General features: G+C 36.3%; 12 protein-coding genes across 13 annotated transcripts; 8 read left to right on the plus strand and 4 right to left on the minus strand.

Moving 5' to 3' along the window:
* Positions 1 to 250: 250 nt before the first annotated feature.
* LOC139127914 (echinoderm microtubule-associated protein-like 2) lies at positions 251 to 175,855 on the minus strand. The gene is made up of 21 exons (XM_070693769.1): positions 175,830 to 175,855; positions 175,533 to 175,645; positions 174,935 to 175,093; positions 174,197 to 174,316; positions 173,130 to 173,399; positions 167,664 to 167,799; positions 160,569 to 160,718; positions 159,430 to 159,493; positions 157,049 to 157,153; positions 155,945 to 156,031; positions 155,216 to 155,359; positions 154,614 to 154,757; positions 153,782 to 153,895; positions 153,200 to 153,355; positions 152,453 to 152,664; positions 150,099 to 150,196; positions 149,375 to 149,572; positions 148,485 to 148,580; positions 147,493 to 147,623; positions 131,169 to 131,307; positions 251 to 4,798 (listed from the first exon to the last, which is right to left on the minus strand). The coding sequence occupies exons 1-20, from the start codon at positions 175,853 to 175,855 to the stop codon at positions 131,176 to 131,178; spliced, it is 2,655 nt and encodes an 884-aa protein (XP_070549870.1). The 3' UTR covers positions 251 to 4,798; positions 131,169 to 131,175.
* Positions 33,254 to 53,445, plus strand: LOC139127906 (uncharacterized). The gene is made up of 6 exons (XM_070693762.1): positions 33,254 to 35,580; positions 43,985 to 44,723; positions 45,171 to 45,516; positions 50,438 to 50,661; positions 51,097 to 51,811; positions 52,109 to 53,445. Exons 1-6 carry the CDS (start codon positions 33,382 to 33,384, stop codon positions 52,515 to 52,517), a joined length of 4,632 nt encoding a protein of 1,543 aa, XP_070549863.1. The 5' UTR covers positions 33,254 to 33,381; the 3' UTR covers positions 52,518 to 53,445.
* Positions 56,853 to 58,119, plus strand: LOC139127907 (E3 ubiquitin-protein ligase TRIM71-like). The gene is made up of 2 exons (XM_070693763.1): positions 56,853 to 57,263; positions 57,565 to 58,119. The coding sequence occupies exons 1-2, from the start codon at positions 56,853 to 56,855 to the stop codon at positions 58,117 to 58,119; spliced, it is 966 nt and encodes a 321-aa protein (XP_070549864.1).
* On the plus strand, positions 58,146 to 58,808 carry LOC139127908 (tripartite motif-containing protein 2-like). The gene has a single exon (XM_070693764.1). It carries the CDS (start codon positions 58,146 to 58,148, stop codon positions 58,806 to 58,808), a length of 663 nt encoding a protein of 220 aa, XP_070549865.1.
* Positions 86,710 to 90,647, plus strand: LOC139127964 (tripartite motif-containing protein 2-like). The gene has a single exon (XM_070693813.1). The coding sequence runs from the start codon at positions 86,730 to 86,732 to the stop codon at positions 88,932 to 88,934; it is 2,205 nt and encodes a 734-aa protein (XP_070549914.1). The 5' UTR covers positions 86,710 to 86,729; the 3' UTR covers positions 88,935 to 90,647.
* Positions 93,536 to 98,759, plus strand: LOC139127963 (tripartite motif-containing protein 2-like). Its single transcript, XM_070693812.1, has 2 exons — positions 93,536 to 96,617; positions 97,186 to 98,759. Exon 1 carries the CDS (start codon positions 93,553 to 93,555, stop codon positions 95,770 to 95,772), a length of 2,220 nt encoding a protein of 739 aa, XP_070549913.1. The 5' UTR covers positions 93,536 to 93,552; the 3' UTR covers positions 95,773 to 96,617; positions 97,186 to 98,759.
* Positions 102,397 to 103,608, plus strand: LOC139127909 (E3 ubiquitin-protein ligase TRIM56-like). The gene has a single exon (XM_070693765.1). The coding sequence runs from the start codon at positions 102,397 to 102,399 to the stop codon at positions 103,606 to 103,608; it is 1,212 nt and encodes a 403-aa protein (XP_070549866.1).
* LOC139127910 (uncharacterized) lies at positions 107,618 to 108,367 on the minus strand. Its single transcript, XM_070693766.1, has one exon. It carries the CDS (start codon positions 108,365 to 108,367, stop codon positions 107,618 to 107,620), a length of 750 nt encoding a protein of 249 aa, XP_070549867.1.
* LOC139127911 (uncharacterized) lies at positions 108,719 to 111,048 on the minus strand. The gene is made up of 2 exons (XM_070693767.1): positions 110,902 to 111,048; positions 108,719 to 110,203 (listed from the first exon to the last, which is right to left on the minus strand). The coding sequence occupies exons 1-2, from the start codon at positions 111,046 to 111,048 to the stop codon at positions 108,719 to 108,721; spliced, it is 1,632 nt and encodes a 543-aa protein (XP_070549868.1).
* On the plus strand, positions 113,822 to 116,487 carry LOC139127921 (tripartite motif-containing protein 2-like). The gene has a single exon (XM_070693776.1). It carries the CDS (start codon positions 113,886 to 113,888, stop codon positions 115,536 to 115,538), a length of 1,653 nt encoding a protein of 550 aa, XP_070549877.1. The 5' UTR covers positions 113,822 to 113,885; the 3' UTR covers positions 115,539 to 116,487.
* On the plus strand, positions 125,719 to 126,726 carry LOC139127913 (tripartite motif-containing protein 2-like). The gene has a single exon (XM_070693768.1). It carries the CDS (start codon positions 125,719 to 125,721, stop codon positions 126,724 to 126,726), a length of 1,008 nt encoding a protein of 335 aa, XP_070549869.1.
* Positions 175,856 to 179,203: 3,348 nt separating the features above from the next.
* Positions 179,204 to 212,366, minus strand: LOC139127965 (uncharacterized). 2 transcript variants are annotated; one of them, XM_070693814.1, is made up of 12 exons: positions 212,085 to 212,366; positions 209,671 to 209,899; positions 207,441 to 207,644; positions 186,062 to 186,265; positions 184,464 to 184,548; positions 183,909 to 184,211; positions 183,299 to 183,510; positions 182,924 to 183,021; positions 182,066 to 182,247; positions 181,201 to 181,245; positions 180,434 to 180,478; positions 179,204 to 180,138 (listed from the first exon to the last, which is right to left on the minus strand). In XM_070693814.1, the coding sequence occupies exons 4-12, from the start codon at positions 186,227 to 186,229 to the stop codon at positions 179,660 to 179,662; spliced, it is 1,617 nt and encodes a 538-aa protein (XP_070549915.1). In that variant the 5' UTR covers positions 186,230 to 186,265; positions 207,441 to 207,644; positions 209,671 to 209,899; positions 212,085 to 212,366; the 3' UTR covers positions 179,204 to 179,659. The 2 variants fall into 2 exon arrangements, with proteins under 2 accessions (XP_070549915.1, XP_070549916.1); XM_070693815.1 differs by lacking the exons at positions 207,441 to 207,644; positions 209,671 to 209,899; positions 212,085 to 212,366 and adding an exon at positions 191,406 to 191,546.
* Positions 212,367 to 220,892: the final 8,526 nt, after the last annotated feature.

A 220,892-nucleotide genomic window follows, 5' to 3' on the forward strand; every position in this document is an offset into this window, starting at 1 on the left:
ATCAGTTCCAATCGTGTTCATGTTGTGTGTAAATTTTACATGGAATACGACTATTATGGGCTTGGAGAAAACTTCATATCCTGAAAATTTGCTGGTGTTGTATCAAGACGGAAACTATGACTTGTATCTGGTATCACACATAGATTTTGTGTGAAAGATGGAAAGGAAGTCTCTCTCTCTCACACACACACACACAGACCTCCATTCAGGCTTTCGTCTTGTTGGCACAAATACTTCAAAACCCGCAAGCTTCTTCCTCAAAGCACTTTTATTGCAGAAAACAACTCTAATCAATATTTACAGATAACAGACTCTCAAAGGATCCTTTCAGTCGTAAACTCCCCTTTGATGAAATGATATATAACAATGGGAACAGTCTACTAATGATATCAATCTCAGAAAAATGACTGGACAGAGTGATGTGCTCCCCTAAGCATTTCTGTAAATACATTTTGCCTGTCCTGGCATTCTGAATAATGTCAAGCCAAATAATTGTGATACAGTAGCAATTAAAGAAAATAGACTGCAACTGTTGCAAGTTATTGAGTTGTAACAAGGACTATAACGTTTAAACATATATTATCAATATCAATAATAAATCCTGTATGGACATAAACGTGCACAAGAAACATGTCAATTGAAAATAAAAATAAAGACTAGAAGAAGTTAATTTTAAAATGTCGATATACATGTACTGACCATCTTATACCTGTATGACATTATATAAAACACAATTGGAACTAATTTGGGAGAAAAGGATCTTTTAATTGTTCAAATTTATCAAAAGTGTAACGTGTCCTGTAGCTGAAAGCTGTAATACTACAACTTATCCATAAAAATATGTGAATTGCAAAAAAACCAAAACGTAGATGAGCTTAAATTTGTTGATTAAACTGACATTGCTACCATATCCAATTATCCCAAAGTAGTTCCAATTGTGTTATTATTATAATGACATGAAATAAGTGTATAAACAGGTAAAACTCAGATATAAAGTTTCTGCAATCACAAAAAATATTAAAAATTGATAGTTTTATAAAGGTTTAGTTATGCCAGGTTAATGGCTCTGTATGGACAAACAAACAGACAAATAGAGCCACATCTAAAATCCCCAGACCTTTGAGATCATTGGTGGTGAGTGTAATCATCTATAGTTTACATATGTTTCTATTTAAATGGAATAATTGTACACATCAAAAGTTTATTACATGAAAAATATCCAGCTTGAGTTTCCATGGTGAAATATTGTCATGGACACATGGAAAAAGGCAATCTAATTTCCTGTGCCAAATTAATTCTCTCTGCATTACAAGGCATGACGATGCATAATTCTACACATTTATTGGTTGGATTGCCGTGCCTCGGAAGCGTTTACAAGACAGGGTCATTCAGACATCCTACCCAGACTGTGGGTTATTCAGACATCCTGCCCAGACTGTATCACACATTTTTGTAATGTACACTGTTGATGTCAACAAGGTTATATGTGCAGCATGGACTATCAGCTCGCCTGCCACTTAAAGAGTTTCATTACAGATTCCATGCTATTACTTCAACTGCCTTTAATTACAGTAACATGAAACGCCTGATCAAAGCAATGTATTGCTAATGTTGGAACATTTTTAGCCTTACTGAATGCACAGCATATTATTTCTTATTAACATGTTACTCTTGTCTTCACAGCTAGTTATCAGAAGCGATGCAATGTTACATTGCTCCTGTAAAACTCATATTAAACACATTTCTAAGCACTTGCGGTACGTTTGAAAGAACGTCACTCCAAAATGGACGGTGTTTTAAATGTCTAACTGAGCATACATAGGCTTCCTCTGGTGTGAATCCATTCCAGCATTAAGTACAATGAATCCTGTATTGTGTGGGCCTATCTGTGTTTTCCACACAATGAATGGACTGGGCAGGATGTTCTGACATTTCAATGCCTTCACTCTCAGTTGCACACACAGTTTGTGGCATCTCATCAAAATATGATTTGTGGAAATGTGAAATCAGTCAAACAGATGGTGTTATTACCAATCACAAACAACATGCGTTTTACTTTTTTTTGAAAATTACTTCGATTTCATGAAAAGTTTAAAATTAAATATTTTCACCATATTTTTTAGAGTCAATTCATTTCCCATTAAACTAATATAAATTAACATAGGCCTTCACCTGATATAGATATTCTACAGAAATTTTACTGGATGTACTATCTAAAGCTTGAAGTCGATATTTCAAAATTTCCTTCTTTGTATTTTTGTTTGCTTATTCATATCTTGATGTTCATTTCACACTGTTTCCGTGGTAACATTCATATTTGTGCGTGGGGTATCACTAAATTTGGAACATGAATGAGCTGAATTGATGTTCCTTGTTTGTTTTTTTTCATCATCTTGCAACCCACACTGACGTTATCTCAGTACATCATATTGTCTGTAAGTAGCAAGCAGCAGACATGTTTTATAGTAGTTTCCATTTCCCAGTAAACCAGAAACTGTATCAAATATACTTTTATCAGCACCTACTAAATCACTGAAACTAAGACTTACCGTAAAAGATAATGGCAACGTATAAATTTCTTACGTCTTGGTGACATGTAAATACCCCTTCTTTAACTGCTCAACATGGCTAAACGAAATCAGGTCAAAGGTCATAACTATTCTGTGGATTTTCTGATATCAGAAGTACCACAAACCAATAGACCTGATGTACAGATAAGCTTGAGATGTCTAGAGGCCAGTAGCTTGGTGTTCAGGTCGACATGGCATATGTTGAAACAGAGTGATTTACATTACAGATATAAAAAGCAACAGTCTGCTGTCCAGCTAGTGTTGGAAAGTCCATAAAACTAAATCTTATGCGGTGATTATCTAGTTTTCAATAAAGACCTGAACACAACAAGTACGTCCAAACATTTCTCATGATTAGGCAGTTTGATCATTACTGTGTAGACACATATTTCTTTCATAGTTCTATAATACTGTACAAATTATATATCTTAAAACACAAAACATTTTGTAGGCTTCATTGTGTAGGCTTCATCACGAACAGACTGGAGCAGAAGGTTTCTTAAGTTTTGATGCAAGTTGTAATTTGGGAAACAGTAAAACACTATAAATAGATGGGAAAGTGATGTAGGATGTTTTCACAGACTATTGTAAATTGATTCATCTCCGAAGAATGCTACGCTTGATGACCAAGAATTGAGTTCATAATTTGGAGCGAGATGCATGGTTTATATTTATAAGCCAGCTTGGTTTGTGCATTCCACACGGATTTTGTATTCAAAATTAAGATGTCACTTTGTTATGACTTTGAAACACAAAAGCAAGCCGCTACACATTCTGTGATATCCCTGGATAAGTAATGGATATTTCAGTCTGTACGCACACAAATTTACTTTCTCTTTTGCTTTTATAATACCAAGGAGTATTTGTTAATCAAATCTGTAATTCAAAAATATCCTCCAAAGTATCAGCTTTTGACATTTCTGCAGTGCTGGGCTGTCATAAGTCTTTTGACAGATGATGAGTAGGTATTGGCTGCGTTTGGTACAAACAAGACCTATGACACAGCAGCCATATACTTTCATAAATTCCACTCCACATTGTGACCCCATCTTCCATTTGTCAAGTCAGGACAAATTTATGAAATCAAACGCGTCTCTGCAATCTAGCCAATGCAAATTTATGACATCAAATGCTTATTTCCGACCCCACCGATGCAAATTTATGAATTCAAATGCTTATTTGCATCATGCCAACACAACATGCTTTCCCTTACCATTCATAACAAATTAACACCACACCAATTAATTTTCCCATATTTCTTTTGTTTTTGAAGAATACAATTCCTTGTTTTTCTCCAAAATGATTACATATGCCAAGCATTCAGCTTTTCAATACAGCATGTACGTGTGTAATGCTTAATATGTTCCTGGGCTATATAGGCTATATGGTTGTTAACTGAATTATGGTACACACTACCTTCCATTTGTTAACAATAACATTGCCTACATATGACATGGTTCATTGTGTCTACAAGGCAAATACTCTAAATGTCAACATACTTTAGGCACAAGAACAAGAAACTCAAATTCTTTTCTCAAATTTAAAAATAATGAAAATATTCTAAAACATTAAAGCTAAATTCCCGTTAAGTTTATCATTATTATCATAATTCTTGATTAAGGAAAACAAGTTTTGGCATTGTACATGTAAATGTGTCATGGACTGTGGAGATGAAAGTTTGACATGGTTTCAATGATATTTAAGCAGTACACCTCACCCAGCGAAGGTAAACCACAAGATTTAGACAAGTTTATGACATATGTACAAGAACGATAGCAGGTGCACATGTGGATTAAACTAGTCAAAATTGAGTGGTATGCCTATTGCTGAGGTGGTTTAATGCTTTTATGACACAATATTAAATTGAAATTCTGGCATGAAATGTCAAAAAGGGAATTTTTCTCTCTAGCTGGGACCTCGTGTCTGTTCCAACCATGCTCTATTGCAAATATAGCATTGGTTATTTTCACATCTCGACCAATCAGATAGCAGTATTTGCACCATCTATATACTGGTATGATATAATACATAATTTGGCATGTGGACTTCCACACACGTTTAATAAAATCTCATTAAACACTGCGGTGTTTTTTCGTCATTGAGAAATACAATTGTTCAAAAGACTCCTAAACATCCACGCTTACGGCTTGTTCTGGTCCATGGTTGAAATCTTCATCAGACATTCTTGCTACTCTATGCATCTGCAATATCACCACACTGCCGCTATCCTATGATAAAAATAAGAGGAATGAATTTGTAAGCTTCATAAAAGTAGGAAAAAAGTCCTGAAAAAATACAAGTAAATTTTATTGATTTCTATGATAGCTGAGAATGTTCAGATAAGCACTGTGATTCAGAGTTAGGAGAGGGCGCTAAAATGTTCACTTGTAAATTCCGGTTACTACTATCGTGTTTGTTTACCACTGGCAGTGCAATAGATGGAGTTTGCCATATTAGCTCTCAGGGTTAAACCTTTCCCTAGAGTGTCAAATGGAGAGAATGCCATGCATTTAATGCGTGGGTTGAAACTATCTGGAAGAGGGGGGGATGGAATGTGTTGATATGTCTGGGATGTACTACCCTATATCACGTGTGAGTTTTGGTACATTCCTAACTGACTTCTTTGGTACGGATGGACTTCTGTAGCAGAAAATAGGGGTGGCTTGGGGTGTACCGTACCACCTTCACCATTTCCCAATCATATCAAGAACAACCATACACTTTGCCTCCTTTGAAGACAGACCTTTCAAGAGAGAAATGAGAGTGGGTGAATGACCCTGTCACCCCCATATCACAGTGCACTGGTCTAACCAACCTACTAAATCCAGTGGGATTCAACAAAAACACTGGTAATCTGGGGGAAATCCTATTCCATCACTTAAGGAATAAATGTACATGTGAATTTCAACCCATCTTGTAGTGGTAGATTGGTTCAAATTATGTTTGAGTACGACTTGAGTACCGTTACTTCAGTCGTCTCGCACCATACAGTTCAACTCACTTAGCAGATAAATTAACACCTTAACACAGATCAGCAGTGTGCCTGTCTCTGTAAAAAGAAACTATCCATAATGTCAGCATGACTCACTTAAACATGGATAAAGGAAAATGCAAAGAACAGCACATGTTGGTTTTCATATGAAATAAATGGAATGTGTATGTAATATTGATTTCGCAATAACATGGAACACCTTGTGTGCACATTGTTCCACGTATTAACCTAAAAAATCCTGTGATTGTCCGCAACGATTGCACAGATTAAATAGACAGTTCAGAATCCTAAGTAATAATCCTCCACATGTGTAACCATCTGTTCCGTTATTGAAATCAACTGCCTGTCTGATATTGGAAATCTATCATACATGTTACATAGTGTGTCTGGATTATTGATGCCATAATAATGAAATGCCAAAATACAGAATATTACGAAAGTCTCCTCAAATAAAGTTAGATAACAACAGAGATATAAACTGATGGTCTTCATATACTTGCTCTTCCACAAGGCACTCATAACACCCTGAGCAAAGAACAGACTTCAAATTCACAACATGTTCACGGTCAAGCACCAAAAGGCACTGGAGTATTGCCCACTACACAGATGGAATGCACAAGTCGAGAATAGTTACTTTAAAGCATATATTTATGCGCATCTATAATATATGACTTGGTGAGCTAATAGGATTAACAGAATTATGTAATTATCATAAATATTCATTGTGCACAGACAGGATTATCTGCTCTTCAGGCAGGGAGTTATGGTTTGCCAAGGAATATGGGTTTATCATTTAAGTCATGGTGAAACACATGTTTGTTGTTATCATATCACAAAACGATAACTGTGTTTGTTTTGCTCTTATTGGTAAGTGAAGCAGTTTCAAATAATAGCTCACAGGTAGACAAAGCATACAAATATTCAGCAAGAACAAAATTTAGTCGAAATACGCATTTTATATTAATCATTGATAACTTAGGGAGTTTAAGTGTAGGAGTAGAGTACAGAGGTGCCCCTGGGAAGACCCTTTCAGTTAGTATCCAAAGTTTTGTTTCCCCTAATCGTAAGGTAGAATGTTCCTCTGGGACAGATATTCGGACTCTGAAACTTTTACAATTCTTTTCTGATCTACCACTTGTGGGGGTTCATTTTAAAGCTTTTGGAGTAAAAATTATTTCAACTGGCATAGTTTTGTGAAAATACAAAGTTAACTTTCCTCATAGAATAAACACAGGGATGGCAGCCATTTTGAATTTCACATATCATATCGGTAAATGTTAGGTCATTTGTTTCTCTGGTACCAAACTTTGCGTGGTGACCCCCGATTTTTATTCTTGATTTGGTAAGAGAGTGACTGAAAGTTTCATTAAGGAAATTAAAGTTTGAGCAAAAGTTGAAGTCATTCACTTTCACGGCGCATACTACCTTAACTTGAGCTGAATATTCTCTCAACACAAGTGTTCATTTATAGGGTTGTCAAGCTACTCCAAGAGAAATAATGATGACTCTACAAGTGTAATAAACTCTTGTTTGGTGATGTTACCAGGGATCTGTAATTGGTAAGCGTACCCTGCCAGCATGCTGCACACGCAAAGATTGAGCCAATATTTAAAATGCAAAAAACCAAATCAAACAATCATAAAAGATGAAATCAAACAATGTCATCAATAATTGACATATAATAATTGTAGAAGAGCAATGGTTCTAATCAAGAATTGAACAGGTTACTGTTGTTGATGCCATAATCAGCAATTAACTTCAATAAATCATTCTGTCTCTTATTAAATTTGCATTGTAAATAAAATAGATGTCAAATTCTTAGACTCAAAGTCACCTGCTTTTACCATTGAGATACCTCTGATAGAAATAATAGACATCAACGTGAAAGAGAAATACAACAAATCAAGCATTTCTAACGATGCCAATGCTGCAATTGGGAATCAGATCATTCCAAAAGACTGCATTTGAAGCAACCTCTACGGACAGGAGAAATTACCGGCAAACAATTCCCACCGGAAACATTACCTTGTATCAGATTCATGGGTTTGCCATCAACTGAGTGGGCGAGCAGATGATCTGATGGGCACAGAGATCACATGAAATGTAAAACGGGAAGTGGGTAATTAGAGTTAGCTTCAGGTAAATGGAATCACTCCACTGCCGCCAGTCAAAATCTCAGCTGCGATGACACTACAAGTTGATGTGCATGTAATCAATATATCTGTGATCACAGCTGAGCACTTGCCCTTATTTCAAGACTGATAAAATATATTCTGTTGGTAGTCAAGTTTAAAAATCTCTAGTAACAATGTTATTAAAACTTAAATTTCAAAAGATAATTGGGCTAATGTGCAGCATCTCAGAAGCTGTCGTTCAATTGGTTTGTTGAATCTTACTGTTATAATTGAATTATACACATAGACTCCCTAAGTTGCTGTGAGTAGTGACAATCAACCAATCAGATTTAAGCTTCTGAGCCAGCTGCACATCAACAGAGATATTTGGTTAATTTTAATTGCTGAGTCAGCAATTTTTTAATGGCTATCCTGATGGGGAACATTTGCAGTATGATGAGGTCAAGAGTGGAGACAAATTGTCCTTTTTTAACCAATGTTCATAAAAAGTTTTAAAAAAGGCTACATATAGAACTGAGGTATTGAACTATTCTTCATACAATCATTACATGAATGGATAGATGTATAGCCATACTAGTATATTGTCCCATCAGTGCAAGACGGTCATAACTGACATTTTGATAAAAATCTGATGAAAATGATCTGAAATGATTTGATACATCGACTGAAATTCATTAAAGTGAATTCTTTGTGTAGAACAATTAATCAGTATTTATTGGAGCATGTTTTGCATTCAGATTTGTGGATTCCAGTATGAACAAACTGACTTTTGTCGGCGCATGTTTAAAATTCTGTAATTTGCAGTTCTGATCTTACTGCATTGACACGACGACATAAACTGACATGTATTCCACGTCTGAACACGTCAGAAAAAGTCAGATGCACTATTGCTGTGACCTCAACATCCTTAACCCTTGACCTTGACCTCACAGCCGTCCTTCTCCAATCATCACAATGTCATCAAAAAGATAACTTGTGAATGAGGTCAGCAGAATGATTAATATGTTTATGTTTAACAGATGACAGTCATCCCCTTCTGTGGCATGTCAACTGGTCTAAGTTTTACTCTGTATGAGGTCAAATAATGATGGTTTGGGCGATATCTTGTCAACTTCTGTTTGCAATGTCACAACACGGGTGAAAACATACCGCTACACACACAGCTCATTCATCTGCAGTGACTCGGCCTCGCCCTCATGTTAAGGGACGCACAATACAAGGCAAGTAACCATGGCAACAGGGAGGAAAGGTCGCGTCTGTGAAGTGCCGGAACAAAAAGAGTACCAAGCATTGTATCAGATATCATAGATATGTTGATTAGTCTTCTGAATTAGTGTGTGGACAATTCTGTTTGTAGTCAAACACAATCAACTTGCCTCCAGCATATGAACTATTTCCACCCCAGGGCAAGATTTAGATTGTATCGTATATTCTAGAAATCTTCAACAAGCACTGTCCAACCACAGGCACAGTGTGTGGCACATCCTAATGATTAAATCTTCACCATTGAATACCGATAGTAACATATCTCATTGACTCATCAACGGTCAGGATCATGCTTTGGTTTTCATTCAGTGAGCACAATTTCTGCTTGCATCAACATGATGTTTACCGCTTTGATAACCTTAGGTGTGATGTATTGCTTGAGACTGAGTGGGCTGAAAATGTTGAGTCTAATTCCTAATTGTAATTTCTCAGTTTTGAGATAATAATACTTAATCTCCTGATCTATTCAGCCACAAGCAGTTATTTTCTGCATCATTAAACAGCTTTTTTTATACAATGTGTTGATAGTTTGTCACGCAATGCACAGGAAAGTAGGTTAATGTAGTATACGCCTAAAACTTTAACTTTTGAAGAAATTTTCCACAACGTAACTTTCAACTATTCTCTTACCAAATCAAATATTAAACATCAGGGGTCACCATGCAAAACTTGGTACTAGAGAAACAAACTACCCCGCAACATTAAGAAATTGTTGGAATTCAATATGGCTGCCATCGCTGTGTTCACTCTACGGGGGAAAAATACAATTTTGGATTTTCAAGAAAATAACAGTGAGAGCATTTTTCTTACTCCAAGAGCTTTGAAATGAACCCCTACAAAGTAATAGATCAGAAAGAAATGTAAAAATTTGAGAGTCCTAATATCTGTCCCTGATCCGCATTCTACCTTACCCTTTCACCCCCAGTTCCCTGTATACAGGTCCAACTTTACCATAGAAAACAATGGATTTGGGACAAACCATGGTGGTGAAAGGGTTAAAAGGGATTGATCTGTAACTTTTGATAATATTTTTGTCATGTTTGTTCCAAAAATAAGCGGATTTTTCTTTTTTCCCAAAGGCATACAAAATTTACTCTTGTCAACACAGCAAATTGTTCATAGTTTGTATTGTTATTGCTGACAAATAAATTCTAGTGCAGACTTAAATTTAGTTTGAAAAAACATTTTGTTGATTGTTGCAAGTATATAGGCTGTGTCATCAAGTTCAACACTGGCAAAGAGCTCAACAGCTCTCTTTCAGCAGGGCTTGTTGACTGATCTTACCTCGTAACAAATATTACAAATGAAAGTGATTGAATTGCCTGAAACACTGTGATATTAATATTGATGATAAGACTATTGACTATGGCTGATATGTGTCGTTAGGTAGCATGGGCCTGGGGGACTGTCACATTAGACTAATTTCTACGAAAATGAGAAAGAAAATACCTTAACCCTTTCACCACCATGGTTTGTCCCAAATCCATTGTTTTCTATGGTTAAGTTGGACCTGTATACAGGGAACTGGGGGTGAAAGGGTTAAGTAAACATTCTCTGTATCTCACTTATACATGAAAGGATCTATATATAGATTTCCAAATACCAGTGTATATCTCTAGGGTTAGTAAATTATATATTGACATGTATATCTTTATTCTGTGAGATGGCACCTGTTCATTTGGCATATGTATATCACAGTTATAAGATCACATCAGAAAACCAAAGTATACACCACCACTTTGGACTATATAGGCACCATAGAAACCAATCATTGATTTGTGTTATTGAATGTGCCGGTAGTTAATATATTTTGTCTGGACTGCAGACATAAAATTTCTCTTAAAATTCAAACAGACAAGCTACAGGCTTTGTGAAAAAGACCTCGCCAAGACATCAAGTCTTTATGAGGAAAAACATCAAAAGGCGTGAACATGTTGATTCTAATGGCATCAGCTTCCAATAGGGTGAGTGTAAAGTTCAGAGGTCATTTGCAAGGTCGTCTGGGATTGGTATGGAGACTGTAATTCTATCTACCAGCAGCTAAATATTCTCATAGTGACAACATCTTTCATCGTTTGTAAGTGAAACAGTTAACGAGCTGCTTGGCACATCGGATGAATTTTCAACCATTTCCAGTTGGGTAAAAAAGAGAGACAATATAATGTTTAATGACAAAATTAAAATTCCTCAGGCAGTGTCACTTACATGACAGAACTTGACAAACTGTAATGCCTGCATTCATTCAGAATCTATTACGAAGTCAGAATATGAAAACATGTGATGCCCGCATCAACTCAAAATCTACTCAACTCCAATTTATCATTTGTTTCGGGCACGTTGCTGTCACTGATGTAGAAATCTTATTCAGTGTAGGACGTACAGCGAAATTGTTGATGTCAAAGCTGATTGGAGCTGAACAATTGTGGTTTGTATCAATCTAATACCAATGAAGACAGGAGCCATCATGCTGGTACAATCAGATTCCATTCAGTCGCTATGCCGAGCAAAAGATGCTTTCCAGCCTTGGGCAATTTGCAAAGAATTCAGTGGGCATATATGCATGGCTTTGCCAGACACCAGTTACTTTATATCTTTCTGATACAAATATTTATGAAGCACAGGTTGCTGCGTGGAGTCACGGTCACTCAACAAACTGACCATGATAAAATATTCAAAATATATATGATAATAAATATTCATGAGCACAGGGTGCTGCATAAAATATTCAAAAAATTAACTGGAATGCCATAGTAATGGAGTCAGTACCTCCTTTAAGGCATTTACAGAAAGACAAACCTAAGTGATTTGTGTTGCATCTACAATGTCTTCGATGAGTTCGTTAAATGTGGAATTTACTCAATGTAACTGGATCACATGAGTAGCGGGACAAGACTGGAGTACAAATGCAGATTATAGATTTGAATTTTAGTAAGACAATAAAAGCAGAGATACAGGTTTTGCACAAATTCCTGAAATTGTGGCAAAATGAGCCGCCGAAAATTTCCTTGTGATTTCAAAAACATTGTGAAATACGACTCAATAATTACAATCAGAGGCAGACATGGAAGACTTGTTGTTTTTTTTGACAAATATCGCAGTCATTTTGAAGTCAACAGGAAAAGTATATTAAAAACACTCAACCCTTTCACCAAAATGGTTTGGTCCAAATGTCCATGGTAATCAATGACAATTGTGGACCTGTTCATAGGGAATTGGGTAAGGACTTTAATATAATTACATGTAATTCTAGGGCTAAAATTTCTAGTTTGTTGACTCAGTAAGATAATTCAGTGCATGCGTTTCAAAGGAGGGTTTGTTAAAAATATAGCAATGAATGTCACAGAGAAATGTTTCCTGACTTCAAACTTTGACTTTTTTCCATTTGGGTCATAAATTATCAACATTTTATCAATTGTTAATATTATTATTGTACCGGGTAGTTCAAATTCCTTTTATGAATTTTCGAAATTGGATGTTTTAATTAAACTATTGATTGACCTCCCATATATCCTGTACAACACCTCCTATTATCTAATGGTATGGGCATACAGTCTTTCTTTTGTTTAACGTTTACTGTCAGCTTCTTCATTAGGATAGACTGCACCACTGTAGAATAGGGGTGTGCAGGTTAAGAAGACAGTCCAGCAAGGTATTACTGGTAACATTTCTTATATATAAATTCAGAAAATGTAGATGTAAAAATGCAATAATCTATTTCAATCTCTGAGTGACAAATTAGAAATATTAATTTTAGAAAATCTGACAAATCAAATGGGATGGAGGCAGCTGTTGGTATGTAAATATTAGACTAAGTGTATTTTACAAATCTCTTGCCTTATCAGATACAAGAGGATTACAAAGAGGTTTACAAAGTGGGTACATTAACTCAAAGTTCTGCTCAACAATTAAGGTTCATGAACTAAGCACAAAATATGATACAGAGTACATAGCAATAAAATAACATTCCCACCTGAAAAGTTTAATATCACTAGATTTTACTGAAAATATTACAAATTAAATTTTGCGAGCAACTGAATTATCTAGGACAACTTTGAAATACTAAACATGGCAAAAGGCTTAATTGAATACATAAAATTTAAAAAATTTTGAATGGTTGTGCATGAAAGGAGAATCTTGTAATGTCATATTTCAACATCTGGTACGGTAAATGACAACAATATTACAATGAGATCTATAGTGTATCTGCATGCAGGCTTTGTCTATTTTAATTTAGGGAGTAAAATTGTTAAATACTCATTTGTACAGGTAAATCATGGATTTGGGTTGCCTAAACAAATTACTTAAATAGCACAACAAAGACCAATGACGCTGACTGAAATAAAACTGCATACCAGTACATCTAGATTGCCAGTGGGACCTTGTGTAAAATATTGTGTTCAAATCAAAATTAAACTCTTTTCAAGTTAATATTGCGGTTGCTCCAGGTGTTTTGAAATTACAAGTTATTGACACGATTTGTGCTTATTTGGTGTATCTCATGACTTTTAAGTAAATCTGTGAAAGGTAAAGTGTAATGACCCACAAAACGTCCAGCTCTCTCTAATTCTTTATGCAAGACAGTCATTTCAAACAGTAAACTCCCTCAGTTGGCAAAGTATCACGGTGAGGTTATGTGACCGCTAATAGATCTTTCTTTTATTGACTATGAGACAGCAAAGCCATTAAAACTTGATTGTTTTCTTACAGAAATTTTGGCCCAGGATTCTTCAGGTAAATCCATGGCAACAGTAAATTCTATTACTTTTGTTCAAACCCTGACTTGCTACTGCTCAAGTTGAAGCCGTAATTTTTTAACAGCAAACTTTTTTTGTTAAAGTGAGCTGTTAAACGATTTCAATAAACAAGCACTGATCTCTAAGGAATTTGGAATATGCACATGAAAAAGCTGTCGATATCTTCCATAAATTGTGATACCATTAACAACCATGGTGAACCTAAGCACACGTCGAATTGTGCACGTACGAGAGATCAGAAAGTTATGACCTTTGACCCCTTCTTTGTTAGGGCTGACTGACACACCCGACCAAGAGCTGCCACATTTCTGCATGAACATTTCAACACAATTTTAAAAAAATGCAAAATCTGTTCCCAAAGATGTTCACAGATGCCCACAGATGTCATTTCTGAAAAAATGAATTTATTGATAATTTGATTCAGATTCTTTTGACAAAAAATCATCAGAAATGACACAAATTTAAAACCTGTTTATAAATATTTCTGATTTGATTTTAAGTCATGTATTGAAAATAACTCTGACTTCCAACACTTCATGTTGTAACAAAGGAACTTGCCACCAAAATTTTGTTTTGATAATTTAGACTAAACACTGAAAAATATTGAAATCATGATTAAAATGTCGTTGAAAACAAATCTTTTGATACACCAAAAGCTAGGAAAACAAAACTGTCTGTGTAAAAATCTGTTACGTCATACTCACTCATATCAGAGACAAGATAGCATATGCATGGCCAAAATGAAAGTATTTTTTTCAAAAGTATGAATTACAGGTAATTATAAGTAAGCACACAAGTAGTTAACTTCATGGTTACAGCATTTCAGACATTTCAGAATCATCACAGTCAAATACCTATTGCGGTACCGTGGAGTTACACAAGGGACTTCAAAATATGTTGCATAGTTGTTGGTAAGAGGACCATAAAATATCCAATTTAGGTAAGGTACACAAATGATTACCTGGGCACTGAGTTATTTGGGTTCACTGTTCCAATGTTCACGCACGGAAGTCGTGTCTTGATACAAAGTCCCCAGTGTGTGAACACACAGGCTGTACTCCAGTACGGGTACAACACAACGGTATAATTGTATTGCACTACCTTTATACATACTGAAATATTTTGATGTGGTCTTTGTGATCTATTGAACAGCTGACTATAAAGAAACTATCCATTCAGCTGCTGGGCCAGCGGAGGACGCTGAAAGAAGCTATATATCACTAAAAGCAATGATAAAATGTCTAAAAGTTTCTTATCACTTGAAAAGAGAAGAATATATCTTGGTAAATCACAAATTTGATTTAAAGAAATTGTAAATCGTCGACTGAGGCCGGATGAGTGAATTGATGGGTGAGCGAGTAGGTGGGTGTATGGATACATCAATGGATGTGTGAGTGAGTAGGTAGGCGTATGGATATACATCAATGGATGGCTTGATGAACGGATGGATAGGGGCGGAAATTAAGGGAGTTACAAAAGGGAGGATTGGATGAGTAGAAGTAAGGGTTGTGTACTGATGGATGGATGGAAGAAATAAAGGAGTGCGTATGGTTTGATAAACATTGATCATGTCTTTCGCTCAATTAAGTGATGTATTCATTGCTTTGATAAAGTTTGTGAGCAATGCATGACGGCCAATGAATGTGTGCGAGTGCTTCACGAACTACAGCGCCTGGAGCCTTCGCAGTGAGAATAATTGGAACTATAGCCAGGCTATTGAACCACTCTTTTTTTAAAGGATTGGGAAATCGGCCAAGCAGTTTTGACTGTGATGTCTTCGCTAGGTGTACGTTGTGAGTTTGAATCGCATCGAGGATTGACTGATAATAGCACAAGCTGATCAATGAATCACACAACAAGACAGACACTTTATTCGGTCAAAGTTCACTGATCTTCACAAACACCAGGCAGAAAAACTCAACACCAGGCCTGACAAGCTTAGCAGGGTACACACACATGAATAAATCTAGCTAAAGTTTGACCAAACTATGGCAAGTACATGTCATTAATAAAACAGTCACATCATTACAGTACATGTACGTGATAAGGACACAACACAGGCTATTGTTAGAAGCAAGGCTAATTATCACAGCTCTAATGAACCTTAAAGAGCATTTCTACTTCATCGTCAGGTTGTTTATGGTTTCATTTCATCTGATAACACACATCTTAGATTTGAGATGGTTGATTATTGTGATTCAGCTCTTTCCAGTTTCAATACAATAAAACCCAAAGTATAGTTTATGAAAAATTATACTACCAAATTTTCAGTGTTTTTAAATGTCATTATGTTTCCTCTGTCCATCTTTTTAACCAATCTGTCTTTCTCTCTCCCACACATTGTCCACTGTCAAGGTCCCCCTCCTCCCCTCTAACACTCACTCACTCACTCACTCACTCGCGTGCTCTCTCTCTCTCTCTCTCTCTCTCTCTCATTATGAATTTTAATTACTGCACACATGCGCACGATATTCTCTCTCTCTCCCTCTCTCCCGAATTACCAACTTTAATTCCCATGCACAGTACTCTCTCTTTCTCTCTCTCTCTCTCACACACACACACACACACACACACACACACCAGAATATATCACGTTGCTGAAAAGGTAAACTGCATATAGCATGTTTTGCTGTAAAACAACGTATTGCATGCAGAAGCAACAGGAAACATACATTGCATAAACCACACATCACTGGCAACTACAGATACCAGTACTGGTATGTACACATCACCAACATACCTGGATGTCTGTGTATCAGCAAACAAGTGATAGACAGTTAAATCCTGGGAGGGGTGCACAACTTGGTAATTGAAAATTGTTTTGAAAAAAAAAACAACTAAAAAGTTCAAAATCTGCTTCTCTTGTCAAAAAAGAAATATATAAATGACTGCAAAGTGAAAAAAGTATGGAATTTTTAAACATGTCTCGCAAACCACACAATGCAGTTGAAACTTCACAGGGAAACTTGCACTGCATATATCAAACCACCCCTAGGGTTTAATGGTCCCTTCTTCTAACTTTGAATTCTCCATGATTGTTCAGGGTCGCACTTAAAATGCATAAAATCAAATTACAGTCCCATTTAAACGTAAACACTTAAAAATTCTCAAGCCTTCATAGGAATTCAAATCTCGTAACTGTTTATTTGCTCTGCAATACAACCATGAATACAGAGCTTTGTTTGAGTGCAGTCAAATTACCTGAACAGCGTGGCAACGTGTTCCCCTCAATTTATAGGAACATTATCTGCAATCCACTACACAAGTAACCCTTTGAGCGCTGTAATTTTCTCCCGCCAAAATTCTAGTGCAAAATTTTACCAAATTTTATGAATTTTTCTGAAATTTTTTGATAATTTTGGACCAAATGGACATCGCATTACATTGGCTACTGTTTTTTCTCAAAATTTTGGCAAAAATCTGAAATAAAATTGACAGGGGTTTATTTTATAAAGGGAAGAAAAAGAGATTTTGGCGCTCCAAGGGGTAAAAGCTTTTGAGTGCTGTGAATGCAAAAAGACAGTTGTACAGTTATTTAAGGTATTGCTGTGCAAAGTTCACATCAAGTAAACACAGGTGCAACTATTTATGTAGGCTAAAATCCATAAAGTGTGTGTTGCCATGGAGCCCTGACCTGTGTCGCTAAGACTGTCAGCCAGAACTCATTCTTTGAACTTTTCAGGTCAAGCTATTGACAATCAGTGTGAAAATCAAGTCACCTGGTAGATTACTCTATAAACACAATGGCTTGTGGGTAGATACACATGCAGCAGCTTCTGTCTAGCACCCCCCTCCCCACCCCTTTTTCTATACTACAGTCTACACTTGGGTCTTTGCCATGTACCTATGACCAAAAGCGACTGGATGTATTGACAAACACTGACGTCAGTAAAAAATTGTTTTTCAAAGCAACAAGTCAGCAAAAATCATTTTGTGTTTTTAAATGTCTTCAAATTGATCTAGCTTGTGAAACATACATGATGGGATGCTGTTCAAGTTGACTTGCTTTAACGCACTTGACATTGACACTGACAGATGAATCTGGTGCAAAAAGGGTGTATTGACAAACACTGCTGTCAATAAAAGTATGTAGTTTTCAGAGTGAGAAGTCAGCAAACATCATTTTGTACTTTTAAATGTCTTTAAACTGATCTAGCTGCAAAAAAAATTCACATGGAATTCAGTTTTAAGTTTACTTGCATTAAATAGACTTGACATTGACACTGACAGATGAACCTGGTAGGAAAACAGTTAACATACCCGTAGATGATTTGGCAAATATTTACTTTTAGAATACTGACACCTCAACATTGAATGGAACTACAGTGCAGTCTTTCCTGTCCTACATAACAGTATAACTCCCTCTGGAGGTAAACTTACTTTTTACACTATAACAATGATAAACAAAGCCCTATGAATTGTGGGAATGTCCACTGTGATTTTGTCATCTGTTGCCATGGTGACAGATTCCAAACAAGGCAATGGAAAATGTTGTCTTGATCCATTGTGGCATATGATGAGATAGTAAGACAGTGAAATATGGATACACACAACATATTTTAGATATCCACATCAAAGCATGAACAATTTAAATTCAATCTAAATTTAGTAACAGGAAGTAATTTCATAGTTAGCATCAGTGATTAAAAATTGATGTTGGTTGTTCTAACAATTTATGAAAGTTTATATCGCTGACAAATTGACTGAAAATGGCTACTGTAATTCTATTGTAAAGACAGATGTCTAACCCAGAGCATATTTGCATAAAATCTAGCATGTACAAATTGCAAAATAGATATCAAAATTCACTAAAATCACAAGTCACTTTTCTTGCTCTGTATTTGTTCAGTATTTTCTGACTACATTAGTTTCCCCTTGCTAGTAATGAGTGTATCTTATATTAAAGAAAAATTCACATCATGGTTCATGAATCTGTTTATAGGTATTTGAAAGAAATTGCTGTTATATTGAAGAGCTGGTAGTTGTAACCATAGACCCTTGAGAAAAACGGGACAGGCAACTGCGATAGAGAACAAAGGGTCTATGGGATAAGCAGCGTGCGATCCTACCTGGAATAATTAAGAGGTGTTATGGGTCGGGGACGGAATGAAGCTGGACCCGATCGACTGCCCAACGTCCGGTTCATAGCCACGTGCATGCAGGTATTTGGTAATAATGTTTTCGGATTACAAGTTATTTCGGATTACCCGCAAGTCCATTTTTAGAAAGAAAAGTGTTAGAACTATTTTGAGAAGAATTCGTCAAAATGGTTTTAAAGTACTTTTTACATATTGGTAGCGAGATTCGATGCAACTAGAAGTCTGCAGGGAGTCAGTATGTTGTTGTAAAGTGACAAAGTTTCGAATAGAAATCCGAAACACATATCGCTGCAGTTCCAGACTTGACAGCAGTTGACATCACAGAGTTGTTTACATTCCACAATCGTCTGTGTATCTCCGAATTTTCCATCGTTTTTGCAGTTTTTTAACCGTTGGAATATTTTCTGTGCGAGGAGTGCTCCATGATTCGGTAAAGTATGTATGTTAACTACTGAAATGTTGTTGTTTGAAAACTGTGAACGGCCAAATTTGTGAGGACAGCATTAAGCTTTGTGTAAATGCATGTCTACCTTACCGCTTCTGACTCCACCAACCGTTGTAGAGTCCCGATTTATCGCAAAGTTTCTCCTGACAGCGAAAGTCAGTGTTACAAATGTATTTTCTAGTACTTTGCGGATGTAGACATGTGTAGCTTATCCGAACTTTGTGTTTCTTTAGGATAAAACAGTATCAAAATGTTAGAGGTCGTGTATTTGAGCTCCGATGGAGGAGTCATTTTTTGTGTACCCTGATTTTCATCAAATGTTGCATGACAGATGAAATAAAGGTCAGATTTTTGTTTCGCAGGACTGGGGGAATGTAGACCTGTCTAATTTGTAAATGTTTGTTGTTATCGGAGATTTTTATGGTAGGGAATGTAAACTTATATTGTCAATACCTAGCAAGAGTTTTCTGTAGTGTCTATGGCTAAATGTACACTGTTTTTATCATCTGGTGTTTTCCCATTGGCTTCGGCTATAATCCAAAATGTGATCTTCATCGTTACAAGAACATTCACCATGACTAGTATAAAAAACCCTCAAATTCTCTGTGTCATTACTCGGAACGTGCCATGCAAGAGCAAAGTGTACATATTCAGAACGTCAGTTTGATCGTTAATGAGATTCAGTGTTAAGTACGAAGTATTGTTGTCGGGGACCGCTTTGCAAATAAACTTAATATATTCCAAGATAGATCGCACAAAGAAACAACAGCAGTTGCGTGTCCCGTTTTTCTCGAGGGTCTATGTTGTAACTTGTGATGACATTTTCACTATTCTTTATTTAATATCAACTTCACTTTCTTGTTCTACTTCCCAGAGCATGTTGACATACATGGTATTCAGTTTGTCATCTCAGCATGTACATACCCGGTACATAGAATGCAAATTTTATTGGTGACAAATTTAAACGAATTCTAGTCCAGAATAGAAATCAAACATAAAACGTACAGAGAGTGGATTTTACACATATAGGTGTTACAGCTCTGCTTTAGGAGTAGAACAAGATCTTGCAATTGGCATACAAAATAAAAAAGAGAAAAATTCTTCAAAAGTTATAACTTTCACGGATGACTAAATTTGTTTACATAAGATTGCACTGAAGTTTATAAAATTAATCAGTGAATTCAACATAGGTCAATAAAGTAAATGCTGACTCTACAATATTACTGATTATCCATCTAATTCTCTAAGCAATCACACACGTTCAATATATGTCTCAACATGATTCAATTATGCACATAATAAAGACAAATCAAAGACATATCTTGTGTCTCATAACTTTAATTTTGAGTATTTGACAATGCAATTGCAGAGCAGAGATGTAGAATATTGCCAGCAGCTACAACAAGCTGTAAGCTTAATTTTACCAGCTATAAAATATCAGTTTAATGAAAAATCATGGACATTTTGCATAAATCCGATTTGCTCACAAACTGCATGTACTGGTAGCCACATATATTGTCTATGAATATAAGACAAGAAATAGATAAGAATACAAAAGATAAAATATTTTAGAGTACTGGAAAATATGAAAATTCAACAAAGTTTTATTCATCATTTTTAATGTCATGGTTCTGATTAAATCTTCAGGCTGTTTTTACTTCAATTAGACTTCATTAATGGACTGAAAGTTTTCTGATGTGCGCTTAAAAATTATCAAGCTTTGTCAAAGATAAGTGGCTAAAATTTTATGTTTTATAGTGCTATGAATATAAAATGCAGGAGTATATCGCTTCATAAACGCTGGCATTTTTTAAGTTGAGTTTACAAATGCTGAGTATTCACAAGGACATTTATGAATATGAGAAATCTTTTGTTTTTTGGAAAGTTACTAAAAATGAAGTTTAGTTAATAAGTGCAAAGTATGTACAACAATGTTCATAAATATGAGAAATCTTTTATTTTTGTGAAGTAATTAATCAAACACAAATCAGGTTTATTGAACAAAGTGTAGTAGCTCGTCCAATTTACAGTGCTGGAATTAATTGTCTATTTAGACAATCTTGTTGAATAAAGACCTAAAATGGTTAAGGTAGAGTCCATTCTCAGAAAGACTCTTTGACATACACATTTCTCAATAAAATTGTGTAAAAATTCACACCGCTTATTTTCATTAACCAAGCAAAATATTGAAGGTCATTCAGAATAACTGAGTTGTGTAAAAACAATTTTTGACGTAAGAAGGATAATCCACACATTTATTTTTGAAAAGGGGTATTTTGAAACTTTAGACGCAGTTTAAAGTATATCTGATTTTTTTGAGTCTTTACTGTTGTCTGCATGACCTTGGAAGGAAAACAGAATTCACATCTAAACTGAATATTTGATGGCTGATAATGCTCTATCTTGGAAAATTATCTAATTGATGATGATTCATAAACTCTAACCATGATAGATTATTTCCAACATTTGTATTTATTCAGTTGAGCTGCATCAAGAACTTAGTTTCTCTTCAAAATCATACACCAACTTTTTTGAATGTTTTTTCAAACTAAAAAGAACTTCCTTACAGTTCACAAAATTGTTCTTTATAGAAAGATGTTCAGAGGATTGTCAATGCTCTGAGTTCCCACTTAATGTGTGAATGCTTTGAAATCACAGCCTACGGCAAATCAATTATTCCATCAAAGTTGATTGACAGCTGTCAAATGGTTTTCTCTGTGGCTTTAATACACTGCACAATCAATCACTGAACTGAAACCAAACAGAATACACAAAGAAAACAGCCGACAATGAACTTAATCATAATCATAATAATCATAATTTTTTTTAATTTTTTTTTTTAACAAACTTTATTGACAGAAAGAAGGACATATTTAAATATCTCAATGCGCTTTACATTAAAAACAAAGAAATGAGTGACAAATAAAAACAGTAAATTTTAAATGTTCAATAAAAGTAACAACTGGTAAAACTAAAGAAATGGTTAAAATAGATCAACAAATAAAACTCAGGTATAAAATGACTTAAAAGGATATAAAACTCATGTATAAAATGACTTACAAAGGTAAGTTTTTAACCCGACTTTAAAATTATCAAGTGACTCAGATGCACAAAGGTGCGACGGCAAAGAATTCCACAGATGAGGCGCACATATTGAAAACGCCTTATCAACAAAGCTGTGCGGCCGATGGGTTGGTGTAACTTAATTTCCCCATTTGAAAATGAACGCAATGTATGACTAGCACTACGTCTAATCAAAAAGCTCATCAAGGTAAGGCGGTACATGACTACAAAGAACTTTGAAAGTAATACAAAGAATTTTAAATTGGATACGTTGTTCAACAGGAAGCCAATGAAGGTCACGAAGAATGGGAGTAATGTGATCACATTTTCTCTTCTTGGTAACAAGTCGAGCTGCCGAATTTTGAATTGTTTGCAGTTTGCGTATTTCAAATAAAGGGAGGCCGAAAAGTAAACTGTTGCAATAATCCAGGTGAGATGTGATAAAAGCATGAATGAGTTTCTCGGTTGAAGGCTGATCAAGTATATTACGGATTTTACCTATCTTTCAAAGAGCATGAGAGGCCGATTTACACACATTGACAACATGTGCTGACATACTGCCACTAGAGTCCATTGTGACACCAAGATTGCGAACAGTGTCAGATGGGTGAACGATGACATCACCAATTTTAATATCACAACGAGGAACCGAGCCTACACCTGTAAATTTAGAAGAAAAATGAATGACCTCGGTTTTACCAACATTTAGAGCGAGCATACTGTCTCGCATCCATCCCCTGATTTCATTAACACATAGCTCAATTGAAGTTGTCGGGACTTGATCTGCCTCGCAAGTGATATACGATTGCATGTCATTGGCATACATCATGTAATGTAACTTATGCTTGAAAATGAAGTCCTCTAAGGGTGCTGTGTACATATTGAATAAAATTGGTCCGAGAACGGAACCTTTAGGTACACCACAATCGAGAGATTGTGCCTCAGACACGACTGACCCAACACACACTGACTGCGTTCGCCCCTGCAGATAGGATTTAAACCAATTCAACACTGTCCCCATGATACCAAATCTATGACACAGCCTATGTAATAAGATATCGTGATCAATCGTGTCAAAAGCAGCAGATAAATCGAGTAAAATTAAAATAACATCTTTGCGTCTATCAAGAGCACGTAGAATACTGTTCTGGACTATTAGAAGAGCAGTTTCTGTACTAAAGCCTGTTCGATATGCTGATTGACATTTTCAGTGTTCGCGCTAGCGCTCGCCACACTCGCAAAATGCGAATAAAACTCTCATTTTGATAAAAATTTTTGAAAGTCATTAGCCATGCTTGCGAATTGAATTTTTCACCCCAAAATTGTTTGGACATATCGTGGGATCAATCGCTCAACTACGATCGCCTCTGCACTATTACTTCCGGGTGCTGGAAGCCACCCGAATACTCCATTCACCAGAATAGGAATGTACATATTTAAAGGAGTGAGCAAATTCACTACCCCGAACTCATGCGCTAGCAGTTTTTACCGCCAGGCAAGTAATTTTTGGTACCTCTACTAGCCCGATGGGCTAGCGTATGAAATGTAGGAGACAGCTGAGGAGAGTAGCAAAGTCAATCAGGAGCAAACGACATGTAGGAACGCATTGCCTGCAGCAAAATGAACACAGAGACGGACATTTCTGAGCCTATGTAACCGACATAAATTTCCTCAGCAAAGTTCAATTTCAAAGAACGTATGCAATTCTGGGATGAAGAAGACAAATTTCTGGGAAATTGCAGCTTGAATTTAATCTCGGAAAAAGACAAACAAACCATACGATTTGACGTCAAGCTCCGTAAAAATTCAACTGAGGTGGGTCTACAGTAAGCTTACATGTATGCACTGTGATTAGGCCGTAGCTGCACGCAAAAACACAGACCTTTCAAAGATAAAAACAAGTCATTGACAATGACATAGTCCCCACTTGTAATAGGAGTATTAGTCTTGATGGGGCAGGGAAATGTGGTCATTAAGAAGTATCACTGGAGTGTATATGTTGAGATCTATGAGCACATAGGTCTATGTCGTTGTTCCTAATTTGAAACACATGAGGCATGTCTAAGTTATGGTTCTAAATCTGGAAAAAAGATCAGACCTCTAGCAGTATTGGCCAGCCAAGAAATACATATGCGCATAATAAATGAGTACAAGATGTGACATCTTAAGGTCTAATATCCTATCAAAATTGGAGGATATAGAACTTGTGGTTACTGAGATATGCATATATATATATATATATCATCAAGGTCAAAGGTCATCGAGGTCACATGACATTTTGAAAAAAAATTATATTGCTAATTAATCCCTATATGCCAAAAAATCAGACCTCTAGCTCTATTCGCTTGCCCAGAATTAGATGTGTGCATAATTAATGGGGTAAAGCGTGTGTTGCCATAAGGTCTCCAATCCTACTAAATACAAAGGACATAGCACTTGTGGTTACTTATTTATTGACATAAACATATATTTAAGGTAAAAGGTCATTGAGGTCACATGACATTTGGTCAAAAAATTCTCTCCTATAGTTATCCCTATATACCAAAAATCAGACATCCAGCTCTATTGGCTTGCTCAGAATTAGATATGTGCATAATTAATGAGATACAGTATGTGGTGTCATAAGGTGTCCCATCATACCAAATATGAAGGGTGTAGCACTTGTGGTTACTGAGTTATGGACAAATATGTATATTTGAGGTCAAAGGTCACTGAGGTCATGTGACATTTTGTCAAAAAAATTGTATTGCTAAGTTATCCCTATATACCAAAAATCAGACCTCTACCTCTATTGGCTCACTCAAAATGAGATATGTGCATAATTAATGAGGTACAATATGTGGCGTCATAAGGTGTCCCATCATACCATACATGAAGGGTGTAGCACTTGTGGTTACTGAGTTATGGACAAATATGTATATTTGAGGTCAAAGGTCACCGAGGTCATGTGATATTTTGTCAAAAAAATTGTATTGCTAAGTTATCCCTATATACCAAAAATCAGACCTCTAGCTCTATTCGCTCGCTCAAAATTAGATATGTGCATAATTAATGAGGTACAATATGTGGCGTCATAAGGTGTCCCATCATACCATACATCAAGGGTAGCACTTGTGGTTACTGAGTTATGGACAAATATGTATATTTGAGGTCAAAGGTCAACGAGGTCACGTGACATTGTGTCAAAAAAAATGTATTGCTAAGTTATCCCTATATACCAAAAATCAGACCTCTAGCTCTATTGGCTCGCCAAAAAAATTAGATATGTGCATAATTAATGAGGTACAATATGTGGCGTCATAAGGTGTCCCATCGTACCATATATGAAGGGTGGTAGCACTTGTGGTTACTGAGTTATGGACAAATATGTATATTTGAGGTCAAAGGTCATCGAGGTCACATGAAATTTAGTCAAAATATCCGAGATATCTGCGTGAACGGATGAACTCACGGATGGATGAACAGACGGACATGACCCAATCTATAAGCCCACTGGATTTAATCCGTGGGGACTAAAAATTGTGTCACTGCATCCTTTTTGCAATATGAATACGATGAGAAACTTAAATTTTTATTTTTCGTGGCCTTATACATGGGAGTCTATTGAGATCTGCCTTATACATGGGAGTCTATGCAGAACTGCCTTATACATGGAAGTCTATGGAGAACTGCCTTATACATGGGAGTCTATGAACGTGTAAACTAAAAAGTCCTCTAACACGGCCAAATTTGATCGCATTGTGAAACAAATCGACGTGCATCTGTATGGGGTAGGATACTATCCTTGTACCAAGTTTGAACAAAATCGCTCCAGGCGTCTCTGAGATATCTGCGTGAACGGACGCACGCACGCACGCACGCACGCACAGACAGACGCACAGACATGACCAAACCTATAAGTCCCCCCAGACGGTGTCTGTGGGGACTAATAAACAATATAGCTATGAAATTTGTTGTAGTCATGAGTGAAATGCCTCAAATAAAAGGGTCATTCATTTGGATTGTGCTGTGACACATGAAATCTCTCTTGTCAAGAAAGAAAATGATCGTCCATCGCAACGCGACGTTGAGACAACCCGACTGGCATTCAGCTGGGGCGGATATGACATCAAAAAAGGACTCTTCTATTAGGGAAGAGGGACCGAGGATTAAAAATACCACAAATAAGTTTGGTTTTACTTGCAGTTCCGTCACTTGAACTTCCATTCTCCATTACTTGGTTATCCTCTATTGCTTTCTTTCATCAGTAAGGTAATCTTATCAAAAGTAATGGGTTTGTAAACGTTCGTGATATTTGCTTACCCCTTTCAACAAATAGTGCGCTCATCATGACCGTCCATGCTTTTGAATACAACACATGCATGTGTGAGTCAACCACCATCGTCGCATCGGACACTTCGATCGCATGACATGCTACTTTGTGTGTGCTTTGTTGTTGTTGCTGTTGTTGTAATTTCGTTTATTTCCGCAATTATTACATGGGTATCAAGGAGCAGAATGCTTCTGATGCATAGGGTTGTCGTATTCACAGAGAAATTCAAATGGAGCTCCCGTGGTTGTAGGAAAGCACAAAAGCATAGTATTGTTATCAGATCAGGTAGTGCAATGTTATATCGTGTAAACGGTCATGCTCTACGCTAAAAAAATGACTGATTCGTATCTTCAAAGACAAGGAGAAAAAGTCTGTGGTATTTTGCTACAGTTTTTGGTACACAAGTTTCGTAAATTTAGGTAAAAAATCTTCATGTCAGATGCAATTTTTCCCTCACATTTTGCAGCTGAAGAGCAGGCAGTAAAACCACAAGTCACAGGCAGACCAGTTGAAAACTGGCTGGGCTAGCAATTTTTTTGTCTTCTTGCCCGGGGACAAGTGAGTTTAAGACTAAAAAATAGTGACAACATCACTGTTCGCTCCCATATAGTTATCAAAACAAGTTAACAATTGTATGAAACATGGACATACATGTACAGACAGACTGACATACACAGACTGGCACAGAGTGATGACATTGACCCCAAGTGTGCCTTGGCCCATGGAGAGTGATAAAGATATAACAAACAGCTATATGTAATGATAAAATAGTTAAAGGCAGGGGGAGCCTATAAATACCCCCTATCTCCCTGGGGATTCATAATCCAACATGAGTGGCACATGGTAACAACGTCAACGAATGCTCCCGAAAATCTGGATCTTTGAACAACCATGGTGTAAATTAAAGCACTGTTCCAACATATTACGTTTTGTGAGTACTTGTGGCATCACCCTGTTGGCGAAATTCTCTCATTTTTTCCATTTTAAGTTGATTTTTTATGCCAAAACTGCTTCGATGCTGTGTTCGAAGCGTCCAACAAACAATAGATGAAAGCATTCAAACAGCTGCCAATCACGAGGGGACGCGCAAAGGTGCAAACGATCAAACATTTGTTGTGTACATCGGATCGATTACGATGTCAACAATGAATAAACGATTCTTACTACTGAACAAAAAAACTTGACCAACGGTTACATGAACACGCGCCTCAGTGAATTCAGACACAAATGGACTACTTCATGGTTTCAAGCAGATTGCCTCTCCCTTTTTGTTCGTTGATATGTGTACCTCTGGGCCTATGAATGGGTGATGTGTGTGTTGACCTGCAGTACGATATTTTACGATAGATCGCTTTTGGAAGTATGTTGTGGCCTAGCCCTGCGTACGATGACGTGTATTCCCGGCGTTATACGGCCTCCCATCACAGCTCTGCTGATTACCATGGACAAAACCGGCAACATGCGGATCCAATTTGGACGGAGCACGAAAAACTACTTTCTAACTGTTTTCGGCCGAAATCAACTCGATTCCGATCTACATGTATGCAGCCTACCCACACCACTCAACCGCTCACAGACCGAAAAAAAATGCTCTCCTGACGTCCAAAACCGTTGTTTGCTCGCGATGCACGGTCAATGGCTCATGCAGTGGACGGGCATTGGATACGTTCATGCCAAGATTACATGTATACAGGTGCCCATGAGCTTCATTATTTCCTGTCGGGTCGGGGCGATGAAACTAAATCGTGATTGATTTATCTCTGTCGGATTTGACCTAAAAGAGACACTTGACATAGATTATAGCATCAAATGTTGACCGTTCAGACTGAAACATAATAAAAGGTCTGAAGATCGCCGTGATCGGTGATGTCGTTCTTCTCTATACGTTTTTCTGAGCTAGTTTTTTACTAAATTGTTCGAGTATTAGCTGACGTTTTTTGAAAACTTAATCAACTTTTCTTTCCCAACCAGGGCACAACATTACCTTTTTTACTTTCATGGTAACCTAGGATGAATTAAATCGCAGATTAATAGACTCTTATGTTCTTCCTCGATTGTCTGTGACTGATTTTGCTATCCCAATATCGATATTGCGTTCGCACTCGGGTGTTTTGAAACTTACGTCATTCACTGAAATAGTTTTCGGACAAACTCAAGAAATTCGACAACTACTAACGAATAGTCAGCAAAATTTACAGAGACAAGCAATAATAATTATGGTCATTTTACCGTCTTTTTTACCATTTTTGCCGTCTTTAGATAAGCGGACTCGTTTGACGGAACAGTATATAACGATCTGAGTTCCCATATTTTTACCCTACCGTGCGAGTGTAGTATTCGAACTGAGTGAGATCATAATCTTACACTGTTCCGAGTGGTCTGGAGATTTTTTATAATATACAATAAATTGACCTTATCAAAATTACTCTGTTTTACATTGCTTGGATATTGATATTTTTTCCGTACGTTTTGACTGTTGATTTGACGTCTTTTGATTCTCCATTGGCAGCAGCAAATCTACAGTTACAACCGCCATGTGATGACCAGAGTGTGATTGTAAAGTTGTCGGGAAGTTGTTCAGAAGAAAAATCATTTTGTGTTTAGAGGCTTCAGTTCGGGATTTTTCAAGATAAACAAATCGTTATACATTATACGTCTTTGAAACAGGGATTACGGTAATGTGATGAATGTGATGAAAATTTTGTGAACGTCTTTGCAATGTGTTCCCACGATGAGTGTGAACTGATTCTTTGTTAGTAAAAATCGTCAGAAATGGTCCAGTGACCGTGATAAAATAAACACAAATGCAAAACCATTGCGAGGAAGATAGTAAGAAATTCACATTGCAATATTTGCTGTCGTATTTCTCAGCAGGAATAATCAATTTTTACACGTTGTGTATAAGATCAGCAAGCAGGTGTTCGGCGGTCAATTGCTTCTATCATAATAATCTTGATTGCAGCTATTTGGCGAGAAGACAGCGGGTACTTATAATCTCGAAAAATTATTGATATCATGTCTTTGTGTTACAAATTTCCGATCGGAGGCAGCTCAAATCAACAGCCGTGATATATTCGGAATCGTGTTCTCACTAGACACCGAACTACCTGCTATCAACAGTACGTTATGTACCATTGGCGGTAACACATTGGTCGTAATCTTGTCTAATTCTGCCCCGCCGTTTGTACCGTCCAGAAATTTCAAAGCTAGATTTTTTCACCCTGACATATAATACAGCGACCTTGCACACTAATGATCATTCCACTGTTTCTGTTGAGGTTTGTTGGTTTTTTAATTTGCTCCGTGGCCCCGGTAAGATTTTTTCAATACGATACACAGTTTGAAATTTTTTCAAGGTAAATTTAGTATATTCACAGTTTGTGGGGTAAAGTTTTCTGGAGTGAAAGTTTGAGTTGACGCTGATAGAGTAGACGTCGAGCCCGGCAGAGTTGACTGGGACCCGGTCGGTTTGGGGTCGTTTAGTCCAGAAACCTGCAGCAGAGTTCTGTATGATCACCGTTCGGCATTTGGGTGATTTTTGGTCAAAGTAATGCAGTAACAATGTACGCCAGATTCTTTGTGTTGTTTTTGTCACAACCGTCATATGCGACGGTTTTCGATTAAAAACGGTAGTAATATCCAGTGCTCGTAAATGCGTGCAAAATTTATTCAGTGACTGTTTACGCAGCAGTCGTAAATACGACTAGGATTTACCACCACGTAACAACTGTAAACACCGCATCAACAGTCCATACAAAAATTTGTGCTGAATCGAGAGAGATACAACAATTGCCGTAGAAAAGGTCAGTCCATCATCCGTCAAAGTTGTTGATCGGAAAAATCTTCACTGAGCGCCAACTACATGAGTGGCTGTTATAGTTGTACACGTAGTTCTGTGGGCTTTCCACTGTCCCTTGTTACGAGCTATGTTCAAAGTGCGTCAAGCTACCAATATTTTCATGTACTGAGTTACAGACATCGGTGAAGTACCGGGTACATTGATTTTGTTCAAAACCACTGCCTGTTTGTTCCTCGTGTTGTTTTTTGTGTCCCCAACGTCGACTGGCTCTATGTGCGTACAAACATAGCAGTCGGGATTAAGATTTCCTGGATAAATAGATTTATTCCGCCTCTGACGCAAAGATACACACTGTTTTACATGTGCCACTCCTAGGCCCTGGGATCGATTTCCATACCTTTAAGTATAGGCCTATACAGGCACTGAGAGTGAATATGTTACAGCACTTTGATTAGTTTCTTTTCCTTTTCTACTTCTGTAATAATCTTTAAGACAATCAATCTGCAAGGTAGTTTATGTATTGACAAATATGTTATCTTTTACAAGCACACAGCAAACTGTTCTTGATTTTTCATTTACAATATTTGACATGGACTGAAATACATTACATGCAACCAATGTTTACACTTTGCCCATACACCAGATACATGGAGAAATTTCAACATAAAATCATTACTCAGAAAACCCTATACAGGGAAAAGTATACATTGTTTTCTTCCAGAACAGCTGGTGCATCAACATCTGGAACAACTTACAAACTTAACCAATTACACAAGGATGATGACACAAGAGATAAAGTTAAACTGTTGTGAACTGGACTATCCCTTTCAAATCCTTATCTAACTTGACATCTTAAAAAAATACACTGCATGGTTAATTACCACAAAAATACATGGGGGTGGACCATTTGATGAGGGATGGTGTCTGGAAGATCGGTGAGGTACATTATCTTTTTTATCCGATCCATTGTACATTCTTTTTCCCCACTCTCCCACCTTTTCTTTTCATCAAACCATCTCTGGCTGAATTTTTATTGGCATTTGTTTGAAATTTTTTCAAAATCTGCCAGGATTTTTTTACCGCATTTCAACACCAAATAAAGTTAACCATATCAAATGCTTACTAAATCACCACATTATATACTCTTATTTCCAGTAGGTATAAAATTACAAAACAAAATCTTAAAAATACAAAATGAAAGATATCCCAGTAAAACTGACAGTTTCGCAAAGTTGCCACAAAAATTCAAAATTCCGGATTTCAACTTAATTTCAATATATCTTATTAACAAAAACGCTAAGAACCGGTTTACTAAATATCAAAGCAATCAGACTGGTAAATTTTGAGAAACAAATTTTTTGACCAAAAATGAGAAAAATTGCCCCCCCAAAATACAAAATTGCAGATTTCATCCTAATTTTAAATATATCTCATTAACATTAATCCTAGGAACCTGTACACTAGATATCAAAGCTACTAGATCAGAAGTTTTAGGAGAAAAATTTTTTGATCAAAAAAGGCAAAAATTGCCCCAAAAATAAAAAAAAATTGCCAGTTTCAACATACCTTCAGTACATTATATTGGGATTAATCTTAGATACCTGTATACCAAATATCAAAGCTATCAAATCAGTAGTTGTTGGATAAAATTTTTTTTTATCAAAAATTGGGAAAATTGCCCCAAAATTACAAATATGACAATATCAATACAATTTGCACAAGCATGACTGAGGTCATTCTGAGGAACATGAATATGAAGTTTCATAGCAATCAGACGAGCGATTTCAGGAAACAAGATTTATTCAGAGAACAAGATTTTTTGACTAAAAACTGAAAAAATACCCTAAAAATACAAACATGCAAATTTCATCCCAATTTTTGCACACATACTTTAGAATACCTAAAGAAATCTGCATACTAAGTTTCAACCAAATCTGACCACTGCTTACTGAGTTTTAGCCATTTGCAAGATTTTTCCTTTTTTCCCCTCATTTGCATATTTTTGGCACTGACATGTTCATTTGAACAAATTCACATCTCCACCCCTAGGTGCACCTGTACATCAAATACTAAGACAGTAGATGCTACGGTTTAGGAGTTTTTGATGTGGACAGACATACATACATACATACCTACATACATACATACATACAGACGACATTTTTCCACCTTATACGAATACCTGCCATTTGCATATATACATATGCATATTATATGGGAGCTAAAAATGATTTGCTCATGAAGTTGTGTTTTTAGTAAAATATTTACGTGGCTAATCAATTTTTGCTGTGGCTAATTTTTTTTTGCATGAATTAGCCACACCAGCAGACAGTGGCTAATTTGAAAAAAATCCTAGTGCGAACACTGGTTTATGATGATGATGGTCAGGTTGGTAAATTAATTGGCATGATGGTGTCGATTGAAGAATAGAAATATCTTGGCTAAAAAAACGTCAACGTTTGGCTGCACAAATTTTGTGAAAAGATTGTCAGACAATTGTTAGAATCGCCAGCATTTTCACCATATTCACTAACTTTAAAATTTTTTGTTGAATAATCCTCACAGAGATGGACCAAGCCACAACAATTATTATATAGTTTTCAAAACTTTCAATTCTACTGTTCTAATGAAAGAACTCCACGACAAAATAGTATTATCACCAAATATTATCAAAAAGATAGAAATCTTTCACAGATATTGTTCAAAAGTGACCCCTCACCCTGTTTTCAAGGGGAAGCATTCACATGACCTGAAAGGCCTAGATCAAGAAGTAGGTCACTGAGAACTCCCAAAGTTTGTACAGTGTTGTATAACAGAATGCTCTTGATACAAAACTTAACTACATTAGTGGATCATGTGACACCATGAACAGTATCTGCAATATCATGTTAAGGGGTCCTAGTTCTGTACCTGTCTCAGCTTGGTTCACTGACACACCTGTGCACAATGGCTGCTGCTCCTGAACGTAAAGTTTTGGAAGAAATTGGTGAAGATTTCCTGTGTTGTACAATATGTCTTGACCAGTTCAAGTCTCCTAAAATTCTACCATGTCTGCATACATTCTGTGAGCAGTGTTTAGTCACACTGGTTGAGAAGACTGGATCTCTAAACTGTCCAGAATGTCGACAGCAATATCAGCTTCCTGTTGGAGGAGTGGCAGCAATAAAAGGCAACTTCTTTATGAGCAATCTGATTGAGATATTCAAGCAACGACTGCAGTCCATACAGGGAACTGAGATCAAATGTGAAGGCTGCCAACAGAATACAGCCACTCACAGGTGTGTGGACTGTAGATATTTTCTTTGTAACACATGTTCCAAAACCCACAGAAATCTGCCATTTACCCGGACACATCAACTAATGACCATAGGAGAATATGAAACAGCAAAGTCAACAAGTCCAGTATCAATACAAGCAGTGGAATATTGCAATGTTCACACCAAGAATGAGGTCAAATTCTACTGTGAAACCTGTCAGGTACCTGTCTGTACAGACTGCACCATAGTCAAACATCGCATACCAGAGCATGTACACAGAGACTTGAAAGATGCAGCAGATGAGTATCTCATAGAATTGAAAACCATGTTTGACAAACTGAAAGTGAAAGAACAGAAAGCTGAAAAGATCAAAACCCTGGCCAAGCAGATACACACTGATCTTACAGAGCAATGCAGCAGAGAAGAAAGGAAGGTGAGAATGAAAGCAGAAGAAATCATCAAGAAAATAAAAAGGGAAGAGCAGAGACTCATAGATGAACTGAAAAACAATTACAAAATGAAAATTAAAAGAGCAGCTGTTGATATCGATGAGATGGAATTAAAACATGGTAACATTAAGAGTGCATGCAGTTACATAGAGACACTGATGCATCATGGGAATGCTGTTCAACTTCTCTCCACAAAGGATGATGTTGGCACTCGTATCAAACAACTGATTAACATGGAAACTAAAGTGGACACTGTGCATGAGGACTTAACATTCACACCTAACAATGAATTCTGTGAGCATGGAATTCTGGGAATACTGAAATCTGATGTGTGTATGTCAAAGTGTACAGTTGAAAACATTCCAAAACAACTCCTGAAAGGTGACTCTGCAGACCTACTGATCACAACCAGAGATTCCACAGGAAAAAAAGTCATCCCAAAACAACCAGTGAAAGCCAAGGTAAGAAAACCTGATGCATCATGGGAAGACATCAATGTAGCTGATAACAGAGATGGTACACACAGAGTTACAGTGGGTGTACAATTGGATGGAAAATATCAATTTACCATGACAATAGGAGATCAACCAATACCAGGCTGTCCTGTCATCATACCTGTCATCAAAGGATTGGTGAAGACCATTGGCAGTCAAGGAAGTGCTGAGGGACAGTACAACAATCCCTGGAGTGTGGCCATAAATAAAGACAGAGATATTGTCACTACAGATACAGGCAATTATAGGTTGCAGATAAATACCAAAATGGGAAAATTTAAGAAATGTCTGAAATTCAAACAGTTTAAGAAGCCATTCACACCACGTGATATAGCTATATCCAATGATAATACATACTATAGTTTAGATTATAACAATAAACAAGTAGTTGTCAATGATGAGAATGGACATGTCATCAGATACTTTGGACAAAATGAGTTGAAAAGTCCAAGGGGTATTTGGATTAGTCCTGTAGATGGCAAGGTCTATGTGACAGATGAGGGAGGGGATTGTGTCAGGGTTTATACACAACATGGTAAATACCGTAAGTCATTTGGGTCAGAAGGTATGGTAGGCAAAGGGAAATTCAGTGGGGCCTTCGGTGTAGTCATAGCAACTACTGGAATGGTATTTGTAGCAGACTACATTAACAAGTGTATCCAGGTATTCGATGCAGATGACAAGTATTTGTATTCCTTTGATTGTCAGAGTGGGGATGGTAAGATGAGATGTCCCACGGGAATAGCAATTGAAAATCATAAATATGTCTATGTTACTACTGATACCCCTAGTAGTGTACTGAAGTTTGAGAGTAGTGGTGAGTTTGTTTGTCGTATTGATAGTGATAGGGATGGGCTGAACAGCCCTACTGGTATAGCTTTGACAGATGATGTACCTTGCAATGTTGTTGTAGCTGATACAGCCAACCACTGCATCAAAGTGTTTGTACAGAGAGAAACATCAACATAACTCTTGGGAGATTGTATTTTTTTTGATCAGCAAAATCCACAGATGTAAAACAAGTACTATGTTGGTTTACATTTTTTTTTACTTAAGTCAACATGGACAGCTTTTGTTCAATACTTCATGATGATATATCCATTCCATGATTACAGTACATGTTTACATTTGTACATATAACAGTAGCAAATACACAATAAAGTAGAATGTATTATATTGACGTTATTGTGAGATTTAGTTTTATATGGTATATACCAGTATAGCATATAAGAAAACACTGTGTTGTATTGCCCCTATATTAATATGTAATTCAGGTTTTTTCTAGCCATAGACAATTTCAGGAAACGATGAACAATACAGTGCGTTTCACCTAGATACCGCTACTCAGCGTATGAGATGGACACAATCAACATGCAAAACACATGATTAGCTTGGGTATCACGGACACATTTCAAAGCCACCGACTCGTCAATTTATTGCAGTAAACCAGCATGGGGCAGCCGCTGTCTAGACTGAGAGATAAACAGTTGAATAGACTTGATCTACAATGTAACTGTTTCTTTTGCAATTTTCAGCTAAGAGTTCAAGAGTGAAGGTATTCTCAACAGAAAGTAACTAACAAGCCACACATTGTAGATCAAGTGTATCTCTCAATCTAGACAGAGCAGCTGCCCCATGCTGGTTTACTGTAATTAATCAATGAGTCGGTTACTTTCAAATGTGTCGTGATACCCAAGCTTATCGTTTGTGTTATAGGTGAAATGTGTCCGTCTCATACGCAGAGTTGCGGTACCTAGGTGAAAGGCACTGTAATGTTAGAAACTTCTTTACAGCAAATTTTATGGTTTGTTTCAGTTTGTAATAAATCTTGTTTGTAATAAATGATGTCTAATCCAGTGTCACAGTGACTAAACCTTAAACGTTACTTAAATTTCATTTATGATAGCACAATTATTTCATACCTTTGATTGTTAGCTAGTTACACTAAAATGATTTTCACTTCTTTACATTTCACAAGATCAGTTGTTAGTACAAAGGATAGACTTTTTTGTGCGACCAAATTCAGTAATCATGTAAGAACAAAATACTTGTTTTTCTTTACTTAAAGAATTTAATATTGACCCTTTATTCTTATAGCTCTGGTCATGGCATTTGTAAAATTGTATTGCATTGTATGTGGAAGTGATTTTTATGACTTTCGTACTGAAAATATTGTCAACTGAAAATGAATTTTTTGTCTACATGTTAAAATATAATGTATGCAATACAAAAAAGAAAGGGATAGCCTGCATAATGATCAATATATGAATTCTTTTTTCTCTCTCTCAGAAAATAAGATAATTACAATCAATTTCTATACTATATTATACAAGTAGATAAATGTAGTGATATTTTCACTTATTGTGGGCCAAAGTGAAACAAAGATTATTTACAATACTGTGTATTTCCTTCAAGATCTGTTTTTGTATACATTTCTCTTTAAACCATTTCTAAAGTTGGTGCACATCAATTGTTTTCAACTAGTTATAATTTGAAATTGTTTGTAATGTGAATTTAAGAAATGATGTACTTTAATGGGACATTTAGTGTATTATCAGTGTCTGTCAGTGTGTATTTCATTTTATATGTGGTGGTACAGGGAATAAACTTGATGAAGGTTTAGGGATTACTCTCCCATAAGTACCAGTATTTGGTAAAATTTGTTTGTTTGTAATGATTTTGTCCTTCCTCCAGGTTATAAATCCTTCCAAAAATCTATATTTGAAACGTTCTGTATCATATTATCACTAAATATTTCAAAGCCATTTCCAAATAATTAAAACTAACTTTAGATAATGTCACCTTTCAAAATAACAAATAACTTTCATGATTGCAGAATTTATCATACCCAATCATCAGGTGTAGTGGGGCAACTTGAGATTCCCTTCTGCACATTGCATACTGTATACTGTTTTATTTTCGCGAACGATTTATTTTTGCGATATTTGCGATTGCAAAAAATTGCGAACTTTTGACGTCGCAGACATAACATGCTAACTGCTCCACTGTACCACACTCCCTCAATATACACAAAACCTTTTGTATACAGTACACACACACGTATACCAAACCAACGACTAGACAATCATTTATACTTAAACGTGCGTACATTTCTTGATTTGAAAAGTTTAAAATAATATGCAAAGGATTAAAACATAGGGCCAAAGTCCCTGAAGCTACAATAGACATGGATACAAAATTAAGTATTTCCTGACTGTATGAAGTTATCTCACTTTAATAGGTCATCCTAGGGACTTGTAAACCAAATGTTAAAGCTGTCTGACCAGCGGTTTTGAAAAAACAAGCAACTCAACAGTTGACAGAGCTCTGCTGTGTAATATGTAGAGAATAACCTTTTGTGACACATGTATTGATGAAGAAGGTGGATATCTTTGATTAACATTGTAAGTGAGTTCTGTTGAATAAGTTGAGACTGTACATACTCAGAGAAGGCACACTGAAGAGACAAATGTTTGAAACTTAAGAAGTTCAAGGTCATCAAAAGCATTATAAGGAATCATGTAACTTTCATTGCACTGTTTACACAGATTGCACAATTGCTATAAATAGCACATGAGGAATCTTACAGCCAAGCTTTACCATAAAAACCCTATCACTTTGACCACTCTTTTAATTGACCACTCTATTTTTTTCCTCAAAAAGTAATTTTATTTTATCCTTACCAAGTCAACCATAAATGGAAATTAGAACTTTCTCTATCTCTATCTCTATTGACTATTTTGAGCAATTTCTTTTAGATAACATACAGGGCACAATAAATGACGGTTCATAATATGTCAAAGTTGGGATTCAGGAAAGTTGCCTTTACATGTTTTAATCCTACAAGATGGTAAGCATTTCACTATGAACTGTCAAAAAAAGTTGAACTTTCTGATAATTCTACACTAAAATTATTTTGGCTTTGATGATTTCCTAATTAATTCAATTATTTAAAATCATATTAATTATTTTTTTCTGGGTGAATTGATAGGGTTTACACAGTACAACAATTACATACAATGTAAGTCAAATTTTGACCAAAAATGACAAAAAAAATTCCTTAAAAATACAGATTTGCATATTTCATCACAATTTGAACAAATCTAAGTTGGGTTACCCCTAGGGACCTGTATACCAAATAACAAAGCTGTCTGACCTGCGGTTATGAAGATTTTTTACCAAAAACACCTTTTTTGGCATTAATTTGCCTATTTTCAACAATATCAAAAAATTAAAAAAAAAAGTTTCTCAAAATCATATTTTTCATCTACACAACAAATATCAAATCAGTAAGTACAGCGGTTCTCAAGATATTTGAGTGGACGGACGCCTCACAAATGGACATACATACATACATACATACATACATACATACATACAGACTGACGCCGGACGGATACCCATCCCAATAGCTTCTATAGACTTTAGTCTATAGTAGCTAAAAACAAGTTAAAAAGAAAATGATCATAATAAAAGTATGCTCTACGCAACGTTCATTGCACAACGTGGACGGATAGAATTACGGATGTGTACGCTCAAACAGTACAAATGGCGGCTCACTATTGAAAAATAAAGTTCACTTTCAAAGTTCTCAAATCTTTAAATTTCAATACTGTCAATGACTGAAATTATTGATGACTTCTCAAAACCTTCAGTGATTGCATCACGATCATTTCCGAGCTTATCGAACGCTGACAAAAACCAGCTCGCATGAAGGGGTTTCAGTGTTGACAAACGGAGATCTACTGCCACAGCACTTACATCAACGCCACTGTCAAGGGCCTCAGCTACTTTTCCTAAATTCTTTACCCAGTGCATCCTTGAATTTCGCATTGAAAGACAAGTCCAAGCAAGTCCAGAGTGGAATTTGATAACTTTCACCAAGCTAAGGAGCTTTACTCCTGAGCATGCGCAGTTTTACTTTGTCGATTACCCGCCATTTTGGACATCTTGTATGTGAGCAGTCCGAGTGGACCATTCACTTTTGAAGTTCTATTAAAGTTATTACTGAGTTAACACAGGGATGGTGGCCATTTTGAATTTCAAAATGTCAGGAAATCTTAGGTGATTTGTCTCTCTTGTACCAAATTTGCACGATGATTCCTCATTCCTATTCTTTATTTTGAAAGAGAATGGTTGAAAGTTTCGTTGAGGAAGTGTCTGAGCTAAAATTTAAGTCTTTCACTTTTTAGGCACCTACCGGTACTATCATAATGAATAAACATAGGGCCAAAGTCCCTGAAGCTACTATAGACATGGATACAAAATTAAGTATTTCCTGACTGTATGAAATTATCTCACTAAGGTCATCCTACGGACAAGTAAACTAAATATTAAAGCTGTCTGACCAGCGGTTTTGAAAGAACAAGCAACTCAACAGTTGACAGAGCTCTGTTGAGTTATGTAGAGAATAACCTTTTGTGACACATGTATTGATGAAGAAGGTGGATATCTTTGATTAACATTGTGAGTTCTGTTTAATAAGTTGAGACTGTACATACTCAGAGAAAGCACACTGAAGAGACAAAGGTTTGAAACTTAAGAAGTTCAAGGTCATCAAAAGCATTATAAGGAATCATGTTACACTTTCATTGCACTGTTTGGACAGATTGCATAATTGCTATAAATAGCACATGGGGAATCTTTATACAGCCCAGCTTTACCATAAAAACCCTATCACTTTGACCACTCTTTTAATTGACCACTCTATTTTTTTCCTCAAAAAGTAATTTTATTTTATCCTTACCAAGTCAACCATAAATGGAAATTAGAACTTTCTCTCTCTCTATCTCTATCTCTATTGACTATTTTGAGCAATTTCTTTTAGATAACATACAGGGCACAATAAATGACGGTTCAGAATATGTCAAAGTTGGGATTCAGGAAAGTTGCCTTTACATGTTTTAATCCTCCAAGATGGTAAGCATTTCACTATGAACTGTCAAAAAAAGTTGAACTTTCTGATAATTCTACAATAAAATTATTTTGGCTTTGATGATTTCCTAATTAATTCAATTATTTAAAATCATATTAATTATTTTTTCTGGGTGAATTGATAGGGTTTATACAGTACAAGAATTACATACAATGTAAGTCAAATTTGACCAAAAATGACAAAAAAATTCCTTAAAAATACAGATTTGCATATTTCATCACAATTTGAACAAATCTAAGTTGGGTTACCCTAGGGACCTGTATACCAAATAACAAAGCTGTCTGACCAGCGGTTATGAAGAAGAAGATTTTTTACCAAAAACACCTTTTTTGGCATTAATTTGCCTATTTTCAACAATATCAAAAAATAAAAAAAAATAGTTTCTCAAAATCATATTTTTCATCTACACAACAAATATCAAATCAGTAAGTACTGCGGTTCTCAAGATATTTGAGTGGACGGACGCCTCACAAACGGACATACATACATACATACATACAGACTGACGACGGACGCCGGACGGATACCCATCCCAATAGCTTCTATAGACTATAGTCTATAGTAGCTAATCATGCATATTTTGAACAAATTTAATATGGTCACACACTGCTTACACACTGCTTATAACCACACATAAGTCTACCAGAAAAGGATAAGAATACAACAGATACAATATTGGAAAAGAATACTGAAAAATATGAAAATTCAACTCATTTCACACACTTTTTAATGTCACGACAAATTGTGATTCAATCGTGAGACTACTTTTACTTTATTGAGAGGCTTCAATAGACTGACATTTTGAGATGTGTGCTTAAACATTATTGAGATGTGTCAAAGAAAATGTGGCTCAAATTTTAACTGAGACATGAAATAATTTATAATACCATGAATGCGCATTGTGGGAGTATGCTGCCTCATAAACACTGTCAGTTTTGAAGTTGAGCTTACAAGTGCCGAGTATTTACAAAGACAGTAAAGAATATGAGAAATCTTTTATTTTTGTGAAGTAATTATTAATTAAACACTAAATTGAACAAAGTTGCTATAGCTCAATTTGATTGTGCATTACTGGAATTGTCTATTTTAATAGACAAATCTTGTAGAATTTTATAAAATGGTTGAGGTAGAGTGGATTCTCAGACAGTCTTGTTTCGACACACTCATCTCAATACGATCCAATTTCCATTCATTACTCTTCATTGATTGATAATTTTAAAATCTCAATAAGAAATTAAATTTGAAGCTGAGGGCTTTAGTTCAAGATTGAAGATACTGACTTATCTTTAGAAAAAATACTTACAGTACTGAAGAAATTCACATTGCTTCTTTTTCATTAACCAATCAAAATACTGAAGGTTATTCAGAATTACTGAGTAGAGTCAAAACAACTTTTAAGGCAATACAGATAATCCACGCATTTTATTTCAAAAAAGAAGTATTTTGAAACTTAAAAAGCTGAAAGCATATCTGATTTGTTTGACTCTTTCCTGTTGTCTGAAAGACCTTGGAAAGGAAAACAGAATTCACATCTAAACTGAAAATTCTAAAGAAGACATCGGAGGCTGATATTGCTCTATGTTTGAAAATTTATCCAATTGATTCATAAATCCTACTAGCATGAGATTAATTCCAATATTTAAATTTATTTAGTTGAGCCACATAAAGAGCTTAGCTTCTCTTCCAAATCATTCACCAACTTTTGAATTCTTTTTCAAACTCAAAGGAACTTCCTGACAGTTCATGAAAATTGTTCTTTATAGAAAGACATTACAAGGATTGCAAATGCATTGAATTGCCACTTAATGTGTCAATGCTTTGAAATCACAGCCTACAGCATATCAATTATTCCATTAAAAGTTGATTGACAGCTGTCAAATGGTTTTCTTTGTGGCTTAATACTAAGCACAATTAATCTTTGAATTGAAAATATTTCACACATAACACACATAGAAAACAGCTGACAATGAACTTGAGTCAACACCAAGGTCTTGTCTAGTTCACACTGAGAACAAATTTCTGGAATTGGCAGCTGAGTCTATCATATCTGCAGCACTGTTATAATTTATGTAATGTTGATATGCCACAGAGGAAACAAGTACACATTCTACAACTGTTCTGATTGGACAAGTTTTTCATAAACTATCCAATCAAAGAGTAGTCGTGGTGACAAAAAAAATATAACATGTATCTCAGAGGAGAAGCTGTTCTTTTGATAATTTCAAAGACTGGACGGATGTAAAATACCATTTTCTTGCACGAAATATTGCTGACCTCGCATTCTCATTGGTCAAGAACAAATGACCCTCCCCTACATCAAATACTTTGCGATTCAACGGCCAAGCCTGATAGTCTTTTCAGATTCCCATATAGAAATGCCCACTGTTTGCCAATAACACAGTCTGAACATGCAGATTTAATCTGAATCATTATGCTGATGATGATGGCAAGGTTGGTAAATTGGTATGATGTTAATGATTGAAGAGTTGAAATATCACGGCTAACAGAACATCAACTTTCGGCTGCTCAAATTTTGTGAAAAGATTTCCAGACTTTGATGGAATCACCAGTATTTTCACCATATTCATTGGCTTTCAAACTTTTTGTTGAATACCCCCTCACAGAGATGGACCAAGCCACAACAATATAGTTTTCAAAACTTTCAATTCACTGCAAATAACTCAACAACAATATAGTATTATAACAAAATATTATCACAAAATTATAAATCTTTTACAGATTGTTCTTGAAGTGAACTTTGACCCAATATTGTTTTCAAGTGATAGCATTCACATAACCTGGATGGCCTGTATCAAGAAGTAAGTGACCCAGAACTCCCTAAGTTTATACCGTACATCTTGTATATCAGAATATGCTTAATAAACATTAATACAATATTGGATCATGTGACATCATGAACAGTTTGTACAATATCATGTTAAGGGGTCCCATCTGCCAATAATCCTATACCTGTCTCAGGTTGGTTCACTGACACACCTATATGCACAATGGCTGCTGCTCCTGAACGTAAAGTTTTGGAAGAAATTGGTGAAGATTTCCTGTGTTGTACAATATGTCTTGACCAGTTCAAGTCTCCTAAAATTCTACCATGTCTGCATACATTCTGTGAGCAGTGTTTAGTCACACTGGTTGAGAAGACTGGATCTCTAAACTGTCCAGAATGTCGACAGCAATATCAGCTTCCTGTTGGAGGAGTGCCAGCAATAAAAGGCAACTTCTTTATGAGCAATCTGATGGAGATATTCAAGCAACGACTGGAGTCCATGCACGGAAGTGAGATCAAGTGTGAAGGCTGCCAACAGATTACAGCAACTCACAGGTGTGTGGAGTGTAGACACTACCTCTGTGACAACTGTGTTACTAAGGGCTCATAAAAATCTGCCAATCACACAGACATATCAACTAATGACCATTGAAGAATATGAAACAGCAAAGTCAACCAGTCCAGTAACACTTCAGGCAGTGGAATATTGCAATGTTCACACAAAGAATGAGGTGAAATTCTACTGTGAAACCTGTCAGGTACCTGTCTGTACAGACTGCACCATAGTCAAACATCGCATACCAGAGCATGTACACAGAAACTTGAAAGATGCAGCAGATGAGTATCTCATAGAATTGAAAACCATGTTTGACAAACTGAAAGTGAAAGAACAGAAAGCTGAAAAGATCAAAACCCTGGCCAAGCAGATACACACTGATCTTACAGAGCAGTGCAGCAGAGAAGAAAGGAAGGTGAGAATGAAAGCAGAAGAAATCATCAAGAAAATAAAGAGAGAAGAGCACAGACTCAAAGAAAAACTGAAAAACAATTACAAAATGAAAATTAAAAGAGCAGCTGCTGATATTGATGAGATGGAATTAAAACATGGTAACATTAAGAGTGCATGCAGTTACATAGATACACTGATGCATCATGGGAATTATGTTCAACTTCTCTCCACAAAGGGTGATGTTGGAACTCATATCAAGCAACTGATTACCATGGAAACTAAAGTGAAACCTGAACATGAACACTTCACATTCACACCCAACAATGAATTCTGTGAGCATGGAATTCTGGGAATACTGAAATCTGATGTGTGTATGTCAAAGTGTACAGTTGAAAACATTCCAAAACAACTCCTGAAAGGTGACTCTGCAGACCTACTGATCACAACCAGAGATTCCACAGGAAAACAAGTCATCCCAAAACAACAAGTGAAAGCCAAGGTAAGAAAACCTGATGCATCATGGGAAGACATCAATGTAGCTGATAACAGAGATGGTACACACAGAGTTACAGTGGCTGGGCAATTGGACGGAAAATATCAAGTTACCATGACAATGGGCGATCAACCAATACCAGGCTGTCCTGTCATCATACCTGTCATCAAAGGATTGGTGAAGACTATTGGCACTCCAGGAAGTGCTGATGGACAGTTCAAATTTCCATGGAGTGTGGCCATAAACAAAGACAGAGACATTGTCACTGCAGATACAGACAATAATAGGTTGCAGATAACCAACAGAAAGGGAAAATTGAAGAAAATTTTGGAATTCAAACAGTTTGCAAAGCCTTTCCGACCACGTGATGTATAAATAGGAAGTGATAATACACACCATAGTTTAGATAACAATAATAAGCAAGTAGTTGTCAGTGATGAGAATGGACATGTCATCAGATACTTTGGACAAAATGAGTTGAAAGATCCATATGGTATTGGGATTAGTCCTGTAGATGGCAATGTCTATGTGACAGACAGGGGTGGGCATTGTGTCAGGGTTTACACACAACATGGCAAATATCTTAGGTTATTTGGGTCAGAAGGTAAAGGTCAAGGGCAATTCAATTGGCCCTGGGGTGTAGTCATTTCAAGTACTGGAATGGTATTTGTAGCAGACCATAATAACCAGCGTATCCAGGTATTCAATGCAGATGACCAGTAATTTGTATTCCTTTGATTGTCAGAGTGGGGATGGTAAGATGAGAGGTCCCAGGGGAATAGCAATTGAAAATGATAAACATGTCTATGTTACCACTGGTGGTGTTTACATGCATGGTAGCGAGCTGAAGATCGATAGTAGTAGTGTGCTGAAGTTTGAGAGTAGTGGTAAGTTTGTTTGTCGTATTGATAGTGATAGTGATGGGCTGAGCCTCCCCACTGGTATAGCACTGACAGATGATGTACCTTGCAGGGTGGTTGTAGCAGATTGGGGCAACCACTGCATCAAAGTGTTTGTACAGTGAGACACATCTCAATAAATTTTGTTCTATTGACTGATGTACATCAAATTAGAAGATGAAAACGCAAGTACATGTATATATTGAGCAACATCTTTGATTTAAGTCAACTGATGCATGGCTAACTTTTGATACATGTTTCATCACCCTGTGATGTGAGATGAAGATATGTTATGGTACCTGAATATATAAAAAATTTGAATTTGTTTGTGGTTTTGGTGTTTTAGCTTAACACATACACCACTATGTATGAAAGAGACAGCATGGTCTTGTATTTCTGTATATCAGTACGCTTATGTATGAAGTTTTTCAGAAAATGTAAGAAACACTAAATAGGATTTTTTCGAGATTGATTGAAACTTGCAACACACTTTAAGAAATATTTTCAGACTGTGATAAATTTAATCTACAAATCTGTTTTGGTTTTACATAAATGCCAATAGTTTTTGTGCCAGTGTCAGTTTCAATTTACCTCCTTTGGTTAAGTTGTTTGTTATTTTTTATTTTAGCTGTCTCCCATTACAAACTCAGAGAGCATTTTTGTCTTCATTGCCATTGCTTTTGTTTCATTCATAAAAAAACCTCTACATACCGGTATCTTACACCTTAGACCAAAATAGTTGTCCTCATTACTTCATGTATTAGTCGTCAGTACCTTGTGAATACTGTTTGTAACCAAAATATTATTCAGAAATGAAGTTCTTATTTCCTTTACTTCAATAAATTAATAACAATATTATATGCTTATCAGCCTTCTAAAGAATTTATAAAATTAAATTTTAAGATGACAAGAGAAACCGATGTGTGCAATGGTTCTCCTTACATATTTTTCAAATGATTCTGTGATCTAAAATAGAATGTAGCAGGTACAAAGAACAAAAAATAACATGAAAATTAATTATGAGGATTTTTAGAAGGATATTAATCAGAGAGGTATTTCAATTGTTTTGCACTGGGTAAAACTGTTTGCAAATGATGAGGACACCCCTAGGGGGAAGGTATCCCCCTCTCACACAAAATGTTTTTAGAAATTGATGTGTGCAATGGTGCAGCCTGGTGTTTTTAATTTATCTTGCACTACGTAAAACTGGAAATGATGTTAAACATTGGCAGGACCAATATTCAATAATCCAAGAACAGCAATGCATTTGTACCTGGTAAAAAACAAACCAAAGTGTGCCAGAGATTGAAGATCAAAAACTTTCAAGCAATGGCAAAACACAAAAAATACCAGAATCAATCATCAAAATCACCATAAATAATTTGTCATTATAATTCGACTCCACTTTATCGATGAGAAAACTACAGAACTCTACCTCTCATTCAGGTTTGCTTTCACTGTTTTGTACGATTGTCGCGATGTAATTTTTATTACATGTTCATTACACACAATATCTATCTGTACCATCTGAAATTTGAAAACTCTTTGTTAACTCATAGTTGCTGACCTGGAAACGATTTATGTCATTCAGACACCATAAATTCACAAAAGCTTATTCTGTTTAGACTGTGAACAATGAAATATAACACTGAAATCTTTTTGAATTTCATACATAATATCAAATGATTAAAGTAGAGTCAATTCTCTGAAAACTCTTTAACAAACTTCTTCTAATACTGTCTAAGTTTCATTTCTCGTTATTCTTCATTGATTGGTAATTTTTATATCTTCATAAGAAGACAAGACTTATGTTTACAAAAATACTTACTAATACAGAAGAAAAAAAATTCTTTTTCTGATTCTTTTTCATGAAGCAATCATGCGACTGAAAGTTATTCAGAAAGAAATACTTTTGTCAAGACAATTTTTGAGGCAAGAAGGATAATCAATATAATACTTTCATAACAGACGTCTTTTGAAACTTCACAAGCAGAAGTATATCTCAATCATTTGAGAAAATTGAGGCTTTTGTCTGCAAGACCTCAAAAGGAAAACAGTTCATGAACCCTACCAGCATGGGATTATTTCCAATATTTGAAGTTATTCAGTTGAGCCGCATAAAAATCTTAGCTTCTTTTCAAAATCATACACCAATTTTTTGAATATTTTGTCACACTCAGAGGAACTTCCTGACAGTCCATAATAATTGTTCTTTATAGAAAGACATTACAAGGATTGCAAATGCATTGAGTTGCTGCTTAATGTGTCAATGCTTTGAAATCACAGCCTACAGCATATCAATTATTCCATTAAAAGTTGATTGACAGCTGTCAAATGGTTTTCTTTATGGCTTACAAAGCACAGTCAATCTTTGAATTGAAAATATTTCACACTTAATACACATAGAAAACAGCTGAAAATGAACTTGAGTCAACATCAAGGTCTTGTCGACCGTAGTTCACACTGAGAACAAATTTCTGGAATTGGCAGCTGAGTCTATCATATCTGCAGCACTGTTATAATTTATGTTTTGATGATATGCCACAGAGGAAAAAAGTACACATTCTACTACTGTTCTGATTGGACAAGTTTTTCGTTAACTACCCAATCAAAATGTAGTCGTGGTGACAAAAACAATATACAATATATCTCGATGGGAAAGCTGTTCTTTTGATAATTTCAAAGACTGGATTCATGAAAAGTACCATTTGTTTGCACAAAATACATACTGACCTCCCTTTCTAATTGGTCATCAACAAGTGACCCTCCCCTACACCAAATACTTCGCAATTCAATAGCAGAGCCCAAAATAGTCTTTCCACATTCCCATATAGAAATGCCAATCTGCCAATTATTTGCCATCATGACTCAGTCTGAACATGAGTGTATAGTCTAAATGATGATGATGATGATGACGGTCAGGTTGGTAAATTGGCATGATGATGTCAACTGAAGAGTTGAAATATAACGGCTAAAAACCATCAATGTTCAGCTGCTCGAATTTTGTGAAAAGATTGTCAGACTTTGTTGGAATCACTGAGCATTTTCACCATATTCACTGGCTTTCAAACTTTCTGTTGAATACCCTCACAGAGATGGACCAAGTCACAACAATATAGTTTTCAAAACTTTCAATTCTTAGACTAATGTTTTAATGAAAATAACTCCAAATAATTTCACAAAGGCATAAATCTTTCAAAGATATTGTTCTCAAAGTGATCCCCGACCTTGTTTTCAAGTGGTACCTCAGAAGTATCATGTGACAAACATGCTACGTGTAGTGACGGAACGTAATCACATGTAACTCTCTAATAACAATATGTTTCCGGCAGACACTGAGATAATTGCAAGTGCAGAGAAATGTCGGTGACTGGTTTTAAAAATTCACAGTGGTGTCATGAATCACAATGCGGTTTGTAAATTATACTTGGCATATACACTCCCAGAAAATGACGACGTGAATAATTTTTTTGAAAAACTGCACTTAAATTACCATGTAATAAATATGACCTTAAACTGGTCCAAAAATCATTTCCATTCAAGGTAATACATTACTAGGTCCATGGGACATTTGAGATTTACAAATTTAAGTAGGACCATCCTGAACCCCCAACAGTTAGTGGTGCTACCAGGTGTCCAGAATGGGTAAGCGTACCCAGTGCTAGCATGCTACACCAGTCAGGATTGGTCCCAAAATTGTCTAGAAAATATTGTATGAAATGATACAGTATATAAATCACTGTAGTAAGTTAAAGCTGGGAATGCTGTCGCTAATCATTTGAGTGACCGAGGTGTCATATTTGGCCATGATGTCGTCATATCGACCATAGAACTTTTTAAAAGTCCTAACGAGTCTTTTGGATTTGTGTCCCTGTCTCACTAGTTTTGATACCAATGAGCTGTGTCTCAGTTGAAATCAGTGTACCAGTAGGAATCACAAGCCCTACAATATCTGAGAAGTTGAGACACATACACACCATAAGCAGGTGCAGATGGAAATGAAAACCACACGCATTTCCGGCGTTCCTTCCGATCCAACTTCCCATTTATTTTTGAATAATGAGCAGTGTTTGTTTATGGATATCATGAATATATAAGCGTCCACTAGGTTAAAGCACTGTCCCTTAGAGGGACCGTGGTTTACGGACATTCTCTGGACACATTTCCCAAGATCTTCATACCTTTTGCCATTTCATTTACATCTCTATCTTTTGCAATGTTGACCAACCGATAAAATCCCTAATAAGTCCATGGATTAGCATAATTAGTTGTGTTGACTAATTAATTACAAGATGTGTATATGAGAGATAAACGTCCTTGTAATGGGGTGTAAAATAAATAAAGAATCAAGAGGCTAGGTTAGGTTATATAATCATTTATTTTATTTACTCCGATCAGTCAGAGCATGAAGAAAAGGAGAGGAACTGATAGAGAAAACAGTGAGAAAAACTCAATACGTCTGGGCCACCTGTGGTGGTAGCATTCACATGACCTGAATCACATGAATAGGGAAGCAGGTCACCAAGAACTCTCTGAGTTTGTACAGTGTCGTATTATATAATGTCTTTGTTATACAACTTAACTACAATAGTTGATCATGTGACACCATGGTAAGAGGTCTGGTTTGTTTGGAGTTCTTTACCTGTCTCTAAGTTGGTTCACTGACATACCTGTGCACAATGGCTACTGCTCCTGAACGTAAAGTTTTGGAAGAAATTGGTGAAGATTTCCTGTGTTGTAGCATCTGTCTGGAGCAGTTCAAGTCTCCTAAAATTCTACCATGTCTGCATACATTCTGTCAGCAGTGTTTAGTCTCACTGGTTGAGAAGACTGGATCTCTAAACTGTCCAGAATGTCGACAGCAATATCAGCTTCCGGTTGGAGGAGTGCCAGCAATAAAAGGCAACTTCTTTATGAGCAATCTGATGGAGATATTCAAGCAACGACTGGAGTCCATGCAGGGAAGTGAGATCAAGTGCGAAGGCTGCCAACAGAATACAGCCACTCACAGGTGTGTGGAGTGCAAATACTATCTCTGTGACAACTGTGTTAAGACTCATAAAAATCTGCCAATCACACAGACACATCAACTAATGACCATTGGAGAGTATGAAACAGCAAAGTCAACCAGTCCAGTGATACCACTACAAGCAATAGAATACTGCAATGTTCACACCCAGAATGAAGTCAAATTCTACTGTGAAACCTGTCAGGTACCTGTCTGTTCAAACTGCACCATAGTCAAACACCGCATACCAGAACACGTACACAGAGACTTGAAAGATGCAGCAGATGAGTATCTTACAGAATTGAAAGCCATGTTTGACAAACTGAAAGTGAAAGAACAGAGTGCTGAAAAGAACAAAACCCTGGCCAAGCAGATACACACTGATCTTACAGAGCAGTGCAGCAGAGAAGAAAGGAAGGTGAGAATGAAAGCAGAAGAAATCATCAAGAAAATAAAGAGAGAAGAGCAGAGACTGATAGATGAATTGAAACACACTTACGCGATGACAACTAAAAGAGCAGCTGTTGATATTGATGAGATGGAATTAAAACATGGTAACATTTTGAGTGCATGCAGTTACATCGAGACACTGATGCATCATGGGAATGCTGTTCAACTTCTCTCCACCAAGGGTGATATTGGTACTCGTATCAAGCAACTGATTACTATGGATACTAAACCAAAAACTTACCATGACTTCATATTCAGACCACATGATAAATTCTCTGAGCATGGAATCCTGGGAATCCTGGAATCTCAATATGATATTGAAATCTCAAAGTGTACAATTGAAAACGTTCCAAAACAACTCTGGAAAGGTGACTTTGCAGACTTATTAATCACAACCAGAGATTCCACAGGAAACCACGTCATCCCAAAACAACAAGTGAAAGCCAAGGTAAGAAAACCTGATGCATCATGGGAAGACATCAATGTAGATGATAACAGAGATGGTACACACAGAGTTACAGTGGCTGGAGAATTGGATGGACAATATCAAGTTACCATGACAACAGGTGATCAACCAATACCAGGCTGTCCTGTCATCATACCTGTCATCAAAGGATTGGTGAAGACCATTGGCAGTAAAGGAAGTGCTGAGGGACAGTACAACCATCCCTTGAGTGTGGCCATAAACAAAGACAGAGACATTGTCACTGCAGATAGGGACAATAATAGGTTGCAGATAAGAACCGGACATGGTACGTTTAAGAAAATTTTGAAATTTAAACACTTTAAGAAGCCTTTCAGACCATGTGATATAGCTATATCAAGTGATAATACATACTATAGTTTAGATAGCAACAATAAGCAAGAAGTGTCAGTGATGAGAATGGACATGTCATCAGATGCTTTGGCAAAATGAGCTGAAAACTCCACATGGTATTGGGATTAGTCCTGTAGATGGCAATGTCTATGTACAGACTGGGTGGGGGATTGTGTCAAGGTTTATACACAACATGGCCAATACCTTAGGTCATTTGGGTCAAGAGGTGAAGGTCAAGGGCAATTCAGTAGTCCCTTGGGTGTAGTCATAGCAACTACTGGAGTGGTATTTGTAGCAGACTACCATAACCAGCGTATCCAAGTATTCAATGCACATGACCAGTATTTGTATTCCTTTGATTGTCAGAGTGGGAATGGTGAGATCAGACGTCCCAAAGGAATCAAGATTGAAAATGATCAATTTGTCTATGTTACTACTACTAGTAGTTATTCTACCCCTAGTAGTGTACTGAAGTTTGAGAGTAGTGGTAAGTTTGTTTGTCGTATTGATAGTGATTGGGATAGGCTGAACCACCCGCTAGTATAGCACTGACAGATGATGTACCTTGCAGAGTGGTTGTAGCTGAGATGAACAACCACTGCATCAAAGTGTTTGTACAGTGATAACATAACAACTAATTGTACCAGATTTCGTTTTGTTGTTTGACATGAGTAAAGTTCACAGATGTACAACCAGTACTATGTTGGTTTACATGTTTTTTGACGTAAGTCAACATCGACAGCTTTTGTTCAATATTTTACAATAATATCCATTCCATGATTACAGTAAATGTTTACATTGGTACATAAGAGTAGCAAATACAAAGAGAAAGTACAATGTATTATTTTGACATTAAGTTTTATACGGTTTATATAGCATCATCTAAACACTCTGTTGTATTGCTGTACATTAGTTTGTACTAGAGGTTTTCTTGCTATTGACAAATTCAGAAAAATATAAAAAATAATAAAATTGCTTTTCTTATGGTTGAATGAAACTCCTTCAAAACAAATTTTACAAACTTGTTTCAGTTCGTGAGAAATTACATTTAATCCAGTGAAGCTAAACCTCAAACAAGTTTAACACTTAATTTCGTTCATGTATATCCTTCATTCTTAGATTAAATGCCTTTCTTTCTTTGCACTTCATGGTATCAATTGCATTTGTTAGTTTGTGATCACAAGCAGTAATGAAGACAAACAAAATACTTGTCTTTCTTTCAACAAGAACCTTACATACAAATACCCCTGATCAATGCATGTACAAATTTATCTTTTATTTTCATGACCCTTGTACTGAAAATAGTTTGAAAATGATTTGTTTAGTTTCTGAATTTCATTTATGAGATACTAACAAGAAAGGGTAACCTGAAAAATAATCTACATTCTCTACCAACTCAAAAAGATAACATAGTTAATTACATTTGAATTTGTATACTATATAATAAAAGTGGGCTAATACAGTAATATTTCTATTGTAGGCAAATATCAAACAAAGATTCATCTATACTTAGGTATATTCTTTGACTTTTCTTTGTGTATATTTCTCTTCCATACTATTTCTAAAATTGGTACACATCGATTGTTTTCAACTAATTTTAATGTGAATTAAACACAAGTATTTCAATGAGACATGCATTGTGTTATCAGCTAGTGTCTTTGTCTTTCATTTTACATGTACTGATATAGGGAATGATCTTCATCAGAGAGAAAGGATTACTCTCCAATAGTACCTGTATATGTAAAAATTGGTTTCTTTGTTTGCAATTATTTTATGTACTTCCTCCAGGACATACCTGGTATTATCCTTCTAAAAACTCTATATTTGAAAATGTACTTCATTACCTAGTCACTAAATATTTAATTAATGCATTTCCAAAATAATTAAACCTTACTCTAGATTATGTCATCTGTTCTTTAACCACAAATCAGCAGATAGTTTAGCAGATAATTTTCATTAAAATTGCCCCCAAAATACAACTCTGAAAATTTCACCATAAGTTAAGCAAATCTAAGTGAGATCAGCTTAAGAAACCTTTGATATTTGGTATACAGGTCTCCCAGATGACCTTATACTCAGATTTGTCCAAACTGTTATGAAAAATGTGAGTTTGTTATCGTCATTTTTTAAAATTCTTTTTCTCAAAACTGTTTGTCAGACAGCTTTGATATTCGGTACACTCGTCCACAGGGATGACCTTATTGATATTTGTCAACATTGTGATGAAAAACTTAAAATTGTAATTCTGATATAATTTTTGTCATTTTTGGTCAAAAATCTTCTTCTTCATATTTGGTATATGAGTATTTCCCTACGGATGACATAAAATGATAATTCTGCAAATTATTTTGAAATCTTAAAGTTTGTATTTTTGAAGCTTTTTTGTCATTTTTGGTACATTTGTGTTTTTCTTCAAAATCACTGGTCAGAAAGCTTTTAATATGTGGTATAAAGGTTCCTTCCAATGACCCAAGTCAGAGAATTTCATATGATGAGGAAACACACAATATTGCATGTTTGGATAAATCTTTGCCAATTCTGGTAAAAATATCTTCTCAAAAACTGCTTGTCTAATAGCTTTGCATTACGGTATACAAGCCCCTACAGATGACCCTACCCAAATCATTCATTCAAACTGGGGAGCCCATAATTTTGTATTTTTGGAGTAAATGTTAAATGACTTATACCATGTCTGCATACCTTTTTTGAGAAAACTGTGCCAATAATGTAATCATATTTGGTATAAACTTTTAGTGAAATTTGATCAAGGAAACAAAATATGGTTAATTTTGATATAATGGACCAACTTCAGAGGGAACGCAAACACTGATAAGGGATTTGAATCCACAGGAATACCAGATGTCAAGATCAACCCTGCTGTGAATACAGACTCCAGTACATTTGACTTAGTTCCAATCATTTTGTTCAGTAAACATACAAACAGCTGTCAGGTTGATTGATTATTAAGTAAATCATCACAATATTTTGAGGCAAGCTAAGTGCCTGATATAAAAGATTTATATGAGGAGCAATTAAGGACAATATTAGGTACTCCACAGACAGAATAAACAACAATGGTGACAAACTATCCAACTTTCAATGTTCAAATTTATCAGTGATCATTGAATAATGACCATTGGTTTTCTGATTTTGATCACATCTTTCAACATGCTGTGGACAATTTTGACTTCCAATATATTTTTCTTGCAATAATTGACAAATCATAGTTATGCATTTTTATCTGACGAACCACTATTTGTCTTCACATTTAATGTTACACATACTACTCACACAACTAGGAAATAATTAGAATCTGTGTTACTCACTGACATCCAACACTGGAAAGTTAGCGGTGGTCTTGTTAGTTTCATTCTCATCAGTTTAGGTCTTTAATGCCTTTAACTTTTCAAGATTTTGTATATATTGTTACTGCCTGTGTAAGTGTCCACCTTGTGTGAGAGACAGATGGCAATGAACCAGTAGGCCTAGTTATTTCTCATATAAGCGACACCTTCGCTAATCATGAATGGGCAGTTTTCTACGGTACTCTGGCTATTAATGAATGTCTGTGTTAGGGGTCTTTATTAAAGTGAACGCCATACTGAAAAAATTCTTCTAGCATTAGAATATTGTGAATGGACCTGTGCACTCACTATATCTGATATTACACTACCCGTACCGGTATGTACATCTTCCATACAATTCATGTCCACTACAGGAACATTGGCACTTACAGGTAGTAACATTTTACCTCATTTGCATATTGTTGACAATGACATGATCATGTGAACAAATTCACTACTCAACTCCTCGGTGCACCTGTCAACAAACACTTAGATGGAAGGTGCTGTGGTTTTTTAGTTTCTGATATGGACAAACTTATGTACATACATATATCCTAGTACATACATACATACAGATGCCACAGACTTACCATATAAGCTTTCTTCCATAAATATACATATACCAAACATGACTAAAAGTATCATGACGCTGGTATAAATAGAATTTACTTTTTACTCCATCCAACATTCCTACACAAAGCAAATACACAAGCAATCTCATCAGTTATTGGCTTTTTGATTTTGATAAAATTTCTCAACATGTTTTGCACATTTTTAAGTCTTGTCATGCACTGTCTCTGACAAAATTCATCATTCAAGGTATGAAGCCAATTATTCTAAAATCTTTGAAATGGACAGAAATACTGTACCCTGTTACATACAGACATACCAGCACTGCTCTGCAGCAACTCTAGCCAGCTCAGATCAGTCCACGTACTGGTACATGCCTGCAGTGAGCAGTGCATGCTGCCAAACACTTTTGTTTAATCTATGAATTCCAACATTTCTATCAACAAATGCCAAATAATAAAGCTCCAATCAACGTTCACTCATTATAAATCATGGCAGTGTTCAATGAAAAGGATCAATTGATCAAGAAGCACTTATCTATAACTCCCTATGTTAGTGTACATTAATAATAGAAATCCTTCCATGATATCATACATTTAACCATCCATGAGTCGCATGACACTTTCTTGGATATTTGCAATATCAAGTTGAGGAGCTTTATCTCTTAAAACCTCTGTACCAGTCTCCAAGTTGGTTTATTGTCACTCATACTCCTGTATGTAAGATGGCTGTTGCTCCTGAACATAAAGTTTTGAAAGAAATCGGTGAAGATTTTCTGTCTTGTACAATCTGTCTGGAGCAGTTCAAGTCTCCTAAAATCCTACCATGTCTGCATACATTCTGTGAGCAGTGTTTAGTCACACTGGTTGAGAAGACTGGATCTCTAAACTGTCCAGAATGTCGACAGCAATATCAGCTTCCTGTTGGAGGAGTGCCAGCAATAAAAGGCAACTTCTTTATGAGCAATATGATTGAAATATTCAAGCAACGACTGGAGTCTATGCAAGGTACTGAGATCAGGTGTGAAGGCTGCCAAGAGAATACAGCCACTCACAGGTGTGTGGAGTGCAGACATTATCTTTGTAACAACTGTGTCAAGGCTCACAGAAATCTGCCAATCACACAGACACATCAACTGATGACCATTGGAGAATATGAAACAGCAAAGTCAACCAATCCAGTAACACTACAAGCAGTGGAATATTGCCGTCTCCATAGAAAGAATGAAATTGAATTCTACTGTGAAACCTGTCAGGTACCTGTCTGTTCAAACTGCACCATAGTCAAACACCGCATACCAGAACATGAACACAGAGACTTGAAAGATGCAGCAGATGAGTATCTTACTGAATTGAAAACCATGGTTGACAAACTGAAAGTGAAAGAACAGGAAGCTGAAAAGAACAAAACCCTGGCCAAGCAGATACACACTGATCTTACAGAGCTGTGCAGCAGAGAAGAAAGGAAGGTGAGAATGAAAGCAGAAGAAATCATCAAGAAAATAAAGAGGAAGAGCAGAGACTGATAGATGAACTGAAAACAACTACAAAATGAAAATTAAAAGAGCAGCTATTGATGTTGATGAGATGGAATTAAAACATGGTAGCATTTTGAGTGCTTGCAGTTACATAGAGACACTAATGCATTATGGGAATGCTGCTCAACTTCTCTCTACAAAGGGTGATGTTGGCACTCGTATTAAGCAATTAATAATAATAGAAACTTTAGCAAAGGATCACCATGACGACTTGATATTCACACCAAATCATGGATTCTCTGAGCATGAAATTCTGGGAATACTGGAAACTGATGTGTGTATGTCAAAGTGTACAGTTGAACACATTCCAAAACAACTCTGGAAAGGTGACTCTGCAGACCTACTGATCACAACCAGAGATTCCACAGGAAAACAAGTCATCCCAATACAGCGATTGAAAGCCAAGGTAAGAAAACCTGATGCATCATGGGAAGACATCAATGTAGCTGATAACAGAGATGGTACACACAGAGTTAGAGTGGCTGGACAATTGGATGGAAAATATCAAGTTAAAGTGACAATAGGAGATCGACCAATACTGGGCTGTCCTGTCATCATACCTGTCATCAAAGGATTGGTGAAGACCATTGGCAGTGAAGGAAGTGCTGAGGGACAGTTCAACCAGCCTAGGAGTGTGGCCATAGACAAAGATAAAACATTGTCACCGCTGAAAGAGACAATAACAGGTTGCAGATAAATACCAAAGATGGAAAATTTGAAAAAATGTTGAAATTCAAATGGTTTCAGAAGCCTTTCAGACCCCGTGACATAGCTATATCAAGTGATAATACGTACTATAGTTTAGATAACAACAACAATCAAGTAGTTGTCAATGATGAGAATGAACATGTCATCAGATACTTTGGAAAAAAAGAGTTGAAAGATCCACTTGATATTGGGATTAGTCCTGTAGATGGCACAGTCTATGTGACAGACATGGGTGGGCATTGTGTCAGGGTGTACACACGATATGGTAAATACCTTAGATCATTTGGGTCACAAGGTAAAGGTCAAGGGCAATTCGATTTGCCCTGGGGCGTGGCCATCTCTAGTACTGGAATGGTATTTGTAGCAGACAACCTTAACATGCGTATCCAGGTATTCGATGCAGATGACCAGTATTTGTGTTCCTTTGATTGTCAGAGTGGGGATGGTAAGATGAGATGTCCCAGGGGAATAGCAATTGATGATCAATATGTGTATGTTACTACTGATACCTCTAGCAGTCTACTGAAGTTTGAGAGTAGTGGTAAGTTTGTTTGTCGTATTGATAGTGATAGTGATGGGCTGGACTGCCCCACTGGTATAGCACTGACAGATGATGTACCTTGCAGGGTGGTTGTAGCAGATACCAACAACCACTGCATCAAAGTGTTTGTACAGTGATAACATTGCACAACAATGGGTTCCATTGATTAATTTTAGTGAAACTGAATAATAAAGAAACAGTTTTATTACATCTATTGCTAAATAGTTCATGATGGTTGGTCAAAGGATTTCAAGTATGTGATGACGATGTTTTCTTGCATTAGACAATTGTGGCAAAGAAAAGACACCGAAAATGTAATAGTAATAAATAAGGCTTTTTAAAGGTTAAATGTTAAATAACATGCCTTTACAAAAATTCAAGACTTTAAGTTTATCATAAATTTTGTCCACTATTATGGGTAAAGCCAAAACAATTTTTTTAATCATTTCCTTTATGAAAGCCAAATTGATACACATATCATTATTGTCAGAAATATCTTGAATCTACTATTAAACAAAATTGCAGGACTTTTTGTGAGACCCAAGGCAGTGATGATACACAAACAAAATTACTTTAGAATCTTTGATTTAAGAAATTTACCAAATAATTTCACACAAATTAATTCAAGACATTCGTACACTAAAATTTATGAACATCTATAGTGCATTATCTAATGTTTCAGATGCAAGAGAGAAATGCATTTCCCACTGCAGTGGAAATTACAATTAGACTGGAATTTCCATATTATAATAAAGTGAAGCAAAGAGCACTAATATCTTGAAATATCTATTTCATTTTTTAGGCAATTGTTAAACAGCAACAATTATTTGCACAACTATATGCAAACACTACTAGATTTTTTCTTTTTGTGCATTCCTCTGCCATATTGTTTTCCTTAAATTGGTACAAATCAATTGTTTTAAACATGAATCAAACAAAATGCTGGTACTTCAATGTAACTGACATATTGCGTCATCAGTGTCTGTGTATGATTTCAGTGTACATGCACTCTTTTTTGGAATAAATTTGATAAGAAAGCATGTATTCTTCTCCTTCCGAAATTTAGAGGTTTAAGTCAATGAATTTGATCATTTTAACCTTTGACAATTCATTTTGTTGTTGCACGTCGGCAATAGTTACTAGCTATACTTTCCACATCAAATTGAATATTCATGTGTGTCCCATATTGTTATTACAGATAATCAAAATTAATGTCAGAATCTACACTTTAATAGCAATAACAATGGCAGACACACGAAATTCAATACAGGACGTCGACAGAAATTGCTGTATGAAACAGAAACACTGAAAACATTGTCAAAAGTTCTAAGAAGACAAGGAAAACCCCTCATACTATATATTTAACAAAGCAGAGAATCTAAACTTTATTATGGTAGCAATAGTTTACTTGGGGGATGAAGGGGTGTATATTTGGGGTAAAAAACCTCAATTTTGGTATTAATTATAAAAAAGTAACGTAAGTCAAAAACTTTATACTATTTTCTGAAATGTAATATTTCACTTGAAACTAAGAGTATATGTACAAAAAAAAAACCGAGTATGTTATTTTGCATCATCTATCCTTATTCTTAAGACCCACACTCAAAAAAATTAGTAAAAACATGGTTAGCATAAACATCAAAATAAAATCTGGCAGACTGCTTTTTTGCTCAGCAAAATTCACAGATGTAAAACCAGTAATAACATTCCCTCAGACATGTCTACTTTATTGAGTGATATCAAATGATAATACATGCTATAGTTTAGATAATAACAATAAGCAAGTAGTTGTCAGTGATGAGAATGGACATGTCATCAGATACTTTGGACAAAATGAGTTGAAAGATCCATAGGGTATTGGGATTAGTCCTGTAGATGGCAATGTCTATGTGACAGACAGGGGTGGGCATTGTGTCAGGGTTTATACACAACATGGCAAATACCTCAGGTCATTTGGGTCAGAAGGTGAAGGTCAAGGGCAATTCAAATTGCCCTGGGGTCTAGTCATTTCAAGTACTGGAATGGTATTTGTAGCAGACTATGCTAACCAACGTATCCAGGTATTCAATGCAGATGACCAGTATTTGTATTCCTTTGATTGTCAGAGTGGGGATGGTAAGATGAGATATCCCAGGGGAATAGCAATTGAAAATGATAAATATGTCTATGTTACTACTGAATTCCCTAGTAGTGTACTGAAGTTTGAGAGTAGTGGTAAGTTTGTTTGTCGTATTGATAGTGATGGGGATAAGCTGAACCACCCCACTGGTATAGCACTGACAGATGATGTACCTTGCAGGGTGGTTGTAGCAGATACTAACAACCACTGCATCAAAGTGTTTGTACAATGATAACATCATAATAAATTGTACAAGACTGTGTATTGTTGGTTGAATGAGCAAAATCCACAGATGTACAACCAGTACTATATTACCTTACAAAGTTCTGATATATTTAACTAAATGCACGGATAACTTTTGCTCAGTACTTCATCATGATATATCCATTCCCTGATTGCAGTACTTGTTATATTGGTGCATAAGAGTAGCAAATATAAAAGAAAGTAAAATGTATATTATCTACATTATTCTGAGATTGAGTTTTATATGGTATATGTAGCATAGGGAAAACAGTGTGTTGTATTGGCATCTTTATATAATTCAGCTTTTTCTTGCCATTGACAATTTCAAGGAATGAAAAACTAATAAACATTTCTTTTTCATGGGTAATTGAAACTTAAATGACCAATTTCAGTTGTCATAAGTTAAGTTTAATCCTGTGTGGCTGAACCTTAAACAGCTTTTGATTCAAATCATATTTATGAAAACACAATGAATATATATCTTCAATTGCTAAACTAACAAACATGATTTTCTTTCTTTCCCCTTGACAGGATTTTTTGCTGTCACAACAGATCTTTCATGCTAAGTCTTAATCATGGCAATTGCAAAAAATATACTGATTTATATGTGAAGAGATTTTTGTGACTTTTGTACTGAAAACATTGAAAATATAATTTTTGTTTCTGCATTTTAAAAATTAACACTACAGGATATAGCCTGCAAAATAATCAATATTTGAATTCTTTATCTACTAGGAAAATAACAAAATTACATTTTGATTTCTATACTACAGATAGAGATGGGCTAATATTGTTACATTCTAATGTCAAATAAAAATAATTTACACTACTTCATAACTATGATGTATTCCTTAATGTTTCTTTGTATACATTTCTCTTCTAAAGTATTTCTAAAATTGGTACATATCAATTGTTTTCAACTAATTCTAATGTGAAGTAAAGAGAATGATACACTTCCATGTGACTTCAATTGTGTTATCAGTGTTTGGTAAAATTAGTTTATGTACTGATATAGGGAATAATCTTGATCAGAGAGAAAGGATTACTCTGCCATAGTACCAGTATTTGGTAAAATTAGTTTATGTACTGATATAGGGAATAATCTTGATCAGAGAGAAAGGATTACTCTGCCATAGTACCAGTATTTGGTAAAATTAGTTTATGTGTTGGCAATTATTTTATGTCCTTCCTCCAGGACATACCTAGTATTATCCTTCTAAAAACTCTATATTTGAAAATGTACTTTATTACCTAGTCACTAAATATTTAATTAATGCATTTCCGAAATAATTAAACCTTACTCTAGCTTATGTCATCTGTTCTCACTAATCAGCAGACAGTTTAGCAAATAATTTTCATTAAAATTGCCCCAGAAATACAACTTTGAAAATTTCACCATAAGTTGAGTAAATCTAACTAACATCAGCTTAAAAAACCTCAGATATTTGGCATACAGGTCTCCAAGATGACCTTACTGAGATTTGTTCAAACTGTTATAAAAAGTGTTAGTTTGTTATCGTCATTTTTTTAAATTATTCTTCTTAAAACTGTTTGTCAGACAGCTTTGATATTCAATACACTCGTCCACAGGGATGACCTTATTGAAATTTGTCAACATTGTGATAAAAAACTTAAAGTTGTAATTTTAAGGCAATTTTTGTCATTTTTGGTGTCTGCTATAATTTCCATCACGGACTCTACCCGCCATAAACTCGAACAGACCACTATTTTACACTCGGTACTCTGGCACTAGCCGGTATGAATGCATATTTTAACGCGTTTGATCGTTCCCTTGTTTGATTGGCTGGTTTTTTAGTCCCCACGGACACCGTCCGGGGGGACTTATAGGTTTGGTCATGTCCGTGCGTGCGTCCGTGCGTGCGTCAGTCCGTCCGTGCGTCCGTCCGTTCACGCAGATATCTCAGACATGCCCAGGTCAATTTCTTTCAAACTTTGCACAAGGATAGTTCCCTACCCCATACAGATGCACGTCGATTTGTTTCACAATGCGATCAATTTTGGCCGTGTTAGAGGACTTTTTAGTTTTCACCTCCATAGACTCCCATGTATAAGGCATTCTCCATAGACTCCCATGTATAAGGCAGTCCATAGACTCCCATGTATAAGGCAGTCCATAGACTCCCATGTATAAGGCAGTCCATAGACTCCCATGTATAAGGCAGTCTCCATAGACTCCCATGTATAAGGCAGTCCATAGACTCCCATGTATAAGGCCAAGAAAAATAAAAATTTAGTTTCTCATCGTATTCATATTGCAAAAAGGATGCAGTGACACAGTTTTTAGTCCCCACAGATGAAGTCCAGGGGGCTTATAGATTGGGTCATGTCCGTCCGTGAGTCCATCTTTGAGTCCATCCGTTCATGCAGATATCTCAGATATTTTGACAAAATGTCACGTGACCTTGGTGACCTTTGACCTCAAATATATATATTTGTCCATAACTCAGTAACCATAAGTGCTACACCCTTCATATATGGTATGATGGGACAGCTAATGACGCCACATATTGTACCTCATTAATTATGCACATATCTAATTTTGAGCGAGCCAATAGAGCTAGAGGTCTGATTTTTGGTATATAGGGATAACTTAGCAATACTATTTTTTTTCAAAAATGTCACCTGACCTCAGTGACCTTTGATCTCAAATATACATATTTGTCCATAACTCAGTAACCACAAGTACTACTACCTTCATGTATGGTATGATGGGACACTTTATGATGCCACATATTGTACCTCATTAATTATGCGCATATCTAATTTTGAGCAAGCCAATAGAGCTAGAGGTCTGATTTTCGGTATATAGGGATAACTTAGCACGACAATTTTTTTGACAAAATGTCATGTGACCTTGGTGACCTTTGACCTCAAATATACATATTTGTCCATAACTCAGTAAACACAAGTGCTACATCCTTCATGTATGGTATGATGGGACACTCTATGACGCCACATATTGTACCTCATTAATTATGTGCATATCTAATTTTGAGCGAGCCAATAGAGCTAGAGGTCTGATTTTTGGTATATAGGGAAAACTTAGCAATACAATTTTTTTGACAAAATGTCATGTGACCTTGGTGACCTTTGACCTCAAATATACATATTTGTCCATAACTCAGTAACCACAAGTGCTACACCCTTCATATATGGTATGATGGGACACCTTATGACGCCACATATTGTATCTCATTAATTATGTGCATATCTAATTTTGAGCGAGTCAATAGAGCTAGAGGTCTTATTTTTGGTATATAGGGATAACTTAGCAATACAATTATTTTGACAAAATGTCACATGACCTCGATGACCTTTGACCTCAAATATACATGTTTGTCCATAACTCAGTAACCACAAGTGGTACACCCTTCATATATGGTATGATGGGAGACCTTATGATGCTTCATACTGTACCTCATTAATTATGCGTATATCTAATTCTGAGCAAACCCATAGAACTGGATGTCTGTCATACATATGCACATAGATTTGTTCTGTGATACGATCCAATAAGGCCGCCATGTGGCCATTTTATTACGATTTTTTCTTGTCCTGAACTACAGCTCAGACATGTATCAAGCGAATTTATTCAAAAGTATTTTTATCACAGACCTAATGAAGAGGACTCTTATCCTCTCGGAGGACCTGTAATCAAAGTACTACCCATTAACAAGTGGGGACTGTGTCATCAACGATGACTTGTTTTCTAGTGTATTCACGTTTCTCTAGCGAGTTTCTAGTACTGACGAAGGGTTGCACCCGAAACGTCTGCGCATTTTAGTCTCTGCTTTGCAAGTGTTTTATCTCCCGCTGGTCGGTTAGTATTTTACTGTATTTGTTTTAACTTTGCTCTTTATTTTAACGAGTACTGTATTTCCCGCTAGTCGGCCAATTTTTTACTAGAAAAGTAAATATTACCCCTGTTCTATCAAAACTTTTTTCCAGCATACAAGTGAGCACAGACTGATCTGTTGTGATCAATACCATATCTATTCTCACAATAATGTGATGAGATAAATTTAGACATGAAAGGCATGTCAAACAAAATTACAACATTGGTACATAAGAATAGCAAATACAAAAAAGAAAGTAAAATGCATTATTTTGACATTATTGTAAGCTTTAAATGACATGTAGCATTGGGCAAACACTGTGTTGTATTTCTTTTACATTTATATGTGATTCAGGTTTTTCTTGCCGTTAACAATTTCAGCAAACAATTAAAGTTATAAAATGGCCTTTATCACAATTGAATGAAACGCCATTAAAAAACTTTTATGAATTTGTTTCAGTTCGTAATAAATCATGTGTGTAATAAATCATAAGTCTAATCAAGTGCGGCTACACCACTTTAAGTTTTTATTTGAATTGCATTAATTCACAAAAACAATTATTTCTCTTTTGATTGTTATAATAAAACAATTTTCTTTCTATACACTTTACAAGATCAGTTCTTGGCACAAAGGGTAGATCTTTTATGTGACTACTGAAGCAACAATACACAAATGCAATGCGAGTCTCTCTTTACCGTAAGAAATTAATATTCAATAAGACATGTTTTATGCTAATAGCCTTGATCACATCATTTATACAATTATATTGTATTATACCCAAAGTAATTTCAAAATTACAAATATTGAAAATGATTTTTTAGTTTCCGTATTTTGAAACTTAAATGTACAGATGAACAGAAAATAACAACCTGCAGGACATTCACTGTATGAATTCTTTATCAACTTGCAAAATAATGTATTGTTTAATTATTACTGAATTTCTGTACTATATTAGAAGAGTAGGCTAACCTAGTGAAATTTCTATTTCATCATGGGCAAATGATGTGAAGTGAATATTATTTACACTACAATGTATCTATTCCTTGATGTTTCTTTGTTTCTCACCCATAGTATTTCTAAGTTGGTACACATTAATTGCCTGAAACTAATTGTCATGCATATTTCAACAGAATGATATACTTTGATGTGACATGTAGTAGACATAGTTTAAAAAGTTACAATCTCAGTTACTTTTTTCATAATATTTTCATTATTTTGTTTCAGAAAACTAGTAATTTGTATTATTCTACTTACTGAAGTATGTTGAAATACATGTTACTAGAAAGGCCAACATAATGCATGTTACAATACTGTCTTATATAGTTGAAAATGAGTTTAGTCCAGACTCAAATTTAGCTGTCAAAAATAAAATTGGACAGTTCATATATACAGATTGTATTGACATGTTGAATACTTGTTATTTCAACAGAATTTTAAGAGTAGAACAAGGTACAGCATTTTAAAAATGGAACAAAAAGTTATGGAAAATACATCAACAGTTACAGCTAATATAATGGAGCTTTCACATTAATGTACGAATGTCAGGTTTATGTGAGGACAGACTGATGATGTCATCTGTTCACGCATAATAGGTAGGTTGAACAGATTTTGTAAAACAATATCTATGAGAGATATCAATTTTAGCAAAAAGTTTACTTTATCTATAGTTGACATTTATCTTATGTGTTGGTGTATTCTAAGACAGGATTTTATCTGAGGGTTCTGAGGTAATGTATCTAGTTTGTCTGAGTCTTGATAAATTTTGGTCTACCTTGCATGATGATTAATGTCCACTCTATATCGTTAGGTAGATGTTGTATTTCTTGTGGATTTTATGAAGATTTTTATTTGTTGTGAATTTCTTTACACCCAACAACAAATCTTGTGCTGCAGTATTTCAAATGACAAACATAATAACAGAACATTTAAAATAATACATGTAATCACTACATTGCTAGCTTTCGTTTAGCTTCCCAAAGAGTTTTGTCTTATATAATCATTTCACACACAATAAAGGTGTAACACAAAAATGCATTTTTAGTTGGTATAGTATTCCTTTGTGGTCTTACAACTCATTTAGATTAAGATCTGGCATTGTTAGAAGTTTGGATCAGGCTTTGGTTATTGTTACACATAGAAAATCTACACAATTTTTACATACCCATGCCAATAGCGTTACATCCTGGTGATATTTACCATAAAATATCAGCCATGATATTTTATGGTAAACGTCGAGATATGCATGATAAACGTCATCAGTCTTGAGGTGTTGCCAAACTATATTTGAATTGTGATAGTAAACAAAGTGAACAATATGCCTGCCACTCTCCCTCTACAATGCATTAATGTTGCCAACATAAAAATTTGAAAGGTTATGAAGAACAATTAAGGATATTTTGGGTAGCTAAATACGGCATCAATGCAAAAATCTTGTGATGTTACCCTGCGATTATGCCATTGTAGTTCTCGACTTGTCATTTTTTTAATAAGTGCATGCAAACATTCTACTGTTTGCATGGCATGATCTACTTCCAAATACCATAGGTAGTGAGCACAGGGCATGACAGCATGTTGCATACATGACACCTGTTGACATGGCAACTCTCAGTGTAAACAAACAAAATAGCTGCGTCTCCCTCCACTCCATAGAATGATTAAGTGTGATCGAATTGGGAGAGATTTAAAACAGTGGAAAGTTTTTGATTAGTAACAATTGTATAAACATACTGCACCACAAAAAGTTGTTTCCTGTGCAACATTGTTTCTTATTGAGTTCATTGAAAAATAACGATTTGTTGCCCCTGGTGTTGACTTCTACAAAAACGCCACATAGTTTATGAATAAAGTCTGTTAAAATTTTCATATTTATGCACAATGCAGAATAAAAGCCTAAAAATTTCAAAGTTTTTTCTATCATATGTAAAATTATTCAAATGGGTATTTGATAAATTGGTTGGACATATCACCACAATATTATCACAAACATATAAATCTGTCACAGATATTGTTCTTGAAGTGACTCAACCTTGTTTACAAGTGCAGCATTCACATGAGCTGAATCGCCTTGATCAAAAGGTAAACTTAGGTTTGTCAGAACTCCCTAAGTTTGTACAGAGTTGTATAGCAGAATGTGCTTCATACACAACTTAATCCAATACTAGATCATTTGACACAGTGAACAGTATCTGCAATATCATGTTAAGGGGTCCTATCTGCCAATAATTCTGTACCTGTCTCCAAGTTGGTTTATTGACACACCTGTGCACAATGGCTGCTACTTCTGAATGTAAAGTTTTGAAAGAAATCAGTGAAGATTTCCTGTGTTGTACCATCTGTCACCAGCAGTTCAAGTTTCCTAAAACTCTACCATGTCTGCATACATTCTGTGAGCAGTGTTTAGTCACACTGGTTGAGAATACTGGATCTCTAAACTGTCCAGAATGTCGACAGCAATTTCAGATTCCTGTCGGAGGAGTGCCAGCAATAAAAGGCAACTTCTTTATGAGCAACTTGATTGAGGTATTCAAGCAAAGACTGGAGTCTATGCAGGGAACTCAGATCAAATGTGACGGCTGCCAAAGAATACAGCAACTCACAGATGTGTGGAGTGTAGATATTATCTATGTCATATATGTTACACAGCCCACAGAAACCTACCACTAACACGGACACATCAACTGATGACTATTGGAGAATATGAAACAGCAAAGTCAACTGGTCCAATACCACTAAAAGCAGTGGAATATTGCAATGTTCACAGCCAGAATGTGGTGAAATTCTACTGTGAAACATGTCAGGTTCCTGTCTGTACAGACTGCACCATAGTCAAACACCGCATACCAGAACATGTACACAGTGACTTGAAAGATGCAGCAGATGAGTATCTTACAGAATTGAAAGCCATGGTTGACAAACTGAAAATGAAAGAACAGGAAGCTGAAAAGAACAAAACCCTGGCCAAGCAGATACACACTGATCTTACAGAGCAGTGCAGCAGAGAAGAAAGGAAGGTGAGAATGAAAGCAGAAGAAATCATCAAGAAAATAAAGAGAGAAGAGCAGAGACTCATAGATGAACTGAAAAACAATTACAAAATGAAAATTAAAAGAGCAGCTGTTGATATTGATGAGATGGAATTAAAACATGGTAACATTTTGAGTGCTTGCAGTTACATAGAGACACTAATGCATTATGGGAATGCTGCTCAACTTCTCTCCACAAAGGGTGATGTTGCCATTCGCATTATGCAACTGATTACCATGGAAACAATAGTAGACACTGAACATGAGGACTTTATATTCATACCACATGATCAGTACAGTGAGCATGGAATTCTGGGAATACTGAAATCTGATGTGTGCATGTCAAAGTGTACAGTTGAAAACATTCCAAAACAACTCTGGAAAGGTGACTCTGCAGACCTACTGATCATAACAAGAGATTCCAGGAAAACAAGTCATCCCAAAACAACAAATGAAAGCCAAGGTAAGAAAACCTAATGCATCATGGGAAGACATCAATGTAGCTGATAACAGAGATGGTACACACAGAGTTACAGTGGCTGGACAATTGGATGGAAAATATCAAGTTACCATGACAATAGGAGATCAACCTATACCAGGCTGTCCTGTCATCATACCTGTCATCAAAGGATTGGTGAAGACCATTGGCAGTGAAGGAAGTGCTCTGGGACATTACAGCAATCCCCAGAGTGTGGCCATAAACAAAGACAGAGACATTGTCACTGCAGATAGGGACAATAATTGGTTGCAAATAACCAACAGAAAAGGAACGTTGAAGAAAATTTTGGAATTCAAACAGTTACATGAGCCTTTCAGACCACGTGATATAGCTATATCAAGTGATAATACATATTATAGTTTGGATAATAATAATCGAGTGGTTGTAAGTGATGAGAATGGACATGTCATCAGATGCTTTGGACAAAATGAGTTGAAAACTCCACATGGTATTGGGATTAGTCCTGTAGATGGTAATGTCTATGTGACAGATGACAATGAGAATTGTGTCAGGGTTTATACACAGCATGGCAAATACCTTAGATTATTTGGGTCAGAAGGTAAAGGTCAAGGGCAATTCAATGGTCCCTGGGTGTAGTCATAGCAACTACTGGAATGGTATTTGTAGCAGACTACTTTAACCAGCGTATCCAGGTATTCAATGCACATGACCAGTATTTGTATTCCTTTGATTGTAAGAGTGGGGATGGTAAGATGAGATCTCCCAAAGGAATAGCAATTGAAAATGATAATTATGTCTATGTTACTACATATCCTGGTAGTGTACTGAAGTTTGAGAGTAGTGGTAAGTTTGCTTGTCGTATTGATAGTGATCGGGATGGCCTTGACTGGCCCACTGGTATAGCACTGACAGATGATGTACCTTGCAGGGTGATTGTAGCCGATACCAACAACCACTGCATCAAAGTGTTTCTACAGTGACACAATACTGGGACACTGTACCACACTGTGTTTTGTTTATCAGCAAAATCCACAGATATACAACCTGCAGTACTACATTGCTTTACATCTTTTTGTTAAACTTTGAAGTCAATGCATGGACAACTTTTGCTCCATATATCCATTCCATGATTACAGTACGTGTTTATATAATGCTTCATTATAGTAGCAAATATAAAAGAAAGTAAAATGCATTATGTTGACATTATTGTGAGATTGAGCTTTATTTGTTATATGTAGCACAGGGAAAACAATCTGTTGTACTCCTCTAGTCATGTTTTTCTTGCCATTGACAGTTTCAGCAAATGATAAAAATTGTAAACTAGCCTTTATCACAATTTAATCAATCAATCAATCAGAGGCATTTTTATAGTAAGTGCCAAAATCCATTTCAAGGTAATGTTCTAAGGCAGTGAACAAGAACAAAAAGATCAAAAAGCTCTCTTAAAGAGACAGGATTTCAAGCCCATTTTAAAGGTGACTGGCGAAGTTCCAACAGAAGACTGTTCCATAAGTCTGAAGCACATCTTGAGAGTTTTCCATATGTTTGCAGGTTACACCGTGGCACACAACCAGCTTTGTGGATTTGTTTCAGTTTGTAACAAATCATGTATAATAAAGTGTGCATGGTTAAACCTTAAACAAGTTTTTACTTGAATTACATTTATGACAACACAATTATCTTTGATTGTTTTCCCCTTACACTTCACAAGACGAGTTGTTGGTACAAAGTTTAGACTTTCTGTGCAACCAAAGTCAAAATACAAAATACTTCTTTGTATTACTTTTACTACATTGATCTTTGATGCTTACAGTAATAACATTTGTAAAATTATACTCTATTATATGTGCAGAGAGTTTTGTGACTTTTGTACTGAAAAAAATATTTTGTTTCTGCATTTTAAAAATCAACAACCCAGTGATAGCCTGTAATATTATAATTGAATTTATCATCCACTGGGAAAATAGCATGATTACATTTGAATTTCTATACCATTCTACAAATGAGAGGTGGGCTAATTAATATATTGACATTTCTATTTTATTGCAAGGTAATGTCAAATATCTAACTAAAATAATTCACCCTACTGTGATGTATTCCTTAATGTTTCTTTGTGTATGTTTCTCTTATACTTAAGTTGGTACACATCAATTGTTTTTGACTAATTTTAATGTGAATTAAATAAAATGATATACTTCTATGTGAGATGTATTGTTTTATTAGTGTCTGTGTATTTCAGTTTACATCTTTTTGTATGTGGAGTGAATTTGATTAAAGAGGACGGATTACTCTCCCATAGTACCTGTATTTGGTAAAATGAGTTTATTTGTTTGTAATGATTTTATGTCCTTCCTCCAGTACACATATCCTTCTAAAAAATCTATATTTGAAAAGTTCTTCATTACGTTGTCACTAAATACTTAAAAGCATTTCCCAAATAATTAAACCTTACTCTAGATTATGTCACCTTTCAAAATATGATAAGTTGAAAATTACGTCACTTTTTGAAATATGGTGATGGCAGATTTTCAAGGCAGCACATTTTATGGTCCCAAGACACCATGTGTTTTCCAGCAACTTTACATTCCTTTCAACATATTGCGTATGTCATCCCTAGATTGCTGTTCTTCAAACAGAAATCAGCAGATATTTTAGGCGGCATTCACAAACACCTCTGGAGGGGGCAGGGATGGAACTTGAAAATATCAAGGGTATGTTTAAGGGGTACTTGAAAGGATTTGGGGACTTAAAGGAAGGACTGAAGACTGAAAATGTCACTTTTAAAAATCTGCAATTTTTTGAAGATTTTTTTACAAAAAAAACACCAGGAAATATTGCCCCTAAAATACAATTACAAAAATTTCACACGTTGAACAAATCTAACTAAAATCAGCCTATAAGGAACATGTATACCAAGTTTCAATCAAATCTGTCCTGTCTGTGTATATAAGGGAATGTCAGTATAAGCCATACTGAAGCAATTCTTCTAGCAGAAGAATATTGCCAAAGGACCTCAGTCTGCACTCATTATCTCTGATATTATGCTACGTATGTCATCTATACCATTCATGTCTATAATAGCTTCAGGGATATTGGCCTTTTTAAACTCATTTGCATATTTTGACACAAATATGATAATGTAAACAAATTCACATCTCCAATCCTGGGCCCACCTGAGCCCAAATACTTAGATGGTTGGTGCTGTACTTTTTTAGTTTGATGTGGATGAACATACACACATACATACATACATACATACATGCATACATATGCTAACGACTTACCATATCAGTTCGCTTCAGTAAATATACATATACCAATGTCAGCTAAATAACTTAGATGAAGTTTTGGGCGGAAAACATGTAGGTAGAATGCGCCTCGAAAACAGATATTTGTACTCTAACTTTTACAATTCTTTCTGATCTACCACTTGTGGAACTCATTTTAAAGCTCTTGGGGAAAGAAAAACGTTCACTGTCTTAGTTTTTTCAAAAATGGAAACTTTTATTTTTCCCCATAGAGTTAACACAAGGATGGCAACAATTTTGAATTTCATATATTGAAAAAATCTGAGGCAATTTGTCTCTCTAATACCAAAGTTTGCAGGGTTATCCCAGATATCTGTTTTCGCTTGGTAAAAGAATGGTTGAAGGTTCAAAGTCTCCTTGAGGAAAGTTGGAGCAAAACTTTAAGCCTTTCACTTTCAAAGCAAAGACTACCTTAAACTAGGAGAACAAAAGTATCATCATGGTGGAATAAATATAATTTACTTTTACTCAATCAAACATTCCTACAGTTGGCTTTTTCATTTTCATTACATTTTTTCAGCCAGATTTGCGCATTTTATCTATTGCTAATAGTTTATGATGGTGGGTCAAAGGATTTCAAGTATGTGATTACGATGTTTTCTTGCAATCGACAATTGTTGCAAGAGAAGACACCGACAATGTAAAAGTAATAAACAAGGCTTTTTCAAGGTTAAATGTTAAATAACATGCCTTTACAAAATTCAAGACTTTCAGTTTATCATGAATTTTGTCCACTATTGTGGGTAAAGCCACAACAATGCTTTTCATCATTTCCTTTATGAAAGCAAAATTAAAGGACAAAGTCGGCCATTTTTCATGAATTTTGTTTGATATGAGGTATTGCTTATATTGCTGGACATGTTGAAAATACTGAATGTATGAGTGACCATGCATATATTCGACCCAAGTTTTAGACACAATAGATGAAACCATCGCAAAAATGAATACATGGTCATGACCATTAATTCATTTTCGCGATGGTTTCATGTATCGTGTCTAAAACCGGGCTCAAATATATGCATGGCCACCCGTTCATTCAGTATCTTTCAACATGTCAAACAATATAAGCAATATCTCGTAGCAAACAAAATTCATGAAAAATGGCTGACTTTGTCCCTTTAATACACATATCATTATTATCAGAAATATCTTCTATCGTTAAATGAAATTGCAGGACTTTTTGTGCGTCCCAAGGCAGTGATGATACACAAACAAAAATTACTTCAGAATCTTTAATTTGAGAAATTTACAAAAAAATTTCACACAAATCAATTCAAGACTTTCATACACTAAAATTTATGAAGACAAGGGACTGAAGTGCCCGTTAAAATGAATAATATCTTAAACATCACAACTTTTAAACTAAAAGGTAAATTGTAATTTGTACAAAGATCATAATCAATCACAAAATAAAATGGAACACTTGTGGGCCAAGTTTAGTCACCTTTTGAAAAAAATCTCCGGATTTGCAAAATTTTTACAGAGCGCACTACTCACTGACAAGTTCTGGGGCCCCATTGTTGTTCACATGGAAATTTTTGTAAATTTTGACGGTTTGGGGAGTTTGTTGATAATATAATGGAATAACTGACTCCGCACTGACCATTAACGTTTATTTATGAGCGCAGGCTCCAGGAAAGCCAAAATTAACGGGCTCGCCAAGCCTCGCCCGTTAATATTTGGCTTTCCTTTCACCCTTGCCCATAAATAAATGTTAATGGTCAGCGCGTCGCCAATTATTTCTATCATGAAACTCCTTTACAACAAATTTTACAAACTTGTTTCAGTTTGTAATAAATTACATATAATCCTGTGTAGCTAATGCTTCAACAGGTTTTACACTTAATTTTATTCATCTAATTCAGGTTTTTCTTGCCGTAGATGATTTCAGCAAATGATAAAAATTATAATAATCTTTATCACAATTGAATAAAATTCCTTTACAACAAATTTTATGAATTACTTTCAGTTTGTAATAAATTATGTCTAATTCAGTGTGGCTAAACTGTATATAAGTTTACACTTAAATTATATTTATGAAAACACATTTACTTCATACATTGGATTGTTGGATCAAAATGAATTTATTTCTTTACACTTCAAAGGATTTGTTGTTGGCACAAGGGGTAGATCTTTTATGTGACCAAAGACTGAAATTCTATTCTAAAATAATATTCAGATGCGTAATATGCATTTTTTTATAATACTGCAGCCTCGATCACTGTCAACATTTTAAAGTATATTATGTGCAAAGTGATTCTCATGACCTTTGAACTAAAAATATTGAAAATGACTTTTAGTTTCTGTCTTTTTATAATTTTTTGTAGAGAAAATAAGATAGCCTGCAGAATAATCAATAATATTTTACGAATTCTTTATCAACTTGCAAAATAATGTGTTGTGTAATTATTTTTGAATTTCTTTACTGTATCTTTTCTAAATACATGCCACTACACATGATATGGAGTCAAAGGAGCAAAGCAATGAACATAATACAAGGAATGAAACCAGCAGTGATAACCTGTGCAGATAAGCGCGATGCGGATAAAAACTAAGAATGTTAAAACAATGTAAAAGTACTACATTAAAAACTAAGTAAACAAAAACGACTCAAAGATTTGGCAAGGGGTCTCTGCCAGTCTGCTTCCTGGGCAAAGGTTTGGGTTGCAAACTTGGGTTTGCAGACCTTTGGAAAGCTGAAAGTGAAAGTGGTTCCAGCAGGCCGGAAGTGACCACCTTTTTGAGTGGGAGTACATGTAATGGACGGCCCAAGCATCAAATTTTATTGTGACATGAAATGATTTATATGTTGGTAAATATGCACAACAGGAGTACTTTACCTTATAAACGCTTGCATTTTAACGACAGTTCACAAAAATTGTGCGGTACATTTACAAAGAAATCCATGAATATGAGAATTCTTTCATTTTTGCAAAGTTATTAAATAAAGTTTAGTTCACAAGTGCAAAGTATGTACAATGAATTCATGAATATCAGACACAGTCTGAACATGATTGTGTAGCTTAAACCATGATGATGATGATGATGGTGAAGTTGGTAAATTGGCATGATGATGTGATTGAAGACTTGAAATATCACGGCTAAAAATCATCAACGTTCGGCTGCTCAAATTTTGCGAAGATTGTATAACACTTTGTTGGAATAACCAGCATTTTCACCATATTCGTTGGCTTTGAAATGGCCCAATCCACAACAACATAGTTTCAAATCTTTAATTCTACGCTTCTAATGAATAAACTCAATGAGGACACAGTAGGATTATCACAAAATATTATCACAAAGATATAAATCTTTCACAGACATTGTTCTCAAAGTGACCCCTGGCCCTGTTTTCAAGTGGTAGCATTTGCATGACCTGAAAGGCCTGGATGAGAAGTAGGTCACTGAGAACTCCCTAAGTTTGCACTGTGTTGTATAACAGAATGTGGTTGATACACAACTTTACTACATATTCAATCATGTGACACCATGAACAGTATTAGCAATATCATGCTAAGGGTCTTATCTGCCATCAGTTCTGTACTTGTCTCAGCTTGGTTCACTGACACACCTGTGCACAATGGCGTCTGCTCCTGCACGTAAAGTTTTGGAAGAAATCGGTGAAGATGTCCTGTGTTGTACCATCTGTCTGGAGCAGTTCAAGGCTCCTAAAATTCTACCATGTCTGCATACATTCTGTGAGCAGTGTTTAGTCACACTGGTTGAGAAGACTGGATCTCTAAACTGTCCAGAATGTCGACAGCAATATCAGCTTCCTGTTGGAGGAGTGCCAGCGATAAAAGGCAACTTCTTTATGGGCAATCTGGTTGAGATATTCAAGCAACGACTGGAGTCCATGCAGGGAACTGAGATCAGATGTGAAGGCTGCCAACAGAATACAGCCACTCACAGGTGTATGGAATGCAGATATTATCTATGTAATATCTGTTTCATGGCCCACAGAAACCTTCCGCTCACACGGACACATCAACTAATGACTATTGAAGAATATGAAACAGCAAAATCAACCAGTGAAGTCACACCAAGAGCAGTAGAATATTGCAGTGTTCATACTAAGAATGAAATTGAATTCTACTGTGAAACCTGTCAGGTACCTGTCTGTTCAAACTGCACCATAGTCAAACATCGCATACCAGAACATGTACACAGAGACTTGAAAGATGCAGCAGATGAGTATCTCACAGAATTGAAAGCCATGGTTGGCAAACTGAAAGTGAAAGAACAGGAAGCTGAAAAGAACAAAACCCTGGCCAAGCAGATACACATTGATCTTACAGAGCAGTGCAGCAGAGAAGAAAGGAAGGTGAGAATGAAAGCAGAAGAAATCATCAAGAAAATAAAGAGAGAAGAGCAGAGACTGATAGATGAACTGAAAAACAATTACAAAATGAAAATTAAAAGAGCAGCTGTTGATTGATGAGATGGAATTAAAACATGGTAACATTAAGAGTGCATGCAGTTACATAGAGACACTGATGCATCATGGGAATGCTGCTCAACTTCTATCCACCAAGCGTGAAGTTGGCACTCATATAAAGCAACTAAGTACCATGGAAACTACAGCCAGTGTTATACATGTTTACTTTACATTCAGCCCACATCATGAATTCTCTGAGCATGGAATTCTGGGAATTCTTAAATCTCAATATGACATTGAAATCCCCAAGTGTACAGTTGAAAACGCTCCAAAACAACTATGGAGAGGTGACTCTGCAGACCTACTGATCACAACCAGAGATTCCACAGGAAAACAAGTCATCCCAAAACAACAAGTGAGAGCCAAGGTAAGAAAACCTGATGCATCATGGGAAGACATCAATGTAGCTGATAACAGAGATGGTACACACAGAGTTACAGTGGCTGGACAATTGGATGGAAAATATCAGTTTACCATGACAATAGGAGATCAACCAATACCAGGCTGTCCTGTCATCATACCTGTCATCAAAGGATTGGTGAAGACCATTGGTAGTGAAGGAAGTGCTGAAGGACAGTACAACCATCCCTGCAGTGTGGCCATAAACAAAGACAGAAACATTGTCACTGGCGATACTGAAAATGATAGGTTGCAGATAAGCACCAGAGAGGGAAAGTTCAAGAAAATTTTGGAATTCAAACAGTTTAAGAAGCCTTTCAGACCACGTGATATAGCTATATCAAGTGATAATACATACTATAGTTTAGATAACAACAATAAGCAAGTAGTTGTCAGTGATGAGAATGGACATGTCATCAGATACTTTGGACAAAATGAGTTGAAAGATCCATATGGTATTGGGATTAGTCCTGTAGATGGCAATGTCTATGTGACAGACTGGGGTGGGCATTGTGTCAGGGTTTATACACAACATGGCAAATACCTTAAGTCATTTGGGTCAGAAGGTAAAGGTCAAGGGCAATTCAGTGGCCCTGGGGTGTAGTCATAGCAACTACTGGAATGGTATTTGTAGCAGACTACGATAACCATCGTATCCAGGTATTCAATGCACATGACCAGTATTTGTATTCCTTTGATTGTCAGAGTGGGGATGGTAAGATGAGATATCCCAGGGGAATAGCAATTGAAAATGACAAATATCTCTACATTACCACTGGTAGGGTTTATATGCTTTGTGGTGAGATGAAGATTGAGGATTGTAGTGTACTGAAGTTTGAGAGTAGTGGTAAGTTTGTTTGTCGTATTGATAGTGATAGTGATGGGCTGAACGGCCCCACTGGTATAGCACTGACAGATGATGTACCTTGCAGGGTGGTTGTAGCTGATACCTGGAAATACTGCATCAAAGTGTTTGTACAGTAAAAACAAGACAATAAATTGTACCAGATTATGTCTTGTTGATCAGCAAAATGCACAGATGGAAAACCAGTAATACCATACTGGTTTACATATTTTTGATAAAGGTCAATGCATGCACAACTTTTGTTCAATACTTCATGATGATATATCCATTCCATGACTACAGTACATGTTTACATTGGTAGCAATTAGAGCAGCAAATAAAAAGGAAGTTTAAAATGTATTATATTTGCATTGTTGTTAGATTGATCTTTATTTGTTACATGTAGCATAGGGAAAACACTGTTGTATTGCCTCTACTATAGGTTTTCAATTCAGATTTTTCTTGCCATTGACAATTTCAGCAAATGATAAAGATTATAAACAAGTCATTGTTGATTTCAGCCCCCACTTGTTAATGGGTACTTTTGTGAGAAAAGGGACATGTATATGGAGAAAACAGCAGAAGACATATCTGTAAATGGTTTGTTGAGTGACAATCACGTATGCATCTCTTGAAAAATTTACATGTAGTATAGGGACAACACTGTGTTGTATTGCCTCTACAATATTTTTGTAATTCAGATTTTCTTGCCATTGACAATTTCAGCAAATGATAAAGATTATAAACAAGTCATTGTTGATTTCAGCCCCCACTTGTTAATGGGTACTTTTGTGAGAAAAGGGACATGTATATGGAGAAAACAGCAGAAGACATATTTGTAAATGGTTTGTTGAGTGAAATCATGTATGCATCTCTTGAAAAATTTTGGGGTTATAAGGTATAACAGTAGTGTAAGAATAATGAGGTTACAATTTAGTAGCACAGCTAAGTTGACAGTAATTAAGATTACAAAATTATACACTAAGCTAAGGAAATCTGAATGAAATAAACGTTGAAAGTAGTAATTGAAGCTAAGATAGGAATAAACTGAATTACTGCTAAAAGTTTGGTAGAAGGCCACCACAGGAATTGGTCAATACCATGGTGGTGGAAACGTAAAGCCAATCTTGCCTGCCACCCTTATTACAAAAAGGTCTTTAAATAAGTCAATTTAAGGGGGCGTTGCACCTAACACAGTGTATTTTGCTCCAAAATCATTTTTTGCAAATATTCATTCAATTTTAATTAATTTGTTGACCCAAGATTAAAATATTGGTAGTTTTCACCTTTGAGCTTGTAAAGCAGTGATAAGTTATGTGATAAAGAAGTGTTAAATGTATGCAAATCACCCAATTTCCAAGCTTCTCTTTTCTCCCAATTTCAATGTTTCCAAAGAATTTAATCCATTCAGGCTGGATCAAATTTTGTGAAATTTTCACATTATGTTCTTTAAATGCTATAAAACAGTCATTTTTTTCTACATATTCTATTCTTTCAAGTGAAATATTACATTTCAGAAAATAGTGTCAAGTTTTTGACTTAAATGATTTTTATACCAAAATTGGGTTTTTTACCCCAAATATACATCCCCTTCATCCTTTGAGTAAACTATTGCTACCATACTAAACTTTAGATTCTCTGCTTTTTGAAAATATATAGTATGAGGGGTTTGCCTTGTCATCTAAGATGAGACATATTCCTTTGAAAAAAAACTTTGTTGGCAACATGCAGCTTCTCACAGAATGTTGCTAAACGTTTTTGTATACTATTATAACACTGACAGATTATCACCTGTACCATTTTCCATAAAATTTGATGCAGTGCTTCTAGACATTCAACCTAACACCACAAATTCATTATGTATGCAAATTAGCAATTAATTTAAACGATACTGCTAAATAGCATTCTATTACAGCACTGTGAGATCAACATCTGTACCAAGTTCATCAAATTTGGTATTATATTTATGGACATATCAAACTATTAAGAAAGTTCATTAAATATGCAAATTAAAAATTAACTAACATGACACTGAGAAATGTCTTTATTCACTGTTAAAGCAACATGAGCTCAACATCTGTACCAAGTTTCATGAAATTTGGTGAAGTATTTCTTGACATATCAGCCTAATTACGAAAATTCATTATATATGCAAATCAGCAATTAATTGACATGACACTGCCACATGTCTTTGCATGCTGTTACAACACTTTGAGATCAACATCTTTACTAAGTTTCATCAAATTTGCTGCAGCATTTCTTGACATATCACACTATATATGAAAATTCATCAAATACACAAATGAACAATCAATTACGTAACATCATTAACTGCTAAACATCTTATTATAGGATCTAACGATCTGTACCAAGATTCATCAAATTTGCTGTAGTAGTTCTAGACATATCACCCTAATTTCAAACATTCATCAAATATGCAAAAAGCAATAATTGACATGATCCTGCTAAATGTCTTTTTACATTGTTTTGCTGACTCAGTTTGCAAATTTGGATTTCTCAGTGTGAATGCCTTTGCCAAGATGATCAAGTATGGCAGCAAAGTCATGGTCATCTTTTTGTCTAATACCTTGTGTAATTTTATGAACTTTACATAAATCTTGCTATAGATTTGTTGCTAATGGACATGTGTTTCAGATCATTTGAGAGCAATCCATCCATGACAGGTTTTAATTGTAATATAGCCTCTATTTAACGGAGAGAAACTTCTCAAATAATTATTTGTTCCCTGTAATTTCCTGTGACAACACAGGGACAGATGCTGGTGCTAGCTTGATGACTAAACTAAAACTTGTAACCTCATTGTCTAAGAGTAAAGACTGTAACATGTGACAGTGTTGGATACTTATAATCTGTGGAATGTGAATGTCAAAGTCTGTATATTGAAGGATGTTTACTTGATTGAAGTGAGCAGGTGTGAGATAATGTTGAGACAACATCGATAAACATCTTCAGGAAGTCTTTTGTTGTCTCAAGCTGTTATCACAGTCACAGGACACAAAAAAATGTTCCTGTGTAGCATGGGTCAGTCCACTTTCAAAGCATCACCATTATCAGTGAGAAGTGAACTAAAGTCACAAACAAATCGTATTTCCATGCTAACAGACCATGTTTGAACGACACTACAAATCTCTGCCACTATAATATGTACATAAAACGATCTGGTCTTGAAATCAATGTGCGTATAAATAGGTCAGGTAGTTTGTTATGTGACTAAATCATATGACAAATGCCATGGGTCATCTCAAATGTGAGAAACTAAAATATGAAATATGTTTTTTCATCGCTTTTGTTGCCCAAAAGAGCGTGAAAATCTCTGATACTTCCATTCAGTGCATCCTCCATGCATTCATCTAACACACATTTCTGTTCCAGAACTCATAAAACAGTCCAAAGTGCAGTATTGGTGTACCTTCCAAAAATACACATATAGTATGGAAGGCCCCTAAAATCAATTAGTTAAAAAAGAGGGTCAACAATTTCCCATATCTATCTAACTGATGGTCCATTTGGCACCATTTTAACAAATTAGAACCTTTAACATAGTCTAAACATCTGTACCAAATATCAACGCAGTCTGTTCAGCAGTTACTTACTTTTTGTCGTTTACAGAAAATTTTCACTGTCCGACGTCAACTCAATCCAACCCAATCACGATAAATTATGTTAAAAATAGCGTCCATGATGACACTGTGCTCCTCAGTGCATTTAGCGGCAGGGATGCAAAGAGAGGGTTTTGGGAATGTTGCTGAGAAAGATTCAAAGAAAGGGTTGAAATGTGAAACTCACAAAACTATTGTTTTGTTAGCAGGGAGAGTCTAGCTGGTAAACGTGCCATCTTGTACATGAAGGACAAAACATAATTTTCACATGTCAACCAAACTTGGAATTTGCATCAACAATATCATCCAAATTGATTGATCTGCAATATTTTGTACGTTCCTTGCAACAACACTCTGACCCGATTGAATTATACCAGGAAAACATGCACGCATGACAGGACAATGTGGACTGTGTATTGCATGCACTACATCTGCTGTGATGATGGATTGCCAGAAGACCACACTGCATCAAAGAACTGTAAGTTTATGAAGAAAATATAATTCCAGACAAAATTTGGTGTCATTGATAGCCTTGACTTTCTTTGGATATTGAATGGACATATTTATGAAGACATCACTTTAGCTTGTCCATGACACTGAATTGATTTTTGCAGAAACTTGATCTGCCCAGCCAAGTACACATGCTTACTCATAACGGCCGGACCGCGATGATCACAATATTGTTTTGTGATATTCCAATACAAAATTAAAATATTGTGATTAATATGTCACATTGACTATAAAGTTGCAAATGTTTCGTTGGGTGTTGAAACATGTTAGAACAGTGTGTCACAAATCAACAAAAACAACCTGCTTGATTTCAATGGACTTTCTGGTCGCCCATTGCACTGGTATTCTTGCATGATCGATCGCGCCGATGAAATTAGAAGCTGAAATTTTGCTCGTAATTTTACGAATTGGCTTTAAAAAAAATCATAAATCCACTCAAAAGTTCATATTTTTACCATATTTGAAACCCATGAGGAATGCAATTCATTCTCCCCTGCACAGTAAAAAGAAGATTGGAACGACTGGAATGTACGTCCGACTGAGCACAGTCCCTCTCCACAACAATCGCAAGATCAATAGTTTTCACACGTCCACCATCTACATAATTTACACTGACAGGACAAAAACGAAATTGATCGAGCATGGACGTTCTAACGTAAATGCATTATTCTCTATTGCATTTTCATGCAAGCCAATGCACTCATACGTACACTCAAACTTCCTGATTTTAATGTCATTTCCTATACACAACCACAGAGGGCCGTACCAGATACGTGTACCTAACACTGTAATCATGTGGTGAGACAAAATAGTTTTACAGAAGAACACTAATCACGTGGTGTGACAAAATAGTTTTACGGAAGCTGTTGACGGAAGTGACGTCAATTTTGCCTCTCCCAACTCTATAAGCTTCCTCAGTTACATAACTTCGTCGCTAAAAAGTACTAAATAGGATTTTTTCAAGATTGATTAAAACGAGCAACAAACTTTAAGAATTATTTTCAGACTGTAATAACTTTAATCTACAAATCTGTTGTAGTTTTACATAAGTGCCGATAGTTTTTGTGCCAGTGTCAGTTTTCAATTTACCTCCTTTGGTTAAGTTGTTTGTTACTCTTTATTTTTAGCTGTCTGCCATTACAAACTCTAACAGCATTGGTGTGTCTTTATTGCCATTACTTTTGTTTCATTCATAAAAAAACACCTCTACATATCTCACACCTTAGACCAAAATAGTTGTTGTTCTCAACACTTCATGTATCAGTTGTCGGAACCTTGCCAATACTCTTTGTAACCAGAATATGATTCAGAAATGAAGTTCTTATTTCCTTAACTTCCATAAATTAACTACAATATTCTGTGCTTATTAACCTTCTAAAGAATTTATAAAATTGCATTTTAAGATGACAAGAGAACTGATGTGTGCAATGGTTCTCCTTACTTATTTTTCAAATGATTCTGTGATCTAAAATAGAATGTAGCAGATACAAACAACAAACAATAACGTGAAAAATAATTGTGAGGGTCTTTACGAGGATATCAATCTGAGAGGTATTTCAATTTGTTTTGCACTGGATAAAACTCTTTCAAAATGACGAGGGCACCCCTAGGGGAGACACTGGAAATGACATTAAACATAGGCATGATAAGTGTTTGAACAACAATATTCAATAATCCAACAACGACAATAACATTTGTATCTCGTAAAAAACAAATCTCAGTGTGACGGAGATTGCAGATCAAAAAATTTCAAGGAATGGCAAAACAAAAAATACACCATAAATAATCTGTCATTGTAATTCTACTCCACTGTATAATTCAGAACACTACAGAACTCGACCTCTCATTCAGGTTCACTTTCACAGTTTGTATACAGTTGTCACAATGTAATTTTTTTAACATGTTCATATACACAATATCTGAAATTTGAAAACTCTTTGTTAATCTCATAGTTGCTGACCTGGAAACAATTTATGTCATACAGACACCGTAAATTCACAAAAGTTTACTCTAGTGAGACTGTATACAATGAAATATATCATAACACTGAAATCTTGTTGAATTTCATAAATAATATCAAATGATTAAAGTAGAGTCAATCTCTGAAACTCTTTGACAAAACTTCTTCTGATACCGTGTAAGTTTCATTTCTCGTTATTCTTCATTGATTGGTAATTTTTATATCTTCATAAGAAGACACAGACTTATGTTTACAAAAATACTTACTAATACAGAAGAAAAAAATTGTTTTCCTGATTCTTTTTCATGAAGCAATCATGCGACTGAAAGTTATTCAGAAAGACTTACTTTTGTCAAGACAATTTTTGAGGCAAGAAGGATAATCAATATAATATTTTCAAACAAGAAGTCTTTTGAAACTTCACAAGCAGAAGCATGTCTCATTCATTTGAGGAAATTGAGGCTTTTCTGTTGTCTGCAAAACCTTGAGATGAAAACAGAATTCAAATTATACAAACTGAAAATTCTAAGGAAGACCCCGATGCCTGATAATACTTTGTCTTCGAAAATTTCTCCAATAGAGGATAATTCATGACTCCTACCAGCATGAGATTATTTCCAATATTTGAAGTTATTCAGTTGAGCCACATAAAAATCTTAGCTTCTTTTCAAAATCATACACAAACGTTTTGAATATTTTGTCAGACTCAAAGGAACTTCCTGACAGTTCATGAAAATTGTTCTTTTATAGAAAGACATGACAAGGATTGCAAATTCAGTGAGTTGCTGTTTAATGTGTCAATGCTTTGAAATCACAGCCTACAGCAAAACAATTATTCCATTAAAAAGTTGATTGACAGCTGTCAAATGGTTTTCTTCATGGCTTACACAGCACAGTGAATCTTGGAATTGGAAATATTTCACACATAATACACATAGAAAACAGCTGACAATGAACTTGAGTCAACACCAAGGTCTTGTCTAGTTCACACCGAGAACAAATTTCTGGAATTGGAAGTTGAGCCTATCATATCTGCAGCACTGTTATAATTTATGTTATGATGATATGTCACAGAGGAAACAAGTACACATTCTACAACTGTTCTATTTGGACAAGTTTTTCATAAACTATCCAATCAAAGTGTAGTCGTGGTGACAAAAACAATATAACATATATCTCAGGGGAGAAGCTGTTCTCTTGATAATTTCAAAGACAGGACGGATGTAAAATACAATTTTCTTGCACGAAATATTGCTGACCTCGCATTCTCATTGGTCAAGAGCAAATGACCCTCCCCTACATCAAATACTTTGCAATTCAGCGGCCGAGCCTGATAATCTTTTCACATTCCAATATAGAAATGCCTACTATTTGCCAATATCACAGTGTGAACATGAGGATGTAATCTAAATCATTATGATGACGATGACGATGATGATGATGATGATGGCAATGTTGGTAAATTGGCATGATGATGTGATTGAAGACTTGAAATATCACGGCTAACAAAACGTCAATGTTAGGCTGCTCAAATTTTGTAAAAATTAAGATTTTTAGACTTTGTTGGAATCACCAGCATTTTTCCCATTATTCACTGACTTTCAATTTTTCTCTTGAATACCCATAAAAAGTGGACCAAGCCAAAACGACATAGTTTTCAAAACTTTCAATTCTACTGTTATAACGATAATAAGTCTAAAAATTGTATTATTACCAATTATACTAAGCCTTGTCAATACCAGCGAGTTTTGTAAAGTAGGTCATACCCTCAGATTATTACTGATAATGTATTCTATTATCAAGTATCATGGTGCTAGATGTTTTCTGCATCTACAAATTCACTGACATCCCCAAATATATAAAATAATAGCAACAACGGCCCATAATAGACTCCAGCAAACTTTGCACTAGCGTCATAATGTACTCAGCTCTCTTGCGAAAAGTTTCATCTATTATGAGCTGGCACGGGGTACATTATTGCTGATCATATAATCATGCAGATATAAATCTTTCACAGATATTGTGCTTGAAGTGACCCCTGACCTTTTTTTCAAATGTTAGCATTCACATGACCAAAGGCCTGGAACAAGAAGTAGGTCACTGAGAACTCCCTAAGTTTGTACAGTGTTGTAAAATACAATGTGCTTGATACACAACTTTACTACATTAGTGGATCATGTGACACCATGAACAGTATCTGCAATATTATGTTGAGGGGTCTGATTAGCCATTACATCTCTGTACCTGTCTCTAGTTGGTTCACTGACACCTGTCCACAATGGCTGCTGGTCCTGAACGTAAAGTTTTGGAAGAAATCGGTGAAGATTTCCTGTGTTGTACTATCTGTCTGGAGCAGTTCAAGTCTCCTAAAATTCTACCATGTCTGCATACATTCTGTGAGCAGTGTTTAGTCACACTGAGTGAGAAGACTGGATCTCTAAACTGTCCAGAATGTCGACAGCAATATCAGCTTCCTGTTGGAGGAGTGCCAGCGATAAAAGGCAACTTCTTTATGAGCAATCTGATTGAGATATTCAAGCAACGACTGGAGTCTATGCAGGGAACTGAGATCAAGTGTGAAGGCTGCCAACAGAATACAGCCACTCACAGGTGTGTGGAGTGCAGATATTATCTGTGTAACACATGCTTTACAACTCATAGAAATCTGCCATTCACAAGGAAACATCAAGTAATGACCATTGGAGAATTTGAAACAGCAAAGTCAACCAGTCCAATACCACTACAAGCAGTGGAATACTGCAATATTCACACCAAAAATGAGGTCAAATTCTACTGTGAAACCTGTCAGGTACCTGTCTGTACAGACTGCACCATAGTCAAACACCGCATACCAGAACATCAACACAGAGACTTGAAAGATGCAGCAGATGAGTATCTTACACAATTGAAAGTAATGGTTGACAAACTGAAAGTGAAAGAACAGGAAGCTGACAAGAATAAAACCCTGGCCAAGCAGATACACACTGATCTTACAGAGCAGTGCAGCAGAGAAGAAAGGAAGGTGAGAATGAAAGCAGAAGAAATCATCAAGAAAATAAAGAGAGAAGAGCAGAGACTAATAGATGAACTGAAAAACAATTACAAAATGAAAATTAAAAGAGCAGCTGTTGATATTGATGAGATGGAATTAAAACATGGTAACATTAAGAGTGCATGCAGTTACATAGAGACACTGATGCATCATGGGAATGCTGCTCAACTTCTCTCCACAAAGGGTGATGTTGGCACTCGTATCAAGCAGCTGATTACCATGGAAACTGAAGCAGACACTGAACATGAGGACTTAACATTCACACCAAATGATCAGTACAGTGAGCATGGAATTCTGGGAATACTGAAATCTGATGTGTGTATGTCAAAGTGTACAGTTGAAAACATTCCAAAACAACTCTGGAAAGGTGACTCTGCAGACCTACTGATCACAACCAGAGATTCCACTGGAAAACAAGTCATCCCAAAACAACCAGTGAAAGCCAAGGTAAGAAAACCTGATGCATCATGGGAAGACATCAATGTAGCTGATAACAGAGATGGTACACACAGAGTTACAGTGGCTGGACAATTGGATGGAAAATATCAAGTTACCATGACGATAGGAGATCAAACAATACCAGGCTGTCCTGTCATCATACCTGTCATCAAAGGATTGGTGAAGACCATTGGCAGTAAAGGAAGTGCTGAGGGACAGTACAACAAACCCTTTGGTGTAGCCATATACAAAGACAGAGACATTGTCACTGCAGATACGAACAATAATAGGTTTCAGATAAGAACCAGACTGGGTACATTTAAGAAAATTTTGAAATTCAAACAGTTTATGAAGCTTTTCCGACCACGTGATATAGCTATATCAAGTGATAATACATACTATAGTTTAGACAACAACAATAAGCAAGTAGTTGTCAGTGATGAGAATGGACATGTCATCAGATACTTTGGACAAAATGAGTTGAAAGATCCACGTGGTATTGGGATTAGTCCTGTAGATGGCAATGTCTATGTGACAGATTTGGGTGGACAATGTGTCAGGGTTTATACACAACATGGCAAATATCTAAAGTCATTTGGGTCAGAAGGTAAAGGTAAAGGACAATTCAATTTGCCCTTGGGAGTGGTCATTTCAGGTACTGGAATGGTATTTGTAGCAGACAACAATAACCAGTGTATCCAGGTATTCAATGCAGATGACCAGTATTTGTATTCCTTTGATTGTCAGAGTGGGGATGGTAAGATGAGATGTCCAAGGGGAATAGCAATTGAAAATGATAAATATGTCTGTGTTACTGCTGATACCCCTAGTAGTGTAATGAAGTTTGAGAGTAGTGGTAAGTTTGTTTGTCGTATTGATAGTGATAGTGATGGGCTGAACTGCCCCATTGGTATAGCACTGACAGATGATGTACCTTGCAGGGTGGTTGTAGCTGATAGCAACAACCACTGCATCAAAGTGTTTGTACAGTGAGACACATCGCAATAAATTGTAGCCTAATTTGTCTTTTTGACTGAGTTGCATCAAATTAGGCGATGAAAAAGCCGGTACATATATATATTGAGCAACATCTTTTGATTTAAGTCAACTGATGCATGGCTAACTTTTGATACATGTTTGATCAACCTGTGCTGTGAGATGAAAATATGTACTGGTACATGAATACATAAAAATTTGAATTTGTATGTGGTTTTGGTGTTTTAGCTTAACACATACACCACTATGTACGAAAGGGAGAGCATGGTCTTGTATTTCTGTATATGAAATTTTTCAGAAAATGTGAAAAGCACTAGATAGGATTTTTTCGAGATTGATTGAAACGTGCAACACACTTTAAGAATTATTTTCAGACTGTGATAAAGTTAATCTACAAATCTGTTGTGTTTCTACGTAAATGCAGATAGTTTTTGTGCCAGTGTCAGTTTTCAATTTACCTCCTTTGGTTAAGTTGTTTGTTATTCTTTATTTTTAGCTGTCTGCCATTACAAACTCAAAGAGCATTGTTGTCATCATTGCCATCGCTTTTGTTTCATTCATAAAAAACCTCTACATATTTTACACCTTAGACCAGAATAGTTGTCCTCATTACTTCTTGTATCAGTTGTCAGAACCTTGCGAATACTGTTTGTAACCAGATTATGATTCAGAAATGAAGTTCTTATTTCCTTTACTTCAATAAATTAACAACAATATTCTATTCTTATCAGCCTTCTAAAGTATTTATAAAATTACATCTTAAGATGACAAGAGAAACTGATGTGTGCAATGGTTCTCCTTACATATTTTTCAAATGATTCTGTGATCTACAATAGAATGTAGCAGATACAAAGAATAAAAAATATTGTGAAAAATAATTGTGAAGGTCTTTATGAGGATATCAATCTGAGAGGTATTTCAGTTTATTTTGCACTGGATAAAACTGTTTGAAAATGACGAGGACACCCCTACGGGGGACAACACAAGAGGTGTTCCCCTCTAACAGAAAATGTGTTTAGAAATTGATGTGTGCAATGGTGCAGTCTGATGTTTTTAATTTATTTTGCATAGGTTAAACTGGAAATGACATTAAACATTGTCATGATCAGTGTTTGAGCAACAATATTTAATAATTCAACAATGGCAATACATTTGTATCTGGTGAAAAACAAATCCAGTGTGCCCGAGATTGCAGATCAAAAAATTTCAAGGAATGGCAAAACGCAAAAAAATACAAGAATCAATCATCAAAATGACCATAAATAATCTGTCATTATAATTCTACTCCACTTTATAGATGAGAACACTACAGAACTCGACCTCTCATTCAGGTTCACTTTCACAGTTTGTATACAGTTGTCACAATGTAATTTTTTTAACATGTTCATATACACAATATCTGAAATTTGAAAACTCTTTGTTAACTCATAGTTGCTGACCTGGAAACAATTTATGTCATACAGACACCGTAAATTCACAAAAGTTTACTCTAGTGAGACTGCATACAATGAAATATACCGTATCATAACACTGAAATCTTGTTGAATTTCATAAATAATATCAAATGATTAAAGTAGAGTCAATCTCTGAAAACTCTTTAACAAACTTCTTCTGATACCGTGTAAGTTTCATTTCTCGTTCTTCTTCATTGATTGGTAATTTTTATATCTTCATAAGAAGACACGGACTTATATTTACAAAAATACTTACTAATACAGAAGAAAAAATTCTTATTCTGATTCTTTTTCATGAAGCAATCATAAGACTGAAAGTTATTCAGAAATACTTACTTTTGTCAAGACAATTTTAGAGGCAAGAAGGATAATCAATGTAGTATTTTCATAAAAAAGATGTCTTTTGAAACTTCACAAGCAGAAGCATATCTCATTCATTTGAGGAATTTGAGGCTTTTCTGTTGTCTGCAAACATTGAGAGGAAAACAGAATTCAAATAGAAACTGAAAATTCTAAGGGAGACCTCGATGGCTGATAATACTTTGTCTTTGAAAATTTCTCTAATAGGTGATAATTCATGAATCCTACCAGCATGAGATTATTTCCAATATTGAAGTTATTCAGTTGAGCCACCTAAAAATCTTAGCTTCTTTTCAAAATCATACACCAACTTTTTGAATATTTTGTCAGACTCAAAGGAACTTCTGACAGTTCATGAAATTATTCTTTATAGAAAGACATTACAAGGATTGCCAATGTGCTGTTGATGCTTAATGTGTCAATGCTTTGAAATCACAGCCTACAGCATATCAATTAGTGCATCAAACTTGATTGACAGCTGTCAAATGGTTTTCTCTGTGGCTTACACAGCACAGTGAATCTTTGAATTCAAAATATTTCACACATAACACACATAGAAAACAGCTGACAATGAACTTGAGTCAACACCAAGGTCTTGTCTAGTTCACACTGAGAACAAATTTCTAGAATTGGAAGCTGAGTCTATCATATCTGCAGCACTGTTATAATTTATGTTATGATGATATGCACAGAGGAAATACGTACACATTCTACAACTGTTCTGATCGAACGGCTTTCATAAACTTTTTAATCAAAGTGTAGTTGTGGTGACCAAAACAATATACCATATATCTCGGGGAGGGTGGGGAGGGAAAGAGACCGAGGCGCTGTTCTTTTAATAATTTCAAAGACGATGCATGACAAATACCATTTGCTTTCACAACATAAACACTGACTTCCCATTCTCATTGTCTAGGACACATGACCCTCCTCAACATCAACTGCAATTAAATTTGCAATTCAACGTCACAGCCTGGTAGTCTTTCCACTTTTCAATAGAAATGCCAATCTGCCAATTATTTGTCATCATGACAAAGTCTGAGCAAGATTGTGAAGTCTAAATGATGATGATAATGATGGTCAGGTTGGTAAATTGGCATGATGATGTCAATTGAAGAATTGAAATATCACAGCTAAAAAAATCAACATTAGGCTGCTCAAATTTCGTGAAAAGATAGTCAGGCTTTGTTGGAATCACCAGCATTTTCACCATATTAAGTGACTTTCAAACTTTCTGTTGAATACCCTCACAGGTAGTTGTGGTGACAAAAAACAATACACCAAAACTTTCAATTCTAATGTTTTAATGAAAATAACTCCAAATAATTTCACAAAGGTATAAATCTTTCAAAGATATTGTTCTCAAAGTGATCCCCGACTTTGTTTTCAAGTGGTACCTCAGAAGTATAACGTGACAAACATGCTACGTGTACTGATGGAACGTAATTACGTGTAACTCTTTAATAATGATATGTTACCGGCAGACACTGAGATAATAGCTAGTGCAGAGAAATGTTGGTGACTGGTTTAAAAAATTCACAGCGGTGCCTTGAATCACGATGCGGTTTGTAAATTATACTTGGCATATACACTCCCCGAAAACGACGACGTGAATAGTTTTTTTGAAAAACTGCACTTAAATTACCATGTAATAAATATGACATTAAACTGGTCTAATAATCATTTCCATTCAAGGTAATACATAATCTGGTCCATTGGACATTTGAGATTTACAAATTTAAGTAGGACCATCCTGAATCACTGATAGTTAGTGGTGGTAACGGGTGTCCGGAATGGGTAAGCGTACCCTGCAAGCATGCTACAACCGTCAGGATTGGTCCTAAAATTGTCTAAATATTGTATGAAAAGATACAGGATATGAATCACTGTAATAAGTTAAAGCCAGGAATGCTGTTGTTAATCATTTGAGTGACTGAGGTGTAATATTTGGCAACGATGTCGTCATATCGACCATTGAACTTTTTGAAAGTCCTAACGAGTCCTTTTGATGTGTATCCCTGTCTCACTAGTTTTGATACCAATGAGCTGTGTCTCAGTTGAAATCAGCGTAGGAATCACCGCCTACGATATCTGAGAAGTTGAGACAATTGTACACACCATAAGCAGGTGTAGAAGGAAACGAAAACCATGTGCATTTCTGGCGTTCCTTCTGATCAAACTTCCCATTTATTTTTGAATAATGAGCAGTGTCTATTTATGCATATCATGAATATATAAGCGTCTACTAGGTTTACGCACTGTCCCTCAGAGGGACCGTGGTTTACGGACATCCTTCGAACACATTTCCCAAGATCTTCATACCTTTTCCTTTTTCCATCTTTCGAAATGATGACCAACCCATAAAATCCCTAATAAGTCCATGGATTAGCATAGTTAGTTGTGTTGACTTATTAATTACAAGATGTGTATATGAGAGATAAACGTCCCTGTAATGGGGTGTAAAATAAATAAAGAATCAAGAGGCTAGGTTAGGTTATATAACCATTTTATTTTCTTTACTCCCATCAGTCAGAGGATGAAGAAAAGGACAGGAACTGATAGAGAAAACATTGAGAAAAACTCAATACGTCTGGGCCGCCTGTGGTGGTAGCATTCACATGACCTGAATCACATGAATAGGGAAGCAGATCAACAAGAACTCTCTACGTTTGTACAGTGTTGTATTATATAATGTCTTTGTTATACTTAAGTACAATAGTTGATCATGTGACACCATGGTAAGAGGTCTGGTTTGTTTGGAGTTCTTTACCTGTATCTAGCTGGATACACACCTATGCTCAATGGCTGCTGCTCCAGAACGTAAAGTTTTGGAAGAAATCGGTGAAGATTTCCTGTGTTGTAGCATCTGTCTGGAGCAGTTCAAGTCTCCTAAAATTCTACCATGTCTGCATACATTCTGTCAGCAGTGTTTAGTCTCACTGGTTGAGAAGACTGGATCTCTAAACTGTCCAGAATGTCGACAGCAATATCAGCTTCCGGTTGGAGGAGTGCCAGCAATAAAAGGCAACTTCTTTATGAGCAATCTGATGGAGATATTCAAGCAACGACTGGAGTCTATGCAGGGAACTGAGATCAAGTGCGAAGGCTGCCAACAGAATACAGCAACTCACAGGTGTGTGGAGTGCAAATACTATCTCTGTGACAACTGTGTTAAGACTCATAAAAATCTGCCAATCACACAGACACATCAACTAATGACCATTGGAGAGTATGAAGCAGCAAAGTCAACCAGTCCAGTAATTCAAAAAGCAGTAGAATATTGCAATGTTCACACCCAGAATGAGGTCAAATTCTACTGTGAAACCTGTCAGGTACCTGTCTGTACAGACTGCACCATAGTCAAACACCGCATACCAGAACATGTACACAGAGACTTGAAAGATGCAGCAGATGAGTATCTTACAGAATTGAAAGCCATGGTTGACAAACTGAAAGTGAAAGAACAGGAAGCTGAAAAGAACAAAACCCTGGCCAAGCAGATACACACTGATCTTACAGAGCAGTGCAGCAGAGAAGAAAGGAAGGTGAGAATGAAAACAGAAGAAATCATCAAGAAAATAAAGAGAGAAGAGCAGAGACTGATAGATGAATTAAAACTTACTTATGCGATGACAACTAAAAGAGCAGCTGTTGATATTGATGAGATGGAATTAAAACATGGTAACATTTTGAGTGCATGCAGTTACATCGAGACACTGATGCATCATGGGAATGCTGTTCAACTTCTCTCCACCAAGGGTGATATTGGTACTCGTATCAAGCAACTGATTACTATGGATACTAAACCAAAAACTTACCATGACTTCATATTCAGACCACATGATGAATTCTCTGAGCATGGAATTCTGGGAATTCTTGAATCTCAATATGACATTGAAATCTCAAAGTGTACAGTTGAAAACATTCCAAAACAACTCTGGAAAGGTGACTCTGCAGACCTACTGATCACAACCAGAGATTCCACAGGAAAACAAGTCATCCCAAAACAACAAGTGAAAGCCAAGGTAAGAAAACCTGATGCATCATGGGAAGACATCAACGTAGCTGATAACAGAGATGGTACACACAGAGTTACAGTGGCTGGACAATTGGATGGACAATATCAAGTTACCATGACAACAGGTGATCAACCAATACCAGGCTGTCCCGTCATCATACCTGTCATCAAAGGATTGGTGAAGACCATTGGCAGTAAAGGAAGTGCTGAGGGACAGTACAACCATCCCTTGAGTGTGGCCATAAACAAAGACAGAGACATTGTCACTGCAGATACAAACAATAATAGGTTGCAGATAAGAACCAGATATGGTACATTTAAGAAAATTTTGAAATTTAAACACTTTAAGAAGCCTTTCAGACCATGTGATATAGCTATATCAAGTGATAATACATACTATAGTTTAGATAGCAACAATAAGCAAGTAGTTGTCAGTGATGAGAATGGACATGTCATCAGATGCTTTGGACAAAATGAGCTGAAAACTCCACATGGTATTGGGATTAGTCCTGTAGATGGCAATGTCTATGTGACAGACTGGGTGGGGGATTGTATCAAGGTTTATACACAACATGGCCAATACCTTAGGTCATTTGGGTCAAGAGGTGAAGGTCAAGGGCAATTCGGTAGTCCCTTGGGTGTAGTCATAGCAACTACTGGAGTGGTATTTGTAGCAGACTACCATAACCAGCGTATCCAGGTATTCAATGCACATGACCAGTATTTGTATTCCTTTGATTGTCAGAGTGGGGATGGTCAGATGAGACGTCCCAAAGGAATCAAGATTGAAAATGATCAATTTGTCTATGTTACTACTACTAGTAGCTATTCTACCCCTAGTAGTCTACTAAAGTTTGAGAGTAGTGGTAAGTTTGTTTGTCGTATCGATAGTGATAGGGATGGGCTGAACCACCCCGCTGGTATAGCACTGACAGATGATGTACCTTGCAGAGTGGTTGTAGCTGAGATGAACAACCACTGCATCAAAGTGTTTGTACAGTGATAACATAACAACTAATTGTACCAGATTTCGTTTTGTTGCTTGACATAAGTAAAATTCACAGATGTACAACCAGTAATATGTTGGTTTACATGTTTTTTGACGTAAGTCAACATCGACAGCTTTTGTTCAATAGTTTATAGTAATATCCATTCCATGATTACAGTACATGTTTACATTGGTACATGAGAGTAGCAGATACAAAAAGAAAGTGAAATGCATTATTTTGACATTAAGCTTTATACGGTTTATATAGCATCATCTGAACACTCTGTTGTATTGCTGTACATTAGTTTGTACTAGAGGTTTTCTTGCTATTGACAATTTCAGAAAAATATAAAAAAATAATAAAATTGCTTTTCTTATGGTTGAATGAAACTCCTTCAAAACAAATTTTACAAACTTGTTTCAGTTCGTGAGAAATTACATTTAATCCAGTGAAGCTAAACCTCAAACAAGTTTAACACTTAATTTCATTCATGTATATCCTTCATTCTTAGATTAAATGCCTTTCTTTCTTTGCACTTCATGGTATCAATTGAAATTGTTAGTTTGTGATCACAAGTAGTAATGACAGAGAAACAAAATACTTGTCTTTCTTTAACAACAGCCTTTCAAGCAAATAGCTCTGATCAAGGCATTTATAGATTTATCTTGTATTTTCATGCAATGACTCTTGTACTGAAAATAGTTTGAAAATGATTTGTTTAGTTTCTGAATTTCATTTATGAGATACTAACAAGAAAGGGTAACCTGAAAAATAATCTACATTCTCTACCAACTCAAAAAGATAACATAGTTAATTACATTTGAATTTGTATACTATATAATAAAAGTGGGCTAATACAGTGATATTTCTATTGTGGGCTAATGCAGTGATATTTCTATAGTGGGCTAATGCAGTGATATTTCTATTGTGGGCTAATGCAGTGATATTTCTATTGTGGGCTAATGCAGTGATATTTCTATTGTGGGCTAATGCAGTGATATTTCTATTGTGGGCTAATGCAGTGATATTTCTATTGTGGGCTAATGCAGTGATATTTCTATTGTGGGCTAATGCAGTGATATTTCTATTGTGGGCTAATGCAGTGATATTTCTATTGTGGGCTAATGCAGTGATATTTCTATTGTGGGCTAATACAGTGATATTTCTATAGTGGGCTAATGCAGTGATATTTCTATTGTGGGCTAATACAGTGATATTTCTATTGTGGGCTAATACAGTGATATTTCTATAGTGGGCAAATGCAGTGATATTTCTATTGTGGGCTAATACAGTGATATTTCTATTGTGGGCTAATGCAGTGATATTTCTATTGTGGGCTAATGCAGTGATATTTCTATTGTGGGCTAATGCAGTGATATTTCTATTGTGGGCAAATGCAGTGATATTTCTATTGTGGGCAAATGCAGTGATATTTCTATTGTGGGCAAATGTTAAACAAAGTTTCATCTATACTACTGTATATTCCTAGACATTTCTTTGTGTATATTTCTCTTCCATAGTATTTCTAAAATTGGTACACATCGATTGCTTTCAACAAATTTTAATGTGAATTAAACACAAGTATTTCAGTGAGACATGCAGTGTGTTATCGGTGTCTTTGTATTTCATTTTACATGTACTGATATAGGGAATGATCTTCATCAGAGAGAAAGGATTACTCTCCCATACTACCTGTTTATGTAAAAATGGTTTATTTGTTTGCAATTATTTTATGTCCTTCCTCCAGGACATACCTAGTATTATCCTTCTAAAAACTCTATATTTGAAAATGTACTTTATTACCTAGTCACTAAATATTTAATTAATGCATTTCCGAAATAATTAAACCTTACTCTAGATTGTCATCTGTCCTTTAACCACTAATCAGCAGATAGCAAATCATTTTCATTAAAATTGCCCCAAAAATACAACTTTGAAAATTTCACCATAAGTTGAGCAAATCTAAGTGAGATCAGCTTAAGAAACCTTTGATATTTGGTATACAGGTCTCCCAGATGACCTTATACTCAGATTTGTTCAAACTGTTATGAAAAATGTGAGTTTGTTATCGTCATTTTTTAAAATTCTTTTTCTCAAAACTGTTTGTCAGACAGCTTTGATATTCGGTACACTCGTCCACAGGGATGACCTTATTGATATTTATCAACATTGTGATGAAAAACTTAAAATTGTAATTCTGATATAACTTTTGTCATTTTTGGTCAAAAATCTTCTTCTTCATATTGGGTATGTGAGTATTTCCCTACGGATGACATAAAATAATAATTCTGTAGATTATGTCGAAATCTGAAAGTTTGTATTTTTGAAGCTTTTTTGTCATTTTTGGTACATTTGTGTTTTTCTTCAAAATCACTGGTCAGACAGCTTTGATATGTGGTATAAGGTCCCTTCCAATGACCCAAGTCAGAGAATTTCATATGATGAGGAAACACAATATTGCATGTTTGGATAAATCTTTGCCAATTTTGGTAAAAATATCTTCTCAAAAACTGCTTGTCTAATAGCTTTGCATTATGGTATACAAGTCCCTACAGATGACCCTACCCAAATCATTCATTCAAACTGGGGAGCCCATAATTTTGTATTTTTGGAGTCAATGTTAAATGACTTATACCATGTCTGCATACCTTTTTTGAGAAAACTGTGACAATAATGTAATCATATTTATGTAATCATATTTGGTATAAACTTTTAGTGAAATTTGATCAAGGAAAGAAAATGTGGTTAATTTTGATATAATGGACCAACTTCAGAGGGAACGCAAACACTGATAAGGGATTTGAATCCACAGGAATACCAGATGTCAAGATCAACCCTGCTGTGAATACAGACTCCAGTACATTTGACTTAGTTCCAATCATTTTGTTCAGTAAACATACAAACAGCTGTCAGGTTGATTGATTATTAAGTAAATCATCACAATATTTTGAGGCAAGCTAAGTGCCTGATATAAAAGATTTATATGATGAGCAATTAAGGACAATATTAGGTACTCCACAGACAGAATAAACAACAATGATGACAAACTATCCCTGTGACAGTAAATCTGTTCCTTCCAAGGTTCACATTTATCAGTGATCATTGAACAATGACCATTGGTTTTCTGATTTTGATCACATCTTTCAACTTGCAGTGGACAATTTTGACTTCCAATATATTTTCTTGCAATAATTGACAAATCATAGTTATGCATTTTTATCTGACGAACCACTATTTGTCTTCACATTTAATGTTACACATACTACTCACACAACTAGGAAATAATTAGAATCTGTGTTACTCACTGACATCCAACACTGGAAAGTTAGCGGTGGTCTTGTTAGTTTCATTCTCATCAGTTTAGGTCTTTAATGCCTTTAACTTTTCAAGATTTTGTATATATTGTTACTGCCTGTGTAAGTGTCCACCTTGTGTGAGAGACAGATGGCAATGAACCAGTAGGCCTAGTTATTTCTCATATAAACGACACCTTTGTTAAGTGAACGCCATACTGAAAAAATACCGTCAATGACGCTGTACCTTCTCTAATGTGTGGCCAGGTCAGGTAATTGGTTGTTGGCATGGAGTTATTGGTAAATAGTTGATGATGTAGGGGCATGAGGTGAGATATGGACCCAAAGAACCCAAAAGATGATTAAATACATCAATCAAAAAAAATTATAAACTACAGTATAAACTGCCTAAAGATAGTTCAGTGTTGAAAAAAGGTTAAATAATTCAGAAATAAGAATTAACAGTACAAAATAGTAATGACGCACTTCCCTACTGACCTGAGTGCATGTGAAATACACAACCTGGCATCTGTAAATTAAATGTATACCAAGTGATCATTTTAAGTCACTTTTAACTGTTTTTAAGGGATATTCCAAAGAGTCCTGTGGAAATGATGAAAAACGCTTATCTGGTCTTGTGTTTGTAAAACCTCATGGCTGATAATTGTCATAGTATTCAAAAGAAATTGAAAGTGAAGAAATTACTGTTTTTGATAGGCATATTTTCCTTGAAATACATGACCGTGTAAAGAATATATGCTAAAAGTGTTTAAGAGTAAATTTCTTTTAAAAAATAATTTAATCTGTGACCAAAGGATTTTTATTCTTTGAGTTTACAAATTCAAACATTGCAATTTGTTCAATCATCTTGTGCAGTGCAAAATTTATAAAATGACTGAAAAATAAAAAAAATTAGCAGAATTACAGTCTTTGTGATGTAAAATCATGGGTTGACATCACGATAATTGTTAATCTGTTCAAAGTACTTTCTATAATTTAAAAAAGAAAAGTTCATGCAGAAACGGTAACATATATTGTCAGCAATGTAGTGTTAATTTTGACTTTACATCAAAATATGCCTTTGCTGGATACCAAATATGTAGGGTGAAATATTAAAATCAGCCGTGTTCAGCAAAATCCACACAACAGCATTGATCCTTTTCTAATTTGATTTGATTTGCTTATGTTATCCTTGTATGACAGTCAGTACAATATGGAACTTGAACACAACACAGTGAATAAGTATGCTGTAAATGAAATGGTGTGGCTGCATCCACATGCAGCAATAGGAGTGCCTTTGTCTCTCACCCCTCATTTCCAACCTGTCCCATCCCTGAAAAAATAGTTTGGTCTTATATTTATAATGTTAATAATGTGCGCATCTCAAAAACTTTTGATCATAAACATTTTCATCATTTTTTATTGCTGACCAGTCAGTTAACCTGTTTATTTTGAATATTTGCGCATTTTTTCTCAGTATTTGACATTTTCAGAATAGCTTCTTATTCAATTTGTCATTTTCTAAAAGTTAAAATGCTCCTTCGTGTGGTCAAGCTTTCCACAAGCATCAAATGTTGTACTTCATATAGGAAGGTCTGCCTCTAGAGGGCGGGCATCATGAATAGTGTTTGTTAGTTATTTCCTCCACATAAACTTCTGATTGTACTGTAAACATTGAATATGGCCGACGTCCGATTTTCCTGTCTAAAACTTTCACTCATTTTCGTTCATATGACTCTGAAACTCCAGGAAACGATTGGGAAGAAAGAGTTATCTTGAAATATTGAGGTACTCGCCGATATTTTGCAAAATTAAATGAGAAAAAATGCAAGGAAAATGCCGGCAGGCTTACACAACGACCGTTTTCAGACTCAGAGGCATATGATCATCTGCAGATTATGCAACAGGCCCATATCACGTGAGGCCATGAGGGGATATCCACGCAACTCAGTACCAAACACTAGCGCACACAGGGTGAGCAAACACAAAGTGAGTACCCCTAACGTCAGCTCAGTAGTCTGTAATAGATCGTAGTCAACTAAGAACCTTGGAGAAAGGCTTACGTGTAACACTGTGGCTATGCCACTAAGTCCCTTTTGATTTTTGTCACAGCTCAAAATCGTTCTCCTACACCTCAACCTGAACCATGAACACCCCCACCAGTTTATGATATGACCCATCACAATGGCATAACGTCAACGGATCTTGACAGACGGAAGTATTGACAGACGGAAGTAGTTGACACCAGCATACTGGTTTTCAACTCTAATACCTTCTCTGTCTATAAATAGACACGAGAAGGTAAAAATTCTTCTAGCATTAGAATATTGTGAATGGACCTGTGCACTCACTATATCTGATATTACACTACCCGTACCGGTATGTACATCTTCCATACAATTCATGTCCACTACAGGAACATTGGCACTTACAGGTAGTAACATTTTACCTCATTTGCATATTGTTGACAATGACATGATCATGTGAACAAATTCACTACTCAACTCCTCGGTGCACCTGTCAACAAACACTTAGATGGAAGGTGCTGTGGTTTTTTAGTTTCTGATATGGACAAACTTATGTACATACATATATCCTAGTACATACATACATACAGATGCCACAGACTTACCATAGAAGCTTTCTTCCATAAATATACATATACCAAACATGACTAAAAGTATCATGACGCTGGTATAAATAGAATTTACTTTTTACTCCATCCAACATTTCTACACAAAGCAAATACACAAGCAATCTCATCAGTTATTGGCTTTTTGATTTTGATCAAATTTCTAAGCATGTTTTGCACATTTTTAAAGTCTTGTCATGCACTGTCTCTGACAAAATTCATCATTCAAGGTATGAAGCCAAGTATTCTAAAATCTTTGAAATGGACAGAAATACCGTACCCTGTTACATACAGACATACCAGCACTGCTCTGCAGCAACTCCAGCCAGCTCAGACCAGTCCACGTACCGGTACATGCCTGCAGTGAGCAGTGCATGCTGCCAAAACAATTTTGTTTAATCTATGAATTCCAACATTTCTATCAACAAATGCCAAAATAATAGAGCTTCAATCAATGTTCACTCATTATGAATCATGGCAGTGTTCAATGAAAAGGATCAATTGATCAAGAAGCACTTATCTATAACTCCCTATGTTAGTGTACATTAATAATAGAAATCCTTCCATGATATCATACATTTAACCATCCATGAGTCGCATGACACTCTCTTGGATATTTGCAATTTCAAGTTGGGGAGCCTTATCTCCTAAAACCTCCGTACCAGTCTCCAAGTTGGTTTATTGTCACTCATACTCCTGTACCGGTATGTACGATGGCTGCTGCTCCTGAACGTAAAGTTTTGGAAGAAATCAGTGAAGATTTCCTGTATTGTACCATCTGTCAGGAGAAGTTCAAGTCTCCTAAAATTCTACCATGTCTGCATACATTCTGTGAGCAGTGTTTAGTCACACTGGTTGAGAAGACTGGATCTCTAAACTGTCCAGAATGTCGACAGCAATATCAGCTTCCTGTTGGAGGAGTGCCAGCAATAAAAGGCAACTTCTTTATGAGCAATCTGATTGAGATATTCACACAACGACAGCAGTCCATACAGGGAACTGAGAACAAGTGTGAAGGCTGCCAACAGAATACAGCCACTCACAGATGTGTGGAGTGCAGATATTATCTTTGTAACACATGCTTTACAACTCATAGAAATCTGCCATTCACAAGGAAACATCAAGTAATGACCATTGGAGAATATGAAACAGCAAAGTCAACCAGTCCAATACCACTACAAGCAGTAGAATATTGCAACATTCACACCCAAAATGAGGTCAAATTCTACTGCGAAACCTGTCAGGTACCTGTCTGTACAGATTGCACCACAGTCAAACATCGCATACCAGAACATGTACACAGAGACTTGAAAGATGCAGCAGATGAGTATCTTACAGAATTGAAAGCCATGGTTGACAAACTGAAAGTGAAAGAACAGGAAGCTGAAAAGAACAAAACCCTGGCCAAGCAGATGCAAACTGATCTTACAGAGCAGTGCAGCAGAGAAGAAAGGAAGGTGAGAATGAAAGCAGAAGAAATCATCAAGAAAATAAAAAGAGAAGAGCAGAGACTGATAGATGAACTGAAAAACAATTACAAAATGAAAATTAAAAATGCTGCTGCTGATATTGATGAGATGGAATTAAAACATGGTAACATTAAGAGTGCAGCCAGTTACATAGAGACACTGATGCAGCATGGGAATGCTGCTCAACTTCTGTCAACAAAGGATGATGTTGGTACTCGTATAAAGCAACTAATAGAAATAGACACTGTAGCAAAGGATGACAATGACGACTTCATATTCAGACCAAATGATGAATTTTGTGAGCATGGAATTCTGGGAACACTAGAATCTGATGTGTGTATGTCAAAGTGTACAGTTGAAAACATTCCAAAACAACTCTGGAAAGGTGACTCTGCAGACCTATTGATCACACCAGAGATTCCACTGGAAAACAAGTTATCCCAAAACAACCAGTGAAAGCCAAGGTAAGAAAACCTGATGCATCATGGGAAGACATCAATGTAGCTGATAACAGAGATGGTACACAGAGAGTTATCGTGCCAGCAGAGTTCGATGGAGAATATCAAGTAACGATGACAATAGGAGACACACAAATACAAGGCTGTCCTGTCATCATTCCTGTCATCAAAGATTGGTGAAGACCATTGGCAGTAAAGGAAGTACTGAGGACAGTTCAATCATCCCTGGAGTGTGGCAATAGACAAAGATAAAAACATTGTCACCGCTGAAAGAGACAATAACAGGTTGCAGATAAATACCAAAGATGGAAAAATTTGAAAAAATGTTGAAATTCAAATGGTTCCAGAAGCGTTTTATACCGTATGATATAGCTATATCAAGTGATAATACATATCATAGTTTAGATAACAACAACAATCAAGTAGTTGTTTGTTATAAGAATGGACGTGTCATCAGAAGCTTTGGACAAAATGAGTTAAAAGATCCATGGGGTATTGGGATTAGTCCTGTAGATGGCAATGTCTATGTGACAGACAGGGGTTTGCATTGCGTCAGGGTGTACACACGATATGGTAAATACCTTAGATCATTTGGGTCACAAGGTAAAGGTCAAGGGCAATTCAATTTGCCCTGGGGTGTAGTCATTTCAAGTACGGGAATGGTATTTGTAGCAGACAACTATAACATGCGTATCCAGGTATTCAATGCAGATGACCAGTATTTGTGTTCCTTTGATTGTCAGAGTGGGGATGGTAAGATGAGATGTCCCAGGGGAATAGCAATTGATGATCAATATGTGTATGTTACTACTGATACCTCTAGCAGTCTACTGAAGTTTGAGAGTTATAGTGGTAAGTTGTTTGCCGTATTGATAGTGACGGGGAGGGGCTGAGTGACCCAAGTGGTATAGCACTGACAGATGATGCACCTTGCAGGGTGGTTGTGGCTGATACCAACAACCACTGCATCAAAGTGTTTGTACAGTGATAACATTGCACAACAATGGGTTCCATTGATTAATTTTAGTGAAACTGAATTTTAAAGAAATAGTTTTATTACATCTGTTGCTAAATAGTTCATAATGGTTGGTCAAAGGATTTCAAGTATGTGACGACGATGTTTTCTTGCAATAGACAACTGTGGCAAAGAAAAGACACCGAAAATGTAATAGTAATAAACACGGCTTTTTAAAGGTTAAATGTTAAATAACATGCCTTTACAAAAATTCAAGACTTTAAGTTTATCATAAATTTTGTCCACTATTGTGGGTAAAGCCAAAACAATTCTTTTAATCATTTCATTTATGACAGCAAAATTGATACAAATATCATTATTATCAGAAATATCTTCAATCTATTGTTAAACAAAATTGCAGGACTTTTTGTGCGACTCAGGGCAGTGATGATACACACACAAAAATTACTTTAGAATCTTTGAATTAAGAAATTTTCCAAATAATTTCACACAAATTAATTCAAGACATTCATACACTAAAATTTATGAAGACATCTGTAGTGCATAATCTAATGTTTCAGATGCAAGAGAGAAATGCATTTCCACTGCAGTGGAAATTACAATTAGACTGGAATTTCCATATTATAATAAAGTGAAACAAAGAGCATTAATATCTTGAAATATCTATTTCATTTTTAGGCAATTGTTAAACAACAATTATTTACACAACTATATGCAAACACTACTAGATTTTTTCTTTTTGTGCATTCCTCTGCCATATTATTTTCCTTAAATTGGTACAAATCAATTGTTTTAAACATGAATTAACCAAAATGCTGTACTTCTGATGTATTTCATCTTCAGTTTCTGTGTATGTTTCAGTGTACATGTACTCTTTTTTTGGAATAAATTTGACAAGAAAGCAGGGATTCTTCTCCTTTCCGAGTCAATGAATTTGATCATTTTAACCTTTGGCAATTCATTTTATTGTTGCAAATGTCGGCAACAGTTACTAGCTATACTTTCCACATCGTGTTGAAATACCAAGTACTCAGCTTGTCTACATTGATTGTTCATGTGTGTCCCACATTGTTATTGCAGATAATCAAAATTAATGTCAGAATCTACACTATAATAGCAATAACAATGGCAGTCAAAAGTGACATGGCAAACCTAAAACCCAAACACACAGTATTTCAAAATTCAATACAGGACGTCGACAGAAATTGCTGTATGGAACAGAAACACTGAAAACATTGTCAAAAGTTCTGAGAAGACAAGGAAACCCCCTATACTATTTGTGAACACACCACCGCTAAGTTGATGAAAGACAGGAGGGTTTATTGCAAAAAAGGAGAACGTAAACGCCAACAGAGTATATAATAGAGCAAAAGATGAAACGGCAAAAATAAAGCAGTAAAGGGCATAGAACTAGTGCCCTCGCAGATCTCAAAGTACTATCAAAACTTACAATACAAAACAGTCAAAATATAAGTAGCAAACTAACCTACAATAAAATATGAGCAAAATATATGGGAGAGGGCCCCTTCAGTCAAGCAACGAGCAACGGTCATTGGTGACCTTGGGGTCAAGGTCTGAATGACCTTGATGATGAATCCATCCTGAGAGGCCGCAATGTGGGAAAGGAGTGGAATTCCCGAGAAATGGGGGTCAGGATGGAATCCAAAGCCCGGACACTGGAAAGAAAGGGAAAAGAGAGGAGGAGACAGGGGATGGTGGTGGGATAGGCTGAGCTGGTATGGCATGAACTCAGCGGCTGAATGAATGAATGAATGAATGAATGGGAGCGATGAGACAAAGGCTTGATTATGTAGTGTCGTGTGCAAACGTGGCTGATTGGCTGGGAAGGATGATTGATAACAGTCATGGGTAGAAGAGCCGATTGGCTAAGGGGACGACAGTGAAGATGTAAGGAAGGCAGATAGCTAGGTGTAATCACAAAACACATCTGTGATAAAACACAGATTCCACTTTGTGAACACACCACCGCTAAGTTGATGAAAGACAGGAGGGTTTATTGCAAAAAAGGAGAACGTAAACGCCAACAGAGTATATAATAGAACAAAAGATGAAACGGCAGAAATAAAGCAGTAAAGGGCATAGAACTAGTGCCCTCGCAGATCTCAAAGTACTATCAAAACTTACAATACAAAACAGTCAAAAATATAAGTAGCAAACTAACCTACAATAAAATATGAGCAAAATATATGGGAGAGGGCCCCTTCAGTCAAGCAACCGAGCAACGGTCATTGGTGACCTTGGGGTCAAGGTCTGAATGACCTTGATGATGAATCCATCCTGAGAGGCCGCAATGTGGGAAAGGAGTGGAATTCCCGAGAAATGGGGGTCAGGATGGAATCCAAAGCCCAAACGAAGGAAGCATGACTGAAGTGACCCCCAAAAGGAGGGAAGAAATTGAGAATGATGTTAGTAAAGGGGTTCTCGCACCCAGGGGAACACCGCGGTGGTGATACGGCCTGGGGGGAGGGGGTCCTGGGGGACAGGTAAACTGTACGAGCCCAGGTGGAAACATGATGAATGGAGACGAGGTTCTCGCACCCAAGGGATCACCGCGGTGGTGATACGGCTTGGGGGGAGGGGGTCCCGGGGGCAGGTAAACTGTGCGAGCCCGGGTGGAAACATGTAACAAAGACGAGGTTCTCGCGCCCAAGGGATCACCGCGGTGGTGATACGGCTTGGGGGGAGGGGGTCCCGGGGGACAGGTAAACTGTACGAGCCCGGGTGGAAACATTGAACGAAGACAAGGTTCTCGCGCCCAAGGGATCACCATGGTGATGATACGGCTTGGGGGGAGGGGGTCCTGGGGGACAGGTAAACTGTGCGAGCCCAGGTGGAAACAACATGGAGGAACGTTAGGTGACAGAACACAGACGTGGAACACGACGAGACATGTAACGTGTGAGTCATAATGCAATGGAATGAGGCTGACTGCAATGACGACTAGGCAGCCGTTAAATGTTTGAGTGTGCACCCAGTGAGTCCAGAAATAAACAGGGTGGTGCCATGAGAATTAGGAGGCTAGCCGTTGAAAAGCATGACGCAAGGAAGTTTCTGATGTTCTTATGTAAAGTCGATAGCAATTGCTGGACCATCTGCCCAATGTCTGGATCAGGTGGTCTGGAATTTGTGATGCTGCGGCTGAAGTGGCTGCTCCAATGCGGAAGGAATGGCCGGCGAAGAAATCCGGTCGAAGGCCGATACGTGATAAAACAGTCCGCAGAAATGTTGTGAACGTGTTGTGGTCTAAAGGTGTTCTTTCTGGCAGGAGGATAAAGGGTTCGGATGCACTTGGACACATAGCTTGACGGACAGACATGAAACGAAGTAGTGTGGAAACAGGACAGATTGCGGTACCCGTGGGGAAGAGGCGCAGGTTGAAGCCGCGGCGAAATTGGTCAGTTTTTGATGACTTCAGTCGTACTGACAGACAGGAGACTCGTCCGTTGGATGCAGTGGTGGTAACGTCCCCGAAGCAGAGGTTACGCTGGGGGTCAAACTTATGGGTGGTGGATGTGAACTCGCTACAGCGTAGAAACCCGAAGAAGGCAAGGAGGAATGCCGATTGCAACAGAAGGTCTACGTATGGGCCGAATACTCCTTCGTTGAGGATGTTGCACATGCGCCGGAGAATGTCGGCTGTAATGGGGAGGCGTGGTCTTGTGCTTGAGCCTTGTACACGGTGGATCCCCTTGAGAACATTCTTGAGGCGTGGGTGAGGTTGGCCGTATTCCGACACGAGGGGATTGCGATGGCCATTCATAATGTAATAGGAGCGTATTCCCGCTAGATACAGTTTGATAGTGGACAATTTCAGGTGAAGGAAGGTGGCACAGTGGGAAACAAAATAGACTAAAAGCTCTTCGGACACATCAGGCAGAGACGTTGAACTCACTGGAACGTCTGACAACGAGCAGAAAGTTTTCCATGCGCGAACCCCCGATGAATAGGAACCGATTGTCCTGTGCTTAGTGAAGCTTGTTGGAAGATTGCCACAGCTTCGTTCAGTGGAACATTACTTCTGAGGGCACTTGGCAGGGGGCTGGATCCGCGTGTGGTGCCTCGTCCCGAAAGCGCTGCATCTGAAAACGAGACAGAGAGTCAGCAATAGTGTTCAACTTCCAGGGATGTGTTCGGCATGAAACATGAAGTGATGTGTGGCTGCCAGAAGAACGAGGCGCCTCATTAATTTCATGATGATGGGTGACTTGGAGCGTCCTTTGTTGATGATGTGGACGGTAGCCGAATTGTCACAGTGGAACAGTATGCGTTTGCGCGCCCAGAGATGGCCCCACAGGAGAGCGGCAATGACAATAGGATACAGTTCTTGGAAGGCTATAGAAAGTGCAGGGTCGGAGTCTAAGCGCAAGTTGCTGTCCCAGCGTTCTTGGAACCAGTGGCCGATGAAGTAGCCGCCGTGACCAATGCCGCTGGCATCTGTATAAAGTTCCATGTCTGATGCTGCTGTTGTACTTGTGTCGAGGAACATGGAAATGCCGTTCCAGCTCGCGAGAAAATGGTGCCACATTGTGAGATCGAGCCTGCTTTCTGATGAGATGGTGATGTGAAAGTCTAGTTTTTGTGTGGCCTTAGACAATTCAATAAGTCTAGAAATGAAAGTTCTTCCTGGAACCACGACGCGACACGCAAATGTGAGGTGACCGAGTAGACTGAGAAGTTGCCTTTTCGTGCAGGATTTGCAATTTAGGAAAGAAGCGACGAGATCGAGTATTCTGTCGAGTTTCTCTTGTGGCAGGCGGGCTTGCATCTTTATGGTGTCTAATTCTATGCCGAGGTATTCAAGGCAGGTGGTGGGCCCGACGGTTTTGTGCGGTGCAATCGGGATAGCGAGACGACGGAATATCAAGGTCAGGAGGGCCATTGTTCGGTTGGCATCAAAGGATGGAGGGTCGACGGTGAGGAAATCGTCAAGGAGGTGGAAAATGGTGTCAATACCGTATACCTTCTCTGCTATCCAAGAAATGGCGGTTGAAAGTTGATCGAAAATCTTTGGGCTAGAACGAGAGCCGAAGGGGAGACGTACGAAGAAGTAAAAACGGCCTTGCCACTGGATACCGTATAGATGCCATAGCGATGGATGGATAGGGATCAACTTGAAGGCATCAACAATGTCCGTTTTGCAGAGCCAAGAACCCTTTCCAAGTCTGAGAATAGAGGCAATGGCGTCATCCAGTTTAACGTAAGATAGACTGAATTCTTCCTTGTCAATGAGTTCGTTAATGCTTGAAGTGACTGGGTCGTTACGTGGCGAGGATAGATCAACGATGAGACGTTTTTTCGCAGAATATTTCTTTTCGGCGGAGACCGATAGGACTACAGCGGAAGTTAGCAAAGGGTGGCTGCTCAAACGGGCCGAGTAAATACCCTTTGCGTACTTCAGATCTATTAGTTCTGAGACAGTTTGTGGCTGAGAGCGGGCTGAAAGTAAGTTACGGCCTATGAAAGTTGACGAGGGTGCATTGCGAACACCTGTGTGGAAGCCATCTTGCAAGCCTGAAATTAGAGCGTTGACAAAGTTCCGATCCGGATGAGGGGCTAAATGTTCAATCAGACTTGCGATATTTATTGGAGTAGAGGCCTTCGATGGTAGTCAGTTCGTTGTGGGGTTATTGCTAGGGCATTTTCCTTGGGCTTTGCTGTGCTTATCTGAGAAACATTGAGAGCAGTAGTGCGCATATGTACAGTTCGCCTTGGTGCAGCCGCTGGAGGCATTGAAATTATTGCATAGTTCTCTACCTTGATGGAATACACGAAGTCGTCCCTTTCTGTCTTGTGACGATGATCGAGAGGTCGCTGCTGAAGAAACCGGTTTCTTACTGCCTGGGGCCAGTTGAGGGCAGATTTCCGTAGCATGGGAAACGCTGCCGCAGAGGTTACACAATACCGCCCGTAGACCAGAAAAAATAGAGCAGAAGAGGTCGTTATCACGATGGGCCCAATCGACTTTGATATTGTGATTGAGAAGTAAAGCTGCCGCCCTCGCGGAAAAACGCCGGTGGTACTCGTAAAATGCTAGGCCACTGAAACGGCTGGACATGCCCACGATTTGACGTTGATACGCATCTAACTCTCCGCGTCGGTTCGGGAAAACCTCGCACATAACGTTTTTATAGATGGAGAAGGCTAGGATGAATTCCTGGATAGTAAGCGAGCGGGCTACTCGCGAATCGTATAGCGGTTTTAGTGATAGGGCTTCGTCGCCGATGACGATGTGACGTTGGCCGTCGCTTGAACCATAGCCGGGGATGAGTAAACAGGCAAGATTCACATCCTTACCTGCCAGGATATCGCGGCGAATCGCTGGAGACACCACTTCGATATGTGGTAGGCTTTCTGAAGGCGTTCCGCGGGTCCGTAGCAAGTTGTTGGACGACGATGTGGAGGGGATGACATCGACGTTGTTAGAACGTTGGGCGCCGCCATCTTGGATTGTGTTGTTTACGTTCTGGAGTGGAACTTCGGGAAGTGACGTCAGAGGGTCATAGGTGACTCAGTGGCCGCTGGTCGAAGTTGCCGTTGCAGGATATTGGATATCGTGTTGACCGAGTCTTGCAGCTGCGTAAACATGGAAGTTGTTACATAACTATCTTCTTGGTGGTACTCTTGGCTTGGGACGCTGCCCGCCGAAATGCTGGCCGAAGGAACCATTGCAGACAATGGAACTGTTGAAGGAGACCTGGGTCCGAACTCGGTTTGAATGCCAGGACCGTCATTTGCCTGAGGCCGATTAGAAGGATTGTGAGTAATACGTGTAGTACCATGGACGTGTTCCGTATTCGCAGTTATAGTATCCAACGTTGCACTTGCAGTGGAACGAGACAGGGAGCGAGTGGCCGGCCTTGTGTAAGGCTGCGCGCGGGGTCTTGAAGCTGGTTGAGCATTCGGACGCTGAGATTTTTTGGCTGTCTTCGGACGTCCTTTGGCTGGCATAGTTGTTCGACGGAAGGGATCGTAAGCGTATCCGGACGGAGAGTAATAGGCTGAGCTGGTATGGCATGAACTCAGCGGCTGAATGAATGAATGAATGAATGAATGGGAGCGATGAGACAAAGGCTTGATTATGTAGTGTCGTGTGCAAACGTGGCTGATTGGCTGGGAAGGATGATTGATAACAGTCATGGGTAGAAGAGCCGATTGGCTAAGGGGACGACAGTGAAGATGTAAGGAAGGCAGATAGCTAGGTGTAATCACAAAACACATCTGTGATAAAACACAGATTCCACTATATTTTCACAAAGCAGAGAATCTAAAGTTTAGTATGGTAGCAATAGTTTACTTGGGGGATGAAGGGGTGTATATTTCGGGTAAAAAACCTCAATGTTGGTATTAATTATAAAAATTAACCTTAGTAAAAAACTTGATACTATTTTCTGAAATGTAATATTTCACTTGAAACCAAGAGTATATGTACAAAAAACACCGCAATGATACGGTGTCGCTCACATTTGATCAGAATTGGTACATACCAGTATGGGTACCAAAGATCAACAATAAATGTTGTTCCTATCTGTTCAGTGCAGGAAAATTCTATGTTGATGTTATGACATTGATTTCTGCACAATACACCCAGAAAAACAACAGAAATATTTAAACCAGGAAAACAAGAATGACGAAAGTAACAAGGTCTGAAACTTTAGGTACTGGTGCTCAATTTAGCAACATGCATAGCAGAGGAATGTTTCAACACAGCTAGTCCCTCTTAGTTTGAGCAGGTCTGTTAATATGTAACAGTTCATAAACAATGACAGGAAATGACTCAAGGTCAGTGGAGTAGCCTGTTTCAGTCACTGGCATGCCACCACTCCTGCACATTTGCAGGATTTCCCTTTTTCTTACCTCATTTGCACATTTTTTACACTAACGTGTTCATTTGAACAAATTCACATCTCAACCCCTGCATCTACTTGTACACTAAATACTAAGATGGTAGCTTTGGCGGTATGGGAGCTTTTGTGTATGACGGACATACATCCGCACATTCATACCCAAATACATACGTACAGACATACAGACGCCACCAACTCACCATATAAGCTCTTTTTGGTATTTATATACATACCAAATATGAGCTAAAAAAAACGAGTATGTTATTTTGCATTATCTATCCTTATTCTTAAGTAGCAGGGGTTAAAAGACCAACACTCAAAAAATTATTAAAAACATGGTTAGCATAAACATCGAAATAAATTCTGGCAGACTGCTTTTTTGTTCAGCAAAATTCACAGATGTACAACCAGTAATAACATTCCCTCAGACATGTCTACTTTATTGAAGTTAGCGCCGCCTACCCATGCGGGGTGACTGGAATGTAGCACGCTTATGTTTTGGCGATGTGTTTCTCGAACTCAGCTGTAAATCACATGAAATGAGCTTTTTTAAGCAGATGAAGTATCAGATATGAATTTTTGTGTGATTTACGGCCGAGTTCGAAAGACACCTCGCAAGAAAATAAGTGTGAGCAATATTCCGGTCACCCCCATGGTGGATGGCACCAATGTCAGTAAAGTAGAGGTGCCCACATTCATTACGAGGTGACTGGAATATTGCTCATATATCCAACACTCACGCTTATGTTTTTGCAATGTATCTGTCGAACTTTGCGGAAAATCGCACGAAACAAGCGTTTTTGAAGCAGATTAAGTATCTGGTATGAATTTTGAGAATAACAGCGAATGATTGACGGTTACATGATAGATGAACTTGCTAGTTTTCACAGTAAAATCGAAGATGACATGGCATTTGATTCCCTGACTTTCTTCTTCCCGGACTTATGTACACACATTTTGGCGCATAGGCGCTGAATGGAATAGTAGAACACAGGTGATTGTGCTCAGACTTTGTTTGAATTACCAGCATTTTCACCATATTCACTGGCTTTCAAACTTTCTGTTGAATACCCTCACAGAGATGGACCAAGTCACAATAGTATAGTTTTCAAAACTTTCAATTCTACTGTTCTAAACAAAAATAACTCCACATAAGTCTTTCGCAGATATTGTTCTCGAAGTGACCACCCCGACCTTGTTTTCAAGTAGAAGCATCCATATGACCTGAAAGGCCTGGATCAAAAAGTAGGTCACCAAGAACTCCCTAAGTTTGAACAGTGTTGTATAATAGAAAGTGCTTGAAAACAACTTTAGTACACAAATGGATCATGTGACACCATGAACAGTATCTGCACTATCATGTTGAGGAGTCCTGTCTCCCAACTGTTCCATAACTGTCTGAGATTCGTCTACTATTAGCAACACCTATGCAAAATGGCTGCTGCTCCTGAACGTAAAGTTTTAGAAGAAATCAGTGAAGATTTTTTGTGTTGTATTATCTGTCTGGAACAGTTCAAGTCTCCAAAAATTCTACCATGTCTGCATACATTCTGTGAGCAGTGTTTAGTCACACTGGTTGAGAAGACTGGATCTCTAAACTGTCCAGAATGTCGACAGCAATATCAGCTTCCTGTTGGAGGAGTGCCAGCAATAAAAGGCAACTTCTTTATGAGCAATCTGATTGAAATATTCAAGCAACGACTGGAGTCTATGCAGGGAACTGAGATCAAATGTGAAGGCTGCCAACAGAATACAGCCACTCACAGGTGTGTGGAGTGCAGATATTATCTTTGTAACACCTGTTCCAAAACCCACACAAATCTGCCACTCACACGGACACATCAACTAATGACCATTGAAGAATATGAAACAGCAAAGTCAACCAGTCCAGTAACACTACAAGCAGTAGAATATTGCAATGTTCACACCCAGAATGAGGTCAAATTCTACTGTGAAACCTGTCAGGTACCTGTCTGTACAAACTGCACCTCAGTTAAACACCAGAAACATGTACACACAGACTTGAAAGATGCAGCAGATGAGTATCTTACAGAACTGAAAGCCATGGTTGACAAACTGAAAGTGAAAGAACAGGAAGCTGAAAAGAACAAAACCCTGGCCAAGCAGATACACAGTGATCTTACAGAGCAGTGCAGCAGAGAAGAAAGGAAGGTGAGAATGAAAGTAGAAGAAATCATCAAGAAAATAAAGAGAGAAGAGCAGAGACTGATAGATGAACTGAAAAACAATTACAAAATGAAAATTAAAACAGCAGCTGCTGACATTGATGAGATAGAATTAAACCATGGTAACATTAAGAGTGCATGCAGTTACATCGAGACACTAATGCATCATGGGAATGCTGCTCAACTTCTCTCCACAAAGGGGGATGTTGATACTCGTGTAAAGCAACTGATTACCATGGAAACTAAAGTTTACGGTGAACATGAGAGTTTCACATTCACATCCCACGATGAATTCTGTGAACAAGGAATTCTGGGAGTACTGAAATTTGATGTGTGTATGTCAAAGTGTACAGTTGAAAACATTCCAAAACAACTCTGGAAAGGTGACTCTGCAGACCTACTGATCACAACCAGAGATTCCACTGGAAAACAAGTCATCCCAAAACAACCAGTGAAAGCCAAGGTAAGAAAACCTGATGCATCATGGGAAGACATCAATGTAGCTGATAACAGAGATGGTACACACAGAGTTACAGTGGCTGGACAATTGGATGGAAAATATCAAGTTACCATGACAATAGGAGATCAACCAATACCAGGCTGTCCTGTCATCATACCTGTCATCAAAGGATTGGTGAAGACCATTGGCAGTGAAGGAAGTGCTGAGGGACAGTACAACAATCCCTGCAGTGTGGCCATAAACAAAGACAGAGACATTGTCACTGCAGATACGAACAATAATAGGTTGCAGATAAGAACCAGACTGGGTACATTTAAGAAAATTTTGAAATTCAAACAGTTTATGAAGCTTTTCCGACCACGTGATATAGCTATATCAAGTGATAATACAAACTATATTTTAGATGACAACAATAATCAAGTAGTCAGTGATGAGAATTGACATGTCATCAGATACTTTGGACAAAATGAGTTGAAAGATCCATATGGTATTGGGATTAGTCCTGTAGATGGCAATGTCTATGTGACAGACAGGGGTGGGCATTGTGTCAGGGTTTATACACAACATGGTAAATACCTCAGGTCATTTGGGTCAGAAGGTCAAGGTCAAGGGCAATTCAAATTGCCCTGGGGTCTAGTCATTTCAAGTACTGGAATGGTATTTGTAGCAGACTACTATAACAAGCGTATCCAGGTATTCAATGCAGATGACCAGTATTTGTATTCCTTTGATTGTCAGAGTGGGGATGGTAAGATGAGACGTCCCAAAGGAATCACAATTGAAATGATCAATATGTCTATGTTACTACTGAATACACTAGTAGTATACTGAAGTTTGAGAGTAGTGGTAAGTTTGTTTGTCGTATTGATAGTGACAGGGATGGGCTGGACTGCCCCACTGGTATAGCACTGACAGATGATGTACCTTGCAGGGTGGTTGTAGCTGATAGCGACAATCACTGCATCAAAGTGTTTGTACAGTGATAACATCAAAATGAATCTTGCCAGATTGTGTTTTGTTGCTTGAGCAACATTCATTGATATACAACCAGTACTACGTTGCTTTACATCTTTTTGATGAAAGTCAATGCATTGACATTTTTTGTTCAATACTTCATGATGACATATCCATTCCATGATTACAGTTCAGTTTATTTTATAAGAGTAGAAGTATTCAAAGTAAAAATGCATTATTTTGACATTGTTGTGAAGTTTAAGATTTATATAACGGTATATGTTGCATAGGGACAACTACGTTAATATGTACTTAACTTTCTTGCCATTGACAATTTCAGAAAAAGCGAAAAAATAATAATCTTGGCTTTTTCATTGTTGAATAAACTCTTTTACAACAAGTTTGTTATGAATTACATATAATGTAGTGTAGCTAAACCTAGAAATATGTTTAGAAGTACGTTTACTGCCTAATTTAATTCATGTAAACACAATCAATTTATATCTTAATTCTATTCTCAGACTAAATACCTTTCTTTCTTAACCCTTCATGGTATCAATTGTAATTTTGTGACAACAAGCAGTAATGATATACAAAAAGAAAACACTTGCTTTACTTTTCCCAACCACCTTTCTGTCAAATAGCCCTGATCAAGGCATTTATAAATTTATCTTGTATTTTCATGACTTTTGTACTGAAAATATTTTGAAAATGGTTTGTTTAGTTCCTGTATTTCATGTATGAGACACTAACAAGAACGTGCAAAATAATTTTTATTCTTCATCGACTCAAAATTAAATAATAGATACTATATTACAAAAGTGGGCAAATAATAATATAGTCACTGTGATATTTCTATAGTGGGCAAATGTAAAACAAAGATTCATCTATACTAAGTACTGTATATTCCTAGACATTTCTGTGAGCATATTTCTCTTCCATACTATTCCCTAAAATTGGGACACATCGATTGTTTTCAACTAATTTTAATGTGAATTAAAACAAATTAAATACTTCAATGTAACTTGCATTGCCTTATTAGTGTCTGAGTATTTCATTTTGCATGTATTGGTATAGCAATAAACTTGATGAATGAGTAGGGATTACTCTCTCACAGTATTTGGTAAAATCAGTTTTACTTATGTCCTTCCTCCAGGATGTAAATCCATATAAAACCTCATATTTGAAAGTTCTTTTACTACACTGTCACTAAATATTTAAAAGCCATTCCCAAATAATCAAATCTTCCTCAAGATAATGACACCTTTAAAATAACAATTAACTTTCACGATGGCAGAATCTATCGTACCCAAACACCAGGCGTAGAGGGACAACTTGAGATTCCCTTCTGTACATTGTGTATGTCATCCCTGTTATCAAATACTTCCACGTCTATATGTCTGTTCTTTAACAACAAATCAGCAGATATTGTAGCAAATTACTTGCGCTTGTATCAAGATGAATGCAGTTTTGAAGGTAAGGAATCTGCTTGATGGATAAATTCTAAAAAGAAGTGAGCTTTAGTTAAATTGAAAGATGTGAACATAAATTCTGAAGGCCTGGACTGATTTGTACACAGAATTCAGCAACTGTTATGACACCAGCAAACAATTTATTCTAAATTTAGTCACACAGAGTAATTCATAGTAAACATCAGTCATTTAAAATTGTTGTTAGTTGTTTTACAATTCTATGAAAGTTTACATTGCTGATAAACTGACTGAAAATGCCAACAATAATTCTAAACCGGATATCTGACCCACAGAGAATAAAAATCTTGATGATATTACTTTTCCCACTTACTAGTAATGATTCTATCTCAGAAAAAAGAGAAATTCACATCACAGTTCATAAACATTTTTCAGTACTTGAAAGAAATTGCCATTACATAAAAGATAGTTGTAAATAAATGCTGACTCAACAATTTTACTGATTATCTACTAAGTTCTCTGAGCAATCACACACATGTCAATCTATGCCTCAAAATGATTCAATTACACACATAACAAACAAAACTTAGCTCATGCGTCCGAAGATAAAAGTCATACCTTGTGTCTCTTAACTGAAATTTTGAGTATATGACACAGGAATGTTGGATATTGCTAGTAGCAACAACAGGCTATCAGCTAAAATTTACTGGGCATGAAAATATCATCAGAATGCACCTCGATGACAGATATTAAGACTCGCAAATTTTATCAATACTTTTCTGATCTACCACTTGTGGGGGTTCACTCTATAGCTCTTGATGTAAGAAATGTTTTCAGTATCTACACTTTTTCAAAATTGACAATTTTATTTTTAGTCATTGAGTTAACACAGGGATGGTGGCCATTTTGAATTTCAAATGTCAGGAAATCTTGTGTAATTTGTCTCTCTAGTACCAAATTTTGCAAAGTGTCTCCTCATTGTTATTGGAAGTTTCATTGAGGAAGTGTCTGAGCTAAAGTTTCAGTCTTTCACTTTCTAGGTGCATTATACTATCATAATGAAAACTCATGCATATTTTGGACAAATTTAATGTTCTCACACACTGCTTATAACCACATATAAGTCTACAAGATAAGGATACGAATACAACAGATAAATTATTAGAGAGGAATGCTCTAAAGTACAAAAATTTCAACTTATTTCATTCATTATTTTTAATGTCATAATTCTGATTAAATCTTGAGGCTGCTTTTACTTTAATGAGAGCTTTTACTGGACTCAGAGCTTTTAGATATGTGCTTGAAAGTTATTGAGATCTGTCAAAGAAAATGTGGCTCAAATTTTACTGAGACATGAAATGTTTTATAATGCCAAGAATATCCATTTTGGGAGTATGCTGTCTCATAAATGCTGGCATTTTTGAAGTTGAGTATACAAGTGCAGAGTATTAGAAAGACATTTATTAATAAGAGACATCTTTAATTTTTGTGAAGTAATTAATTAAACATGAATCAGGTTTATTGGACCAAGTTGCAATAATTCATCGATTTTATATTACCAGGATTAATTTGCTATTTAGACTAGTCTTGTTGAATTTCATTAAAGACCTCAAATGAAGAGTCAATTCTTGGACAGACACTTCCATGTACTCATTCAATAGGATCCAACTTCTATACCTTGTTATTCTTTATTGATTGGTAATTTTTATATCTTAAACAGTGATTACTAAAGTATAGGGCTTTAGTCTGGTTAAAGATGAAGACACCGACTTATATTTAGGAAAACAAACAAGTAAAAAAATTTTGCATTGCTTTTCTTCCATGAACCAATCAAAACACTGATTGTCATGCAGACTCACTGAGTTGTGTAAAAACAACTCTTGAGACAGGAGGGATAATGGACACATTTTATTTCAAAAAACTGTCTTTTCAAAGTTCACAAGTAGAAAGCATATCTGATTTGTTTGAGTCTTTTCTGTTGTCTGCAAGACCTTGGAAAGGAAAACTGTATTCACATCTAAACTGAGAATTCTAAAGACGACCTCTATGGCTGATAATGCTTTATCTTGGAAAATTTATCCTTGGTGTTGATTCATGATTGTACCAATGTCTGTACTTATTCAGTTCAGCCTAATAAAAAGTTTAGCTGCTCTTCCAAATCATACCCCAACTTTTGAATTTTTTTTTCAAACTCGAAGGGACTTTCTTAGAGTTCATGAAAATTGTTCTGTATAGAAACTTTAAACAGGAAATAACCCTACAAAAGCCTGCTTATCATAAATCTGTGCAAATGTAAAAAAGCCAAGGTTGGTCCAAGAATCCCATGACTTTGCCATATTTCAGGCGTTCATTGTCATTGAATCTTGCGTATGATGTCTGTGAATACATAGCAATTAAACTTGAGTCGAAAATAAACTGAAACTAGAAAGCATTTGCAAGCAAAAGCGAAGTTCCAGAGACCAGAGCAGCGGAAGAAACAAGAGAATGTGTGACAAAGATAGGTGCAGAATGAAAGAGTGCTTGGGATTTTAATATTCAGGGCTGATAGCAGTAGCAACAGAATACAACTAAAAGCAAGGCAGTCTGGGGAATTACAGTAAACAGATTACAAATGCCTACATGTACGGTAAAAACGCAACAGATACATACGGGGGCGACAACGCACGGAAATATATATCAGACGAGAGGAGACATCCGACCTAGGCCGTTGTACTTGAAAACCGAGGCCACATGCATTTTCATTTGATTAAAAGCACTGATCAAAAAAATTTTAATTGCTATGTCGCTGTTTTCACAAAATACTGACCGTTTGATCTTGGAAAGTTGAGTTGCTTTTATGTGCAGCCTACGCATGCCGGTGTGGTGACAGACAGTTCACTATGAATGCCTAGCTCTGCATGGCAGGGCTGTTACCGGCGTTAAACGGCGTACCACCACAGCCCTGCAGACTAGGCGGGCAGTTTCTCCGCCGAAAACAGCCGATTTTGAATCCAAAACTTGCATTGATCTTCGTTTTCGAGCACACCCACCTCGCCTAGGTACACGATGTGCCCAGCCGCGCTTGTAAACTTACGCAAAGCCTACTTTTCTCTCTCTATGCGAGGGAAGCGTTCGTATCCGCCGCCATTGTTAATCTCATTCAACCCATGAGCACTCGGGCGAAAACCAGCGTGAGTCTAAACCATAATGGAAGGCGTATGACGTAACAGTATAGCGCCACGTACGGCGAGTATTTAGAGAAAAATAAAAAGCAAAAAGCAACAAAAAACAAAGCGAAAGAAAGCTAGAATTATTAATAGCTGAACGCAATATGATAGTTGTGCAATGCAAAATAAAAAATAAATAAATAAACAAACAAGAAATGCCCGTAAAACCCGTCCGAGCTGAGCGATGACGTCATAAGCGTGTTGCAATGCATTCTGGGTAATGAAGGTAAAATTTGTGTATAGCATGTTCTATGGTAGTAATACCGGAAATAGAGAAAGAAAGAAAGAAAGAAAGAAAGAAGGAAAGTGAGCAAAAACTAACAGTTCCAGAGCTGGTCTCTGGAACTAAAAATGTTCAGTCTTTTGTCGGAGAACGCATATATTTCAATGTGTTTTCCCTGTATGACCATTTGACCCCACTTTGCATATGTCATGAAAGTGCCGATCACGATTATTCAAATTTATCATACAGTCACAGCGATGATGAGAATTCAAAACTCCCGCCCAGTGTATGCAAATGATGCGTCATCAGTAATCCCCCTATTATGCGCCCACGGTCCTGGAAGTTCTTTTTAAGATGTTCAGAAGATTGCAAATGTGCTGTTGCCGCTTAATGTGTCAATGATTTGAAATTGCAGCCTGCAGCAAATCAATTATTCAATCAAAGTTGATTGACAGCTGTCAAATGGTTTTCTTTGTGGCTTACACTATACAATCAATCACTGCATTGAAAATATTTCTAACAGAACAGGTAGCAAAGAGCTAGACAGTAAACTTGAGTCAATGCCATGGTCTAGTCTGGTCTACACTGAGAACATATTTTTTGAATTTAACAGCTGAGTCTCTCATATCTCAATAAAAAATAATGACATCATCACTGTTCGCTCCCATATAGTTATCAAAACAAGTCAACAATTGTATGAAACATGGTCATACATATACAGACAGACTGGCATACACAGACTGGCACAGAGTGATGACATTGACCCCAAGTGTGCTTTGGCCAATGGAGAGTGATAAAGATATAACAAACAGCTGAATGTAATGATAAAATAGTTAAGTATAGGCCCATACAGGCACTGAGAGTGAATATGTTACAGCAATTTGAGTAGTTTCTTTCCTTTTCTACTTCTGTGATAATATATAAGACAATCAATCTGCAAGGCAGTTTCTGTATTGACAAATATTTTATCTTTTACAAGCACACAGTAAACTGTTCTTGATTTTTCATTTACAATATTTGACATAGACTGAAATACATAACATGCAACCAATGTTTACACTTTGCCCATACACCAGATACATGGAGAAATTCAACATACAATCATCAACTCAGAAACCCTACAGGAAAAGTAAACATTGTTTTCTTCTAGAACAGCTGGTACATCCACATCTGGAACAACTTACAAACTTAACCAATTACACAAGGACGATGACACAAGAGATAAAGTTAAACTGTGGTGAACTTGACTATTCCTTTCAAATCCTTACCTAACTTGACATCTTAAACTAAAATACACTGCATGGTTAATTGTGCACAAAAATACATCGGGGTGGACCATTTGATAAGGGATAGTGTCTGGAAGATCGATGAGGTACATTATATTTTTTATCCGATCCATTGTACATTCTTTTTTCCCCACTCTCCCACCTTTTCTTTTTGTCAAACCTTCTCTGGCTGAATTTTTTATTGGCATTTGTTTGGAATTTTTTCAAAATCTGCCAGGATTTTTTCAACGCATTTCAACACCAAATACAGTTTACCATATCAAATGCTTACTAAATCACCACATTATATACTCTTAGTTCCAGTAGGTATAAAATTACCAAAAAAAAATCTTAAAAATACAAAATGAAAGATATCCCAGTAAAACTGAAAGTTTCGCAAAGTTGCCCCAAAAATTCAAAATTCCTGATTTCAACTTAATTTCAATATATCTTATTAACAAAAACCCTAAGGACAGGTTTACTAAATATCAAAGCAATCAGACTGGTAAATTTCGAGAAACAAAATTTTTGACCAAAAATGAGAAAAATTGCCCCCAAAATACAAAATTGCAGATTTCATCCTAATTTTAAATATATCTAATTAACATAAACCCTAGGAACCTGTACACTAGATATCAAAGCTACCAGATCAGAAGTTTTAGGAGAAAACTTTTTTGACCAAAAAAGGCAAAAATTGCCCCCAAAATAAAAAAAATATATAAAACCAAATATGAGCTAAAAAATTGCCAGTTTCAACATACCTTCAATACATTATATTGAGATTAATCTTAGATACCTGTATACCAAATACATGTATCAAAGCTATCAAATCAGCAGTTTTTGGATTAAAATTTTTATATAAAAAATTGGGAAAATTGCCCCAAAATTACAAATATGCAATATCAATACAATTTGTACAAGCATGACTGAGGTCATTCTGAGGAACATGAATATTAAGTTTCATAGCAATCAGACAAGCGATTTCAGAGAACAAGATTTTTTGACTAAAAACCGAAATAATACCCTAAAAATACACACATGCAAATTTCATCCCAATTTTTGCACACATAATTTAGAATACCTAAAGAAATCTGCATACCAAGTTTCAACCAAATCTGATCAATGCTTACTGAGTTTTAGCCATTTGCAGGATTTTTCCTTTTTTTCCCCTCATTTGCATATTTTTGGCACTGACATGTTCATTTGAACAAATTCACATCTCCACCCCTAGGTGCACCTGTACACCAAATACTAAGACAGTAGGTGCTACGGTTTAGGAGTTTTTGATGTGGACGGACTAACAGACATACATACATACTTACATACATACACACAGACGCCATTTTGCCACCTTATACGAATACCTCCCATTTGCATACATACATATGCATATATGGGAGGGTAAAAATTAACATTGTTATATTCACGATAAGATGATATGCAACGGAGGAAACAAGTAAACATTCTAAAACTCTTCTGATTGGACAAGTTTTTTATAAACAATAAAATCAGAGTGTAATCCTGGTGACAAAAACAATATACCATATATCTCAACTGGAAAGGCTAGACTGAACGGATGAAAATACCATTTTGCTTGCACCAAGTGAATACTGACTTCCCATTCTCATTGGTTAACAAGTGACACTGCCCTACATCAAATAATTTGCAATTCAATAGCAAAGCCTTATAGTCTTTCCACATTCCTATAGAAATGCTGATCAACCAATTATTTGCCATTATTACACTAACAGTCTGATCATGAGTGTGTAGTTAAAAATCATTATAATGATGATGGTAGGGTTGATGCATTGGCATGATGATGTCAATTGAAGAGTTGAAATATCATGGCTAAAAAAATCAACGTTCGGCTGCTCCAATTTTGTGAAAGATTGTCTCACACTTTGTTGGAATAAACCAGCATTTTCACCATATTCGTTGGCTTTGAAATGGACCAATCCACAACAATATAGTTTTCAAATCTTTCAATTCATACGGTTTTAATGAATAAACTCGATGACGACACAATAGGATTATCACCAAATATTATCACAAAGATATATATCTTTCACAGATATTGTTCTAGAAGTGACCTGTGACCCTGTTTTCAAGTGGTAGCATTTGCATGACCTGAAAGGCTTGGATCGAGAAGTAGGTCACTGAGAACTCCCTAAGTTTCTACAGTGTTGTATAACAGAATGTGGTTGATACACAACTTTACTACATATTCAATCATGTGACACCATGAACAGTATTTGCAATATCATGCTAAAGGGGCCTGTCTGCCATCAGTTCTGTACCTGTCAAAGCTTGGTACTTGTACACCTATATTTGCACAATGGCTGCTGCTCCTGAACGAAAAGTTTTGGAAGAAATCGGTGAAGATTTCCTGTGTTGTACCATCTGCCTGGAGCAGTTCAAGTCTCCTAAAATTCTACCATGTCTGCATACATTCTGTGAGCAGTGTTTAGTCACACTGGTTGAGAAGACTGGATATCTAAACTGTCCAGAATGTCGACAGCAATATCAGCTTCCTGTTGGAGGAGTGCCAGCGATTAAAGGCAACTTCTTTATGAGCAATCTGGTTGAGATATTCAAGCAACGACTGGAGTCTATGCAGGGGACTGAGATCAAATGTGAAGGCTGCCAACAGAATACTGCCACTCACAGATGTGTGGACTGTAGATATTTTCTTTGTAACACATGTTCACAAACCCATAGAAATCTGCCACTTACGCGTACACATCAACTAATGACCATTGGTGAATATGAAACAGCAAAGTCAACTGGTCCAATAACACTACAAGCAGTAGAATATTGCAATGTTCACACCCAGAATGAGGTCAAATTCTACTGTGAAACCTGTCAGGTACCTGTCTGTACAGACTGCACCATAGTCAAACACCGCATACCAGAACATGTACACAGAGACTTGAAAGATGCAGCAGATGAGTATCTTACACAATTGAAAGCCATGGTTGACAAACTGAAAGTGAAAGAACAGGAAGCTGAAAAGAACAAAACCCTGGCCAAGCAGATACACACTGATCTTACAGAGCAATGCAGCAGAGAAGAAAGGAAGGTGAGAATGAAAGCAGAAGAAATCATCAAGAAAATAAAGAGAGAAGAGCAGAGACTCATAGATGAACTGAAAAACAATTACAAAATGAAAATTAAAAGAGCAGCTGTTGATATTGATGAGATGGAATTAAAACATGGTAACATTAAGAGTGCAGGCAATTACATAGAGACACTGATGCATCATGGGAATGCTGCTCAACTTCTCTCCACAAAGGGTGATGTTGGTACTCGTATCAAGCAACTGATTACCATAGACACTAAAGTGGGCATTGTGCATGAGGGCTTCACATTCACAGCAAATGATCAGTACAGTGAGCATGGAATTCTGAGAATACTGAAATCTGATGTGTGTATGTCAAAGTGTACAGTTGAAAACATTCCAAAACAACTCTGGAAAGGTGACTCTGCAGACTTATTAATCACAACCAGAGATTCCACAGGAAAACAAGTCATTACAAACAACAAATGAAAGCCAAGGTTAGAAAACCTGATGCATCATGGGAAGACATCAATGTAGCTGATAACAGAGATGGTACACACAGAGTTACAGTGACTGGACAATTGGATGGAAAATATCAAGTTACCATGGCAATAGGAGATCAACCAATACCAGGCTGTCCTGTCATCATACATGTCATCAAAGGATTGGTGAAGACCATTGGCAGTCAAGGAAGTGCTGAGGGACAGTACAACAATCCCAGGACTGTGGCCATAAACAAAGACAGAGATATTGTCACTGCAGATCATTACAATAATAGGTTGCAGATAAGCACCAGAGAGGGAAAATATAAGAAATTCTTGAAATTCAAACAGTTTAAGGAGCCTTTCAAACCAATTGATATAGCTATATCAAGTGATAACACATACTACAGTTTAGATGACAGCAATAAGCAAGTAGTTGTCAGTGATGAGAATGGGCATGTCATCAGATGCTTTGGACAAAATGAGTTGAAAAATCCAAAGGGTATAGGGATTAGTCCTGTTGATGGCAACGTCTATGTGACAGATGGTGGTGGCCATTGTGTCAGGGTTTATACACAACATGGTAAATACCTTAGATCATTTGGGTCCTATGGTAAAGGTCAAGGGCAATTCAATTTTCCCTGGGGTGTAGTCATTTCAAGTACTGGAATTGTATTTGTAGCAGACAATGGTAATAATCATATCCAGGTATTCTATGCAGATGACCAGTATTTGTATTCGTTTGATTGTCAGAGTTGGGATGGTAAGATACATGTAAGATACCCAAGGGGAATAGCAATTCAAAATGATAATGTCTACATCACAGCTGGTAGCTTTGCTAAGCCTTGTAGTCTACTGCAGTTTAAAAGCAGTGGTAAGTTTGTTTGTCGTATTGATAGTGATAGGGATGGGCTGAACTGCCCCACTGGTATAGCACTGACAGATGATGTACCTTGCAGGGTGCTTGTAGCTGATACCAGCAATGGCTGCATCAAAGTGTTTGTACAGTGAGAAACATCAAAAGAAAATGTAGCAGATTGTTTACTAGAGTCAACACTGGCAACTTTTGTTCAGTACTTTATGATGATATATATACATTCCATAATTACAGTACATGACATGTTTACATGGATCATAAGAGAAGCAAATATTACGCAAATTCAAAGTAAAATGTATTATTTTTACATGGTTGTGAAATTGAGCTTTATAAGGTACATGTAACATAGAGAAAACACTGTGTTGTATTGCCTCTACATTAGTATGTATTTGAGGTTAATAACTATTGACAATTTTAGAAAGAGATAGAAAATCACTAATTTGACTTTTTTCATTGTTGAATGACACTCCTTCATAACAAATTTTACAAACTCGTTTCAGTTTGTAATAAATTACATTTAATCCAGTGTAGCTAAACATATTTAACACTTAATTTCATTCATGTCAACACAATCTATAATTTAGATCCTTCATTCTTAGACTAAATACCATTCTTTCTTTTCACTTCATGGTATCAATTGCAATTGTTAGTTTGTGACCACAAGCAGTAATGACAGACAAACAAAATACTTCTTTCTTTTCACAAGAGCCTTTCAAGCAAATAACCCTGATCAAGGCATGTACAAATTTATCTTGTATTTTCATGACTTTTGTACTGAAAATATTTTGAAAATGATTTGTTTAGTTTCTGTATTTCAAATATGAGATGCTAAAAAGAATGGGTAACCTGAAAAATAATATGACAGAACCCCATGGCCTTGGAGGGCACTCTGTGAAGTTCTGAAGGTATTTCCCTCGTGATACAGTGTATTCTGCCAGTTCTTTTACTGGCGGCAGAATACACCGTATCCCTCAGGAAATACCTTCAGAACTTCACAGAGTGCCCTCTAAGGCCATGGGTTCTGTTATTATTACATATGTTCCCCAATTTTGTCGATCGCCGTGGAAAAAAACAGCTAATCACGACACGGCCTGATTGCATAAGGATTCTATATAGTGCGCATTGATATGCTGTCAATGAACTTTTTTTTTTCATCAGCTGTGAGCTAACTGATTGGCTGAGGGAAACTTTCTACTATTCATATGCAAATATTTCATGCAGCGTACGAGTTCACTATATCACTACATTTCCATCTCGACTAAGAAAAAAAAACAAATGCAAACAAAGACGTTTTCGGACAGAAATCTTAAATATTTTAAATACATGTGAACAAAATTGGTATTTAGAGTAACAAGATCAATTGTTATAAAAATTACAAGGATTGAAACTTCAAAAATTGTACGCGAAATTAGACTAATCAGAGTCCGAGTACGGCTGTCAGATCTACGGTGAATGAAACACGGTGGTGCACGGACATCTGGCGAAGAAAGACGCTGTTAAGAGTTGTTTTCTGAGGCCGCAATGTTGAATGTGAAGTTGGAGACTCCTCCGGTGATTTGATAATAGCACGGGTGACTGGTTTTGAACTTGCTGGCTACACCATTGCAAGGATTGCCAAGTACTGATCGCCGTTTTGTCGGAGGAGCCAATCTAAAACATTTGTCTTTGCCATGGCCGACACGGGTATTGCGCTATCGCTTGTGTCGGTGTGCTCGGTCACGGCACGGTCCCTCTATCACCGTCCCTCTATCACGGACCGAGTTCATGGGTTGAATTTGTTATCAACCTCAATATTACTCATTTTCAGTTATTGATCTTCGTATGCGAGTGATTTATTGTAACTGGATACCGATCGCGAATCTAGATCATATTCTTCGTCGCTGTTTCTGTACGCTGACGACAACTGGCAAGATTTACGTCACCGTCGTGGGTCAAGCTCGACTGGTGGAAAATCTCAAGTCTACAAGTTTCCGTTGTTATTGTCCGAAGCCAGTCGTTGAAAACAGCAACCTCGGGACGCGTTTTCATAACGGTGTTTCCATTTATTTTTTGAAACCTGATGATAGCTTTGACGTCTTTGGTCGAGACCGCAGCAAATCTTGCAGATGTCAACGGCCTAAGCTTCGCCGGTACACCGCTTCCATCGTAGTCACAGTATTTTGCTCCGTCCGCGCCGAGATATTAGTTTCACTTCGATAATAAAATTCTGATTCCAAATGTTCGAAATAAATACAGTTCTGCCAATCGTAATAATTATTTTCTTCCACAGATATACAATCCGCTTCAGTATTTATTGTTGTTCAGGAGCCGGCGACAATATTTACCAATAGAAAGTAGTACGGGATAATAACTAATTTGCATAATTTAGCGTGAAATAATTTCTTAACCATGGTTTTCTATGTAAACATTATTTAATGGCACGTGACCTGTTTTTGAAATGCATTGGAGTTGATAAAACACGTGAAATACTTTGCTAAAAGCAAGCAATTAGTAAAATGTTTAAAAGCAGTGAAAATTAGCTCAATCAAAAGGTAAAATACTTAGAAAAATTTCACAATTTTTAGAAAATGCAAAAAATATAGAGGGACTATATTATCTCTGTCTGTGAAAATACCAACTTTATTTCGCTGCCAACAGATTGGTAATCTGTGGTACATATGTAATAATATATATTCTTTATCCATTAAAAAGATAACATAGTTAATTACATTTGAATTTGTATACTATATAATAAAAGTGGGCTAATACAGTGATATTTCTATTGGGGCAAATGTAAAACAAAGATTCATCTAGACTTAGGTATATTCCTAGACGTTTCTTTGTGTATATTTTTCTTCAATACTGTCTCTAAAATTGGTACACATCGATTGTTTTCAACTAATTTTAATGTGAATTAAACACAAGTATTTCAATGAGACATGTATTGTGTTATCAGTGTCTGTGTATTTTGGTTTTCATGTACTGATATAGGGAATAATCTTGATCAGAGAGAAAGGATTACTCTGCCATAGTACCAGTATTTGGTAAAATTAGTTTATGTACTGATATAGGGAATAATCTTGATCAACGATTAGGGATTACTCGCCCATAGTATGAGTATTTGGTAAAATTTGTTTATAATGATTTTATGTCCTTCCTCCAGGAAGTATACCCTGCTGAAAGTTCTTTGTTACCTGGTCACTAAATATTAAAAAGCATTTTCCCAAATAATTAAACCTTTCTCTAGATTACGTCATCACCTTTGGAAATACGGTAATGACAAACTTTCAAGGTAGCACAATCTATCGACCCTGGACACAAGGTGGTTTCCAAAGCAACTTTACATTCCATTCAGCAAATTGTGTGTTATCTCTGCATGTCTATTCTTTGACCACAAATGACTTTCATTTCAATCAAAATGAACACCTGCTTGATGGATAAATTCTCAAAAAACTAGTGGCATTCTAGTGTGATTGTGATTGAAAGATGTGAACATAAATTTTGGTGGAATTATTGGAGCAGAAAAGGTTTCCTCACAGACACAAATTTAGAGCTGTAGTTTTCACGATCTCATATTTTTACATCTCCAAGGAACAGTGACATTGCGATAACCTGATGTCAGTTCAAAACTACAATATATGAGCTTTTGGCATGCTAAGATCTTACACTGGTCATAATGAATTTTTACGCCAAGTTCACTCACAGAAAAGTGTACAAGATATAGATGTAAAATCAGTACACATTTGCACTGAAATATTTCACAAAAAAATATTCAGGAAAATATTTAACAAAAATTGGCAATAAATACTGAGTTTTGAACACATCACTTTTAAAAATTTGCCCTTATTTTAATGTCAGGAGACAGTAACAATGCTATAGAAACACATGTTGACAATCCTCAAATGAACTTGGAAATTCTTTCATATGCCGCTTGGTTTGTGATGAAGCACAAATTTCTGCTATGAGTGCATGTCTGAATAACAAGCATTTTTGTAACTTTATCAGACGTTTTCTTTTTAATGTAAAGGTATTTTACCACTTCAGCTTACTCAAGCTACGTTGAGCAGATATGCATTAATTACGTACAAGAACAAAAATGTACAAGAATGTAAAATCTCTACAAAGTGGCCATTTTCACTTCAAAATCATAAGCAAGCAATCCTTTGAAATACAGAGAGATAAATGGATCCAAGTAGAGCACTTATCTTGTTTCTATGATGTTTTCAAATGCAGATGAGTAAATGATTATCCCGCAATGTAAAGATTTCATCTCTGCTACAATGCATTGTTAATTCACAGCTAATGAAAACTCATCCCATTTCAAAAGCAAAACATCATCTCAAATAACTTCATTGAATATTGCCATCCAGTCATCATTTCATTCTAAACACAATATCAAAGCTGCAAGAACAGCTGCAATGTTGCCATGGCAACAAGTATATGGCAAAGTTTCTGATTCTTTTAACTTTATTCCAGAACTGGATACCAGCGACAATACACATCTAAAATGGAGATTGTTTATGGGGATTGATTGCAGTCTTTTAATCTTACCTTTCTTGTATGGTTGTCATGGAAACAAAAAGATGTATCTACTCACTCTGTTGTCATGACGATACTATCTTCCACTGCATGATACAGGTATCTTTCCCACCAAGAGTGATCAGGTAACTATTGCCGTAAACAAAACTGATATTGACGGTGTCTACATGGTTTGCCTCGTACACACGACTCTGTGCCTGCAGAAGATAATGCAAAATGATAAATTGATGATGATTGAGCGTTTTGTGGCAATCTGCAACAACCTTTTAAATGTTATGCTTGAACAAGCATGGCACACTGAGTATTTCCTAATACCAAAATCCAAATGAGCACAAAATGACAAAATATGGCAATGTTACCCCTGCACATCTTAAAAAAGTTTTTCAACCCTATTGTTTTCATTGGTAGTTATGGACCTTTCTACTTAGAATAGGGGTGGAAGAGTTAAACTGCTATGGTACATGATTCATTCAAAGCAGCTGAGACCATCTAAATCTTTGCTTCCTCCCGTGTACAATAACAATCAACAAATTAAGGTAGAATGCACCTAAAGGATATACATTGGGAATTTTCAAATTTTTGCTATTCTTTCCTGATCTACCATTTGGGTAAACTCATTTTGAAGCTCTTGAAGTAACTAATATTTCCAATGTCTTTATGTCTTTTTCTTGTAAAAATTGGAAAATTTCATTTCTTCCCACAGAGTTAACAAAGGGATGTCAGGCCATCTTGAATTTCAAATACTAGTAAATCTTGGATAATTTGCTTCTACGGTACCAAAATTTGCACAGAGACCCTTGGTTTGTATTCTTGAGAATTGCTGACAGTTTCCCTGAGAAAAGCTTGTGCAAAGGGTTAAGTCTTTCACTTTGGAGGTGCATTATACCTTAATATCTATCATCCTAAAGGCATTGACATTTCTGCCATGCTGAGCACACTGTCAGTTTTTAGATCTACTTTTTGTAAAGCAAATGTGAAAATTAAGGTTGTTGACACAACTAGTCTGAATTGGCACATGCAAAGATAGTAAACAAACCCTTCCATTTGTGGCTGGGCTTGCTAATGAGCCAGGGAGTCTTTCTCACTTGTATACCACTGGTTGGTCTCAAAATTTGCCCTATTTCTCAAAATTGCAACATAGCTGAACTAATAAATATAAATACTTGATGCATTATGATTTTCTCATATAACCCTACAAGGCTGATATGTAACATGTCATTGTGTTTATCATGAACATTTTTAAAAATTCAGGCAATACAGAAGTAAATTACGATCTTAGTCATGGGTACAATCTCTTTATGGTTAACTGAATCACTTGGGTTTTGGGATTAGTTGTAGTGTGCATAAGGGACATGCACTCACTACACCACCAAAATTCCCTTACTTTGATGAATATTCATGTTTGCAACATGAGCCAATCATAATTCATCAATCTGATTAAATTTTCATGAATTGTTAAACTGGCCAATCACTGTGCTTTGCAGTGATGTCATAATTGAATATTCATATCTGTTGAATATTCATGATGTCAATGGAGTGGAAAAAGTTTGTAAAGATTCAACAGATCACCAACTTCACGTATGACGTCCTTTCCTCACTGTCACGCTTACAAATAAATCCTTGCCCTGAAGGCATAGCTACCCAAGGAATATTCCTTATACTCCCTAGACAACCAGAATACATGAAATAGTGTGTCGGAAATCTGACAGGAAAAGTTAATCTGGAAATGCTTCCAGCATTGACATTAATCACACACCCACTCAGACCTTTGTCACATATTTCACAACAATCTTATAGCTATATCTTCCTGATATGCACATTTACAAATGTCAAGGTAGTACACATCTCAAAATTTTTTTCTACAATGAAACTTTCAAGCACTGTCTTTTAAAATCAAGAATAAAAAATCATGGTCACAGTACTAGAGAAATAAATTGACTGACATTTATCAATATTTAAAATTTTACAGTGGCTGTCATCCCTGTTTCAACTCAAAGGGGAAAAATAAATTTAGATTTTCGAAAAGTTAAGGTGGCGAAATGTTTTCTTACTCCAAGAGCTTCAAAATGAGCCCCCACAGGTGGTAGATTAGTGAAGAATTGTAACAATTTGAGAGTTCTAATTTCTGTCCCCGAGACACATTCTAACTTAAAGCAATCTTTCTTCTGGGAGAGTTAACACTTTCACTCAATTATTAAATTTATGCACTCAGCTCATCGAAAATCTACTAAGATGTATGAATGTCTGGCATTGAAAGGGATAAGCTGTAAGAATATTGGTACTCCACTCATTGCCTTGGCAATCATACAACAATTCAAAATCAATTACCTATCCCCAATATTGAAATCATTTTTGATACATTTCAGGGACAAATCGATTCCAAATGGTATCCATGAATAATCAGAGTAAGTACAAGTAAGAGCAATATTATAACTGAGATTGATTTTATATTGCTGGTTGTAACAAAATACATCCATAAATATCCCAGCTTGCTTGAAGCAATCAAATTATAACTTTCTATTTACAGAAAAACTGACAGCTTACTATAATTATGACACTACATATTAATGCACTCTAAAGTGGCATTTGTCGGTGGCATTTTTCATGATTTGACACCCCTAGGGAATCATGAATAATCAAAATACATTCCACCATTTTGCATTATACACTCACTACTTTTTTCTTGCAAGGATACTCCAAGGCTCAGATTACAAGAATGCTAACGGTGAACATTTTATCTTAAACTGGGACCTTTTAGATAGGAAATTTCTTTTGCTATGGGCATTCTCTTGACATGAAATATTGCAACTGACTGCTGGCATGTGTAAAAGGCAGTACAAAAAGAGAGATGTCATTTTAGAGATTCACGTAAGAATATTTATCAAGGTCTTAGAACACATGTTCATGTGTTTATAAACCACTTAAAAAATTGACTCTTGAATTAGGTATATTATTCACAATCTAACACCTGAATACATAACCAGTATGTTCAATAATTATATCCCTTCCAGATCACTTCGTTCTTCCAATCAGAACCTCCTTAAAGTTCCAAAAGCACGTACACTTCTTTATCAAAACACCTTGTCTGTTGCGGGTGTGGATGAATATAACAATCTCCCCAAATCAATCAGGGACTCCGAGTCACTGACTAGTTTTAAGAAATCTTGTAACAACTTTCTGTTTTCTATTTACTTGACTGATGCCTCTTCATAGTTTTCTTTCTTGCTATTTGTACTTCTTGTGTTTTTTTGTGTTTTCAAGTTTTGTGTGCTGTAATAAAATTTTCTTTTATCTATTTGACCTCGTCCCCATGAAAAGAGGTGTTTCACCTATGGAAAAATCCAGTTTAAATAAAGATAATATTCAGCATCTTGGAAGGAGGAGATAAAACTTGTCTGTTTAAATTATGTTTGAAAAGTATTAGCGTCTACGTTGCTCATGATAAAAAAGAAAGTTATAGGAAGTTATCAAGAAATAGCTGGAGCATGCACACATCTTTTGGAATAAAGAATATGTTTGCCTAGCAGGATTATGAGATGCCTTATTGTTCAAAATATATTCATACAAAGATAAGAGCTTCTTTTCCAAACGTTCAATTTTTGATGATCAAAATCACGAGTGTTCTGATGCGACAAAGAATTTCCTTAGAGTAAAAATATTAGTATGCTTGCATGAATGTCTGTGCATTTTACAAATGTCACGGGTCAGCTAGGACTGTTGTTGAATTTGAAAACAGGAAATTAAAGCCAGCGATAACAATTACAGTAACATTTCCAGATTTTCTGAATGAAATGCTTTCTTCTTTTCAGTGAGATGTATAATGTCTGTACAATAGAACAATGGATTCATGTACATTTAGAAAGTACACAATATGTTGCTTAGCAACACCCATTAGAAAGTACACAATATGTTGCTTAGCAACACCCATGTCATCTGGGGGCACATGAACTTTACACCAGGGAGATCAACAAAATGGTGTGATTAAAATACAGGTGTTCATATTAGGATTATTATTGGGATTCCTTCATCACATTGTGTCAAACACTTTCTGCATCGTTGATATAGCGGCAATCAATTGCCATCAAAAAACCATTTAATCTGCGTTTGACAACAAATATGAAATCTCAGGGGCACTTAGCCATTTCCTGAAAGTCAGTACCCATACAATACTTGTCTTCTCTGAAAAGTGGTAATTTGTAGTTTATGCTCTGAATCACAAGAAATCTTCCACACAATCCGCATTATTAGCTACTTTGAAAGCTTTTCAGGCTGGATATTTCCTTCACATTTATTACAGACACTGCACAACACTATGATTACTTATTTATTTGTTCCTTTGTGTTTTACAGTCTATACAGAGGAACTAAACTGACTGAACAAATTGACATTAAGATAAAAATGCCCCTCTGGGACAGATATACAGACTCTCAAACCTATAAAATGCTTTTCTGATCTACCACTTGTAGGGTTCATGTTGAAGCTCTTGGTGGGAGAAAAAGTTTCACCATCTTAGTTTTTTTTAAAGTTGAAAATTTTATTTTTCTCTATGGAGTTTACACAGGCATGGCAACCATTTTGAATTTCAAATATCGGGAAATTTGGGTTATTTGTTTCTCTGGTACCATAATTTGCATGGTGATCTCTGATTTTATTCATGATTTTAAAATAGAATGGTTGAAAATTTTATTAGGAAACTTTGAGCAAAAGTTGGAGTCTTTTGCTTTCCATGCACATATACTAACAACCCTTTCACCCCCATTTCCCTTTCAATAGGTCCAACTTTATCATAGAAAACAATAGGATTGTTCCAAATGGCAGTGGTGAAAGGGTTAAAGCGACAGACAATTAAAATATAAGAAAACTTCATTTTGCAACTGATCCATTCAAGAGTACACACTCACACATCTAACATTTCAAATAAAAACAACCCTCTCTTTCCAAGGCTCTCTCATGAAAGGTTTCATATAGCCTGCAGTGTAAACAATACTGTCACAATGACTGAATAATATTTCTCTCAGAAGTTGGCGGCCAAAAACATGTCACAGGTCTAGTTTATAAGTTCAGAGCCAACAATCCCCCAACCCCATCCCCAACCCCTCAGGATGCAGTCCTTAAACCCTGGTGCGAAAAGGCCCGGGATCGCGATTAACTATTGTGTTTAGAAGATTATGAGGAGTTTCTGTCTTTTGCTTTCCTTTGAAATTGCAATAGTTATATGAATATGTTACTAGATTTTTGGATTAAGTCCGTGCCTGGCTTTAAGCCACGTACTAAGTGCTGACATGAGTTGGGGGGAACTCGACTGTCCTACAGTGTGATAACATGACATTCCATGAATATTAACGGTACAGTAACTTTAACTTCTGATGATTTTTTTTCATGATTTTTGTTTTGTATTAAGTTAAAGTCAACTCAAAGTTCTTGTTCTACTCACCAAGACATGCTGAAACACCAAATATTTAGCTTATCAACACTGTCTACACATGTGAAATGCACTGTTATTGATTACATTTGAATTCTAGACCGGACCAGAATTTACTTGTCAACAATAACAATACAGTCTACATATGAACAGGCTGAGCTGACAAGATGAACTGTCTGTATATCATGATATGCTTCTCGGAGTGGAACATGAAACAAAAATAGTTCAAAAGTCATCAAATGAAATATTACACACAGTTTTAACATTTCTTTCCCTTTGGCAATGTGCAAGACATTGAAAATCAGAAAGTGAAAATATTTGGACAGTATCGTCCACTATGAATGCAACATCACACATTCTTTTTTTATATATGCGATTATGTGAACGTTTTTCCTAAAGGTAAAACACAGAAAAAAGCTGTGAAATGCACAAAATCTGTGCATCCTGTATGTATCCTCAGGAACCGGATTTTATTATCACCGTTTCATTATCCTGTGAAATTACACGGAAAGCAATTTTCTTTGCCATGCCAAGCATGAAATCACATGGGCAGTCACCTGATTAGAGCAAATTTGACTTTCACTGGTGTCTAATTAGCCGGAACACCATTTATACAAAACGACTCTTCAGTGAACTGTGTAATATTTCCTTGGGGTACAACAATCAACCAAACATCCCTTTCTAGATAGTAAAATGAATACTGTGATATTTAATTTTGATAATTTAGGGGAAATTGCAGCACTGTGATTAGTTTTTTTCTCACACATTTAATGCCTGGCAGTTTAAACTAGCTGCAATAAGGCTGGCATCTGATTTCACTGGAGGACACTGTGATTTGAAATCTGTTCTACAGCAGTGGGCTAGTCACCCTTTCACCATAATGGTTTGGCCCAAACATCCATTGTTGTTAATGGTGAGCGTGGACCATTTTACAGGAAAACAGGGTATAAAATATTGCTTCTGCATTAATAAATGATACTGATTTATTTCTATATTACAATTTCACTGTATTTCATGTAGGTGAACTATTAATATCACTTCAACCCTTTGAGCGCCAAAGTCAATTTTTGTCACCTTTGTAAAATATATCAAAGTCAATTATTCTTCAGATTTTTGACAAAATTTTGATAAAAAACTTCAGCCAATGAAATTTGATATTATTTTGGTCCAAAATAATCAAAAAATTTATAGAAAACTTCATAAAAATTGGTAAAATGTTGCACTAAAATTTTGGTGGGAAAAAATTACAGTACTCAAGGGTTAAAACTTTCATACATCCCTATAAAGTAATTATCTTCATGATTATACTCGGTCTTAATAAATGTGTGTAGATAATGGAGAATCCATTGATATTGTTAACATTTAAATTTTGGTCAATACTTAAATTCACATGTACAGGCTGAGTTGATAAGCTGAACACTATGTATCTCAACATGATTTGGGGAGTAGAACAAGAAAAACAGTTGACATTAAAAAGAAAAATAGTGAAAAAAAATCATCAAAAATTACAGATACTGGCCCTTGGTGGGGAGTGTTTCAAGGTCATTAAGGTCAGAGAAAGTCGAGGGCACATTTCCCTGTAGTCTATGCTAGCATGGTTTACAATAGGAAGCAAAATCTGAGTGACACTGAGAACACTAAACGCAATTGTAGTTGATACAGTACAGCTGATCCCATGAGTGAATTGATGAAAGGAGAGATGTTCGGCATTTCCCTGACATGTCAATAGGAATCATTAGCAGTGCAATACATGCATCTCTCAAGTCAGATTCATGTAAGGGTTTCAATGCACGTACAACAAAATTGCATTTTGTTTATTGTATCAAGTTGTGTCCCATGAGTTGATTTGACTGTGCCGACTTTGTCCCCCGAGTAAATTTGAAAGTCAGCGAAAGTATCAGTTTTGAGAAACAAGCACTACTCAGCTGTTATTACCATGAAAACTGCAACCACACTCACATCAGATACAAGTCACTGCTTTGTAAAGGATGCCGAAACTGAATCTGGACTCATGTACTATCGATTTTGCAACAACCACTGATGACCAGAGAGAGCCTTCGGCTTTCAAAAATCACTAAAGATGCCAGATGGTATCTAACTGTAGAAAGAGCTTTCTATAGTATATATGGGTGGTGGTAAACTTTAACTCTTTGAGTGCCAAAGTCAATTTTTGTCCCCTTTTTGAACCATTTTTTCCCCGATTTTTGCCAAAATTTTAATACAAAACTGTAGCCAATGAAATGTGATATCCATTTGGTCCAAAATTACAAAAAAAAAACTTACAGAAAAATTCATAAAAATTTGTAAAATGTTGCCTTAAAATTTCGATTGGAAAAGTTACAGCACTCAAAGGGTTAATAAAGTACCTGTGCATGAAGTTTGTCCATCTTCAAAATCAAGAAAAGTTTGAAGTGGTAAACACATTTATTAGTGTTCTCATTCTGAGACTTCAACTCACTTATGACTCCCTAGTTTGTGGTAAATTTACCTACGACATACTTTCAATTGGTATACTGAATATACAGATAGGTGTCTATTATATGACATGTACACGCTGCACAACCTCTTATGCTGCTGTACTTTTTGCCTGTGAGAAATCAATCAATCAATATTTCTCTTACTAAACTTTGCCAATAATATACTTCACCATGTCAATGATATCGGATAAAACGATACAGTGAGAATCTTTCATAATGAACCCCATAAGTTATTAATATGGTAATAATTTTATAATGAACAAGATAAGTTATTAATATGGTAATTTTATAATGAACCAGATAAATTATTAATATGGTAATACTTGTGATGATAAGAATAATTATTTATTTTTTAACAAGCACACTACATCTCAGTGCTCTTTACTATAAGATAAAATTCTGACAGATAACATCACAGGGGCGATGGCATATCCAGGCAACGTTACTACCTTTCCCCCAAGGCCACTCATAGATTTGAATGGCCTCAGGGGAGGGCATCCTGTTGCCAAGATGCACATACTGCCACGGCGGGGGCGTCCGGGTGTCATAGCAGCCTGGACGTAAGCACTATACAATGTATTGTATCAAAGCTTGTGGATGTAATACTATTTATTGCCATACATCTTCAATCAAGAATTCTGTGTGAGTGCAAAGGCCATACGGAACACCCGTTTGGTGACATTTACAGTCTTCATGCACTCCAATCCCTATGTTCAGTACATTCTGTGTATCAAAGACCCATAGAACGATTGCCAGCATATGTCTTGCACTCTATAGGTGTAGAATACAGGCTACATTTGGAAATTGGCGCCACGCATCGCTCTCGCTCGCTTCACGTCAGGCACCAGTGTTTTCCTGCATCCTTTGCAGTATTTTCATTATAGCCTCATATAACAGGCGTTTTCAAAAAATTATGTATCACCAGTTTCCATGGTAACTACAATATTTCTTCTGAGAATCTTCTACAGACGTTTCATGTACATAAGTATTCAAGCATGCAGTGTATTTTCCATGTTAATATTGGTGGTGACGCCTTGAATTAAAACTAACAGCCAGAGCAATGATATTGATGAAGAAATTTCCAGGAAAGGCTTATGTAATAAAATTCAATGCAATTTATCTGAATGAGAAGGCTGTCATTAGAGTGATTACTTTTGGTAATAATGAAAATGATTGTCTGTCGGCGTAAATCAAAGGACATTTGATTCATTGAAATTCAAATAATGTCTAGTGTGTGTAGTTTTCAATAAAGGAAATGGTGACCTCTGACCCTTTCTGTGACCTTTGACACCAGACAAGACAGGGAGCCTTAAATGAGAATGTCATATATCTGATAATTTCCGGTACTACCTTTTTGATTTCAGTGATAATACTGTAATAACAGATATCCCATTAAAAGAGGGTCGTAATCAGGATATTATTCTTACTGAATTGAATTCAAATTGAATGGGAAGACGCTACTTGAATACCTGGCCTTGACAACAATTTTAATCCAATTTAATCCAGGCGTGCTGGTTCTTTATGTCGTCTGCTTTGATGGTTTTGTAGTGATAATATAAGTGCTCCAATTTTCCTACAAGAAGAACTCTTATCTGTAGGAACTATCAAGGGAATAGGATATTGCTGCAAGAATTGTTACGGTAGAATGCGGCTAGGGGACAGATATTCGGACTCTCAAACTTTTACAATTCTATTCTAATCTACCACTTGTGGGGGCTTATTTTAAAGCTCTTGGAGAGAAAAATGATTTCATAGTCTTAGTGTTTTTTCAAAAATCAAACATTTTGAGGAAAGTCTGAGGGAAGGTTTACATCTTTGGAGGTGCATCACTATCTGAAAATGAGAACTAAATTACAATATTATAGTTGCCAGTCCTAGCTATTGTCATTGATTAGACTGAAAAAAACTGGACCCACCCTGAAAAATTTTAAAATCACTATTGTCCTAGGGGGTCATCTACCTTAACTAACTATTAGTCTCAAAGGAGGGAAATTGCTCATATTTTTACCAATTTATTATTAAAATGGTTAGTTTTCCTATCCTTGTTAATGCATTAGTGTTTTGTGTTAGTGATGTCAGCAATTCCCCTCCTTTGAAACAATGGTTTGGCCCAAACTCCATGATTTCAATGGAAACTGTGGACTTGGACACAATGAAATGGAGGTGAACTGGTTATAGGGGTGTCCCAGTTATTGGACTGCAGAGGAACTGTTTTAGGCTATTCAAATTTCCAGTAAAATATCTGATAAGTTTGATATTGATGGCTAGCAAGGGGTTGAGGAAGTGAAAAGCTGTGATGTTTGCTTTCATATCAGCACTGTGCTTATCAGGCAGTTCACATCTACGGAAGTGGAGGAATGCAAAACATAATATTTGTTCAGTGTCTTCAGCTGATAGGCAGACCATGAAGTAAACATTTACTGTGTTCACAAGGTGTAGAGGCCATGTTTGCTGTCTGCAAATTCAAAGGGCTACCTGTATTGGTTAATCTTTGTGACTGCACGCACAGTCTGGGCCCATCTACCGGTTCAGTTCAAAATGTGCACACATCAAATGTCAACCACACACACCTGCTTCTAGATTTTATGATTTCTAATCACAAAGAATCATTACACTTCAGCAAACATTGAAAACAAGTATCCTCGTTGCAATATGGCACGAGTATGTTTAACCGTTTGAGCACCAAAGTCAAATTTGTCACCTTTATCATATGTACACCAGTCAATATTGCCCTAATTTTTGCAAAAAATTTTTGATAAAAATCTGTAGCCAATGAAATGTGATGTCCATTTGGTCCAAAATTATGAAAAAAAATTTATAAAATTGGTAAAATGTTGCACCAAAATTTTTGGCGGGAAAAATTACAGCACTCAAAGGGTTAATGTCATCTATTACATGATAAGGTCATTTTGGATTTTTGTTCCACATTATACCTCAAACTGTTTGCCGGGCTTTGCAGATGCTGGATTCCAAACTTGCATACTTATTGATTCCACCGCAGTAGCTTGTAAAATTAAAAACAAACTCTTTTCAAAAGCAAAGAAAACCATTAACACATACACAACATTTTGAAACCACAATGCTGCATTTCTGTGTATTTATTTAATATTAAGGCAGAATGTACCTCGAGACAGATATTTAGACTGTAAAACTTTTACAATATTCTCTTGACCTACCACTTGTGAGGGCTCATTTTGAAACTTATGGAGTAATTCAAACTTTTCACCAGTTTAGTTTTGTGAAACATTGTTAATTTTGTTTTCCCCAATAGAGATAACACTGGGATGGCGGCCATTTTGAATTTCCAAAATGTACGGTAATTTAATTGTTTCTATAGTGCCAATATTTCTACGGTGATCCCCAGAGTTTTATTCTTGATTTTGAAAGAGAATGGTTGAAAGTTTGCTTCAGGAAAGTCTGAGCAAAATTGTCTTTCTTTTTCGAAGCACATACTATCTTAACCCTTTGAATGCCAAAGTCAACTTTTGTTGCCTTTATAGAATATAACATAGCAAGCAACTTTTTTCAGATCTTTATATTTTTTTTCAGATTTCCCCCAAATTTTGGCCAAAAATTGTAGCCATAGTAAGGTAAAGTCCATTTAGTCCAAAATTATCAAAAAATTACAGAAAAATTCATAAAAATTGGTAAATTCAATGTTTCACTGAAATTTTGGTGGGAAAAATCACAGCCCTCAATGGGTTAAACAGAATATATGGTAGCCATAACAGAAGAGTAGGTGTACAAACACAGGAAGCAATTAAAGCCCAGCAACCTACAAACAAGGATGTCACTGACCACAGGATGAACCTTGTGAAAATCTGAACAACAAGTGAGAGTGTAGCCTACTTAAGTTCCTTACTACCTTGTAATTATATGTTCGGAAAATACATGATAGCGAACTTTGACCCACAAATATTGATAAGTGTTGACAGAAAGTACAAGTGATCTTATGCCAAAGGGGCGGCATGTAGCATTGGTAGCCAAGCATGAGAAATGGAAACTTGCCAACATTTCTGACAAACAAGTGAGACATCGTAAATTGCTTTCTTCTATTTTGATCTCATCGTGTTGGAACGCATCCTTTGCAAATGAGTAGATCGGTTCACAAGAACCATTTGACACTACAGTGAACTCAATATAAATGTCGGCAGCCATGTTTTTGTTGAGACTACTAGTTACACATGCATTCATGAGAAGCGTGAAAATACTGGTATACAAGACTTTAGATTTTCAAAACATCTGTCTTGACCTGTTCACCCCTATTCCTTGTAAGCAGGTCCACAATGACCATTGTTAACAATGAGTTTGGGCCAAACCATGGTGTTGAAAGGGTTAGAGGACATTAAAGCCTTTAGGATCACCACACTGCTGTACTACAATATTTGAACAAGGTAGTCAATGACACAATTTCTGTTGGAAATGGGTTGTTCACAATGTTATTAATTTTTAAACATCAATGACACATCCATCCTTTTCAATTATTAATAGATAGTCTGCGATCAAATTAACCTTCGACCTACCAGGTTCAGGGGCCATAAAATTTACAAAAACAATGATTTTCATTGACCTGTCTTCTTGAAACACAATATCCTGATATTTAGCTGACTTGACATGATAGTAATAGTGAAAGCCACGGTTGTGTGCACCACAGTTCACCCTTTGAACACCAAAGTCTATTTTTGTTATCTTTATAAAATATACGGGAGTCAATTTTTTCTTTTAGAATTTTGCCAAAATTTTGATAGAAAACTGTAGCTTATGAAATGTATTGTCCATTTGGTCCAAAATTATCAAAAACATTTCACAAAAATTCATAAAAATTGGCAAAATGTTGCACTAAAATTTCGGTGGGAAAAATTACATCACCAAAAAGGTTAATTTCACGGTACATGAACCATCTCTGATTTTGTAAACACTTGACCTGTTTTATATCCCGATAATTCGATCCCTGATGTCAGTCTGGGGACCATCACTTCAAGCAATCATCCATACAGACATATCTTAACCCTTTCACCACCATGTCTTACAGCAATGAGCACAAGATAGGACATGCCAGAAACTCAAAATAGATGACCTGATACTCGGGTTGGCCATCAGCAATTCACCGAACATTCCACTCTTTGAACTCAGAATCACCCATCCTCCACTGGCCATAACCTGTATGATACTTCTCGGTTCGGTGATCAAAGAGAACTGTAAAATGACTATTATTTGCAACAGATCAAAGGTTACTGTAAAACGACTATAAGACGCTGCAGCTTAAATCATTATAGACTGATTACAGTAATGACATCAATCTATGGTAAATATGCAAAAAATAAAAATTTGTCTGATATCTTTGACAAGACTCAAAAATTAAAAACTGGTGAAAATTTTAATAAATTTTGTCATCACCAATTGAACAAAGGAAGCCACTGATATTGACCGTCAGTAGATATAACAAGAAATTATGATAGTAAACACCTGTACAAGAGAGAAAATTTGTCAGAACTTCTGTAATTAGCAGCAGCTCTACATGTTGCACACCTGATGCTATATTTAGTAACAAATATACAATCACGACCACCATAGTGTCTATTCTTTGAAATCGACAAAAGAAAGCAACATAACGAAACAAGATTCTTGGAGAAATCTACAGATGCAAATCTAGTTACACAAAAGGTCTTGATGAAAGGGAACGATCTGGCATTTAACCCCATGAGGAATTTTGAGATATGGAATATTCCAATGAGCTCTTATCCCTTCCCAAAGAATGTTTGGTGCAGCAATATTACACTGTGTCAGTCATGGGGTTAAGCCCCCGTAATCTGAAAACGTTGAACGTAATCTTTCATGTTATACTTAAAACACTACAGGTATCTTATTTCATTGTTACAATGCTAAGTCAAGTTTTACATTAAAATTTCAAGCACTGTTGAAAAATGTTCATTTTTTTTATTGTAACTAGGGTAGGTGGACCAAAGATGTTACTGTAAAACCTAAACAACTGTTGAAAATCCTTGTTTAGTCAAAGTGCTGACTGCTGATATTGATTCAACATTTGACACACTTCAAAGGTCACAGAGCTTGAAGGCGATGACCATAAAATTTAATGTACTGCACTTAAAAAGCAGGTCAAACGGTCTGGCCCTCACATGGAGAAATTTAGTTGATACACTTTGTAGTAAAACAAGCCTCGGGTCCTGGAGAATGTTTTCTCTGAGTAATAGACAGCAGTAAAAAATATTTCAACCAATTAAATTGATTAATTTTGTAAATTTCTACGACTAAAGAGATGAACACTTGATTTTTTATACCATTCTGACTTAGATTCATGACCAATCACAAAATAAGATCAGATAATATTTCTCTGTGTATGAGACTTTTGGATGTATGACACATTCATAAGTATTTCAAAGCATTTCTTTAGTATTTGTGGAAGATATTGCACCTGGAAGTCTCCCCATTTTGCTTGGCCTCTGTTTGTTTGTCTCTGTTTATCACTCTTAATTCCTCTCTCTTCTATATTCTCTGTTTGTCATAAACTGTCATAACTGTATTAGTCTGTCTGTGTGTCCACTGAGGTGTCTAAATACCTGTTTCTTCTCTATCTGATTCTGTCTGTTTCTATCTGTCCCTCTCTGTTTGTCTCTGCACATCCCTATATCTATCACTCTCTCCCTCACTTTTTCTTGGTCATAAACTGTATAGATCTGTAAGTTTCTCTCTCTCTCTCTCTCTCTCTCTCTCTCTCTCTCTCTCTCTCATATCTGTTTATGTTACAGTTCTCTATTATGTACTGTACAGAATCAGTGGGGTAGTTTTACCAGCATATTTCACTGTGACAAGCATATTAGCAGATACATGTAGATTTTGGTTATTTCTGTATTGTCACACATAATACTACAACGTAAACCATTTAATGTTTATGGTGTACAATCTAAAATTTGCAGATTCACTTTCATTTCAGATAAAAATTTGATGACTGGACATACCATCAGAGCAAACCTCCATTTCCGAAGCCATAGAGGGCGGTATACTCATTACCGGACACAGAACTGTTCAGGCTTCAGGCGAGACTCTACCTTCATGTCAATTTTACAGTAAAGTTAAACTTAACATTTTTAAGATTTTTTCATATTATTTATCATCTAACAATAGATATCGCATGTCATATTGTTTTCGTTACTCTAAGTAGTTAAATTTACAAGTGTATTTCATGTTTGTGTTATTATTGACAGGAATGGAGACGTAAGTTATACACTGATAGTGGACATACTGACAAGCAGGTTGTCATTTTATGAATCAAAGGATAAATGTATAAAAAGAGCAAGTGCCTATGGCTTGAAATATGCGACACTGCCAACTATCAAAGGTCATTAACCCTTTGAGCACCAAAGTCAATTTTTGTCGCCTTCATAAAATATATCTTTGTCAATTTTTTTGAGATTTTTGCTAAAATTTTTATAAAAAAGTGTCGCCAATTAAATGTAATATACATTTGGTCAAAAATTATCTAAAATATTTCAGAAAAATCTATAAAATTTAGTGAAATGTTGCACTAAAATTTTGGCGGGAAAAATTACGGCGGGAAAAATTACAGCACTCAAAGGGGTAACACTGAGACTATAACAGCAGAGAAATATCTGGCTGCTGAACGCAAATAAAAAAAATTGCAAACAGATAAATTGACAACACTACATGTACTTGGGGGAAACTGCACCATCAAAGTGATTCAATAAAAGTTTAAAATACACAACTGTCTCAAAAGCACATCATGAAATAGAAAAGGACATGAAGATGAATGCAATGACCAGAGAGAAAATTTTAAGTACGCAATTTGAGCTTTTTCCCTACATTCTGTTATTTTCTTAGACAGACATTGATCAGCATGTAATATTTCCATAGTACATGCAGTTGTGTGTTGTTAACTTTATTCAAACACAAAAAATATTCCAAAGTTAACTCGTTTTTGCAAAGATTTCTTATCGTTTTTTTGATGAGTAAGAGATAATTTTTTACAGTTCAAAAATACTTTTCTAGAATTTTGTGACAGGTAGGGTACAATATTGACAGGGCAATTTTAACCTAGCATGTATTAACAACAGTTGTCAACATGTGCATGCAAGTCAACCATACGACCCACAGGCACATGTGAAGACAAAAACATGACAAACTAAACTGAAACTGTTGTCCTTTCGACTTCTTGCTGTGAACTCTAACCCTGGACTCAAATGCTCAGGACTCCTTAGGTTACTAGAAATTAATGTGGACTGTAACCCTAAGACTCCCTAGGTTACTTGTCATTCATGTGAAATGCTGTATGTGTCCACCAATCTGCAGTCTTGCCAGCACATCACTCTGCTAACATGTTGCATCTCTCAAATCAACACTCTTTGAGACCATGCTAAAATAATGACACACAAAACAACCAGTTTTCTGTTACATCTTATTATATCCTTGTGAGGAAACTTATAAAGTCATTTTTTTTGCTGACTTACCTCTGGGCTGCTGCATGGATAGTTGTACAGATGAATCTGTTTCCTCTCATTCACCGTGGCAACCAGTCTGTGATTATATGACCTGTCCACTGCATATACTGTACTGTTGTCAGAACTGCTACCCATGATGCCTTGCAACAAAGAAAACCAAAAATTTTAGGATTTACATATGACCACATAGTAATCAGTACCAGCAGTATTGCTTTTGACTCAAGGACAATAATCCTAACAGATATGAAATCTAGATTACACTTCAGACACTGATACTGTTCTGGGGGAATGTCAATGTCAAACACAAATAATGCACAGACGACAGATGGAGAACTTATACTGCCGTAAAGGGGCAGGTTTCTTATCAGCTTTACTCAGCACAGTTTTCAAAGGAAAACAAGTTTTCAAAGGAAAACAAAGAACCAAAATCACATAAACAGCCAATGTAAACAATACACTGACACCAGATTCAGGAATTGAGAACTGCCCCATTTGAGAAGATGTCTTCATTCTCGCATTCTCACATAAGATTTTATTGGCATCGGCCATATACATCATGTTTTGTTCCTCATCTTCCATAGAAAGTTTTATCAAATTAATCATTTTGTTTTGAGATGAGGCTGATAAATGATCAGTGCCTTTAAGTACTTAGCAATGATATACTCTCAATGGGCCATTTCAAGAGCACTAACAGTGTCTGATTCACTCAAATAATGAAGTTCATTCTAGCAAGCTTACAGCTTTTTACCATTTCAACATTCCCTTGACAACTGTCTCTGATAAAAAATAAAATTATTTACACTCTGTATCTCATTTACTATTTTGTGCTCAATCTTTGAAAGTCTCTTCTTTTAAATCTATGGTGTTCAAACAGGTTTATCATTAGATAAATCAGTTTTTTAGCTTATTATATTTACCCAGGATACAATGCAGATCATGTGACCTGACTTCCTAGCATGAAGAAAGAGGACCGAAAGTTCTGGTGGAAATTGAATACTTACCAGAGACAGGATATCCCATCATGCAATTGTGAGAAACCCACTCAATGTTTCTCAACTCTGATGGATTTTCAAGTTTCTCACAACTGGCGCCATCCCCTGATGAACACAAAACACACAATTTTAAGAAATTCAACAACTGTGACAGAACCACTATTTAGTGATACAAATAAAATTGAATGTTGATTCAACTTGTTTTGTAAAGGAAATAAAGAGTTTGAGTTGCAGTTATAAAACTCTTCTATTTTCAATCACAACAGTTAAAACTGACATTACACTGTTCTGTGGAAGGCTACAAAGAATGGAATGATGATTCTCTGGAGGGGTAACGAACTTTTCTGGTGCTAATAAAAGACCCCTTCGCTCAGGTGAGTTCATCTGGATTAAGAGTCAATTAGGAATATAGTTGTCGTCTTGAAGGTACAGTGTTATGTAATAGAAATAAGTATTCCAGTTGTTCATTTATAATGTATATATGAGATTCAAATTTTGTTCAATGGAAGATCTTATTTTGTTTTGATTCCAAATAATTTATATGTGGATCACATGTATATCCATGTGCTGTTCTGATCACGAATGTGTCATTGTCTTGTCGTGGTTCAGAATTTACTGCTGCATGTTCAGTTATTGTTGTGTTGGTACCTGAATCTTTTTCTCTTAGCCCCCCACTCCCCCATCCCTCAGAAAAAAAACAAAAAAAAACAAAACAAACAAGATAAACGAAAATGTGCTACTGCATTATTCTGTATGAGATGAAGAATAGGAAACAAACCTATTAGTCAAATAAAAGGATAAATAATTGAGATATTTCAACATTTTTCACAAAAAACTTTTCTGGCAAATTATCATTCCAAAGACTGAAATATGCTAAATGTGAGACATTAACTACTTACAATAAAAGTGTTCAAATCCTAAAGAACTGCTCTGCAGGATGTAATTTCCAAATGGTTTATCAACGGACCAATCAAGACCAGTGACCAGACTGTTGTGACCTTTGCATTTGCCGATAGATTCACATTTCTTGCCGCCTTCCAATAACTGAAGAATGTAAATATTTTTGTCATAGCAGCCAACAGCCAGGCACTCTCCATCTGCAAGACAGTATAAAAGTAGGATTTTATGTTGTGATCACATGTCAGTGGCAAAATATTTCAAATGAAAGGATAAAAATATGATTTTATTTATATGCTAATTGCATATTAACAGTTTAGGTAGAATGCGCCTCAGAGACAGATATTCGGACTCTCAAACTTCTACAATTCTTTTCTGATCTACCACTTGTGGAGACTCATTTTAAAGCTGTTGGTGTAAGGACAATTTTCAGACTTACCTTTTTGAAAATGTAATTTTTCCAAAAAAGAGTTAACACAGAGATCAGTGGCAGCCATTTTGAATTTCAAATATCGGTAAATATCAGTGAATTTGTTAGTACCAAAATTTGCACAGTGACCCCTGATTTTTATTCTTGATTTTTGAAAGAGAATTTTTGTTGAAATACTCCTTGAGGAAAGTTGGAGCAAAAGTTTAAGTATTTTACTTTTTGATACCACGTTAGACATTTCAAAATTTGAATACACATTCAGATTTGGTAAATGCAATCATAAGAAGAGAACTCACCTGGTGAGAATTTAATACAATTAATTCTATCCTTTGCAACCTTAGCTTTACAAAGTTCTGAAATCTCAGTGCTTCCATTGATGTACACAACACTGACACTGAAAGAAAAAAAAAAAATAAAACTATTGACTTTGTAGTGACAACAGCTACTCTCACTGTCTCTCTTACTTTCTTCCTTTCTCTCTCACGATGAGAATGTCAAAACACAGTAGATAACTAACATTTAAATAAAGATTTCGATACTGTGGTCCCTCCCTGCCTCCCCCCCCCTCTCTTTCTGCAATTGAGCAGAAACCAACATGCCAGAAGTTGAACTTGTACACAAAGTATCTAAATGATTTCAGTTGGTGGTTGGCCTTGGAAGCAGGGACATCAATGAACAAGACAAATTTGGACAGGAAAACATCCAGCAAAAATTTGTGAATAGTCGGTCACTTTCGCCTGGTGTCCAATCTTAATTATTCAAAAAATATCATCACTTTGTTTGGTCTCCCATTGCGAATAAATTTCGGTCCCTAGTATTTGTTGAAAACATGTTCTGTTCGGGCCAAATGTTCTCAATCTTACCGAACCAATACAACTTGAATTGATTGCATGCTGTTTGCACTGGAAAATTATTGGTATAATGTGACTTACTAGTTTCTTAGAATTACCTATAATCTGTTCAGTCATAAGAAAACCCAACATTCATCGTTTCATTTCAGTGGTCTACATGTGCAATATGCATTCAAAGACATTGTCCATTGATTAAGATTATACAAAATTTATTGTACCTGTTTCCCAAACTGCATGCATGGAAGAGAAAAGTACAGAAAATATTAGATGCATCAGAATTATTTCTTTCTCAATATATCCTGAGATATTGCACAAGAAACACAAGACTGAAGTCATGGTATATCGTTTCCCCCCACTGGTAGTAAGTATTATTTCTAACATTGACCTATTATCAGCTTTCATCTAGGCCAACTTAGTGTGACTCCTGATGATAGGTCAGACAATGACCCTTGACCTATATTCCTGTCAGCATTACCTTTCCTTTTACTCCGAGTGCCAAAAGTTTTTCATTGGGATGGATACCAAGACAGTGTATGTTTAATCGCTTGATGCTATGACCCTCAGGTCAGATAATGACCTTTGACTTATAAACCCTGTCAGGCATTACGGTGCATCTCTCACTCCCAGAGCCAACAGCTTTCCATGATCTAGACAGTGTATGTTTAATCCTTTGGTGCTATGAGCCTTAGGTCAGACAATGACCTTTGACCTATGACCTCTGTTATACATTACCTCGCATCTCTCACTCCCAGTGCCAACAGTTTTCCATTAGGATGGATATCCAGACAGTGTATGTTTAATCCTTTGGTGCTATGAGCCTTAGGTCAGACAATGACCTTTGACCTATGACCTCTGTTATACATTACCTCGCATCTCTCACTCCCAGTGCCAACAGTTTTCCGTTAGGATGGATATCTAGACAGTGTATGTTTAATCCTTTGATGCTGTGAGCCTTAGGTCAGACAATGACCTTTGACCTATGACCTCTGTTATACATTACCTTGCATCTCTCACTCCCAGTGCCAACAGTTTTCCATTAGGATGGATATCCAGACAGTGTATGTTTAATCCTTTGTTGCTATGAGCCTTAGGTCAGACAATGACCTTTGACCTATGACCTCTGTTATAGATTACCTTGCATCTCTCACTCCCAGAGCCAACAGTTTTCCTATTAGGATGGATATCCAGACAGTGTATGTTTAATCCTTTGGTGCTATAAGCCTTAGGTCAGACAATGACCTTTGACCTATAACCCCTGTTTACATTACCTTGCATCTCTCACTCCCAGTGCCAACAGTTTTCCATTAGGATGGATACCAAGACAGTGTATGTTTAATTGCTTGATGCTATGACCCTCAGGTCAGATAATGACCTTTGACTTATAAACCCTGTCAGGCATTACGGTGCATCTCTCACTCCCAGAGCCAACAGTTTTAGATTAGGATGGATATCCAGACAGTGTATGTTTAATCCTTTGGTGCTATGAGCCTTTAAGGTCAGACAATGACCTTTGACCTCTGTTATACATTACCATGCATCTCTCACTCCCAGAGCCAACAGTTTTCTATTAGGATGGATATCTAGACAGTGTATGTTCAATCCTTTGGTGCTATGAGCCTTAGGTCAGACAATGACCTTTGACCTATGACCTCTGTTATACATTACCTCGCATCTCTCACTCCCAGTGCCAACAGTTTTCCATTAGGATGGATATCAAGACAGTGTATGTTTAATCCTTTGATGCTATGAGCCTTAGGTCAGACAATGACCTTTGACCTATGACCTCTGTTATACATTACCTTGCATCTCTCACTCCCAGTGCCAACAGTTTTCCATTAGGATGGATATCCAGACAGTGTATGTTTAATCCTTTGATGCTGTGTTTCCAGACTGTCTTGTGTTGGTGTGCATCAAACATGGCGATGATGCCATCGTAACCACCGGTGACGAATAAACCTTGCTGCGTGTTGCTAGGATACGTGGTCAGTGCCCTGGCTTCATCATAGTGACTCTGTAAAATGAAATAATTTTTTTCATGCAAAAATGTTTGAATAATTAAAATTGTATAAATGTGCTGATTTTATCAAACAACTGATATTCCGACAAAATACGGTAAATTCACAACAGAGTGAAAAGGTGGAGGGTCAACATATTCTGAATAAAGTTTTGGATCAACTTCTTGTAGCTAAAGCTTGGTTATTCATTTCAAGATTTAAAGTTTGAATTAAGATTTCATAATTAAATAACTGTCTCTTTGATATTGAAAAAAAAATTGTTCATTTTGCATCACAAAGAAAGGTTATGAAGATTCAAAGAGGAAGAATTTGTTTCTTAGCAACAGAACAGGACTGAGACCTTTCGATACCCAGAGCAAAAAATGTTTAATATCATTAACTGAGGGGGTCTGTTTTAGGATAATTTGAAACTATGATTGGGGTTGAGTTGGTCCTGAAATGAACCCCTAGGTTAATAACAATTGCAGTCACTTCATGCAGTCAACTATCCCAATTGTTTTGTTGTTGCGAAAGTTTCAAAATTAACCCTACCTGTGTCATAGGTGTCTTGTGCAGACTGCTGATTCCCATGAGTGGCGCCCCCGTGGTTGCCATGTTACAGGTCAGTATTGAATTCAATGTGGTGCCAATTAGTATCATGTCTTTGCTGTGGCACAGCATACGGATGCCTCCCTCTGACTTGGGTAACTGCGAACAAAAGATAAAACAAGCCATACCGGTAATAGATTGTTACTGTAAATACACATTTGTATGACACAGTAGCAATTTAGAACGTAAAGCTCCATTAAGGTAGAACGCGCCTCGGGGACAGATATTCGGACTCTCAAACTTTTACAATTCTTTTCTGATATACCACTTGTAGGGGTTCATTTTAAAGCTCTTGGAGGAAGAAAAGGTTTAACTGTCTTAGTTTTTGAAAAGTCGAAAATTATATTTTTCCCCATAGAGTTCCACCACAATGTATGGCGTCTTGGAAATGATACAGGGGGTTGGTTTATGGACTTTAATAATAAGGTTATCCTGGGTAAATAATTAGCAAAGGCTTACCACGTCAATGCAGTAAATGTTGCATGTAATATGAAATTTTCTATTTTTCGCATGTATAAGACTTACCTGCATACTGCCAGACTGATCAAAGTTTCTACCCCATGTCCATGAAAGCAGTAATCCGTCTCTACCAGCTGATACTAAATGATTCCGTATCATTATCAGTGAAAATACTGGACCCTGTGCAAAACAAAATTACAACAGTACACACTATGTTAAATTTTGGACTGATAGTTTACTAGTCAATAACTTCGAAATTGTTAGAATCATGTTATATTTTTTCTTCTCTGTGCCAATGTCACTGAAACAAATAAACTACTGCAAAGGAACCTTATCTATTATGATCAATCATAAAAATTTTTTTTGTACAAAGTAAATCGTACTGTGATGCAACCAATCGCAGTGATTGGGATTGAGGGGTTTTTACTGAATATCACAATGCTTGTCACATTTTAGCCAAAATTTATAATATATTCAGAAATAAACAGTCTACATCAATGTGGAAATACTATGTTGTTACTTATTTATGTTGTAATTTACAATTCAAAACACTTTTTTTTTATATTTGGAAAGTAACATCAGTCAAGGGATAATTCCGATATACTGTACCACTCAAGTCTTATTTGACACAGACAGAGATTTTCAGCTATGTCTGTCAGTGCATTCCAATGTCTATGTGTGTGTAGACCTGCCCTTACATCCTTGCATGCAATTTTTCTGTCTATAGGTCTGTCTGTCTGTCTCTGTCTGCATGTTGATCTGTATATGCCTGGCTGTGTCAGCTTGTCTGTGTCTGCCTGTCTGTCTGTCTGTGTCTATCTGCCTATCTGTATGTCCATGACTCTGCCTTTCTATTTCAATATCTGCTGTCAATCGAATTCTCTCTGAGAAAACTCACTTCGTGTGCGTGTTTGATGGCCTGTGACACAGTGTTGCCGCCATCATGCCATACATAGATTGTACCATTGGAATCTCCGGTGATCAAATCACCATTGGCTTTGAACATCATACATATCACATACTTGGCTTTCATCCATTTCTCCTGGAGAAAAAAATTAAAAAAAAATTAATAATAATCAATAAAGAACAGTTGAGATTATAAATAACTGTCGATTCGAAAGTATCGTGGATTCTCGTTGTGGCCCCAGTTCCCTCTAAGGTCGTCTTCCATTTATATTCCAGATAGTCAGACACAGCACGTCAAACCGGATCACACAGAACTATGATTATTTTCACATCATCAGACAGTTCCCTCCGGATTCTAGCGGGAGCGACGTGGGGAAAGTGAAAGTATTGCGGCATCTTCTCAATCACAACCCTTCATAGATATAATTATAGTTCTGTGAGTGTCAACATCATTCAAGAAATTAGTTTGACAATTTTTTGATCATTTTAGGAAGATGGTTCAATTTTGAAGCTCATTCACTGAGAAAATTTGATTTTCTGCTCCGACTGTGCTCAATGCATCCAATGGGAAGGGTTGTTACATAGTGAACTGACCTCAAAGTTAGCCCTCATCATTTCTTCGATGGTACCTTCACTGGGATTGGCTGTCCACCAAATCTGATGTTCCTTGCCGACTGTCACCAGATTGTTGGCATTTTTTGGATGAAAGCCAACTTGGCAGATGACTTCTGTGTTGACCTGTGATAAGTACAGAATACAACAGAGTTAAGGTAAAGGTAGCACATGTCTAAAAATTGAGAAAGTTAAAACTTTCACTCAAAATTTCCTCAAGGAAACTTAAAACCATTCCCTAACATATTCAGGAATAAAACTTGATGGTCACTGTGCAAATTTGTTACAAGATAAACAAATTTCCTAATATTTAATGACGCTTGGAATTCAAAATGGTGACCACCTGCTTGCCCACTAACAAAACATGATTTCTGGAAACTTTGCATCAATTTGATGAGTTGTGGAATTTTCTTTGCATAGGAAGGGTTTACATCTTACATGGGAACCAAAAAATTTGAACACGCTGTGCATGTTCCAGCCATTGTCAGAGATTTCTTCTTTGAAATGAAAACAGGGACATTGTGTTGTGATATCACATGATATATAGAAATGATCAAAATTAAAAAATGTAGAGAATTTAATTTAATGTACATATGTCAAACTGGTAGATAAAGCTTGGCTACATTTTGAACTTGATCTCAGCCCTGCGTTCAGATACAATATCGGTTCACGTTACATAGTACAGTGTGTAAGCTAAAAAAAACGACTCACTGATGTCTTGGCAATTTCTTTGCCTTTGTTGATGTCCCAGATCACCATGGTTTTCACATCACCGTTGTCAATGGAAACCAGGCGATCCTGAAAAAAGAACTGTCAAGTCCATTAGGATGAAATAATTGCCTTCAAGACCTCAAAGAAATCGCACATCTGTAAACTGGGTGATTTTCTTAATATTACATTTAGGTGGCTATTTTAAAACGTGGGTGTTTATTTGGAGAGAGGGTCGATATGTAGTAAGTGGGTGTTTATTTGGAGAGAGGGTTATGTAAAAAGTGGGCTTTTATTTCGAGAGAGGGTTATGTAGAAAGTGGGTGTTTATTTGGAGAGAGGGCTGTTATGTAGAAAGTGGGTGTTTATTTGGAGAGAGGGTTGTTGTAGAAAGTGGGTATTTATGTGGAGATTAGGGACTTTTATCCATAAACCGGGTGACTTTCTCAAGATAAAGATGCAAATCGGAAAACAGCTGTTTATTTGAGAGATCAGGTTACTCTTTATCAAAAGACTAGGTGATTTTCCTTAGATTGGGTTGGTGGTTATACAGATAGTAGGTGTTTATTTGGAGACCAGGTGGCTATTTAGACAGTGTGGATGTTTATTTGGAGGTAAAGTAACTATACTAAGATTGGATATTTCATTTCAATCCTAAAAGTAACACATAAATCAACACTAATATCCATTTATCACTGGAAATTAAATTCTTATAATGCCAAAATGTCTGACTGATGTTTGACTGATGTACCATGCCTGTGTTGCAAATAAATTCAGGAAATTTAGTAGGAGTTCATAACGCCTTCAGAATCAATCCTCATGCGGTTAAATTTTGGAAGAAAACATTATTTTATGTTGGAAAGATCTTCTGAGAATACAAAACACACACTGTTGTCTTCTATTAGTGTAACAAAGTTTGTTTATTATTATTGCTGGTCGTTAATTATTTTAAATTTGAGACACTCTCAGTACAGAGACGTAAAGTTTGAGATATAAGTAATTGATGATCACTGATCACATTTGAGTGAATAATGCAATGCCATAATTAAGTCTTGCTGAGGTGAAAGTTTAAAGGTGAAAGGTTAATGGTGAAAGAGGTGTCATTACCTGAGCTTGTGCAAATGCCAGACACATTACAGATTTACTGATAAGACCAATGCCCAGTACTTGTAGGGTCTGTAACGTGTCTGCTTGCCATATGCGGATGTGTGCCTGTTAGAGCAATGCCAAAGCAACACTTAATATGTGTTATAATATATAGATGAGATCTGGAATTTTGTGCTATATTATATAGGTGAGATCTGGAATATGTGCTATAATATATAGGTGAGATCTAGAGATCATGGTACAAACAAAACTACATAAACATAGATAGAAATGCTTTTTATCCTGTGCACACCATTTATCCACATGTATTAGTTAGTTCTACTCTAACATGACCTCTTCGTCAGCCATTCTCATGAGGGCAGAATGTGTTTACTATTTTTGCAACACCTGACATTACTTCTCGGATGTCTTTACTGTAAAATCTACAGATTTGACTTTGTTGTATGTACCGGTACTTGTTTGTTGTCTATCTGTGCTGTGCTGTTTGTGTTTATCACACCATGGAGGTAGTAGAGAAGGAGTCACAATTAGGCGGAGATCAAAGGGACCATGTGTTTTGCCGCTGTTTGCCTTACAACTACTCCATTAGCACCAACGGGACTTGCGAACGCGTTTTCTCGGATTTAGGAAACAAGATTAAGTTCGTTCGGGGTCGTTCGGGTGTTTCGGCCGTCCCTCGGCAGTTGACACATCTTCAAACATGGCGTCACGTGTCCAAGCGTCGCGTCGGGAAGTTCGAGTCGTTCCACTGATTTTGATGTACACGATGTTAAAGAGGTCGAGGACCAGATAATTGAGGAAGGGAGCTTTGGCATCTGCAAAGGCGCGGAGACTGAGATGATCATAGCTTGCGATTACAAAAAAAATGCCACTAGGGCCTACATCGTAAAGCAGCATTGTTAACACGCCAACTTTTTCCAAATCTAGTTCTTGGTTCTTGCCGTGTTTTATCATGTTGTACTGGCATTAATGATAAGGTTAAATAAGAAAGCATAGCTTTTAACTGCTACGTCCATGACTTTAATGAATGGTCGCGACATAAAAACAACACGTACGATGCATTGAAACAAAGCGTCGCAGAGTCGCCTATGGCGTCGCTGGCGTCGCGTCATAAACACCCGGGAAACGCTACAAGTTTAACCCACGCTCACGGCAGTGCTGCAGTCCGCTGCACCATACTCAGTACATGATTGAAAAGTTCGTGATCAGAACTTTCATTCTAACAAGGAAAGGTTCCTGCGATCGAATGTAAAGTATATAAAAAACGACGTTAAAATTACCAAGATTTTGAGAATGAAAAACTTAAATTCCTTGTAACTTCACTTTTCGTGGACGGAACGTGTCGGTTCTTACACTATCATGACGCACTTGACCCAAGCTACGCATATACAGTCTTTGCGCATGCGTTATGACACTGTGGAGAAACTGAGTCGCATTAGCAAATCCAGGTTCATTTCACTCGGTTCGGTTGCGAAGGTACCGTCGGCAACGCAGATGGCGGGAAAGGGGTGTTAAACAATGGACATAAAGGGATAAACCAATGGTGCACAATAGTAATAAACGTAATTATCTCAGTTGTGACTCCTTCACTACTACCTCCATGATCACACTGATTTGTCACTACGGAAATTGTGACCATCATGTACATTATGGCTTGGTACAAATGTTCTGACTCTATCTAACACTGCATTGGTCAAAACACCACATCAGCCTTTCTACTGCGTCTGTAGTGAAATTCTGTGAACTGATTTGAATTTAGTGTATCTGGACTCCTTTTTGGGTCATAGACTGGGAAGCACCAGAAAAAGACACAAACGTTGCAAGCTCTAAATCAGCCAACGTTTTACAGAAGACATGATATCTTGTTACATCGCTATTTGATACAAACGATATTTTTGTCACAGAGTCCTATAAATCAAGCACAAGGCAAAATGCCTTGATTTCAAATTATTCTGTTCAGCAAATTTCACATGAGTCTGTTAATTCACTAATACAAGATGCGGCTAGTTTAAACTGTTCCCTAGATTTACCAAATACCATGGTTAGGATGTCGTTTTTAGCTAAATTATTAACCTGCTGATTGCAAATGAAATCCAAAAGCATCTAGTTAATTCATAGCGTTTTACAATAATCTGGATGCTTTTTTAAATGGCATACACAGCTCATTCAAATTCTTTATCTTCAAATCAACTGATACTGCATAGCAATATACATCTGCTTGAGTCTGGCAACATAACACAGTCTCCTGTCAAATTCATTGCAAGTCCTCAGCTAGAATTAGAGAATTACCAGATATAATGGCTTTTGCAATGCATATATTGTGTACTACTTCAATATTTTATCTTGTATTTTGCAAAAAAAACACGGCGGTCTATACTCACTTGTTCTTTGCCCTTGGCTATTTGTCCTGTTGCCACAGTTACTCGATTAGGATGCAAAGCAATGCTACAAAGGAAAATAAGAAATAGGAATGATTTGGCAAATTGCCAAGTTTTGAAGATTTATGCATTCGCTGGTCTATTGTCACAACTGCAACTTCAAATTACCCACTGATTATCCTAAAAAGACCACCAAATACGGTGAATTTATCATAACTCTGTCAGCCTTGGCTGTCACAAAGTAACAAAGTCGATCACTCCACTGTTGGGGGTTTAGGCTTCTGGTGATCATTCGTGTCTGTTCAGAGAACATTTCTGTTCAAAAAAAATGAGAGTGAAACATGTCAATCTTGCTTCTTGGTAGACGCTTAAGTGTAAATCTGAAGACGAGTAAAGATGATACAAATGAACCAACATTTTATCAGCATTTATGAGTTAACCCTCTTAGGCTTGCCTTTCTTGTAACCCACCAGAGCTACCCTTATCTATAGGGGTTTAGGTTTGAAAGGCTTAATGCATTAAGACATCTCCACATTTGCAGTGAAAAAAGGCATCACAAACAGTAGTTTTCAATGGCAGCAAAGAGATTTCATTTAACCTCTTCACTGACGTAAGTGTCTGAAAATTCTATCAAGATCTAATACGCTTTCAGAGTGTCTTTGGTTCAGTGGTTTTGCCACATTGTGCCGGTCAAGGGGTTAAAACTAAGTGTGGCGTCGAGGACAGGAGAAGTATGAAATATTGACAGTGAAGGGATTTCAGTCTGAACCGGCATTGCACCGCATTTGGAGGATTCTGAGCCTTTCCGAGAAATAGCTTTCAGCGGCGATGAACACCCACACATCCTGAGAGACACGCATCAGAGCCGACAATATGGACATCTCCCTAATTAGAACACCAATTGCATGTCACATAGGGACGCACTCATTCAACAAACACACAAACACAGTAAATTGAACGGCATTATCTTGGGTCTTGAGGACATCAGCGAAAAATAGGAATTTCGACAGTTCCCAAACTATGGCGTTCTTAATTGACCTTTTAATGTAAGCAAATTCAAAGAGCGACGCAACAAAAGAAGTCAAAATACGTTCTGTGAAATTGCATGCGATGATTTCCTTTCACATATTGTGCACTCTCACCTTCGTATTTCTGTCGTGTGTTCTTTGTAGTATCTCTGCAATTTTTGTTCGATGTTGAAAATGATGACAAAAGTCGCCGTAAAGTAAATGGCCTCTCCACTCGCCAACATGTAGATGTTGCAGCGACAGTCGTTGCCACGGTAACCGTATCTTTTGAAAAAAAAAAGGCAGGAAATGGAGAGAAAATTGTTATCACTTGAATCTCCGCGTTGCATTTAGGGGATTTCATAATCTTGAAAACATGACGACTCGAGTGGGTGTCGGGGAACGACAACACTGTAATTATGAACAACAAAAGCTGTGTACGCTTGCTGCTCACAAAATGTCAGGAAACGATTTAAAAAAATTTTTCCTCATCGCTACAGCTCACTGTGCCCACTCATGCACATGAAGACAAAATGATGCCTCATATCTGATTTGATCAAAATTGTTATCTGTCACTAAGATTAGCTGAATTTTCTCCACTTTGCTCACAATACAAGTTGTGTTTGCAAAGAAATTACTCACAATGTGTATTGGGTGTTTGCAAATAATTTTGGATCATAATTGAAGCTACCGTTATTTTACAACAACACCTTCTCCAAAAACACAGCTTTCAGTTCATAATTTTTCTCATAAATTTAATCACCGACACATTTCTTGATTCCACTTACACATATTTTTCTGACAGAATTTTTGTTTTAACATGAAAACTCTGTGACCTTTTTTTTATCACATGATAAAGCGTGTCCTACTTCTGTGATTTGTTAGCATCGAGTATACATACCACAGCAAGTATTTGTGTATTGACTGAAACAATATCTACATTGAAAGACAAGTCATCGTTGATGACACAGTCCCCACTTGTTAATAATGGGTACTTTGATTACATGTCCTCAGAGAGGATAGAGTCCTCTTCATTAATTAGGTCTGTGATAAAAATACTTTGATACAGATGGCGCTCAATGGCCAAGAATGAGTTCCATGGTGATGAAAACATAAAACCAATGTAGGCCACCATCCTAAAGTTCATAAAATGAGTCAACTAGGAATTAATCAACAGGATGTTGCAAAACTTTTTGCATACAATTCTAACACTTAACAGATTATCACTGGTACCATATTTCATAAAGTTTGATGCAGTATTTACAACACTATGAGATCAACATCTGTATGAGTTTCATCACATTTGACGTTGTATTAATTTGTGGCTATATCACCCTAATTAGGAAAGTTCATTACTTATGCAATTACAAATTAATTAAAATGACACTGATAAACGTCTTTTTCAATGTTAAAGCAATGCGAGCTTAACATCGGTTAACATCTGTATAAAGTTTCATGAATTTGATGCAGTACATATTTCTTGACATATCAGTCTACTTACAAACTTCAATAATTGACATGTTACTGCTACATGACGTGAAACAAATTGACGAGCATATGTATGAAATAGGTCAATGTCAACTTTGAATGATACTGGTGGAAATATGTCTGAGTTATGGCTCTGTACATGAAAACATCGTAATAAAATGGCTGCCTAGCAACCATATTGGATCGTATCACATAAAAAATCGACGTACATATGTATGACATAGTCAATGTCCTTGTACCAACTTTGAATAAAATCAGTTGAGATATGCCTGAGTTATGCCTCTGTATATGAAAAAATCGTAACAAAATGACCACACAGCAGCCATATTGGATCGTATCACAAAACAAATTGACGTGCATATCTATGACATTGGTCAATGTCCTTGTACCAACTTTGAATAAAATCGGTTGAGATATGCCTGAGTTATGCCTCTGTATATGAAAAATTGTAATAAAATGGCCGCCTAGCGGCCATATTGGATTGTATCACAAAACAAATCGACGTGCATATCTATGAAATTGGTCAATGTCCTTGTAGCAATGTTGAATAAAATCGGTTGAAACATGTCTGAGTTGTGGCTCTGTACATGAAAAAATCATAATAAAATGGCCGCCTGGCGGCCATATTGGATCGTATCACAAAAAAATTGACGTGCATATCTATGACATTGGTCAATGTCTTTGTACCAACTTTGAATAAAATCAGTTGAAACATGTCTGAGTTATGGCTCTGTACATGAAAAAATCGTAATAAAATGGCCGCCTGGCGGCCATATTGGATCGTATCACAAAGAAATTGACGTGCATATCTATGACATTGGTCAATGTCCTTGTACCAACTTTGAATAAAATTGGTTGAAACATGTCTGAGTTATGGCTCTGTACATGAAAAAATCGTAATAAAATGGCCGCCTGGCGGCCATATTGGATCGTATCCCAAAACAAATCGACGTGCATCTGTATGACATATGAAGTAATCCTTGTACCAAGTTTGAATGAAATCGCTTCTTGCATCTCTGAGATATCTGTGTGAACGGACGGACGCACGCACACACACACGCACGCACGCACGCACGGACGCACGCACGGACATGACCAAACCTATAAGTCCCCCCGGACGGTGTCCGTGGGGACTAATAAAAGTTCTCAATTCCAATACTCAGCTTTTAAATTAATTATATCTTTTCATTGACAGCATAGAAAACAGGCCTGGAGTGAACAATACTCTGTCCGTAAAGTCAACAACTCATAAACAATGATTACACTCAACAGCCAATGATGATTTCACCAGTCAAGCCATTGTTGATGATTTCTATACTATAATGTGGGGTCAGAACAGAGTTACTTCAAACATTCAGTTGTACTGTACTTATGGTAGTTCCTGCCTTGAAAATGAAAGATTTATGGAAAAAACTAGATCTTCCATTTTCACAAAAATAAGCCTGTGAAAACTTCCTTACTGTTTGAGCTTCAAAAGAAACTCCCACAAGTGGGTAGACCAAAAAGTGCATTGTAAATTGAAAATCCGAACATCTTTCCTGATGTGTATAACCTTTACAGACAATTACCCGTATATCTATATATTTATTGTTCTTTCTGATAGCTCATTTTTTGCCTCAGTTCTCCACATTAATCTGTTTTAGTCAGTAAACACTGTGCATTTTTACCGTGCGTTAATTTACAAGTTTACTTTGTTTACTTATTGTAAAAGCCTCTGTATTTTACGATTGTTACTTTCTGTACAGTTAAATGGGAAACAGATGATGCAAGCTTCACTTAAGCTTTTCCTGTTTTCCAGCCATAGATCACATTCCAATGATTATATAGCAATACTTTTTCTGCAGAAATGTCACTATTACTTTTTGGTATATATTTTTCAAATATTACACCACTCTTGACATTCTGTACATAGTACATCGTATTTCTATGGCAAATAAACACAACTTTATTAGCCAAAAAAAAAATATCCTTATCAGTTCACACAGAACAAATATCTAAAGCTACCATTCACCAAGGACTCTTTTGGTGGAGAGTTATAATAGCGTGCGTGAGAACAAACAGAGATTGGAAGGTACAATCATTTCATACCCAGTGAATTTTACAAACATTTAATTTGAAATGAAAGTGCAACCACAAGGTGACATTGAAAAAGTCACGCAATAATAGTCAAAGTGTAGATTATTTCACCATAGCCACAACTTCCTTGTATGGGCCTTCTCACAGAAATTCACAGCCTAGGTTCAGAGGTTGAGGGCGCTCTATCTTGGAAAAGTTTGGCTGTTAAAGCAGAGTGAAATACAAGCAAACTTTTCACTTTCAAGTGGACCTGTTGATCCACTAGATCCTTGGTGAAATTACAGCAAAGTCCTCATCAACCAAGTAAAGAAATTCGAATTAAAAAATTCATAGTATCTCAGAGATGTATAATGATATACTCCTATGTACTGTCATAGCTTCATTAAACTTTCCTTTTGATAAAATTATTTCCTCTACTTTTGCTCTGTTTGTTTATTTTTTTTTCTGTTTTAATATGCAGTTTTTCTTTCTGCTTCAAAAGTTTTGTTGAAAAGCCTAAAGTGTTGAAATTGTCAATACAACCAGTATGTAAGGCTCAATGCCATTGGTTCAGAACTGAAACCCCATCAAAAGTCTATTCTATTCATCAATAAAAACATCCGTTACAAAGTACCATAAGTGACAGGAGGTACACCAACAGCTAATAACATGTACTTGTTCATAGAACAAAACTCAAGTAATTATTATGAAAAGTTGTTGCTGTTGACCCTTCAAATCATGTGTCTGACAGTTACAACCATGACACAGCAAATTTCCTGCCAATTTCCTGCCCAAATATATTCCTCTTGTGAAAATCACCGTCAAATTAACTTTATCAGAATGTATTCTTGCGGAAAACATTGGCAATGACGTTAATTACCATTGAGTTGAGATCAATGCCACTATGATCAATATCCCTGCTGATATCACACGCACTTTTCCGCTTAGTTACTCACCACAGCTGTTGACAATTCAAAGGTCACGGATTCAATTTCAACTCTGCAGGACTCTCATGGAACAACAAATTAATTTCATACCAGATATTGGGAGAGTTCAATGACCTTATTCAGCAGTCATCCATGGGTCACTTCAACACTGGTACTTTTAATACCTATACTTCAAAATTTGAGCCAAAAGATTTGATTGTTGAAGAGTATTTTTTCAAAGAATTGCACCTTTCGATCTACTTATATGATTATTTGATATCAATATAAAAATAAGGTACGTAACTTTGCTCAAACTTTTCTGGGGGATATTGCAAATGATGATTTCATTCTCATTATCAAAGTAAAACTCACCAATCACAATTCAATGTCTGGGATTAGAAATACAGATATTAGTGAAATTGCACGAGTATTGTGAATTTCAAAATACCTGCTTTATCCTTTGCTAGTTCTATGAAGAAGGATTTGTAATTCTTATATCATGGTGGTGAAAATTCCTAGCTCAAAATAACAAAATAATTTGTTTACCCTGTAACCAAAATACTGTGGAAAATGGTATGAGGTTTTTATCCTTTGACAGAGAAAAAATCCTAAACAGTGATTAACACTAGATAACTTTATTTTGAAGCAGCTGAGTTTTTCAGTTTTTACACTGACCCTACACAGAAAGACCAACAGCTGTTTGTATCTCACATAACAAATGGATTCAACACAGGTTCTGAAACAAAGCTAATTTGCATGTGATAATGACATAATAGGGTTAGATTTCACAGCCACAGGAAGGAAGTGCTTGACTTTAACAAATGAAGTGGTCAGACAGACGTCTGCTTCTTAATGATTCAATTAACAAGATGATTAGTGTGTATCTTGAGATCAAGGTTCAACAAAGGTCAGTTTAAATGTGCCGTGAATTGAGACTTGGAATTTCTTTGCATAGTCTCAGAAATGAATGGCTGATACAGATGTTGATAAAGAAAGAAAATGAATTTCACCATTTGTCTTCATATCCTGTCAAATTATTTCTATATACACTCTCGCACCAAAGGTTTCAATTCATTAACCACTGCCCCAATTCAATGGTGGTGCGCACACATATTTTGTCTCCACTTTGTGCTTCACAGCAGTTCGCTTCAATGTTGAGGGCGCTGTTAACCTCACCGGGAATATTGCTCAAACTTAAAATGTCAACCATGCTGATTATGTAGCCTTCTCACTTCATCCCTGAAAACATTCTTTTCTCATCATTTCCGAACAAGAATCCTACACAAGGGCAAATTCTTACATGGATATGAATCCTTGAAAAGATTTAAAACTTGTTATGCAGTACTTGGACATACCAGTATGCACGGATGAATATGACCCCGACAGCTTTGTTACATACAGTATAACTTTTGATGCATTTTCAAATCTATGTTCTGTTTGTGCGATACAATTATTTGCGCAGTCCCATATTATGTGAAAATATGCATTTAACATTCTACTATTTGCAACTTGCAACCTAATATGGTACCACATAAAAAACCAAAACAACAATTACATACATAAATCGAGACTTGGTCAAGTCGGTGAATTTTAAAAAAAATAAAATCATTTATAATAGTTTCTCTTGTGTCTCTCCTATTTCGTACAAACCTATCCGGAATTTGGCAGCTCACGCCAGGTTTTCCCAGCGATTGAATGCGTCACGTTTGAGTCTGCGCAGTAGTGAGTTAGTTTCTGCCGGATTCACCGACTTGGACTTCTTGCAAAGTACAGGCGGTGAGACGGACTGTGTACACAGTGACGTAGAGCAAATACAAAATGATCGACAGCCCCCGCCGTTATTCTGGCCAATAAGAAGAACGCATTGCTAATAAACCTCTGCATGCATTAAAAAGTTTGTTGTCATCTCCGTGCAAAGCTAGACATCGAGTACGTTTTATATCTGGGCGAATAATGGCATCAAGTTCGTACATCAACCGCGTTTTACTACTGATCGGTCGACCATCGCTAATCATGCGAGATTACCAAAGAAAGCTTGTTGAGAGTTACATTGAGGGAAAAGATGTGTTCGTCTGCGCACCAACCGGCAGCGGAAAATCACTGACATACGAAGTCGCCCCACATTGTTTTGATTTCCATCGCTTTGGGCACGTAAGAGAACAGGCTACAACTGTAAGGACGGTGTCTTTTTCCATCCTTGAATAACCGGCGACGATTTTCGCATTTTGCAACATGGGCCCCACAAACAACACAGATATTTTACACGCGTTTTTCGGTGATACAACAGAGGTCGTGCTGACTTTTGTGGGAGTGATCGCACTCGACATTTTGTCAACAACGCCATGTGAGTTTTATGCACGTCTCGTTTGGGTCAATTGGTAACTCCTCCCAATGTGTAAAATTTAGTGATGTCATCTTATGAATAATATATGAGTATAGAAAACGTCATCTCATAAATAATTTATAGCAACGCAGATCGTGCAAGAAAGCCAAGTCTGTGATTCCGGGTGAAACTCCGCTGCATAGCGTTCACTCCACTCATCGCGTTCACCCTACTCATCGCATCCACTCACGCGCGCGTTTCACATGAAAGCAAAATACAATCATTGCGTTCACTCCACTCAAACATTCACAAATCACAGACTTGAACCAAGTCTACGTGAATCAATAACACCTCATATCTTCTGTGCCAAACAAAACAAAATAATAAATAATTAAATTAAATAAATACATAAATTTAAAAAATTACAGTAATACTTACATCCAGTCAAGTTCAAGTTTTTCTTTCGGTGGATATGAGTTGATTGTCTTATGATAATACATATCTGGCATGAAATACTTCATTGACCGGCCCCTGATGGTAACTTCATGGACAGCGCCACCTGGTGGTGGAAGTACTGAAAAAAACAAGAAAAAGGCAAACTTTATTCATTACATATTTTTCAAGACTTTCAGGCGTGAATGCAGTGACCAACAAGGTGAAATTTATCAAGGTGAAATTTATCACTTCTGTTTTATCTAACAGGAGCAAAACTTCATTTTTGGGGGTAAGTTCGAAGAGGACATCTACTTGATCACTATCTTTGAAGGCTTCAATATGGGATGAAGAGAGAAAGAGCAAAGTTGGAAAGCTACAGATACACAGTCTATAAATTGATTATATCATGCAAACTAGAAAATGTATTGTCAAATGAGTTTATGAGAGAGTGTTACCTGTTTCCTCCACTGAGGGATGACAATGAATGGAAATGAAAGAAATGGCAGGTTACATGATGAAATGATGATCCCTTTCTGATTAGGGTATACCATGGCAATACTTTGATTTATGTAAGACTGTGCTTTCATTGGCTGAAAATTTGGTGATATGTGGTAGTAAGATGCAATCTGATTGGTCAGTCAACATGCAATGTCAGGAAACATGTTGTAAGCTGCAAAATAATTGGTTGCTTCGCTTTTAAAAGAGGTCAGCATTCAGACTACAGAGTCCAATCTGCTACATAATTTAAGGGACTGAATACATTTAACTCAATAAAGACAGTTTTGTCAACATAACAGTTTGGTGAGGACTCTGATTCGTAAATTTATGCACTGTAATATTCATTGACACTTTTGTGAAGTTAAATGAACTATGCCTCATATGTGGGTGAAAGTGTGCAAACAAAATGTGCGAAGACTAATTTCTGTGTTTCCATGTCCATCTACAGTGTGCTTGTATGATTCAATGTGGAGAATACAGGGACACAGTGCAAAAACCATTCAAAGAAAAATATAACCAGACAGATTCGTATGGCTTTGCCATGCAAACCATGTTGCCATGGACACTACTTTTTCATGCACTGTTGTCATGGAGACACCATGATATCACGCACTGTGTTATAGAGACTGCTAGTTGGATAAAAAAGGGGAGTTATCTCTGTGTATGTTTGTTTATTACCTGTTTCCACCACTAGAGATATGCATGTGACATTTTGATGGACAGATCAAGAGTTGAGATGAAGATTAAGAGATTGATGCAGTCAGTAGAGATGTAGTGAGAGAGAAACAGAGAGAGAGAAAGAGTGACAGACATATAAGCAGGAACACAGACAGATATAGAATAGAGACACAGTGTTACCATTGACAGGTCTATCTCACTGGAATTCTGTTCATAGAGTGACAACATTGAAGTCTTAACATATAATGAGGACAAATGACATGGACATCTTTTCATACACAGCACATGCTTTTAAATTGGAACAATAGAGGGCGTTGTTTTGTGAACAAATAAAATAAAGCGCTGATGTGTTATTGGGTATTGCTGGGAAGAAGCATCTCATTTGTGGCAAGTCAGCGTTTTTTAATTTGCTATTCATAACGGCATTCATACATCTTCTGAATTCCTTAGTGACACTATAGGACACTCTTGCATTCTATCGGTCTGTAAGACATTTTTCAAATACTCAGTAGGTCAGATACTATGTGAATAATAAGTTATGACAGTGAGATGTGAACATGTGTGCAATGTGAGTGTTGAAGCACAGGGAAAGCTGAAATTCTGTGGAGATGTAAAAAGGGGTTGAAAAACAGCATTGGTGTGATTGCAAGTTGTTACTGTATCCAATGCTGTTTTGCAGGCATGAAAGAAATTTGAAAACACCAGTTGTAGAATGAAATGAGATATGAGGCAGCATAGCTTTTGATGTTCATAGGAATATATATGATTTAGAGTACCACTTCTAAATACTGACTACTGTATTTGGTAATTTTCAGACTACAATTTCACTACAAGGTAGAGAAAATAAAACGCCACATATACTTAGAGAAAGTATATTTAAAATACATGCATTGCACACAAATTCACTATCTTTGGCCTCAAAACCCTCCTTCTCTATCTTAGGTTATGAGTTGAACTGCCCCCCCCCCCCCCCCCCCCACTATTTAAGTAGGGTGTTTTGAACACAATATCAACTGTGATTGAGTGTTATGATTCTGCACATATACCTGCACATAAGAGTTTCCATGGAGTGTAGTAAGGCCAATTTGCATATGATAATTATAATAGAGCAGAACCAGGGCCTCCAAACACAATGACTTTTCTTTGTCAGGTTTAATCATTTGATTAATCAGTTATCAGTTGCATTATTTTTGCAATATTGTTCATAATTCACTTTCAAATTAATGTGTTTGGCTTTTTTTCAAGTGTTACTAACCACAGACTGGGACCGCACATGCAAGTTTGAATGAAAAAATTCCTAATTAAAGCCCCAGTAATGCTAACTTTTGATGTTAATTTCACCATTTTTATTTTGAATGTGAACCATAATTCCTTGTTCTTCTCCCCAAAGAATGTTGATATACACAGTATCCAGCTTGTCAACTCAGCCCCTATGGTTGTACACTGCATTGTTATTGTTGAAAACTGACTTCTGGTCCGGACTAGAATCCAAATGTAAACAAAACAGGGCATTGTACACATATAGACGCTAAGTTAACAAGCGAAATAGTGGGTGTTTCAACATTCTTTAGGGAGTAGAATAAGAAGTTGCAAATGATTTATAAAATAAAAATAATGAAAAAAATCATCGAAAGTTAGCATTACTGGGGATTTAAAGTGCACCCTACTCAAATATGACCCTCTCATTTAAACATACGAAAAAATAGAGGATATAGTGGATGTACATATTCAAACCCTCAGAGAGACAGTGGCACGTTGCCATCCATTGGAACACACAGAACTAAATGTTCTCTACTTGGGTATTTTAGTATTTGTTTCATTATCGCACAACAAAGACTTGAAAATGGCCAAAATTTACAACGAAGTGAAATTTGCTTTCTACTCATACAATGAATGATATTTTAATGCATTTACAGGATAGAATTGAACTAATATGAGAGAAAATTAATAGAGTTTTGTGTCCACATTCACTATGGGATGCAGCTCAAAGGTCTTTGAGTAGATTATAGGGAAATCACAAACAGAGATATGGAATGTGAACTTTAAAATTACATCGGATTAGGAAAGTATTTATAGAATTAATAGAAAGAAAAGGAAAAAAACTAGATCTACTATTTTGGAATTAGTTTTACTATATGTTCATGCAGTTCTGAAAATGTATTTTACAAACGTTATGTGGAAGTTATTAGGTCTGTTTCCGTTGTTGTTAGTATCCAAATAAAGAACCGGAGTTAGAGAAGTTTTACATAAGAAGTATGCTGAGTGGTCCACTGGCATGCACAGTCTACTAAGTGTGTATAACAAGACATACATATTGGCCATCCAAATCTACCTTTTTGTTTCCCTACAAGTTGACATGCAAGATATAAAATATTACAAGTAAAACTTTTAATGATATGTTACATTCTTATTGCCTCCCATCAACCCTTTGAGTGCGGCAATTTTTCCCACCAAAATTTTAGTGCAATATTTTACCAATTTTATGAATTTTTCTTTAATATTTTCGATAATTTTGGACCTAATGGACATCAAGTTTCATCAGCTGCAGTGTTTTATTAATATTTTGGCAAAAATCTGAAAAAAAATTGACTGGGGCATATTTTTTATGGGCAACAAATATTGACTTTGTCGCTCAAAGGGTTAGAGGTATACTACCACCTGTTCCAATTTTGCCACAGTAACCATGGAAAGAGAAAATCTAACCAATCACAGATTTTAAGCGGGTGGCCACTTTTTAAAAACAGCGCCCTCACATGGACATTTTGAATACAAAGGAACGCCCCTTTAACCATATATGGGCATATTTAGATTACAGGTGACTGTATACCTTTAAAGGGAATGGGTTGTTGGAACTGCACTCAAAGGTTGCACGGGTCCAATTCCACCAATACGTTGGTGACTGATGATAGATAGTTAAAACATGTTCATCATAAAATTAAACGTTACAGCTGCATTGACATCTAGACATCGCGTATGAAATACATTGTTTGTAAACAAGAAAGCCACTCAGGCGCAGTTCTGACAACCCCCTCACTTATAAAATATCAGGATGTAATTTAGGGATTTATTTTTCATCAAACTTTGCCCTTTCAAAACTTCATGATTCTAAAAAAGGAATTCTGTACATAAAGACACTGAAAGTGACAGCAAACACCAGTCCATAGGTCAAAATATACGCATTATCTCCATGAGGCAGGTATTCTAAAGATGTATTTCATCAAAATAACCATCATCTGCTTCCAAAAATTCATGACCTATATAAGCTATTTCCCACAGATTTTTCAACACATGCCCGCTTTGCAGAAGACATACCAAACCACACAAAAAAATATTATTAACAGAAAAAAAAAATGGCAAAGTATCTTTCCAAAAATGTTCAGCTGGCAAAAATCTTTCCATTTCAGCATAGCACACTCAACTATCTTGTAATTCAGCTGTCCACCCCTACACACTAAATGGGTTCATCTATTTAGTCACAGGGAAGAATAGGAACTTTAGATTGTGCAGTTACCTACAGGGGTGTTGGTTGTGGGTGTTGGTTGCTTCAAACATGAACCAAAGGGACCGTTCACTTTATTGGAAATATTCTCTAAGCTAGAAAGTCAGAATAACTAGTTAACATGCAGGACACTGATTGAAGTTTACAAACACTCCAAAAAATTCAAATGTCATACGACTCTACCTTGTTGTTTCCCTAGCAACAGCAAAAATGAAAAATAAGAAAAAAGCAAATTATCGTTTCAGATTTTCTTATACTACTGTATTATTTACTTTATTACTAATACGACAAGTACTGTGTTATTCTAGTTGCTTACTCTAGCTTTCTACATAATCTAAGAAACCTAAAAAATTTTCATGTCATTTCATGAACTTATACCTGGGCACAACATATATGACTTTAGGAAGAAATACTGATGTGACTTTGTGATGGTATTACGTGAAATGTGGCAGTGATGTAAGTGTTTGTTAGGGCGCCACCATAGTTTGGGTCATATTGTACCAGGGTATAATTCAGAACTATATTCAGGTGTATTTTAACTCACAACAAGAATCAATATGAACATCCATACATACCCAGATCTGATTCAGAACTTGGTTCAGGCATATACCTGAACAAAATAAAAATCCTTTTTCACACAGATAGATACCTGGATCTGATTCAGAACTTGATTCAGGTATATTCAAAGAAAAAACACGAATCCTTTCACTCACATACATACTGGGTCTGATTCAGAACTTGATTCAGGTATATTCAAAGAAAAAACACAAATCCTCATTTATGTGTATACATACCTGGATCTGATTCAGAACTTGGTTCAGGTGAATTGACAGTAACAATCGGAATCATCTCCTGGTTGTTCTCCTTGTTCTTGTTGCCTTTGAATAAACTCTTCACCGAGCTCAAGAATCCTCCGGAATTTTTTACATTGCTGGCGCTGTTCTTGAACGACGATGTACTGTCCTTGCGAGTGACTTTGATTTCTGGCGGTGGTGGTGGCGGCGTTGGGGGCACTGTCTTTTCTTGTGGTTCAGGTGGCAGCAACGGTTTCATGAGTTCAGACGCTGAAAATGAAAGTTCCATTATTGACCATTGTCTATTCTTTTAAGTACAATGTGCCTCATGGACAGATATTCGGACTCCCAAACTTTTACAATTCTTTTCTGATCTACCACTTGTGGGGTTCATTTTAAAGCTCATGTTATAAGAAATATTTTCACTATCTTATTTTTTCGAAAATCAAAATGTTATTTTTCCTAATAGAGTTAACAAAGAGGTGGTAGACGTTTTGAATTTCAAATATCGGTAAATGTCAGGTAATTTGTTTCTCTCATAGCCAAGTTTGCACAGTGACCCCAGATTTTATTCTTGTCATGAGTTGGTAAGAGTATGGCTGAAAGTTTAATTTAGGAAACTTTGAGCAAAGTTTAAGTCTTTCACTTTTGAGGTGCATAAAAAGCTACAACTATTGATAATATTTTTACTATTTTTGTTCTGCAACATGTGTACATTATGGTCTGCATGTAAAACATTACAGCCAAAGGAATTTTAATGAGAAATGTGGCTTGCTTGAAAACAAAATAATTTTGAAATTTTCCCACAGACTGAAAACATAATTATCAAATTATCAGACATGAACAAACAAAATCCCATATGTCACCTACCCTTTAAAAGTACACAGAAAATAACTACATTTCAAATTGTTATTCAGAATATTATTCCAGACACTGATCAATTTTTATGAGGCTATCACACACTGACAATCCAATCCATTCATCTGATGCTTCACATTTTCCTTTTGCCCCCACTTTCCATAAAGATGCTCTGTGATTGGCTACAAGTCCATCCAATTATAACTTACCAGTATCTTGAGAGGAGTTCAGATCTTGCAGTTCATTGGTTGAATTAATGGTTTCGCCCTGGCTGGTTGCCATGGAAGCAAGGCTTGTTGAGGACATGGTTTTCAGAACACTGGCAGTATCTGTGACGACAATAATTCAAATTAAACGCTGAAACTTCACTTTAAATTGTAAACTAATGCACTTAATAACAGCTTTCAGTTTGAACCAACGCTCTCTCATTTTGGGCAGGATGTGTTCACTCTTTTCTAAACAATCTGACATCACTCTTGTGTTTCTGACAAGAAATCAAAAATCTTTTTGTTAATTTTCACTCTATCGTCTTCTTTTAAACTTTGTCCATCTTGCTTTGTCCATCTTGCTGTGTAATTGTTTTTCAACTGTCTTGTTTTGAGCTGTCAATGTTGTTGTATATTTGCTTGTCAATTGTCTGTCTTATGAATTCTGATATTAGGTAAATGTAACAAAGAAATTGGACTTCAGATCAACACTTGGCTTTGTATCCTCGCTGCAAACCTTATGAAAGAGACGCTACAGAATTGTATAGGGTTCTATAGCTTATAGATATCCTATAGATGTCTACAGAAGTTCTATAGAAGTTTATAGAGTTTTGGCAACATTTTCTACAGAATTCTACAGAAAATCCAAGATTCATAGAATTCTATAGAAGTCTATAGAACATTTTTTGTATCTCACATCTGTCACTGTGCTTACTGAGATTGTAAAATGGTGGTTCTTACCTTTAATATCACTTGTTGACTCTTGGCTTGAAGCATGTGTGTGACTGTTATCACTGTTTGTACTGTTGGTGCTGTTAGATGTCACATTGCTTTCCACTGTCAGATTGGTTGAGTTGGTTGATACAGTCTCAGCAGCACTGCCAACACTGACTGTTTTACCTGTACAGATAGAAAGGTCGGAAAAGTTAGGGACAGAGTTGTCTCTGGTTCAGATAATCATAATTTTAATAACTTATGTTGTTGAGTGTCTGTCTGAGGGTGTTTACAGGTATATTTGATTGTCTGTCTGCCTCTCTGTAACAGTACACATGTTAGCATTAAAACTAAATCCCCACCCTTAAAAAGATTAGTTCAGTAACCAAGCTATAGTTGTTACATTTTTTCTGACTGCAACCCCTATACACACACTGTAGAGTTCAAGAAGCACTCACACACAAACAGCCGCTATCACGCATCACTCACAAAGTTGATCAAAGCAAGGAACCCTGATACATTGCTTAACTGGGCGAATATATAATAAAGGAAATGTGACTGTCAATAGACTTTTCTCAAACAGATGCAGCAGAACAAAATGGCATTTACAACCATTGACCATTACCTTTGGAGTGATGAGATTCATAAGATGCAAGACTTGCGTTAGATGAATTCTTGGGAATTTTACCTGCGGAACCTGAAAACAAAAAACATACACACTTAGACTGTTTCCTTCCACTAATAAGTTCAGAGAAAAAGTAGCAAAAAGAAAATGCTCTTCCAATTCTATTCCTGCAATTTAAACTGTAGCTTCTTAAAAGTCAGTGTTAGTAACTGCTTGTTAGCGTACTAAATGGCTTATTGTTGTTAGTAGCACATCTACAATACATTGAAATGTCCCTAATTGCAATATTGTACTCACTTTAAGGGGTATATGTGGTTAGGCATTGTTTGTATGCAAAAATATAATAAAGGTACTCTTTGATCTAGCTTGACATTAATTGTATCCTCAATCAAATGCATGCTATTATGATATTAAAATTATGGGGGAGCAGATAATTTATCTGTCACTTCCTAAAGGTCTTGTTGATACTGTGGTATGTGGCATAAAAGCAGAATAATCTAGTATTCCATCCGGTGCACATTTGTGTTCAACATTTTGACAAGTTTTTTGGGGAAAACATTTAGTTTAATCACCGATAACAGAGATGTACCGGTATCTCGTCTCAAAATTGTGAAAGATCAATGGCAAGAAAACTAGAATATAGTCCGCATCCTGATACGCAATATTGTCAGTCCTAAGCACTAAACAAAATACCATAGTTTCTAACTACCGTTATGCTACACAGGTATTGGTCATTTTCAAACTATAATTGTGAGCATAAGATCTTATAAACATAGGGCCAAAGTCCCTGAAGCTACTATAGACATGGATACAAAATTAAGTATTTCCTGACTGTATGAAATGATCTCACTAAGGTCATCCTAGGGACATGTAAACCAAATATTAAAGCTGTCTGACCAGCGGTTTTGAAAAAACAAGCGACTCAACAGTTGACAGAGCTCTGCTGTGTTATGTAGAGAATAACCTTTTGTGACACATGTATTGATGAAGAAGATGGATATCTTTGATAGCTCATTTCAGGATGGCCTGACCAAAAAGGGAAAAAAATTCCGTAAAAATACAGATTTGCATATTTCATGAGACTATATTAGTCTATAATAGCAAATAAACGAGAGTTAATTACATTCTAATTAAAGTAAACAAGACTTGCTTAAATCAAGATTTACGTCATAAAAAACAGCGTATCTGTCAGGTTATAAAGAATCTTGAGCAGGTTATCTTTTAATATCAGTATTTTCATCCTATTAACCAAGCATATTTTAACTTTCAAATTAACATTGTAAGTAAGTTCTGTTGAATAAGTTGACTGAAGAGACAAATGTTTGTAACTTAAGAAGTTCAAGGTCATCAAAAGCATTGTAAGGAATCATGTTACACTTTCATTGCACTGTTTACACAGATTGCATAATTGCTATAAATAGCACGAGGAATCTTACAGCTCAGCTTTACCATAAAAACCCTATCACTTTGACCACTCTTTTAATTGACCACTCTATTTTTTTCCTCAAAAAGTAATCTTATTCTATCCTTACCAAGTCAACCATAAATGGAAATTAGAACTTTCTCTATCTCTATTTATTTGACCACCCTATCATGACAAACTATTATGAGCAATTTCTTTTAGATAACATAAATGGTGGTTCAGAATATATCAAAGTTGGGATTCAGGAAAGTTGCCTTTACATGTTTTAATCCTCCAAGATGTTAAGCATTTCACTATGAACTGTCAAAAAAAGTTGAACTTTCTGATAATTCCACACTAAATCTATTTTGGCTTTGATGATTTCCTAATTAATTCAATTATTTAAAATCATATTAATTATTTTTTTCTGGGTGAATTGATAGGGTTTATACAGTACAAGAATTACATACAATGTAAGTCAAATTTTGACCAAAAATGACAAAAAAATTCCTAAAAAATACACATTGCATATCTGATCACAATTTGAACAAATCTAAGTTGGGTTATCCCTAGGGACCTGTATACCAAATAACAAAGCTGTCTGACCAGCAGTTATGAAGAAGATTTTTTACCAAAAACACCTTTTTTGGCATTAATTTGCCTATTTTCAACAATATCAAAAAATTAAAAAAAATGGTTTCTCAAAATCATATTTTTCATCTACACAACAAATATCAAATCAGTAAGTACTGCGGTTCTCAAGATATTTGAGTGGACGGACGCCTCACAAACGGACATACATACATACATACATACATACATACATACATACATACAGACTGACGACGGACGCCGGACGGATACCCATCCCAATAGCTTCTATAGACTATAGTCTATAGTAGCTAAAAACAACTGGTCACTCTTCAGGGGCCAAAAATCAGCATGAATGGAAAGCAAATACTAAGTCAATTTGGTCAACATACAAACGGAATTAACCATCTGGACACGAAGGCACCATCTGAATTTACTAGGTTTGTAGTTTGGCAGGAAGAGAAACTTATCTCATTCATGTCGTGCAAGATTTGACCCTTTCACCCCCATTTCCCAGTAATCAGGTCCAACCATCTCATTGAAAACAATGGGAGTGTTCCAAAGTCAGATGGTAAATGAGTTGCAGGGAAACATCTCAGAGAACAACAGGATTTGTTTTGAGAGTTTATGAATGAAAATCACTCATCAGACTACTATTTCAAAATAAATTCATTTGCACACTCATAGTTTTCAACAGAAACAAAAACTGTACACTACTCTATTCGCCACTAGTATTAAATTACATGTTCTATAATAATTCAACTTTAATTGTAAAACAGAAAGGCTAAAAGTGCAAGGAACACAAACACACTCTTGACAAATTATACACCAACGTTTAAATTTAAATCCAATGCTGGTTTGTAAAGGTCAAAGTGCATAGGGTCAAGGGTGAAGGGAATTTATCATGTTAGTTCACACTGCAATTATTGCAAACTTTGCATTTGACACATGTTAATCCACCTTTACGAAAGTCAAGAGGCTTGTATATTTCCTTAAGACTAAGACTCCTTAAAAGGAGTTCATTTTTCTTTGCTGGGCAGGACTTCCACTTGTAGCTGACGACGGATAGAAATGGAAAAAAAGATGATAGTAAAGATAAGGTAAAGATGGACAAGAAGATGTCAATTAAAAGTAAAAAGAAGACATAGCATAAGATTCAACAAACGGCTTCCTAAATGCAAATACATTATTCCCGGTTACTTCAGAACATTGAGTTTTACATTTTGTTTTGTAACAAAAATATGTTCACAAAAATAAAACGTATTTAGTATCAAGGTTCCCACATATATGTAATTCAGTGTTTTTTAAACATTTTAACACCAGTATCTAAATTCTAAATATTCAGCAACAAAGTCAAATTTGGATTCATCTTCAGAGAAGTAACTTTCAAGGGAATAAGCAATGTAGCCTGTGCACTCATGCAATGAACAATAATATCATTCACAAGGTTTATTCTAGCAAATATCATTTCAGATGTATGAAACACTTAGGTTCCCCCTGCCTCCCACCTCAACAACTGCTCACTATATAAAAATGTAGTCCGCTACATCTCCATACTTGTAAACAATACTTTTAAAACTGTAGGGTCATACTGAGAAAGGGGTTGTATAAAATTACCTTTCTTAGTTTTGTCATCCTTAGTAGTATTCTTTTTCCCTTGTCATTGGGAGTAGCTGCTGCTTTGATGTTCTGCACTGATTTATTCACTGGCGGCCGACTCCTAACTCCCTTTCCACTACTGGGTTTCTTTGTATCTGCTTTGGCACCAGTCTTGGAAGTATCCCCATCTTTCTTGGAGTGGGTTGGTGTCTTGGCCGAAGACTGTCTGCTTGATGACTTCTGATTCTCATCTTTGTCTTGTTGATTTTTCTCGTCTCTGTCTTGTTGGGTTTCTGATTTCTCCACAGTAGCTGTGCTTTTCAGAGATGCAGTGCTCACAGCATCGCGTGAAGTAGCGGTTTGTGCGGTGGTCTCTGCAACAGCAAATTGCACAGCGCCCTCTGTTTTGACTTCCTGTGGAGCACCCTCTCTATGAGATGTAGGACCAGGCTCAGTAGACCCAGTGTCCTTTGCCTCCGTTCTTGGAGTATTTTCTGACGGATCAGGTTTCACAGCCTCACCTTTAACCTTTTCACTAATTTCCAACTTCAGCAATTGGGATTGCCACAGCAACTGGTATTTTTTTCTCTGATTTCAAACTCTTTGTTGATCCAAACTTCTTCTCCGTCGTTGTAGCCTCTCTAGGAGATTCCGGAACTGTCAATTCCCTTGGAGAATCAGGTTCCTTCCTTTCTTTTCCGGCTTCCTTCTTCATCTCTTTTTCCTTTTCCTTGTTAAAATCCACTGATTTATGATTTCCATCATGAGGTATTTTCTCGCGAGGAGATTCTGGTGTCTTTCTTCCTTTCGATGACTCCGGAACTTTCTTCTCCAGTACTGATTCCGGAACTTTCTTCTCAAATGTCAATTCAAGACCCTTCTTTTCCTTTTTTGTCTCGTTTGCTTTCTCTCTAGGTGAGTCTAATGCTTTAGATGAGGATGCGTTTTTCTCTGACTCATTACCAAGTGAAAAATCAAACCGTGCCTTCCTATTGGATGTTGGAGTGTTATCACCTGGATTGATAATATGCAAATGATATCTTTATAATGTTATTGGTTGGTAAAGCTCTTGCATTGTTTTTCAAATTGACATAAAAACTATTCTTAATCTATTAAGTTATTAAAACAGAAAGAAGATTTGCATCCCTTCTGAGAAAAAGGAAGTTTGCCTATCTGCCTGCTGGTCTCATCTCAGCTTGAAATCACTGAATAATTTTTGCAATTATAAAAACACTTTGAAATGTCCAAAGCATGTAAAACAGCAAAATTCTCCAACTCCTGTGGTACATATCAGATACATAAAACATACCTGTTGATTCTTTTTGGGGAGGAGAGGATTTCTTTAGTGCAGGCCCTGGAATATGAATAAAACAGGTATGATATTGAATGTAGGCCAATACTGGAACATGAATTAACTCTGACCAAATATTCGTCAATGAGTCAGTTAACTTAAGCTCTTTGCAAACTTTGCACTTATGAGCACTACTGTTTTGGTTGGCAAGAATTTCCAAACAATGACAGTACTTATCGGTGAATATTGGCAAAAAAGGAAGTAAAATGAATACAACAATATATATTCAAATTTTATGAATAAATTATAAGTGTGCACAGTAATTCTATGCATCATGTCATGAATATTTATGACTTAATTTATGCAGACATAATGAGCATTAATATGCAAATTATTCACTTCATGTCCCCGAAGTACCAGCTAACACTGTCAATGACTTTACTATCTTCACTTTTACAAGTAACAACTAAATATGTATGCCAGCTTTTCACGGTAGCAAAGATTTTAAACAATAAGATCAGTATTGTTGGATATTAGGCTGGGAAAACATCAAATGGTAAAGTGCAAAGGGACGAGAACTTGGGTGATAAATAAACAAATCCTGGGAAATTTTGTGAAAATAATTCTAATCTACCTACTTAAGGGGAAAAATACAGTGCATTTGTGAAAATCAGAGAAAAATGGGAACAATCGATATAGAAAGGGAAAAATTCCAGATCACTTTAAAGGTGAGAAAGGAGAGCTGTAGTTGGGGAAGTGTGGGTGAAGTGAGACAGATTTTCTACCTTTCTGGAGAGGTCTTTTTGAAGACATGGGTCTCGCTGGCTTTCCTGTAATTTAAATGGTAACCATGGAAACAGAGGGACATGTATTGACTAACAAAATCTGCTAAGGAGTGTGTTTGTCTTAGGTGTATTACTGATCATTGAGGTTAGTCCACCAGGTCAAATATGGCTGACCAATAGTATGAAACCATGGCTACTGTCCAACTTCTGATGTAGAGGGCGCTTACATTTGACAAGTCTCAGACAATGCATACACCCCTGTCAAAGCGGAGTATTTGGAGTGCTGGTCTGTGGTCACAGAACGACTACCGGTATATGTTTGCAACAAACCCTTTCTGAAGTTCATCTGATGTCTGAATCATGACTAAGAAGCATTATTTCAGTGAACAAGTCTGATGAGAACAGCTCATTATCAATCATAAATGTTCCTGCTTCAAAGGATCATGCATTCTAAATGTTAAAACATTAACAAGTTTGTACAAAAGTTCGTTTTAAACTGATAAAAACCCTGCATTTTTAAACGAAAAGACACTTTTTACCTATAAAACGTAGGAACAAAAAAAAAACACGGAATTAGAAACGATGTGTAGAAAATAATGGAAATGCATGCAGATGACATGTTTATCGTCGTACATTCTGACATTTTCTAAGTTATTGATGGAGGGAAAACTGATGCATACATCAGTAAGTAGAGTTTATTGCATGAATGGTGTTTATGAGGAAAGTTCACGTCACCTTCACGTATAATGAATTAATAAAAGAAGACAACGGACATAACATTTCATAGATCCATTTTCTTTGAGCTAATCTGTGAAAAAAATAAACAAGATACCGACAAAACCATTCAGGAAGTCACCATTCTCACCTGCACTAATTTGGATTTCAGCCGCAGATTCTTTCAATGGTTCAATCGGTCTGGGACGGCTTGACCTGGGTCGTCGTCCACTGAGAGGTCTGACCATCATGTGTACGATGTCCGGCTCACCGGTCTGGGGGTCAATGCTGATGCTGGCTGCTCTTTCCAGAAAGGTCATGACCTCTGGCCAGCTGGTTTGAGAGACGGGAGGGGTCACTCTGGATGTCCTTGGACATGTCAGAGTGCTCTTCCCATCTCTGGAACCTGTCTGCCAGGTTTCTCCGAATGATCGCATTTGAAATGCATGCATTTGAGAAAAGCACAAGTTGAGAGCTGAAGTGAAGTTTGAAATAACTGACGCCATTCTGTGAGTGACAGATGCATATTAATGAGCTGCTTTTGTTATGCAGATGAGAACATTTAAATGCAAGAATGCACTGGAAAAATGAAAGTCTGCGATACAAAAGGCAGTTTGTGATAAAAAGAGTTGAAGACATGAAGCAGAGTTCTGAGTTGCCATGGAAACCTGGCCAGACAGAATTGTAGACAAAGGTCGTGACCTTTCAGGAATAGTAAAATACAAGATAATCAGATTAACAAAGGGATATTCAACCTAATAGATACCATGAGTTTTAAATATTCTTTAATATCTGGAACTACTAATAAGCCAGTATGTATTGCGGTATGGTCAGAATCAAGTTTTTACCCTTACTTTTCATATATTAGCTCTTGTCTTTCATTCTCACTACTACTGCCTATCTGGACATCTGTCTTATTTTAATGCCAAGTATCTATCTGACTGTTTGCATGTCAAGCTGTCTGTCTGTCTGTCTGCCTGTCTGTCATGGTTCTCACTGTCTCTCTCACCTGATTTGTCCATTTTTCTCATCATCACACCTGTTCAACAAACCATTCAGCAATGCTCCATGCACTGGCAAGTGTTGCTCATCACAAATTTTCCTCATCTATAATAAAGAAACGTGATAATATCCGCTGTAGATGATGTCTCATATTTCCCTTTACACACCAAGGATACATTGGCGATCATTCATCAAAAACATTATAGCTATTTTCCCAAATGGATAAAAACATGAACTTATTTTCTTGAACAAATACATTATAGCTATTTTCCTTGGGCAAACTATATGTTTTTTCATATGCAGCGTTAGTCTTTCTTTAAAATGTATGCATAGATGACAGGCACTTTACAAATCGCAGAAAGTATGACTGCGTATTCCCAACCTGTTTTTTATCAATCTGACCACTTCTTCCTTTGTCTCTGTCCTGACACGTAGCTCTCATTTCATCCAGATCAAACTCCGTACTGTTCTGTAATGCTCGGTGTAATCTCACCAGCATATTGATGTCCTCGGCGTCATATTCCTCCAATGAGGACGCACTGAAACGGCTGAAGCTTTCGTTCAGTTTATTGGTTGCCTGGACGCTATCACGTCCTGGAAATGAAGTACAAAATGGTGTGAACAGAATTGAAAGTCACTTTATCTGGAGTAATTTCACAGCAATTAGACAAGCGGTTTCAGAGAAGATTTTTAGCAAAAAAAAAAGAAAATTTGTCTCAAAACAATATGAAAATTTAACTACACTTTGAACAAACCTAAGCAAGGTCACCCTACGGAATGTGCATGCCAAATGTCAAAGCAATCAGACCAGCCATTCCAAACAAGAAGCAAAATGTTGAGGAACAACCAATGGACAGACATAGAGACAGACCGACGGACGATAGATGACGATGGACTATCAGCCTATCTGATAAGCTCTGCGTCACTGAGAGAGGAGCTAAAAAATATTTAAAAAGTCTGAGCCAAATATTTCATTTCCAAATGTACAATACCTGTTAGTTTTTGAGCCTCTACCATAAATTTCCATAATTTTTCATAATCAACTCCAAATTGATCTTCATACTTATTGAGTATCATCTGGAATATTCTTCCCGATATTTTGATGTTGTGTTCGGAGAATACGCTCCACAACTCTTTACCAGTGATCCGATTCTCAACATTACCCCCGAGTCTTCGTAAGCTGATACGAATGGCACGCAGTCTTTGACGACTACATTCCTCCAGCGGTTCTCGTAATTGGTCACGCAGTTCCTCATCAGGGTCTATTCCATCAATCTCAGATAACGCTGGGAAACCTAAATGGAAGGGTACGATTCACAGAATTTACATACGATTAAAACGCAAAAGTTGTAAAGTGAGCATGCGCGAGACTTGAATCCCAAGGAACTATTAATGTATACAATTGTTCCTTGTAACATTTCACTTTGAAAATTTGATTATTAAAGGCCATACAAATACTTATCATGGATAAAGGCACAATGTATGTGTCTTGTAATAAACTGTCTACCGAAAAATGATCAGTGTCTCTAAACTAGGCTTGTACTTACCTGATGAGGGCGCTATTTCAGCAGTCGATAATGGGCCTCTTCGTTTAGAACTGCCTAGTCGTTTCCGACCACTTGACTTACGATCCTAACAAATCCAAATATTCATGATAAATATTACAAATTGCATCAGTCTTATCAAAGGATAGAGTTTCACTTGACTTTGGAGAAAATAAGAGGCCATGGATAATTAAAACAAGCGCATGGTAAACGCAACTTCTGTGTTTAGTGGGAGGGGGTTTGGCTGTAATTCGATTACTGTACATCTTGCTACACGTTTTTATGCATCGCAAAATATCGCTATATTGTTTGGCGTGTACCAGGCCAGTACGGCACCAGCGCTACACAGCATTCTTTTGACATACATGTGAATCAGTGCACGACTAAAATAACGTAACAATCATTTTGGATACACAGTTGTATTTCGTTCTATTGGTTGCATCATTGTTGAGTTGGCGCTGAACAGAGATTGATTTGCACTTCCAAACTTTTGTTTAGGGGAGAGGGAGGGGCTGAGGACTAACGCACTTAGTTTCGTTTACCGTGCGCATGTTTTAATTATCCACGGCCCCTAAAGTATTACATACTTTAACACTCAAAATCTTAAGTTATCACTCAAACTTTGTTTTGAAATCAAAAATAAAATTACGAGTCACGTTGCAAATTTTGGCCCCAGAGAAACAAATTGACTAACATTCATCAACATTTGAAATCACATGCCATCCTTGTATTAACTCAATGACAAAATTTAAATTTTCACTTATCACAAAAACAAGATGGTCAGAATTCCAAGAGTTTCAAAGTGATCCTATGTAGACAGTAGACACGCAAAAGACTGTAAACATTTGAGAGTGTGAATATCTGTCCCTGTGGCGCATTCTATCTTAATGTTCAGACTGTCAGATTTAAACAAGTCTTTTTTGATCTAGTGCCACTCGTTAGGTCTTTGAGTAAGTTTGGTACCACTTGTTGGGTCTCATTTTAAAGCTCTTTGAGTCGGGAAACTTTTCATCATCTTAATTTTCTTCATTGAGTTAAACAAGAATGGTGGCCATTTTGAATTTCAAATATCAGCAAATGTTAGGTAGTTTGTTTCTCTCACACCAAAGTTTGCATGATGACCCCCTCATTTTATTCTTGATTTGTTGAGAGATTGGTTGAAAGTTCTATTCAGGAATGTTTGAACAAAAGTTTAAAGCCCCAGTAATGCTAACTATTAATGATTTTTTCATTATTTTTATTTTATAAATCTATTGCAACTTCTTATTCTACTCCCCAAAGAATGTTGAATCACCCACTATTTAGCTTGTCAACTTAGCGTTCAAATGTGTAAAATGCATTTTTATTGTTTACATTTGAATTGTAGTCCGGACCAGAAGTCAGTTTTCAACAATAACGATGCAGTACAACCATATGGGCTGAGTTGACAAGCTGGAAACTGTGTATATCAACATTCTTTGGGGAGAAGAGCAAGGAATTATGGTTCACATTCAAATTTTTTAAATTAAATAAAAATGGTGAAATTATCATCAAAAGTTAGCATTACTTTCACTTTTGAGGCGTGGTACCTTAATATGATTATGGTAAATATTGAAACTCACATCGTGCCAGGGTACATCTGTGGAATTTGTACTTGAATTAAGATTAAAACTTGAATTAAGTGAAGCGTTGAGGGCTCCAGGACTTGCCGCCATCTTTTTGAGTCTAGAACCTGGACCAATCGAATTGCGCACACTGTTGCCATGGTAACTGTTGGGTTTCTGAGGCATCCTTGGTTATGGAGGTAGGACAGAAAATTAAAATGCCTGAAAGAAAACAAAGTTTGAAATATTTTAATACCTACCAACTTTTGGTGATTTTATTTTATGTAGCTAGTAATATGTAGCAAGTCACTTTATATAATGATACTCATTTTTAGAGGTTAAAATTTAAAATCTTTAGCAGTCTTTTAACTTTTAAAGTCAGTTTACAGTGAAGAAAAAGAGACATGTCACTAATACATCAATCGACCCATGACTGCTATGTGTGACCTTTGACCTATGACCTTAGGAATAAATCGAAAGTGACGACTGCGTCTCAGTGAACCTTGCCAATCAATGTTTGGATAAGAATTGAATAGTGAAAATGCAAGTGTTTCAGTGGGATTTCAAGACGCCATTAGCAGACAAAGCCATGGGATGGTACCTGTGTGATGATTGTTCACAACTGAAAGAAATTCCTAACCTGTAGGGATCTCTGCAGTAAAGTTGCAATTCAGTGTGTTCAGAGGCCCATAGTGAAAGCCATTTCAACATTCATATAGAGTTAATTAAGTTATCTGTGACCATGGCAACACATTATAAATGATATAATGGACACTGATTGGTTTTTGTGACATAGCTATATAACCTTTCATAAAGTTTCATCATAAACCTGGCCATACAAAATAGAAAAATTGTTTCTCGTCAATTTTCCCCAACTTGTTACAGTGATCTTTGCAAGTCGTCTTATTCGGAAGAGGAAAAAGTCTCATGAAATATCACATCAGATTTCACGCAAATATTTTATAACTTTAAAAAAAAAATTCACCCATGTGTGTCATTTTGAGAGCAAAGTGAAAACTTTAAAAAATTTAGCTTTCTGAATGTTTATACGATGTTTATTTTTCTAAATACTAACATCAAAGTCTGAATAAATCTACAATTTACAGCAAAGATTCACTCAGATTTTTTTTTCATTCATTTGCCCGTTTTCAGTTCTGAAACTTCTGATAGCCACTAAATGGGCTTATACTCCATTCTAATAATTGATAAACATGTCATTTGAAAGAAATATGACATTTTTGAAGAAAAAAAAACAGTATCTCAATGATATGAAACTTTGGCATACAATAATTTTTGAATGAAATTAAATTGATAATTTTGGTGGTGAAAGATCCATACAACAAAGACATTTGTTGTGATGGCCTGCGACAATGATCAGCGGCACTCACTTGTAGTGGCGTATCATACAAGTCTAGTCAATTAATCTATACTCTACAGAATCTGTACATAGAACTTCTCAGTATGGGGATGTTTTAACAAAATTCAAAGACATGAATAGCTGCTCTTTCCAGCATTTTGCTGATCTATTGTACGTCTTTGTTTGGTAAATTCCACCACTTTTAATCTGAACTGATTTTGTCCTCGTTGAAAAAGACATTTTTATCGATGAAGAGTGTTCCTTTTCAGCCAGATACTGGACTAATTGAGCTGCGATTTTGAAAGTCTGGCCGACAATTTTCCAGTCAAAAATTTACTCATTCATTTAGCAGCAGAGGTAAAATGATGCTCTTTGTGAATTCAAGCTATATTCATTTTAAAATCTCACTGAAAAAAAGTGTAAAATGACAGTGATTTCTAGCCCTGTACTGTCAGTAGAGAATCAATTGTTTCACAGATGGGGAAAATATCACATACTGTAAGTCTGCAATATTTTATCATTATGCATTACAATACAGTTAAACCTGTCCTTATGAACACCTCTCTAATCAGGAACCTCTATACTAAGGGCAGATTTATCAAACCAAAAGTTACACTTTGAATAGAATTTCACCTGCCTATTAAGGACACCTCTGTATTAAGAACACTTTTTCCATTCATGAAGGTGTCCTTATTAGACAGGTTTCACTGTATTTCATTGCCAGGCTGTGAGTATTGGTTGTAATTTGGTACACACAGTAAAGTTCATTACTATGCAAACATTTACTATCATAAAACAAACATTTCAAAAATGCAGTTATGCATTAAACGAAAAATTGTCCCTATTATTCACAGGAAAAGAATTTCTGTATAAAATCACTGAAGAAAACATGCAACACAGTGAAAAAATACTGAGAATTTCACCTTCAGTGCTAATGCTTGCAATCTGCTATTTACGCACTCATCAAATTACCGTTAAAAAACGTGAATTATCAGCACATTAGGAAAATAAAGGCAGCTCCCCCAATCTAACAAGTTAGTGTACAGTCACCATGGCGACAAATGGCCTGACATCCTGTCTGTGACCTTCTGTAAATTACATCAGGATAAATCTGTTTACGGTCGCCATGGTAGTGACACCCGGACCAGCTGAAACATTGTTATAATAAATTGCAGGTATTTTCTCTGCTGAATGGAGTGTTCAATCTTTGGTTGTGTGTACACAATGTACGTGAGGCCTAGTTGATGTGAGGCTGTACGTCAAAACCCAATCACGATGAACTGGCTTCACAACATACCAGCTCAATTGTATCAAATACAGATTATAACTGACTTCTTTGGACCTGAGTGATAATGGTTTTATTTCTCTGTAACATTTTCTTTGTATTTCTTTTTTTATTTCTGTTCAATCGCTATCAAAAACTTAAATATAATTTTATAACAATATTGATTTTCATTTGAAAAAACCTGTTATGACTCAGGGCTGAAGAAGTCAAATTACACTTTCTTCTTCAAAAATGCAAATCAGATTTGATAATTTTGTTTCAAAATAATTGCCATTCCCTGTATCAACTCCTTGGATGAAACACAAATTTTACATTTTCACAAACTTTCAGATGGTGGCTGGTTAAAACTGATTTTTTTCGATAAGTTATAAAATGAATCCATACGAGCTGTAGTCTGGCAAAGAATTTAACATTTTTAGAAATAATGTAAAATAAATGAGGATTGTGGAGCAATTATCAATCACAAAGGTAGTCAACTTGCATTTATTTTATTGTTTTGTTGAAATGATTTGGACATAGAGGTTCTTTTTTCTTACATTTGTTATTTATGGCTTGGATTTCTAAATTCTCAAAAACAGAAGAAGGATAATAGTGTTAAAAACATGTGACTGGGCAAATGTCAGAGCATTGAAAGTCTAATGTTACTGCGGCTCAGAGTAAACCTTCACAGTCCAAATACAGGGATCAGTTTGTCAGCAAGGGTCTAGTGTTAAGGAGTTATCCTGCTTTAAATGCTTGACTGAAACCCCCTGGAGGTCAAAAGACCCCCCTCTGAGGTCACAGTGCCCCCTGTGAGGTCAATAGAATAGTGTAGATTTTTTCACAGTACTTGGCATAGCTTGACTTCAAGAGTATCACATTAACTATGCTAACTTCTGGTGTTACAGAACATCATCTCAGATATCAGGCGACATGTACCACTAGACTAAATCGTACATAGACACTGTTTATACACAGGTCAGGCTGGGACATGCAGTACACACTGATATACAGGACTGTGTGGCTTAAACCACAAACTCAGGACAAAATTAAGAAATTTGCAAAATTGACCGTCACAAGTACCTTATTTGTTCGTGCTGTTGACAAAAACAGCTCTTGACAACAAAGCCCAATTAACTTGTTTGAAATTAGCTATACCCACTACAGCACACAGGACATATTTTCATATTATATACCATGTCTTTTCTGTAAGCATTATTAATGTTTTGCTGTCCCTCGTACAGCACAGTCAGCAATACTTATTTGATAAATATCACTTAGGGCTTATCTTTATAATAATTTGCATGCTTGTTTGCGATATTTTTCCCTTTTTTTTTTGCTGTTTGAGGAAGTAATACTGTGTTATTTACTATTAATAGTGTAGTAGAAAACAATTTCTGTTATAAATGCACCAGGTAAAATTTCAGTGAATAAGTTGACAAGCAATTTTCACACTATATAATTGCACATTCTGTTTCAAAGAATTCTTGCAATCATCCACACATTTTATCTCAATGAAGAAATTTTATGCAAAATTTGCACAGAAATACTACATCATTATTTATAACACTGATACAAATTGTTAGTAAGAAAAACATTTTTGTCAAGCAATTTACAAAGTCAACTGCAGAATCAACAAAAATATGCAAATTGACTAACAACATTCAGCCTCCATATTAAACTAAACTCCGGAACAAATTCTTACTGTGATCATATCTATTTAAAATCAATTCAGTTTGCTTGTAAAATTCTGTAATTTGTCTCCATAATTGTCATATGCATCAAGAACTATACCGATGATAAAACTCTAATCAAAAATAAATGTGAAAGATATAAATCAAGTTGGTTTGAAAACAAATTTTGATACTGTATATTTTCTGTGATTTGAAGGAATAAATTCATTTACACTGCTTTGTTACGAGATATTCTCCAAGTTTCATTTTGTTGGAAAATTAAAAAGTCTGCTATAAAAAGCCCACATTGAAATTCAAATCACAAAATAACACATATTAGTCAATCAATGAAAGAGTGGATTAAATTAAATGTTGGTAATTCAAGACAAATATGAGAAAGAAAATCAAAAAAGCCATGGTTGATCAAAATACTGTAATTGCATGAATCAATGTGATGAACCCAAGTGTACTTTGCTCAGAAAATTGAAAATTAATATCTCAATAACATATTTATAGGTTAATCACGATATTTAGGGATTAATTCATTACTAGTATTTGCAAGCAAGTCAACAGCACCCAAAATTTTGAGACGATGCCTGGTAATTATGAATAGAAATGGGATAGAAAACGGATATATTCTATGAAAACATATTTGTCAGGGTACTTAAGTTCAAATTGTAAATTCTGGTCATTTTTTTTTAGCGTGATGGACATCGAAATGAAAAGAGACAGTCAGACGATATGATACTGACTGTGTATAATTACTGATTAGAAGATTCAATATTGACAGTCCGTCAGTTGATGTCTTCAGTAATTAAATCGCTGAGACCAGAAATTTAAAAACAATTCACAGCAGAAAAGATTGTGGAAATGTTTTAAAACAGAATATTTGTTTAGAATGATTTTCTGATAAAATTCTATTGAAAAATTTGAATGACATGCAAACAAGCACACGACCCTTCTCATTGACAGCAACGTTATATGGAACCTTAAATGTTAAAATCAAGATAGCATCATATGAAATCACACATGTACACATGTATATCAATTTCAGTCGTGTCTACTTACGACGATTCACGAAAAACAGCTCCATATTGGCAGCCATGGTCTCCCGTGACGGACTCATAATTTTCAATTTGCAAGACAATGCTGATTTACGATTTTCATTTTAGCCTCTCTGAGGCTATTACCATCTCTACGAGGTGACACACTATGGTTACACCGGGTGAAGTGGTCGTCATGGAAACTAGGGAGAATGTCAACATATTGGATGTCAGGGTAGGCCAGTGATCTTTCTCTCTAGGTTGCGAGAATTTGTTTCTCAACAAGCGTTGAATCTATATAAATTTTCAGGATACTACAAAATTTCATACTCAGAGCCCACCTCCTTTGATGAAGGGGATTTGAAAATGAATCGCAAAACTCAAATGTTACAAAATTTGGCCAAATTCCATTCTGAAAATTGCATATTTGACAAAAAAAGGTAACCTGTCTGCTGGAAAGAAAAGGTGAAATTTAATTGTGCGAGAATAGCAACTGATTTGTATGAGTAGCGTGACAGTATTAAATGCTGCAACCTCAGATACGAGATTCAGAATTGAATTCCTGGAGGGCAGAAATCGCTCTGAAGTATTCCATCACTACAGACAGCTGTGAGCAGTGTAAGAATCTTGGAATATGTGGCGTTGAAATATAAAATTGATTTATCAATATAATGTAAAGGTTATGATGAATGATATGGATCATGGCCTTAGCTTTTAACCCTTGACATTGGATCATTCCTATTGTATTCAATGTCACGGTTGCAACCATGTACCATGACATAGGGGTTGTTAACCCTTTCAGTGATGTAGTTTTTCGTGCAACATTTTATTACCATATTTTATGATTTTTTCAGCAATTATTTGGATAATTTTGGACCAAGTGGGCGTCACATTTCATTGGCTACAACTTTTTATCAAATTTTTTTGTAAATATTAGAAAAAATTGACTTGGTTAAATTTCATAAAGGCAACAAAAATTGACTTTGGCACTCCAAGGGTTAATATTGATGTCAAAATTCAGCAAGTATACATATGTACCTGTCACCAACCTAAATATTTTTCTGTGATTTATTTCTAATCATGTTATAACAATCAGTCAGTATAGTTAGCCTGTTCTTTATAGCTCCATCGAAAATGCAACCTTTTTCATTCAAATATCACAAAACTCTGATATCTGTGATAAGGATGAAAATCAAACCAATATTGCTAAAATGTTTTTGACATACTACTTAAGAAGAGTCTATCTATAGTCACTTGCCCTGATAAAGATTATGCTACATAAAATGTATGTTTATGGAAATTTTAAACCGCACTTCCAAAACACTTTTTTCAGCACAAAAGCATAAAGCTTGTTGTTACATGTATGTGATATCATCTAATTATCCTGCAATGTAATAAGTGTGAGACCAAATTCACTCTCAAAGAATACAATTCATGCTTTACAGAAATTGTTGCTCTTATACAAATCTGGATCCGGAGTTGTGACGTCCCTACTAGAACTGAGGTGGAAACTCACAGGTCAATATAATGCTACTAGAACGTACAACAAAGAAAACTGCCATTTTATGTAAGACATTATTCTATCCAAAATTAAATATTTTGCAAACACAACAGAACTTGAACCCAAACACAGGAAAACCAGTTGTGATATTTTACAGCAGAACATTACATTAACAATATCTGGATCATCACCATGGCAACATAGTACAATTAATGAAGCAATTGAATGATACAGTGGTTAGAAGTACAGACAATATGGCCCATCTGTCCAGTAAAAAACATTAAAATGGTAACCATGGCAACAAGCCACACCCTATCAATCAGGTACTATTGCAAATTTAAAAAAAAGTATGTTTGAATTAATATTTACAGATTAGCTAGGAGACTATTTGTAAGATTGCTCTCAAAAAAACCATGCTTGATCGACAGAAAGATTGGAGTGACTTTTTCTGAATATTAGCGTTATTTTTTTCCTTAAAACTTTAAAAGAATGAAAAATATTGCATTACAATTCAACATTGACCTTTTTGGTGTGTATCAATATACTTGAGCACATCATAACTATGGGATGGAGTCTGAACTACCAGTCTTTTCTGATTAGTCATACAAATACCATCCCCACTGATGAGATCATGTTTAATTACTAACAAATGCAGATGATTCCAAATGAAATGGTACCATACATTGCCAATATTCAAAGTAAATATTCCTCTGAAGTTTTTGGTAAGGTTAGCAGTAATAGCACTTATCACAAATGACGTCATGTTTTTCTCTCATTAACATGCATAAATAAATATTTGTCTGCATTGTCCGCATAAATGATGAAAATAAAACCTGCTAATGTTACAAATGTTACTTAAAGTCACACTATTTAATGGTATTTTATGGCTCAGACTACAAGTTGCAACAACAGCCGCGCATGCAACAACAAAGTTTGTCCGAAAGTCGCGCAAATGCAGCTATATTTAGTATAACAAAGCCATTGCATGTACACCATTCACAAAAATAGTACAAGATTGTTAGTTGTGATGATGATGAAGAACAGTAAAAAAAAATTCACATCACGGGATCTGACCACACATAATATGGCTGGAATACCTACCTTTAGTGATCCCCATGGTAAGTTTAGTTTGTCGTAAATCCCTGATTGGTTGGTTTGTTTCTTTATAAAGCCCTTATTGGTCAGTTTTTTCCTCAAACAGTCTTTATTACTTTGATATGCTTCCTTGAAAAGCCCTTATTGGCAGATCTGTTTATTTGCAAGGCCTTGATTGGTCAGATGATTCAACTGTAAAGATCTGGCAGACTGCTATATATGTTCTGTACAAGATTGTCAAAATGCCAGTGAAGTCAATGATCAATCCAAGGTCACACTAATAATGTTCTTTGTTGTTGCCATGGAATCAGGTGAAGTCTCTCAGTTGCAAAACCAATACCAGGTAATGACAGACAAACGTTTCTTGACCTTTAGTTTCCAATTACTGCATACGTTATGTTTATCAGAGGAATCAACAGGTGGTTGTTCACAACAAATGCAAATTTAGCAACAATGTTGCCAAGTTAGTCTAAGTTGGCTACAAAGTAGCAACTTGGTCAACAGAATTTGCAACTGTGTAACAACTCCATAAATCAAACTCCTTCATCTATTCCACAGAATATCAAATCAACACACAATCAGCAGGTTTATCCAGGAATGCAATCACTGTGAATGTTTCCTCTATATTCCTGTATTTCCATTGGTGACTTTTCCGGTGTTCATACACTTCACAAAGTTCATCTCTTTATTGACAAACAAAATAACCTATTTCAAGAAAACCATACTTTATAAGCACCTACTCATCTCACTTACTGTATTTAATTTATTATCTAACATGAAATATTGCTTATATTCATCACCTGTACCTGTAATTGAAATCACAGATTTCTACAATTAAGGAAGTATGCACCTCAGCTCAAACTTTGCTCAGCAAGTCCTTAAACTATTTTCTTAAGGAATCAATCATAAAAATCAAGGGTAACCATGCAAAGTTTGGAACTAGAGAAACAAATTACTTAACATTTACTGATATTTGAAATTCAAAATGGCCACCATCCCTGGGTTAACTCTATGGGGAAAAATAAAAATGATTGCATTTTGAAAAACTAAGATGATAAAAAATATTTCTTATTCCAAGAGCTTCACAATGAGCCCCACAAGTCGTACACCAGAAAAGAATTGTAAAAATTTGAGAAATTTGTCCCCTGAGGCACATACCACCGTAACTACCGTATGTTGATAATAACACAAAACGTCTATAGGAATCAACTTACATTACAAATACCGTGTAATCAAACAAAACTAACAAGAAGCTTCTTGCAATTTTTTATTAATTTCATTTCCAATCTCAGTTTTAGCTTTTATGTGATACTATAGGGTATAATTGTAGACCTAGAACAGTAAATACCATAAAATCATAGCTGTCAAAAGAACTTAGAGGTGACTGGATTTTTTTATTTTTTATTTTTTTCAAGAATAGTACGGTTAAAATTATAGCTCCTTGACAGACATCCAACTCTCAGAGAATCCACTCAGTAAATGGTATCCCTAGAAAAGATAAAGTATTATTTAGATTGCTTTCATTGCCTGTCGCTGATTTAATATCAAAGGTTCATATTCTCTCCAACAAGGACGGGAATTCAACTACGTTCATTTTGTTACAAGGTACACTAAAAGAGGCCTATGGGTGATTTGAAAACTTTACTCTTTAATGCCTGACTCTATGTATTAATAATTTTCAAAGGAGATTAAAATGAATCCTTAGGACAGAATTTACTGAAAACTGTTGGCTGTTCTGGGATATTAGTCTCTCAAGAGACAAAATGTAATTACTTAGCAAAAAGGTTCCTATGTCTGTCAATTAGTTAACAATTATCATGCATTATCTTTAATTATTTTTTCTGTGATTAAAAACGCATATCATGGTGGAAATACAATTACACGCTAGTTTCCAATTCGCTAAATTAGATTGTTGAAGGTCGATTTAGATAATTAAGTTTTTAAGGTCTGGTGCGAATTTGATTCAAGCCACAAAGAACTGTGTTAATTGTAAATTTGGTTCATATTAATTTAATTTTCATTCAAATACCCGACTAAATTGATCACTGCATGAAAAATTTAAATTCCAGTGGCAAAATGTCAAATCATTAATTTATGATTGATAATAATATTCTTTGTCATGGGGCAAAAATGCAGTGGTCAAAATGTAAACTTCACTCTGCAGAAATTCTGAGATTGTCAGCCTGGCTGACTTGAAAGTGAAAATTCTGGTTTGGGAATTAAAGACTACCACTGAACACAACTCATCCAGTGCCTTTTTTGTTCAATATCATATCCCTGATATTAAATTTCTCAATGTTATTACCCTATAATTAGAGCAAAAACATTGAAATTATAGTTTTTTGGGGGGTCAGCTGATATTTTATACAGAAAGGTATTTACAGTCCTGATTAGCTTAATGAAGTTCAATTTTACAATTCAAAATATTCAACGCTATGCAATATCAATAGAGAAAATTTGAAAAAAATCTTAAAATACATCACCATGACATAATCAGGGCCATAAAGACAAAATACTAGTTGTATGTTCAGCTGACAAATATTCACAAACTTTCTTCAGAATTCCATTGTCATCTGAACTACAAGCACAGTTGGGACTCCTGGTTGTCATTCCACGGACCATGAACAGGTTTTTTTTCCAAATCAGAAAATATCGGTGAATATATCCCATGAAATACTGAAGTGCGTATGTGCTGCAGTGTGCCCCTGTGAATTAGGCAATGTCGACTTTGCAGGACGCAGAACGGGAGTAAAACATTCCAACCTCCAAGAGGGACGGTTAAATCGGTGTAGTCAATACAGAGTCACTGAAAACACAGCAAGACTGGTGTATACGTTACTGAAAGTCATTGAATATATCCCACACTTACTGAAAATGCATTGTTTACTGACCACTTACAGGGTATCCAATGTTACTCTGAGCTTACCATGAGTTGGGTCAAAGGTCACAACACGTGAAAGAAACAACATTTTCTGAGCACTCATCCAATGCAAATGATGTATCCATGGAAATCAAGCAAATGAACCATAATAGTGTTAATAAAAATACTAAACAAAATGTCTATGTAAAACAAAGAGTTTGTCTGTTTAGCACGAATAGCATGTGACTGGCTTTTCAAAATCAAAATTCATGAAAAATCTTAAGATGCATTTCGGTTACTTGCATTTTACCTTGTAAAAGCAGTAAATTTCTGGAATGAGATCATAAGAATTTTCAGCCAGGGAATCAAATCCTCAAAGAACAGACCATACATGTAGAAATCTACTTATCTCAAATTTATACACCTGTTCTAAAAGTCTGCCAATTCTGAAATATATATATTTCCAGGGTGTAGCAAGATTTTCCCACAGCACATCAGAAAATATAATTTCTGCCCATTGGTTTAAGATTTCTGCATCTGTTCTTAAAAGTGTACTGACCTGTTGTAACATCCATAAATTTCTACAAGACTGAAGAATTCTTGGCCCACATTGAGAAATTTTACAAATCAATACAAGCCTAGGGGGTCAAATTGCTTTACAAAGCTATGGGACATCCCTAACAAACTTTTAAAATTAATAGTTTTCTCTTGTTCTACAGTACATCCCAAAGCACATTGAGATACACAGTATTCAGCTTGTCAACTCAGCTTGTACATGATATGCAAACTGCATTGTTGTTGCTAATAAGTGAATTCTGGTCCCAACTAAAAATCAAATGTTGTGCATTCCACAAAAACAGACACTAGTATATTGACAAGTTTGAGAGTTTCAACATGCTTTGTGGAGTAAAACAAGAAACTTTAGACACACATTAAAAACAAAAATAGAGAAAAAATCAGCAAAAGATACAGCTACTAGGCCTTTGAACACATTATGCTTGCCAAGTCTTACATAGGATAAAAGTTAAATATGGTCAGGCCTACAACCGTAATTGGCAACAGTAAATGAATCTTTTTTTCATTATTGTCAGCTGTAATATGATTCTGTAAGCCCTGATTGATGAAGTATATTTAGCATGGATGTCACAGGGCTCTAAATGCTGAAACTCAAAGTCATAGCAAGTGCCATAACCCATAGATACTCTCAGACTTGTTGTTGAGTGTTCATAAAAACCATGATAAATTACATTTAGGTCAGAGAGCAGATACACAATATTTGAAGTTATTATAACAAAATAAAAACAAATTCTACAACTGACCTAGGGTTATCGATGTCAAACTAACATTGCTTACAAAATTATTTGATGAATAATGTATTTTCAAAATGCATTTAGACTATTATTAAAGCTCCATTAACTGTAAACTTTGATTTATTTTCCTGTGGTTTTTATATGTCTGCAATTTACAGGTTTTTTTCTCTCCCTAGAGCATGTCAGAAAGCTTTCGTGTTTAAATGTCAACACAGCCCGATTGTGTCTGATATCAAATGTTATTGTTGATTTCTGAATTATCGTCTGGACTGGATTGGAATTCATGTCTCATTGATTTCATTCAATATTATGAAATATGTGTGGCTGGCAAGGCAATGATTTGTATTTTAACATGCTTTAATGAAAAAACAGAAAATGTAGTTGTTTTTATGAAAGAGCAAAAATACTAACAATTTTATCAATAATTATAGCTGTTGTCGTTTTAGAGAAGTTAAAATTATACATGATACACAAGAAGTTTGGGAACTCAATGTCACATCATACGTAGTTGCTCATTGTCAACTATCTAAAGCTGTTTCAAACTCACATGACTTCATGAAACCAGGTCAAGCTCCAGCAATGCATTTTTGATGGCTGGGTGTCATAAACCTGTGTTGTACAAATAACACAGCTATCAGGTAAATTGAAAAGTGTCTACATAGGTCTATTGGACAGAATTCCTCAGGGCTCCCTCTCTAGCCTTCTCCATTTTTGTACAATATACAACTTTTTAAACAAATACCAGCACTGAACCTACAGCAGCCCTAATTCAAATCCATTCAAGGAATATTTGATGTGCTTGCTCCAAGGAAAGTACCCCAGTGAAAGTGACATCGGAAAGTCTTGTGTTGGAATAGAAAGTCTCTGTGCTAGAAAGATGTCTCTCATAGGTAAAATTCCCCTAGTTGTGAATTTTGGCTTGAATTTTTTTTCTCTGATTGAAAGAGGCGTCCTGATTACAAAGGTGCCATGATAACAGTTGTGTCATGATTAAAGAGGTCTCGCTACAGAGGTGTCCTGATTACAGGTGTCCTGATCACAGGTGTCCTGATTACAGAGGTATCCTATTTACAGAGGTGCCCTGTTTACAGAGGTGTCTACAAGGAGAAATGTCACAGAGTGTATACATGTATAACCATCCACTCCCTTGCATCACAGTTCCTGCAAACACTCGCCACATGACACAGCCCGGAGTCTCTCTCACAGTCCCTGGTTTATTGCGCAACTTCAACCTACATTGATGTGCCCCAAACAGTCTGGCTAAAAGTGTAGCGAGACCTCACTGACTACACCAGAGCAGGAGAGGGTCACATTGTGTATCAAACAAAAGGATGTTGTTGAGAGACTACATACAGCCATACTCAAAGTTCAATTATTTCAGCATACCCCATACAGCCATGCAGGACATTCTGACACTAAAATTTAATCTAGAATCTTCAGCAGCCATAAACCAGGGAACTGCCAGTCCTGGTCTCTATGACAACTTACATTTTACTTGGGTGAGTTACATGTAGCATAACAAAACCAACCTGACTTCCCCCATAAGGGCAAACGTAAATGTCATTATATTTTTTCATTTTGATGTATCGGCCAGACAAGACCCCTAGAGGTTTACCATTAGTGGGGTTTATTGCTGTAATATGAATTTATTGCTGGTTGGTTTTACTGACATTCAGGTCTGAGAAATCAGAGTCACTTTGGCTAGACATTATTACTGTTATGGTCAAAAAAGCAGACACTATTTCTGATCCTGGGACACACTGATATAGACTAAACTCCATTAGCATTGATTTACTCAGAAAAACCAATTAAATATAAAAATTAATGGTGAAGAGTACGCAGCACGCAATGTCAATATGCTTCATGGTAGTGGGCCAGTAGCCGCATTGTTTGAAGATTTTTCACAATGGTTGTTTTTGTTTTACATGTAAGCCAAAAGTTCTTATTCTGCTTCTTGAAGCTTGTTGAAATACTATTTGGCTCATCAACACAGTCTTTCTACTGAATGCACTGTTATTGTAAACATTTGAATTCTTGTCAAGACTAGAATTCCCTGCTGATGTGCACTGAGCTGGCTTGGAAGTTATATCTGATTGGTCGATTGTCACTATTCACAGCTACTTAGCGAGTCTTTTTGTATTATTCAATTATAACAGTAAGATTCAGCCGACCAATTGGAGAAAACAGCTTCCGAGATGCTGCACATTAGCCAAGCATTCACTTGTCAACAAAAACAATGCAGTCTACACATGTACAGGCTGAGTTGACAAGCTGAATACTGTGTAGAACAGGAACCTGTATTTGACATAAAAAAAGCAAACCTTGTGAAAAAACTCATCAAAAACTACCAATACTGGCCCATCTGCTGCATTTTTGTATCAATTAACCTTATCCCCATTAGCATTCAAAAACAAGATGAATTAATCTGCACAACACTTGGAGATCGTATCATTAAGGGACCGTCTCAGATTGTCGCAGAAGTTCAAGAAACGAAAAAACTTGGTTTAGATCAAAACCCCCTCCCCCCTCCCCCTAAACGAAAACTTCAAAAGTGCGAAATGTTCATGTCTGCCTGAGAGTACAATGTTGCATTTTGCTATAGCTACTAAAGACGTATTCCCCTCCCCACATTACAATTGAAGTAAACGATCAGATATGAGTAGTAACAGGGCATTTTACCGCATAAAAGTTTCATTTTATTTTACTTTCCCTTTTTGCATCTCTTGTGCTGTTCTTTGTCTTTGTGAACACGCAATTTGTACTTGGTAGGGGCGGTAAATAAGCGAGAAACTTTGACAAGGGGGCCCAGGCATGTTCAATCATATTAAAACGACTATGACCAGGTGCATAACAAGTGAGAATAAAGACATCTAGTGGTTAGAGCAGACGCTTATAAATAGCACATTTTTAAAAAAATGATACTTTTTGTCTTTGTATAATTTGATGAATGAAATGTTTAGGATACAATGTTCCTATCGGTAAATTGTGTTTGGGGCACAAACGAGAGGGAAACAGTTAGAAATTTGTTGGCACGAGTGTGCAGTTTTTCTTCAATTTAAAAAAACACACGAAAACTTGTGATCACAAAATAAAAGTGCGAAAGTGAAGTTCACTAATTGAATGGAGGTCAAACCCCCTCCCCACCTAAACGAATAAATTTCGCTTTTTGAACTTCTGCGACAATCTGAGACGGTCCCTAAAGAGAAATTATAATGTTTGTTACAACTTTTGACAACTTACTTTCTTCCAAAAAAAGTAACACTTATTCTTCTCCCTAAAGTATGATATCAAAGATTTATATACAATGTTGTTGACAAATGAAATCCTGTCTGTACTAGCATTCATTTGTCAATAAGTACATATGCACATGTAGTGAGAGTGTAGCGTATGATGTAACAACACTACACATACAAGCTGTCTTGACAAGCTGAACACTGATTTGGGCGCTAAGCTGAGTCAAACAAGAAAATGCATTTTACAAACAAAAAAAGATGGACAATACATCAATAGATAGAAGTAAAATAGCTTTTAACGTTGCTTACATCACAACCAATTCACATAACAGAATTCCTGTAACCTTTGCAACATACTGCAAATTTATCTTCACAAAGTCTTTGCAGTATTTTTGTAAGAACGTAAGGTTCAAACATTTCAAAAGGAAATTTTAAAGTGCATCTGGTTTTTTTCACGGCACCCTGGAGACTGCGGCATTGCAGTGGTTTGCGTTATTGACCAATTTACAAGGCACGATAATCTAATCAAAAGGTGATGGCTCTACGCAATGTCTATACTTTCTTTTCAATGTGGTCAGACCTCAGTGTGTTCACAAAGCTAAATTAAGACGCCATTGTTTGCATAGAAAATCCAATTTCCTTAAAACCACACACAGTTAATTCACATTACAGTGCACTGTGTACAGAGTCAGTATGTGTGTGTGTGCATCTACAGTTGAAATCTAACTATGCTACAGATAGGGTTGAGACTTGCCTTTGATTTGGATGACTGTTCCATTTAAAGTAGAATGCGCCTCGGGAACAGATATTCGGACTCTCAAACTTTTAAAATTCTTTTCTGATATACCACTTGTGGGGGTTCATTTTAAAGCTTTTGGTGTAAGAAAACATTTTACGGTCTTCATTTTTCGAAAATCAAAAATTGTATTTTTCTCCATAGAGTTAACACAGGGATGGCAGCCATTTTGAATTTCAAATATAGGTAAGTTTGTAATTTGTTTCTCAAGTACCAAAATTTACTTGGTGACCCCTAATTTTAATTCTTGATTTGTAAGAGAATGGTTGAAATATTCCTTAAGGAAAGTTTAAGCAAAAGTTTAAGTCTTTCACTTTTGAAGCATGTACTACCTTAACACTTAGTGACCAGGCCACACAGGAAGGGGCTCAAGATAGTTCAACTGTGTAAAAACTTTGGGCTCAATCACTTGGAATACATTGGCATAATAAATGAAATCCAATATTTTTATTTCAGAAATGTGAGGATATGCAGTGGCACACTGTATGACCACTGGGAACCAACCAAGGAAAGCTACAAAGGATTGTGGGTAATTGCAAGCTCATACTACATGGCGGATATTTTACCAGGAAGCCAGAGTGTCCTATTATAGAAGACTGTGAGATGATAATAACACAGAACAAATGCAGACTTCAACCACCATTTGGGACCTTAACAGGTATAATTTACAATCAATTGCATGATTATGACATTGGTGAGATTATTTATGGAAGAAATAAAGAACAACTTTGTACACTACGATTCTCTGTTTGTCTCAATCTGTCAATAATAACAGTGTATGCTGTAATATTTTGGTAATATTTTCATAATTGTTTTTCTATAAAGCAAAAAACATGTTCTCACTACATTGTCTCTACAATACATGTACAAATGTATGCTGAAAACCAAATCATTAGCTAAATCTTTTTGAGACCTATGCACAAGCGTGTTGTCAATAAATGTAATTGAGTCCAGACTGAATTTATAATACTTGTCAACATTTGAGGGTACATATGTACACAGGCTTTGTTGACAAGGGGATTACTTGGTTTGTGATATGATTGAGGTGTAGAACAAGAAACTGCAGTTTTAGTGAAAGATGGAAAACACAAATCATGGACATACATGTATTGGAATATGGAGCTTTAATATTGCTAGTCATGACTGTCTTTTACTGATGTAATATAAAGTCAATTAATTACTTGAAGTTGAATTTTGGGTCATTATCTAAAATTACACTGCAATTTGTGATGTCCTAATATTAGTACTGTTAGTATGAGCACAATTTTTCATATTTAAAGATGACTAACAAATTTGACAAAGCCTGTCACCCTTTCAACCTCAACTTTCCAGTACAGAAGTCCAACTTTGCAACAGCAAACAATAGGACTGTCTCAACATTTGTGGCAAAAGGATTAAGCTTTAACAAATGTTAAAAAACATTATATAATATTTATATAATATAGAAATGTTATTAATATATCAATTATATCAATATCATATACAAATATAAAAAATTTTAAAACTATTTCTCTCTCATGTGTCAACTACATTGGTATAGTAACTCTACAACCACAGAAATCATTGCTCACCTTAGAAAAATTGTCAGCACTCATGCATATTTCATTCATTTTTAAAACTGTGCTCTATATTCTCCACGTTTATCACATATAAAGACGGAGAGTGGACTTGAATTATTCAGCAGAATTTCCGTGAAGACAATTTCATCAGACTGATTGAAGTTTTATAGGTTACAAAAGGTGAGGACTGGAAAGAGACAGGGATTGGTTTGGAAACTCAGAGAGACAGCAAGCCAAGCAGCAGACTATAATTCCTCAGATTTGAAGTGATCAGAGTCGACAGAGGCAACTCACTGAGTAAAGATGTCAGTACCCAGTCGTATCCCAACAGAGTGGATATCTTTTCATGATAGAATGGCCATTAGAGTTACTTAAAGATTACTCACTGTTGGCTGCTATCATCATTACTTTAAAACCAAAGTCTTGTCTTTCATTATCCACTGCCTATATCAGTTAACTTGCATGTGCGTGGAAATTTCACAACAAATTATTCCTTCTATCAAAATTTTGCCTTTCTATCGGTTTCATTTTAGTCAAATTTGCCCGTTTAAAGTCTCATGGATATAATTATTTCAAAATGGTAGTTTTCCAAGTCAAAAAATTACAAATTTTGCAGAAAATGTGGAAGTTGTTTTTTGTTAAATGGTCGATAACACACTATATTAACCTGTCCCTTCAAAGTGCAATCAGCCAATCACATTACAGTAATTGCTACTTTAACTGCTCAAATTTGGATATGCACTGCTACAGACAGGATCTACAGTGCATGGTAAGGAAAGAAAAATTTGTAAACAGATTGAGACAGAAAGTAAAAATAAATCAGACAGTTTTCTCTTGCCGGAAAAAAATCAATTTTTTTTCAATATCCTTGTTTATCGATATTTCAAAACATCTGACATGACTTTTTTGATTTAGTTAAGTCCATACATTTCTCTTTCAAGGACTTGACATGTGTTTGTATTTTCCTTTTTGCTCAATGTTTGTTGATGCCTACTGTTTGCATTACTCAATCTCATTAACATTTATTACGTCATTGCGATTATTATCAGATTCTGAATGGGTGACACTGTTAATTTTACCACTACGTAAGCTGCCACTTTTGAAAAAAACTCTGGAATCATCAGAAAAGTCTGAAATTTATAGCATGCGGGCATTTCAAAAGACTATCAAACATTTGTGGTTGTGGAGAAAAGAGAAAAAATTATCTTGGCATTCTGTTGTGTGCAGTATCTGTTGTGGACTAAGTGTAAGCTACACGAACATACAAACGCAGACTTTAAAATACCTTGCTGATCAAATAGCTTTCGAATATTAAAAACAAACAGAAGATGGCAGGTGAATATTGAATAGGTTAAACTTAAAATCTGTTTTGTCTGAATACAATTTGAATATTGTTTTAAATTACATAATTGTTCTATGAAGTAGTGTCCGAAACCAAAGTAACTTGTTCAATTTATGTAAGATGAAAATAGACTGCGTAATTTCTTTTCTTTACTGTAAAGGCCTCTTTTTTGAAGGTACGAGTTAATGCACGTGGTGCTGGAGTCCATTATGAAAATAAAAAGTACATTGTGAGGAAAGCACAAAATTGGCAGCTGAAATAATATTGTACACAAAACAATAACAGCACATCAATTTGACGGGTGTATTTATAGAAAAATCAATTGAATTGTCAAGTTTATTCAGGCTGGGTGCACGTTTTCAAGGAACGTGTGAAGCCTGGATGTCAAACATGTCAAAGTCTAAAATATTAAACTCTCATTAGCAGAAGTGGCTGGCCTATTACAATCAGATTTCTTAGTGGTAAAGATCAAAATCTATCATGCGTTTTTGAATTATGGTCTTACTACTTATTTTCGATATTATCATTTAAGAATTTTTCACGATAAATTATACGCTCGGTCGTAAGTGTAATATACTTTGTAACACAGCTGAAAATATCACAATCTGGCATTCCCACAACATTAACTCATAAAGCAAAACACTGACATGAAAACTGACTCTGCTATTTTTTATATCATCATTAAAGTATTTTTCATGATAAATTATACACTTTGTTTTAACTGTAACATTTTTCATAGCACTATAGAAAATATCACTATTTGGCATTCTCACCTGATAGCAACTCTGAAAAGCAAAACACTGACACAAAAACTGACCTTTCATTTCTGAAAATACACCGTACAGGATGATGGACGAGTAGAAAACAGGAAGAATGAAAATTCTTTGAAGTTAGTAAAAATTTAACGTTAAATCTTACTTCAGATAGACAGTAGTCATGGTAACTTGTTGTCATGGCAAAGAAGCCCATTTACAGAATGAGGTAATACTTATTGCCAAATTGAGAAACAATGACACCGGCACAAAACCAAGTCTCGAACTCACCATCCTCTGAAAGTGAGTCCATGACTTTGGCAATAACTGGGTCTACAACCAACCACCTTTTGCATATGATTGTAACACCTCTCTGACTGGGATATAAATGATAAAGTACCGGTACAAACAGCTTTGGAAAAGTATTTAAGGACATAATATTTTTTATACAATTACTGATGAAAGTAACTTTTTAGGAATGGAAAAGAAAGTATATATATGAGGGTACCAGTATAGACATGGTAATCCAATTTTGTAATGGAAAAAACTCACACATAATTTGTCTTTCGTAAGGCTATTTTGTTTGAACTTGTATTCAATATTGAGAAAACAAATACAATCTTTAAAGGCCTGTGTAAGGCGTCAGATCATCTTGCCAGGAAATTTATTTACTAGATTACAATTTGAATAAAAACAAACGGCTATGACACCTTCATAATCCTCTTACAGACAAGAATAAACTCAGTCCCAAGGATCAAATCCCCGGCCTTTAAGAGCAAGAAAATTTTGACTTTGACACTTTAGTATGGAAAGTAAATGTAAACCCTGGATGAAACAAAGTCCTTTTTCGTAGATTGATGACTTTGTGAGTTGGAAAACAGAAAATCCAAATTGTCAGAAAAATGTACAGTGCAAGCCTTGCTGTGTTGACCAAAAATATTCTGAAAAGAATTCGCAATTTTATGACTGTTATCAAAGCAATTATTTACTGCATACAAATATGTCAGTTGTGTACATGTATTGAATAAATAAAACGGTGAACTCTTCACTGGAAATTTCCTTTCATTCATAATACTGCAGTCTCAGTCTTAACCTTGGACTTGATGAGAATTTTCACAACATTTTGGAAAACAGGGCATGTCAATAAAACATTAAAGGGCTATTTCGGCACAACTCTTCTCTACGGGTGCTATACTATCGAGAGTGAACATCTCCGTACATAGTGAAAAGTTGTTTTTCGTAAGAAATCAAAATTCTGATAACTATATCACCCTGGCAGATCAGGATAAGATTAAGAATACTTTCACACCTTTTAACTTGAAATTCACGGCATGTCATGGTAAATATCAGAGTAACGTTTTATTCAACCAATTTTTTCTATTTTTATTTCAATGCTTACCTGTCTTTCAAAAAAAATTTTGAATTTGATAATTGCTCATCAGTAAAATCCAGGTTTTTACCTTTGCTATCTGTAGAACACCAAATTTGGAATTCTTGAAATAAAATCATTTTTCCCTGATGATAATCAGTCAGTAAAAGACGGCTACAAGAGTTCATTGAATATTTGCAAGACACAAAACCTAGGTAAATTTGACTTTATAGAGATACTCACCAGTTTTGTAAAAACAAACAGATTAATCCAAAATGTTGGAGTTGATGTGCAGGCTGACTTGGAAGTAATATTTAAGTGACAATCTCAGTTTTTCTGCAGTTCAGGACACATTTTCCCAGTATTTTCCTCAGCATGTAAAAATTCCAGCGAATTGTGGAGTCACGTATCCCAGTGGTATCGCAGTACCTGGTATGGCATCTTTCACTGAAGGCAAGAAGCACACAGAATGGGAATATTCCATCTTAGCAGAGGGGTGGTTGTTCAAAACTGATGAAGAATGCATCTCTCCTACTGCATATTGAAAATTAAACTTTTTAAATAAATTTTAACATATTTTTAATAAAACAGAAAAAATATGCTTTTTCTTCACTGATTTTCTGGCTCAATATAAAATACCTGATTCTCTTTGCTGTCTGAGCTTGACAGACTTACCTATGATTAAATGGTTCATCCCATTCAGATCTATTGTTATGCAAAAACATTGACTTCCCCAGGCTGAGTGATTGCAGAAATAAAAAGTAAGAGTACCAATACGTCACAGTCAATGTCAAAGTCAATGTCACATGAACCACCTACTTTCAAACTCTCTGACAGACATCATTTCTCTTTCATAGTAAAATCTCTCACAACATTTAACACAGCAGTGCTCAAAATTATCACAGATATTACAGCTTACTGATGTACCGGTATATAAGGCAGTAAATTCTGTTGTCATTCCACTCCAGTTAGCACAGTTTGTAGTATGGCATAAATACGCAGTGATATAAAAGTTTCATGGCCAATTTAAACAGCTGTTATCAGAAATCATGACACATTAACATTCTTAGTCTATTTTGACATGTCTGTCATAATGGTCTGTTTACCTGCCTGTCTTCTCTCTCTCTCTCTCTCTCTCTCTCTCACACACACACAACATATATACCTGTACACAAACACATATTCTCAAACTCATATGGAAATCAAAGTTCTTAACATTTGACAGAAAGTACCATGATTGGGAAATTAAAACTGTTCTGATCAACACTGGCATAGACAGTCAACAACCTAGACACAAACAGAGACACAGAGACAGATAAAAAATGATGTCAAAGATAGCCACAGACAGGCAAGAAAGAACTGCAATTGGTACACTTTTCTCATACATTCAAGCACATTACAGAAAGATTTCACAAAATCTAACAACAAAATGTCCACCTCTGTTGAAACAATTTTAGCTTTCAGAAGTCAACTATCATCCACTGTATTGCAAATATATTCACAATTGAATAGGCTTTCACTATGCATACTTATAAAGACCGACTGTTACAATCAAAACACAGTGAGAAGCAATGATTATGTACACTGTACTTCATACAACCTGCGTGACAAAAAACATTACACAACATTCCATATTATGTTATTGGTATGGTAGCCAATCTGAAACTCAGTGTACCCTGTATTTCAACGAGCGGTAAATATTTCCATGACAGTTTTCAAATCCTTTCAAGTATATATCTGTGGTCAGCAAAGAGTAAAAACATTTACTGGTACTTTGATCAACCCAGTGAAAAAACCGTCGATTTTTGATTCACAAATATATGTGTATCATGGGAGTCATTACATTGTATGTTTCCAAATTATTTCAGATGAATTTCGTGTGAGCAACTATTCATGTTGTTCTACTCAACAAAACAAACTAAACTGTAAGTGGTCAAATATTTATTTCACTCCAATCCTTGCAGATTAAATAAATGCTTCAATGACATAAATTATGGTACATACTAGAAATTATGTCATCAACATATTTTATTTTGTGTACACAATAAGTGTGAGTATGGCTCTGATGATTAATAATTCAACATGTTCCAGTGAGCTGTACTGCATAAATAACTTCTCATGAGGAACAAAAATTACTAAAATAATTTGAAAAGATCACTAAATTGTCACCTTCATTTCAAATGTCATCTGATCAATACGATTACCATGTACCCCTAAAACCAACAATAGAAAATTTTTGAAAGCTCCTTTTAATATGTCAAAGTTTACAACGACTTAAAAGCAATCGATAAATTCAAGTCGAGGGGTGTGAAATGCTAAATAAGAACATTAATTGAATAATTCATTGGAGTTTTCTGACATTGTTGATATATTTGTGTATTTAGATTTATCTAGATGTGACAAGGGTCACTCACACGAGGCTCCAGTCTTTTAATTAATAAATCTTACTTCAAGAACTTTCCTATCTTCTCACCTTTTTGAACTGATACGACTGACACCATTACACCCTCTGCAGTAATGGTTGCTCCCAGTGCCAAACCACATAGTTTGCTTTTCACTACTCCATCAGATGAAGGTTGATGACCCTTTCCAAAAATGGTTTGGTCCATATCTGCATCTCATCTCATCTCATGTCCACCGCATTCCCTCTTCTCCACCTTTGCTCACAATGGTTGAGTCCATTCTTCTCTTTCATATCCTGTCTGAATAATTACATTAGAAAACTTTCCTGTCATTCATTTCAGATTGTTTACTCAATGAAAATGCTATATACACACCATAAATGCATACACAATAGAATTATAAAAAAAAATCAATACATCAAATTAACTTGATACGATCAAACATTTATTTTCCTTCTGGACACACATTTCTCACAATTATCAGGCCCAGTACACTACATTGGTTGTACTGCTCACAAAATTTAGGTCAGTCTTCAACCAGATTTGTGGCATACAAACAATTTTGAAAACCAATAGGCAAGTGCCAATTTACCGAGTGATCCATAGACAGTAGGGTGGGCCCCTTATACTCTTTATAAATGATCATTCATTTACCAATCACTAATGTCTGTTACAAACAAACTTTAAAGGGATGTTGAAAATAGCGGCAACCAGCAAAAACAATCAGTTATCTGCTAAAATTTGCTGGGTGTGAAAATTGTTAGTGTAGCAAAAATTCAGGACATTATGCACACACTTGAGGTACATGTAGTATTCGGCTTGAAAGTGAAAGACTAGCTCAAACTTTCCTCAATGAACTTTCAACCATTCTCTTACCAAATCAAGAACATAAATAAGGGGTTACCGTGCAAAATTTGGTACTGGGGAAACAAATTACTGAACATTAACCAACATATGAAATTCAAAATTTTAACTATGTGGGGCAAAACAAAATTTTCAATTTTCAAAGAATTAAGACGTTCAAAATTGTTCTTACCCCAAGAGCTTTAAAATGAGTCCCAAAAGGTTGAAAAAAATTGACAGCCTGAATATCTGTCCCCGAGGTGCATTCTACCTAAACGTGCTCATACAATGTGACTACCTATACCTTCCAAAGGCCTGTAAACAATTTTCTACATCCCCCGCACATATTCACAGAGTCATTTTCCTGATTTTTTACCAAGGTTACTAACAAACACCATGGAGGTAGGCAAACACAAACTTCAGTAATTTGAGTCTTTTTTACCCTATAACCATATACCATGGGTAATGCAGTGCTGTTCCCATGTAGAAAATACAAGAAGACATCTTTGTCGAATTGGTATTTTTTCGAAACTTAGTTTCACAAAAGACTCCGTACAAGAAACCACGTTGAAAAATCTATTGTAAGAATGATGTCACCATGCTGTATTTCAAGATAAAATTGCAAGATTATTTTTTTCTTCACAAAATGACGTCCAAAAAAAACTGCTGACTCAGCAATATTTTGAATAATTATCATTGCTGGGTCTGCAACTGATTTGTTTGTTCATGCATCTGAAAATTATTTTTAAATTAATATTTTAGAACTCTACACTGAAGGGAGAGTACAATGCTTCAGTCTTGATCATTTTTGACACATGATTCAGCTTTAGGCAGACCTAGTGACTGACAAGGGCAAATAGGACATATTGTGCTCAACAGCTTGGAAAAACAGGGGGCCATTGGATTTACATAACAATGCCTAATTTACATATTGTTTCATTGTGAAAATGTAATGTTATTTATGGTTGCCAACATTATGAATAGACTGCTAAAACAAAGAGAGGGGTGTCCCACCCCTAAAAATTCCTGTGTGGAGAACGGTCAACCCTGTAGGTAACAACAGATCAGAAGCTGTTTAGCAAAACAGAGGCCTTGAGAATCTCAATCTGAGCACCGAGCTACAAAAGGAGCTCTATGATCAGAGGGACTTCAATAAGCAAGAAAATAAAGGACTGCGGTACATGGTATCATCAACATCGTTTTTGTAGACGACAAAACATTATTTGCTTGTTTTGCCCTTGGTGTTTAGAAGCCTCAACTTACAGTCACACACAATGGAGGCTACAGTGCATCACTCCGCCTGGACTTACTTAATGAGATGCAAATGAAGAGTGAACAATTAACACCTTGTTTGATTAGGAAACTATCCTTTGTTTCTAATAATGACAAGACGTTGACGCTTGTACAATGTCTGGGCATAACTGTGGCACGACGACAGCACTTCCGGTACTAGCTGCAGTACAGCAAGTCGAGGTTTTGGCCGGGGTCGAGGGTCGGACGACAACCCCTGGCAAAACCCCCAGCTACTGCACAGTACATGTACACAGTCTCACTGTTATCCTATCCGAAATACCGAACCATGTAATATTAAAACAGATTATTACGCGTGTCACGTTTACATATTATACAGAATAGTACCTACGTTACCATCCCCACTTGAGCCAAGGTCCAAGGAGCTACCAAAAGAAGGTCCATCCACTGCATGACCCTTGCAATCGGCCATTGATAACGTGATCTTGATTTAAACTCCACGACCGTGATTTAACCAAACTAAGCCTCCACTGTAATATATGTGTCAGTTCAGAAAGGGTTCACCGCATGGTCTTCCTGAAGACAAACACAAGCCTTCACGGTCGCAAAACTTGCAAAAGTAAGAATTTCAACACAATTTAAATTTGGCGCTGTGAAATGTCAGGGAGGTTTACCTATCTCATCTGCGCATGCGAGTTCGCGAACACTTTTAGGTCAAAGGTCACACCTCTCCCATTTACTCCACTGTGTTACAAAATTGCACTTTTTTGTTGATGTGAGAATAGACTTTAAAAAGTTTTTAAAGTCTATGATGTGAGAAATGACAGCACGGTATCGCGGTATTATGGCTGCTTCAATATGCCTGAAATAAAATCAGATGTAGAGATACCGAAGTTCCAACCCTTAATTGTTCTTTGCTGTTCACGACACAGGCACTCGGTTGCGACAAATCACCACGGTCGTCATCATCATCATCATCATCATCAACTTTACTTCATGTACACAGCCGCGGAAGAGTCGTCTTCTCATCTTCTCCTAGGGTAGTTAAGGCTCCGATGTTTTCTTGTTTTGGGGTTTTTTGGTTTGTCGTTTATGTTTGTTTGTTTGTTTGTTTATATATATATATATATATATATATATATATATATATATATATATATATATATATATATATATATATATATATATATATATATATATATATATATATATATATATAAAGTAAAGTAAGCCTTTATTGAAATCGTATCCCAGTTGGGATCTTGATCATAAAGTACAATAAAGGTTTTGCAAAAACAACAATGAAAGAGTATATACATATATATATATAAATATAAATATAAATATCTATACTTGAGGTCAACATATTACAGGTTCATAAATAGTTTACTTTGTTTTTTCATTTTGTCTTACATATATATATACACTCACACACACACACACACACACACACACACAACAATATTGAACTGCACGGATAGCACACTCTGCCCCGATCTATCACTCTACCGGACAAATACATTCAAGTAGGCTAGAACTTCCTCAGCCTACTTCAAAGTATTTGTCCAGGCAAAGTGTCGTGTGTGCTTGTTGTTCTGGCTTTCATTTTACATGAGGTTTTATTTCAAACAAATATACATCTTCATGTTTCAGCGCTGTGTTGTTATTTACTCTATGTCTGTAGGCCTATTCATCAACAAACCAAAAAACAAACGAACAAGGAAAACAAGAAAGCGTTGGAGACTGAGTGCCCTACGGTGTAGTGGTGGACTTCGCACACTGACTACAGTTGAATCGGGACTGCTAACTACTGTCTCATATACCACACATAAGTTTCTCCTTGTCTTTGCCATACACTGAATTGCGGCACCGAATTGAAAAGTATTGTATGTTTTGCTCCCAAGTCATGTTGAGATAAACAGTTTTAAACTCGTAACTCAGCACAGTATCTGATACTTACAAGACATCTTCGCTTGCCAAGGTCTCTTGTCCGGGCAATTGGATGCTTCCCGAAAACAGGTAGTTGGTGGGAAGTAACCGTGGATCCGTGCTGTCGGACGATGCTTACACGCGTGCGACAGCACGCTACATTTCTATCATTGCGATCTGACTTGAATAGTAGCTTTTCTAGATGGCTTCATTAAAGAAAGATTATCTCTGATATAGGCCTAGAATGACAATCTAGTACTTAAAGGGAAACAGTCGTCGGAACTGCGCCTGTGCGAGTTTCTTGTTTTACAAACAATGTATTTTATGCACGGTATCTAGATGCATCTCATCATCATAGTTGCAACATTTAAATTATACGATGTAGATTATGAAAGACATGTTTTAACTTTCATCAATCACCATCGTATTTTGGATACAGCGTTTTATACATAGGTAGTATGTGTCCCATACGACCTTTGAACGCAGTTCCAACGACTGTATCCCTTAAAACAGTCGGCCACAGAGCGTTGTAGTATCACTTGTACGTAACCTAAAGTGCAGTTTTGTACAAGTATCAATAAACATTACATCGATTATACAAATTTCCATGTACTCAGTATGGAAAGCGAAAAAAAAAACCATATGAGACATTAAGTCGGAAATAAATTGTGTCAGAACTAAACATTGCCATGAGCTAAAAACTTGAAGTTCATTATGTATGCGACTCTGTGTGTAAAATAAATTGTGTGAAAAGATATGAAGTCTGCTGTCGTGTTGAAACGAGTTCGTGAGAGAGATCGATGACTGCATGTGAGTAAGTGAGATAAAACCGATGTATGTCGGTGCCAGCAGTGATTAGTGTAAGGTCTAAAGGGTCCTTTTAAATTTGCGGCTCTATACAACTGGAGGACAAAAATAACCATCCAGTTCCTATATGTAGAGCAGGCGTCTTTTCATCGCAATTTTGTGTGTGTGTGTGATTGCATCGCCACCAACGCTGGCTTCTTGAAAGGGACTCATGATGAACTAGCATGATATGTGCCGACCGAGGCGCTTCTCAACATGCCACAGTCATTCATACCAAAGGGCATATTCGACTTTTAGTGAACTCTCATACTTCAACACTATTAGAGAGTTTTTAAAATATAAAAAAAATGTGAACACGTATTATTTTTAAATTCTGACTTAATTATACAGAATTGCACCAGCTTTAGGAGGATGATTTTTGTCACATTTTGCCAAACTAGAATATCATATCGGAAACACAATTTTTTTACAAGGTAAAGAACATTTTTTGTGATCAAGTACATAAGTTGTCGAAATATTCACAATTTTAGCAGGAAATATTTCAAACTTCGCAAAGTGTGATTCTCAGATTCAATGAAAACGGAGCTGTGCCGTGACGTAGCCCCGTGTACAACGAATTCATATATGAGAGTTTACATCGGGAAGATATTGTATCCACGGAAAGCTTTACATGTGATGAAAGTTGACGTTCCATAAAGACAATGACGTATCAGTAAGGCTAGAATGGCCTTGGGGACAGATTCAGAATCTCAAAGTTTTACAATTGTTCGTTGGCTAGCTACTTGTGTGCGTTCATTTGAAGCTTGTAGATTAAATATACCCTTTTTTTTGAAAATCGGAAATTCTCCTTTGCCTGATAGAGCTATACTTGTGAACAGTCGCCATTTTACAAATTTCAACTTTCGGTAAATTTAGGCTGATCGTTTTTCTGTAACGCCAAAAATTTGCACGGTGACCCTTAATTTTTATTCTTGATGTTTGACAGAGAATGGTTTGAAGTTTCGTTTAGGAAAGTTTGAGCAAACGTTTAAACTTTCTTTTTTTTTTTTGAATACAGATACCATCATGAATGGTAGGTAGAACCACAGGCGCTCGGAGTGCATGTCACTGTGCACCGAACACTGAACACTCCGAGTGCCTGTGGGTAAATTAAACCCTGCCGGTTGTTTTCCAGCTATACTTCCATCTATGCCCGCCGACAAACAGTCCTCTGCTGTGAATACATTAAAAGTCTTTACATTATTTAATTAGCGATAAATCCACACATGGTTAGCTTGGGGCAATACTTACCGTAAGTGTTGAAGCGAATAGTTATATTGCCCGGCACGCTTCTCTTCATCGGTTTTTTTAAACTTTTGACGAAACGTGTGACAGCGTGGCACTTGAGAAAACTTTGGCGCTTAACTGCGCATGCCCGAAAACAACTGAAAGCACAGCGCCTGTCAATATTCACAGCAGCATTGGAATAAAACAGATTGCAAAGATGAGATGTAGAAGACAGGAAAGATAGTTGCTATATCTATCTTCAGTTATAGTTAAGTGAGATGCCATCCTAGGAAGAAGACACTTTTTTGAGATACTGGCGCTTTACGAGTTTTATAATTAAGACAATTATACCCAAGGGGGTAGCCACTCACTGCCAATTTGGTTACAGCTGTACCCTTGACAGTTTAAACTGCAAAAGACAAACTCTAAACTCTTCCGTTATATCAGAGGTCACATGTCTACATTTAGGCCCTAATACCTGCATTAAAATGCAACACTTTATACAAGATGATGAGTCAAAATCATACTGCAAGCAAAAACAGGCGTCATACATCTACATTTATCAACACTCCCTGACCAAAAATCCGCAGGTGGCGGAGATCGAGTCAAAACCACGGAACAAATGTCGTATACCTTTCCTATGCTAGCTCCCTCACTCCAGGCACACACCGTACCACAAAGCATCAGTCACAGCTTTGAGAATGGTGTAAACTTGATACCATTGGAAATATTCTTTGTTTGGGAATCCACACGTTGAAGTTTCGTTGTTTTTCTCTTAAATGCTTTGTAGTTTTACAAAAAAAACCGAGGATCTTAAAAATAAGACTTGAACTTTATTCATTCATCCCACAATAGGCTTAATCACGTTGCAATGAAATCCAGCGCATCCTGTCTACGCATGAAAGAAACTCTCGATGTACCAAACTGTAAGTGACGACGAGAGAGGGTTGGAGTCCCTCACGTTTGTAACGCCAAAAGGGAACGATTCCATCGGATATCTCTTGTACAGAAGATTCTTCATAGTTAAAGAACAATTTCCCCAGCACAAAAATGTCTTGGAAAAATCGACATATTGTGACGTCAGTCAACCAAATGATACAAATTACAGCACAGGCCTTCCTGCGTTATCAGGTAACTCTATGAAACTGGCATTTAAATTTGAAGCAGTCTATTTTTCTATGTATACACACAAACATCGATTTGACACTTCATTGCAGTATGGCGCAAATATAGTTACAGCACTAAAGTTAACAAAATCTGAATACAGATTCTGAACTGGCTGTACCAAAATCAGTAAAAGTAAAATCTGTAAAAGCTATTAGGACTCCCATCATCATTCTACACATATAACTTTTTTTAATGATTTCAGAATTGCATCATGGCGACACCTGAACAGAAGGCCAACTCTGCTGATCTCCACCTACAGGGGGCGTGTCTTAGGCACTGACCATACGACCAAGGAGATTAATGAAAATACCCAGAAAATGTTAAAAATGGGATTGAAATCGGATGGAATCATGGAAATTGTGAACAAACTAGCGACACTGCTGCCGAACATCAACAAGGTAGAGTATTCCTATATTCTATTCTGCTTCACTGACTGGTATATCGTTGTGTTGATGTGTTTTAGATCACTTTGTTTTGAGGTGCTTCTGTGGCGAAGTGGTTAGGACACCAACAACTTTGCTGTATGAGCAAAAGATATCGCTGGTTCTGAGTTCGAATATGAAAGAGCAATCACTGAATATCATACAAGATATGGGTGATGTATGGTTGATCCAATTCTATGTGTTTGTTTGTGTAAACTTTGCTGTTACGTGATATTTCAATGATATTTGAATAATTACTTTGTGATTTCCAGCCAGATACTTATACTCTGATGAAACTTGCACCAATATATGCTACGCAAAGAAGGACGGGACGTTCAAGAGATTGGCATCCTGTTCGTTTACCAAACACTGCTGAAGTTCATTCTTTTCCTTGCATTAAAATACTATTGTTTAGACTTTATGGATTAGTCATCTATACTTTACAGCTCAGCTCCCAGTCACTCGGAAAAACAGACAGACTTGGAAGAGAGAGCAAGACAGACAAAAACTGACATATACAGATTGACAAGTTGACTTACGTTACACTGAATCTTGAGTTTGGATTTCGCTGGAATAAAAATAATTGTAAAAATCATGCTTTTTTTGTTCTCTTTCCACAGAATGTTGAAACTTTTCTCAGTTTTGATCTTCCTGGTCACCAATATCTGGATATGTTTGTCGCAAGACGACACTCCTGATATTGTACTCGACGCTGAGGAAATATTTCGTTCCACATGCGGTGGAGGAGCCGGAGCAAGTTTGTTCAGAGCCCCGGACGCCAAAGATAGAATACCTAATCTGTATTCAATCGTTATTCTGGTATGCTATAATTAACTCTGCCGGTCTATTTGTCGAGCACAACGTATGCGTGCCTGTCGAGTTTTTCATCTCCTTATCGTTCTGCTCATGCGCGTTTTTTTCCCCTGATGCCTATACTGTCTGTCTGTCTGTCTTCTGTCTGTCTGCATGTTATTATCTTTCCAGGTTGCCTCAGTTGCTTGCGTGTTTGTAAACGAAGTATTTATCTTCTGCTCTTCGAACTTTGTTTGTCGAACAACATCGTCTTCTTTACCATGCTTTCTCTGTGACGATCTGTGCAAATTCCGTGGTTCGACTATCTATCTGTCAGTCTGTTTGTGATTACGTCTTTCCTTCCATCTGACTGACTGACTGGCAGCCTTGTCTTTGCTTGGACTCCCCGTCATGTCACAGTGTCTGCCGTACTATCTGCGCTGTCAGTCCATATCTCCAAGTCTCTCTACAGTATCTTTTACATCGCTCTTTTCTCAACAGCCAGCATTCGATGAAATTCTTCAAAAACCGAAATATTGAATACATTTTCAAAGAAGTTTACTTATATAGATACAATTCAAAATATTGTAAACTCTCGTTATTAATTTAGCACCAATATATATTTATTTTTGTTCTATGTTGATATATCTGTTTTTATTAATTTATTTGTTTTGTTTGTTTATTTTTCTAGAAATGTATGTCTGAAGAAGAAGTTCGTGAATTACTTGCCCCTTTGGCTGGCGACGATTTTCAGATTGAAAACGTCATGTGTTCTGATTTGCTGGTACAAGTTGAGCTGACTATTACCAGTGACGAAGGTCTAGCCAAGGTAAAAAAACAAACAAGTTCAATGATATCGGTTTTGGTTTTTGAGGTTCACATTACCAAGGCACTGAGTGAATAAAGATTTTTAATTCTTACCTAACTCTCCTGAAACACTCGAAACCAACGAAGAGTTCAGGTCATGCGTAAATGTATCCTAACCAATTTGTCACAGTAAAATATATACAAGTGTATGCAAATATATGCAAATGCTTGTCCTACACCTCCCTCAGCGGAAACAACCTTTGTCTGACTCGTTCATGACGTATTGGCTTTTATTCACTGTAGGCCCTATTGTATATTTGATCGATCAAATTCATCTCAAGGTCATTACCATCGCTCCTGAGATTACCATCGACCTTCACCCATACGAATATCAAGGTTAAAGTGATATTTGTTCTCTGTCATTGGGGGTTTCACTTCAAGCCGTGTGCTTTATGTCTCTTTCCCCCGGGGCCCCCGTCATAGGTGTATTTGACAAGATCGTCCTCACTGTATTTTTCGAACAATCGACTATAAAAGTTTATTTTAAACGACTCATTTTGAGGAGCAGCTTTGTCTGCATAATTCTAAAAAGCCAACAAGGGAAAAGGACAGCTCTGCGCTCTGTAAATGATGAGTATTGCACTGATAGTCCTAAATAAGATCTATAAAACATAAAATGAAAACAAGATTGATCAAGGTAATATCTCTGAAAGTTTCACTTCAGTGAATGGATGATATTATTGATGTGTTTTGGGATTAAGCTCTCACCAACATACGTAATCAAGCGTGTGGTGGCCTGAAAAGTGCGTGAGATGAAAAAAACCATGAGTTTTGACACCGGACGCATCTATTTAAATTCCAAGACTTGCCTTATCACTGCAAATGTCAGGCAGTCACTTGTTAGACAAGTTAGACAAGTTCGTTTGAAAAGCATTTACGTGGGTTTTGTCAGTTCTAGCGTAACATGCTATTTTTCAACCCAACATTAGTGGTTTGTTTAATATTCCATCTGAAATTACATGACAAGGAGAAGCTACTTGGAGAGTGACACCTCACTCTAGTTCTGGTACACGCTTACCATCAGTCGAACATTTCAAGTTTGATGACATTAGGCCTCATTGTCACGTGGTGTGAACTTGCCTACAATTGACCAAAAATCTTATTTCTCGGCTAGGTGGTGGAATTGGACGAGGTTCGTTTCTTTCAGGAAGTTTACAATACCGGCATTACTGACCAGCAGTGGGGACATGATCGTGTCAATCAGAGGACACTGCCACTAGACTATAGATACTCTGCAACCTGTGATTATCCAAGCTTTATCAATGGTGGATGGAGAGTCAAAAGCAATGGCAACCGACGTATGTGCCTTTGTATCATTGACTTCTGTCAACAATGGGATAAGACTCGGGGAAATACTCGTACATACATACATACATACATACATACATACATACATGCATACATGCATGCATGCATGCATGCATGCATGCATACATACATACATACATACATACATACATACATACATACATAAAGGAAGGAAGGAAGGAAGGAAGGAAGGAAGGAAGAATTAAAGAAAAAGACGGACACAAAGACAGACGATGATAGATATATACCGGCCGACAGACAGACACACGGATAGATAGATAGATAGATAGATAGATAGATAGATAGATAGATAGATAGATAGATAGATCCTGACTCTTTAGACTGAACTAATTCTAATCTGAACCGTTTACTTTCAGCTTGCCCTAAAAAACCGAACATTTTATCGTCGACAGCGGAATCAGTTACAACCACGTTGAATTCGAAGGACGTGCAAATTATCACTATGACTACTACGGCGGAGGGGTGAGTATCACAGATATAATGAATTTTGAATAGTACACAGTACTCAGATTTGTACCTTTCGTGCTCTTGTCTGTTCCAGATAAGCGTTGAAGTGTCACAATGATGCTATTAAATCATCAACCGTCAGCAAACAATACCATAGTCTGAACTTCAACTAC

This window comes from Ptychodera flava, unplaced genomic scaffold, assembly GCF_041260155.1.
Source record: "Ptychodera flava strain L36383 unplaced genomic scaffold, AS_Pfla_20210202 Scaffold_39__1_contigs__length_1403739_pilon, whole genome shotgun sequence".
Classification (NCBI taxonomy): Eukaryota; Metazoa; Hemichordata; class Enteropneusta; family Ptychoderidae; genus Ptychodera; species Ptychodera flava.

What these genes read in the sequence shown, in the direction of transcription:
- LOC139127914 (XM_070693769.1), bottom strand. Translation starts at nt 175,855, where the DNA reads ATGCCTAACCACATATACCCCTTAAA. An exon ending in CCATCAAACACGCACACGAA is followed by an intron (nt 153,896 to 154,613) that starts GTGAGTTTTCTC and finishes TGTTTTGCACAG; the next exon opens with GGTCCAGTATTTTCACTGAT. An exon ending in ATCCATGCAGCAGCCCAGAG is followed by an intron (nt 131,308 to 147,492) that starts GTAAGTCAGCAA and finishes TATCTTCTGCAG; the next exon opens with GCACAGAGTCGTGTGTACGA.
- LOC139127911 (XM_070693767.1), bottom strand. Translation starts at nt 111,048, where the DNA reads ATGGCGGCGCCCAACGTTCTAACAACGTCGATGTCATCCCCTCCACAT. An exon ending in TCGCCGCGATATCCTGGCAG is followed by an intron (nt 110,204 to 110,901) that starts GTAAGGATGTGA and finishes CTACCATCGAAG; the next exon opens with GCCTCTACTCCAATAAATAT.
- LOC139127965 (XM_070693814.1), bottom strand. Translation starts at nt 186,229, where the DNA reads ATGCCTCAGAAACCCAACAGTTACCATGGCAACAGTGTGCGCAATTCG. An exon ending in TGAAATAGCGCCCTCATCAG is followed by an intron (nt 184,212 to 184,463) that starts GTAAGTACAAGC and finishes CCTTCCATTTAG; the next exon opens with GTTTCCCAGCGTTATCTGAG. An exon ending in GTCAGATTGATAAAAAACAG is followed by an intron (nt 183,022 to 183,298) that starts GTTGGGAATACG and finishes TCTTTATTATAG; the next exon opens with ATGAGGAAAATTTGTGATGA.
- LOC139127963 (XM_070693812.1), top strand. Translation starts at nt 93,553, where the DNA reads ATGGCTGCTGCTCCAGAACGTAAAGTTTTGGAAGAAATCGGTGAAGAT.
- LOC139127908 (XM_070693764.1), top strand. Translation starts at nt 58,146, where the DNA reads ATGTTGAAATTCAAATGGTTTCAGAAGCCTTTCAGACCCCGTGACATA.
- LOC139127921 (XM_070693776.1), top strand. Translation starts at nt 113,886, where the DNA reads ATGGCTGCTGCTCCTGAACGTAAAGTTTTAGAAGAAATCAGTGAAGAT.
- LOC139127910 (XM_070693766.1), bottom strand. Translation starts at nt 108,367, where the DNA reads ATGAATGGCCATCGCAATCCCCTCGTGTCGGAATACGGCCAACCTCAC.
- LOC139127913 (XM_070693768.1), top strand. Translation starts at nt 125,719, where the DNA reads ATGAAAGCCAAGGTTAGAAAACCTGATGCATCATGGGAAGACATCAAT.
- LOC139127964 (XM_070693813.1), top strand. Translation starts at nt 86,730, where the DNA reads ATGGCTGCTGGTCCTGAACGTAAAGTTTTGGAAGAAATCGGTGAAGAT.
- LOC139127906 (XM_070693762.1), top strand. Translation starts at nt 33,382, where the DNA reads ATGGCTGCTGCTCCTGAACGTAAAGTTTTGGAAGAAATTGGTGAAGAT. An exon ending in ACCACTGCATCAAAGTGTTT is followed by an intron (nt 35,581 to 43,984) that starts GTACAGAGAGAA and finishes CCAATCACACAG; the next exon opens with ACATATCAACTAATGACCAT. An exon ending in ACTGGAGTCCATGCAGGGAA is followed by an intron (nt 50,662 to 51,096) that starts GTGAGATCAAGT and finishes CTGATCTTACAG; the next exon opens with AGCAGTGCAGCAGAGAAGAA.
- LOC139127909 (XM_070693765.1), top strand. Translation starts at nt 102,397, where the DNA reads ATGGCTGCTGCTCCTGAACGTAAAGTTTTGGAAGAAATCAGTGAAGAT.
- LOC139127907 (XM_070693763.1), top strand. Translation starts at nt 56,853, where the DNA reads ATGATTGAAATATTCAAGCAACGACTGGAGTCTATGCAAGGTACTGAG. An exon ending in CCATGGTTGACAAACTGAAA is followed by an intron (nt 57,264 to 57,564) that starts GTGAAAGAACAG and finishes CTCTCTACAAAG; the next exon opens with GGTGATGTTGGCACTCGTAT.